The sequence below is a fragment of the Rhinopithecus roxellana genome, chromosome 8 (genome assembly GCF_007565055.1).
Source record: "Rhinopithecus roxellana isolate Shanxi Qingling chromosome 8, ASM756505v1, whole genome shotgun sequence".
NCBI lineage: Eukaryota > Metazoa > Chordata > Mammalia > Primates > Cercopithecidae > Rhinopithecus > Rhinopithecus roxellana.
In genome coordinates this window covers 21006975-21286485 of record NC_044556.1, presented here as the reverse complement: position 1 = coordinate 21286485, position 279511 = coordinate 21006975, and the positions used below count along the sequence as shown (strand labels likewise).

Genomic DNA, 279511 nt, shown 5'->3' with positions numbered 1-279511 from the left:
ACTTTCAATTTGTAAAAAAATGCAGTATCTGCGAAGCACAATAAAAAAATGAAGTAACTCTATATATGGAAATCTACTATTTTGTCATGAACCTAAAACTGCCCTAAAATGTCTTTTTTTTTTTTTTTTTTTTTCTGAGATGGTGTTGCCCAGGCTGGAGTGCAGTGGCTTGATCTCGGCTCGCTGCAGCCTCTGCCTCCCAGGTTCAAGAGATTCTCCTGCCTCAGCCTCTGAATAGCTGGGACTATAGGTGCCCGCTACCACACCCAGCTAATTTTTTGTATTTTTAGTAGAGACGGGGTTTTACCGTGTTAGCCAGGATGGTCTCCATCTCCTGACCTCGGATCTGCCTACCTCGGCCTCTCAAAGTGCTGAGATTACAGGCATGAACCACTGCGCCCAGCCTAAAATGTCTATTTTTTAATAAATCCAAACAACCTTGTAACTGTGGCAGCTATTATTCATATGTTTATTTAGGTATGTTTCACCACAATGTTAAAAAATGAATAGAAGGTTTCCCTTTCCTATCTTACCTCTGTCCACCCATTGTTCAAATTGGAACTTTCTCTCTTAGTTTATCTGGTGAGTGAAGAGGTGCTCCCTAAAGAGGTGTGAAAATACTAATGTAAGAAATATTTCCTTTATTCACTTTCAGAGGGAGTTCAAGTAGTTGTCAAATTGTCATAGTTATCAAGTGAATGAATTAACTAGTTCAACAAATAATAATCAGTTTTCCTACCTTGAGTGAGCCTGGGATGTTCTTAGCCCTTGGTTCTCAAATTATGGTCTCTAGACTAGCCACACTAGCATCACCTGGGAACTTATTATAAATATACATTACTGGCCAGGCGCAGTGGCTCACACCTGCAATCTCAGCACTTTGGGAGCCCAAGGTGGGTGGATCACCTGAGGTCAGGAGTTCGAGACCAGCCTGGCCAAAATGGTGAAACCTCGTCTCCATTAAAAATACAAAAATTAGCTGGGCATGGTGGCATGTGCCTGTAATCCCAGCTTCTCAGGAGGCTGAGGCAGGAGAATTGCTTGGACCCAGGAGGTGGAGGTTGCAGTGAGCCGAAATTGCACCACTGCACTCCAGCCTGAGTGACAGAGCAAAACTCCCTGTCTGAAAAAAAAAAAAAAAAAAAGAAATATACATTCCTGGACCCCACTTCAGACATATCAGACATACTGAATCAGAAGCTCTTGACCAGGTGCGTTGGCTCATACCTGTAATCTGAGCACTTTTGGAGGCCAAGATGGGCAGATAACTTGAGGTCAGGAGTTCAAGACCAGCATGGCCAACATAGTGAGACCCCATCTCTACTAAAAATACAAAAATTAGCCAGGGTGGTGGCACCCACCTGTAGTCTCAGCTACTCGGGAAGCTGAGGTACGAGAATCGCTTGAACCTGGGAGACAGAGGTTGCAGTGAGCCAAGATCGCACCACTGCATTCCAGCCTGGGCAACAGAGTGAGATTCCATCTTGAAAAACAAAAGAAAGAAAGAAACTCTGCAGGTGGGGCCCAGCAATCTATGTTCTTCCCAGCCTTTCAGATCATTCTGATGCATGCTCAAGTTTAACAATAACAGTTCTAGATAGTGGTGATACAGAGGCAAAGAAAACAAAGTGCCTATCCTCTTGGAGCAACAATAAACAAATAGATATACATAAAATTTCAGGCAGAGGTGACTGTTATCAGGGAAACCAGAACAGGAGAAGGAGGGAGAGCACAGAGGATGCTCAGGCAGGGTCTCCCTGAGGGGTAGGAGCTCTGAAGTCACATAGGGCAGAGTCTGAAAATTGGCTAATCCATCAGTTACTAGCCTTTTAAATGTTTGGTTTCTTCATCTGCTAAAATAGAGATAATAATGTTACTTACCTTATAAGCTCACTCTGAAGATTAAATAAGATAATGCTTATAAAATCCTTGCAACTGTTTCTGCCACAGAATAAGCCTTCATTAAATGTCAGCCCTCCAAATATGAGGGCAGGGGAGTGCTATAGATGTATATTTGGGAATCATCAATGTAGAAATTAATAGTAAAATAGATGAAAAGATAGATAAACCAACACACAAAAAGAGAAGAGGCTGGATGGTGGGATCATGTTGGTAGAGACAGAAGTGGGTTGAGAGATGGTTAGAAGGTGAAGAAATGAAGATAAGGAGAGGGAGCTTTTATCTGAACCCAGCTAAAAACTTGGAAGAGAAGGCCAATAGATTAGGTGACCAACCAACCATCCTGGGTGTGGGACTTTCAGTGCTAAAATTAGGAAAGTCCTGGACAAGCTGGGCCAACCTGGTCACTCTAGCAGTGGATATGACCATGGGGGATGAAGTGGACAATAAATACTCTGACCTTTCTTTTCTGGTGCCCTCTGATCTCCATACAGGAACCTTATAAGGTGCCTTTATGGTGTCCTGACCCAACCAGAAGCCAGAGGGTAAGGGAGCTGGGGTGATGTAGACCAGAGAAGTCGACCTTGCCTGCACACAGACCAGGGCAAAGAAAGGACAGAGAATCAACCTGGAAGGCCAAAGATAATGACCAGCACAGTGGCAAAACTGGGATTAAAATTGACTTAGACAAATGTGACTCCAGAGCTGCTGCTGCTGTTGTTGTTGTTGTTGTTGTTGTTGTTGTTGTTGTTGTTGTTGTTCTTCTTCTTCTTCTTCTTCTTCTTCTTCTTCTTCTTCTTCTTCTTCTTCTTCTTCTTCCTCTTCTTCTTCTCCTCCTCCTCCTCCTCCTCCTCCTCCTCCTCTTCCTCCTCCTTCTTCTTCTTCTCCTTCTCCTCCTCCTCCTCCTCCTCCTTCTTCTTCGACAGAGTCTTACTCTGGTTACCCAAGCTGGAGTACAGTAGCACAATCTTGGCTCACTGCAGCCTCAACTTCCCAAGCTCAGGTGATTCCCCCACCTCAGTCTCCCAAGTAGCTGGGACTACAGGCAGGCACCACTACATCTGGCTAATTTTTTTTGTATTTTTAGTAGAGACAGAGTTTTTCCACGTTGCCTGGGCTGGTATCTCCTGGGCTCAAGCAATCTGCCTGCTTTGGCCTCCCAAGGTGCTGGGATTATAGGCGTGAGCCACTGTGCCTGACCTGGAGCTTTTATTCTTTTTCCAGCCTTATCTAAAGGTAGACAGCCCTCTAGGAGTGATGAGTGTTTTCTGTGTTCTCAAATTCACCCTACATAAAATTTTAAAAATTACCCAAAGATATTCTTTGGTTTCTGAACAGCCCACAAAACTTTTCTTTGTTCTTTAAAGACAGGTTCTTGCTCTATTGCCCAGGCTGGAGTGCTGTGGTGCAATCATAGCTCACTCTAACCTCAAACTCCTAAGGTCAAACCATCCTCCCACCTTAGCCTCCCAAAGCACTGAGATTACAGGCGTGAACCACTGTGCCCAGCTATGTTTAAAAAAAAGTATACATTCAGCAGTGACTGTAATGTACAACAGGTAGACAGGATCTAGATGCTCCAGAAATGGAGTTAGTGGAGGAAATCCCTATGGGGACCCTGGACTCCCTCTGAAAAAACTTAGGTACAGGATGCTCCCAGGTGCTAGGAACTGTTTCCTAGCTCACTTCCTCCCTGGAAGGCTCAATCTTCAAATCACACTTCATGCGAGCTCTGGCAAGTGTCAGTGGTCAAAGACCACTATTCACATGGTACCTTTTTGCAAGACCAGAAGGCCCAACTGCCCCACACCCCAAGCACCTCCAGCTTGCCCAGGCTCCATTGCCACCAGTGGCCAGAACCTTCAAAATTAGCAATGTTAAAACTTATGCAGCATTTATCACAGAAAATCTTCATAACAAGGTAAAGCAAAATTCTTATCAATGATACTACCTCAGCCTATAAAATATATTTCATTGTACTTTTAGTCATGACAAATCTTTTTGCTTCATTGAAATGGGAGAATACCTCTTTGGTACTTTAAATAAGCTTGTTCTTATACTAAGTGTGCCATGCAATTATTATCAAAAAGATTTGAGAGACTGTAAGTGAAACATAGGAAGTTATGTAACTGATTGTCAAGTGGTAGTGCATTATAAATTTGACAGTGATTCCCATAAGCTTATAAATAACTTACCAAAGTAATTAGGTGAATTTGTGACAGAGGATACTTATATACCACCATCCAGGAGCAAAAGCCAACCATTCTTCTCCTATTTTTCTTCTAACAACTCAGATTCTAGACATACCAATGGGCAAGTCAGTAATGGAAAGGCAAGAGATAAAGTGTTTCACTCATTCATTTAACAATAATTCACTAAGTGCCTACTGTATGTTTTTCTATAGTTTAACATGTATTTATTAGATTACTGTGTACCCTCAAGGAATATCTAATCTAATTGGGGAAATACAATGCATGAAGCAATGAAGAGGCATTAAATAATTAAATGCTAAATTGTGTAGTGAATACTATAATTATTATATGCATTCAAAAGAGAGAATATTAGTTAGGGTTAGAATAGCCAAAAAAGACTTCATTCCCTCAGCACCCATTTATTAAGCGTATTAAAGAAAATATAGCAGGTCCAAAATGGAATCACCCATGGTAAAGTTTCACATCACCAAACCAAAACCTAAGAGATGATAGCCAAATCCCATTAGGCCAACAGGATTTCACTTATATCCCTGTAAGGAAATTAACCTTGAAATTGTCAATCTGCTATTTGTTTTTTGTTTCTGTTTGCTTCTGCTTTTTTCTGCCTATAAAAGTCACTCACTCTGTTTAGCTCATCAGAGCTCCTTTTTATTTTGTAGATTAGACACTGCCCAGTTCATGAGTTACTAATAACCCAATCAGAGCTTTGAAATTTAATTTGCTGAAACTTTGTTTTTTGTTTGTTTTGATACAGGGCCTCATGTTGTCACCCAGGTTGGAGTGCAGTGGCACAAACAGCTCACTGCAACCTTGACCTCCTGGGCTCAAGTGATCCTCCTGCATCAGCCCCTTCATGTGCAAGCCACCACACCCAGCCAATTCTTATTATTATCATTTTTAATTTTAATTTTTTTTTGGAGAGATGGGTTTTCGCCAAATTGTCCCAGCTGGTCTCGAACTTCTAAGCGTAAGTAATCTTCCCGCCTTGGCCTCCCCAAGTACTAGGATTACAGGTGTGAGCTACTACCATGCCTGGCCAAAACTTCGTTCTTTGACAAGCAACTTTTACATGCCAGACACTGGGAATATCACTATGAATAAGATCCTGTTCTTACCTTCAAGGGGGTAGGAAGAAAATTCAAGATAGTGTGGCAGATATTGTAATAGTAAGCACAACATGCAACAAGAGCAATGAATGGTACAAAGTTGAAAAACGGTTAGGTGGAGGGATAAAAGAAGATTGAAGTAATAATAGTCAACATTATATTGCTTTGCATGTATTATCTCTTTTCATTTGCATAACAACCCTGTTATTATCCCTGTTTTTCAAATGGGCAACTAAGGATCAGAAATTATTTTGATTGGCTGGGCGTGCTGGCTCACATCTGTAATCCCAACACTTTGGGATGCCGAGGCAGCGGATCAGTTGAGCCCAGGAGTTCGAGAGCAGCCTGGGCAACCTAGCGAGACCTCGTCTCTACAAAACATACAAAAATAAATTATCCGGGCATGGTGGCACCTGCCTATAGTCCCAGTTACTAGGGAGGCTGAAGTGGGAAGATCACCTGAGCCTGGAGAGGTCAAGCCTGCAGTGGACCATGATCACGCCACTGCCCTCCAGCCTGAGCAACAGAGTGAAAACTTGCCTCAAAAATAATAATAATAATAATAATAATAATAATAATAAATTAATTTGATCAAGGTCATTATGGTGGCAAGACAGGATTCAAACCCGTCTAACTCCAGATCCTGAGCTATCAACCAGAAAGTTATATTGCCTGTACTCTCGCTGAAGGGAAAACAAGAGAAAAAGAAAAAATAATGCTATCGAGATTTTCCTTGAATGACATTGGGAAATAAAGTTGTATAGGTAAAAAGGGCTAAATAGGGTAGGTATGGAGGGTGGGAACTGGGGACAGAGGACCTTAAGACCTCTGTCGGAGACATTGTATTTGAACACATAATGACAATACATTTTATAGATTTCTTTTAGAAAAGAATTCACATAATGCAATCACCTGAAAATTAATCTGACAGGCCAGGCGCGGTGGCTCACGCCTGTAATCCCAACACTTTGGGAGGCCGAGGCGGGCAGATCACGAGGTCAGGAGCTCGAGACCATCCTGGCTAACACGGTGAAACCCCGTCTCCACGAAAATACAAAAAATTAGCCGGCGTGGTGGTGGGAGCCTGTAGTCCCAGCTGCTTGGGAGGCTGAGGCAGGAGAATGGCGTGAACCCGGGAGGCAGAGCTTGTGGTGAGCCGAGATCGCGCCACTACACTCCAGCCTGGGCAACAGAGCGATACCTTGTCTCACAAAAAGAAAAAAGAAAGAAAGAAAGAAAAAAAAGATATTAGTCTGACAGCAGTATGCAAGACAGACTGAAGGGAGGAAAGGTGAGCCACAAAGGCAAATGAGAATGTTACTGCAGTGTAAGGTGGTGAAGTTTCAGACAATGCTAATGGCAGTGTAATGAACAAAATGTATGAATCTAATAGAAATGTTGAAAGATAGAAACCATAACAGAAATTGATCTATAAACATAGTTTATAATAAAGAATGGGGAAAGTTAGGATGACACCAAAGTTCTAAGCCTGGAATAATAAGAATAATTATAAAGAAAAAGAAGGAGCTTGGGAGAAGCTAGTTTTCAGGAGATGATTACTTTGTTTTTGAGATACTACTCTTATTTTTGATACTTTGAATCTGAGACAGAGTGAGATTAGAACCATCCAATTAGAACTATTTCAAATAGAATTGGGAGGAAAAGCTTGGAGTTTAAGTAAGTGAGAGAACAAAGAAGTTTGTTTAGAAATAGTTAACATAAGTCTTCTTAAATTGTGATAATAGAATAACTTTCCATGAAACAGAGTCCCTAGAGTACAGCAAGTGATGGACTGAACCTTGGGACAGCCCACAGGTAGGAAGCAAGAGGAAGAAAAATAGAAGTCAATAAATGTAACTGAGGAGCCAGGTGCAGTGGCGTATACCTTAGTCCCAGCTACTTGGGAGACTGAGGCAGGAGGATCACTTGAGCCCAGGAGTTAAAGGCTATAGTGTGCAATGATCATGCCTGTCAGTAGTCACCACACTCCAGCCTGGGTGACATAACGAGACCTTCCTGTCTCTAAAAAAATTAAAAAGTAACAGAGATGGACATGCAAATAACACCAATGTTAGCATCCAGAATAATTTCCATTCTTTCTCCTTCAGGGCTTTAGTGTGATTCAGACACTGATTCCAATTAATGGAAAAGTCAGAGTTTCATGAAAATCAGTATTAAAAAACTCTCTTAGATTCAATTAAACATTTATTGAAGATTTTTCATTCTTCAGCTTTACTCCCACTCTCCCTGATTGATCTTATCTGGACCAAGAACTTAAGAAATTGGCAGCTTCTATTTTTAGTCTTTTGGAACACTCTCTCTCTCTGGGAGTCCTGAACTGTCAGGTACAAAGTCGAACTACCCTGAGACCATCATGAAACAGAAGTCACATGTAGGTACTCCGATTGAGTCTCAACTGAGCCCAGTCTTCCAGCCTATCCACCCTAAATGTGAGACATGGCTGAACCAATCTTGAACCCTCCAGACAGCCATCTGCCTGCTAAATACCACCAGGTGGCCTCAGTCAGCCACATGGAAAGAACCACCCAGCTGATTTCTGCCCTAATTACTAACCTACAAAATGTTTAGGTATAATAAAGTTGTTGTTTTAAGCTATTATGTTTTAAGGTAATTTGTTATGCAGTAATAGATAATTGGAACAGCATGTAAACATGTGCATGTCATTTCTCTCATTTTTTTTTTTTTTTTTTTTTTTGGAGACGGAGTCTGGCTCTGTCGCCCAGGCTGGAGTGCGGTGGCCGGATCTCAGCTCACTGCAAGCTCCGCCTTCCGGGTTCACGCCATTCTCCTGCCTCCGCCTCCCAAGTAGCTGGGACTACAGGCGCCCGCCTCGTCGCCTGGCTAGTTTTTTGTATTCTTTAGTAGAGACGGGGTTTCACCGTATTAGCCAGGATGGTCTCGATCTCCTGACCTTGTGATCCGCCCGTCTCGGCCTCCCAAAGTGCTGGGATTACAGGCTTGAGCCACCGCGCCCGGCCTCATTTCTCTCTTGAAGCTCAATTTCTTCATCTATAAAGCAAGGGAGTTTGATAACTAGATAATCTCTAAATTTCTTCTCACTCTAAATTACCATGACTGTATTCCTTTTGTAGTGACTCATCTGGAACTAAAGCACTTTTTTTTTTTTTTTTTTTTTTTTTTTTTTTTTTTTTTTTTGAGACGGAGTCTCGCTCTGTCGCCCAAGCTGGAGTGCAGTGGCCGGATCTCAGCTCACTGCAAGCTCCGCCTCCCGGGTTACGCCATTCTCCTGCCTCAGCCTCCCAAGTAGCTGGGACTACAGGCGCCCGCCACCTCGCCCGGCTAGTTTTTTTTTGTATTTTTTAGTAGAGACGGGGTTTCACCATGTTAGCCAGGATGGTCTCGATCTCCTGACCTCGTGATCCGCCCGTCTCGGCCTCCCAAAGTGCTGGGATTACAGGCTTGAGCCACCGCGCCCGGCCTGGAACTAAAGCACTTTTATATGGAGTCCTCTAGGTTAAAAAGAAAACAAGGCCAGGTGTGATGGTTCACAGCTGTAATCCCAGAGCTTTGGGAGACCAAGGCAGAAAGAACTCCCTAAGCCAGAAGTTTCAGATCAGCCTAGTCAACATAGTAAGACACTGTCTCTACAAAATAAAATAAAATAAAATAATAAAATAAAATAAAATGAAGAGGCTTGGTGTGGCGGCTTTCGCCTGCTATATCATCACTTTGGGAGGCCGAGGCAAGTGGATCATTTGAGCCAGGAGTTCAAGACCAGCCTGGACAACATGGCAAAACCCTGTCTCTACACAAAACACAAAAATTAGCCAGACGTGGTGGCGTACTCCTGTAGTCTAAGCTGCTGGGGGCCTAAGGCAGAAGCATCCCTTGAGCTGGGGAAGTCGAGGCTGTGGTGAGCCGTGATCATGCCACTGTACTCTAGCCTGGGCAACAGAGTGAGACCTTGTTTCAAAAGAATAAAAAAATAAAAATTAGCAGGGCATGGTGGCATGCTCCTGTTGTCCCAACTCAGGAGGCTGAGGTAGGAAGATAACTTGAGCCCAGGAATTCAAGGCTGCAATGAGCTATGATAGTACCACTGGACTCTATTCCGGGCAATGGAGCAAGACCCTGTCTCCAAAAAAAACTTTAAAACATTTTAAAAATAAGAAAATATTTTTGTTGGCTGGGCGCAGTGGCTCAAGCCTGTAATCCCAGCACTTTGGGAGGCCGAGACGGGTGGATCACGAGGTCAGGAGATTGAGACCATCCTGGCTAACATGGTGAAACCCCGTCTCTACTAAAAAATACAAAAAAAACACTAGCCGGGCGAGGTGGCGGGCGCCTGTAGTCCTAGCTACTCAGGAGGCTGAGGCAGGAGAATGGCGTAAACCGGTGAGGCAGAGCTTGCAGTGAGCTGAGATCCAGCCACTGCACTCCAGCCTGGGCGACAGAGCGAGACTCCATTGTTGTTGGTGTTGTTGTTGTTGTTATCATCTAAGTAGATCAGGGCTACTGAGCACAGTGAGGGCTTTGAGATTGGGTTAAAAAGACAAAGTGATAGCTTTCTCAGTGCCAGAGCAGGGGGCAAGAGAAGGATGAGATGGAAGGCAGTAAATAAGGAGAAGGCAGGGGCAGCAGAAACAGGGAAAGGTATGAAAGCTGTGGCTTAAGAGATGATGGCAGAGGAACTTTTTTGCCAGCTGAAAAGTGGTGAAGGTAGAGAATAAAGACATTGAAAGCAGACACAAAGGCAGTTGCATGGAGATGAAGGTCGTTCTCAGTCAACTGGGGGAGGAAAGAAGAATTTATCCACCAGCTCCCATCTCCCATTGGTCAATGGTTCTCTCCTCAGGGTATTAAGACCCTACCTAGCACCTCTGAGTTGCCTACCGGCTACGGTGGATTTTTACTGTGTCTCATGCCTCAACGTCAACAGTGAAATCCCTGGGTGGGAAATAAGAATGCACATCGTGGATATAAAGTCAGAGTCTGTCAAGCTGTACCCTCCTGAATTTAGCCAAAAGGCATTAGTGTTATTATTTTAGAATAAATTGTCTGAGTCTCCCTGACTATATAGATATATAGTCTTATAACTATAAAGTGTAAGTTCTAACTATGGAATATATTGAAACTATACAAATGAATCTAAAATTAAGCATCATATCATCTTTTCCAAATACAGTTGCATGACATAAACTTTCAGGAGCATAAAAAATTTAAATTTTGACTGTTACTGTTTCCTAGTAATTTTAGATTTATCAAATCATCTTCCTCCTACTCCAATCCCATAAGAATTTGTATGTGCTTCCATCAAGTGATATCAGTGCTGTCTTGGCAGTTGAAAACTTAAGGTGAGTAATTGAAAAGTGTGTTTGCAGTCAAAACAAATCACTCAATTAAGAGTCACAAGGGCTAGGTTCCAATTTCCATCTTCACATACTCTGCTCATGACACAAGGTTTTGAATATTAAATCATCAAAATGTGGGAGGAGGAATAAGAAAGAGAGAGAGAGAGAATGAATTATATAATGGCAAGAAAAATAAACCTTCTTCATTTTTTTTGTTTCATACTGCTAATTGTCCACTGTGTAGCAGAGGCAGGAACCTTTAGAGGAAAGAGGACTTCAGTTGCCAGCCAGCCTCTGTCACTTTTCTAGCTGAGTGATCTTAGGCAAGTTTCCTGAACTCCCACAGCCTGAGATTCTTTGGGAACTCAATGGAGTAAATAAGAATATCAACATTAAAGCTTTATTGTACAGACTAAATGAGATTATATATATATATATATATACACACACACACACATATGTATGTGCTTCATTTCTTTTTCTCTTACAGCACTCACTACATGTCTGACTCTCCTAATTAAACTCTGAGCTACTTGAGGATAGGAGGACATTACCCTTTTTTACATTCTGTCCTTGGAAATTCCTCTGGCACAGAACATTAATTGTAAAGCAGTCCTTACATAAATTTTAAAATGGATATTCATTGGTTTAACAATGTTAACTATGTTCTTCTACATGTGAAGGACTGTGCTATCCACTGTTAGGATGGGATACAAACATTAAAAATGTATATTACCAAATACTGCATGTTCTTGCTCATAAGTGGGAGTTGAACAATGAGAACACATGGACACAGGGAGGGGAACATCACACTCAGGGGCATGTAGAGGGGTGGGCGGCAAGGGGAGGGAGAGCATTAGGACAAATACCTAATGCATGTGGGGCATAAAACCTAGTCCCAAATGTCCATCAGTGATAGACTGGATAAAGAAAATGTGGCACATATACACCATGGAATACTATGCAGCCATAAAAAAGGATGCGTTCATGTCCTTTGCAGGGACATGGATGAAACTGGAAACTATCATTCTCAGCAAACTAACACAGGAACAGAAAACCAAACACCGCAGGTTCTCACTCATAAGTGGGAGTTGAACAATGAGAACACATGGACACAGGGAGGGGAACATCACACACCGGGCCCTGTTGGGGGTTGGGGGGCTAGGGGACGGATAGCATTAGGAGAAATACCTAATGTAGATGATGGGTTGATGGGTGCAGCAAACTACCATGGCACATGTATACCTATGTAACAAACATGCACATTCTCTACATGTATCCCGGAACTTAAAGTAAAATAAAAAAATTAAAAAAAAATATATATATATATATATCCACAAGGTGGACTGGAGGGCTCAGAGTCTGGAGGCAATAGCATTAATAAGTAATTAAGATGTAGTTCAAATGTATACAGGTGTGAAGGTGTGATACATCCTAGGAATGAAGAAAAAATCCGATGGAACCTAGTGTGAAGGATAAAAACAAGGATGGAAAGGCAGTTGGGACTCATTGTGAGAGACGTATATGAAAAGTGGTATGGATCAAGACATTTTTTATTGCAAGGCTCATTAGTGCAACCAAAACAAGCCTCAGAAGGGTGGCACCCCATCCCTTGGTGTTGTCTGGAAACAGAGTAGAAAGATGTCAAGATTCCCCCCTCCCTCTCTCATTTGTTTCTGCTCCTGTCTGGGGCTTTCATTCTCAGCTGCAGATAGTTTCTTTATGTAGTGGGAAACAGCTTTCAGCAAGGTTACATTTGAGTATAGAAATCAGTTAAAAAAAAAAGGGAATTCACTCCCCCAACCTCCTTCTTTACCTCCATACCCCACCTTATAGTTCTAGCCAAAAACAAAACAAAACAAAACAAAAAGAAAAGAAAACAAAACTCAGAGAAGTATTCTTTTTAATTTTTAATTTTTGTGGGTACATAGTAGGTGCATATATTTATGGGTTACATGATATATTTTGATATAGGCATGCAATGTGTAATAGTCACATCAGGTAAACAGGGTATCCATCACCTCAAGCATTTATTCTTTGTGTTACAAACAATCCAATTATACTCTTAATTACTTTCAAATGTACCATTAATTTTTTTGACTATAGTCACCCTGTTGTACTAGCCAATACTAGGTCTTATTCATTCTTTCTTTTCTTTTTTTTTTTTTTTTTTGAGATGGAGTCTCGCTCTGTCGCCCAGGCTGGAGTGCAGTGGTCGGATCTCAGCTCACTGCAAGCTCCGCCTCCCGGGTTCACGCCATTCTCCTGCCTCAGCCTCCCGAGTAGCTGGGACTACAGGCGCCCACCACCTCGCCCGGCTAGTTTTTGTATTTTTTAGTAGAGACGGGGTTTCACCGTGTTAGCCAGGATGGTCTTGATCTCCTGACCTCGTGATCCACCCGTCTCGGCCTCCCAAAGTGCTGGGATTACAGGCTTGAGCCACCGCGCCCGGCCTATTCATTCTTTCTAACTATTTTTTGTACCCATTAACCATCCCCACTTCCTCCACACACACCCTCACTACCCTTCCCAGCCTCTGGTAACCATCATTCTGCTCTCTATCTCCATAAGTTCAATTGTTTTAATTTTTAGCTCCCACAGATAAGTGAGAACATGCAAACTTTGTCTTTCTGTGCCTGGCTTATTTCACTTAACATAATGGCCTGCAGTTCTATCCATGTTGTTGCAAATGACAGAATCTCATTATTTTTATGGTTGAATAATGCTCCACTGTGTCTGGGCACGGTGGCTCACACCTGTAATCCCAGAACTTTGGGAGGCCAAGGCGGGTGGATCATGTGGTCAGGAGATCGAGACCATCCTGGCCAACATGGTGAAACCCCGTCTCTACTTCAAATACAAAAATTAGCCAGGTATAGTGGCTCATGCCTGTAGTCCTGGCTACTCAGGAGGCTGAGGCAGGAGAACCACTGGAACCCAGGAGGTGGAGGTTGCAATGGATTGTGCCACTGCACTCCAGCCTGGGTGACAGAACAAGACTCCATCTCAAAACACACACACACACACACACACACACACACAAAAAACACCTCCACTGTGTATAAATACCACATTTTCTTCATCCATTCATCTGTTGATGGACACTTAGGTTGCTTCCAAATCTTGGCTATTGTGAACAGTGTTGCAACAAACATGGGAGCACAGATACCTCTTCAATATACTGATTTCTTTTCTTTGGGGTACATAATAATTAGTGGGATTGCTGGATTGTATGAGAGCTCTGTTTTTAGCTTTTTGAGGAACCTCCAAACTGTTCTCCATACTATGGATGTATTCTAGCTGACCATGCTTAATTCACATGCCCAACCTGGGCCAGGTGCTATAGCCAAGAGGATGAGATATTTTGATTAATGAAATTATATCGATACCCACCTTTGTAGACAGACAGGTGGAGTCTTTTATAATATTAACTGCACCACAAGAAACACATAATTAGAGTTGGAGAGAGCTATTTCCCAAAATAAAAAGGGTTGCTATTCTAAGCTGCCAAAATACTTTGAGTCTACTAACATGCTAACTAAATTTGAACTTTCATACGATAATAACAATAGTAATAGAAAAAATAATAACATTTACTGAATGCTTACTTTGCACCAAGCTACATGAAAAGTACTTTGCATGTTATTTTATTGAATTTTTCAAACAACATTATGAAGAAGATAGTGTTAATTCCTATTTTACAGATAAAACAACTGAGGCAGAGAAGATAAGCAAATTGTATAGAGTCATACAATACACAAATTTGAATCCAGTTTTGTTTGACTTTGGAAACTACTCTTTAACCACCATCTTATATAGAAGTAAGAGAACCATGAGAAGCTTTAAAATAAGTCCATCCTTGAGAAATATCTCTCTGTCATTGTGCAGAAATTGGATTCATCAAGGGAATTACAGTGCAAATAAAGAGGTTGCTGTGACTGCAATGCATCTGGAGCTCAAGAAAGGAGACGGCTGGTATCAGATGGAAAACTACACACTTAATCAAGCTTTGGTACCCCAATCCAGTTTGATTCACTACTGCTCTTCACTGTCTCTCTCATGCCAGGGACAAGGGCTTGGCACAAATAATAACTGAAGCAGAGTATATTTAATTACATAATCTTAGATAATCTAATTTAATTCCATGGAATTTATACATTAAATTGGAGCATTTGAAGGATTTCTGGCAAAGGAAGATTGGAATGAATAAGTAAGATTCATTTATACATATAATTTTATCATCAATTAATAATGAATGTACTTAAATGGTCCTCTCTATGTGGTAGGATTTTATTTTCTTCTTTGTGCTCCTATTTCTCAAGTTTTTATACTGTTGTAATTTTATACTGTTATAATATTTAAGAAGAGTTAGTTGAAACTCATGCAGTGCAGTTACATAGGTTTCTGGTCTCGTGAGACTTTGAGAGAACTTAAATGCTGTCAGCAAGGGGCATTTGAGATCTCACACATTTCAAACATAGAGGTGCTCTGGGAGCTCTCCAGGGTACTGGACTGCCTCTCGTCAATCTCTGATCAATGAGTCAGGTCCTTGTGTTCTCTTCTGACCTATCGGTTTGCCCTAAATGTAGCCCTTCTGGTCAGCTGACTGTCTCAACTATGTCTGAAAGCAACTTAGTTTCCCGGATGAGTTCCCAGCAGGCTTTAACTATTATTTTTATGCTGATGCCTTCTAAATCTATCAAGGCAGTAATTTTCTTCTCACCCAAGCTCTTCTATTTCATTTCTATTGCCATTAGCCCTCACTAACTTATTTAACAAATACTACTGAGAGTGGCCAGAAATGTAAAATTCAAAACTACAAAACTTACAGAAGGAGATAACAAGGGAGAAAGTCTACGTAACTTAGGTTTAGCAAAGAGTTTTTAGAGGAAATACCAAAACCACAATCCATGGACTTAAAAATTGATAAGTTGAGTTAATTAAAAATTAAACTGCTCTTCTAAAGATCCTGTTAAGAGAATTAAAAGACAAAACACAAACTAAGAGAATTTTTTTTCAAAATATATGTCTGGTAGAGAAGTTGTATCCAAAATATACAAATAATACTTAAAGTTCAACAATAAGAAAACAAACAACACACTTTAAAAATGGGCAAAAGCCCTGAACAGACACCTCATCAAAGAAGACATACATAAGGCAAATAAGCATATTAAAAGATGCTCAACATCATATGTCATTAGGACATTGCAAATTAAACAATGGGATACTACTACCCACCTATTAGAATGGCCAAAAAAAAAGAAAAAAGAAAAAGGAAAAAAAAACTGACAAAACTAAATGCTGACAAAAAGGTAAAGCAACAGAAGCTGTCATCATTGCTGAAGAATGGTACAGCCACTTTGGAAGACAGTTTGGCTTTCTTACAAAGTTAAACATAGTCTTATCACATGATCCAGCCATCACACATTTAGCTATTTATCTAAATGAATATGTTCACATGCAAACCTGCACACAAATATTTATAGCAGCTTTATTCATAATTGCCAATAACTGGAAACAAGATGTCCTGCCATAGATAAATAAATAAACAGGTGTATCTATACAGTGGAATATCATTATTTGATCAAAAGAAATCAGCTATGAAGCCATGAAATAAAAGTTTCCATGAAGGAAACTTAAAATGCCTATTGCTAAGTGAAAGGAGTCAATCTGAAAAGGTTACACACTGTATGGTTCCAACAAATATGGCGTTCTAGAAAAGAAAAAACTACAGACAGGTAAAAGATTGTAGTTTGCAGGAAGTGGTGGCAGAGGAGGAATGGATAGGTGAAGTACAGTGGATTTTGAGGAAGCTGAAACAATTCTGTATACTATCGTGGTGTGTATATGACATTATGCATTTGTCAAAGCCCATAGAACTATACAACACAAAGAATAAACCTTACTGCAAGTGATAGACTGTAGACAATAATGACACATCAATACTGGTTCATTAATTGTAACAAATGTACCACACTAATGCAACATGTTAATAATAGGGGAAACTGGGGGTGGGGGAAGGGAGTTATATGGTAACTCAGCTACCTGCTCAATTTTTCTGTGAACCTGACACTGTTCTAAAAATTAAAGACTACTAATTTTTAAAATATTACTGAGTGTCTACTGTATGCCAGCCATTGCACTAGGAACTGAGATTACAACACGTACCCAACGGACATGACCTGGCCCTCCTGGTGTTTATATCTAGTGTGTAGGGAGGGACCAGACACTAATCAAATAGTGACACAGATAAGTGCATAAATATACACTGCTGTGAGGCTGGGTGCGATGGCTTACACCTGTAATCCCAGCACTTTGGGAGGCCGAGGGGGAGTGGATCACAAGGTCAGGAGTTCGAGACCAGCCTGGCCAATATGGTGAAACCCCATCTCTACTAAAAATATAGAAAATAAATTAGCCAGGCATGGTGGCAAGTGCCTGTAGTCCCAGCTACTTGGGAGGCTGAGGGAGGAGAATCGCTTGAACCTGGGAGGAGGAGGTTTCAGTGAGATGAGATCACGCCAATGCACTCCAGCCTGGGCGACAGAGAGAGACTCCGTCTCAAAAAAAAAAAAAAAAAAGCATAGATACACTGCTGTGAATGCAAGTTTCATAGGGCTATGAGAACTTATACTTAGTCTGGAGGGTTAGTGAAATCTTCCTTAAGGAAGAGATATTTGAACTGTGATCAGAAAGATGAACAGGAGTTAACTAGGTGTGTGTATTTGGTGGCAGGGCAGGGGTTAGGCAGAGGAGCATTACTGACAAAGGGTAAGTAAGGCCCTATGGTGAGACACAGTGTGTATATGATAATTGAAGGTAGAGCCATGTGGCTGGAATGCAAAAAGCAAGAGGCAGAGTGCACAAGCTGAGATGAAAGAGACTGGAAGGAGCTACACTGTAGAAGACCCTATGGACAAAATAAAGATTTATAGTCTTAACCTAAAATCAGTAGGAAGAGCTTGAAGAACTTTCAGCAGTGTGTTGTCATGATTGCCTTTGAAAAAGACTTTTCTGGCTACTTGCTAAAAAAAGATTGCCAGGTTTCTCAACCTCAGCATTATCGACATTTGGGGATGGATAATTCTTTGCTGTAAGGGGCTGTCCTATGCATTGTAGGATGTTTAGCAGCATCCCTGGCTTCTCTACATCAGATTCCAGGATCACCCACCCCCTGAGATGAGACAACCAAAAATATCTCCAGACATTGCCAAATGTTCCCAAGGGGCAAAATCATACCTAATTGAGAACTGCCAAATTAGAGGAAGAGCAAGAGGGGGTGAGAGGGTGAGAGGGATTATTTGGAGGTCTTTTTTTTCTTTCTTTTTTTTTTTTTAACAATAGTCCAGGTAACAGATTATGGTAGCTTAGAATTGAGGAGGTGAAAAAGGAAGGAAGTGAACTGATTAGGGAGATGTTTAGGAAGTAAAGTTAACCATAGAGGATGCTAGATTGAAATGGTGGCGGGGGTGGGGGAAGAAATAAGGAGAATGAATAAGTTTCTGGCTTAAGCATCTGGGTAGATGGTGGTACTATGAAATAGGGATCCCAGGTAAATCTAGATTTGAAACCAATACAAAAATGGAATGAGACTTTTGGAGGTGTTGGGAGATGTGAGTACACTTTGCATGTGGAGGAACATAAATCATTTGAAGCCAAAGGCAGGGAGACTCTCTGAACCTATTCACCTATTCTGGCTCAGGAGGCTCCCTGACTACAAAAAACAAAAACAAAAACAAACAAACAAAAGTAGAAGCCAAAGGTAAACTGTGGTGGTCAATTATATTCATGGTTCCTAATGAATCATGTGTCCTAGTATTCATTATACATGCCCCTGTGTAGTCCCTCTGATTGAACTGGGTCTGACTTCTTGACCTTTACCAGTAAGATGTGGCAGAAGTGACCTTATGAGACTTCTGGGTCCAGCTATTAAGAAGTCCTGGTCATATGGTTTGAATCTGTGTCCCCACAAAATCTCCTGTCAAATTGTAATCTCCAGTGTCAAAGGTGGGGCCTGGGGGTAGGTGATTGGATCATGGGGGCAGAGTTCTCATAAATTGTGTAGCACTATCCCCCCTTGATACTGTATTGTGAGAGAGTTCTCATGTGATCTGGCCATTTGAGAGTGTGTAGCACCTCCCCACTCTGTCTTCCACCTGCCCCTGCCATGTGAAGATGGCTGCTCCTGCTTTGCCTTCTGCCATGAGTAAAAAACTCCCTGAGGCCTCCCCAGAAGCAGATCCTGCCATGCTTCCTGTTCAGCCTGCAGAATCATGAGCCAATTAAACCTCTTCTTTTTATAAATTACCCAGTCTCAAGTATTTCTTTATAGCAGTGTGAGAAACGGACTAATACACCTGGCATCTTTTACTTTTGTGCTCTGGGGGAAGCCAGTAGCCATTTAAGACAACCAGTCTCCCTGAGACGGCCATGCTGTGAGAAACCTAATCTTGCTGTTTGTAGAGGTCATGTGGAAGACAACTGAGGCTCTTTGCCAACAGCCCCAGCTGAGCTTCCAGTTGACAGCTAGTGCCAATTTGTCAGCTTTGTGTGTGAGACCATCTCAGGTGTGGATCTTCCAGCCCCATCAAGCCATTCCAGATGACACCATGTGGAGTCTACAAGCTGTTGGCTCATCACCAAGCTTTGGTCACCAAGTCTGGTCACTAAGCCCTGACCAAATTGCAGAATTATGAGCAAAGAAGTAATGATTGTCATTTTAAGCCAGGAAGTTTTGAGAGATTTTGTTACACAGCAATAGATAACTAGAACAGTCAGCCACTCTAAGGCTCAGTTTCATCTACTGTAAATTTGAAATAATAGTACCTGCCTCAGACTTCGTGTAAGGATAAAGTTAAATAACACCTGACACTAGAAGTACTCAAATACTGCTATTATTATTCTGGTAGGCACCCAAGAAGGGCTTGATGACTGATAATTTTATTGAATAATATTGATTAACTGGACCAGAGCAATTTTTACCTTCTCTGACTGCCATATATCTAACAGAAACTTTCAGTCACTGTGTTCCTTTTTTTGCTTCACAACACTTATCACCACTTGAAAAAAAATATTTTTTATTATCTGGCTTTCTTAGTAGAATATATGCTCCATGAAAGTGAAGACTGTGTGTTTCTTTTTTCCCATGATATCCCTAGTGCCTAGAACAACATCCTGTCAATCAGACGATCAATAGGTATTTGTTGAATGAATAAATGAGTGTTGCACATACATTTCCATTTTCACAAAACAATAAAGGAAAATGTCATGTATGTTATTCTTTTTTTTTTTTTTTTTTTTTTTTTTTTTTTTTTTAAGAAACAGGGTCTCACTATTTTGCCCAAGCTGGACCTGAACTCCTGGGCTCAAGATACCTTGCACTGCAGCCTCCCAAGTAGCTGAGAACACAGGTGTGTGCAAAGGTGCCCAGCTTGTCCTGCATTTTACTTAAGGCTTAAATCCTTTCAGTTCTCAGTTCTCAGCACAGCATGTTTGGTCAGCTGATTAGACAGTAAAAGTAGTTTGCTCTCCTGAAAGGAAATCTTAGGGTACAAACATTATAAAAGTAGGTGGAATGTAGTTGCAGAACAACTTAATTTCTATTAGCTTAATCTAATTTAATTCATGAAGTTTTACAAACTAATTCTTTAGCTTTTATTTCCTCAGCTGATTAATGCCTGTGGTCCAGATCTTTAAGACATTTTGTTAACTTTACATTTTAGTCTTATTTCAGCCTAAAACTCTCTTATATACAACCATCCAACCAGAAATCGGTAGTTTCTTCTGCTGAGGTCTAGGTAGGATGCTTTATCAAGGATACTTCTTCCTGAGCACACATCAGTTTAGCTCTTAAAATGTTTCTTTTCTTCTGCTATTCTACTTTGAAAATGTTCTCTTTTTTTCCCCCAGAGACAAGGGCCTTGCTATGTTGCCCAGGCTAGGCTCAAGGGATCCTCCTCCCTCAGCCTTCCAAGTAGGTGGAACTGCAGGCATACACCACCATGCCCAGCTTGCTTTCAAAACTTTCTAAAGGTTACCTCTAACAGATTTGATCAACTTAACCTAAAATCTGATTAATCTCTTTAAAATGTTTCTGCATTTCTTCTATGTTACCTGAGGTGATTTACATATTCAGAACTTTGAGGACAGACTTGTCAGTCACGTGCCTGTGCAAACGCTGGGGAGTGGGCACTGTCACCCCGTGTGCCTGAAGGATCTATCTTTGACCCAGGCAGGTGGTGTAGGTCCTCAGGTACAAGAAGGTGTTATGATGCATGCAGGCCACATATGTCTCTGCAGACTATATTCAGGACTTTGAATGTACGGTAGCAACCTGCCAAGAACTGCAGGCCTTTCATGGCAGTATACACATAACCAGGAGTTCTGACAGAAAACATTCTTCTTTACTTTAAGCCTTCAGAGGACCTCACTCGACTGCTTTGTAATTTAGCCAAGTGTTACGGTGTATAGGTTGTTGTCCATGGTGAATTTTTACTTGTATATGATATACAAAAGATAGCTCAAAATTAATCAGTCTTAAATGTAAGAGCTAAAACTATAAAACCCAGAAGAAACTATAGCTGAGATCTTGGATTAGACCATGATTTCTTAGATATGACACCAAAAGCACAAGCAACCAAAGAAAAATACATTGGACTTCATCAAAAAGAAACAATTGGTACTTCAAATGACACTATCAAGAAAGTAAAAAGACACCATAGAATATTTGCAAATGATATATATTGAAATACTTTTATCCAGAATATGTAAAGAACTCTTACAACTCAATAAAAAGACACATTGCCCAATTTAAAAATGGACAAAGGTTCTGAATAGACATTTCTCTAAAGAAGATATTCAAATGTCCAAAAAGCACATCAAAAGATGTTCAACATCGGATTGGGTGCCAAGATGACCAAATAGGAACAGCTCCAGCCTCCAGCTCCCAGCGTGAGTGACACAGAAGACGGGTGATTTCTGCATTTCCAACTGAGGTACCAGGTTCTTCTCACTGGGGCATGTTGGACAGTCGGTGAAGGACAGTGGGTGCAGCCCAACGAGCAAGAGCCAAAGCAGGGCGAGGCATTGCCTCACCCGGGAAGCACAAGGGGGAAGGGAATTCCTTTTCCTAGCCAAGAGAAACCGTGACACACAACACCTGGAAAATCGGGTCACTCCCACCCTAATACTGTGCTTTACCAAGGGTCTTAGCAAACGGCACACAAGGAGATTATATTCCCGTGCCTGGCTTGAAGGGTCCCACGCCCACGGAGCCTCCCTCATTGCAAAAGATGTTCAACATCATCAACCACCAGGCCCCCTTACTTCAACTGGAGGCAACTCTCCATCTTCACAGCTCCCCGGGGGGGGGGGGGGGCGGGGGGCGGGGTCCCTAAGGCCTTGTTGTGATTACATTGTAGCCAAATTCTCCTTCTGCCCAATCTTGCTTTCTTCCCTTCCCAAACAGGTATTGATCCCAAGAGACTTCATAATAAACTTTCTGCATGCTAATTTCCATCTCAGGGTGTTCTTCCCAGAGAACTCAACCTGTGACAAATCTTTAGCCTTCAGCAAAAGTACAGGCCCCTAGTAGGGGCAGTTGTACCCAACTGCTCATATAAGAGGTACTCCAGGCCAGAAAATAGATGATGATAACTGTAGGGATAAAAAGATGGCCAAACCAAGGAGTCTGGCTCGGTGAGTTCATCTAAGCCAGCATTAGAAAAGGCATGCTGTTCGTGCTATGAATCTTCTGTGCCAGTGCAGAGCCAGCCTTGGGAAGGAGCGGCCCAGTCCTCTGGTGTTTTCTAAAACTACCAGGCTAGTTCTGACTTTTATTTCCATTGTAATTACTAGATTAATGTTATTTCAAAGATCCATATATTTCCCATTAGGAGCTTGTTAACATTAATTGAGTTAATATTCATTAACCCTTTTCCCGTTTGCCCACAGAGTACTTGCCAGCAGCGCTTGCTGCTGCAGCATTTACCTCGAGATAACTTTGCCATGAAATAGCTCATTTTCATTATTATTTTCTTTTCTTTCTTTTTTTTTTTTTTTTTTTTTTTGAGACGGAGTCTCGCTCTGTCGCCCAGGCTGGAGTGCAGTGGCGCAATCTCGGCTCACTGCAAGATCTGCCTCCCAGGTTCACGCCATTCTCCTGCCTCAGCCTCCCGAGTAGCTGGGACTACAGGTGTCCGCCACCACGCCCAGCTAATTTTTTTTTTATTTTTAGTAGAGACGAGGTTTCACCACGTTAGCCAGGATGGTATCGATCATTCAGACCTCGTGATCTGCCTGCCTTGGCCTCCCGAAGTGCTGGGATTACAGGCACGAGCCACTGCACCCGGCCTCATTATTATTTTCACAGTGCTCTAGTATATCAACTGTAAACAAAAGACATCTTTCAGGCCAAGAGTGGTGACTCACGCCTGTAATCCCAGCAGTTCAGGAGGCCAAGGTGGGCAGATCACTTGAGGCCAGGAGTTCGAGACCAGCCTGGCCAGCGTAGTGAAACCTCATCTCTACTAAAAGATACAAAAACTAGCTGAGCGTGGTGGTGTATGCCTGCAATCCCAGCTACTTGGGAGGCTGAGGCACAATAATCACTTGAACCCAGGAGGCGAAGGTTGCAGTGAGCTGAGATAGCACCCCTGCACTCCAGCCTGGGTGATGGAGGGAAACTCTGTCTTAAAAAAGAAAAAGAAAAAAAGACATCATTCTATTTATAGCATTCTGTTTTTAGTAATGGTATTTCCATTTACAAAATACAGTAATTCTCTATGGCTAAAAATGTCAAATCCTAAAATACATAGCATTCCTATGCATGATGTTAATTAACATTGTTCTTGGACAATTGTTGTCTGAAGATTCATTTCATGAATCTGATTTTTCTGAAATAGATGATTCTGATAATTCAGATGATTCTGTTGTTACTTCTGTTTAGAAATAACTCCAAGAACAGTTTTTATATTTTGTTTTCACATTGAAAATCAGTCAGATTTGCTTCAGCCTCAAAGAGAGTGTTTATGGAAAATTAATTGAGAGCACTGGCAGCGAGCTGCACTTTTTCTTTCTAAATGGTAAATTAAATTGACCATATTTTATCAAATAAATATTTTAGAAAATGTACTGTAGATTTGTCTTCATGTGCCATGATCTGCACTAAGTCCTGATGAAAATATTTTACTCTACATAAAAATCAAGTCTATGGACAGAGATGGGTTCTGCCGCTTTCTTTTATGCAAGGATTTGAAGTTGACATGGGGACTTTGATCTCAGGGTCCAACATAGATCAAACATTTTGTCCATAAAGCCAGACTAGCTGGGGTGAGGAATAGTGGCAATAAAACTTTTGTAACCAGCTTGCCTCTGAGGGATGGGAAAATGATCTAGGCCAGGGATGGTGTAGGATAGAGGCTGAAGAAAACCAGTGCAACAATAAGGAACCATTTCTCCAAGCCTAAGGAGGGCAGGCACAGCCTGGTGCAGGTTAGCTTTATAGCCCAAATCAGAGTAAAATGCCAGGGATGTCTAGACAGGAAGTGTCTAAAAGTTACCTTTATCATCTTTGATTTCTAGTGCCTGTACAGTGTATAATGTTTGTTATGTCAATTACTGAATACGAGTCTGAGTGAGTATGTTCATCGTTCTTGCCACCATAATCCAGGGTTTAGATGAACATATGAAAAAGTGATCTGAGAATAAAAGACACTATTCTTAGCCTAAAAAACTTCAAGTGATGCTTTTCGGTAAAAACTCAATTTCATTTGGGCCTTCCTTGGTTCCACTATTATTATTATTAGTATTTTTACTATTATTATTTGAGATGGGGTCTTGCTCTGTCACCCAGGCTGAAAGTGCAGCGGCATGATCATGGTTCACTGTGGCTTTCACCTTCAGCCTCCAGAGTAGCTGGGACCACAGGTGCATGCCACCACATCCAGCTAATTTACTTATTTATTTATATTTTTTTTGGTGCAGATGAAATCTCACCATGTAGCCCAGGTTGGTCTCAAACTCCTGGGCTCAAGCCAACCTTTCACTTTTGCCTCCCAAAGTGCTGGGATTACGGGTGTGAGCCACTACGCCTGGCTGGTTCCATTATTCATTTCTAGAGATGAAACAAGCAGAATGGGGTAGAATATTTTAAATGTGGATATATCATAGTTTGTTGAAGGGAAAGACAGTGTTTTCAATTTAATTTTCCATTTAATTTTTGGCAATGGCCAATCTTTTATTGGCATATTGGCTGTAACCATTGAAGATTATTACTTTAGAGGAGTAGTTAATAATGACTTATTGTTATCCTTTAAATACATTTTATTTTATTTTATTTTATTTTTTTTTATTATACTTTAAGTTCTAGGGTACATGTGCATAACGTGCAGGTTTGTTACATATGTATACTTATGCCATGTTGGTGTGCTGCACCCATCAACTCGTCAGCACCCATCAATTCATCATTTATATCATGTATAACTCCCCAATGCAATCCCTCCCCCCTCCCCCCTCCCCATGATAGGCCCCAGTGTGTGATGTTCCCCTTCCCGAGTCCAAATGATCTCATTGTTCAGTTCCCACCTATGAGTGAGAACATGCGGTGTTTGGTTTTCTTTAAATACATTTTAAATGAAAGTACCTTGCTTGTGTTCATGCTGAAACTCATGTGACACATTTTTGCTTAACATTCCTGTCTTATAATAGCTTCCTCTGATTTATCCTCATGCATTTGGGTTTTCATCTCAAAGAAGAGCTGAGTGTCATTAACATTCCACTTTCCACCTTCAAGTCTCATTTTCTTCATCTGTAAAATAGGATAATAATATATTACTCATAATTACTCGTAGGATCGTTGGGAAGATTAAGTAAGAAATCCATGTAAAATGCCTAGCATAATGTCTGATGTATAGTGGCATTCAAGAAATGTAAACTGACCGGGCGCGGTGGCTCATGCCTGTAATCCCAGCACTTCGGGAGGCCGAGACGGGCGGATTACAAGCTCAGGCGATCGAGACCCCCCTGTTGGGTGAAACCTTGTCTCTACTAAAAATACAAAAAATTAGCCGGGCGAGGTGGCGGGCGCCTGTAGTCCCAGCTACTCGGGAGGCTGAGGCGGGAGAATGGCCGGAACCCGGGGGCGGAGCTTGCAGTGAGCAGACATTGCGCCACTGCACTCCAGCCCGGCCGACAGAGCGAGACTCCCTCTCAAAAAAAACAACAAAACAAACAAAAAACAAAAAAAAGAAATGTAAATTACATTTCTCTCTGTTATTGGGTTATCTGACGATTGAATATGCCCACTGTTTTCTGTTTTCTTTTTCTTTTGTTTTGTTATTAGAGCAAGACAAAACTCCTTGGTGAACTGCAGACATACTCAACGGTTATTAGAGCCAACCATGTGAGTATGAACATTCAGAATTAGAATATTATAATAATATTGACCTAGTATTCAGTGAGTAATATTGACCTACAGAAGATGGAGACCATCCTGGCTAACACGGTGAAACCCTGTCTCTACTAAAAATACAAAAAACTAGCCAGGCGAGGTGGCGGGCGCCTGCAGCCCCAGCTACTCGGGAGGCTGAGGCAGGAGAATGGCGGGAACCTGGGAGGCGGAGGTTGCAGCGAGCAGAGATTGCGCCACTGCACTCCAGCCTGGGCGACAGAGCGAGACTCTGCCTTAAAAAAAGAAAAATAAATAATAATAATAATATTGACTTAATATTAGGTTGACCTATTAGTTTTAGATAAAGTTAGAGTTAGGTCGATATACATTACAACTAAGGTTAGGAATTAATCAGTACGTAACTTATCAGGGTCTTTTCTCTCTTCACCTTTAGACAGGTTTTGATTAAATTAGTCAACAGAAAACTTTAAATATATTGAAATTTAGAAATACATAAAATCTTGTAAATAAGCAACATCAGTTATGTTTAAAATAATCCTTTTGTCCAGGCACGGTGGCTTAGGCTTGTAATCCCAGTACTTTGGGAGTCTGAGGTCAGCTGATCACTTGAGGCCAGGAATTCAAGACCAGCCTGGCCAACATGGTGAAACCCCAACTCTGCTAAAAACACAAAAATTAGCTAGTTGTGATGGCGCACACCTGTAATCCCAGCTACTCCGGAGGCTGAGGCGTGAGAATCGCTTGAACCCCGGAGGTGGAGGTTGCAGTGAGCCAAGATCGCAACACTGCACTCTAGCTCGGGTGACAGAGCAAGACTCTGTCTCAAAAATAAATAAATACATACATAATAATAATCTTTTTATCCTTTTGTATAATCCATGTGCTATCCCCTGCTTTTTTCTTTTTTTTAAAGCTGGTGGGAAGTGTTATGATTATGGACAGGCTATTCAAACTTTTAAAAATGAGTTTTCAAGCAAACCTTTGTAGCTGGAATTAGATAGTTTGGTACCGATCATGCCTTGACTACTATTAAAATTTCTAAAGGGCCAGGCTCAGTGGCTCCCACCTGGAAGCCCAGCACTTTGAGTGGCAAAGACAGGCAGATCATTTGACATCACGAGTTCAAGAACAGCCTGGCCAATATGGTGAAACCTCATCTTTACCAAAAATATTAAATACCTTTTAAAATTGCAAAAACCACAATTACTTTTGCATCAACCTATACAAAAACTAGTCAGGCATGGTGGCACGTGCCTGTAGTCCCAGTTACTTGGGAGGCTGAGGCAGGAGAATCACTAGGACCCGGGAGGTGGAGGTTGTAGTGAGCCAAGATAGTGCCACTGCACTCCATCCTGGGTAACAGAGTGAGACCCCGTCTCAAAAAATAGTAACTCTTATTATCTTCATCATCATCTAAAAGGTTGTAATCCCTAAAGATCTCCACATCTTATTCTCATGTTGTGTAGGTTGCACCTGCATTCCGAGTAAGATTTTTGCTTTCAAATTGTTTAGTTTTGTTTTTGAGTCTTCAGCCTTTAAAAAAAGTAAACATGTTATGCTATACTGTGATTGAAAATAAAAAGAATATAAATGAAAAGGGAAGCCATAAATATCGGTCAACAGCCATAGTTGAGAAATTTGGAGAACTCTAGGTCTATACAACTTTCCTAAATTGAACTCTGTAGTCTCAACTGATTTCACAGATAATTTTTGTCAAGTGAGGGATGATACTTTTTATATAGATCTCATTCTTACTTTTCCAAGTTTTCACTTTAATTCTGTAGTGGACTCAGTGTGGGTAATAGGCATGTTAGATTCCACAAAATTGGGAAAGTCATTGGTCTGGATTTTGTTTTAGAGTACCAACTGTTGTGGCATGTACTTCTGTTTGAGTCAGCTATAGTGTATAATGTCAAAACAATACATTGGAACCAATAGCTCTCAGGGTAAAAATTATCCATGTACAGATGGTGGGCAAAAGTGATTACTTAAACTCTAGGTATATAAATACCATAAGTACGTATTCAGAGTTATGAATGGAGTAAGGATTCCCACAGTATTAATCTACCTTCAACAAGCCATGTAAATAAAGAGAGTGAAACACAATCTGTTCTATATATTTTGCACACTCTCAATTGCTGTAACAAGGGAAATGGTATTTTTAGGGTAGAAACCCTCAACTGCTTTGAGACCACAAAAGTCCATCAGTTTACAGCTGGAGGCTTCTGTCTATTCAGAATATTTGGTACTCTTACAAACAGTAGCCCCACTGTTAAAATTAATAGATTTTGTATCCTGAGGGGCAGAGTGCTTTAATATCATGACATGACTTTTGCTTTGGCCTTGGTTTTCCTTTTATTTCTAAGGAGTTTCTGTAAAAGGATTCCTTTGTTAACATATACCATTTTCATTATAATATAATGTTAGTTTTTCCTCCATATTTTCACAAAAGCAAAAAAAAGAAAATTGTACAAGCCAATAGTAATCCCTAAAATATATTTTTCTGATTACATTGTATTGATGTTATTTCTGAAAAAATATAAAAAGTATAAAACAAAAAATAAAAATTACTCATAATACACATAGAGAATAACACTTTGGTGTTCATATTCCCATATAAAATACAGTCATATGTTACTTAATGACAGGGTACAGTCTGAAAAAGCATTGTTAGGTGATTTTGTCCCTGTGTGAACATCATAGAGTACACTTACACGAACTTGTATGGTAGAGCTTACTACACACCTAGGCTGTATGGTATAGCCTAATTTCTCCTAGGCTACAAACCTGTACAGCATGTTACTGTACTGAATATTGTAGTCATTGTAACGCAGTGGTATTTGTGTACCTAAACATATCTAAACACAGATGATGTACAGTAAAAATACAGTATAAAAGCCTCCTTCATTCTGAAGTTCCCAAGGTGGAGAAAAAAGAGGAAAAAAAACCTCCACTATAATCTTCTGGGCAGTGTTCTATATGTGGTCTGTCGTTGACTAAAACGTTATTATACAGTTCACCACTGTACTTATAAAAGGAAGAAAGAATGTGACATCATTGGCTCATTTAAATTGAAAGTAGGAAATACTAGGAGTGAGAATAAATATATTTGTGAATATTTTCTTTTCTAATATCTGTTTTGGAGATTACTGATAAATAGTTTCATGAAACCAGAAGTGAAAACAGAAGGGGATTCTCTGGAAGAGACCTATTAATTTTTTTAAGTTTTAAATATGACTAATTATAAAATATCAACATAAAGAAGAAGAATAAATGAATAAACTCATTATCAAGATGTATCTGTAAAGTGAGGAAGAACACCAAGAAATACAATAAAAGAACATGAATCTTCAAACCTGAATACTTTTCTTTTAAGTTTTTCACCTGCATATTTGCTGATTTCTCTTGCTCTGCTGAACCTTTAATAACCACAACACCAATTTCTCAGTCTTTTTCCTTTTTATTCCCTAGACTACTGTTCCTAAACCAGTTCATCTATTTCCTTCTTCTCTTTCACTAACAATACCCACTCTCCGCATGTTCCAATATTGATTATACATCCACCATTTTCTGCCCCAATTCCACTTTGCATTTCAGGTGCATCAAATCACTAGGCCATATTTTTTCTGACCACTCAAAGACTTTTTTCATGTTCTTCCCTCTGCCTGGAAGGCCCTTGCCTTCCATCTTATCCTTTTATATCTCATTCATCCTTTAAGGCCTAGAGCAAATGTCACTAGTTTGGTAAGACCACTTCTGACCCAATCCTTGCATTAATTTAGCATTTGTTTATAATCACAGTTGGGGCTTTAAAAAAGGAAAAAGAAATACACCACAGTCTGGCTCATATTGTCATTAGTTGTATATTTTACTTTTTTTTTTTTTTTTTTTGAGGCGGAGTCTCGCTCTGTCGCCCGGACTGGAGTGCAGTGGCCAGATCTCAGCTCACTGCAAGCTCCGCCTCCCGGGTTTACACCATTCTCCTGCCTCAGCCTCCCGAGTAGCTGGGACTACAGGCGCCCACCACCTCGCCCGGCTAGTTTTTGTATTTTTAGTAGAGACGGGGTTTCACCGTGTTAGCCAGGATGGTCTCGATCTCCTGACCTCGTGATCCGCCCGTCTCGGCCTCCCAAAGTGCTGGGATTACAGGCTTGAGCCACCGCGCCCGGCATACATATTTCTTTTATTAATCTGTGAGTCCTGGGAGGTAGAAAATATGCATTACTCAACTTTGAATTGTGCTGTAACTAAGTACGATACTCAGAACATAGAAGACAATAAATACTTCAATTTATGATAATTAGGCATTGAGCAAAACTCTGATTTTCTATACCAGTTTTTCATAAGTTGCCTGTTAAATTGAGTTGAAACTTTGATGGGATTGGTGTCTGTAATAAATATTCTGGAAATACTAAATTTTGTAATTTAATACTAATAGGCTTTTAGTGTTGAGAGTAGTGTATTTCTTTCTAAGTCATCAAGAAATATCCAATTTAAAATACAATAAAAATAATTCATAAAATAGGTTATTACACTTATACAAGCCTGTTGAACAAAGGCTGGTAATATAATTTTTTAAATACCATGAAAAGAGATCATATTGGTCCTGTGCAGTGGCTCATGCTTGTAATCCCAGCACTTTGGGAGGCCGAGGTGGGAGGATTGCTTGAGCTCAGGAGTTCAATATCAGCCTGGACAACATAGCAAGACCCCATCTCCACAAAAATACAAAAAAAAAAAAAAAAAAAAAGCTAGGTATGGTGGCACTCACCCGTAGTCCCAGATACTTGTGGGGCTGAGATGAGAGGATTGCTTGAGCCCTGGAGGTGGAGGCTGCAGTGAGCCTTGCTCAAGCCACTGCACTCCAGCCTGGATGAGAAAGCAAGAACCTGTCTCAAAAAAAAAAAAAAAAAAGAGAGAGAGAGAGAGAGAGAGTTTGTATCAAGTACTCCAGAAGTAAAGCTGGAGACTAAAGTTTCAGTAGTGCTTTCGAGAACTTTTTAAGACAAGAGTATCTGCATAACTGAATTTTAGTATTTCACTAGGCATGAGAGTGTCGCATGTGAAACACCAAATATTCACAAAGAATGTGAAAGGAATATCGTAATGAGGCAGAATAGGGTCTGGAGGCAAGGAACCTAAGGCTGATTCACCCTGACTTCCTAGAACTAAATGGAAAGAAAAACCCCAATTTTCTGCACCTAAGTGACAAAAGGACCAGGGGCTACTCCCTTTGCAAACCCTGACCTTTTCTGCACAGCAGATTGGAAATTGAAACTACCTCTGAGTGGTTACTTTTTGCAACCAATCAGACCTTTACATAGGAATATAACGTTGTAACTTCACTTCAGAGATTATGATTATGGGCCAAGGCTACATTTGCATTGAAGTACAACTTTGTAACTTCACTTTAGCCTCTGATTATTTGCTTTCCACAACCAATCAGATGTTTGCATAGGAGTGTGACCTTTGTAACTTCACTTCAGCCTCTGATTGGTTGCTGTCTGCAAGCAATCAGACTGATTGTGGACCACCACTTCATTTACATGCAGTGAACACCAATTGGCCAATGGGAAACCTCTAGCGGGAATTTGGACCCAAGAAGATTCTGCATGCAGAGCCCTTGAGCCGCTGCTGGGAGGGCTTCCACACGGTGAAGTGTAGTTTCACTTTCAATAAATCTCTGCTTTCGTGTCTTCATTCTTTCCTTGTTTTGCTGTGCATTTTACCCAATTCTTTGTTTAAAATGCCAAGAACCTGGACGGCTTTCAGTCAAGACCCTCTACTGGTAACAGTAACATGGGTTGTTTTTGTTTTGTTTTGTTTTATTTTATTTTATTTTTTTTATAAGAGTAGGACTTTCCTCATACCCTAAGCCTTTGGTCATTAAGACACACAAATAAAACTGCATATGCTCCACTAATCATCAGCAGGGTATATTTATTAATTTTGATTAGAATATGAACACTTTAATTGTCACAGGTAATTAGTATATTTGGAGGTGGTGATGGAGAATGTTACCTAAAGCAAAAAACCAATTATTTATAGTGCAAATAGAGATTAATAGAGGAGAGCTAAGGCAGAACTTCAAGATTAGTATCAGATAAAGGATAAGAAGATGAAGAAGAAGGGCTGAGTGCAGTGGCTCGTGCCTCTAATCCTAGAACTTTGGGAGGCGGAGACGGGTGGATCACCCGGGGTCAGGAGTTCGAGACCAGCCTGGCCGACATGGTGAAACCTTATCTCTACTAAAAAAGCAAAAATTAGCCGGGCGCGGTGGCTCAAGCCTGTAATCCCAGCACTTTGGGAGGCCGAGACGGGCGGATCACGAGGTCAGGAGATCGAGACCATCCTGGCTAATACGCTGAAACCCCGTCTCTACTAAAAAATACAAAAAAACTAGCCGGGCGACGAGGCGGGCGCCTGTAGTCCCAGCTACTCGGGAGGCTGAGACAGGAGAATGGCGTGAACCCGGGAGGCGGAGCTTGCAGTGAGCTGAGAGCCGGCCACAGCACTCCAGCCTGGGCCGCAGAGCAAAACTCCGTCTCAAAAAAAAAAAAAAAAAAAAAAGCAAAAATTAGCTGGGCATGGTGGTGGGCCTCTATAATCCCAGCTATTTGGGAAGCTGAGGCAGGAGAATCACTTGAACCTGGGGGATGGAGGTTCTCAGCAGTGAGCCGAGATTGGGCCACTTAACTCTAGCCTTGGTGAAAGAGCAAAACTCTGCCAAGATAAATAAATAAATTAATTAAAAAAAGATAAAGAATAAGATCAAAAGCAAACATAAATCCCTCCCTCCCTCCCTTCCACCTTTCTTCCTCTAATAAAGGTTAATTTCATGCCAGGCACTGTGCATGACAGTCACAATACAAGTTAAATACTATAATAGAAGAAAGAACAAAATTCTCTGAGGAAAAAGGAACCTGTTCAGCCCATGTGTCTACCTAGCCATTGTTTCTTCTAAGCCGGCTGCTGCTGTTAGTCATCTCACACGATTAGTTTTTCTCCAATACAGTTTTATTCCAACCTGACTCCACTGGCAGATTGTGTACTCTAGGCTCCTTTACTCTGGCTCCAGCCCTCTTCTGGCCTTTTGAAACAGGGATTTGTCCTGTCTTCCTGCCATTTGATTCTTCTCTTTCTAATACATTGGGTTGGACTAGACTTCTTGAGTTTTGTATTTTCAGGTGCCTTGATAAAAGTGCAGATTCCTTTACTGTATTTAAACCCTGGCTATAGCTACAGACTCTCTGAAAACCCCACCTGGTGTTCAGACAACTGTCTTAATCTCACACTAAGGCAACAGAAAAGGAAATTCAGGTTGGGCACAGTAGCTCACGACTGTAATCCCAGCACTTTGGGAGGCCGAGGCAGGCAGATCACCTGAGGTCAGGATTTTGAGACCAGCCTGACCAACATGGAGAAACCCCATCTCCACTAAAAATATAAAATTAGCCAGGTGTGGTCATGGGCACCTGTAATCTCAGTTACTCAGGAGGCTAAGGCAAGAGAATCACTTGAACCTAGGAGGTGGAGGTTGTGGTGAGCTGAGATCATGCCATTGCACTCCAGCCTGAGCAACAACAAACTCTGTCTAAAAAAATTAAAAATTAAAAATTAAAAAAGAAAAAAAGAAAAAGAAACAAAATGAAATTCAAATGGCCTTTCACTATATAAAAAGACATTATCATAAGGTAGTTGCACATTAAGAGTAACTGAAATAACATCCTGCACTTCTCAGATTATGAAAAAACAAAAGCATAGCAACACACTTTGTTCATGAGATTGTAGAAATAAATAAACTACTGTTGAAAGTGCAGAATCCACATCCCTTTGGAGATCATTTGGAGGGCATTTCAATTGCACATATTCTTCGACCCAGCACTCTAACTTCTGGCAATTCATTCTAAAAATATATTTGCATTTATACAAAATGACAAATTTACATGGTCATTTGTTGAGGCATTGCTTGTATAGCCGTGAAGATTGGAAACAGCCCAAATGTCCATCCATAGCAGAATTTTCCAATCTCAGCACTAATTGACATTTTAGACCAGATAATTCTTTGTTATGGGACTGTCCTGTGCATTGTAGCATATTTAGTTGCATCTCTGACCTCTACCTACTAGATGTGAGCAGCACTTTTCCCCCAAACCAAAATGATTGTAGACAATGCCAAATGACCCCAGTTAGGGACAAAATCTCCCAGATTCTCTAACTGAGAACCACGTATATAGAGAGAACTGGTTAAATAAACAATGGTATATTCACAAGTGGAATACTATGCAGCTATAAAAACAATGAGGAGCTTTCAATGTACTAATATGTAATACTGATTCAATAATAAAAAGAATGGAAACAAGAGAAGAAAGAAAGCTACATTTTGATAATTACAAGGATGTGAGGAGATGGAGAGAGAAGGCTGTATCTCCATTATTCATATCTTTTTTTTTTCTTTTTTTTTTTTTAGAGGGACTCTCACTCTCTGTTGCCCAGGCTGGGGTGCAGTGGCGTCATCTCAGCTCACTGCAACCTCTGCCTCTTGGGTTCAAGTGATTCTCCTGCCTCAGTCTCCCAAGTAGCTGAGATTACAGGCGCCCACCATCACGCCTGGTTAATTTTTCCTATTTTAGTAGAGACGGGGTTTCACCATGTTGGTCAGACTGCTCTCTAACTCCTGGCCTCAAATGATCCACCCTCCTAGGCCTCCCAAAGTGCTCGGATTACAGGCATGAGCCACAGTGCCCAGCATCCGTAACACTTCTTAAAGTATATTCTAGATCACAGTGCCTGGCATCCGTAACACTTTTTAAAGTATATTCTAGATAACTTAAATGTTTAGCTGTGTGAAAAGTAAGGCTACAATTTTCATCCAGAATGTTCAAGATAAATAGTGAAGCTATAGAGAGCAAAAAGTAATTTTAAAACAATATTTCTCATACAAATTAAAGTTATTTCCAAAAAGTGTTGGAAGGTTGATTGCATTTGCTTATAACAGGTTCTTGTGCTACTGTGAAGAATTGCTCAGAGATCTGTTCTGGAATCTATTAATAACGAGTTATAGAAGTTATAAACTTATATCTTTCCAATGCATTTTAATTTCCTTTTGAAGATACTTTATTATTTAAAGTTCTAGGCCAGAAAAGAATCAAGCTGCTGTCCTTTTCTTGCCAAGGATCTAAAACCATCCTCCAGTTGTGACTCAAATAAAAATAACTACTTCATAGGAGAAAAAAAAAGATATCCTGCTGATAACGTGTATCAGTGACAATGTCACGCAAAGTATCCATCTCTGATTAATCCTGCAGCTGAATCTGAGCTCCATGGAGATCTGTCTATTCCTCTATTCATTCAGCATCATGTTTAAGTGCATACTGTGACCAGGCATAATGACAGGTACTGAATACAGCCCCAGCCGTGAACAACACATTTTTTGCTTTCAATGAGGAGTGAAGGAATTAGGCCTTAAACACCCTGTATGTACAGAATGTTCTGGAAGTACAGAAAAGAAGCAAAGAGAAATCGGTTTATGAATCTGCCTTGTTTTACTTTCAATTTTGCTCATAACAATCCTCCTGATTATAGTGAATGTCTTGTGCTTTCATGGCCAACAAGAAAAGTACCCTTCCTACAGAATCCTATTTAGGTTCTACAAGATTCCGCCTTCTTAGAGAAGTCTTCCTGGACCATCACCAAGCCATCATAAATGTAATACATGTATTTATTGATCATGTACTATGTGCTAGGCCCTATTCATACAATACTTTCATTATCTTCACATCTACACTTTGAAGGAGTGATTATTATGCCCACTTTACAAATGAGGAAAATGAAGCTTAGTGAGGTTAAATAAACCCAAGTTCTTCCTGCTGCTAAGTAGTTATGCCAGATTTGTAAAAAGACCTGATTTCAAAGCCTGTTCTCATACACACTGCACTTCATGGTATACTATTGTGTTACTCTGGAGTCTTATAGCATTTGTCAACTGTATTACCCATTTATTCATTCATCAAGCATTAAGTGTCTATTATGAGGCCAGGTGCAGTGTCTTACACTTGTAACCCCAGCACTTTGGGAGGCCGAGGTGGGCAGATCACCTGAGGTCAGGAGTTTGAGACTAGCCTGGCCAACATGGTGAAACTCCATCTCTACTAAACATACAAAAATTAGTTAGGTGTACTGGCAGGCACCTGTAGTCTGAGGCACAAGAATCGCTTGAACCCCAGGCGGCTGAGGTTGCAGTGAGCCAAGATCACACCACTGCACTCCAGCATGGGTGACAGAGTGCGACTGTTTAAAAAAAAAAAAAAAAAAGTCTATCATTTACAAAATGACTTGTCATTTACTGCCTAGGCTATTGTTTGCTGGTGTGTGTGTGTGTGTGTGTGTGTGTGTGTGTGTGTGGTTGCCTTGCCTTCTCAACTTGCTGTAAACTTCTCTTACAGGTGAGGACTTTTAGGTAGACCCAATCATATAGCTTTCAGCTTGCATTTGATTTACATTCAGCTGATCCCTAAGTATTTTTTATTATACCTTGAAATGTGCTCAGATCTTTCTTCTTTTCTCTTGCCATTGCCAGTGCTCAACCCATCATTTCTTGCCTTTTCTCCTATTGGTCTCTGAGCCTCAGTTCTCTTTTTTCCCTTCAAAGATTCTTTCTTCCTGCAGCCCTGAGTTACATAGTTATATCTGATCACATTACTTCTCTCTCTCTTTTTCTTTTTTTTTTTTTTTTTTTGAGAAGCTGAAATGCAGTGGTGCAATCTCAGCTAACTGCCACTTCTGCCTCCCATGTTCAAGAGATCCTCCTACTTCAGCCTCCCGAGTAGCTGGGATTACAGGCACCCATAATCACCCAGCTAATTTTTTTTTTTTTTTTCATTTTTAGTAGAGACAGGGTTTCACCTTGTTGGCCAGGCTGGTCTCGAACTCCTGGACTCAAGCGATCCACCCACCCACCTCAGCCTCCTAAAGTGCTGGGATTACAGGCAGGAGCTGCCTCACTGGGCCATTTCTTAAACACCTCAAATTCCACAAGACAAAGACAACATTTCTGGGCGGTAGCTTGAGCTTGGAGCCCTCCTCTCCTGCGCTGCTGTCTCCTGCACTCCCCTGCTCTGCATCTCACTCTCCAGCCCACTAATCTAGTCACATCCCCCAAACAAAACATGCTCCTTTTGTTTGTTTGTTTTTTGTTTTTTATTTTTAGACAGAGTCCACTCTATCACCCAGGCTGGAGTGCAGTGGAGCAATCTCGGCTCATTGCAGCCTTGACCTCCCCAGTTCAAGTGATCCTCCTGTCTCAGCTTCCAGAGTAGCTGGAACCACAGGCGCGAGGCACAGCACCCTGCTACTTTTATATTTTTTGTAGAGACAGGGTTTTGCCATGTTGGCCAAGCTGGTCTCGAACTCCTGGACTCAAGCGATCCACCTGCCTCAGCCTCCTTAAATGTTGGGATTACAGGCATGTGCTGCCTCACCTGGCCCAAAACATGCTCGTTCATAGTCCTGGGTCTTCTGCTATGTTACTCCCTCTGCTAGAATAAACTTCCTTTCTTTGTTCACATGGTGACCTCATCCTAATCCATCAAAAACCAGTTCAAATATGGTAGACTTTAGTCCCATTAGTGCCCAGATTAGAAGTTCCTTCCTCTAGGATTCACTTTGTTTGTATTTCCATGTTTCACTGTTCACACTGTGATTTATATATATATTGACTTACCTGCTTCCCCTTTTACTCTGAGCTCCTTGAAAACAAAGGACCATGTCTTCTTTCTATATGTGCTATCATAGGGCAGCTTCACAATATAATTAGGTGATGAATCAGTAATTAGATGAACATTTCTTTTTATATCATTTATTTTTGCCTATGCTTTTTCATTAGAGTTAGTCTACATATACCCATAAAAAAGTTAAAAAAAAAAAAAACTACATAGGTTGTTTGTTATATGTTTCTTTCTCATAAGATCTTTTTTCTTTCCTATTTCTATAATGGTAGGGAACCAGGAATTACACTCATGCGTGTCCTGGGGACCATCCTTCCTCAGTCCGCACTCACTCTGTCCAATTCTGAAATATTAAAGGATCCTCCAGGCTTGCTCTCACTCTTAAGTCGTAGAGGTACTTTTTGATTCAGACTGATATCCTAGTTTTCTTTTCATTTGGACCATTCGCCAGCCAACTGTGATTTATTTCAATGGCCACCACTAGTTGCAATAGAGAGACAAGATCAAATAAAGTCACTATAATTGCTCTCACCAAATATTAAATCCTTTCTCCTCTGTCTTCAATAGACCTGGCAGCTTCAGAGGCTGGTTTTCCCTGGTCCTTACCAGCATCTCTATTGTTTTCTGCTTATTTCAGGGAAAAGGCACTCATGTTTGTCAGGCCTCAGGAGTCAGTATTTTGTTGTAATTGGCCTGTGCTGGTCCCAGATCCCAGAGGTCGGAGCATATTTTTCCATGGAGAGCTACCTCTCCAGGCCTACCTGTACTCTATGTATTGAAGTGTTTTCATGCTAAGAAGATTTTTTGTTTGTTTTGGGAGATAGTGTCTTACTCTGTCACCCAGGCTGCAGTCCAGTGGCTTGAACACCAGGCTGGAGTGCAGCCTCAATTCCCCACGCTCAAGCGATACTCAGCCTCCTGGGTAGCTGGGATAACAGGCGAGCACTACCATGCCCAGCTAATTTTTTGATTTCTTTTTTGTAGAGACAGTGTTTCACTGTGTTGCCCAGGCTGGTATTGAACTCCTGGGCTCAAGCAATCCTCCCGCCTCAGCCTCCTAAATTGTTGGGATCAGAGGTATAAGACACCACACCTGGCCTAAGTAGATTTTTAAAATATTCTAATTTCTTCAAAATTAACCAGTGAAGAGTTGGGCACAGTAGCACAAACCTATAGTCTCAGCTACCAGAAAGGCTGAGGAGGGAGGTTTGCTTGGGGGCAGGAGTTCCAAGGCCTAGTTTTCTACGATCATGCCTGTGAATAGTCACTGCCCTGCAGCCTGGGCAACATAGTGACACCTCATTTCTAGAAAAAAAAAAAAAAAAGTACTGAACTAAACAATAATATTTTTTTATCTTTTGTAAAAAAATTTTTAAATTAAATATCTTGTCAATTTCCTCTGGCAAATTGCATTATTCATAATATACAAAAAGTAGAAACAACCCAAATGTCTACAAACTGACAAATGGATGAATAACACATGGCATATCTGTACAAGTGAATATTATTCAGCCACAAAAAAATGAATGAAATACTGCTACTTGTTACAACAGGGATGAACCTTGAAAACATTATGCTGGGCCAGGCACAGTGACTCGTATCTGTAATCCCAGCACTGTGGGAGTCCATGGTGGGAGGATCACTTCAGCCCAGGAGCTCAAGATCAGCTCAAGCAATCCTCCCATCTCAGCCTCCCAAGTAGCTAAGACTACAGGCATGCACCACCATACCTGGCTAATTTACTTATCAATGTTTCTTTGTAAGGTGATGAAAATATTCCCAAATTGACTGTGGTGACAGCTGTACCTATTTGTGAATATACTAAAAACCATTGAATTGTGCATTTTAAGTGAGTAAAGTGTATGATATATGAATTATATCTCAGTAAAGCTGTTTTTAAAAAGTGCTAAAATATAAAGCTTTTTCCTTTCTTCTGAGATCTTCCTGGACTTGCAGTAGTATTTTTTATTTGCTGTTTAATGTTGTTCTGAATAAAGAAAAATTTAAATTTAAGATTATTATCATGAATTTTAATGTTCATCTTTCTATTGTGCAATGCCAGTTTTATTTATTTATTTATTTATTATTATTATTATTATTATTATTATTTTTTTTTTTTTTTTGAGACGGAGTCTCACTCTGTCGCCCGGGCTGGAGTGCAGTGGCCGGATCTCAGCTCACTGCAAGCTCCGCCTCCCGGGTTCACGCCATTCTCCTGCCTCAGCCTCCCAAGTAGCTGGGACTACAGGCGCCCGCCACCTCGCCCGGCTAGTTTTTTGTATTTTTTAGTAGAGACGGGGTTTCACCGTGTTATTTAGCCAGGATGGTCTCGATCTCCTGACCTCGTGATCCGCCCGTCTCGGCCTCCCAAAGTGCTGGGATTACAGGCTTGAGCCACCACGCCCGGCCGCAATGCCAGTTTTAAATGAAAATGTCAGAGCATTTAACTCATGCAGAATCACCTAAATTACACAATTTGCATATTGTAGCTTATACACACACGTGTTTTGTTCTTACTAGAACAGTAGAAACACTGCACAAAACTAACTCAACTGTTTTTATTTCACTTCTTGATTGCACACATTCCTCCCAGCACTATCTTCAGCTTACTGATGAGTAAGGAGGAACTGAAAGGGAAAGAAACTAAGAGCTGTTATCTTTCCCTTTCCTTATATGGCGTCATTTTCCGTGTTACTGGTTGGCTAATACAGGGAAGCAACATAAGCAAGAATGAATATGACACGATTCCTTTCATAGTTTTTTTTAGGATGCCTTTGTTTTCTCTCTGCAGTCAAAACAGGCTCCGATTTGAATAGAAAACATGGCCTCTCAGGACTGTCAGTGCCTACTTATTTGTGGACACACATACTAATCATGTACTTCCTTTGTGTCTGCTACATTTCTAGGCATTGTGGGTCTGTAGTGGAATTCTGTGTTCATGGAGCAAATCTGGAGAGTCATATGCAGACGATTTGGTAACAAAGACTGGAGGGCACTCATGCATCTTCTCTGCTCATGCCATTGTCCCATGGAACATCACTTACAAAATATAAGTTCAAAAGTAAAATTACTAAGAATTTCAAAATGAAGACAGCAGAGGATTCAACCAAGTGCAAGGCTCTTCTGAGTGTGGACCCTGTGTGACTGCACAGGCTGCACACCTGTGAAGCCAATGCTCATTGAAATACTAGATTTCTAAATCATTTTAGATACATTTTTGGATAAGCAATGCATCTGAGGGCATAACATTTCTTGAGTTCTAATCTTTCTTCCCAACTGAGTGACTTTGAGCAAATAATGTATTGTTTGGCAAGTTCTTGGAATTGAATTGGATGTTTTCATTTCTCCCTTATCCTGTCCTGACTTTAAAAACTGGAAGAGTGAATTGCTGAGTCATTTTGCTCAATTTGTTGAAGTGAAGAACAGATGGCCCTGTTCAAGACGTTTTAACCCCCAAGAGGGCCTGTGGTTGACAGGGAACAGGGGAGGGTTTGAGCAGTTGGATGTTGCTGGGAGCATGGGGCATGCATGTAGCTCAAAGGGGCATGCATCTGATCCAGACGTGCATCAGGTAAATCAAGAGAGGTCTGATACAAAGCTCTTCAACCTCCTAATCCTCTCTAACAAGAACAGCAGAGCATCAGAATAAATGGATAGAAAGGTAGTTTGTAAATTAAATTGCAAATGCTCAATGATAATAAATATTGCTTTTTATGTACATGTCATTTAATGGCCTTAATAAAGGTAATATATACAGATTGCCTAGAGAAATATTTAAATAACAAGTTATTTATAATACTATTTAACCAGAAAAATAACGTTAATCAGATTCACTAAGGTAAAGCACAGGACAACTCTAAATTATTTTATAACTATGATAGTAATACAAACTCAAAAATATTTACTGAATGTAGAATTAGAAAAAGGAATCTAATTTTGAAGAAAACACTTTAAGCTGCAGTGATGGGCTGCTAGACATTATCAAATGCAGTAAATTCTACCATCCATTCTATTAGTAAGAAATGCCTGTTATCTGAACATTTCCCTTTTTAATCCAGTACCATATAATTATTATAGGATTTCATATATTATTTCATTATTTTAGGATTTCAATTCTGTGTTCATGGAGCAAATCTGGAGAGCCATATGCAGACCCTGGGACTCATGTAGTAATCCAAAATTTTTGAATGGTGACATTATGTTGCATTTTATTTCAATAATATTATCACATTTCAGTGCTTTGAAGACTTAATTTCTAGAATATCTTATTTATAATGTACACATAGTATTTGATTACCAATATATCCTATTCTCTGGCCAAACATAAAAACTCTAGTAAGTAAAGATTTTATTTACTTAATTTCTAGATTAAGATTTCCAAATTTCTCTATATGTCAAAAACATATTTCTGCTTTTCAAAGTTTTCAAAAAACTTTTCAGCATTGTCAAATAAATGTAATACTTTTATTTACTTTTCTAGACCTCTGCCCCTCTATAGTTATAAAATTCACTTTTGTTGCTTTCATGTGCCACAAGCCTTATATCAAAACAATGTACTCTTTTAAAACTGCAAGATGCAAGTGTAAATTTTATACCTGTACAGATGGTTAATACACTACTGATTGGTAAAGGGAGGTGGAAGCATGAGAAATACAATCCCAGACCAATTTTCATGGCATTGTTCAAGCATAGAACAATCAGAAAGCCCTCATGGGACCTTCTTCTACATTAAGAATACTCAGTGCATGAACAGATGCATCAGCCTTTTAAAATGATGATGCATCTAGCTTGGTTGTTTTCTTAAGAAAACTATTTAACTATTAGCTAGAAAGAGATATTTTTAACTTCTCTCTCAGTTAAACTTCCTTGGCATAAAATTATATAAATCAAAGTTTTTCCTACACCTACTCTCCATTTGCTTTATTTGAATTCTATGAATTCCCATGGTATTGGACTTTGTATTTAGGAAACAGCTTTATCATGAATGCTATTAATCCAATATTTATGTAAAAATTTCTTTATCTAAAAGAAGTAAGTCAGCTGGGCATGGTGGCTCACGCCTGTAATCCCAACATTTTGTGAGGTCAAGGCGGGCAGATCACAAGGTCAGGAGATCAAAACCATCCTGGCCAACATGGTAAAACCCCATCTCTACTAAAAATACAAAAATTAGCTTGGCATGGTGGTGCATGCATGTAATCCCAGCTACTCAGGAGACTGAGGCAGGAGAATCGCTTGAACCCGGGAGGCGGAGGTCGCAGTGAGCTGAGATCGTGCCACTGCACTCCAGCCTGGTGACAGAGGGAGACTCCATCTAAAAAAAAATGAAGCAAGTCTGTGTTAGCAATCTAAGGACCCATAAATGATGGATGCCAGCACTGATCGTCAGTGAACTGGGAAGCTGCATTGGAAAAACAATGACACTAAAGAAAAACCATAGACTTTCTTTTTTATCAACCAGACTGATAGATTGAGGAAATGCTAAGAATCGAATGTTTCCTAACTAGAGCAGAGAAGTTGGCAAAAATTTTCCATTGTCTCCTTGTGAATAACATATTAAAGTGGAAGTGGAAGGATGGTATTACAGGTGGCTTCATAGTCCACAGAACACTGTACCCAAAGGGTGTCTACCAGTCTGGAAGGAATTTTCTAGTAAAGCGTCCTGGGCAAGTACTTGGAATTGCCCATTTTAAGACTTATATCGGTGATTGAGATAATGGTTTTGAAGATACATAATTTTTTGTCTTTTTTTATTTTTCTTAGAGACAGAATCTCACTCTTGCCCAGGCTGGAGTACAGTGGCGTGATCATGGCTCACTGCAACCTTGAACTCTTGGACTCAAGAAATCCTTCTACCCCAGCCTTCCGAGTAGCTAAAATTATAGTTGCACATCACCATACCTGGCTAATATTTTTTGTATTTTTGTAGAGTCAGGGTTTCATTGTGTTCCCCAGGTTGGTCTTCAACTCCTGGCCTCAAGCGATCCTCATGTCTCAACCTCCCAAAGTGCTGGGATTATAGGCATGAGCCACCGCTCCCAGCCTTAAAGATTAGTTTTGTAAAGTATAACTCTTTACTCAAGCAAAATCATCACAAAAGAACAATATATAAGTGGATAAAAATGGAATGGCTCTGGTGAAGACAACACATCTCTAGGTCTTTCCAAAGTTCAGTTAGAGAACTTGTGACCCAAGTTAATCATATTGGCTTTTTTTTTTTTTTTTTTTTTTTTTTTTGAGACAGAGTTTCACTCTTGTTGCCTAGGCTGGAGTGCAATGGCGAAATCTCAGCTCACTGCAACCTCTGCCTCCCAGGTTCGAGCAATTCTCCTGTCTCAGACTCCTGAGTAGCTGGGATTACAGGCATCCACCACTATGCCCGGCTAATTTTTGATATTTTTAGTAGAGACGGGGTTTCACCATGTTGGCCAAGCTGGTCTCAAACTCCTAACCCCAGGTGATCCACCCTCCTCAGCCTCCTGAAGTGCTGGGATTACAGGCGTGAGTCACCGCGCCCAGCTCATATTGACTAACTTTTACTGGGAGTCACTATGTGCCAAGCATTGTGCTAAGAACTTTACAATCTATTTACAATCTATTATCTCATATAATCATCACCACCACCCCTTTCTATGAGAAACAATCCCTTATTAGCTCCATTTTACAGATAAAGAACCTAAAAGTCAAGAGCTAAGGTAATTGTTCATGGTCACATGGTAGTAAATCATGGAGCTGGGCTTGGACCGAGCTTTCCTGATTCCAAAGCTCAGTCTTTTTAACTGCTATGGCATTAGGCCTTCATGTTACAGGTGTCAAATGTTGGGCAGTGCAGTAGGGTAGGAGGAATAATAGTGGCACTGTGTTCACTCAAAGCAACCCAATCCCCAAAACACACCACCAAGCCAAGGCACACTGACTTGCTCTCTATCTGCTCTCGCGTCTCCTATCTCCATCTATTATCTCCTTCTGCCCTTCCCCTTTTCTCAGCTACTGATCTGTGCCTCTCTTAGTCTGTGGCATCCTTTGATCCAATTTGACACCTTGTGGTTAAACACAGGCTTCACCCCGTGATGTTCCCATTGCTTCTCTGATTGAGTCTGACACTCGCTTCCGCTTCTCAAGGAGCCCATACGTCTGTTTTCAGTGTTGTGATGCCCCAGGTGTAGCCACCAGAATGCCAGATGTGGGCAACAGTTGCTACCATGAAAATTCAGAGTGAACATCAAATGCATTTTTTTTTTTTTTACTTAGAACAAAAGCACAAGACACTTACATATGAGGTGAAATTCAGTGTTCTAGTTCCCACACTTACATGTGAACTTCCTAATAATTTACTAGCTTGAGCAAAAGTATTTCAACATTGCTTTGAAAAGGAAAAGTTAGTTATTCATACCGGTATGTAGTCATGAAAAAAATACTTTTAAGAAATGTGAGAAGCGTAACTGCTTATTTCCTTCTGTCACACACTATATATATGTTATATATACTGTTTGTATATATATGTGTGTATATGTACATGTACATACATAGTCTAGTACATATTATATACTACATAGTTAACATCTCAAATACAATAGACATTTAACATTTGTGTAAAATTAAATGTATAGAAAGCATCTTGCTATAACATTAAACAATAACTCATACAAAGAAAAACATTTGGTCTTTCAAAAAGAGTTAGAAAAAGCATTTTCACACTGATCCTTCCAAAGTTCTCCATGACACGGTCCAAATGACCCATGAATTCAAAGAATCTGGGTTGCTGCAGGAGGCTGGTCTTGGCTCTCATCACATCAGCCTCCTAGAAAGGAGTCCTGCAGACAGCCAAGGAGATGAGGCAACAAGACTGCACCTACCTCCACATTGTTCAGACCCAATTGTCATTCATACTTTCTGTCGATGTTTTTTCAAGCCTCTTCAGGCTCCTGTGTCCACCATGGGATCAAATACTCCTATAATTCCCTAAGCCCGGGAAAATGCCTGTATTTCTGGAGAAATTTTAAAGTAGAGAGGTACTGCCTATTTGCTTGCCAAAATCCCAGCTTTGATAATTTCTGTTGAGACTTCAGACTGTATAATCAATAACATTTTCAGAACTTGGAACTAATTAAGAGAAAGATGCAAGGGTCAATTCGAGATCAAAATACCACTTTAATTATGATAAAGTTTGGAGGATGTAGTTTAGCAGCAGACTGGGCTGCTGTACAGACTGGGCTACTCACTCGCAGGCAAACCTGGGTGACCCTGGAGCTCTTGCTGTACAATTCAGTGTAGAGGAGACACACAGGATGCATGTATTCCCTGCAGGAGGGCAGACGCCAAAGAGAAACAGAAAAGGAACATGTTTATCTTCCGTAACAACAGGAGTGAAAGGATAAATGCTCTGAGGCAAGAATATATACAGACTCTGGCAGTAGTCAATGGCTTGACCGTCAGGGGCTGATGAGGGGCTTGAGGATTGGAGACAGAGGCATGTGTAAGAACACGAGAGAGTAGGCACCAAGTGTGAAGATTTTTGCATCATGTGTTAATGCCCACCAGAGCAGCCACCACGGAATAATTCCTGAAGAAAGTAGACAAAATTTCTTGGCTAGTTGATGTTAGTAAGCCTTTGCCACTGTCAATCCGAGGACAGGCACAATGGGCACATGAACAGACTGGCTATGGTGGCAGAAATGAAGGCCATGTATTGACCCAAAAGCATGGACTCCCACTTCCCAGGTCCAGTCTGGCTATTGCTGCCTCTCAATGTTCAAATTTTCAGCAATATAGACCAACACTGGGGTCCCCGAGGAGGCCAGCCTGAGGGTCCCTTCCATCCTAGGAGGGCCAGTAATTCATGCTCACAGGCTAGATACTTATTCCAGACATGGGTTTGCCTTTCCTGTCCACAGAGCCTCCGTCAGCACGATTTTCTAGAGGGTTTTGGAAAGGCTGATCCACAGATATGGAATTCCATCCAATATAGCCTCTGACCAGGCAATCTATTTCATAAGGAAGAGATGTGGTTCTGGGCCCATGACTCCATTTCCTGGTTGAATAGGACAGTCATGGCTGTAAACAGTGGTGTTCACAATGAATTGATCAGTTACAGATTTCTTTGTTCCTTCTCCACTCCCACTTCTTTACTTGAGTAGCCTTAAAAAAAGATGGAGAGAAAAAAGAAAATAATGTAAACTTTCCGTTTTTCACTTAGCATTGCCTGAGTAGACATTGTGGAGTTGCTACATTTTGATCTTCTTATGTGCTGTTATAGATTGAATTGTGAATCCCCGAAATACACATGTTGAATTCCTAACCCCCAGTATGACAGCATGTGACTATATTTGGAGACAGGGCTTTTGAAGAGGTAATTAAGGTAAAATGAGGTCACTTGGGTCCCATAATCCCATATGATTGGTGTCCTTATAATAAGAGGAGATTGGAACATAGACATACACAAAGGAAAGGCCATGTGAAGACAAGTGGAGAAGATGGCCATCTACAAGCCAAAGAGCAAGGTCTCAGAATGAAGCCAACCCTGCTGACCCTCCCCCCACCCTTTTTTTTTTTTTTTTAAGGAAGGCGGATTGCCACATGCAGCACCTCATTTGGACTTGCCTGGAATTCTGGGAGATCCAACATGCATTCCTACATTTTCTTATAAAAAGACCTTGAAAGCTTATTTGGAGGTTGTAGCAAAACTCAGAAAGAGCACAGCTATTCTTCTTCTTATTTTTATTTTTTTTTTATTTATTTTTTTTTGAGAATTGCTCACTGCAATCTCTGCCTCCCGGGTACACGCCATTCTCCTGCCTCAGCCTCCCAAGTAGCTGGCACTACAGGCGCCTGCCACCACGCCCGGCTAATTTTTTGTACTTTTAGTAGAGATGGGGTTTCACTGTATTAGCCAGGATGGTTTTGATATCCTGACCTCGTGATCTGCCCGCCTCAGCATCCCAAAGTGCTGGGATTACTGGGGTGAGCCACCACGCCTGGCAGAGCACAGCTATTCTTATATCTTTGACCAAAGAATAGTTATGTCCCTTGCTAGAACCTGATGTATGTCCGTTGGTTTATCAGAAGTTACCAAAGCTGCTTCCTTGAAAAACTCAGAAAAAGCACAGCTACTCTTATATCCTTGACCAAGGGACAGTCCTCCTCTATCAGCATGCAGCTTCAGGAGGGACACACATGGAGTGGTGAGGAAGGTGACACTCACTGAGCCAGCCAGATGAGCTGAGTCAACCCTGGGGATCATTGGGGTGACAGATGTTGCAGCCAGATGCCCTCACAACCCATGCCCACACCTTGATTTCAGACTTCCAGCCTCCAGAACTGTAAGAAAATAAATTTCTGGGGGTGCGTCCAAGATGGCTGAATAGGAACAGCTCCAGCCTCCAGCTCCCAGCGTGAGCAACACAGAAGACGGGAGATTTCTGCATTTTCAACTGAGGCACCGGGTTCATCTCACTGGGGCATGTTGGACAGTTGGCGCTGGTCCACAGGTGCAGTCCGAGCAGTGAGAGCTCAAGCAGGGCAAGGCATTGCCTCACCTTGGAAGTGCAAGGGGGAAGGGAATTCCTTTTCCTAGCCAAAGGAAATTGAGACACACGACACCTGGAAAATCGGGTAACTCCCACCCTAATACTGCGCTTTACCAAGGGTCTTAGCAAACGGGCACACCAGGAGATTATATCCCACACCTGGCCCAGAGGGTCCCAGGCCCACGGAGCCTCCCTCATTGCTAGCACAGGAGTCTGAGATCTAACTGCAAGGCAGCAGCGAGGCTAGGGGAGGGGCGCCTACCATTGCTGAGGCTTAAGTAGGTAAACAAAGCCACTAGGAAGCTCCAATTGGGTGAAGCCCACCACAGCTCAAGGAGGCCGGCCTGCCTCTGTAGACTCCTCCTCTGGGGACAGGGCATAGCTAAACAAAAAGCAGCAGAAACCTCAGCAGAGGTAAATGCCCCTCTCTGACAGCTTTGAATAGGACAGTGGATCTCCCAGCACAGAGGCTGAGATGTTAGAATAAACAGACTGCCTGCTCAAGTGGGTCCCTGACCCCTGAGTAGCCTAACTGGGAGACATCCCCCACTATGTGCAAACCGACACCTCACACCTCACACCTCACATGGCCAGGTATACCCCTGAGACGAAGCTTCCAGAGCAAGAATCAGACAGCAACACTTGCTGTTCAGCAATATTCTATCTTCTGCAGCCTCCGCTGCTGATACCCAGGCAAACAGGGTCCGGAGTGGACCTCAAGCAAACTCCAACAGACTTACAGCTGAGGGTCCTGACTGTTAGAAGGAAAACTAACAAACAGAAAGGACACCCACACCAAAACCCCATCAGAATGTCACCATCATCAAAGACCAAAGGCAGATAAAACCACAAAGATGGGGAAAAAGCAGTGCAGAAAAGCTGGAAATTCAAAAACCCAGAGCGCATCTCCCCCTCCAAAGGAACGCAGCTCATCACCAGCAACGGAACAAAGCTGGACGGAGAATGACTTTGACGAGTTGAGAGAAGAAGGCTTCAGTCAATCAAATGTCTCGGAGCTAAAGGAGGAACTATGTAACCAGGGCAAAGAAACTAAAAACCTTGAAAAAAGAATGGATGAATGGATAACCAGAATAATCAATGCAGAGAAGACCTTAAAAGAACTGATAGAGAAGAAAACCATAACACAAGAACTATGTGACAAATGCACAAACTTTAGTAACCAACTCGATCAACTGGAAGAAAGAGTGTCAGTGAATGAAGATCAAATGAATGAAATGAAGTGAGAAGAGAAGTGTAGAGAAAAAAGAGTAAAAAGAAATGAACAAAGCCTCCAAGAAATATGGGATTATGTGAAAAGACCAAATCTACATCTGATTAGTGTGCCTGAAAGTGATGGGGAAAATGGAACCAAGTTGGAAAACACTCTGCAGGATATCATCCAGGAGAACTTCCCCAACCTAGTAAAGCAGGCCAACATTCAAATTCAGGAAATACAAAGAATGCCACAAAGATACTCCTCAAGAAGAGCAACTCCAAGACACATAATGGTCAGATTCACCAAAATTGAAATGAAGGAAAAAATGTTAAGGGCAGCCAGAGAGAAAGGTCGAGTTACACACAAAGGGAAGCCCATCAGACTAACAGCAGATCTCTCAGCAGAAACTCTACAAGCGAGAAGAGAGTAGGGGCCAATATTTAACATTCTTAAAGAAAAGAATTTTCAACCCAGAATTTCATATCCAGCCAAACTAGTTTCATAAGTGAAGGAGAAATAAAATCCTTTACAGACAAGCAAATGCTTAGAGATTTTGTCACCACCAGACCTGCCCTGCAAGAGATCCTGAAGGAAGCACTAAACATGGAAAGGAACAACCGGTACCAGCCATTGCAAAAACATGTCAAAATATGTCAAAAACATGTCCATCGATGCTAGGAAGAAACTGCATCAACTAGCGAGTAAAATAACCAGCTAATATCATAATGACAGGATCAAGTTCACACATAACAATATTAATCTTAAATGTAAATGGGTTAAATGGTCCAATTAAAAGACACAGATTGGCAAATTGGATAAAGAGTCAAGACCCATCAGTTTGCTGTATTCAGGAGACCCATCTCACATGCAGAGACACACATAGGCTCAAAATAAAGGGATGGAGGAAGATCTATCAAGCAAATGGAAAACAAAAAAAAAGCAGGAGCTACAATCCTAGTCTCTGATAAAACAGACTTTAAACCATCAAAGATCAAAAGAGACAAAGGCCATTACATAATGGTAAAGGGATCAATTCTCAGGAAGAGCTAACTATCCTAAATATATATGCACCCAATACAGGAGCACACAGATTCATAAAGCAAGTCCTCAGAGACTTACAAAGAGACTTAGACTCCCATACAATAATAATGGGAGACTTTAACACCCTACTGTCAACATTAGACAGATCAACGAGACAGAAAGTTAACAAGGATATCCAGAAATTGAGCTCATCTCTGCACCAAGCGGACCTAATAGACATCTACAGAACTCTCCATCCCAAATCAACAGAATGTACATTCTTCTCAGCACCACATCGCACTTTTTCCAAAATTGACCACATAGTTGGAAGTAAAGCTCTCCTCAGCACATGTGAAAGAACAGAAATTATAACAAACTGTCTCTCAGACCACAGTGCAATCAAACTAGAACTTAGGACTAAGAAACTCAATCAAAACTGCTCAACTACATGGGAGCTGAACAACCTGCTCCTGAATGACTACTGGGTACATAACAAAATGAAGGCAGAAATAAAGATGTTCTTTGAAACCAATGAGAACAAAGATACATCATACCAGAATCTCTGGGACACATTTAAAGCAGTGTGTAGAGGGAAATTTATAGCACTAAATGCCCACAAGAGAAAGCTGGAAAGATCTAAAATTGACAGCCTAACATCACAATTAAAAGAACTAGAGAAGCAAAAGCAAACACATTTAAAAGCTAGCAGAAGGCAAGAAATAACTAAGATCAGAGCAGAACTGAAGGAGACAGAGACACAAAAAACCCTCCAAAAAAATCAATGAATCCATGAGCTGGTTTTTTGAAAAGATTAACAAAATTAATAGACTGCTAGCAAGACTAATAAAGAAGAAAAGAGAGAAGAATCAAATAGATGCAATAAAAAATGATAAAGGGGATATTACCACTGACCCCACAGAAATATAAACTACCATCAGAGAACACTATAAACACCTCTACGCAAACAAACTAGAAAACCTAAAAGAAATGGATAATTTCCTGGACACTTACACTCTCCCAGGACTAAACCAGGAAGAAGTTGAATCCCTGAATAGACCAATAGGAGGCTCTGAAATTGAGGCAATAACTAATAGCCTACCAACTAAAAAAAGTCCGGGACCAGATGGATTCGCAGCCAAATTCTACCAGAGGTACAAGGAGGAGTTGGTACCATTCCTTCTGAAACTATTCCAATCAATAGAAAAAGAGGGAATCCTCCCTAACTCATTTTACGAGGCCAACATCATCCTGATACCAAAGCCTGACAGAGATACAATGAAAAAAGAGAATTTTAGACCAATATCCTTGATGAACATCGATGCAAAAATCCTCAATAAAATGCTGTCAAACCGAATCCAGCAGCACATCAAAAAGCTTGTCCACCATGATCAAGTGGGCTTCATCCCTGGGATGCAAGGCTGGTTCAACACATGCAAATCAATAAACGTAATCCAGCATATAAACAGAACCAAAGACAAAAACCACATGATTATCTCAATAGATGCAGAAAAGGCCTTCAACAAAATTCAACAGCCCTTCATGCTAAAAACTCTCAATAAATTCGGTATTGATGGAATGTATCTCAAAACAATAAGAGCTATTTATGACGAACCCACAGCCAATACCATACTGAATGGGCAAAAACTGGAAGCATTCCCTTTGAAAACTGGCACAAGACAGGGATGCCTTCTCTCACCACTCCTATTCAACATAGTGTTGGAAGTTCTGGCTAGGGCAATCAGGCAAGAGAAAGAAATCAAGGGTATTCAGTTAGGAAAAGAAGAAATCAAATTGTCCCTGTTTGCAGGTGACATGATTGTATATTTAGAAAACCCCATTATCTCAGCCCAAAATCTCCTTAAGCTGATAAGCAACTTCAGCAAAGTCTCAGGATACAAAATCAATGTGCAGAAATCACAAGCATTCTTATACACCGGTAACAGACAGAGAGCCAAATCATGAATGAATTCCCATTCACAATAGCTTCAAAGAGAATAAAATACCTAGGAATCCAACTTACAAGAGATGTAAAGGAGAACTACAAAGGAGAACTTCAAAGGAGAACTACAAACCACTCTCAGTGAAATCAAAGAGGACACAAACAAATGGAAGAACATACCATGCTCATGGATAGGAAGAATCAATATTGTGAAAATGGCCATACTGCCCAAGGTAACTTATAGATTAAATGCCATCCCATTAAGCTACCAATGACTTTCTTCACAGAATTGGGAAAAACTGCTTTAAAGTTCACATGGAACCAAAAAAGACCCTGCATTGCCAAGACAATCCTAAGTCAAAAGAACAAAGCTGGAGGCATCACGCTACCAGACTTCAAACTATACTACAAGGCGACAGTAACCAAAACAGCATGGCACTGGTACTAAAACAGAGATACAGACCAACGGAACAAAACAGAGCCCTCAGAAATAATACCACACATCTACAGCCATCTGATCCTTGACAAACCTGACAAAAAGAAGAAATGGGGAAAGGATTCCCTATTTAATAAATGGTGCTGGGAAAATTGGCTAGTCATAAGTAGAAAGCTAAAACTGGATCCTTTCCTTACTCCTTATATGAAAATTAATTCAAGATGGATTAGAGACTTACATGTTAGGTCTAAAACCATAAAAACCCTAGAGGAAAACTGAGGTAATACCATTCAGGACATAGGCATGGGCAAGGACTTCATGTCTAAAACACCAAAAGCAATGGCAACAAAAGCCAAAATTGACAAATGGGATCTAATTAAACTAAAGAGCTTCTGTACAGCAAAAGAAACTACCATCAGAGTGAACAGGCAACCTACAGAATGGGAGAAAATTTTTGCAATCTACTCATCTGACAAAGGGCTAATATCCAGAACCTATAAAGAAGTCAATCAAATTTACAAGAGAAAACAACCCCATCAAAAAGTAGGCAAAGAATACGAACAGACACTTCTGAAAAGAAGACATTCATACAGCCAACAGACACATGAAAAAATGCTCATCATCACTCTTCATCAGAGAAATGCAAATCAAAACCACAATGAGATACCATCTCACACCAGTTAGAATGGCAATCATTAAAAAAATCAGGAAACAACAGGTGCTGGAGAGGATGTGGAGAAATAGGAACACTTTTACACTGTTGGTGGGACTGTAAACTAGTTCAAGCATTGTGGAAAACAGTATGGCGATTCCTCAAGGATCTAGAACTAGAAATACCATTTGACCCAGCCATCCCATTACTGGGTATATACCCAAAGGATTATAAGTCATGTTGCTATAAAGACACATGCACACGTATGTTTATCGCGGCACTATTCACAATAGCAAAGATCTGGAATCAACGCAAATGTCCATCAATAACAGACTGGATTAAGAAAATGTGGCACATATACACCATGGAATACCATGCAGCCATAAAAAAGAATGAGTTCGTGTCCTTTGTAGGAACATAGATGCAGCTGGAAACCATCATTCTCAGCAAACTGTCACAAGAACAGAAACCCAAATACCGCATGTTCTCACTCATAGGTGGGAATTGAACAATGAGATCACTTGGACACAGGAAGGGGATCATCACACACCAGGTCCTATTGTGGGGACGGGGGGGGAGGGATTAGGAGATATACCTAATGTAAATGAGGAGTTAATGGGTGCAGCACAGCAACATGGCACATGTATACATATGTAACAAACCTGCACGTTGCACACATATACCCTAGAACTTAAAGTACAATTAAAAAAAAAAAAGATTTGCAGCATCTACAAAAGTAAAAACAAGCAAAACTTAAATGTATATATGTCTCAACATATTTGTTCAACTTTTATTATTTTCTACACATATACACATAACAGTCTCAGTTACACATAGAAATAAGTGAGAATTATAGTGGGGGGGAGTAGTAATTAAAGTGGCCTCTAAATATCTTCTTACCTAGTAATTCTCCCTTACCTCTGATATAAGAATCTAATAGAATAATTCACTGTTTAAACACTATGCATTGGCTAAGATCATACTTTTCTAATGAAATGGCATATACTAAATGCTCAATAAATGTCAGATTCCCTACCACAGAAAAAAAAAAAAAGAAAGAAAATAAATTTCTGTTGTTTAAGCCACCCAGTCTGTGGCATTTGTTATGGCAGACCTAGCAAACTAACACACATGCTAATTTAATAATAGTTAGCATTTATAGTTGGATTTATAGCTTACAAAGTACTTTTTCGAATCTCGTAACAATCCCAGTGGTTGATAGGATGCTATCATTTTCATTTAGGAAACTGAGGACATGGGAAACCCTCTCTATGTGGGGATGACATGGTAAGAGGCAAAATTAGGTTTTGAACCCAAATATTTTGACTCCAGTCCCTCTCTACCAAGTGAGTCCTCTGTTTAAAAACCCTCATTGGCTTTCCACTGCCCAAACTGTTTTCTGAGAATGGCATGTAAGATCCCTTACGTGCCGGTGCACTAGCCTTCCAGTTCCATCTACCATCATTCACTTCCTTTCAACTTGTGCTTCATCAGTAAGGAATTAGTCAGCACTCTTCATAAATCACATGCACCTTGCTTTCTCATGCCATTGTGTGAGCTATTTCTCCAGCCAGAGGTTTTCACTGCTTTCTCAACTTGAAAAATTACTGGGCATTCTTCACATGCCCAACTCAAATATTACCTTCCCTGTGAACCACATCATGACTTTCTCTGTGTTCCCATATTTTGTATGTATTTTTACTATTGCACTTATGAGATAGGAAGGCAAATTAACAGAGTGGAAAGGGCTAGGGCTCTGGAGCCAGGCACACATAGGATCAAATCCTGACTCGGCCATATTTCATTCAATCCAATAGCTTTTATGGAGCACGAATTGCATGAAAAGCACTGAGCCATGTTCCAGGGATACAAAGATCACAAAGCTGTTCTCACCTGAAAGATTACAATACTAATGCAATACACTTGAGGGTTCAGACAAATAGTATATAAAAATTTTGAGAGACAAGTGCACTGTACAAAGGAGCGCAAGAGAAAGGCAAGGTAACTTCCTAAGCCTCGGTCTCCTCATCTGCAAATGGAGAGGTGCATCTGCCCCTTACAGTTGGTGGTAGAATTAAATGATATCATATGTAAATCATCTAGTAAAGTGCCTGACATTAAGTACTCTAATTATGTTGTGGCTATTTCTGTGTTTCTGTCTCTCCTACTTGACCATGGAATCTCCTTGAGGTCCAGGAACAGTCTTATTCATCTTTGTTTCATTGTTGGTTGAATGAGATCATGAATGCATGGGAGCCTGAGAATGTGTTTTACAATCTTGTCTATTCAAAGCACCAAGGTAAGAAGGTTAAGGAGCCAAAGAAACTACAGCAGCCCTAAAAAAGCTCTTCAAAGTTGTAAAAACATTCTGTTTTTAAATTAATAGAGCAAGGGCGAGCTCAGTGGTTCACACCTGTAATTCCCAGCATTTTAGGAGGCTGAGGCAGGTGGATCATCTGAGGTCAGGAGTTTGAGACCAGCCTGGCAAATATGGTGAAACCCCATCTCTACTAAAAATACAAAAATTAGCCAGGCATGGTGGTGGGTGCCTGTAGTCCCAGCTACTCGGGAGGCTGAGACAGAAGAATTGCTTGAACCCGGGAGGCGGAGGTTGCAGTGAGCCGAGATCACACCACTGCACTCTATCCCAGGCAACAGAGTGAGACTCTGTCTCAAAAAATAAATAAATAAAATTAGTAGAACAAATAAGGTTTCCTGAAGTGATGTATGCCCCTGGGTTTATCAGAAGTTACTAAATCTGCTACCTTAAAAAAATAACTCAGAAAGCAGGCTAGGCGCAGTGGTTCACACTTGTAATCACCTGAGGCCAGGAGTTCGTGACCAGCCTGGCCAGCATGGCAAAACTTCGTCTCTACTAAAAACACAAAAATTAGCTGGGCCTGGTGGTGACACCTGTAATTTCAGCTATTCATGAGGCTGAGGCAGGAGGATTGCTTGAATCCAAGAGGCAGAGGTTACAGTGAACCAAGTTTGTGACACTGTACTCTAGCCTGGGCGACAGAGTAAGATTCTGTCTCAAAAAAAGCAAGTAAAACAAAAACACCCAACAACTCAGAAAGCAACAGATCTAGGAAGGGTAGATTTTGAGATGAAAAAGAGGAGTAGCCGGGCGGGGTGGCTCAGGTCTGTAATCCCAGCATTTTGGGAGGCCGACGCTGGCGGATCATGAGGTCAGGAGATTGAGATCACGTTGAAACCCCATCTCTACCAAAAATACAAAAAATTAGCCAGGCACCTGTAGTCCCAGCTACTCGGGAGGCTGAGGCAGGAGAATGGCGTGAACCCAGGAGGCCGAGCTTGCGGTGAGCCGAGATCGCGGCACTGCACTCCAGCCTGGGCGACAGAGCCAGACTCTGTCTTAAAAAAAAAAAAAAAAAAAAAAAAAAAGAGCCGGGCGTGGTGGCTCACGCCTGTAATCCCAGCACTTTGGGAGGCCGAGGCGGGCGGATCACAAGGTCAGGAGATCGAGACCACGGTGAAACCCCTTCTCTACTAAAAATACAAAAGATTAGCCGGGTGCGGTGGCGGGCGCCTGTAGTCCCAGCTACCCGGGAGGCTGAGGCAGGAGAATGGCTTGAACACAGGAGGCGGAGCTTGCAGTGAGCCGAGATCGCGCCACTGCACTCCAGCCTGGTGGACAGAGTGAGACTCCGTCTCAAAAAAAAAAAAAAAAAAAAGAAAAGAAAAGAAAAAGAGGAGTAGAAAGTATAGGTCAGACCAAGTTTAATCCAAATCCCCTGATCTTTTTCCCCTGCAACAATTATCAATGCCTTATTTCAGAGAGTTTAAAACATGTATTTAACTAAGAAGTTGGTCAATGATGGAAAGCTAGAAGATCAATATATCAGAAACTCCCCCTTTTTTAATTTTTTGCCCTTGTGGCAACACTTAAGGAGGATCCTGGGAACATGGTAAAAGACACTACTTTAATAAATTCTATAAATACCATGCACGTAAATAGAAGCTTCTAAGTCTTCAACAACCATTGTTTTTAGCACCAAAAAAAAAAAAAAAAAAAAAAAAAAAAGATGATGAGATAAATACATTGGTCTTCAAGGTCAGATTCTCTTGTAACTATTAACTGTGAGAGTAATTAACTTGTAATTTAAGCACATTTTAAATAGCTTAACAAATCTTTGTCCAGTGAAGCATTCCAAGAGGAGATGCCATACCTCTAGATTAATCTTAAAGGTTCTCAGCTGTATGTGCCATCTGAATTTATGCTCCAAATTACCAAATCCAGGTTCTACTTTTCACCATTCCATAGATTTTCTTCAGTTTGTATGCAGATTTCTGCCAAGCAGGTGGCCTGTAGCTTGCAATTGACAACACCTACCAGCTGTTAAATTTACACATCGCTCCAATTTAAATGCTTAATTGCTCACAGTGCACTCAATTTACAGCTCATAAACCCCTCCCAGATGGCCCCTAAACCTCTTTGCCAATGGTAGATTCTAAAGTTAAATGAACCATAGTGTCCCTCAGTAGAAAATTAAATATCTGAATAATCTTATACTTTTGGAATGTTTATAATCATTTGTTGGAAAAAATTAACATCTGAGGGTTTTCTTTTTATTTTATTTTATTTTATTTTTTTATTTTTTGAGAAAAGGTCTTGCTCTCTCGGCCAGGCTGGAGTGCAGTGGCACAACCATTGCTCGCTGCAGCCTCAACCTCCAGGGCTCAAGCAATCCTCCTGCCTCAGCCTCCCAAGTGGCTGGGACTACAGATGTGTGCCACCACACCTGGCTAATTTTTTACTTTTTTGTAGAGACAGGGTCTCACTATGTTGCCCAGGCTGGCCTTGAACTCCTGGGCTCAAGTGATCCTCCCACCTCAGCTTCCCAAAGTACTGGAATTACAGGTGTGAGCCACCTTGCCCAGCCTAAGGGTTTTCTTTAAGTTAGCTTTGGGGAGAAATAAAAGTTTCAACAACTGTCATATCTTCTACCAGTCTCCCTTAGCATACTTGTCTTTGAAACTGGAACATAAGGTTGTTACCTGCCCTTATATTTGTATAGTGTCCTGGATGACAGGGAGGATAAAGGAAATATTAAATGTGTTGTGGACATTGACTGTATCATTACATTATGACTATCTCAATGTCAATGGCATCTAAGATAAAGAATACAGGTACTGTAAGTGTGGTAGTCTGGTAGGAGAGTCTGTGAAGGCTCTTCTACTGTCTGCCTGCCCCCTTACCTGGGAAGGTGAATGTTGAGTTTGAAAGAGCTCATGTCATTCAACTCACTCTGTTTATAGATGAGAACACTGAGTCCCAGAAAGCTCAAGTGGATAGCCCAGCCAGTGAGTGAGGCGGGGCAGGACCGGGATCTCAAGTCATGGCCTCTTCAGACAGCATCTTAACCACGTGATCTACCCCGGTTTGTTGCCATCAGCGTCAGAAAGAAGACAAGGCAGAATTCAAGTAAGTCTTTCTTAAACCTGTACAAGATACAGAAATAAATTTTTATTCAACCAATGATGCATACCCAGGTGCTTCCTGCTTTAAGTCATACCATATATGAAGATAGAGATTTACACAAGGCTAAATTACAGAGTTCTTCTTGACCTAATTAAAAAGGATTCATTATTGAATTCCCTTAAATATCTAGCACCCCTAGTGAATTTTTAAGTTCACTTATGCCAACCTCAAAGCACATTTATTATGTAAATTAAGACATTTAAGCATTTTAACTGATTAGCAAGTGTTTATAAAGTACCTAACACTATGCCAGGTGCTATACAATTTTTAAAAATAATAAGTTTAATATAAGCCATGTTCCCTGCTAACAAAAAGTTTACATCTTAGTGTGAGCACAAGACAAATGAAATAACTTGAAAACAAAACAGTATATAATGAAGCGTTACATTGTATAATATGGAAGGCCATGTATAATAAAGGAAAAAAAAGACAAGTGAAACACTTTATGAAATTCAAATATCTCTAAACTCATTTCATTTGTGTGTTTTTCTTTTTATTCCTGGGCTAGCAAAAGGAAACAGGTTAATGGCAATGTAGGTGAGAAACTGTCCTTTACTCCCTTTGAAATACCGTCATTAGACAGGTTTGTAAGTTTTGACACCTCCTAGTGGCAAGTCATAGTAACTGTCCGTCTGAACTTAATGTTCTGTAACAATTTTTGATGCCAAAAAACGGTGAGGAAAACTTTAATTTAAATAGACTTTTTGGAGTTTTCTTTGAATAAGAGAGGCTGAGTAGTGTAGTGGTCAAGCACATAATCTCTGAGCTAGACTTGCCTCAATCCAAACATCAGCTTTGCCACTTACTAGCTATTTGAGCTTGGGCAAATATTCTCTGTCTGTGAAGTGGGAATAATAGCAGTACTTTCTTTATGACATTATAATGAGGATTAACTGAGTGAATACTTGAAAAGCAATTAGAATAGTGCGTATCACATAATAAGCATAATATAAATGTTTGCTAAGTAATTAGAGCAAATCACAATAAAGATCATTCTTATATTTAGGTTATACTGATGATAATTTACATTTTTGCTAACTTGGGGAAATTATCTTACTTCTCTGGGCCTTGGGTCATTTACTAATGAACAATTGGCTGGGTGCTGTGGCTCATGCCTGTAATCCTACCACCTTGGGAGGCCGAGGTGGGAGAGTCTTTTGAGCGCAGGGGTTTGCCACTAGCCTGGGCAACACGGTGAAACTCCATCTCTACTAAAAAAGTACTAAAATTAGCCAGGTTTGGTAGCGTGCACCCCTAGTCCCAGCTACCCCGGAGGCTGAGGTGGAAGGATGACTTGAGCCCAGGAGGCAGAGGTTGAAATGAGCTGAGATTGCAACACTGCACTGCAGCCTGGGCGACAGAGCCAGACTCTGTTTCAAAAAAAAAAAAAAAAAGTAATAATAATAATAATAATAACAACAATTATGTGTCAGTAAATTTTTAAAAAACAGATTTTCTTTTCTTTTCATTTATAAAATTTTTTTATAGAGATAGGGTCTCACCGTGTTGACCATGCTGGTCTTGACTCTTGGCCTCAAACAGTCCTCCCACCTCGGCCTCCCAAAGTGCTGGGATTACAGGTATGTACCACCATGCCTGGTCAGATTTTATTTTCTAGAATGGTTTTAGATTTACAGAAAAATTGAGCTTTGAGGAGTACTGGTCAAGTGTTTTGGAGCATGTTCTCCAATTGGAATTTGATGTTTTTCTTGTCTTAGGTTGGGGTTATGAGGGCACAGGAGGAAGATTATAGAGGCAAAGTGCCATTTTCATCACATCGTATCCCTGCATATACTGTCATCATGAATTATGACTGCTGATGTTGACCCTGATCACTGACTGAGGTGGTTTTTGTCAAGTTTCTCCACTGTAAAGTTACTCTTTTTCCTCTCTTTCCATAATCTTTGGAGGGAAGTCACTATGTGTTGCCCATACATAAGGAGTGGATGTATGCTCCCTTCTGGTGGGGGGCAGAGTATCTACATAAATTATTTGCAATTCTACTGTACGGACAATTTGTCTCTTCCCACCACTTATTAATTTATTCAATTATGTATTTATAACATAATTAACTCATGCATACTTGTTTTATACTTAAGGTTATGATTCAATATTACTGTTATTTATTTATTTATTTATTTTGCTCAAATTGTTTCCCCTTTGGTCACCGGGAACTCTTTCAGTTGGCTCTAATGCCCCTTTGACATAATCCAACAACATGATTTTTTTTTCTAGCACTTCCTTACTTTTCGGCACTGCAACATGCTCCAGGCACATCTTGTCTTTCCTTCCCCAGTTCTAGAATCAGTCATGTCTCCAAAAAACCCTTAGTTCCTTTTATTAGATAATGATATTAGGAACCAAGATCTGGATGGTAGGTGTCTGTGTACTAGAGAATATGCTAGGTCTTTGAGGACTTCTCTGCCAACAGACAAATGAATAAATGTGTGTATACTAACCAGTGTATATACATCTATCTATAAATATTTTTATATGGGTCGGGTGCAGTGGCTCATGCCCAGAATTCCAGCTACCGAGAAAGTTGAGTCGGGAGGATCTCTTGAGGCCAGGAGTTTGAGACCAGCCTGGGCAATATAGAGAGACCCATCTCTAAAAAATTAAAAATAAATTAGCTGGATGTAGTGGTGCATGCCTGTAGTCCCAGCTATTCAAAAGGCCAAGGCGAGAGCATTGCTTGAGCCCAAGAGTTCAAGGCTGCAGTGAGCTATGATCACGCCATTGTGCTCCAGCCTGGGCAATAGAACTAGACCCTGTCTCTTAAAAAAACAATCTATATCCATATTAAGCTAAATATGAGTTCTTACTGATGTGTCCAACTTTAATCCATTAATATATGGATCATTCTAGCTTTTTCTCCTTGCTTATCTGTAAATTCCCACTCCAGCAGTGAGAAACCTAGCTCCTATAATCTGCCATCTATTTACTCAATCATTTAGTTCCAGTACACATGTGTAGCACTATCAGAATTGTTAACCCATGCCCCCAAATGAAACAACTTTATCAACTAAAGCAGCATTCTTTTTTAAATTTGTTTTTATTTCAATAACTTTAGAGGTAAAAGTGGTTTTTGGTTACATAGATAAATTGTACAGTGGTGAAATTTGGGCTTTTAGTATATCTGTGTGTAGTGTGCCCAACAGGTAATATTTTCTCCCCATCCTCCTTCCACCCTCCCTCACTTCTGAGTCTCCAGTGTCCATTACACCAGTCTGTATGCCTTTGCACATCCATAGCTTAGCTTCCACTTTTAAGTGAGAACATATGGTATTTGGTTTTCTATTTTGTAGTCACTTCACTTAGAATAACGGCCTTCAGTTCCATCCAAGTTGCTGCAAAATACATTATCTTGTTCTTTTTATGGCTGAGTAGTATTTCATGGTATATGTGTATCACATTTTCTTTATCCACTCATCTGTTGATGGGCACTTAGGTTGATTTCATATCTTTGTAATTGTGAATTGTTCTGCAATAAACGTACAAGTGCGGGTGTCTTTTTTTTTTTTTTTGAGAGAGAGAGAATCTTGCTCTGTCACCCGGGCTGGAGTAGAGTAGTGTGATCTCAGCTTACTGCAACCTTCACCTCCTGGGTTCAGGCAATTCTCCTGTCTCACTCAGCCTCCCGAGTAGCTGGGATCACGGGCGTGCACCACCACACCCGGCTAAATTTTGTATTTTTGGTAGAGATGAGGTTTCATCATGTTGGCCAGTCTAGTCTTGAACTCCTGACCTCAGGTGATTGGCCTGCCTTGGCCTCCCAAAGTGCTGGGATGACAGGCGTCAGCCACCGCACCCAGCCACATGTCTTTTTTGTACAATGACTTATTTTCCTTTGGGTAGATACCTAGTAGTAGGATTACTGGATCGAATGGTAGATTCACTTTCATTTCTTTGATAAATCTGCATACTTTTTTCCATAGAAGTTGTACTAATTTACATTCCCACCAACAGTGTGCAAGCATTCTCTTTTCACCACATCTGCGCCAACCTCTCTTGTTTTTTGACTTTTTCAAATGGCCATTCTGACTGGGGTAAGGTGGTATCTCATTGTGGTTTTAATTTACATTCGCCTGATATTAGTGATGCTGAGTATTTTTCATGTTTGTTGGCCATTTGTATATCTTTTTCTGAGAAATGTCTATTCATATCATTTGCCCAGTTTTTAATGGGATTGTTTTATTTTTGCTGATTTGTTTGAGTTCCTTATAGATTTTGGATATTAGTCCTTTGTCAGACGTATAGTTTGCAAATATTTTCTCTCATTCTAAAGGTTGTCTGTTTACTCTGTTGATTATTTATTTTGCTATACAGAAGCTTTGTAGTTTAATTAAGTCCTGTTTATTTATTTTTGTTTTTATTGCATTTTTAAAGAAGTGTTCTTACATGCTTTTAGTCTGCAATTTCTTTTGCCTTTAGTCTTAAATATTCCACTCATTTCCAAAGTAAGTTTAGGTTAGTGTGTGTTCCCCCGACTTCCTTCAGTGAGGTCGTTTCATACATTTTTAATACAGTTAGATTTTACTGCCATGGTCTGCCTCCCTTCCTGGAACTCTCCTACCTCCTAAATGACTTTACTTAATCTGCATAATGGCTGAAAGCAGCTGCTGCAGCCAGAGTCAAAGAGCATGTGAGACAGCATCTCTTTAGTCATCCTCACACACGTGAACAGCAACTCCATTTGGAGTGTCAGCTTCCAACAGGAGGAATTATAGAGTGCTTCTGCAGCTTTGCATGTATGTGTGTTACACATGCACATGTGTAACATGAAGAATTGAGGAAACAATGTGTGTGAAGTGCCCAGCACTGTGTCTGACACATGGTAGTAGGTGCTCTATAAGTTAGAGTTACTGTTATCATCAGAATGAAAGGGCACCTGACATTCTGGAAAAGGCAAAGCTATAGAGACAATACATCTCCAGCAATTGCCAGGGGTTGAGAATGGGGGTTCATTAGGAAGATGAAGCACAGCAGATATTTAGGGAGGTAAAACTATTCGGTATGATACTATAATGGCGGATACATGACATTATGCATTCATCAAAACCCACAGTTACAACACAGCCGTTTCTCACTCCAGCTCCTCTTCTAGAGGTCCCAAAGCTTTGGAAAAGCTGTGGCATTATCATTTGCTGCATTCCCCAGCAACCTCCTCTGTCTTAATCAGGGATCAAGTCTCCAGCACACTGCATTTTTTTCCCTACCTCTATGACTCTTTGTTAACCTAAACAATTCCAAGAATGAGTGATGATTCAGAATAGAATGGGAAAGCACCAAGCTTTTCTTTTATGAAAGGAATAAAATGAAGTCAACTTTCTCTTCACTCTGCCCCATGTAAGTTTCCTGAAGAAAGTCAAAGCAATTCTGTTAATCTGCGTTTAGACCGCCTACTTCCTACTCAAAGAGTTCAAAACTGAGCCTTGGGATTGGATCAACACTCCATGGAGGCCGTTAGAATAGCACTGTTAAGAAATAAAATTCTCCAGGAGGAAGATTTATAAGCATGTGGAAACTGGAAAAAAAAAAACTGCCTCAGTTGCACTCTGTTTGGTCGTCATGACTTTTGGCACTATAAGATGACATGTCAATTTGTACCAAAACCAAAATACCAGTTTGGGATAATCTTTGATAAAGACTTGGCAACCCTATTGACTCTGCAGATCTTTCTCATATTTCAACTAATGCAATCCTCTAGAGAATGTGTACTGAGTGACACATCACATAGCTAAAAATAAAGCAGCAGTTAATTTGACACCCACTGCTAGATAATAAAAAGTGATTCATAATTATTATTTCCAACATTTCAAAAACTGGTAATTGAGTTTCCTGTATGCATTTTCCTCAGAGGCAAACTTCCAAAAATTAAACTCAAATTTGTTGTAGAATAAAATTTTAGGATCTGAAGAACTGTAGATAGTCACAATTGCACAAATATAAACATGTAGCCTCTTTCTAATGTGGTTAGTTAACATTTAGTTTACAGTCATTATCATTTTATCATTATTGTAATTATACCTTCCCCTTTAGAAAGAAAGTTATTTTAGTCAAGTCTAACTAGAGGTAGTTGTGTATACTGTGCAACTAACTCTGCTACTGTACCAAAGCATCCTGAGGGTGGGTGTGTGTTTCAAGTGTCCTTGTACCCTCTGTGCAGCAGAGGCTTCCAATTGTCCTCTAATATTCGTTGTACTAGATCCCTCAGTTTTTAAATGGGTCACATGGCCACTCAGAGTAAAAACCACGTTTCCGACTGGGTGCGGTGGCTCACGCTTGTAATTCCAGCACTTTCGGAGGCCGAGGCAGGCAGATCACTTGAGGTCAGGAGTTCAAGACCAGCCTGACCAACATGGTGAAACCCAGTCTATACTAAAAATACAAAAATTAGCTGAGGGTGATGATGCATGCCTGTAATCCCAGCTACTTGGGAGGCTGAGGCAGGAGAATCACTTGAACCCGGGAGGCAGAGGTTGCAGTGAGCCAAGGTTGTGCCATTGCACTCCAGACTGGGCAACAAGAGTGAAACTCAGTCCCAAAACAAAAACAGAAACAAAACCACGTTTTCTCAGCCTGCCTTACAGACAGGTGTGGCCTGGTAACTAAGTTCAGGCAAATAGATGCAAGCTTACGTGTTATATAGCAGTCTTCAAGAACCTTTCTTAATATTACTTTTCTCTCCATTCCTTCCTTCTTCCTTCTGGCTTGGTGGTGGAGTTGATGGCTGGGGGTGAGCAGCTATCTTGGATCATGGAGTGATCTTAGAAGAAAATTCAGGCCCAGCAGATCAACTCCATGGAACAAGATCACCACACCAGTTCTGGCCTGTCTCACTTTGGACTTCTACGTGGGATAAACTTCTGTCTTGTTCAAGCCACTGTCACTTGCAATGAAACAGAATTCTAGCCAATAAACTCCCAATCTCAAGCATATCCTAGCCTGTCACTAGAGCAAAATATATAGTAATAAATGTTTATTGAATAAATGTTGCAAATTTGGGCTTTGGGGAAGTACACTATTTTTGTTAGTCCAGAAGTTTATGAGCTGAAACAGGACAGCAGTGAGGTCATCCAAAGCCAGAGGGAAATGAGACCAAGTGACTGAAGCAACCAGGAGACCACTGACTGTCAGGCAAATAAGGAAGGAACAGTCAAAGCTAAAGCTGAAAGAAAGAAGACACCCCTCAGTCTGGGGAATCTGGAAGCAAGAGAAGTTTGAAAACATCTGTCTCTGGTCTGGAGGATAGCGAGCAAGTAGTTCAGAGTCCACAGTCAGCAGTTCTCAGCTGGGGGCAATTTTGCTCTTCAGGGGACACTGGCAATATCTGGAGACATTTTTGGTTGTCACAACTGGTTGGGGAGGAGTTGTGCTATGGGCCTCTCATGTATAGAGGCCAGGGATGCTGCTAAAAATTTCACCATGCCCAGGACAGCCCCCAAAGCAAAGAATTATCTGGCCTAAAATGTCGATAGTGCTCAGGAAAAGAAACCCTGGTTCACTTCGGGCCTCAAACTCCAGCTACTCTTAGAGTTCAGGCCAGAGGGAAGATGGGTCATTTAGCCAGCCTGGATAACAGCCTGGAAATAGACATTCCAGACTTTCATGTTCAGCATCATTAAGCAGACTTTGTGACTAAGCTGAGTACCTGCAAATTGCACTCTGAATATTAAGTAGCTAATACCACAGAGTTCTTCCCATAATACAAAGATAATTATGCCCTACCCCAGGCTAACAGAGACTGTGACATGCTCACAAGCCATTAAGAAGAGTCTGAAATATAAAACAAGTATACACTGGGGTCCTAAGATCTCAGAGAAGCTCTTTTGCATACCAAATGTGGGGAAGGGAGTAGAACTGACGAGCAGCTTCTCTTTTGATGTGAGTCCTAAAGGTGGGAATCGTCGGTCACCACATTCCCAAGGCCAGGGTTTGTGTCAGAGAAGGTCCATGCCAGAGGAAGCTGAGAGGACATTCACTATTCTTGATTCTGCAGTTGACTTGCCGTTTGAACCGTCTGACTTTTCCAGGCACTGGTTTTCCTTATAGTGTGAAAGTCAAAATTATCATTAGCTGGAGGGGAGGCCTGAGGGAAAGAGAAAGGAAGAGCAAGTTGATTGAGCTGCTTAGGCTGCTAAGCCCTACGTGCATAAATCAGTAAGCTTAAACCTCAGTGGTTTATCCCTGGTGGCTCGAGGATGACAGCATTATGGAAATAAAGTCCTTTTTATATTCCTGCATCTGTATTAGCATACATACATTTACTTCTCAAATTTATGAGATCCTTATAAATTTCTTTTCTAAAAAGTTTTTTTGTCAAACTGAATTAAGTGTTAATTGCATACTTATTATACACAAAGCACTATGCTTGGTGTTATGTGGTTTCTGCCCACAAAAGGCTTTCATTCCAGTAAAGAGGCAAAGATTTACACAAATAAATCATCATACAAGGTAGAAAGTCGTAATGCCAAAAGAGAGACATAAATAAAGTGTTGTGGGTTCACAGAGAATGGAATACTTAATATAGTTGGAAGAGGTAGGTTCAGTTGTTCATTATTTTGTTTAAAAAATATTTCTTGCATTTCTACTGTATGCCAGGAAGTCTGCTAAATGACAGAGATTCAAAAATGAATGGCACCAAGCCCTTAGCTGAATGGGGAAAAGTATATCAAGAGTGGCATTTGAGCAACATAAGGTTGAAAGTTGTGCTAATATCAGATTTTGGAACGGGAGCAGGTAGAAAGGGAGCATATTCCAGGTAAAGGAAAAAATAAGCAAAATATCAGAGTAGCAAACCAGCTTGTATTTCATCAGCCTCCGTGTGGGGTTCCCCACTACTACCGAATCCCAACACACATCAGTTAATTTAGGACGGGGCTTCTCCCTGAGCATCCTCTGTAATACAAATCCTCTGTGAGGTTGGTTTATTTACCAGAAGAAGAATATTTCTCCTATTAGCAATTATCTAGGTTGTTTCTGATTGGAAACTGTAATTAAAATGATACCATGAATATCCTTTTACATGTGTCTTTGTGTACTTATGTGAATATTTTCTACAGACTAAAGTTTTAAAACAGGGTTATAATAAACCAGTTTCAAGGATGAGTCACCAATGGACAGGATCTCAGGTTCCCAGGGTGATGATGAGTGTGTAAGAGAGAGCACTGAGCACTCCCCACAAGGGAAGATGGAAGTCTCTGAAGACAAATGTCACCTGCCTCCTAATTTCGTCTAGTGGAAGCTCTGCCTATAACCTCAAAACTAGGGTTTGCTTCCAGTCACAGGGGCTCTCACCTATAATCCCAGCACTTTAGGAGGCTGAGGCAGGAGGATTGCTGGAGGTCAGGAGTTTGAGATCAGCCTGGGCAACATACTGGGAACCTGTCTGTATATATATATTAACCAGGTGTGGTGGTGTGCACCTGTCGTTGCAGCTACTTGGGAGGCTGAAGCAGAAGGATCACTTGAGCCCAGGAGTTCGAGGCTGCAGTGACCTGTGATGGCGCCACTGCACTCCAGCCTGGGTGACAGAGTAGGGAGACCCTGTCTCTAAAACACAGAAACAAAAACAAAACTGAGGTTTGCCAAATAGGTCTGTCTTCTAGTGCTCTCTCTTGAGACTCATTTCTCTCTTGGTGTGGTAAGCATTGCGTTAACACTCCCCAACAGACAAGTGGAAGCAGCACCAACGTTTTAAGATATAGTATGGGTGAAAATCTGAACACAGAAATATACGCCCATTAACCTTTTACCTGTCATTGAAAAAGATGGGGCCTATTTCATTCTAGCTCTTCATAGTAAGTGCCTGGACACCCCTGGGTCTGATGCAAGTGTCAGGCCCTTGTCCAAATCCTGCTTCTCTTGTTCTGCTTCACTGAAGGGCAGGAGCACTGAGCACAGAAGGAGCAATAGGAGCTACCCCTGCTCAAAAATATCTCCCCCTTACATCCTAACAGGAGAGTCAACAAATCGCTCAATCTTTTTTCCTTTTTAAAAAAATTTACATATGGTTTACATACCATAAAATTCACCATTTAAAAATGCAAGGTTCAGTGGGTTTTTTTTTTTTTTTTTTTTTTTGAGACGGAGTCTTGCTCTGTCTCCCGGGCTGGAGTGCAGTGGCCGGATCTCAGCTCACTGCAAGCTCCGCCTCCCGGGTTTACGCCATTCTCCTGCCTCAGCCTCCCGAGTAGCTGGGACTACAGGCGCCTGTCACCTCGCCCGGCCAGTTTTTGTATTTTTTAGTAGAGACGGGGTTTCACCGTGTTAGCCAGGATGGTCTCAAACTCCTGACCTCGTGATCCGCCCGTCTCGGCCTCCCAAAGTGCTGGGATTACAGGCTTGAGCCACCGCGTCCGGCCGGTTCAGTGGTTTTTAAATACACTCGCAAGGTTGTTCAGCCACTACTATCTAATTCCAGAACACTATTACCCCCAAAAGAAATTCCACACCCAGCTGGGCGCCATGGCTCATGCCTGTAATCCCAGCAATTTGGGAGGTCAAGGCAGGAAGATCACTTAAGGTCAGGAGGTCGAGACCAGCCTGGCCAACATGGTGAAACCCTGTCTCTACTAAAAATATAAAAATTAGCTGAGCATAGTGACACATGCCTGTAGTCTCAGCTACTGGCGAGGCTGAGGAGGAGAATCACTTGAGCCTGGGAGGTGGAGGTTGCAGTGAGCAGAGATCATGCCACTGCACTCCAGCCTGGGCAACAGAGCAAGACTCTGTCTAAAAACAAAACAAAACAAAACAAAAACCCAGTCCCTGTCTATATCCCCTCCCCCATTCCCTAATCTACTTTAAGTCTTTATGGATTTGCCTCTTCTGAACATTTCATCTAAATGTAACCATACAAAACATGGTCTTCTGTGACTGGCTTCTTTCAATAAGCATGATGTTTTCAAGGTTCTTCTGTGCTGTAGCATGTATCAATACTTTACTCTTTTTTATGGCTGAATAAGATTATATTGTATAAATAACCATATTTTTAAATGCATTCATCTGTTGATGGACATTTGGGTTGTTTCCACTTTTTGGCTATTATGAACAATGCTGCTATGATCATGTGTGTATAAGGTTTTTTTGAGGTGAAAGAAGTTTTTTGTTTTGTTTTGTTTTGTTTTGTTTTTTCGAGACGGAGTCTCACTCTGTCGCCCAGGTTGCAGTGCAGTGGCGCGATCTCGGCGCACAGCAAGCTCTGCCTCCTGGATTCACGCCATCCTCCTGCCTCAGCCTGTTGCTGGGACTACAGGCACCTGCCACCATGCCTGGCTAATTTTTTTTGTATTTTTAGTAGAGACGGGTTTCACTGTGTTAGCCAGGATGGTCTTGATCTCCTGGCCTCATGATCCACCTGCCTCAGCCTCACAAAGTGCTGGGATTACAGGTGTGAGCCACCACGTCTGGCTGAGGTGAAAGAAGTTTTAATGGAAAAATATGAAATGCTTTCTGAATATGCATGTCATTCTTGTGCAGGGGCCATGCTAATCTTCTCTGTATTGTTCCAGTTTTATTAGGCTGGTGCAAATGTAATTGCAGTTTTTGCATTGTTGAAATTTGCTGTTTGATATTGGAATACTTTCTTAAATAAATGTGGTTATGTTATACATCATTTTAATGCACATTTCTTGCTTTTGTTGTTTGGTAATGACTTATTACTTGCTGTTTATTTTGTATTTATTTTAGACTATGTAAATGACGTTGGACAAAAAGCAAATTCGTGCAATTTTCTTACTGGAGTTCAAAATGGGTCGTAAAGCAGGGGAGACAACTTGCAACATCAACAACGCATTTGGCCCAGGAACTGCTAACGAATGAACGTACAGTGCAGTGGTGGCTCGAGAAGTTTTGCAAAGGAGACAAGAGCCTTGAAGATGAGAAGACTAGTGGCCAGCCATCGGAAGTTGACGACAACCAACTGAGAGCAATCATCGAAGCTGATCCTCTTACAACTACATGAGAAGCTGACGAAGAACTCAACGTCAACCATTCTATGGTCGTTCAGCATTTGAAGCAAATTGGAAAGCTGAAAAAGCTCCATAAATGGGTGTCTCATGAGCTGAGCAAAAATTTAGAAAATCATTGCTTTAAAATGTCCTCTTCTCTTATTCTCCGCAACAACAACAAACCATTTCTAGATCGGATTGTGACGTGCAATGTTTTTATACAGTCAGCAATGACCAGCTCATTAGTTGGACCAAGAAGAAGCTCCAAAGCACTTCCAAAGCCAAACTTGCACCAGAAAAAGGTCCTGGTCACTGTTTGTGGTCTGCTGCTGGTCTGATCCACTACAGCTTTCTGAATCCCAGGGAAACCATTACATCTGAGAAGTATGCTCAGCAAATCGACGAGATGCACCGAAAACTGCAACACCTGCAGCCGGCATTGGTCAACAGAAAGGGCCCAACTCTTCTCCATGACAACCTTGCTTCGTGCGACTTCACGCGGCACAACCAATGATTCAAAAGTTGAACAAATTGGGCTATGAAGTTTTACCTCACCTGCCATAGTCACCTGATATCTTGCCAACTGACTGCTACCCCTTCAAGCATCTCGACAACTTTTTTCAGGGAAGATGCTTCCACAATCAGCAGGATGCAGAAAATGCTTTCCAAGAGTTCGTGGAATCCCAAAGCACGGATTTTTATGCTACAGGAATAAACAAACTTATTTCTCGTTGGTAAAATTATGTTGATTGTAATGATTCCTATTTTGATGAATAAAGATGTGTTTGAGCTGAGTTATAATGGTTTAAAATTCATGGTCTGAAGCCGCAATTACTTTTGCACCAACCTAATGGTATATGCACTGCTAAAGCGAGCACTTATGTACAACTGTTGGTGTGGCTATACCCTTTTTCAATTCTCTTGGTTATATACCCAGAAGTAGAATTTTCTGGTCATAAAGTTGTTCAATCTTAAGGACCAAGGCTCCAGGGAAGCTTTTAAGATTTTTTTAAACAGCAGATTTAAATTCACAGCAAAATTTAGACAGTACAGAGGTTTCCCATGTACCCCTGCCCCCACCTGTGTGTAGTCTACCCCATTATCAACACAAGGAAGCTTCTGAATTGTCCATACCGCAGGGTGAATTGCTTCAAGTAGCCAATCAGATTACTTTGGGCTATCACCTTGAGGAAGAATTTTATTTAGGAAGCAGGGGAGCGGGAGCGCAATTTTAGAACTTAGGGCAATGTGGAGGAAGACATTTATATTAGGATTCGTATTATGAAAGAAATTGAGCACAATTAGATTAGGCAAAGGGAGAGGTGTTTTTGGCAGCCTTTCATAATTGTAGAGGGGATGTAGTTGGAATTCCAGGATATCTGGAAGCAGGAGCTCCAATACCACTAACTCTTCCTTATCTCTCAGCTTCTGTCTGCATGAGGCTTCATTCTCTCAGCACAGCTTCCTTCACAGCAAGGAACAGGACTGTCAACAGTTCCCCTGCCTTGGTGCTCACAATGTTGTTCCTAGACAGAGACTGAATATCTTTCCTTAAGCTCCAAGTGAAAAAATCCTGGGGACGGATGCTGCTTAACTTGGCTTGTGGTTTGACCCAGCTTTGACCAGGCTGTGGAATGCTCTGTGGTCAGTGCACAAAGTATTCTGACTGTCCCAGTTTTAGTCATGTTCCCACCCAAAGACTCATGAATGTGACCAAAGGGCAGGATTTGTAATAATGTGGCGCTCTTTTTGAACCACATGTTTGTAATGGGGAGAAGAACGTGCGTCAGAAGAAAAGGGGTTCCATTACCCAAAGAAGGGAAGAGTTCTGGGCTGGCACACACCAGGTGTCCACCAGAAATGCCTGGGTGGGTCGGCATGACCCTGGGCAGCGCTGAGTGCCCTGGGGGCCCAGAGGTGCAAAAGGCTCAGAGAGAGGTGTTTTTTTTTGTTTGTTTGTTTTTTGTTTTTGAAATGGAGTCTTGCTCTGTCACTCAAGCTGGAGTGCAGTGGTACAATCTCAGCTCACTGCAACCTCCATATCCCGGGTTCAAGTGTCTCCTTCCTCAGCCTCCTGAGTAGCTGGGACCACAGGCATGTGCCACCACACCCAGATAATTTTTGTATTTTTAGTAGAGATGGTGTTTCACCATGTTGGCCAGGCTGGTGTCGAACTCCTGACCTCAGGTGATCCACCCAACTTGACCTCTGAAAGTGCTGGGATTACAGGCATGAGCCACCGTGACTGACTGAGAGAGGTTTAAGTGTAGCAAAGACAAACTCCTGGCACATTTTTTAAGGGCCCCAGAAGTCCTAAGAGCCCTGCACAGTCCCCCAAGTCACCCCTGGTTATAGCTTCTGATAATTTAACAAACCACATACTGACTGAGGCCTCTTACCTTCTGCTACTCAGGTAGCTGGTGAAGGAAATGCACCCATTTCTGACCATTAGCATTTCTTCCTCAAGAGATTAGGTTGTAATGTGAACCACAGGGCCCTAGTGTGGCATTTCATGTCAAATATCACATTGCACCAATTTGCTCTGCTCTCCTGACATTTTCTGGCTTGCTCCCGCACTGTATTTACAGTGTTTATTGTATTCACATTGAAAGTCACCTCTTTGGAGACCTCCCTCACCCACTTAGGCACCCTCACCTCTATTCTCATATTTGATTCCTTTTTTTTTTTTTTTGAGATGGAGTCTTGCTCTGTCACCCAGACTGAAGTACAACGGTGCGATCTCGTCTCACCGCAGCCTCCGCCTCCCGGGTTCAAGTGATTCTCCTGCCTCAGCCGCCTGAGTAGCTGGGATTACAGGCATGCGCCATCACACCTGGCTAATTTTTGTGTTTTTAGTAGAGACGGGGTTTCACCATGTTGGTCAGGCTGGTCTCGAACTCCTGACCTCGTGATCTGCCCACCTCGGCCTCCCAAAGTGCCAGGATTACAGGCGTGAGCCACCACATCCGGTCTGATTCCATTTTTAACACATTCATCATTACCTGATATCTATGGGTTTCTCACTTAATATTTTTCTCAACCCCTCTGACAGAGCAGTGGTCTTCATACTTATTCAGGATAAGATATTGGGAAATCGTGATGCTCTTTGTGACATAATAATGTATTGAATTTTATCTTATGGGATGGGAACAATTTCCTTCCAGAAAAATGGTTGTATGCATGTACTTTTTGGTGAGGCTCTCAGCTTAGCCTAAACTATAATTCAGATGTCCATCTGGGCATACAGATCCTACAACCACCCCACCGTGATCCCAGACTGGCATTGGGCAAGTAACGAAATATCCCTTTTATTTGCATATGTATATAAAAGTATAGCAAATGGAATAGAATGATACTTACCAAGTTTAAAATAATAAATTCACTGGGGGCTAGGCACGGTGGCTCACGCCTATAATCCCAGCACTTTCGGAGGCCAAGGTAGGTGGATCACTTGAGGTCAGGAGCCTGAGACCAGCTTGGCCGACATGGTAAAGCCCCATCTCTACTGAAAATACAAAGATTAGCCATGCATGGTGGTGCATGCCTGTAGTCCCATTTACTTGGGAGGCTGAGGCACAGAATCACTTGAACCTGGGAGGTGGAGGTTGCAGTGAGCTGAGATTGTGCCACTGCACTCCAGCCTGAGCACCAGAGTAAGACTCAGTCTCAATAAATAAATAAATAAATAAAATCACTGGGCATGATTGTGCACATCTGTAGTCCCAGTTACTTGGGAGGCTGAGGTAGGAGGATCACTTGAGCCCAGGAGATGGAGGCTGCAGTGAGCCGTGATTGTGCCTCTGCACTCCAGCCTGGGTAAGGGAGCAAGACCCTGTATCAAAACAAAAAAAAAAATTAAAATAATGATTACTTCTGGGAACCAAGAGGGATAACATTCAAAAGAGACTTTAGCATTAACTTAATGTTCCAATATTTTTTAAAGAAGTATATATGTGTGTACACATATATGTATACACACAGGCAGAGAGAGAGAGACAGAGACAAAAAGATGGAGAGAGACAGTGAGACAGAGAGCTATGTTTTTAAAAATAGTAGGAACATCAAAAAGGACTCGGAAGCAAATATGCCAAAATATTAACAGGAGTTAATTTTGAGTAGTAGGAATATAGCAGATTATTTTTTTCTTTATTCTCTTACTTATTTTCTTAACTATTCCTCACTAAATAAAATGATATAAAAATAAAATTAATCACAAAAATAGAAATGCATCACTGCTAAGAAAGCTTTTACTGTATTAAACTGATTGAATAGCTTAACTTTTTTTCTCCGCAATACCAAACTCATATTCTTGCACTTTCAGTTCGTAGGTCTAGAATTTCTCTCTCTTTCTCTCTCTCTCTCTTTTTAAACATTTTATTTTTAACACAGTGCTGATGTTCTGAAATTTTCTGGAAAGGAAAGATGTGAGCATGACCTTGTGGCTTTTCTTGACTTTCTAGAGCCATTTTAGATTCAGAACTGATTACATATTATCTCTAACCAGCAGAGTGATTCAGCACTTTGAACAATTAGAATTTTAATGTCTCTTTCTATTAATAGCTTGCATTTTTAATATGCTTTGTTGAGTAGATTAGTCTTAGCATCCGCAAAATCTGTATTAAAACTTGTTTGATCACAAAGTCTTTGATGGATCCAGTAAGTGCTCTGCACCCCCTTTCAGCGCTCAGAATTTTAGTAATCAAATGGCTGTTGTTGACAGCTGTGGAACTGTTCAGGGCAGGGATTTCTGTCTGCTTTGTTCATTGCCATAAGCTTCCCCGGTTCCAAGCACAATAGGTAGGTAGCATGGAAAGTGCTCAATAAATGTTGAATAAATACATGAATTTGAAGCATTTAGGAACTCCTTACTTATGTATTGCTTAATTTAAGAGTTTGTCTACTTTCTCTATGGGTGACAGTCTCTAAGAATATGCATAATAAAGTACGAGGGTTTCAATGATGTCTTCTCCGATGGAAGAAAAGAAAAGCCCCAGGGTATGACAGCCTAGACTGATCAGACTTGGGTCACATGCCCACTGGGGGAGTGGGAGGGAGTATGAAGATTGGAGTGAGACCCACTTATGTCAGGAATCCAAAACAGTCAAACTCACAGAAGCATAGAGCAGAATGGTGCTTCCCGAGGAGCTGGGTAAAGGGGAAATGGAAATGGTGAGGTGTCAGCCAAAGGGTGCAAAAAGTTTCAGTTATGCAAGATAAATAAGTCCTAGATAGCTACTGTACTATATAGTATATATAGTTAACAGTACTGTAGAATATGCTTAAAAATTTGCTAAGAGGGTAGATCTTAGGCTAAACATTCTTATTACACACACACACAAACACACAAAAGAGAGAGTGAGGAGGAATCTTAGGGGTGACGGTGATGTTTATGGCATCGTCTATAGTGACTGTTAAACAGGTGTATACTTATCTTCAGACTCTTCAAGATGTATATATTAACTATGTACAGCGTTTTATATGTAAATTATACCTCAATTTTTAAAAAATGAATTGGCATAGGAGAGGATCAGTTGAAGAAGGAGAGTACAGTTAACAAGAGAATAGGACACAGGGCGTTGGAGAAGTAAATGCACATGGTATCCATGAGCACATCATAAACTATTCAACCACATTAGAAATTTCAGAGACAAAACTTAAAAAGAGAAACAGGAGGAAGATGGTAGGTATGATGGTGAGGGGCAGAAGTTGGAGGAACAGAAGAGGCCAGGATGTGTGAGGTCTAGCACCCTGGGATGAGGACTGAGAGGGAGTCAAGCAGCAGATTAGCAGGCACAGCAGGTGCAGCAGGCCAGGGCGCAGGGCTAGGGTTTTACTCTGTGCGTGGAAAGCCCTCAGAGGGTCTTGAGCCAGGAGGTGACATGATCCATTTCTGTTTTTATTTGTATTTATTTATTTTTTTAAATTTAGGGCCGGACACGGTGGCTCACGCCTGTAATCCCAGCACTTTGGAAGGCCAAGGTGAGTGGATCATGAGGTCAAGAGATCAAGACCATCCTGGCCAACATGGTGAAACCCTGTCTCTACTCAAACTATAAAAATTAGCTGGGCTTGTTAGCATGCACCTGTAGTCCCAGCTACTCAGGAGACTCAGGCAGGAGAATCGCTTGAATCCAGGAGGTGGAAGTTGCAGTGAACCAATATCACGCCACTGCACTCCAGGCTGGGCGACAGGGAGAGACTCCATCTGAAAAATAAAATTAAAATTGCATGTATTTATTTATTTATTATAGATGGGGTCTCACTCAGGCTGGAGTGCAGTGTCACAATCATAGCTCATTGCAATCTCAAACTCTTGGGCTCAAGCGATCCTCCTGCCTCAGCCTCCTGAGTAGCTGGGACTACAGGTGCCCGCCACCATGCCTGGCTAATTTTTTAGATATTTATTTTGTAGGGATGGGGTTTTGCTATGTTACCCAGGCTGCTGTTGAGCTCCCAGCCTCAAGCATCCTCCTGTCTCAGCCTCCCAAAGTGCTGGGATTACAGGCATGAGCCACCAGACCCAGCTTATTTACGTTTTTAAAAGCTCATTCTGGCGCCAGGTGGAAAACTGAACATGGGGAGGTAGCAAGAGTGGAAGCCTGGAACCCGATTAGGAGGGTCTTTCAGCCATCCAGACAAGCAGTAGAGAGAATACTAGACTTGTCAGGCATTAAGTGACAATTCACATTGCTAATTGTGACTGGGATATATGCTACAAAAGGGATGAATAGGGCAACTTGGTCTTGTCTAGGGGATGGGAGGGGAGTTGGCTAAGGTTTACTCTGAGCAAATGACATTTAAGCTGGAACCTAAAGGACGAGTGAAAGGGAGATGAGAAGAAAATTTCTAGCACAAGGGATACTGGTGAGAAGTTTTGAGGCCAGGGAAAGCCCAGCTCACTTCAGAAACTAAAAGGAGACCAGTGTGCATGGAGCAAAGAGTAAGAGGAGCAGTTGTGTGAGATGAGGCAGTAGGAGGCAGATCTTCCAGAGTCTTGCAAGCCTTACAAGCCTGGTCAGACTGTTGGGCTTTAGCCTAAGTGCAGTAGGAAGCCATGGAAGGATTTTAAGCCTAAAAGGAACATCACTTGTTCCCTAACTTAACATTTATTTATTAAGCAATTCTACATGACAAGATGAGATTCACAGTATAGAAAGAACACTTTGCAACATGGGATCTTTTTAAGAGGGGGCACAGAGCTGAGTGGGCAGGCTTCTAAAGTAGATATTGGGAAATCGTAGTGCTTTGGGTCACAGAGGTGGGAATGGGAATAGAGGAAGGTGGGGGACATGGTGATTGGCAGGCTGGTGGAGCAGGGGTGAGGGCAAAGCTCTGAGATTGGGCACTGCACAATAAGCACTGGCAGATGGGGTTCAGCAATGGGCTGGGACATTGTATTAGATTCCAAGAAGCATGTAGTCAGTCCCTGGCTTCTTATCCCATGAGTATCTTAGAATATCCTTAGAGGACTGTGATAAGACTTGAAGAATTATAAGACTAGCAGGAATTGGATGACGCACTTAACTTACAATCATTCTAAGTGGGTTTATTTACAAAGGGTTGCTTATAGAGATGTGGGCAGGATATAGGGGAACCACAAAGGATAACCCTCAGCCCCAGTGATGAGGGAGGGAGCAGTCACCAGACGCCAGAAGGAGGTAGTTACATGGAGAAGCTCACCTGGAGAGAAGCTGTAATCTTTGGTCACAGGACTCACAGGGAAGAAGCCAAGGAGTAAAAATTCTTCCTGACTCATTTTCCTCCCTTTCATCAGTCCAATGCTCCAAATCCCCATTGGTCAACCCCAACCGGAAGCCAGAGAACTTGGAAGGTACGGTGTGGAGTGTTCAGACCAACCTCCAGGTGGAAGTGTGGAACAAAGAATGGAAAATGGAGCCGAAGTGGCAAACAGAAGTCAACAAAACTCTGTCAAACTCTACCAGACATAGTCAACCAAATTTACAATTCAAAGTCTCACTTCTTGGCTTGCATTGGGGTAGAATTTTATTTATTTTCTTTTTCTTAATAATACAGATGGGAGTCCCAGTATGTTGCCAAGGCTGGTCTTGAACTCCTGGGCTCAAGCAGTCCTCCCACCTTGGTCTCCCAAAATGCTGGGATTACGAGATGAGTCACCTCGCCCAGCCAAGGGTGGGATTTTAAATATTCTAATTGGGAAACAAAAATGGAAGAAGGAAAATGTGTGAAGTTTTCCTCAACTGTCAGAGGAAGCCCCTCTATACATCTCCCCTTTAAAAAAAAATTTAAGGAGTTGACAAATAAAATTTATATATACTTATGTTGTACCATGTAATGTTTCAATATATGTATACATTGTGAAATGGTTACACCAAGCTGATTAACATATCCAACACCTCACCTATTTAAGGTCTTTCTTTATGAGACCTTCACCCATGCTTATCTGTTACTCAGGATATTTAGTTGTAAATTCCAGTGAAAATAACTTTTTGGTATCTGTAGCTTTTGCCAATCTTTCAGCAAAATCTTCTAAAATACTTTTTGAGAAATGCAGATTTCACAGTGAAGTTCAAAGGAATTCAGTTTGCATCCTACACAAATGCGGATTGTTTTCTGCAAAGACAACCTAGGCAAAAACTCTCTGGAACTTAAGCATATCAGGACTGGGCCATCCCGGCCAAATAACAAAATTATTTCTGCTGTTTCATGAATTTGAGTCATCAAGCTTTCTGCCAGTTATTTTCCCCCACTAACCAAGTTACAGCAAATTTGTTTTTCTAAGCACATTGTCTTTTTAAAATCTATGACAAATCATATGGAAAAAATGTCATTCTTGCTTAAAATCCAGCTGGTCAGGACATTTTCCATCTATGACTCAATAAAACAGGTTAGTCAGGTATCTTATTTCTTTGCTCTCTAAAATGGTATAATCCTGGAACAGGCTTTTAATATTTTTCTTAATAGCTCTGGTTTCCAATGAAGTTAACAATGATTACTTGTGGTCTGACAGTTCTCTTGGCACTACACCAAAAACAGAAGCGAGAAAGCACATTCTCAGCCAGAGAGGCTTAACAGCTAAGCCAGACATTCAGCCAGGAATCCAAATTTCCTTCTCTTCTATACCTCCTCCCTTCCTTGAGCAAAAATGTCATCTGGTAGGTTTTCTGGTTTCCTAACTCCAGAAAGCTATTTGAGCCCAGCAATTCCCAAAAATGTCACAGTATTTTTAAGTGCATATAAATGTCGATCCGTTTTCTTAAATAGAATATTTGCCTGCAAGTTAAATCAAGTACTTTCTTCTCTACTTAGATAAAGGTTCTTTATCAAATATTGTCTTGGGCCAAACTGCAGCCTGAGATTAATCATGTAGGCAGGTCAACAGCAGGTTGTGAGGTGGATACAAACAAAGTGGAACGCTATCCCTTCTCCCCTTTCCTCTTCCTCCTGCAGTCTGTCTGTGCCCTCCAGCCCCTCCTAGGATGGTCCTCCCCTTGAGAAAGGGGAAACAACATTGAGAGGGTGGGGCGGGGAGGCTGCATGAAGAGCTTGGGAAAGCTTGGTTTCTGAGCACTTTAACTATCGAAGTTTAAGAGCAACAAAGAAGTTACAGTAAAAAGCCTTAGAAGCAAAAGGCAACTTAATTTAGTCTTTTAGCTTTAAAAGTTAAAAGTAGGGAACAGGCCGGGCGCGGTGGCTCAAGCCTGTAATCCCAGCACTTTGGGAGGCCGAGACGGGCGGATCACGAGGTCAGGAGATCGAGACCATCCTGGCTAACACGGTGAAACCCCGTCTCTACTAAAAAATACAAAAAACTAGCCGGGCGACGAGGCGGGCGCCTGTAGTCCCAGCTACTTGGGAGGCTGAGACAGGAGAATGGCGTGAACCCGGGAGGCGGAGCTTGCAGTGAGCTGAGATCCGGCCACTGCACTCCAGCCCGGGCGACAGAGCGAGACTCCGTCTCAAAAAAAAAAAAAAAAAAAAAAAAAAAAAAAAAAAAAAAAAAAAAAAAGTAGGGAACAGAAAATTCTACTTAACCAAAGTAAAAATTAATTCAAAAAATCCAATTCTAAGTTATAATCATTTAAGGGCAAGAGAGACGATGGAGAATGAAGGAAAATGAAGAGGGAGAAATAGAAAAGTGACCTTGATGATTGTGAAATTTCTGTGGAATTCCTGAGAAGCACAGGTCTAATGTATTCATATTAGTACTATATATAAACGCCGTTAACATATTAATCCCATTTAAAAAAATACAACCCTTTAAAAAACATGGGTACCACTAGAACTTATTTTTCTAGAAGGGGAAATTGCTACCCAGAACTTAGAAACCTCAGCATTTGTAAATCTCTCTATCTTTATTATTTTAAACTAGAGAAACTCTTACTTCCGGGTATGAAAGTGGAGAATGTCATATCATATGCATAGAGAATTGGGTCAAGTTGAAATGGATCAGTCCCATTTCAAGATTCTTTGGAATATTGCCACATGAGGTGGAAATAAGTGGGGTTTTCACTTTTTATAATTTTCACTAATGGTATTACTCCATGGGGCTGATGAAATTAACAAAGTTCCCCTGTCCCTCCTTTACATGAACTCAATTCAAAAAGTTGAGGAAGGGCCAGGTACTGCGGCTCATGCCTGTAATCTCAGCACTTTGGGAGACCCAGACAGGAGGATCACTTGAGGCCAGGAGTTCAAGACCAGGCTAAGCAACATAGCAAGACCTCATCTCTACAACAAAATAAAAATAAAAATAAAAATAAAAATAAAAATAAAAATCACCAAGTGTGGTGGTTCACACTGTGGTCCTAGCTACTCAGGAGGCTGAGATGGGAGGATGACTTGAGCCCAGGATTTGAAGGCTGCAGTGAGCTATGATGGCACCACTGCACTCCAGCCTGGGTGACAGAGCAAAATTCTCTTTAAAAAGAAAAGTTGAGAAAAGCCTACAAATATCTTCCATTTATTTCATGAAATCTGAATATCCATAGGCCTCTAGCCTATAAGTACAAATGAGCATTTTTATACACATTTTGTGAGGCGATGATCCCCACCTATTCATGACCACCCCACTACAGTGTTCTCCCTCCCAACTCCACAGCAGTGTTTCTAGAAGTCTCCACAGAGTGTCTATGGGTACTTAGGAATTCCACAAGTTCCCATCCTGCTAGACTTGTTGGGCATCTCCATGTCATTTGGACATCTGTTTATGGGAGAAGCAAAGGGACTCACCCTCTGGCTCTCAGCTCCCCTTTGGGTGGCCTCACACTGCTTTCTCCTGGCAGTCTAGGCAGCTGTGTGGTAAGATGGCCTGCAGGTTGCCATGGGCTCCTCTGCCCTTGGAAGGCCCGGGAGTCAGGTGAGGGTCAGGGAAGGGTCTGATGACAGGGGTGAGATCCAGCAAAGGGGAGACCTAGAGGGAAGCTTGGGCCTGGCTGTCCTAGTAGAGCAGAAAGATAAAGGAGACTTCTGTAGTTTCTATGATTTCCAGCATAGCTCAGCGGAGCAGGAGACCAAAAGAGATTTGAGATCAAATTTTGGACCAAAGCTGGGGCCATTTTGCCTGGCTTCATCCCCTGGCTCTATGGCTCTCCAGGACTTATAGGTGCCATGTATGTAACTGGTCAGTTACATACAACACAGCTCACTTCATATGTCTTGTGTCAGAGATGCCCACACAGACAAGGTTTCGGTACATTTTCTTTTATTTGCTTTAAATTTCCACCGGCAGCCTCAGAAAATCTCTCCATGGGCAACTCAATGCACTGACATCAACTCCTCCCACCACAAAGCAAATCAGCCAAGATGTATGAAAATAAGTTTTATTAAAACCAGTTTGTGAAAACTAATTCCTGTTCATCTTTAACAGTAAAGTTATAGGGTTCCAAAGTCCATCTAGTTCCTCAAAAACTTTTCCCTGGGTCACTTACAGTACTGGGGGTTCTATGGTCATTCTTGACTGTTCATTTGCTTAATTTCTTGCTTTGATAACATAGCTTTTCCAGCTCTCACTTATCTGCCTGACTTCTGACCTGACTCTCATATACCTGGTCAGACCTGGGTCAGACCCCATTCCCATGCGGGGAGATTGGCCTGACTCCTTTAGGCAAATAGAAGATAGACCCAGAGGCAGGGCTATCTCTTCGCAGGCCTGGAGGCTATAGAGTGGAAGACAAATTCTACAACTGTGGCCAAAATCGAGAGCCAGTCTAAACCAGAGAAGTGTGTCCAAATGGGTCATCAGGACAAAGGGGTTCAGTACTGGCCAAGTTGGACAGAGTGAGAGGAGGGAGATCTGGGGTAGCAAGATTGAGTAGGGTAGCAGGATGAATTTCACAGAAACTGATATCTGGGAGATGTTCATACACTTCCTTGGAAGATGTTGCACAGACAGGCCACACCCATTTAAAGGCAGCAGGATGGGATGGACAGACAGTTCTCTGACCATGTCCTGACAGGACCTCATTCTCTGCCCACACGCTCCTCCCTAGCCTGTTACAAACACCACCTCCCACCCCCCAGATCTCACCCAGTTTCTGCCACGACCTGTGAAATCTCTATCTCCTTAATTTCTATTGATCTTGTTTAGAATTTATAATTCCTTCCTTTGCATTGGCCTCTAATTTTTATGGGCACCTGGATAAAATATTTACTGATGACTTCTTGCCCAGCTGAGATAAGGAACCCTTGTCTTTTCCTGAGTGCTGTATCTAGTAGAATAGCCCAGACCTTGAAGTTAGGCAGGTCTGTGTTTGCATCTCACCCTGACAACTTGCCAGTTGTGTAATTTTGGTTAAGTTACTAACTACTCCAAGCCTCAATTTTCTCATTTGTCAAATATGCACAATGAGGTTATTGTGAGAATCATGTGAGACTTCATATATAAAACAAAGGGCATAATGCTTGGCAGAATATACACTTTGCATTCGCCTTTCTTTTGAACTCTTTTGTAGGGAAAAAGTGAGTGAAGAAGCCATGGTTTTGTGGGCACCTAAAGTTCTGTTTTATATATCACCAAGAAGAGAAATAGGATTCTCTGGGTTTATGAGAACCTGATAACTAAAGTTCCTGGCAATAGATGAGTCTCATGATGTCTTAATCCCAAAAGTAAGAATCATAAGAAAAGCAGTGGTATCTGCAGTGTCCATGGTACCATTTAACACTATTCAAACATTTCAGTCAAATCTCAGTTGTAATGTGTTTTGCAGTAGTCCTTTTCATTTTTTGCTTGGCAAACTGACATGACCTAATTGTTGGAAAGGGACTTGGATAGAAAAAGGGAAACCCCGAATATTAATCAGTTCCCATGCTTATGAATAGTAAAGAGAATTAAAACAGCCTGATGAAATTAATGTATTAAAAACCTCTTTAATAGAGCAAAAAGAACTCCAAAAAGGAAAATAAGTTTGGCATAATATGCCTCTAAAAAAGTAATTTTTTTTCAATAAGGGCGATGGCAGAAAAAATATAGATAATTAATCAGAATAAACGTAGTTAAGAAAAACTATTTCGGCCAGGCGCGGTGGCACACACCTGTAATCCCAGAACTTTAGGAGGCCAAGGCGGGCAGATCACTTGAGGTCAGCAGTTTGAGACCAGCCTGGCCAATGTGGTAAAACCCAGTCTCTGCTAAAAATACAAAAATTAGCTGGGCATGGTGGCGTGCGCCTGTAATCCCAGCTACTCAGTGGGCAAGGCAGGAGAATTGCTTGAACCCGGGAGGTGGATGTTGCAGTGAGCCAAGATCATGCCATTGCACTCCAGCCTGGGGTACAGAGCGAGACTCCAACTCAAAAACAAACAAACAAAAACAAACCCAGGAAGTGAAGAAAAACTCAGGCAAAGATTTAGTAATAATTAATAAAAATGATTAAGTGACTGACATTAAAGAAATTAAGTGGCCCTCATAAATGCATCCTGACTCAGGAAAAACACTCAACGATTCAGAAGCAATGGAGATAATACCATGATCTATAGACAAATCTGCTGGATGATGGGCACCTGGGGAGAGCAGGGAAGTACGTGCTATAAAATAGGCACCTGTGGCTTGTTATTGGCCTTGACAGCCTGGAGTTCTCCAGTTCGTCTATGCAAAGATCTCATTCCAGGCAGAGGATCTAGAAGTCACCAGGCTAAGCTTGCTAATATCCTTGTACTTACCTGGACCCTTCCAGAGTGTCTGAGACTTGCACCTCCTCCCTTCCACAGCAATCCCAAAGCTTCTCCCAACCCCCATCCTTGGGACAGAAGAAATGACTAACTAAAAAACACAAGACTTTAGCAAGCTCCTGATGCAGCAGGGCCAAGAAATTATGCAAAATCTGAGTTTATCTATAATTACCTCAGAGAAGGTCATGGCTTTTGTTTGTCACAGGCTTCCCTTCCACCTGGTCTGATTTCAATCCACAGCATAACACTCTAAGCAGCCAGCCTAACCTCCCAGAATACCACAGGGCTAAGGAAGGAGTCAAAACTGGCACGTTCCAGATGGACGGCAGAAGACACAGGCTTGCTCAATTTGAGCCTGTGCCACTGGGACAGGCTTAAAACCAAATCCTGCGTTTGAGCACCACTCACCAAAGTATTTTGCTTTGGCATGGTACTGGAGATTAAAGGTAGGAAAGATTACATGGTCACATCAGAAACCATCAGGAAAGTTTACTTTCCTGCCTACGCAGCAGTGGCTTATTTGCCCCGTAATCTTACTTCTTTATTAAGCAATATTATGGTGGTGCAGGGAGGGGACTGGAGGCATTCTAGGAGACAGGAGCACAGCAGTAGACTGTTGAGAAGGGAGAGGCTATACCCACTCCCTCGCTTCTTATGCCTTTCCTCTAAACACATCTTCTCCACTCCTCAAACAAAAGTAAGGCCCTCTCTCCTTTATGCGACCTCCCGGTCATGTCAACCCATTCTTCAATTTGATCATTCCCTTAGTCACTCAAATGATTATTGAGTGCCTGCTATGCGCTGTCTTATGATAGTTTCCTCCATGAATGCCTATGGCACTTACTCCTCATTGTGCTCGGTTATATCCATCAATCATTCAGTATGCATTTGTGCATAACTGTGACGATTACTATGCTCATACTATGAGGTCTACGAAATTGCTCCTGTGAATCCGCTGGGGAAGACATGATATGTCCACTTATCATTGAAGAATAAATGATAAATGCCAAACAAATGATACAGATAGAAAGTGTTATGGCTCAGGAAGAGGTCACTTTGGACTAATGAGGCCAGTAAAGGAAGACTTTCTGGAGATGCTGTGCTGTGAGTAGTGATCAGATAAATGGAGAAGGGCATACCAAAAACAGTGTAAGAAAAGGCACAAAGACCCGCGTTAAAAAGGCATATTAGGAAACTGAGATATGACAAAACTGGTTTAGCTGCTCACGAGCTGAGAGCAAAGCTAAATGCTACAATGCCAGCCTGAACACAACGTCCTGGTGAAAAGAAGCCAGATCCCCTTTTGCATTCCTTCTTGCTGGGTCTCATGGCTTTTCCATCTTTCTATTCTACAGACGGCACCCTGAGCCCTGTTTAGAAGCTGAGGTCCTCCTTTTCCACCTCATTCATGCCATCCCATTTCCCGGGAGCTGGGCCCCCATTCCTTCTGGGGACCTAAATTTTGAGTAGATTACCTTGAATAGCATCTCTGCATAGAATAAGACACATGTTAAGACCAGTGAATCCAATAAACATATGAATAGCTTCATTCTCAAACTTCCAACCTCAGGTGATCTGCCCGCCTCAGCCTCCCAAAGTGTTGGGATTACAGGTGTAAGCCACTGCGCCCAGCAGTTTTACTTCTTTTACTATAAAATAAGCTCCTTAATCAGAAACAGTGTTTTATGGTATACCATGATGGTGAATGAGGCAGTAAGTAAATCTATAGATAATATTTCTCTCAGATGTATGGCGGGCAAGAAAGGCAGATTATCCAGAATGAATTTCTTTTTTTTTTTTTTTTTTTTTTTTTTTTTTTTTTTTTTTTTTTTTTTTTTTGAGACGGAGTCTTGCTCTGTCGCCAGGGCTGGAGTGCAGTGGCCGGATCTCAGCTCACTGCAAGCTCCGCTCCCGGGTTTACGCCATTTCCTGCTCAGCCTCCGGAGCAGCTGGGACTACAGGCGCCCGCCACCTCGCCCGCTAGTTTTTTGTATTTTTAGTAGAGACGGGGTTTCACCGTGTTAGCCAGGATGGTCTCGATCTAAGTAAATCTATGATAATATTTCTCTCAGATGTATGGCGGGCAAGAAAGGCAGATTATCCAGAATGAATTTCTATTCCAAAGAGAGTAAATTACCAAATTGCTCTTCCTTAGTCAAAGAAGGGGACAATGTAATCAATCTGCCACCAGGTGTCAGTCTTTTCTTGCTGAGTATAGCAGTGAATTGAGGGCTCAAGGTCAGGCTGACATTCAAGCAATGGCAGTAGGCAGATTAGCTTTGCGGAGGGGAAGCCCATATTAAGTCCATAAGTAATTGTGCAAGCACAGAAGTGTTTGGGGAAAAAATATGAGAGTCATAAAATGGGTACTCTTGTCCACTGGCTATTCAGAACGTCTCAGCCGCAAAGGCTATCTGGCGGTCATTCACATGAGACAGAAATATTCTTACGTTCTGGATCATTCCGAGATATTCATTCACATACATTTCCCCTAAATCTCCAGCTACCAATCCCTTGGTGTTCTGTTCTTTCTTCCAAGTTTTTGAACACGTGACCTCACACTTAGCACCTGTCCTTGAAAGTATGTAGATCTGCATCTCAGTCCACCTTTTTCAGCAAATGGACCATGGTGTGTAGTGATCAAAGTTATGTTCAGCGGGAGGATTTACATTCTTTATTGTCTTTCAGGCCACATCTAAGTTGGACAGCTGTTGTGGTTCAATTTTGACTGGTAACACCACACCATGGAGAGCCATCTGTTATCCAGGCTTGAACCCCTTCTTCCTTTCTCAACTGACCACAGGGAACTTCTCATTAGGATATAGTTGTGGACTGAGTGTGAAAAGCGTAGGCATACTGTGAATGAGGGTCACCTGCTTAACTACTTAGTTTTCAGAAGCTGCTTAAACCTGAGCTTATGTATGCCAATTCCGCTTAATGATGAAATGCGCTGGGCTCACCAAATTTATGGTTTGGTGTCTCAGAAAAGTCCCAGTTAAAATGGGCAACTCACTTCATATTAGGTGTCCTGTGGTCAGGTAGAGGTGGCTGGATGCCTTGGTAAGACATGTGGATTCCAGAATCGGTCGATACACTCCATGAAGATTCAGGGTCCAGCTACTTCAGTGTGGTTTTTAGGAGTCCAGTGGTGAGAGACTTGCTGGAATAGCCGCTCCAAAGTAAAAGACAAGTTGTGGCATCTTCCACCTTAACCCAAAGAAGAAAGCACAGAGCCTGGAAGTCTCTTTAGGTTCTGATGCAACATATCCCACACTTAGGAATATTGCACCTGCCCATATACTGGTTGACATGGAAGGCTGCCAGATTTGAGGGGGCTTGGAGCAAGAAAGGGCACTCCGGGGGCCAGGCGCGGTGGCTCAAGCCTGTAATCCCAGCACTTTAGGAGGCCGAGACGGGCGGATCACGAGGTCAGGAGATCGAGACCATCCTGGCTAATACGGTGAAACCCTGTCTCCACTTAAAAATACAAAAAAAAAAAAAAAAAAAAAAAAAAAAAAAAAAAACTAGCCGGGCGACGAGGCGGGCGCCTGTAGTCCCAGCTACTCGGGAGGCTGAGGCAGGAGAATGGCATAAACCCGGGAGGCGGAGCTTGCAGTGAGCTGAGATCCGGCCACTGCACTCCAGCCTGGGTGGCAGAGCAAGACTCCGTCTCAAACAAAAAAAAAAAAAAAAAGAAAGGGCACTCCATCAGGTCCAGACTGTGGTATAAGCAGCCCCCTCAGGTCACGTGATCCAGCAGGCCCTATGGTGTTGGAGGTATCAGTGTTGACAAAAGATGCAGTGAGGGGCTTATGGAGAACTCCAGTGAGAGAATCACAATGCTGACCCCTGGGATTCTGGAGAAAGGTCATGCCGCCCGCAGCAGAAAATTACATACCCTTTGAAAAACAGTTCTTGTCAAGTTCTTGTCTTGGCAAGTTGCAGAAGGCAAGTTACTCTGGTAGAGGCAGAATGTTTGACTATTGAACATGAAATGACCCATGCGTTCAGAACTTCTTCCCATTATAATCAGGGTTCTGTCCGTAACATCAAGTTAAAAAGTTAGGTGGGCCCAGTAGCAATCCATCGGTTGATGAAAATGGTATATCCAGGTACATCCAGGATTAAGTCCAAGTGGGACCAGAGGGTAAAGTCAGCTCTATGGGCAAATAGCTCAGGCCCTCGCGTCACCCATTACAGTTCACTAGTTCCTCTGCTATGGCTTACACCAATAGCCTTGTGAAAGGTCTCTTATGACGAGTTAAAGTGGAAGGAAAAGCCCAAGATTCATTTATAGATGGGTCCTCTCATGAAGTGCACACTAAAAATGAGTGGTGACTGCATTATAGCCACGTTCAGAGGTGTTCCTTAAAGACAGTGGAGAGGAAAAATCTTCCCCAAGGACAGAGCTGGGAATCTGCTTTTGGAAGGAAAAATGACCTACATATAAATTCCTGGGTTGTGGCCAGTGGCTTGGCTGTCTGGTTGAAGGCCTGGAATGCAGAAGACTGGAAGACCAGAGACAAAGGAAATCTGAGTAGAGGAAGTGGATGGACATGTGAGAGTAGGCACAAAGTATGAAGACTGTTGTATCACATGTCTACCAGAAAGTATCCACCAGACATTAAACAACCAAGCAGACATAATGGCTCTGCCAATTGATATTAGACTGCATCACTGGCAATCCCAGAGCTGAGATAATCGGCACATAAGTGGGGTGACCATATAGCAGAGGTGGAGACCACATATGGGCCCAAGAGCATGGACTCAGAGCAAAACCAGTCTAGTTATCTCTGAATGTTCAACTTGTCGGCAACAGAGGCCATCACTAAGTCTTCAACATATTATTTCTCAAGGAAAACATCCTGGATATTGGAACTCTCCTATTCCGTAAGGGTTAGTGGTTCACTCTCACAAGAATAATGCCTATTCCAGGTATGGGTTTGCCTTTCCTACCCACAGAGCCTCAGCCAGGACTGCTATCTAGGGGTTTATAGAATGCTTGATCCATAGGCATGGAATCCCACACAGCATAACATCTGGTCAAGTGACCTGCTTTGAAGCAGAGGTACAGGAATGGACCCATGACCATGGGTTCCACTGGTCATATCACATGCCACACCATCCAGATGCCACGAGGCTCAAAGAGTGCCAAAATGGCCTTCTAAAGGGGCAACTGAAATACTGACTTTATGGGTGGCTCAGTCTGTCTATATTCATTTATTTATTTGTCAGTGTAACATGATAAAAATACCAGCAGTGATTATTTCTTTTCTAAAATTTATTTTTCTTTTTATAGAGATGAAGTCTCACTGTGTTTCCCAGGCTGGTCTTGAATTCCTGAGCTCAAGTGATCTTCCCACTTCGGCACCACGCTCAGCTTTTTTAAATTTTTATTTATTTATTATTTATTTATTTATTTTATAGAGATGGGATTTCACTACATTGCCCAGGCTGGTTTTAAACTCCTAGACTCATTCTATCTTCTTGCCTTGGCCTCCCAAAGAAAAGTGCTGGGATTATAGGTGTGAGCCACTAAGCCTGGCAACAGCGATTATTTCCGTACGGTGATTTTTATTTTCTTCTTTTTGCCTACCTATATTTTCTAAAGTTTCTGAATGCATTAGTGTTTTAACAGGGTAAAAATAAAGAAAACTCCTCTTTTCATTACTCTATAAAATAGCCCTCCAATTTTTGAGCTCTGGCCTTCTTACCTTTCCTCTTTTGAACGCTCTAAACTCTTTGTGGCTCTCTTATCACCAAAAAAACATCCGGTACTTCTCCGGAAATACAGAACCACTTCCCTGCAACCATTTACCACAGAAATCTGCATTGCTGGGGCATTGGTCCCACATGGTCCCTGGACTCTCTGAACCTGTGAATACTGTTTTGTCAACAGTGTTCTGAGTTCTTTGTACACAATATGGCAAAGAAATTTACCCTTCTGAGTTCTAGAAACCTGCTACTATTTATCTCAAATCCTAGAAACTCCTATTTCATTGTGAATCTGTATTATTTATTGCTGCATAACAAATTATCCCAAAATTAGCAGCTTAAAGTAACATTTATCTCACAGTTTCCAAAAGTCAGAATCCAGCAATACCTTAGCAAGGTGCATCTGCTTCCAAGATGGCTCACTCACATGGCAGCTGACATTACCTGTGATCCTCCTAAGCCATGGAGGCCATCACTTACTCCTTCTCTTGAGCGTGCGTGGATAAACCCTGGGGCATGATTAGATCATTGAGGTTTTTTCTTTTGTAATACAGACAGAGTTTTGCTATGTTGCCCAGGCTACTCTTAAACTTCTGGCCTAAGCTATCCTCCCATCTTGCCTTCCCAAAGTGCTGGGATTACAGGTGTGAGCCACCAGGCCCAGTTATCCTTGAGTTTTGTTTTGTTTTTGAGACAGGGTCTCATTCTGTCACCCAGCCTGGAGTGAGTGCAGTGGCAGGAACACAGCTCACTACAACCCCAAAGGATCCTTGCACCTCAGACTTCTGAGTAGCTGGGACTACAGTTGCACACCACCTCACTCTGTAATTTTTAAATTTTTTGTAGAGACAGGGTCTCACCATGTTACCCAGGCTGGTCTCCAACTCCTGAGCTCAAGTGATCCTGCCGCCTCACTCTCCCAAACTGTTGGGATTACAGGTGTGAGTCACGGCATCTAGTGAGTTTTTTGTTTTTTGTTTTTAATATTTTCTTCCCTTAGATTGCCAATCATGCTGTTATTGCTAAAAATGCTAGAAGTATTTCTTTTTAGAAAATGTGCTGAGCTGTAAGCTTACAAAGTACAAAATACTATATAATTCGAATGTTTTGTCCTCTCCAAAATTCATAAAACTTAATGCCCAATGCAACAATATTAGGAGGTGTGGCCTATAAAAGGTGATTGAGTCATGACAGCTTCACCCTCATGAATAAGATTAGGTGCCCTTATAAAGGGCTTGATGGAGAGAGTTTGCCACTTTTTGCCCCTTCTATCCCTTCCTCTATGTGAGGACACAGCGTTTCTCCCCTCCAGAGGATGCTGCAACAAATCACCATCTTGGAAGGGAACACACAGGCCCTCACCAGACACCGAACCTGCTGGCATCTTGATCTGGGACTTCCTAGTCTCCAGACTGTGAGAAATAAATTTCTGTTGTTTATAAGTTACCTAGTCTCAGGTGTTTTGTTATAGCAACAATAATGGATTAAGACACAAAGAAAGGTCATAGAATATAAAAAGGATAGGTGTTTCACTCAGAAAGAACTACCAATTTTTTCTAATTTTGTTCAAATGAACAAATGAAAACCAGGCCAGGTACAGGGGCTCATGCCAGAAATCCTAGCACTCTGAGGCCAAGACAGGAGGATTGCTTGAGCCCAGGAGTTCAAAACCTCAGTGAGCAATAATCGTATCACTGCACTCCAGCCCAGGCAACACAGCAAGACCCTGTCTCTAGCTGATGTGGAATCTGTAGGCCTAACAAATATGAAAAGAAAGATCTAGGCTCAGTGATCAATAATAGTTTGATGAAGACATGATTATGAACTTAATCTTACTTCATTTCCAGGCACAATGGGATTTGGGAACTAGATTTACTCTCTTGCCAGCCACAACAAAAAAATGAAAATACTTTAGAAACTTAAGAAACTACTTTAAGAACTAGGCACAATGGTGTGCCCCTGTAGTCCCAGCTACTCAACAGGCTGAGGCAGGAAGATTGCTTGAGCCCACGAGTTCAAGGCCAGCCTGGGCAACATAGTGAGTCTCTGTCTCTAAAAAAAAAAAAAAAAAAAAAAATTAAGAAACTAGAAAAAGAAGAGCAAATTCAACTAAGAGTGAGCAGAACAGAAATAATAAATATGAGATACAAATAAAAAAGAAAAGGCAAAAACAATAGGAAAAAATGAATGAAACTGAAAGCTGGTTCTTTAAGAAGATCAGGAAAAAAGAAAGAATATATGAATTATCAATATCAAGAATGTGAGTAGTAACATCACTAAAGATTCTATAGTTATTAAAATAATATGGAAATATTATAAGTAACTTTTTACATATCAATTCAACAGCATAGATGAAATGGATAAATTTTTTGAATGACAGAAACTATTAAAATCCACTCAAGAAGAAATAAGTAACCTGAATAGCTTTATATCTATTCAAGAATTGAATTTGTTTAAAAAAGTCTTCCCACAAAGAAAAGTCCAAGTTGCTTCACTGGTAAATTCTAAATAATATAGAAGGAAGAAACAATACCAATTCTACAGAAATTTTACCAGAAAATTGAAAAGTAGAGAATTTTCCCCCCAAATAATTCTATAAGGCCAGTATTATCCTGATACCAAAAACCAGACAAAGACAATATAAGAAAAGAAAACTACTCAAGCCTGTAATCCCAGCACTTTGGGAGGCCGAGACGGGCGGATCACGAGGTCAGGAAATCGAGACCATCCTGGCTAACACGGTGAAACCCCGTCTCTACTAAAAAATACAAAAAACTAGCCGGGCGCGGTGGCGGCGCCTGTAGTCCCAGCTACTCGGGAGGCTGAGGCAGGAGAATGGCGCAAACCCGGGGGGCGGAGCTTGCAGTGAGCTGAGATCCGGCCACTGCACTCCAGCCTGGGAGACAGAGGGAGACTCCGTCTAAAAAAAAAAAAAAAGGAAGAAAAGAAAAGAAAACTATAGACAAGTATCCCTCATAAATATAGTTGCAAAAATTCTAAAAATATTTTTAGCAAGTTAAATTCAATAATATATGAAAAGGACAATACTAATAGTCAAATACAGTTTAACCCAGGAATGCCAAATTGGTTTAACATTTGAAAATCAAGGTAATTTATCATATTAACAAGCTGAAAAAGAAAAAGCATATGATCATCTCAATAGATGCAGGAAAAGCATTCAACAAAATCCAGCATCCATTGATGATAAATCTCCTCTACAGAGAAAGATTAGAAGGGAACTTCCTCAACTTGATAATGGCCTTTATGAAAAACCTACAGCTAATATCATACTTAATGGTAAAAGACTAAGTACTTTCTACCTAAGATTGATAATCATTCTCATCATTTCTGCTTAACATCATACTAGAGGTTCTAGGCAGTATAATTGAAAAAGGAGATACAGATTAGAAAGGAGGAAGTAAAAATATCTTTATTTACAAATAAAATAATTATCTATGTAGAAAGTCTAACAGGATCTCCCAAAATCTACTAAAATTAATAAACAAAAAATAGATATAGGCCAGGCATGGTGACTCAACCCTTAATCCCAATACTGTGGGAGGCTGAGGCGGGAGGACTGCTGGAGCCCAAGAGTTCTAGACCAGCTTGAGCAATGTCGCGAGACCCTGTCTCTGCAAAAATAAAAAAAAAAAAACAAAAAAAATTAGCCAGGCACAGTGGTTCATGTCTGCAGTCTCAGCTGCTTGGGAAATGAGGTGGGAAGGTTGCTTGAGCCCAGGAGTTCAAGGTTACACTGAGCTATGATTGCATCACTGTACTCCAGCCTGCATGACAGAGCAAGACCCTGTCTCAAAAAAAAAACTACTAGAACTAATAAATGACTTTAGCAAGGTCTCAAGATACAAGATTAACATTGAAAAATCTATTGTGTTGTTATACAATTGTAACAAAGAATTATAAATTGAAATTTTGAAATATAATTTAAAATAGTGTCACAAATATAATACTCTAGCTTTCTTGATTCATAAAAAATTTTTAATTAAAAAAAGTTAAATACATAGAGATAAATCTGACATAAGATGTGCAAGGCCTACACACTGAACACTATAAAACATTGTTGAAAGAAGTGAAAGAATAACTTAATAAATGGAGAGTCATACTTTGTTCTGATCCAGAAAACTAAATATTGTTATGATGTCAATTCTTTCCAATTTGTTCTATATATTCAAAGCAATTCCTCAAGCCTGTAATCCCAGCACTTTGGGAGGCCGAGACAGGCGGATCACGAGGTCAGGAGATCGAGACCATCCTGCCCAACACAATGAAACCCCGTCTCTACTAAAAATACAAAAAACTAGCCGAGCAAGGTGGCGGGCGCCTGTAGTCCCAGCTACTTGGGAGGCTGAGGCAGGAGAATGGCGTGAACCCGGGAGGCGGAGCTTGCAGTGAGCTGAGATCTGGCCACTGCACTCCAGCCTGGGGGACAGAGCAAGACTCCGTCTCAAAAAAAAAAAAAAAAAAAAAAAACAAAGCAATTCAAATAAAAATCCCAGCAGACTTTCTTTGGAATTTGCAAATTGATTATAAAATTTATATGGAAATGTAAAATACTGCAATAACCAAAACAATTTTGGAAAAAAACAAATTTGGAGGGCAAATACTACCTGATTTAAAGACTTATAGAGACTTATACAGTATTCAAGACTGTGTATTATTGGTGTAAAGATAGAAAAATAAAGCAAAACAATAGAATTGAGTGGACTGGACGGAATGTGTCCTATTCAAACTTTATATGTTGAAATCCTACTGCCCAATGTGATGGTATGAGGAGGTGGGACCTTTAAGAGGTGATTAGGTTTAGATGAGGTCGTATGGGTGGAGACCTCATTAATGGAATTAGTGCACTTATAAAGTCATGAGAGAGCTTGCTTTCCCTCTCTGTTCTCTGCTATGTGAAGATACAGCAAGAAGTAAACCATCTACAACCTGGAGAGGGCCCTCAGCAGAACCCTACCATGCTGACACCTTCTCTTGGACTTCCAGCTTCCACTATGAGAAAAATATTTTTGTGGTTTATGAACCACCCAGTTTATGGTACTCTGTCATAGCAGCCCAAACTGACTATGACAAGAGAGTCTGAGAAAAAGACCCCACATATTATGCACACTAATTTTTAACAAATGTATGAAGAAAATTCAGTGGGTCAAGGATAGTCTTTTCAATAAATGGTGCTGGAACAATTGCATATGCAGATGGAAAACAATGAACTCCAATCCGTACCTCATATCATATGCAGAAATTAACTCAAAACGGATCATAGCCTAAATGTAAAACCTAAAGCTATAACATTTCTTATAAATAGAATAAAGTCTGTGATATTAGGTCAGGTAAAGATTTCCTAGATATAACACCAAAATCCATAAAAGAAAACTAAAACTGGGCACAGTGGCTCATGCCTCTAATCACAGCACTTTGGGAGGCTGAGGCAGGAAGATCACTTGAGCCCAGGAGTTCCAGACCAGCCCTGGCAACATAGTGAGACCCTGTCTCTACAAAAAATTTAAAAATTAGCTGGACATGATGGCACACGCTTATAGTCCCAGCTACTCTGGAGACTGAGGTGGAAGGTTTGCTTGAGCCGGGTAGCTTGAGGCTGCAGTGATCTGTGATGGCCCCACTGCACTCCAGCCTGGCTGACAGAGTAAGACTCTGTCTCAAACAAAAAGGAAAAGAGGCCGGGCACAGTGACTCACACTTGTAATCCCAGCACTTTGGGAGGCTGAGGCAGGCAGATCACGAGGTCAGGAGTTGGAGACCAGCCTCAGCAACACAGTGAAACCCCGTCTCTACTAAAAATACAAAAAATTAGCCGGGTGCGGTGGCAGGCGCCTGTAATCCTAGCTGCTTGGGAGGTTGAGGCAGGAGAATCGCTTGAACCCGGGAGGTGGAGGTTGCAGTGAGATGAGATCACGCCATTGCATCCAGCCCGGGTGACAGTGCAAGAATCTGTCTCAAAAAAAAAAAAAAAAAAGAAAGAAAGAAATTCAACTTCAGCAAAATAAAAAACTTCTGCTCTTCAAAAGATACTGTTAAGATAATGAAAAGACAAGTCATCAACCAGGAAAGAACATTTCAAAGGACACATCTCAAAAATAAGTTGTACTCAGAATATATAAAGAACTCTTACAACTCCATAAGAAGACAAACATCCAACAAAAAATGGGCAAACTATTTGAGCAGTTGCTTCACCAAAGAAGCTATATAGATGACAAATAAGCACATGAAAAGATGCTCAACGTTATTAGACATTAGGGAAATGCAAATTAAAACCACAATAAGTTACCACTATGCAGCCACTATAATAGGAAATTGTTGCCAAAGATACGAAGAAACTGGAACCTCATACACTGCTGGTGGGAATATAAAATGATACCCATCCGTTTGGAAGTTTTTCAAAAAGCAAAATATTTATCTATCATATGATCCAGCCAACTCCTAGGCGTTTACCCAAGAGGAAAGTAAACATATGTTTATATAAATACTTGTACATTAACATTCATAGCAGAGTTATTTGTAATAGCAAAAAACTGGAGCAATCCAAATGTCTATCGATGGGTAAATAGACAAACTGTGATCTATCCAAACAATGGCACACTACTTACAGTAAATAGCAATGAACTATTGATACACACAACAGCACGGATGAATCTCAAAATAATTATGCTGAGTGAAAGAATCTAGAAAAAAAAATAAGGCACACTGTAGTATTTCATTTACATAAAACTCTAGAAGCTGCAAACTAATCTATAGTGATGAAAACAGATCAATGATTACCTGGGGAGGAGTGGCTAGAGAGAGGCAGAAGGACAGGGGTACAGGAAACTTGTGTGGGTGATGAATATATCCCCTATCTTGTGTGGTGATTGCTTGACAGTATATACATATGTCAAAACTTACAAAACTGTACACTTCAAATACATGCAGTTTATTGTATATCAATTATATTTCGATAAAAGTGTTTTAAGACAAAAGTGATAGTTTGGCAAGAACTTGAAGGAAGTGAGAAAATTAACCTTGTGGATAACTAATGGGAGATTTTTGAAAAATTATTAACAAAATCTGTGCAGAGACATTTGGATTTTTTGTTTACCCAGAAATTTTACCTTCTTCTGGTGTAATAGCACCTTCTGTATCAGTTAGGATTTGTATTGGCTGCAAGTGACAGCAAATTCAACACAGTAGGAGTTTAGGCAAGTTAAAGTTTAATTTTTCCCTTCCATAAATCTAGGCAGTTTAGGGTTGGTATGATGACAGGCAGGCAGACTCAGGAAATGCTGTCTTTATTCTTTTTTTCTTTCTTTCTTTCTTTTTTTTTTTTTTGAGCCAGAATTTTGCCCTGTCACCCAGGCTGGAGTGCAGTGGCGCCATCTTGGCTCACTGTGACCTGTACCTCCCGGGTTCAAGCGATTCTCGTGCTTCAGCCTCCCAAGTAGCTGGGATTACAGGTGCCTGCCACCACACCCAGCTAATTTTTGTATTTTTAATAGAGACAGGGTTTCACCATGTTTGGCCAGGCTGGTCTCGAACTCCTGACTTCAAGCGATCCACCTGCCTCAACCTCCCAAAGTGCTGGGATTACAGATGTGAGCCACCGCACCTGGCCCCAATTTCTTAAAATAAGACAACAAAGATGTTTGCCACCTGAATTGACTCTACTTTTCATGAAAGATTTCTCTAGCATGTGATGTTGCTTGATAGCCTTTTACCCGTAATAGAACTTCTTTCAAAATTGGAGCCAGTCTTCTCAAACCCTGCTGCTGCTTTATCAATGATGTTTATGTAACATCTAAATCCTTTGTTGTCATTTCAACAATGTTCACAGCATCTTCACCAGGAGTAGATTCCATCTTGAGAAACTACTTTCTTTGCTCATCCATAAGAAGCAACTCCTCACTGGTTCAAGTTGGATCATGACATTGCAGCAATTCAGTCCCATCTTCAGGCTCCACAATTTTTTTTTTTTTTTTTTTTTTTTTTTTTTGGAGATGGAGTTTCACTCTTGTTACCCAGGCTGGAGTGCAATGGCACCATCTCGGCTCACTGCAACCTCCGCCTCCTGGGTTCAAGTGATTCTCCTACCTCAGCCTCCCGAGTAGCTGGGATTACGGGCATGCACCAGCATGCCTGGCTAATTTTGCATTTTTAGTAGAGATGGGGTTTCTCCATGTTGGTCAGGCTGGTCTCGAACTCCCGACCTGAAGTGATCCACCCGCCTCTGCCTCCCAAAGTGCTAGGATTATAGTCGTGAGCCACCGTGCCTGGCCTCCACTTCGCTAATTCTAGTTCTCTTGCTCTTTCCACATCTGCAGTAATTTCCTTCACTGAAATTACTCAAAGTCATCTGTGGCGGCTGGATCAACTTCTTCCAAGCTCCTGTTAATGTTGATATTTTGACCTCCTCCTATGAATAACCAATTTTTTTAGAGGTAGGGTCTCACTACGTTTCCCAGGCTGGAGTACAGTGGCTATTCACAGGCACAGTCATGGCACACTGCAGCCTTGAATTCCTGGCCTAAAGTAATCCTCCTGCCTTAGCCTCCTGAGTAACTATGTGCATGCCACCGGATCAGACTTATGAATGTTCCTAATGGCATCTAGAATAGTGAATCCCTCCCAGAAGGTGTTCTATTTACTTTGTCCAAATCTGTCAGAGGAATCGCTATCTATGGCAGCTATTGCCTTATGAAATGTATTTCTTAAATAAGACTGAAAATTTTGAAGTAAATCAAAATTACCTTTTTTTTTTTTTTTTTTTTAGACAGTGTCTCACTCTGTCACCCAGGCTGGAGTGCAGTGGTACAATCTCAGCTTAGTTCAGCCTTGACCTCCCAGGCTCAGGTGATCCTCAGCCTCCCTGGCAGCTGGGACTACAGGTGCACACCACCACTCCTGGCTAATTTTTGTACTTTTTGTAGAGATGGGTTTTCGCCATGTTGCCCAGGCTGGTCTCGAACTCCTGGGCTCAAGCAATCTGCCTGCCTTGGCCTTCCAAAGTGCTGGGATTACAGGAGTGAGCCACTGCACACAGCCCCAAGTTACTTCTTGATGATCCATGGGCTGCAGAATGAATGTTGTAAGCAGGCATGAAAACAACATTCATCTCCTTGTACACCTTCATCAGAAGTCTTGGGAGACCAGGTGCATTGTCAAGAGCAGTAATATTTTAAAAATAACATATTTTTCTTAGCGGTAGGTCTCAACAGTGGGCTTAAAATATTTAGTAAACCATGCTGTAATCCTACGTGCTGTCATCCAGGTTTTGCTGCTCCATTTACATGGCACAGATAGAGTAGATTTGGCATAATTCTTAATTGTCCTAGAATTTTCAGACTGGTAGATAAGCATTGGCTTCAACTTAAAGTCACCAGCTGCATTAGCCCCTAACAAGACAGTCAGCCTGTTTTTTGAAGATTAGAAGCCAGACATTGATTTCTCTCTATCTGTTAAAGTCCTAGGTAACATCTTTCCCAATGTAAGACAGTTCTGCCTACCCTGATAATCTATTGTTGGCCAGCCGTGGTGGCTCATGCCTTTAATCTCATCACTTTGGGAGGCCAAGGCCAACAGATCGCTTGAGTTCAGTTGTTTAAGACCAGCCTGGGGGCGGGGGAGCTGCGTGACCAGCGGCGGGTCACGTGATGCGGCGCGCGCCGGGCCTCCCAAGATGGCGGTGTGCATAGCGGTGATCGCCGAGAATTACCCCCTCTACATTCGCAGCACCCCCACGGAGAACGAGCTGAAGTTCCACTACATGGTGCACACATCTCTGGACGTGGTGGATGAGAAGATCTCTGCAATGAGGAAGGCCCTGCTCCACCAGAGGGAGCTGTACCTGGGCCTGCTCTACCGCACGGAGGACTACAAAGTATACGGCTACATCACCAACTCCAAGGTGAAGTTTGTCATGATGGTGGATTCCTCCAACACAGCCCTTCGAGACAACGAAATTTGCAGCATGTTCCGGAAGCTACACAACTCCTACACGGACGTGATGTGCAACCCCTTCTACAACCCAGGGGACCGCATCCAGTCCAGGGCCTTTGATAACATGGTGACTCCATGATGATACAGGTGTGCTGAATGAGCTGTGCTGCCGGCCATCGCAGAGAATCCCACGCGCGACCGTGGTGGCCGTTGGTCTATTCTCGTCGCCTCTTCCTGAGTGGGACGCCCGGGGCTTTCAGGGCAGGTAGCTGTGCATGTTCTCTCAACTAAAGGTCTTGTGAGATGAGATTTGGCTTTTTCCTGCCGTGTCAGCCAAGGATTTAACTAAGAAGACTTCAACTAAGGACTTTCAGGGGTGTGGGCAGAGGTTTGGGATTAGATGGTGCAGGAAGCCTGTCGCCAGTTGTCCCGAAGGGGCAGAGGCAAGGACACCTGGAGCCAGGAGTTCCTGAGCCTGCAGGACCTGTGATATGTGGGCCGCCCATTGGCTGAATAGGTGGACTGGTCTGGAGGGGTCGGCCTCCTGAGCCCAGAACCAGCCTAGGATCTAGGGGCAAAAGGGGAGCCAGCGTGCCTTCCTACAGGGGAGGGCCCTCCTCTTTCTGGACTTGGCCTCCATTCTTTGCATCTGGCCCAACGTCTAGACTCAGCCCGGCCTGAAAAGAACCCTTGCGAAACCTGGGAAGCCTCGTGGCCCCGTGGCGTTGGCTCAGCTGCAGCCCTCATCCTAAACCCTGGAGCGCAGACTTGAGGCGCCCCTTCCTGCCTATTGGTGCTGAGGGGGTTAGGTGCTGTGTCGCTTGATGACATGGCTGACTACCACCCAGGGCAGCGGCCAAGCCCATAGTGGTGTCAGTGCCGCCGGCATCCTTGGGGTCCAGCAGTCAAGGCTCAGCCAGCTGAGGAGACCCCCGCCAGAGCTGGTTCCAGCACTGGTGCAGGACTGGAGAGTTTCTCAAGGACCTTGAAGACCCCAGGAGCCCCCGCAGCAGGAAAGGCTGTAAGGGGGTCAGCCTGGGGCAGACACAGGGAGGGGAACTTTCTCAATACATATTTGCCTTTTCATCCCATCCAGCAAGCACAGTGTTAATTTTATAAATTATAGAAGAAATCAGCAAGGAGTGTGTGTGAAAACCGCATGCCCCAGGCCTCCCCCGCCCCAGGGTGAATTGGAAGTCCTGGCGTGGGCCGAGGCACACCAGGCAGCTGGTCTGGGTGCATGTGGGCCACAGGCCACCCTCACAGGGTTAAATCTTTAAGAAGACCCTCATGTTTGTTAGAAGGTGGGACCCCAGCCCAAGCACCTAGTACCTCCCCACTGCAGCCCAGTGTGAAATCTTTGCCTTTTAGTGGGGATCGCTCCTGCCTGAGTCCTGGCTGTGGTGGGGACTCTACAGGTTGCTAACCCAGCATCCATTCTCCTTCCTCCCTACTAACAGAACTCAGGTGCCTCTGCACAGTTCTGACAGTGGGCAGATGAGAACCATGTCCTGGCCTCCCTGGCAGCCTGGGGTGTGCAGCTGTGGCAGGGAGGTGGGTGGTGCTAGGAGAGACTTGCGGGGAAGCTCCTGGGAAGGGGGCTCAGCTGCCACATGCAGGGCCCTTCCCCTTTGCCTTCTTCCTGTCTGGAACATGGATGTGATGGCTGGTGCTGGGACAGCTGTCCTGAGAGCATAAGGAAAGAGTCACACCCTGAGGATAGTGGAGCTGATGCACAATGCAGGAAGGACCCTGTGCCTTTGCTGACACAGAACGCAGGAAGGACCCTGTGTCTTTGCTGACACAGAATGCAGGAAGGACCCTGGGCCTTTGCTAAGGCAGAATGTGGGAAGGACCCTGGGCCTTTGCTGACGTACCAGCCCCGGACTACTTAAGTTCAGCTTTTTTAAATGTGAGAAAATAAATGCACCCCTCTCTGGTTTAAAACTCCGCCCCCCCCCCCAAAAAAAAAAAAAAAAAGACCAGCCTGGGCAACATAGCGAAACCCTGTCTCTACAAAAAATGCAAAAATTAGCCAAGCATAATGTCATGGGCCTGTAGTCCCAGTTACTCATGAGGCTGAGGTGGGAGGATCACCTGAGCCCAGGAAGTTTGAGGCTGCCGTAAGCCGTAATTGCATAACTGTACTCCAGTCTGGGCAAGAGAGGGAGACTGTCAAAAAGAAAGAAAGAGAGAGAGAGAAGGAAAGAAAAAAGGGAGGAAGGGAGGGAAAGAAAGAGGGAGGGAGGGAAGGAAGGAAGGAGGGAAGGAAGGAAGGGAGGGAGGGAGGGAAGAGAAAAATTTGGTCTGGGCACCGTGCCTCATGCCTCTAATTCCAGCATTTTGGGAGACTGAGGCAGGCAGATCACTTGAGGCCAGGAGTTCAAGACCAGCCTGGGCAACATAGCAAAACCCTGTCTCTGAAAAATACAAAAATTAGCTGGGTGTGGTGGCTCGAGCCTGTAATTCCAGCTACTCGGGAGGCTAAGGTGAGAGGATCACTTGAACCCAGGAGGTGGAGGTTTGCGCCACTGCACTCCAGCCTGGCAACAAGAGTGAAACTCCATCTCAAAAAAAAAAAAAAAAAAAAAAAGAAAAGAAAATCAAATCTGTTGTTTAGTGTAGTCTTAGATCTTTGCTAGATCCTCTAGATAACTTGCTTAGCTTCTACGTCAGTGCTTACGGCTCCACCTTGTACTTTTACATGATGGAGGTGGCATCTTTAAACCTCACAAACCTCATGAACCAACCTTTGTTAACTTTTCTTCTGGAGCTTTCTCACCTCTTTCAGCCTTCATAGAATGGAAGAGAGTTAGAACCTTGCTCTGGATTAGGCTTTATCTGATTTAATCTTCCATCCAGACCACTAGAGTTTTCTCCATATCAGCAATAAGACTGTTTTACTTTCTTACCATTCTTGTGTTCACTGGAGTAGCACTTTTGACTTCCTTCCAGAACTTTTCCTTTGCGTTTACAACTTGGCTAACTGTTTGGTGCAAGAGGCCTCGCTTACAGCCTATCTCAGCTTTTGACATGACTTTCTCCCTAAACTTAATCGTTTCTAGCTTTTGATTTAAAGTGAAAGGCCTGCAACTCTTCCTTTCACTTGAACATTTATAGGTCACTCTAGGGTTATTAATTCACCTAATTCCGATATTGCTGTGTCTCAGGGAATAGAGAGGCCCTAAGAAAGGGAGACAGACAGGGGAATGGCCAGTTAGTGGAGCAGTCAGACCACACACAACATTTTTGGATGAAGTTCTCTGTCTTATATAGGTACAGTTCATGGTGTCCCAAAACAATAACAATAGCATTGTAAAAGATCACTGGTCACCATAACAGATATAATAATAATGAAAAAGCTTGAAATACTGCCAGAATTACCAAAATGTGACCCAGAGACACAAAGTGAGCACATGCTGTCGGAAGCATTGTGCTGGCAGACTTGCTCAACACAGAGTTGCCACAAACTTTCAATTTGTAGAAATCACAATATCTGCAAAGTGCAATAAAGCAAAGCGTGCCTGTGCCTAATATGTCCCCAGTTGTCAATAAAAGAGAACACTTAGGGGCTAATTTTGGTCCTTGGGCAGCACCTTACAAGGCCAATTTAACTAAAGAATTAACACTACATTCAAAGCAAATCTCATGAGAAGAAATAATAAATGGTTAGTGCACATATAAAAAAGATTCGCACTCTGAATTCTAATTAGGAAAATAATTATTAACACAAAAGGAGGCTGGCTAGGTGTGGTGGCTCACGCCTGTTATCCCAGCACTTAGGGAGGCCAAGGTGGGCAGACAGCTTGAGCCAGGGAATTCGAGACCAGCCTGGGCAACATGGTGAAACCGCATCTCTACAAAAAAGTACTAAACAGCCAGGAGTGGTGGCACACACCTGTAGTCCCAGTTGCCCGAAGGGCTAAGGCGGGAAGATCACTTGAGCCTAGTAGGTTGAGGCTACAGTGAGTTGTGATAGAGCCACTGCACTCCAGCCTAGGTGACAGAGTGAGGCCTTGACTCAAAACAAAAACAAAAACAAAAAACAAAAGGAGGATACATATATTGTAATATATTATTGTGAGAATATAAATTGGTACCAAGTTTGTAGAGAAAAATTTTCTAATATAGGTTGAGCTTCCATAATCTAAAAATTTGAAATCTAAAATGCTCCAAAATTTGAAACGTTTTTGCACATAGACATGATGTTTAAAGGTCATTCTCAAAGGAAATGTTGATTGGAGCACTTCAGATTTTGGATTTTCAGATTAGGGATGCTCAACTGATAAATACATGCAAATACTAAACAATCCAAAATCTGAAACACTTCTCGTACCAAGTATTTCACATAAGGGATAGTCTACCTATAACTACCACAATTTAAAATGCATGTATCTTTTGACCAACAATTTTATTTCTAAGAAACAGCACTCTAGAGTTTAAAGGAGATACACACAAGAATATTCACTAAAACATGGCCGGGCGCGGTGGCTCAAGCCTGTAATCCCAGCACTTTGGGAGGCCGAGACAGGCGGATCACAAGGTCAGGAGATCGAGACCATCCTGGCTAACACAGTGAAACCCCGTCTCTACTAAAAAATACAAAAAACCAGCCGGGCAAGGTGGCGGGCGCCTGTAGTCCCAGCTACTTGGGAGGCTGAGGCAGGAGAATGGCATAAGCCCGGGAGGCGGAGCTTGCAGTGAGCTGAGATCCGGCCACTGCACTCTAGCCTGGGCCACAGCACGAGACTCTGTCTCAACAACAACAACAAAAAAAGAATATTCACTAAAACATGATTTGAACAAGTGAAAACTGGAGTCAATGTAAAATATTTGTTAATAAAAAAAGTTTCAGTAAATTGTAGTACATTCGTGTGATGGTACATTTTATAACAATTTTATAAGATCCTTTATAACTATGACCCTATATTTATTATAAAACTGTTATAAAAAAATAGAACGACCAAGGCGGGCAGATCACCTGAGGTCAGGAGTGCAAGACCAACCTGGCCAACATGGTGAAAGCCCATCTCTACTAAAAATACAAAAATGAGCTGGGTGTGGTGACGCACGCCTGTAATCTGAGCTACTCAGGAAGCTGAGGCAGGAGGATTGCTTGAATCCGGGAGGGGAGGTTGCAGTGAGCCAAGATCGTACCACTGCACTGACAGAGCAAGACTCCATCTCAAAAAAAAAAAAAAAAAAAAAAAAGAATGAATTTAGGTGGTAGCATATAGGTAATATAGTGTAAAATGAAAATAACAAATTATAGAATGAAATATAGCATATAATTTCATTTATTTTCCTTTATTTAAACAATACACATATATAGAATCTGCCAAAATTGGGGATTCCTCATCTCTCAGAGTAGGACTCTATTTTCATTTTTTAAAGAAGTCAGGAGATGAAAATAGAAGGATACATAGCATTATGAGGGTTTTGGGGGGGTTGTTTAGTTTAAAATACACACATACACACACACACATGTCTATATTTAGTGAGGGTGGGGGTTGTTTTGCAGTTAGACTTGGCAATGTCTTGATACCCACCACACCACCCCTGCCCCTCTGCCTGAAGGTGAGCTTGCTCAGTGATCTGAAGAGGACTGGGCCCCACAGTGAGTTCTGCTCACTAGGCAATGAGCATCAATCAACAGGAGGGACATCTCTACTTCTGCTCAACCTCTGCCAAACTGAGCGAACAAATGTTCCAAAACGAGAAGATGTTCTGATGCTTTCCATTCATTCTCTCAGGGCATAAATTGTGACACCCATGGTGATGGCCAGCTTTGGCCTCTTACCTCATTTGGGACCCTGAAGGACAGGCAGGTCTCTGCCCAGTCTTTTGTAGAAACACAAAAAGCAGCGTTGCTCTCTATATGAAGCAGCTTAAAGTAGAGAATTTCCAGAAATTCTCCTTTATTGCACATTAGGAGTCCCATCTTCTTGGCAGGACCACATGGATCTTGCTGTACCTTGCTGAAGAATAACAGACAATAGTTACGGCCTGCTCATCTCACCTGCTCTGTGGAAAAACAGAATCATTAAGTAACAATATTAGGGATATCATGCCCCCCCAGGGGATTTCCTTAAAGATACACATAGAGAAAGGTCTAGAAGGAGACACAAGAAACCATCCTTGCGATTACCCAGAAGGAGCAAGAATAGGGAGGATGGGAGTAGGAGGGCCTTCTGTGTGTTTGAATAATTTACAAGTGATTATTACTTTCATAATTAAAACTCTTTTATTTCCAGCTGAGGATTCATGTTATATGCTCACTGTGTATATGTTAGAATGAACCCAAAAATATAATCTAAGGAAAATCTTTGCCCGGCATTTTCCAGCTCACCCCCACGGGGAAGTTGGGTGGCTTTCTATTCAAGTATGCATACTGGTTAGGTGCTTTCCTTTCAGAAGGGACATCAGTTCTCAGTTACTTATGCTTTACTACACCTTGGAACTTCCAAACTTCAAGTTCTCAGAAAATACAATCTTGAATTATCTGGTGCTGAATTATTAGCAAATGTTTAGTTGTAAAGATCACGTTGAGGAGAATGGCCTGATAGGAATGGGCTCATTCCATAGTCATCCTAAATTTTCTCAGGTTTGGAGATAGATCCTTGGAGAGATTTCTTGGATTACATTGTCTCAATACCCACCTCCCCCATGACTTGGCCCTTTGCTGACCGACATTTAGCATTTTGCCTTGAATCTATACTGAGAGGTGTTTTAAGAAATACATGGTCAGGCACTGTGGCTCACACATGTAATCCCAACACTTTGGGAGGCCAAGGCAGGCAGATGACCTGATGTCAGGAGTTTGAGACCAGCCTGGCCAACATGGCAAAACCCTGTCTCTACTAAAAATACAAAAATTAGTCAGGTGTGGTGGCTCGTGGGAGCCTGGGAGTTCTAGACCAGGCTGGGCAACGTGGTGAAACCCCATCTCTATCTGCCTGTAGTCCCAGCTACTGGTGAGGCTGAGGCAGGAGAATCACTTGAACCCAGGAGGCGGAGGTTGCAGTGAGCGGAGATCACGCCACTGCACTCCAGCCTGGGCAACAGAGTGAGACTCTGTCTCAAAATAAAAAAAGAAGAAGAACAACAACAACAAAAGAAATACATTACATTTACCATTGTAGAAACTGTAGGATAATTGTTGAGAATGATGGAACACACTACCGAGTTGGGCACAGTGGTATGCCCCGCAATACCTGCTGCTTGGGAGGCTGAGGTGGGGGAATTGCTTGAACCCAGGAGTTCAAGTCCAGCCTGGGTAACACAGTGAGACTTTGTCTCAAAAAAACAAACAAAAAACCACAGACTATTCCAAAATATGGCACCTTGGCATATTGAATATTTTAAGCTGAAGGAATTTGAGAAACAACATGTACAGGAAGGATATTCTGGCCTTCCCTTGAAGCAAGTCATAAGATCCTCATGTGAGAGGTGCCCTCCTATACCTGGAGAAAAGGAGCACCCCTATCTCCATGGACACAGGAACACCAAAGGGAATCTGGGTGAATAGGCCATGCCATCTCCCCAGTTTATTACACTTAGCTAGCTCATACTTTTTCATTATCCTATCACATTTATCCATGACGCTCTACTCTTCATCAAATGTAGCATAAAAACTCTGAATTGCTTCTTCAGCTCTTCATTTCCTTATGAAGTCACCTGTGTCATGTAAAACTTACATTATATAAATTTGTGTGCTTTTCTCTTGTTAATCTCTCTCTCGTTACACTGGTCCCAGCCAATGAACCTAAGATGGATAGAAGGAAAAGATATTTTTTCTCCCCTACAAGAACATTGTCTACATATCACAATAACACAGGAAAAGCTGGTTTCTTTTTGTGAGTACCTGGTCCTCTTTTATCTTATAGACACTGCGAGTATTGTAATTGCTTTGTTTTTCCCTGACCACTGGGAAATTCATTCATTTATTTAAATATTTGTAATTAGTTTCCTATGTACCAGGCATCCAGGTGGGTTCTGCAGATAACAATGATAAACAGAAATGAACATGGCCTGTGTCCTCATAGAGTTTATTATCTAGAAGTGAAGACAGACATTAATCAAATAATCACATGAATATAGTTACAGGTAATTATCAATGGTGATGTTTGGACTGCAGAGGGATCAGAACTTTTCTTGGAAGTCAGGGAAGACTTCTCTGAATTGAGATCTGCAGGATAATCAGAAGTTTGGTAGAGGATGGGAGAGGCAAGAAGCATTTGGGGAAGTGGGAACAGCATGTGCATGAGCCATGTGGCAGGAGGGTGCATAGGCACTGGAGGAACTGAAAGAAGAGCCCTGTGGCTAAATGCAGAACATTTAAGGGACAGTGGCATTAGCTGAGGGTGGAGCACAGGTGCCACTAAACCACTGAACTGTTTTAAATGACTAACCACATGAGCTATGATAAATAACCTTCCGAAGACTGTTTTCTAGAGTGAAAAACTCTGTTCCTTAAGCACACGGTGATGCTGAACTACCTACTGATCTACCATTAAAGCTACAAACAAATGGCCGGGCACGGTGGCTCATGCCTGTAATCCCAGCACTTTGGGAGGCCGAGACGGGCGGATCACGAGGTCAGGAGATCGAGACCATCCTGGCTAACAAGGTGAAACCCTTTATCTACTAAAAATACAAAAAAATTAGCTGGGCATGGTGGTGGGCGCCTGTAGTACCAGCTACTCTGGAGGCCGAGGCAGGAGAATGGCGTGAACCCGGGAGGTGGAGCTTGCAGTGAGCCAAGATCATGCTACTGCCCTCCAGCCTGGGCATCTGAGCGAGACTCCGTCAAAAAAAAAAAAAAAAAAAATGCTACAAACAAATTTGAGCTAAACTTTCTCTAGGGAACAGCATACTGGAAATTTCCACTTAGGAAGGCTATAGAAAAGGGGACTTTTGGGAGTTTTCTAAATCAGTGGGGTGCAGTGGCAGGCCTGTAGTTCCAGCTACTTGGGAGGCGGGGACAGGGGATAGGAGGATAGCTTGCATGTAGGGGTTCTGGGATGTAGTGCACTATGGTCACTGGGTGTCCACACTGAGTTTGGCATCATTATGGTGACCTCCCAGTAGTAGGGGACCACCTGGTTGCCTAAGGAGGAGTGAACTGGCCCAGGTCAGAAACAAGAGCAGGTCAAAACTCTCATGCTGATCAGTAGTGGGACTGCACCTGTGAATAGCCACTGCACTCACAGTCAACATAGTCAGAACCTGTCTCCCAGAATAAAATTAAAAAATAAAATAAAAATCAAATTATGGGCTGGGCGTGGTGGCTCGCACCCATAATCCTAGCACTTTGGAAGGCCCAGGCAGAAGGATCACTCAAGCCCAGTAGTCTGAGGTTGCACTAACTATGATTGCATCACTGCGCTCCGGCCTGGGCAAAAAAGCAAGACTTCCTCTCTAATTAAAAAAATTGGCCGGGCGCAGTGGCTCACACCTGTAATCCCAGCACTTTGGGAGGCCGAGGCAGGTGGATCACGAGGTCAGGAGTTCAAGACCAGCCTGGCCAACATGGTGAAACGCTGTCTCTACTCAAAATACAAAAATTAGCTGGGTGTGGTGGCACACACCTGTAATCCCAGCTACTTGGGAGGCTGAGAGGCAGGAGGATGGCTTGAACCCAGGAGGCAAAGGTTATGGGTGAGCCGAGATCGCGCCACTGCAGTCCAGCCTGGATGATAGAGCAAGACTCCATCTCAAAAATAAATTAATAAATAAATAAAAATAAATAAAATAATGCACTGTGAAAGAACAGCCTCAGGTGTAAAGGTCCTATGATCGGTAACCTACAGGTAGCACTGTCCACCCTACCTTCTTAAGGATTTTGTTGACATGCACAGAATACTTACAGACAATACATAAGGCACTTTCAGATATATTATTTTATTTAATCTGCACAACAAGGTTGGGATATATTATTTTTTTCTATTTTGGAAATGAGAAAACTAAAGCCAGAGAAATTAGGTATGTGACTTACTCAAAGTCTTATAGCCAGAAAATCATATAACTGGGATTCAAATTCAGGTAATCTGGTCCAAATTCATATAAATCACACCAAAGAGGTCTCAACAAGACTGAATGTGGCCCAGAATTGCCTAAGAGACCTTCAGCTCTTCATTTCAGCTCCAGGGTGGGGAGGTGGGGACTGGATCCACCGATCCTCATTCATGAACCTAATGTAAAAGAAATCTTATCTTCTAAGGAAATGCCCTCACTTCTGCTATCAAGACAGTCAGATAAGACAAGGGAAGAAAGTAATTTACTTATTAAAGAAACTACCTCAGAAGGTCCTCAGCTTAAAAGAAGGAAGTAAAACAGATAAACCCTTTTGCCTAGCGAGATAAAAGATTCTGCTTCCCCAGATGGCCTTGACAGGGTGTGGGTTCTGTGAAATCCATACTTTATAAAGGGAAGGGAAATGTCACCAGACTTTCCTATCTGTAGAACTTTGTTAGAGTCTATAAAGAGGAAAAATATAACATGAGACCAGCTGTCAATACTTCTGTTTTTAAAAAAGAAAACCACCTTTGGAACAAAATGAGACCACACTGGAATGGAATAGCACATCTTAGACTGACAAGTTCTAACTTGGTGTGTGATTATTAAGAGGCAACCCCCCAATCCTGCTGAGTCAACGGGCAGAATCTATTTTCAGTTTCCAACTTGTCCTGAGACGCTCTAAGTCTCTTGCCAAGTTGAATCAGTGCAGCATCTGTGGGTACCGATTAAGAACTCTACATTACCTAGGAAGAGAGCAGCAGAGTGTGTCAGGATAAAAGCATCCAAAAGTGAAGAAAATTCGCCAACTATCTAGTCATGGAGCCAAATCATTTGTTAACAGCAGGAAAAGGAAAGACCTGCTCTGGTCGGTCCAAGTCTGTATTCTCTGGGCAACTAGGTGTCTTTTTCTACTTCTTCTGACAGTCCCAGGCAGGACACTGGCCTGAGAATCAAGGTCTCATTGGAGGCTTCTTTGCTTGGGTGCTTGACTTCGGCTGCCCCTACCTCTTGCTGAGACTGTGCTCTTACCTCCTGACCACTCCTTCTACTCACTGGGTTCCTAACCCTGCCTGACTTTTGGCATGCCTGGTCTTCTAAAGCATTCTCCTTTGGGGTTTCTGATCTCTTTTGTTGCTATCTGCATGCCTAGTTTCTCGCATACTCTAAATTCTGCCTGCCTTTGGCTTCTAGGTCACTAATTTGTCCTTTAGTTCTTGGGTCCTTCTCGACTCCTGTTTTTCCAACTTGCTGGCCCATTGCCTGGCCAAGACTCTACTTGCAGCTTCCTTCACCTATTTGATATTTTTAAACCTGTTTTCGCAAAACACAATCATTGTTCACGGTCCCAGAACTGACACATATTTAGAGCTTGAAGTGGAGTAATCGAGAGGAAATGCCTTTTTGGAAAGAGGAAATGCAGGATTAGAGTGGAGGCAAGTTTAGTCTTCTTTACAACTGAATCTCAGGAAGGCAATAATGGAGAATATAAAGTGAAAAATACCTGAATTCAAATAGAAATCCTTTTATTGTTGGTAATTTAAGTAACAAAATAGTAATCTTCTAAGAATAATTTAAAACAAGAACCCTGATAGATCACTACTTTTTTTTTTTTTTTTAAGACAGCATCTCACTCTGTCACCCAGGCTGGAATGCAGTGGTGAGATCTCGGCTCATTGCCTCTGCCGTCCAAGGTTTGAGCGATTCTCCTGCCTCAGCCTCCCAAGTAGCTGGGATTACAGGCACCTGCCACTGTGCCTGGCTAATTTTTTTGTATTTTTAGTAGAGACAGGGCTTCACCATCTTGGCCAGACTGGTCTTGAACTCCTGACCTCATGATCCACCCTCACTGACCTTCCAAAGTGCTGGGATTACAGGTGTGAGCCACCATGCCTAGCCTAATCATTCCTTCTTAATAATATTCTGGGTTTTTATTTTTTTTTTGAGAGTCAGAGGATGAGGAAGAACAAACGTTCTGTTTTTCATATCATGAAAATGTAGCTCCTTTGAACTAAATGTTTTTAGCTCATTATCAAATTTTGAATATATGAATTTAGATTTTTTAATGGGTAAAATAATTTAAAATTCGCAGTTACAATAACTTATTTTTAGTATCCCAAATTTGAAACCAATGTTTAATTTAAATCTAATTGAACTGTGCTATTTTCATAGCGATTCACAGGCTCCTTTTGAAAGGTTTAATTTTAGGTTTTAGGAATTTAAGACAGATAATTCTTAAGGTACCCCTATAGTAATCAGTTCAAAACAACAACATGTTTTTCTTATAGATAAATATGTAACTCACTCTTGTCCCTTCAAAAATGATGAATTATGTGACTCTGGAGTTGTATAGCTGTAATTTTCCTTAGAATCAGAAAAACAAATCCAGTCATTTCTATGTTTGCCAGAATAGTGAAACATTTGTTTTATTTTAAAGTGAGTAGAGCTAAGTAGCAGAAACAGATACGGAGTTTGCCTGTAATCGAATTCTGGGTGTGCACTTCACAGCATGACCTTGGGCAAGTTGCCCAACCTTTTCCCACCTGAGAAAGATTTTTAACCAACTCCAGCCACACATGCTGTGACCTTGGGTTCTTTCTGTGAGTCCTTATTCTTATAACTAGAGATAACTGTGCTGTGCAGGCAACTGGAAATTAAATTTTGCCTTCATACAGGTGGTGGATTATAGACCCTGGCAGTCTTTGAACAGACTTCCCAGTTACCACCTCCAACCTGCTGGCCTAAATTTCAGAGGAGTCTCTCCCTCTGAACTACCTGATTCTGTGTCAACTTGATTCTATCCAGCTGCTGCCTAATCCAACACTGACAACTGCTTTCACGAACTATAGCCTGATACCTGGAACTATTTTGAACACTTGTTGGCCCTGTCAGCATCACCAAGTTCCAGTCCATCCCAGCGGACATGTTCAATGCTGGTTCTCTTCTCCTCTCTGGTATTAGCAGGCCACACTTGGCCCACTCCAAGATGTCAGATGTGTGATTCTGTATTGTATAATCCTACAGCATCAAGAAATAGTTAGATTATATTCATTACAGTGTTTCATAAAACAGAGACATGGGTGTCATAGTTCAAAAAGATCTCTATTAATGTAACAATGGTCAACAGTTTTACAAGAGTTGGTGCCTTAAAGGGACTAGTTTTGTTTACTGAGAAAATTAATTTGTGTGGAAAGCTCATTTCCCTATAATTCAAAAATAAATTTTTTTTTTTTTTTTTTTTTTTTTTTTTTTTTTTTGAGACGGAGTCTCGCTCTGCCGCCCAGGCTGGAGTGCTGTGGCCGGATCTCAGCTCACTGCAAGCTCCGCCTCCTGGGTTTAAGCCATTCTCCTGCCTCAGCCTCCCGAGTTGCTGGGACTACAGGCGCCCGTCACCGCGCCCGGCTAGTTTTTTGTATTTTTTAGTAGAGACGGGGTTTCACCGTGTTAGCCAGGATGGTCTCGATCTCCTGACCTCGTGATCCGCCCGTCTCGGCCTCCCAAAGTGCTGGGATTACAGGCTTGAGCCACCGCGCCCGGCCCAAAAATAAATTTTTACCTAAAGCTTTTTGGGAAGGTTTGTTGAAGATGCTGGCACTCCATTGATTTGTTCAACAACAAGAGTAATCAGGCTGGGCGTGGTGGTTCATACCTGTAATCCCAGCACTTTGGGAGGCAGAGGAGAGCGGATCACCTGAGGTGAGGAGTTTGAGACCAGCCTGGCCAGCATAGTGAAAACTTGTCTGTACTAAAAGTACAAAAAAATTAGCCAGGCATGGTGGTGGGTGCCTTGTAATCCCACCTACTCAGGAGGCTGAGATGTGAGAACTGCTTGAACCCAGGAGGCAGAGGTTGCAGTGAGCCGAGATAGAGCCCCTGCATCCTAGCCTGGGCAACAGAGCAAGACTCTGTCTCAAAAAAAAAAAAAAAAGTAATCATACACAGCCTTATAGCAGGACATTTTAGACATCTTTTTCAGACTTCTACATGAGTCCAGTGCCTACTCTGTGCTAAGCATCATGCTGAGCACTTTATAACACAGAACCCCATTTAATCCTCCTGTTGCTGAAGATGGAACTGAGGCATGGAGATTTTAAACAGCTGGCCCAAGGTCATATAGCTAAAAAGTGGCAGAACTAAACAAAGAGAGCCTATCTGTTTTCAGTGGTTCTTGTAGAGCTCCTAACCACTATAATGCAAAAAAGAAACATGGAAAACAGGAAAAAACTCAGGAAAAGATGAAGAATATGCTCCACAAGAAGTTTGGAGTCCTTATTACATTTTCTGAATTTGTTGGTTCTAACTGGGGGTGATCAGCAAGGAAACATCTGGGTTCTCTAAGATCTTTACTGTCATCTGAGAGAATCAAATGTTTCCTGGACTTGGATGGTTATTCTTGTGCTCGAGAGAATTGGAAAGTGTTTAGGGTTAGTCATCAGAAGGAAGGAAGACACTACAAATTGCCCGGTGAACAGTGCTCTTGTAGTGCCACCAGAGAACATGGCATATTCTTATACACAAAATTAAGAGAGTAGGGAAACCCTATTGTGAAATACTATTTTAATATTATGACATTGTCATGCTCACTTTGACAGCTCATACACTAAAAATGGAACCATCCAGAGAAGACTATCATGGCTTCTGCACAACGATGACAGGCAAATTTGTGAAGCATTCCATATTTTAAAAATCTGTATATTATGACATTGACAGTTTACACAAAATCCCAGAGACTACTGCCAGAGACTGAAAATATCATCAGATGGTCTCAGGACAAGTTCATATCCTCCTGAAGTCTATAACCCACCACAATAAGGTGAATCCTTAAGTAACTTCTATGTGACAGGTCTCATGTGATGTTCATTTCTGACATTATTGCTGCAGTCACTGTGAATTATCAATATAAGTCTTTTAGTGCAACATTTTCATTAGGAGGAATTTCAAGATCCAGAATTAAAAGTGTTATGCCTTAAGTCAGACAAAATCTTAGCACCAAATTCTTATAGGTGTTTCATTTTCTTGAAGAACTATTCCAAAAAACCCCAGCACTTCTTCAGGGAATGTACTGATAAGAATAAAGAACAAAATAAAGATTGTCATTCATGACTGTTTCAGATTTTGAATGCTGCTTTTCAGGTAAAAACCTTTTTAAAACCTATTTTATTATTATACTTCTTATCTTCTTGGAAGCCTTATTTATTCATTCATTCTTTTATTCTCTTAAGAAATGTTTATGGATTACCTTCTGTAGGCCAGGTGTTAAGGAAATAACAATAAATTGTAATTTCCCTTCAAATTCTTATCATTCTTCCTCTTTTTTTAAAGCACTGTATTCTATATTAAAAGCAGATACATACAATACCTGTCCTACTTTATAAGTTTCTTGTGTTCCATACTCTGAACAGCATTTTATAAAATTTTGGACACAACAGATTCTTAATATTTGGTGGTAGTGTTAGTAGAAAACTAGGGAACCGCTGGATTTTTAAATTCCAATGTCCAATGTGCCTTTTCATAGAAGATAAAAAAGAGCTCTGTCTCTCATTTCAGTCTATGTTCTCATGATTCAATCACAATAGATTTCATTTTTCCTGGGGTGCAAATTCAGTCACCACCCTGGCTTACCAATACCCTGCATCATCTAGTGGCCTGAGAAGGTGAATATAGACTACACAGTATATGGAAAGAATTCACTTGTCCTGTTATCTGAGGAATTTCAGGTAAAACATGGGTTCTTTTTAATGGAATCATTAATCCAGAGCCTATTCTTTCTCTATTCTCTTCATTTGCTCTTTTCTTGCTTCCCATTCTGAAGCTTCAAAGAAGCTCCTCTTTAAGTGTACTTTCCCAAGTCACTGCTGATTTTAACTCAGAGGTCACTAAGTCAAATGCCTACAGGGACCAGATGGGAAAGATAAATAAATGCTGAGGGCTGAAGCAAGAAAACTAGGAAGTGAGAGGGTCTATAGCAGACCACAGGACCAGTGCCACACAGAGGTCACACCAGCCCACCGTTGGTGTGTGTGAGAGGCTTGGTTAGCTGATCTAATTTTCAAAAGAGCCAGAAATCTAGATGTTTATGTAAAATGTCCCAATTTGTAAATATTGGAAGAAACAAAACACAATCTGCCCAGGGCCGACATTAGCAACCTGTGTTCTCATTGGTATTGAATTTAAAGCACTGAAAACACCACAGGTTTCCGAAATGTCCTTGAAGAATGTCAGCTGAATTCTGTGATCTAACCTTACTGTCAAGGCAAAAGAGAAGGGAAAGATTCTTATCAGGAGTATGATTTGATGTTGGTCTAATTAGTACATTTTCATTAGTCTAATTAATAGGTTTCCATTCTGCAGTTTTAAAAAAATGTAATAAAGTAACTTTTTTTAGGTAAGAAAGGGGAAATGAAACAAATATATATTCAATTTTAAAAATACATATTCAATTTTGCTTTTATTTATATAAAAAATTGGCACTGGAAGGATAAATTTAAAACTAAAACAAGTGATTACCTATGGGGGGTAGGACAAGGGAGAATAAAATTTCTCAATGAATACTTTTAATTTAGTTTTTATTTTTGAACCAAATGAAAATATTACATATTCAAAAATTACAATAAATTTTAAAATAAAAATAAAAAACATTAAAATCACATTTTAAAAATTACCTATCATACGGAGAGGTAGGATAGGCTGAAAAATAGAGACTGGGCACTGTGCCATGTATCTGTAGTCCTAGGTACTAAGGAGGCTCAGATGGGAGGACTGCTTGAGCCCAGGAGTTCTAGATTATGGTGAGCTATGATCATGCCACAGCACTCCAGCCTAGGTGACAGAGCAAGATTAAAAAAATAAATAAATTAGAAAGCATAAAAATAAAAAACTTTAACATTGTATGAGGGAAGCAGAATTATAAAAGTTCAAGAAGAAGAAAAGGGAACAATGTTATATTTCTGATAGCTAAATAAATAATCTTATAACTTAAAGGATGATACTCTTTAAACAGTATCAAGGTGCATGATACTAAGGTATCAAGGTATTTATATATATTCCACTGGATACACTTAAGAGTTGTATGACAATTTTTTTGGTTTTTGTTTGTTTGTTTGTTTTGTTTTTTTAGATGGAGTCTCGCTCTGTCACCCAGGCTGGAGTGCAGTGGTGTGATCTCGGCTCACTGCAACCTCCACCTCCCAAGTTCAAGTAATTCTCTGCCTCAGCCTCCTGAGTATCTGGGATTACAGGCACCCACCACCACACTTGGTTAATTTTTTTTACTTTTTAGTAGAGAAGGAGGTTTCACCATCTTGACCAGGCTGGTCTTGAACTCCTGACCTTGTGATCAACCTGCCTTGGCCTCCCAAAGTGCTGGGATTACAGGCGTGAGCCACTGCGCCCAGCCACAGTTTTTTTTTTTAATGCCAATATTTACAACACAAAACTGAAAATTACTTCCTTTACAATTGTTTAATTTTATGATAAAAATTTTGGATGTTGATATAAAACATCAGAGAATTCATGTATTTTTCAAAATTCTTTTGAGAATGTGCAAACAAGAAAGTTCAAAGTCCACTGATCTTGATTTTCCTGTATTGGAACCCACTGGAGTAATTTCTTTGTCTCTGGAAGGCCAAAGTTACATTACATGTGATGACGACTAAGAGGCCACAAATTAGCACCTCTGAACACAACCATATGAATTAGTTTTGGATTAGCTAGCTTTTACTTAGAAAAAATGAAATTTTTAAGGGCCATAAGAACAGGTACTAGCACAAGTACATTTGGATGTTTGTAAAGTAGGTCCAGTATATGACATAAAGGATGGCCAGGCCTCTGCAGTGAGAGTTCAGGAGAACATCAGACCAGAGGCAGAAAGGATCTTGCCTAAATTTGCCAAGGCCAACCTGCTTGGATCCATCTTAGGACTCATCCAAGTGAATTTATAGCCAAACTGCAAGTCCAGTGATATAAGGGCTCACTGTACCCACCTGGGTGCAAGGTCCTCAACATGGGCCCTGGAGGGCCAGGGTCTTGGGGCATGTGAAGACAAGGGAAGCAACTCAAGTTTGAAATGAAAATCTTCTAAACTACTTTTCTCCATTCAAATAAAACATTAATTTCATTTAGTCTTGGGTGACTCTAAAAGGAAACCCGAATAACCATTTCTTCTCATTTGGTTCACATTTTGTCCTTGTTATCCTTGTTTATATCCTTTACCATGAGAAACCCCAGACCACCAGGCCTCCCTCACCTTCCACCTGACCCTCTCAAGGCTCTTCACATCACCTATTCTGAACTCTTCTCAAGACTCCCCAGTTTCTTGAGAAGTCCCACTGTGCCCTCTGTCTATCATCAGCAAAATCCTCTATATCCTCAACCGCTTCTTTAAATATCTCCTGCACCTTCTTGTCCTAACGCCAATCTGGCTGATTCCTGTGGATGCTGTTGTCCCTGCAGCCTTCCCAGCGCCCTCATACCACTGGAGTGGGAGGTAGGAGAGGGCTCTTCCTTGCTTCTCTTTTAAGCTATTCTTCCTCCCTCCTCTCCAATTCCTGCCCCTGCCCATTATCTTTGTTAAAACTCATGTCCTCTGATGTTGTCACTCACCTTCCTCATTCCTCACCTACTCACTCACAGATCACTGTCTTATTTATCAAGGACTTTAGCTTTTGCTACTGACATCTTCCCCAGCACCTCCCTTGTCCTAAGTCTTACTGTTTTTAATACACATGCATATAATCTGTATGACAGTCTGTCCTTGACTCTCTTCCAATGATCCTGCCTCCACATCCCTTAGCCATTCACTGCCATGGTGGCATCCCACCCTAGGTTTCATCACTCCTCCATAGTCTCAATTTCATGGATCCCACTAAAATTACCACATTGCTGTGGTCACCCTGCAGAATCCAGATAGGCTCCTGCACCTAAAATTTAATTTGGATGTTGAGACTGATGATGCTACACATACACCAAGAGGGTGTGAAAAGGTTTATTCACATACTGCAGCTTTCTGGGGAGAGCAGGGCAGGCTCCCAAACTGGTTCAAAAATGGCTTAAGGGAGCAAAGAAAGGAGACTATCTTAGGATGTCATGGTGGTTAAGGGGTAGGACCACAGTGAGGGCTCTCTCACATGGGCTGGGTCTTGTACGGTTTGAACTTACTGCTGGCATCAAAGGCATCTAGGCTTTCTTATGTTTGCACAGGAGAAACAGGAGTGGCAGGGCTTCAAAGCTGTCAGTACATATAAAAAATGGAGTCAGACTTGCAATATGGATATATATTTAGAGACATTGTCTCACTCCGTTGCCCAGGTTAGAATATATGGCACGATCATGGCTTGCTGCAACCGCCACCTCCTGGTCTCAAGGGATCCTCCCGCTTCAGCCTCCGGAGTGCACAGGTGCACACCACCATGCTTGACGAATATTTAAATTTTCTGTAGAAATGGGGTCTTGCTATGTTGCTCAGGCTGGTCTCGCACTCCTGGCCTCAAATGATCCTCCTGTTCCAGCCTCCCAAAGTACTGGATTTACAGACACAAGACATTATGCCCAGCCTCAGACTATTATATACCTCCTATATTTCCACATCATTCTCTCTTTTCCCTAGACTCCTACAACCCCTCAAACCCAGAAGGACTTGCAATTTATTGATCCTACCACCTTTTCACTGTCCTTAACCTCTCCATATCTACTCTTCCCTCTTTAATCATCTTAAGTTCCATGGTGAATCATAATCATGCCCTTGCTTATATCCTCAACTTCCTTGCTCTTATTCCTTTGGTAAAATGTGATTAAACAGAATTCTCAGCCTACTCTGGACCTGCTTCCCAGGAGCTAATTATTGCTGGAGAAAGAAGCACACTCATACTAACTTGTCTCACTTAAATTCATGACCATCAACTGAAGTGGGCCCTACATGACACTCAACAAGCACACAATTATTTTCTGGTCCGTTGTCTTCTCATTCTCCTAGATGACATTTTACACCTTCTCTTCCCTTTTCACATAATCTTTCCCACCTCCTCTCAGCTGATAGCATTCCTTTCTACATCTCTAAGAAAATTGTAGCAATCAGAAGAGAACTTCCAAAGACTCCTTTTACCATGCCCACCCACCTGCCTGCCTGTTCCCATAGATGAACAGTCTGTACTCCTGTCTACAGATGATCCTTCCACTTGTGTGTTAGTTTTCAAACGCTTTTTCCCTCTCAAGGACACCACTCCAGCACTTCTCACTTCTTGTTTCCACGTGAATTTTCCCTTTTCTTCTGGATCATTCCTATTAAAAACAAGTATTTCTCCCCCCACCACTTTTTTCTTTTTTCTTTTTTTTTTCCTTTTTTAAAGAAACAGGGTCTCACTCTGTCACCCAGGATGGAGTGCATTGATGCGATCATAGCTCACTGCATCCTTGACCTCCTGTGCTCGGCCTCTCCCTATTTTTTTCCAATCTTCTTTTGACTCTGCTTTTACCACCAGTCACTGTCCCAGATTTGGGATCCCCTTTGTAAGAGAACTTCTCAAAAGAATTGTTTGTATTAGCCATCTCCAGTTTCTCTCCTCTCATTTTTTTCTTAAACCTACTCCAATCAAGTTTTTCCTCTATTGCTCCACTGAAGGGTTATCAATGGCCTCCATGTCACTACATCCAACAGTCAATTCTCAGTTCTCACTCATGGAGGAGCACTCCCTGCTAGATCTACGAGCTTCACTCGGCTTCAGGGCACCTCACTCGGGTCTCCCACTTCACTGGCGGCTCCTTTTCAGTCTCCTTGGCTGGCTCATCCACTACCCTGCCTTAAAGCTGCATTGGTCCCCAGAGCTCCATCCTCAGTCGTCTTCTATTTACACTCACTTCCTACCCATGATCTTAGGCAGTCTCATGGCTTTAAACGCCATCTAAATGCTGATATCTCTCATATACCTCTAGCTTGGACCACGCTCCTTAATCCTAGACTCATTCACACATACAACTGCCTAATCAAGATCTCCACTTCAATTTCTAATAGATACCATAAAATGTAACTTGTCCAAAACTGAACTCCTTTTTTTGCCTCAAACTTCCTCTAATTGTAGTCTTCTCCATTTCCCTTGGTGTTTTCCCCATAATCTTTATTAGCATTCTTATCCTATTTGATTTTATTGATTATGTTTATTATTTATTGCCCCTCTCTCTCACATCCACAAGAGCAAAGATTTTTGTCTGTTTTGTTTATGTAACCCAAACAACTTGAATAGTGCCTGGGTACTCATAAATCTTTTTTTTTTTTTTTTTGAGACGGAGTCTCACTCTGTCGCCCAGGCTGGAGTGCAGTGGCCGGATCTCAGCTCACTGCAAGCTCTGCCTCCCGGGTTTACGCCATTCTCCTGTCTCAGCCTCCCGAGTAGCTGGGACTACAGGCGCCCGCCACCTCGCCCGGCTAGTTTTTTGTATTTTTTAGTAGAGACGGGGTTTCACTGTGTTAGCCAGGATGGTCTCGATTTCCTGACCTCGTGATCCACCCGTCTCGGCCTCCCAAAGTGCTGAGATTACAGGCTTGAGCCACCGCGCCCGGCCTATAAATCTTTATTAAATGAATGCATGAAACCACCAGGATTCACCCTTATCTTATTCTGAAATTACCGTCTCTTAACCCAAACAAAATCAATGAAAAATTGGTTTATCTGCAAGCAATAAAATAAGACCAAGTAGCTGTAGTTCCAGCTACACGGAAGGATGGCTTCAGCCCAGGAGTGTGAGTCCAGCCTAGTCAACATGGTAAGACCCCTCTCAAAAACAGGAAGAACAACCACCACAACAAAAAACCCCGAGGTTTAAAACCTGTGTCTGTGTGTGGGTTGAGGGACGGGGCAGACATGAAGGTATCTCTTCAGAACAAGGCACCTGAACAAGGCTTATGTAAAAACCAAGTGAGAATGAGTAATGGTTTGCTTCTGGGGAAACCGCTTCTCAGAGCAACAGGCCCGAATGAGCTCTAATGGGCCACCTAAACTTTGTTAGCATCACGTTTAAAGGTGGTAGGTGGGGTAAAAAGCAGCCAAAAAAAAAAAAAAAAAAAAAAAAAAAAAAAAAAAAAAAAGCTTCTTCCATTAACAAGTCACTTGGATCAACAGCTGTTCTCCCACTAGGGTGGCTCTTTTTTCCCTTATTTGGAACTCATTGTCAAAAGAAAGACACCACACCCTGTGTTATGTAGCCTTAACCGAGTAGCAGGCCACGTCCCAGGCTCCCAGCCTTCAGGACTGTATTTAATTCGGTGTTTTTGTTTTTGTTTTCTTTTGAAATCAGTGTTCCTGGGTGGGGCCAGGAAAACTCTGAAGCTGTCTTAAAAACAATATAAACAAAAAAAGTCGGAATTTTTTAAAAGTACATTTAAAAAAAAAGTTGTAGGCCATTCGAGGCTAACTGAAGCGTGGTAGCGGGGCACCGAGTTCAGCAGCGGGGCGCCTTGTCCGCGTTCGACGCTGAGCCCAGTCCTGGGGGGATGCCCCGGTCTGCGTCTCCAGCTGCGGCAGACGCCCCCTTCCCTCGACCGCCACCAAGAGCGAGGGAGGACGAGCCAGTCCCCAGGGAAGGAGCCCCAAGCTTCCCCTGAATTTCGAAACAACCCGTCCAGACACGTACTGACTCCAGAAGCAGAGTCCATGGGGAGAGTCGGTGCTGCCGGGGCGGGCGGCGGGCCGCGCAGCAAGGCGCAGCGCTGGGAGCCGGAAGCCGAAGCCGACTGCGAAGCCAGCGCGGTCCGGGGGTCGCCGCATCAGCCCGCGAGGCGCACGCCCCAATCCGCACAGAGCGTGCGACACCCCCGCTCCCGCGGCGCCCCCTCCCGCCTCCGCGCGCCTCCCCTTTAAGCTCCAGGCGCAGTCGATTTGTGTCGGCGGAGGCGAGGTGCGACTCCCCTTTATGGCGGAGTCCGCAGCAGTCTCTCTGACAGCCGCGGCGGCCGGGCAAACAGAGCAGGAGGTCGGGCCTCGGGTCGCTAGCCGCCCTCACTGCAGCCGGGCCGAGAGGAGCGCGGCGCGCGCCGCGGCGGGGGTGGAGGAGTGGGCGGGCCCGGCCGGGCAGGGGGCGGGGAGGCGGGGGGAGGCGGGGAGCCCGGCCGCCAGCGCTCGGGTCCGCCTCTGACTGCAGCGCGGCGGGGCGATGTGTGATTACCATGGCGAGGAGTCTCTGTCCGGGGGCCTGGCTAAGGAAACCCTATTACCTCCAGGTAGGCCGGCGGCCGCCCAGCCACCCGCTGCGGGAGCACCCGGCCGTGCGCCCTGCCGCGCCGCGCGGGACTCGCCCCCGCTCCCTTCCTCCCTCCCTGGGTCTGCGCCCGCCCGAACCCCGCTGCCCCCTGCCGTCAGGCACCTGGCGGCGCGCCCTCTCCAGCCCCCTCGGCTGCGCTGCCGACGCCCCCCACCGCGGCCCTCGCGCCTCCCGCGCCGCGGCCAGCCGGGCTCCAGGGCCCGGGTCGTCCCGCCGGGGTTCGCCCTCTCACCCTGAGAGCCCCGAGACGTGACCTGGGTACGACCCGCGCTCCGGGCGCTGCCCGCAGCCCTGCGCCCCTCCCGGCGGAGCTCGACGGGCCGCCTTCTCCCTGGTGTTTTCGGGGCTTTCCCCCCTCCCCCGTGGGCCCCCGCAGGTCGGCTGCTCTTGACTCCGTGTCTTGGGTCTTAAGTCGGTGGTAGGAAAGGTGGTGTAGCATTCCTCCGTATCTTAGAAAATTATGACAATTTGTCACACCAGCGTTTCACCAGACACCAAAAAGCAGCGTGTGCCTCGTGCCGAGCCCCTTGGTTGGGTCTTTCCATCACACCCAAGATTTAAATGGGAGGTGGAGATCGATAAGCCTGAACCAGGCGGATGGGTGTTTGCTTTTTAAAGGAAAGGGGCTAGTGGCTGGTCTGCGGATCCAAAATACCCCAGCAATGCAAACGTGATTCTCAGTCATGTCGTGTGTACTGTTCGCGTGTTAATTTTTCATGATTTCCCGTTCCACCCTCTGTTCCGCTGCCAGTCTGTGCCTTGGAACCCTACTACTGCCTAAGTGTACTGTTTGGTCACCAGGGGGACCTAGTAGACACTGCGAGTAGCTGAGCGCAAATCCATCACTCCGATGGAAAAACAACTACAAATCAATGCCTTGCGTGGGTCAGCAGTGTTAGCCAACGCTGCATTCAGAGGACAGTATTCCTTTACCGCTTGCATTAAAAGGCCTAAAAATATTGGTAGATGATTTGGGGTCAGCTGGTACTTTTATAAATTATGAAAAAAGTTGAGAAGATAACCATCATGGGGCAATAAATCTTACATTTTTGTTTGAAAATTGTATTAAGTCATTACCCTGAAATGAGTGATGTACTGCAAATTGGAAGAATGATTTGACAACCCATGATATTAAGCGTGTACGAATAAAACTGAGTCTTTGTAGCAAGCACCACCAATAGTAATTGTGCCCTTGAGTAACACTCTCAGAACCCCGTCTAGAATTCAACCCAGGCCAGGTACCTCTTTGTAGTCTTTTATGTGAGTCCAAAAAAAAAAAAAAAACTCTTACCGGCCAGGCGCGGTGGCTCACGCCTGTAATCCCGGCAATTGGGAGGCCAAGGCGGGCTGATTCCTTGAGCTTAGGAGTTTGAGACCAACCTGGGCAACATTGTGAAACCCCGTCTCTACTAAAAATACCAGAAAAAAAAAAAAAAAAAAAAAAAAGGAAAGAAAAAGAAAAAAAAATTTGGGTGGGATGGAGGGGGCCTGTGGTACCAGCTACTCCGGGAGGCTGAAGTGGGAGTATGACTGGAGCCCCGGGGCGGAGATTGCAGTGAGCAGAGATCACGCCACTGCACTCCAGCCTGGGCAACAGAGTGAGACCGTGCCTCTTAAAAACAAACAAACAACAACAACAACAACAAAAAAGCCACAAAAAACAACAGGCTGGGCGCAGTGGCTTATGCCTGTAATCCCCACACTTTGGGAGGCCAAGGCGTGGCGGATCATGAGGTCAGGAGATCAAAACCATCCTGACTAACATGGTGAAACCACGTCTCTACTAAAAATACAAAAAAGTTAGCCTGGCGTGGTGGCGGGCGCGTGTAGTCCCAGCTACTAGGTAGGCTGAGGCAGGAGAATGGCGTGAACCCGGGAGATGGAGCTTGTGGTGAGCCGAGATCGCGCCACTGCCCTCCAGCCTGGGCGACAGAGCGAGACTCTGTCTCAAAAACAACAACAAAAAGTGTTTTACTATGGATATTTTTATACATTCAGAAAACAGAAAAGAATAATGAACTGTCATATGCCTATCAGCCACCCTCATCAGTATTTTATTTCATTTCACCTCGCCCAAAACCCTCTTCCAACCGTTAGTTAGTTAGTTAGTTAGTTAGTTAGTTAGTTAGTTAGTTAGAGACAGGTCTTCTGTTTCCCAGGCTGGAGTGCAGTGGTGCCATCTGGGCTCACTGCAGCCTCGACTTTCCAGGCTCAGGTAATCCTTCGCCTCAGCCTCCTGAGAAGCTGGAACTACAGGCACACACCACCATGCCCATCTAATTTTTGTACTTTTTGTAGACACGGGGTTTCATCGTGTTGCCCAGGCTAGTCTCGAACTCCTGGCCTCAAGCAGTCCTCCTGCCTTGACTTCCCAAAGTGATGGGATTACAGGCATGAGCCACTACGCCTGGCTGAACCAAAGTATTTTAAAGTAAACCTCAGGCATCACATCATTTCATCTAAGTACCTCAGTATGCATTTCTAATAGATAAGGATATTTTTAGATGTAATCATACCATTATCATGCCTAACTAAAGTTAATAACAATTTATTTTTTCCCACCCCCTTCTAGATATGCATGAACCTGAGATTACTGACTAAATCTGATTTGCCATGGAGTGGGTTTACTGTGATTTCAATGGATCTCTCTCCAAAAAGCAAAACAAAAAACCCTCCTCTTATCAGCTCATTTATGCCAGAAATTCTTCTTATGAGGGAAACTAGTTTCATTTCATGTTTTGGAAGAATGTCTTAGAATACAGATGTCTGGTTTAAGTAACTTTTCCTATGAATGAATGTATTATTATTTTTTTTTTTTTTTTTTTTTTTTTTTTTTTTGAGACGGAGTCTCGCTCTGTCGCCCGGGCTGGAGTGCAGTGGCCGGATCTCAGCTCACTGCAAGCTCCGCCTCCCGGGTTTACGCCATTCTCCTGCCTCAGCCTCCCAAGTAGCTGGGACTACAGGCGCCCGCCACCTCGCCCGGCTAGTTTTTTGTATTTTTTAGTAGAGACGGGGTTTCACCATGTTAGCCAGGATGGTCTCGATCTCCTGACCTCGTGATCCGCCCGTCTCGGCCTCCCAAAGTGCTGGGATTACAGGCTTGAGCCACCGCGCCCGGCCATGAATGTATTATTTTAATTTAGAGTGAGGGTATAACTATTTAGCAGGTATGAGAGATCTTGTTCTGTTTGGGGGTGGGGAAGGGTAAGAGGACAGGAAGAAGTTGGATTTATTTCACAGATAGAGGAAAGAGATGGAGGGCCAGAAAGAGGAGAGAAAGGTTGCAGAGACCAGCTTTGTATACTGGCAGTTTTAATGTTTATCTTTAACTGGATAGGGTCAAAGACCAGTTATGTCCTGAGGTGTTCAGGCCTTAGGAGCTGTAAGTTCCCTTTTTTCTGCAGCGTACAGGAGAAAACTTCCAAGCAGTCAGCTTACTTGTAAAGGAACTTCATTCTCGGTATTTTTATTAATCCAGTGGCACTTTATAACGCTTTTGGAAAACTGTAGCATTATGCAATTAATGATATATTTTCAGCCATAATAGACATTCATGAGCTAATGCAGGTACCTTATCACTGTTTAAAGCTTTGCTTATATAGCAAAGGAGAGTCTACTCCTGTGAAGAAAAGAACTTGTGTAGTGTATGTGTACAACAGAATATTATTCAGCAATAAAGTGAAATGAAGTTCTGATACACACTGTAACATGGATGAACCTTAAAAACATTAAATATATGAAACCAGTCACTAAAGATCACATATTATTTCATTCATATGAGATGTCCAGAATGGGCAAATCTATAAAGACAAAAAAATAGATTAATGGTTGCCTGGGGGGAAATGGGGAGTAACTACTGATAAATACGAGGTGTTCTTGAGGGGGACAGAAATGTTCTAAAATTGATAGTGGTGATGGTTGCCCAAGTCTGTGAATATACTAAAACGTACTGAACTTTATACTTTAAATGAATAAATTGTAGGATATGTGAATTATTAGTATATCCCCATAAAACTGTTAAAAAAGGAAAATAAATGAACCGAGTTTATCTCATGAAAGTGGTCCTTCTTTTCTCTGCCTTTTGCTGCAGATTCCACCAAGGCCAGCTTTCTGGTGTAGGGAGCACTTCCTCCAGGGGAGCCGGGCAGGCACACTGTTGGTCTGTGCAGCCTCTCTGTGGGCTAGGAGGACTTGTGACCTGCCTGGAAGAGCCAACAGACATTTACCTGAGCAACAAGTTTCTCATGGCAAGGCATCTTGCCCAGAGCAAGCAAGCTAATTTACAGTTCCATGTTTTCTAGATATTTTGTTGAAACATTACTTGGGACATAACACTTCCTGGACTGGCTAAATGATGCAGCACATTGAACAGAGTAGAATCCTGCCTCTGAGATCAGAAACTGTGGGTGTATTAACTGTTTAAACCATTTTTAGAAGTATTTTTCTTCCATGTGCCATTATAGTGCATACTACTTGTGGCCTGCTTGGGTGTGATAACCCAGAATGACACCTGCATTTGTCTGTTTTTAGCAGTGTGTTTTCTACAAACTAGGATCTACTTTGTTTAGGGTTTACTCATAGTCTGAGTGAAGCTGATAACACAGCAACCCTGTAATTTGCTGGTTTTGGTTTAAAATACTTTCTTCCTTCTCATTACTGTTAAGTCCTGAAAGAATGAAAGTTAAGACAATTCAGCATAATTCTCTGTACTTAGATTATACACATTTTCCATTCCAATCATTCTGCCTATGTGTTCTGTTGCATATGAAAAGTTGGTACAGTTCTAATGGAAATTTGAAGTTCCATATACTTGGGTCCTTTGAAGGTTTTCAAGCCCTTTTGCTTGTAAAGGGCTTAAAGTTTTTGAAGTATCCTCTTGAAAATGACTGCCCTAGCAATTTCAGTGTGTGTTCAGTAGGGTTGTCATGAGTGAATAGGTAGTAGGCATGTTCTAACTAGGGTGTTGGCACTTGTTTAACATTTCTGATACCTGGCACTTTGGCTCATATTAGTACAATTTTTCAAACATGACTTCTGTGGATGGTTTGGTTCCTTATGAGTTAATGTGGATATTTTGTGAGATTTAAAGCCAGACAGGGTTACTGATACAGATTAACTGGTAATAGTAGTAATGTCACCAAATACTGTAGTAAGATTAATATGGCTTTTTGCCCATTTTCAGTCTCCGGGATTATTTTAAATCTAAGGATAATTAGAGCCTATGGTTGTCCCCTATCCTCCAAAGACAATAGAGGGAGAAGATCTGTAGTTTGTATAGTTCTCATTAACTTTATTAGACCTGCTGTTCAGAGATTAGCTTTTGCCTTTGCCTGAAACTTAATCTCCAGAACTATGATTAGCTTTCTGAGACTGGTATGTGTACAGAGAGCCATTTGATATTACCATTAGTTGCTTTTGAACCTTTGTTAGAAGCTCAAAGAAATGGTGAATTCTCCGGGAGATTGCATCCTTACCACATTTCTTTCAGACTTGACCATACAGTAAAAGTGTTTCTTCATTGTAGTCTTCTCAGTGCCTCAGATTTTTTTTTTTTTAAGTTAAAGACTTTAAATGTTTTAGAACCATTTTAAGTTCACAGCAAAATTGAGAGGAATGCAGAGAGATTTCCCATATACTCGTCGTCCTGACACATGAATAGCCTCCCTCCTTTTCTTTTTTTTCCCCCTTTTCTTCTTTTCTTTTCTCTTCTTGATACAGAATCTCCCTCTGTCACCCAGGCTGGAGTGCAGTCTGGGTGACAGTCATGGCTCACTGCAGCCTCTACCTCCCATACTCAAGTGATCCTACTGCCTCAGCCTCCTGAGTAGCTACAGACACATCCCACCAAGTCCAGATAATTTAATTTTTTTTTTTAAGAGACAGTGGTCCCACTACATTGCCCAGGCTGGTCTTGAATTCTTGGGCTCAAGTGATCCTCCTGCCTTGGCCTCCCAAAGTGCTGGAATTATAGGAATTAACCATTGTGCCTGCCCCCGTCCCCTATTTTCTTTCTTTTTTTTTTATTGAGACAGAATCTTGCTCTGTCACCCAGGCTGGAGTGCAGTGGCACGATCTCAGCTTACTGCAAGCTCTGCCTGCCAGGTTTCACGTCATTCTCCTGCCTCAGCTTCCCAAATAGCTGGGACTATAGGCGCCCGCCACCACGCCCAGGTAATTTTTTGTGGTTTTAGTAGAGATGGTTTTAGTAGAGTTTTGTGGATTTAGTAGAGATCACCATGTTAGCCAGGATGGTCTCAATCTCCTGACCTCATGATCTGCCTGCCTTGGCCTCCCAAAGTGCTGGGATTACAGGTGTGAGCCACCACGCCCAGCCCCCTCCCCTATTTTTAACATTCCCCACATAATGGTACATGTTTTACAGTTGATGAACTTACACTGACATCACCCAAAGTCCGTGGTTTTACATTAGGGTTTATTCTTTGAGTTGTACATTCAATGGGTTTGGATAAATATGTAATGACATGTATCCATCATTGTAGTATAGAGTGTAGTTCCACTGCCTTAAAAATCTGTGTTTTGCTTATTCATCCTTCTGTCCCCACTGAGCCCCCAACAACCACTGGTCTTTATTGTCTCCATAGTTTTGCCTTTTTGTAAAATGTCATCTAGTTGGAATCATGTAGTATTAGGTAGCCTTTTCAAATAGGCTTCTTTCACTTAGTAATATGCATTTACGTCTCCTCTATGGCTTTTCATGGCTTAATAGCTCATTTCTTTTTAATGCTGAATAATATTTCATTGTCTGGATGTACCACAGTTTATCCATTCACTTACGGAAGGGCATCTTAGTTGCTTCCAATATTTGGTAATTATGAATAAGGCTGCTACATAAACATCTGTGTGCAGGTTTTTTTGTGGAGTGCCCCAGTTTTTCATCTTGATGGATTATAGTATTGTGTTCTCCATAAAAGTTTTCTTTTTTTTTTTAGCAGTTAGGTACATTGTAATGTTTTTATTTTTAAAAGTTGTTTCTAAAAGCAATACTATATCAATCTGTTAAATACCATCATTTTACATTGTCTGATTGAAGAGGTAAGGTGTTGTCGGCTGGGCTCGGAGGCTCACGCCTATAATCCCAGCACTTTGAGAGGCTAAGGCAGGTGGATCACTTGAGGTCGGGAGTTTGAGACCAGTCCAGCCAATGTGATGAAACCCTGCCTCTACTAAAAATACAAAAATTAGCTGGATATGATGGCATATGCCTGTAGTCCCAGCTACTTGGGAGGCTGAGGTGGGAGAGCTTGAACCCGGGAGTTGGAGGTTGCAGTGAGCCAAGATCACACCACTGCACTCCAGCCTGGGTGACAGAAGTCTCAAAAAAAATAAAAAATAAAAAAAAGAAAGAAAAGATAAAGTGTTAACATTTTTAACATATCCATTTCTTTTCTTTCTTTTTTTTTTTTTTTTCTTTTTTGTGAGACAGGGTCTTGCTCTGTTGCCCAGGCTGGTCTCAAACTCCTGGGTTCAGGAGGACCTTCCCACCTTGGACTTCCAAAGTGCTAGGATTATATGTATGAGCTACTATGCCTGGCCATATCCAATTCTAGATGTTCAAATAATTTGCAAATAATTTTCCTTTAAAACCTTTTAATCTATGAAGTATGCGAGTTTAGAAAACCAGGATATTGCAATGTGCATGTTTTAATAACCCAAAATATTAGTAAATGAATTTATCTTTGAAAATAAGTAATTCCTTTTTTGTTGTTGACTGGGTATTTAATGAAATTAAATAGTTATCTTTCTTAGGTGTGATCATGGAATGGTGGTTTTTTTCTGTTTCATTTTTTGTTTTTTTAAATTATGGTCAAAAGCACATAAAATTTGCTGTCTTAACGATTTTTAAGTGTATAGTACAGTAGTATTTATTTTATGCACTTCGTGCAGCAACAAAGATCTGTGCAGCAGATCTCTAGAACTTCTTCATTCTGCAAAGTCGAAACTCTACCCATTGAATGACTCCTTATTTCCTCCTGCCCCTGGCCCTTGGTGACCACATTCTGCTTTCTGTTTCCATTAGACTGCTTTATACTTCATAAAAGTGGCATCACACAGCATTTGTCTTTTTGCGACTGCCTTATTTCACTTAACATGATGCCATCCATGTAGAGTATGACAGGATTTCCTTCTTTTTTAAAGGTGAATAGTATTCCATTGTATGTATATTCCACATTTCCTTTATCCGTTCATTAGTCGATGAACATTTAGGTTGCTTCTACCTCCTGGCTATTGTGAATTGTACTACAATGAACATGGGAGTGCAAATATCTCTTTGAGATCTTGCTTTCAATTTTTCTGTATATCCAGAAGTGGGATTGTTGGATCACCTGGTAATTCTATTGTTAATTTTTTTAGGAACCTTCATACTGTTTTCGAAAGTGGCTTTACCCTTTTACGTTCCCACCAACAATGCCCAAGGGTTTCAATTTTTCCACATCCCTGTCAGCAGTTATTTTCTATTTTTTTTTAAGAGTGACCATTCTCACGGGTGTGAGTTGATACCTCATTGTAGTTTTTATTCACTTTCCTGATGATTTAGTGGTGTTGAACATCTTTTCATGTGCTTATTGGCCATTTGTGTATCTTCTTTGGAGAAAGTTCCTTCTTGGTTTGTTGTTTCAGATTGATATTTATTCAACAGGGTTATGTGTTATTGTGAACAGAGTTCGCCTTTCTTAAGTACAGGGTAAACATGTTTGAAGATATTCTCCCAAGAGAGATTTTTAATGTATTAACAAGCTTCTGAATTAGTACATCCATTTCAGATGTAGCATGGTATCAGAGGCATAGACTATTAGATCTTAGAGCTAATGCCACAAGTTTTACTCCCTATCCCCCATTGCTTAAAAATTGGGACTCCTTATTTATTTTAAATCTAAAATGTTGATCAGGCTGCCATCCTATGTACCCTTCTTTGGATCCTGTATTTTTTTTAAACAGCCATAAAGGATGTTTTTTTAGATTATAGGGAAATTTGAAAATGGACTCTATATTGGATAGTAGTATTTTATCAATGTTAAATTGTGCTGTATGAGATAGTGTTCTGGTTTTTAGAAAATAGAAGCTGTAGTGTTTTTTTCAGGCAAGGTCTTAATCTGTTGCCCAGGCTGGAGTGCAGTGGCGTAATCATGGTTCACTGCAACCTAGCCTTCCGGGCTCAAGCGATCTCCCACCTCAGCCTCCCAAATAGCGGGGACCACAGGCATGTGCCACCACACCTGGCTAGTTTTTGTATTTTTTGTAGAGACCAGGTTTCACCATGTTGCCCAGGCTGATCTCGAACTCCTGGGCTTAAGCAATCGGACCACCTTGGCCTCCCAAAGTCCTGGCATTACAGGCGTGAGCCACCACACCCAGCCAAAACTAAAGCCTTTAGGGTAAAAAGTATCATAATGTCTGTAACTTAGTTACAGTAATAGTTCAGGAAATATTTCAGTATAGTTCAGGAATAAATAAAAAATAATTCAGAAAAAAATGTTTGTATACACATATGCAGAAAGCAGGGTTTCTTAATCTCAGCATTAATGATATTTTGGGCTGGATAATTATGTGGGACTTTGTGTTGCAGGATGTTTAGCAGCATCAGTGGGCTCTACCCGTTAGATGTCAGTAGCATTCCCCCAGTAGTGACTATCAGATATGTCTCCAGACATTTCTGGTTTTTTTTGTTTTTGTTTTTGTTTTTTTAAACTGGCCATTCTCACGGGTGTGAGTTGGTATTTCATTGTAGTTTTAATTTCATTTTCCTGATGATAAGTTGTCCTCTGGGGGGCAAAATCATCTACAGTTTAGAATGCCTGATACAGAGAAGGAGAAGGTGGGGAGCGGGAGAGTATTTATGTACATTTAAGAAGGGTGAAAAGGCAAATAAATTAGAACAATGTTAGCAGTTGATAAATATAGGTAGGTATAGGGTATAAGAGCATTCATTGTATTAATCTTCGAAATTTTCTGTAGGTTTAAACATCTTCAAAATATGTTTGGGAAAAAGAAATCAGACTGGATTTTATAGTAATTGAGTGTGACTGGAAATGTATGAACTCTGTTCAAAGTTACATCTCTTAATAGAAAAATGAGATTTGACACAGTATTTGAAGTCAGTGATTAAAGAAAGAATATTAGTTTTGCAGTGCTCCTGTAACAAATTACCACAAATTTAATAGCCTAAAACAACGCCCATTTGTTTGTACCCTGATCTCACAGTTTTGTTAACTTAGAAGTCAGGGCATAGTGTGACTCAGCTGTTTCTCTGCTCCAAGTTTCACAAGGTTGAAATCAGTGTCACCAGGGCTGAGTTTCTTTCTAGAGTTTTGGGAATGATTCGGCTTCCAGATTCTTTCCAGTTGTTAGAATTCAGTTACATGTGGTTGCAGGACTGAGTCTCCATTTTCTTGCTGGCTGCTGCCTTGGGATTGTTCTCAGCCTTTAGAGGCCACCTGCATTTCATGGTTCATGGTTCCCTTTCTCCATCTTCAAAGCCAGCAACTATGGGTGGAGTCCTTTGTTTCACATCTCTCTGCCTCCCTCTTCTGCCTCATCTCACTAACTCCTCTGCCTTCCTTTTCTACTTTTAAGAGCTTGTATGATTACGTTGGATCCACTCAGATAATCCAGGATAATCTCTAGTTTAAAGTCATCTGATTAGTAACCTTAGTTCCTCTTGCAAAGTCCCTCCTTCACAGCAGTACTTGGATTAGTATTTGAAATAACCAGAGGGTGGAAATGTTGGTGGATATCTATAGAATCTGCCTCCACAGGAAGATATAATTGAATTCTAATAGTAAAAAAAGTAAATATTTCTTAAAATATTTTGTGCCTTTTCTATTAATATTAAGTTTAAAGGTGGTACCAATGAAGAGAATTTTGTAAGAGAGCTATGATTGTATTAATCCTTCTGGCAATAACTATGAAAGGAGTTTTGGATATTTATTAAAGGAAGGAAAATGAAAATAGCTGCTAACAATTACATTTGGAAATACTTGTTTTTACCGTAAACACTATTCTTTTTTGTTTATTTGTTTGAGACAGGGTCTCCCTCTGTTTCCTAGACTGGAGTGCAGTGGCTCACTGCAGCGTCGCCCCAGGCTCAAGCAAGCTATCCTCCCACCTCCCAAATAACTTTTGAATGCATCATCTCATCTTCATACTTCTGCTGTTACTGTAATTCACATCCTCCTTTTGTCTAATTAGGCCCATTGTAATAGCCCAGTCTACACCTTTCAGATCTATCCTCCACATTGCTTCCAAAGTAATTTGTTCAGGTCTCCCTTCCTGCTGGTGAAATCTCTCAGTGGCTTCCCATTGCCTTTAGGAGACTATGCAGAGTTCTGAGCACCACTCTTCATTTCTTGCCCCTTCCTATATTGTTGTTCCATTCCTGCCACTACCACCTCGTGCACCATTTGCTCTATCAATACTGAAAAACTTCCAGTTTCCCAGACAACATGCTCTCTCTCATGTGTCAACGTGTGTACCCCACCTTTCCTCTTTGCTTTAGAATGTCCTTTCCCCGTTTGTTCTCCATACCCATTCATCTGGTTTATTGTCTTTTTTTTTTTTACTTGTCCTTTAAGTCTCAACTCGAAGAGGAAGTGACCTTTCAGCAATCCCTCCTTAATACTCCACAGTATTACTGTACCTCTTCTGTGACCCAAACTGCGAGTGCATGATACCTGGCACGCTCTTCTCTTAAGCACTTAAAAGACTGAAATGTTGTCAGTGGTTTCCATATCCTTCTTCCATCCCAGACTGTGATCTCTTTGAGAGCTAAAATGTCAGTTTTCTCTCTGTCTTTTGTGGCTAGGGCAGAGCAGATGTTGAAAAAATATTTGTTGAATGAAATGAATCAGCATACATGCTTGTAAAGATACAGAGTTTTATAGAACTGATTAGATAAACTAATTCCTTATCTGAAAGAACGTGTACACAGCAAGTCAAATAGTATAGATGAGCTTATGATACAAACTTTGTTTCTCTTTCTACCTTATCCTAACCCCAGCTTTATTCCCTAAAGGTAGCCTTTCTTTAACCATTTATATTTTTGGATTTCCTGGTTACTGTGCCTCTGACTTCTATAGCTGTATCTCTAAAGAAAACTGTACATATCCTGGGAGGTGCATAAGATGCTTAATTTGAGTACTGAAAGAAATTATTGCCGGGCGCGGTGGCTCACGCTTGTAATCCCAGCATTTTGGGAGGCCAAGGTGGGTAGATCATCTGAGGTCAGAAGTTCGAGACCAGCCTGGCAAACATGGTGAAACCCCGTATCTACTTAAAATACAAAAAAATTAGCTGGGCGTGGTGATGGGTGCCTGTAATCCCAGCTAGTCGAAGGCTAAGGCGGGAGAATTGCTTGAACCCGGGAGACGGAGGTTTCAGTGAGGTGAGGTCACGCCATTGCACCCCTGCCTGGGTGACAGAGCGAGACTCCGTCTCAAAAAAAAAAAAAAAAAAAAAGACAGAATTATTTGAAATTTTATTTATTGTATACTTTTTTTGGAAAGTATATTAACTTTATTAAGTTTTTTAAGTTCCTCGAATACACTTCCTGAAAGAAGGTGAAGTTCTAATTTTGGGGGTGGGAGTGGGAGGGCAGAGAAGTGGGTAAGAAGAATGTCAAATCGTTGGTTCTTTATTTGTATGCTGTTTTTAAAAAATGAAGTTAACTAATCCCAGCACTTTGAGAGGCCTAAGTGGGTGGATCACCTGAGGTCAGGAGTTCGAGACTAGCCAGGCCAATATGGTGAAACTCTGTCTCTACTAAAAACACAAAAAATTAGCCAGGCGTGGTGGTGGGCGTCTGTAATCCCAGCTACTTGTGAGGCTGAGGAAGGAGAATCGCTTGAACCCGGGAGGTGGAAGTTACAGTAAGCCAAGATTGTGTAGTTGCACTCCAGCCTGGGCAACAAGAGTGAAACTCCACCTCAGGGGGAGAATATGAAGTTAACTACCTTTTAGCTGGGTGTGGTGGCTCATGCCTGTAATCCCAGCACTTTGGGAGGCTGAGGCAAGAGGATCACTTGAGCCCAAGAGTTCGAGACCAGCCTGGGCAACATAATGAGACGCCTGTCTCTATTTTTTAAAGAAAAAAGGTAATTACCTTTTTAAAAATTTTTAAAAATTATTTTTAGTTGACACATAATTGTACATATTTATGGGGTACAATGTGATATTTCAATACATGTTCCATTCCTGCCACCACCACCTCATGTACCATTTGCTCTAGCAATCCTGAAAAACTTCCAGTTTCCCAGACAACATGCTCTCTCATGTGTCAACATGTCTACCCTATCTTTCCTCTTTGCCTTGGAATATCCCTCCCACTTTCTGTCAGCTACACTTTTACTTTTATACTGCCAAAGTTGATAACATTTATATTTTTTCCTATTGTACAACCAAGTCTCCATGTAAGTATAATGATCAAATCAGGATAATTAGCATGTCTATCCCCTTAAACTTTTATCATTTCTTTAAACTGGGAACATACAAAATCCTCTCCTAGTTATTTGAAAATATGTAATAAATTATTATTATTATTATTATTATTTTTTTTTTTTGAGACGGAGTCTGGCTCTGTCGCCCAGGCTGGAGTGCAGTGGCCGGATCTCAGCTCACTGCAAGCTCCGCCTCCCAGGTTCACACCATTCTCCTGCCTCCGCCTCCCAAGTAGCTGGGACTACAGGCGCCCGCCTCGTCGCCCGGCTAGTTTTTTGTATTATTTAGTAGAGACGGGGTTTCACTGTATTAGCCAGGATGGTCTTGATCTCCTGACCTTGTGATCCGCCCGTCTCGGCCTCCCAAAGTGCTGGGATTACAGGCTTGAGCCACCGCGCCCGGCCTAAATTATTATTAACTGGAGTCATCCTACAGTGCTGTAGAATACTAGAACTTATTCCTCCTATCTAGCTGTACTTTTGTATCTGTCAACCAATCTTTAGCTCTTCCTCTCTCCCCTGTACCTTTTTCTACCTCTGGTAACCATTATTCTACTTTCTATTTCTATGAGATCAACGTTTTTAGTTTCCACATATGAGTGAAAACATGTGGTATTTATCTTCCTGTGCCTGGCTTGTTTCACTTAATATTACTGTCCTATAGGCTCATCCATATTGCTGTGAAAGACAGGATTTCATTGTTTTCTGTGGCTGAAAAGTATTCCATTACTTTGATTGATTCCCCATCTTGGCTGTTGTGAATCGTGCTACAGTAAACATGAAAATACAGCTGTCTCTCCATACGGATTTCCTTTCCTTTGGATAAATACCCAGTAGTGGGATTGCATTATATGGTAATTCTATTTGTAGTTTTTTTAAAGAACCTCCATACTCGTTCCCATAATGGCTGTACTAATTTACATTACCACCAACTGTATGTAAGAGTTCCCTTTTCTCTGCATCTTTGTCAGTATTTGTTATTTTTTGTCTTTTTGGTAATAGCTATTCTAACTGGGGTGAGATGATAGCTCATTGTAGTTTTGATTTGCATTTCTCTGATGATTAATGACTTTGAGCATTTTTTCTTATCCTTGTTTTGACTATTTGTATGTCTTCTTTTGAGAAATGTCTGTTTAGATCATTTGCCCAGCTTGTATGCTTTTAAAAAATATCTTAAAATGTTTATTTTTATGTAAGAATAACTGATGATTTTCTGTATTTTGATGTATTATTGTAAGTATTTCCCCACCTTGAAAAATGCATTCAAAATTATTCTTACATACTTAGAACTTTTATTTTTGTGTAAGTTACAATATACATATAATAGATGAGTGTAGTCATAGTTTTACATAGATTCCAAATAGCTAAATATAATTATATTGGGGGTTTGTGCTTATTACTATTTTCCTGAAAGGATTGTACTATCAAAAAAATTTGGAGATCATCATGAGATCATCATGCTTTATATAATAGACGTGTTTGTTTGTTTTTTTTTTGAGACAGGGTCTAACTCTGTCACCCACGTTGGAGTGCAGTGGCGCAATCTGAGCTTACTGCAGCCTCAACATCGCTGGCTTGGGAGATCCTCCCACCTCAGCCTCCCAAGTAGTTGGGACCACAGACAAGTGCCACCAGGCTTGACCAATTTTTGTATTTTTTTGTAGAGGCAGGGTTTCACCATGTTGCCCAGGCTGATCTCAAACTCCTGAGCTCAAGCAATCTGCCTGCCTCAGCCTCCCAAAGTACTGGGACTACAGGCATGAGCCACCAGACCTAGCTCACCTCTGTTTCTTGATTTATCAAATTTAGTTAATAATTGCTAACTTGGTGTTAAAAAATGAATATTTAGTTTTCTCACATCATTATCCCTCTCCAGTGTTTGATAGTTGTAATTTTAATTTAACTTATTCTGTTGCTTAACTTGGTAACCTCAGAAATAACAACTGTTTCTTATTTCATCCACTTTTGCCAGTCTTTCTTGACTCTCCCCTTTTTTAGAAGGGACATGAGAACATGTGCTCCTTTTTCTACCTGTTTTTTCCTCTCTTCTACTTCTCACTTTATGTCAGCTACTTTTATTTTACACTGCCAAAGTTGATAACATTTATATTTTTTCCTGTTATACAGCCAAGTCTCCGTGTAAGTTGAATCTTAAATACGAAAACTATAAATAATATTATTATGACTTGTTAATTCTTCCATAAAGGAAAATCTCCCTTATAAACTTGAAACCCATTGTCTGCAGCTTATATTTTCCTTTTATTATAGGAAGCAAGTAGAATTAACAGACCTCAACAATTGCCCCTTGTTTTTTAGCGCATTACTGCAAGGATTTGTCCCTTCCCAGAAGCTAGACCATATTTCTGCCAATAGGGAAAAAACATGTGATGTTTGTAAATTCCCTGTTAGAAAGTCCCTTGTATTTAGAAATCATGCTTGCTTGCTTTTTGATGTTTCTATTAAAAAATAATAATTTAAAACCTAGCCTTTGGGATCCCTAATGAAGTAACAGAATTATGATTTGAAATCACCATCCATCGGCCACAGTTTCTCCCCAAGCAGTCAATATGCAGTATTTGTCTTTTGCAATAATTACCTGATTATACTTAGCTGCAGAAAGTGGACTTTTCTTCTGTCATCTGCTCCCTCCCAAATCCAAGTGAATTGAGCTTGTTCTGGAGTTCTGGACCATTCAAATAATAAAAATGACTCTCACCGTCAGGGAGTTAATTGCACGAAGGAACTAGGTATCATTTGATTCTGCGTTTATAGAAAATAGAAGAGGAGTGAGGTACTTTTGGCCAGTCTTTCTCTTAGGATCCTGAAATTTATGTCTTGAGACCAAATATATCAAAGTTAGTTCTTGCCTAAGATGAAAGACATTTCTAATTTTAGTACCCCCTAAAATATGATTCTATAAATATTTAGTGCAGAGCCAACTCTATGTTAGGACTACTTTTTCTTCTTGCTAGGGCCAGGGAAATGACCCTGGGCTCTCAAGACTTCAACATTAATAGCAACTGTATACTCTTTTCTCACACTCTATCAGTTCCTTGTAATCAGGGTACATATAAGCTTGTTTCCTGTTTGAAATATAGCTTTTTAATGCTATTTGTCTTTTTTTCCTTCCTTTTTAAAAAAATTTTGCACGGAGTTTCTAATTGCCTTCTTTTTCTAGCACAATCTTCCTTTATCATAGCCTTAGTTTTTCTGTACTCTCACTTACATTTCATATTCTGTGGTGGATCCTGCTTCTTCCTTTTTTTCTTCTTACCAGAAACCTCCCTCCTCCATGCTTGTGTTCCCAGGATGACCGGATGCTTTTCTAGGCCTACTACACAACTGGCTTCCTAGGATTTCCCTCCGTTCTTCTCATTGGTTGGTGTCACTGTTCTCAGGACCCTAAGTCTTTCCCTGTCCTAATTTGTGCCATCTTCTTCTTTGGCAAGGATGTGTGGGAAGTAAACTTTTTGAGTGCTTTCATGTCTAAAACTGTCTTTGACCAGGCATAGTGGCTCACGCCTGTAATCCCAGCACTTTAGGAGCGCAAAGCAGGAGGATCACTTGAGCCCAGGAGTTTGAGCCAGCCTGTGGGGTTTTACCATGTTGCCCAGGCTGGGCTCAAACTCCTGGGTTCAAGTAATCCTACTACAAAAATTAACTGTGCTCCCAGCTACTCAGGAGGCTGACGTGGAAGAATCCTGTGAACCCAGGAGGTGGAAGCTGCAGTGAGCCAAGATCGTACCACTGTACTCCAGCCTGGGTGACAGAGTGAGACCGTGTCTCAGAAAAACAAAACAAAACAAAAACTGCCTTTATTGTATCCTAGTACTTGTTTGTGGCTGGGCTGGGTGTAGAATTCTGGGCCAAACATAATTTTCTTAGAAAATTTGAAGATGCAGCTGCTTTGACTTCTGATATCCCCTGTTGCTGATAAGAAGCTAGTTTGATTATCAATCCTTTGTGGGTGACCTGTTTTTCCTGTTCAGGATCTCTGTTTTATACTTTTTATTTTGAAGTTTCCAGAGAATCTGAAGACTTGGGTCCTTTCTCAGCTCTGGGAAATTCTATTATTTGTTGAATAGTTTCTCCCTTCTTTTTCCTCTGTTTCTTCCTTCTAGAGCTCTTCCTAGTCAAATGGTGGACCTACTGGATTGATTCTTTATGTCTTTTCTAGCTTCTCTATTATTTTTATCTTTTATTCATGTACTCTCATTGTTGAGTTTCTCAATTTTATTTTCCAGATCATTTGTTGATTTTCTTTCCTTTTCTAACCACTTTTTAAACTCTAAGGATCTTATATTTAATTTAAAAGTTATTTAAAGTTTATAACTATATGAAAGTTTATAACTATTCATAGTTTATGTGGATGCACCATCCTCTTCAGTATTTTGATTATAACAGTTTTATTTTTTAATGTTTTCTTATGCCCTGTAATTGTCCTCATTCCTTTCAGAGATTTTATCTTCTATATATTTATCTTAGCTCTTATTTTTCATGCTGCTGGACTTTCTTATGTGCTTGGTGATTGCTGGTTGTCTGTTCATATTTTAGAAAGAAGGACTAGGTAACTGGTGTGGATTTCCTCTGCTGTTTTAAAAGTTACTCTGTTTTCCCATTAGACCTATCACCAGAATAGATGCCTGACTGAGCCCTGTATGTAGGATGGGATGCCTTGGCTGGCCTGTTTGCTCTAGGTTGACACTCTGCTGGGTTCTGTGGTCCCTCGTGCCAGCAGAGTACTTTACTCTTGTTGGGCTGTATGTACCCACACTAGAAGCTTTGGCTTTCTGCAGCTTGTTTGTTCTTTCAGCTATCTGGTTTTTCGAGTGAGGGTTAATGCTAGGCTTCCTGTGATCTCTGTGGGGTGGGGGAGGTGGTTGGGGGTGCCAACCAGTGCAATTCCAGGTACAGATCTTCAATTATTCCCACCGTCTTCAACCTCACTTCTCACTCCTGCCCTCCCTTATACCTGTTGGCTCAGAGCCCAGAGCCATCAGGTGTTCCAACTGACAGATTGGTTCTCTAGATTCCCTCTAGCATTCCAAGAAGCAGTTTGGCTTCCAGCTCCTTTTAGGTTGCCTGGTAGAGTATTCTGGGCTGTGGCTTTCTCTGCCTGCCTCATCCATCAACACAATTCCATTTGCTTTTTGAAACTAGAAATGTGTTGGATCTTTTATCCACTGGTGAATTTCCTACTTTTCTTTCTTTCAGCTATTAGAGGTTTATTGCTTCTTTTGCCTTCCTTATTTGAATGTGGTTTTGCAAGCTGTAAGTAGCAAACATATATCTTTAGTCTACCATCTTAAACTGAAAGTCCTGATGTGAATTTTAAACTGCAGCATCTGTTTTCTGAGTATTTACCTACCCTATTTATCTTTGTGACTGCAGTGGGTGTTTAAGCATTACATAATTTTTTTTTTATATATACAAAGAACTTTAATAAGTAAATAAGAGGAAGACAGATAACCAAAGGGGAAAATATTCAAAGAATATGAGCTAGTAAATCACAGAAGAAATACACAGTCAAAAATTATACATATTCCATATTGTTAGGTAGTGGTGGAAAGTGCCTTCTCCATACAGTCCTAAAGGCATTTTGTCTTGATAGTACTGCCAGCTGCAAGCTTCCAGAGAAAGAAACTTGGGCTATTCTGGTTTAAAAACCCTTCCATGACTCCTCAGCACGGTCGGTGACTGGGCCCGGCCCTCATGGCTGCTCCTTTGCCGCCCGCCGCCACCACTTCGCCACGTCCCGGCCCCTCAGTCACCTGCGCCGCTAAGCATTACATAATTAACACTTAGCTGGGCGCAGTGGCTCAGGCCTGTAATCCCAACACTTTGGGAGGCCGAGGCGGGCGAATCATGAGGTCAGGAGTTCGAGATCAGCCTGGCCAACATGGTGAAACCCTGTCTGTACTAAAAATACGAAAAACTAGCTGGGTGTGGTGGCGGGCGCCTATAATCCCAGCTACTCAGGAGGCTGAGGTAGGAGAATCACTTGAACCCGTGAAGGAGGCAGAGGTTACAGTAAGCCAAGATTGCACCACTGCACTCCAGCCGGGGCAACAGTGCTAGACTCCTTCTCAAAAATAAATAAATAGATAAATAAAAATAAAAACCTAATTAACAAATTATTTCAATAAAATAAGTCGAGATAATTAGAGTAAATAACTTCAAAGGAATAAAAATAAGATGGAACTTTTTTTTCCCAGAAAATCTTGTATACAGTTCATTTTGATTAAAAAAAAGGAAAAAGAAAAAAACTACTCAAAGATTATGGTCTTAAATTAGAATCAGTTTTGTGGTTGATTTCAATGGGTTTTAAGTAAACAATATCCTTTCCACTTTACTCATAATGCTCTGTTCATACTTGGTTTTGATAATGCTTTTGTCTTATAAAAGATCTTTATACTAATGTAATGAATTGCTTAAACATTTCACCAGCTTTTAAATAGCAATTTGGTAAAATAGAAAGACTCATGAGATAATTTATTCCCCTAGGACAGAGAAGGGATAAACAAGCCTTTTTAGTCTGTGATAGCAGAATGGTTTCGTGAATTTAAAAGCCTTAATTATTGTGCTTTAAGCAACAACTTAATTTACTTCTGTCTGATTCTTAGTTTTTGAGTTCTTTTATAAACTGTATCATGATGCTATTTTGCTGCTCATCATTTTGCTGCTTCTCTTTTCTTCTTCAAAAAGTATTTAATGCTCATGTCTATATATTCTCTGTGCTGGTGTTGATGCTGTGGGCTGTAGATGCATACTGGCTTTTTTTTTTTTTTTTTTTTTTTTGAGACAGAGTCTCCCTGTCGCCCGGGCTGGAGTGCAATGGTGTGATCTCAGCTCACTGCAACTTCCGCCTCCTGGGTTCAAGCAATTCTCCTGCCTCAGCCTCCTGAGTAGCTGGGATTACAAGCATGCACCACCACTCCTGGCTTTTATCTGTAAATTTGAGTGCACTTTTCGAGTATAGAGTGTGGATAGTTAAGGAAATCAATTTCTAGATTTTTGAATTCCCGATATAGTTTTTCCTAACATTGCTCTGCCAGAGAATGTGTTTGGAATGGAGGTTCGTGCTCTGCTTTTCCACCTTCTATTGCATAGTTGTCCTTTACCACTTGTAGAAAGGAAAGGCACACTGCTCATCCATTTCAGATCTTACAAAGGTCCGTTGCCCTGGATGTAAAGACTACCAGAAAACCAAACAAAAGGGCAATTGAAAATTTGGTGTCTGTGTTAAAATAGTGAATGACAGGAAATACTGTCTTGGGGAATGACTAGATAACAGTCTTTTGCAATATTGGTTTCCAATATTTTGCTCTCAACAACACTAAAAGAAGGCCTAATGTAGTTGTCTGCTAAGTAACTAATAGATCAGTAAGTATATTTTTGATGGTAGGTTACTGTTATTTTTGTCACATAACTGAAAAGATTTCTAAGAATTGAGAGATAATTGCTATAACAAGACTTCCATTTTTATCTTTTCATTTATGTGAAAAAAGTTTCTCACCACTTAAAGTTATAAAAACAAAAAATAGGGATAAATCTATTTTTTAATAGCTGAGTCCTATTTCATTCTGGCAAGAAATAATAGTTACTGCATGTTCTTAGACTTGATACCAAACGCATGGCTCATAAAGGAAAAATTGATAAGTTTGATCTCATCAAAATTAAAATCTTTTTCTCTGCTAAAGACCCTGTTAAAAAAGAGGAAAAGACAAGCTACAGACTGGAAGAAAATATTTGCAAACCACATATCTCACAAGGGACTAGTATCTGGAATATATAAAGAACTCTCAAAACTCAGTTTTAAAAAATAATCCAGTTAGAAAGTGGGAAAAAGACACGCATAGACATTTTACCAAAGATATATAGATGGCAAGTAAACACAGATGAAAGGACATTCAAGCTTATTAGCCATGAGGGAATTACACATTAAAACTGTGATGAGATATCATTAGAATGACTAAAATTAAAAATAGTGAAAACATCAAATGCTGGCAAGGGCGCAGAGCAACTGGATCATTCATAAATTGATGTAAAATGATACAGCCATGGAAAGCAGTTTGCAACTATTTAAACTTATAGTGAAAAACTGTAGATGTCAACTTAAAAATATGCAAGGGGTATATAGTTTTCAAATTCTTTGTGGGATCCACAAACAAAAATGCTAGAGTTTAAAAACATACCTCCATTGCCGAAGGGGCTACATTCCAAAAGAATGCTTTTTAAGAAATCAGAATCTTGCCGGGCGCGGTGGCTCAAGCCTGTAATCCCAGCACTTTGGGAGGCCGAGACGGGCGAATCACGAGGTCAGGAGTTCGAGACCATCCTGGCTAACACGGTGAAACCCCGTCTCTACTAAAAAATACAAAAAGCTAGCCGGGCGCGGTGGCTCAAGCCTGTAATCCCAGCACTTTGGGAGGCCGAGACGGGCGAATCACGAGGTCAGGAGTTCGAGACCATCCTGGCTAACACGGTGAAACCCCATCTCTACTAAAAAATACAAAAAGCTAGCCGGGCGCGGTGGCTCAAGCCTGTAATCCCAGCACTTTGGGAGGCCGAGACGGGCGAATCACGAGGTCAGGAGTTCGAGACCATCCTGGCTAACACGGTGAAACCCCATCTCTACTAAAAAATACAAAAAGCTAGCCGGGCGAGGTGGCGGGCGCCTGTAGTCCCAGCTACTCGGGAGGCTGAGGCAGGAGAATGGCGTAAACCCGGGAGGCGGAGCTTGCAGTGAGCTGAGATCTGGCCACTGCACTCCAGTCTGGGCGACAGAGCGAGACTCCGTCTCAAAAAAAAAAAAAAAAAAAAAGAAATCAGAATCTTAAATATCAGAGGTAGTTGAAATATTAAGGAACTTGGCATTTGTCTGTTAAGGGGTAGAATTGTAGTACCAAAAGTACCTTATTTAAATGATAATCATATAAAATATGGCACTAGTAAGAGTAAGAAAAAGAAGTGTCGTACTATGTTAAGATGATGTTATTGGCTTTAAATGCCTATTTTTAAAATCAGGGTCAGGGGATGTGCTCAGACAGTTGTGTTCAATACCCCTGTTCTAAAAAGGCAACAGAGGAAAAGGAAAGGCAGGTCGGGGGAGAGTTGTGTTTTTAGAATTACATCGGGTTTACCTTTAGATAATGCATGATTTCAGATTTCCTATTTCTAGCTCCCCATGTATGAAAAATCTCTATATATGCTTGATGATGCTGTCCCAGTCTTCTTAAGTAGGGGATTAAGCCTTCCATTTCACCAGTAGCCAATTTAATATACAGGTACTTGCAGGATTAGTTATAGTATAAATGAATTTCAGTCATTTGATAAATATAATTATCTTTTTTTTTTTTTTTTTTGAGACAGAGTCTCACTATGTCGCCTAGGCTGGAATGTAGTGGCATGATCTCAACTCACTGCAACCTCCGCCTCCTGCCTCAGCCTCCTGAGTAGCTGGGATTACAGGCGTGGGCCGCCACCAGCTAATTTTTGTGCTTTTTGTTAGAAACAGGGTTTCACTATGTTGGCCAGGTTGGTCTTGAATTCTTGACCTCAAGTGATCTTCCTGCCTTGGCCTCCCAAAGTGCTGGGATTACAAGCATGAGCCACTGCTCCTGGCCCTGATAAATGTAAATTTTCTATGGTCATTTTTTAGTTGACAGAGAAGAATGTGGGAGGAAAGGGGTATCACTGGGTGGAAGGGGGCATTTGGGAAGGTGGGGAAGAGGGTTAAGCTTTGAAGGCTACAAATAGAAGCAGAAATGAGGTATTTTAGTCTTGCTAATGTATTACTTCACATGATTTAGGAATGTTTTGGTTAATTTTTAAAAATACTGCTGACTGCTGTATTAAGAAATTTGTATCCCTGAAGATTAATTAACCTAAAATAGATCCTATTAAATCAGACTAATGCAAAAAAAGGCCTATAGCTAGATCTACCAAGTGAATGTAAAAGTCATTCAGTTATGTAGACTTCCCTCCCCAAAGGTGATAGAAATTCAATGTACAAAATGATAGTATTTGGTTATAAATGTCTTATGTAGCAAGTATTTTTATTGAAGTAATTTTGAATTTAAAGAAAAATGAAAGGCCAGGCGTGGTGGCTCACACCTGTAATCCCAGCACTTTGAGAGGCCGAGGTGGGCAGATCACCTGAGGTCAGGAGTTCGAGACCAGTCTGTTCAACATGGTGAAACCCCGTCTCTGCTAAAAATGCAAAAAATTAGCCAGGCGTGGTGGCGGGTACCTGTAATCCCAGATACTTGTGAGGCTGAGGCAGGAGAATTGCTTAAACCCGAGATGCAGGAGTTGCAGTGAGCTGAGATCACACCACTGCCTCCAGCCTGGGTGACAGAGCAAGACTCCGTCTAATAAATAAATGAATAAATAAAGAAAAGTAGAAATAATTCTAACATTATCCAACTTTAAGATGAATAATATGCTTTAGCTTGAGATTTCAAGTATGTGATTTGACTTGTGTCAAGCTCCTTTGTCCTTCTGACCCTTATTTTTTTCATTTACCAGTGAGGTGATGATTGATAGGATGGTTTTTTTCTTACCTCCCTAATAACAATTCTGGGAGAATTAATTCATTATTGAAAGAGGAATTCTTTAGCTTGCTCATAAAATGATATATCCAAAAATTATAAATTTTTGAATGACTTTCCAAAAATACATTATGGCTTTCTATGTTGGACTCTTGCCTATTTGAAGAATTTTTTGAAGTCAAATTAGTGAAATGGCTAATTTCTCCTTTCAAATTAATTGTCTGTCTTTGGTATATGTTTATGAGTTGCCTTAGAGGAATCAACTTTTTGTTCTTTTTCTTTAGAAAAGGTCTCGCTCTGTCGCCCTGAGATCTGAGGCTGGAATGCAGTGGTGTGATCATGGCTCACTACAGCTTTGACCTCCCTGGGCTTAGGTGATCCTCCCACCTCAGACTCTCAAGTAGCTGGGACTACAGGTGTGCACCACCATGCCTGGCTAATTCTCCTGGCTCAGCTTCCTGAGTAGCTGGGACTACAGGTGTGCACCACCATGCCTGGCTAATTCTCCTGGCTCAGCCTCCTGAGTAGCTGGAACTATAGTTGTGCACCACCATGCCTGGCTAATTTTTGTATGTATTGTAGAGACAAGGTTTCACCATGTTGCCCAGGCCACATTAACATTTTTACTTGAGGAACAGGCCTAGATAGAATAACACAATCGAGAAATAATAGATATTATGTATATTTACTAGAGAGCCATATGTGATTTTTCCCCCTGGATCTATACTTTCAAGAGGCAAGTTAATAAATATATATCTACATGGGATACCCTTTATCTAGACGTTACAGCAGGTGGGTATAGCTTAGAGTCAAACACTGTGCCTCCTCCACTCAGAAAGTTGTGGGGATTCTAATACCACCAGCAAGCTGCTTCAGCTATAGGTGTATTGGCAGGGGTGCAAGTAGAAGTATCTGTAGTTCATAATTAAAGATTATGACTTTGTGTTCCTGACCAACATGGCAAAACCTCATCTCTACTAAAAATACAAAAATTAGCTGGGCGTGGTAGTGCATGCCTGTAATCCCAGCTACTCGGGAGGCTGTGCCAGGAGAATCACTTGAACCCAGGAGGTGGAGATTGCAGTGAGCCAAGATTGCGCCACTGCACTCCAGCCTCGGTGGCAGAGTGAGACTCCATTTCAAAAAAAAAAAAAAAAAACAAACTCTTACACATCAAGTATAGAGTTCTATATAATATGGCAAATATATTTTTCCTCTATTATAAAGAATGACATTTAAATTTCAAATGACTTTGATATTGAGTGGTTCAAAAATAAACTTTGGGGCCAGGTGTGGTGGCTCAAGCCTGTAATCCCAGCACTTTGGGAGGCCGAGACGGGCGAATCATGAGGTCAGGAGATCGAGACCATCCTGGCTAACCCGGTGAAACCCCATCTCTACTAAAAAATACAAAAAAACTAGCCGGGCGAGGTGGCGGGCACCTGTAGTCCCAGCTACTCAGGAGGCTGAGGCAGGAGAATGACGTAAACTTGGGAGGCGGAGCTTGCAGTGAGCTGAGATCCGGCCACTGCACTCCAGCCTGGGAGACAGAGCGAGACTCCGTCTCAAAAAAAAAAAGACAAAAAAAAAACAAAAATAAACTTTGGGTTGGGCATGGTGGCTCACGCCTGTAATCCCAACAGTTTGTGGGGCCATGGCAGGATTGCTTGAGGCCAGGAGTTCAAGACCAGCTGGTCAACACTGGGAGACCCTGACTCTTTAAAAAATAAAATATTAACTGGGTGGTCCCAGCTACTTGGAGGCTGAGGTGGGAAGATTGCTTGAGCCTGGGAGGTCAAGGCTGCAGTAAGCCATGAATTCATCACTGCACTCCAGCCTAGGCAACACAGTGAGACCCAGTCTCAGTTGATCAACCAATTAATAAACAAACTTTGAAATTCCTTTTATGAAAGATGCTGTGATTATACAACAGAATCTCAGGTCAGGGTGTGATTTTTAACTATGAAATTGACCTTTCACACAAGCTGGAAGTTACTTTTTAAGTTTAGGATTTTCCAAAGTAGATGAGTAAAAGTGCTTAGTTTTTCTTTTTTCTTCTCTCTCTCTTTTTTTTTTTTTTTTTCCAGATGGAGTCTAGCTCTGTCTTCCAGGCTGGAGTGCAGTGGTGCAATCTCAGCTCAACCTCTGCCTTTCGGGTTGAAGCAATTCTCCTGCCTCAGCCTCCTAAGTATCTGAGATTACAGGCGCGCACCACCACACCTGGCTAATTTTTGTATTTTTAGTAGAGACGGGGTTTCACCATGTTGGTCAGGCTGGTCTCAAACTCCTGACCTCGTGATCTGCCTGCCTCGGCCTCTGAAAGTGCTGGGATTACAGGTATGAGCCACTGCACCCGGCCATGCTTAATTTTAATTAGGTAGCAGATCTGCAGCTTGGGAAAGTATCTGCTAACTTACTGAATGAAGTATATGATTAAAGATCAGAAGCTATTTAAAAATCAGTAGTCTAGTCAGTCATATTTTTCTACCAACCTAAACTTTTGTTAAAGCTTTAATAGCATCCATATTAAATAATAAATACTTGTCAGTATAACTTTTGAAAAAAATAATATACCCTAGAAGAAGATTTAAAGAAGTGCAGATACCTGTGCACAGTTAAGAACTTGCTCATGGCCGGGTGCGGTGGCTCACGCCTGTAATTCCAGCACTTTGGGAGGCTGAGGTGGGCAGATCACAAGGTCAGGAGATCGAGAACATTCTGGCTAACATGGTGAAACCCCATCTCTACTAAAATTACAAAAAATTAGCCGGGCGCGGTGGCGGATGCCTGTAGTCCCAGCTACTGGGGAGGCTGAGGCAGGAGAATGGCGTGAACCTGGGAGGCGGAGCTTGCAATGAGCAGCGATCGCGCCACTGCACTCCAGCCTGGGCGACAGAATGAGACTCTGTCTCAAAAAAAAAAAAAAAAAAAAAAAAAAAAGAAAAAAAAACCTGCCAAGAACCTGCTCATTAATCCTTATTTTTAACAAAATTGTATAGTGTATCCATGGTTCTTCCACTATGGCCTAAGGAAAACACTCATCCTCAATTGTTGGTTCATTTGAGACCAGTCTGCTGAGAACTCTGCCCAATTTCCCATTTAGCCAGTTGTTAAAAGCAGTGAAACACTTTTATTACAGGCCTGTTGGTGGCATGGGCTCTCTGTTATTAATGCCCGGCTTTCATTCCGTGACAGTCCAGTCCCTTTATGGGTCTTTATAAAAAAGAGGTGGAAAGAAATGTTCTGTTCAGACCTGGCCTTCTAAAGTGACTAAGGCTAAAGAAGATGATCATCACTCCATCCTGCACAGCCCCCATTATAACAATGAGACAGTATAAAGTGGTAAAGAACAAAGTTTGGAAATCAGACAAACCAGGATTCAGATCCTGGCTCTACTACGTATGTGCTGACTGATCTTAGACAATGTGCTTAACCTAAATCTCTTAAACTATAAAATTATGAAAAATATAAAAAATATTATTTCATGGGATTATTATGAAGATTAAATGAAATAATATGTGATGTATTTTGCTCTGTGTATAGTTTATAACAATAAGTGGGAGGAGGGAAGAAAATAATTCATTTGTAATGCCTTTTTAATTTTTTAAATTAGAGAAGAACAAATTTGTTCTGCCAGACTATTAGTAGGTTCCTAATTCTGTGAAGCTGTGTCCCGGGGTAAAGGTTAATCTGTAGTTAGCTTAAAACCAGTTTCATTACTAGCCTTTACAGTATACTTTGGTATTTATCCAAGGTCGGGGTGCTGGCTTTTTATGTGAAAGGCCAGAATCTTAACATTAAGTAGCAAGAAAAAGTAGTCCTTAACTTTTCATTAAAGTAAAACATGAGGCCGGGCACGGTGGCTCACGCCTGTAATCTCAGCACTTTGGGAGGCCAAGGCGGGTGGATCACAAGGTCAGGAGATCGAGACCATCCTGACTAACATGGTGAAACCCCATCTCTACTAAAAATACAAAAAAAAAAATTAGCCGGGCGTGGTGGCGGGCACCTGTTGTCCCAGCTACTTGGGAGGCTGAGGCAGGAGAACGGCGTCAACCCGGGAGGCGGGGCTTGCGGTGAGCCGAGATCGTGCCACTGCACTCCAGCCTGGGCAACAGAGTGAGACTCCATCTCAAAAATAAATAAATAAATAAATAAATAAATAATTAAAAATAATAAATAAATGAAGTATAACATGAATATTGAAATGTACATTTATGCTCAAGAAACACCATTTTACCAGCATGCTAGAAGCGTCCCTCATTTCTTGTCCTGTTATTATCATCTCCTGTCTTCTAATGGAAGTCTAGTTTTGCCTGATTTTGTTTTTGATATAAGTGGACTCATATCTTTGGGGTCTGGCTTCTGTTGCTCAGCATTATGTTTGTGAGATCCATCCTTATTGTCACATGTAGTTATATATCCTTCATTTTCATTGCTGTCTAGTATTCCATGTGTGAACATACCTCAACTTATTTATTCATTCTACTGTTTTTTGTTTTTAGAGACAGTCTCGCTCTGTATACAGCCTAGGCTGGAGTGCAGTGGCATGATCATAGCTCACTGTAACCTCAAACTCCTGGGCTCAAGTGATCCTCCCACCTCAGCCTCCCTAGTAGCTGCGACTACAGGTGCACGTCACCACACCTGGCTAATTCTTTTATTTTTTTTTTGTAGTGACAGGATCTCACCATGATGCCCAGGCTGGTCTCAAACTCTTGGGCTCAAGTGATCCTCCTGCCTTGAACTTCCAAAGTGCTAGGATTACAGGCGTGAGCCACTGTGCCTGGCCCTCTCCAGTTTTTAGCTATTGCAGATATTGAAGCTATGGATATTCTAGTACCTGTCTTTTGGTGAACATACATAAGCATTTCTGTGGAATTGAATGGGTAGGTCCTAGATATACCTATGTTCCATTTTTTAAAAATTATTTTACTTATTTTTAAAAAATTGATGTAAATTGCATATATTTATGGTGTATAATATGATGTTTTAAAATATGTATACATTGTGGAATTGCTAAATTGAACTATTAATAATTAACATATGCATTACCTCACATACTTTTTTTGAGGTGATAACACTTAAAATCTACTTTCTTAGCAGTTTTCAAGTATATGATACATTGTCATTAATTATAACCACAATGTTATATGATAGATTTCCTGAACTTATTCCTTCTGTCTAATTGAAGTTTTGTATCCTTTGCCCAACATCTCCCTCTACGTTCAGTTTTTTTTTTAAATGCCCATCTTTATTTTATTTTGTTTTTAGAGATGTGGTCTTGCCATGTTGTACATGGTAGAAGCAGAAAAAAAAGAGATGCTAATTGCTGTGTGAAACCATTTTTTTTAAAGGACTTAATATCGCATTCACCAAGGTGAAGTCTTCATGACCTAATCACCTCCTAAAGGCCCTACCTCTCAATACTGTTGCATTGGAGATTAACTTGCAACATGAATTTTGGAGGAAACACAAACGTTCAAACCATAGCAAGTAGTGTATGAGAGTTTCAGTTGCTCCGCTTCCTCCCCAATACTTGGTATTTCACATCTTCGTTTTAGATGTTCTGATGGGTGTAGAGTGATACCATGCTTTGGTTTTTTAGTTGGTTGGTTTTTGAGATTGAGTCTCACTTTGTCTGCAGGCTGGAGTGCAATGACGTGATCTTGGCTTACTGCAACCTCTGCCTCCTGGGTTCAAGCGGTTTTCCTGCCTCAGCCTCCCGAATAGCTAGAATTACAGGCGCCCACCACCATGCCTGGCTAATTTTTATATTTTTAGTAGAGACGGGGTTTCACCATGTTGGCCAGGCTGGTTTTGAACCCCTGACTTCAAGTGATCTGCCCACCTCTGCCTCCCAAAGTGCTGGAATTATAGGCATGAGCCACCAGGCCCAGCCTGATACCATGTTGCAATTTTAATTTGCATCTCCTTGATAACTAATGAAGTTGGGCATCTCTCAGGTTTATTTTCCATTTGGATATCCTCTTTTATGAAGTCATTCAAGTTCAGGTATTTTGTTCATATTTCTATTGGTGTTCTGTATATTTTTTTTTAATCAACTCATAGGAATTCTCTGTGCAATCTCTATGTAAACCCTTTGTCAGATATATTATTGCCTTCTACTTTTGTGGTCATTTTGTTCTAATATTGTGTTTTGGAGAACAGAAGTTGTTTTAAATTTAATTAATTAATTAATTAATTAATTTAGAGATGGAGTCTCGCTCTGTTACCCACCACCATGCCTGGCTAAATTTTTTGTATTTTAGTAGAGACGGGATTTCACCGTCTTAGCCAGGATGGTCTCGATCTCTTGATCTCGTGATCTGCCTGCCTTGGCCTCCCAAAGTGCTGGGATTACAGGAGTGAGCTACCACGCCCGGCCGAACAGAAATTCTTAATATAATCAAGTTTATTATTATTTTTTATTTTATGGTTAGAGGTTTTGTGTCCAGTTTAAGAAGACACAAATACTTTAAATATTCTAAGGTCACAAAGCTATTCTACTGTTTTTCTCTAAAAGCATTATTGTCGTATGTTTCACATTTAGATCTGTAGTCAGTTAGGAATTGATTTTTGTGTATGGTGTAATTAAAGATATATGTATTTTTTCCAATTAGATATTCAAATGACCTGGTACTGAGATTTTTTTTAAAAGCAGCATTGCCAAAAAAAGCAACTTTGGCAATAGTTGGGTCATTCACCACTAGAATGAATTTCAATCCTAGCCCAAAAGGAGGCTGAAAGATTGTGTTAGACCCTCTTTTTCTTTCTGGATTCACCATTTAGTCTGTAACAAATAAAGCATGTGGGGATTTCTGTTGTGATCCCCACAAATTGAAAGTCACATCTGCAAAAGTTAGGTAGAAGTATATCATGCAGTATATGGGAAGAAATACTTGCAAAGTATTTATGATAGGTTAGTCACCAGTTAATGTTCTAGGAAGAAGTCACTATGCCCGGCTAATGTTTTTTGTATTTTTTAATAGAGACAGGGCTTCACCATGTTGGCCAGGCTGGTCTCGAACTTCTGACCTCAAGTGGTTCACCCGCCTCAGCCTCCCAGAGTGCTGGGATTACAGATATGAGCCACCATGCCCAACCTTGGATTAGCTCTTTATGATTCCTTAATCCTTTTTTCTAGTACCTTACAAATTAATTTTTCTGTTTTATGTCTGTTAAGAGACAAAGGACTTAAGTGCAATTAAATTGGACATAAAAACTGGTAAGAATTTATTAAATAGTAAAACTAATGATCCTATTCAGTTGTAAACTCTTGGTAGCTGGTGGGTACAGGGACTATGTTTATACTTTTTGGATTTCCATAGAGTGAATGCACAGTGAATTGGACATAAAAACTGGTAAGAATTTATTAAATAGTAAAACTCATGATCCTATTCAGTTGTAAACTCTTGGTAGCTGGGGGGTACAGGGACTATGTTTATACTTTTTGGATTTCCATAGAGTGAATGAATAGTGAATTGTATGTAAGGGTATCTATATCTGTGAATTCACAATTGTCTTAAGTAGTAGAAAAGCAAAAGTAAAAGTTGTTTTTACAGTTAATTTCACCCCCAAAGATCTAAAAGACCTATTATTAAACAGGTTCAAATCGTCCAGGACCATGTATAACAGCACTCAATAAAGCAATGGATAAAGGGTCTTGATGTCTGATAGTGCTGCATGGTACTTGCTGTGGAGGGTCTGGCAGAACTGGACTAAAACAGCTTCTCTGAGCTTCTTTCTTTCTTTTTTCTTTTTCTTTTCTTTCTTTTTTTTTTTTTTTTTTGAGATGGAGTTTCGTTCTTGTTGCCCAGGCTGGAGTGCAGTGGTGTGATCTCGGCTCACCACAACCTCTAGGCCTCCTGGGTTTAAGCAATTCTCCTGCCTCAGCCTCCTGAGTACCTGGGATTACAGGCGTGCACCATCACGCCTGGCTAATTTTTGTATTTTTAGTAGTCGGGGTTTCTCCTTGTTGGTCAGGCTGGTCTCAACCTCCTGACCTCGGGTTATCCGCCTGCCTTGGCCTCTCAAAGTGTTGGGATTACAGGCATGAGCCACCGTGCCTGGCTTCTCTGAGCTTCTTTTATGTTCTCCTTCTGTTTCCCCTTCAGAAAAACTATGCTTAGGTTTTCAAAGCTGCCTATTTAGTTAAATGAATGCAGAAAGATGTGATCCAGATTTCCGTAACTTCAACTGTGTACTGCATTTTTCTGACATTGTTTTTCTTGCTGACTCTATGCAGAGCCAAATCTACAGCTTTTTTATAGTAGAGATGATGTTTCCCGTGAGGTTTTTTTGTTGTTGTTATTGTTCTTTTGTTTCTCTTTTTGAGATGAAGTCTCTCTCTGTCACCCAGGCGGGAATGCAGTGGCATGATCATAGCTCATTGCAACCTTGAACTCTTGGGCCCAGGTGATCGATCCTCCCATCTCAGGCACCTTAGTAGCTGTTCCAGCCACCAGAGTAGATGTTCCAGCCTGGCTAATTTTTATCTTCCTATTTTTTGTAGAGACAAGGTCTCGCCTTATTGCCCAGGCTAGTCATGAACTCCTGATCCTCCCACCTCAGACTTCCAAAGTGCTGGGATTACAGGCATGAGCCACCGCGCCCAGCCATTTCCTGTGTTTTATTGTCTTTAGTTAGTTAGGTATAGAATAGTGAGGGAATTTTTTTTTTTTTTTTTGCTCAATTATTTGAACACGTTATAATATAATAAGGATAAGATAAAGATCTTATCCTTGAGTTGTCTGGAACTGTATTTTAAATGATAAAACTGATTTCAGCAACCCTGATCGACCCTGTTCATTTTATAGATAAGGAGGAAACATGCTCAGGTTATGCAGCTAGTCAGTAGCAGGGATAGCACTTAAATCCTGGTCTTGTGACCTTGATTCCAGTACCCCTCTCTGCTTTTAAATATATTCAGCCGTAATTTTTAAAGAATCTCCCCAAGTTTAAAGATTCAGAATTTACTAATTGCATTTTAATAGTTTTAAAACCATTTCTAATCTCATTTTATTTTGGTGATTCTGGGACTTAAAATACATAGTTCTTTAAAAAACTGTTATATTAATGTATAGTATCTCACAAAATAAAAGTATATTGCAATTTCTAGCAAAATACCAAACAGGAATGTCAAGTTATGAAATGACTCAGATTAAAAGAGTTCAAGACGTGAGCAACATGTTCTTGTTAGTATTATTTAGAGAGTAGTGTTGCTCAATAGAGAGGTGGAAATATTGAACTGGGAATCTCAAGACCTGTGTTTTGTCCTGTCACCGACTAGCTGTATGATTCTGGGCAAATGACCCACCTTCGCTGGGCTTCATTTGCTTGTCTAATACTTAAAGGAATAGAGCTAGAATTATAACCGTTTCTTCAGTAGATAACTCTCACTTTGTTGAATGTGAGAAGTCAGGCAGAGCACATTTGTCAGAAGTCTTTGGACATGAAAATGATCTGTGCCTAATATTCTTCATCTTGACACTAGTAAGTAACCGCAGACCCACCAGCCAGCCAGCAATCAATCTCTATTCGTAGAACTTCCATTGTTGTCCATGTATAGCAGTCTGGAGAACGGCCAAGTTTTATTTTTGCCAGGAACACTCTTGGCAAATCTGTATCCCTAGGGATGTGTGTTTAATTTTGTGGTGCAGAGCACAGTTTAGTGAAAAAGAAAAGGAATGCTGAGCTATTTGATTCTGAATGCTTTCAGAGATAGATCATTTTCATTTGTTTCCACCGTATCTATGTTTCAAGATGTTTTGAGGGAGAAGGTGAGCCAAAATAAGATGAAAAGAGGAAGGTGAGAAACCTTCCAGTATATGCTGACTCAGGAAATACATTTGAACTATGAAACATGCGAGTTTGCATGTTTCCACAAATAGAAAACTTCTGATATATGTATATAAAAGTAGATATCTTGCCAGATTTATCATTTTAGCTTTTCTCAGGCATAACTTTTTGATTTTAAACTAGTTTCCTAGATTTAAACTGTTAAGAAAAAAAACTTTTCTTTTATGAAAAATTGGCATATTCTACTACATATTTCAAAACTATCCCATTATCTTGCCTTCTGGAAATAAATATAGAAGTATATGAATTTGAATAAATTCTCCGTTTTTTTATTCATTCATAAAGATCTCAGTTTACATCTAGATTTAAAATTCATTTGTTCAAGAAAATTTATTTTGTGACCAAAAGTTGTATGCTGAAAATTAAAAACCTGAATTTCTTAAGCCGTAGAAATAGATCCAGTTGAGGTTGCATTTAGTTAAAATGCCATTGTGTGTTACCACTGACCTTTGTTCTTTATTAAGTTTTTCAGTCTTTCAAACCTTTAACATCTTTTTCTTCTAACTTTCATATCTGTTTGTTGACAAATCCTAAGAAGTTTACTTTCATAATGTCTCAAATTTTACCCCTTTATCGTCACTGCCGTTGGCCTATCCTAATCCAGAAGGGCCTAGGTTGCTGCAACAACTTCCTAACTAGTCTCCCTTTCTTCAGTATTCCCTTTAAAAGTCTTAAGCTAACATCCAGATTAATCTTCTTTAAACATCAGACTGTATATCTGTTTAGAAATCTTAAAACTTCTTCATTTAAGCCTCAATACTGTCAAGCATTTAAAGCTCTTTATGTGTGGTCCTTTCTTTTCCATCCAACTAAATTAATTCAGCAAATAGTGTTGCAGGCAGTGATATGTGAGGCACTGTGCAAAGGTAAAGATAAATCAAATCTAGCTTCTTGCAGATATATGTCAGCATTAATGTCAACACATCGGGAATTTTTTTTTTTTTCTTTTTCTTTTAGAGACTTGTTCTACTTCATTCCATTCCACTTAAATTATTCTTGCCCAAATTATCAGTGATCTCCTTATTGTTAGATCAGGCAGTTTTCTTTTCCTTTTTTTAAGAAACAGGGTCTTGCTTATTGCCCAGGCTGGTCTCAAACTCCTGGCCTCCAGCAGTCTTCCTGCCTTGGCCTCCCAAAGCGTTGAGATTACAGATGGCAGCCACACCCCGGGCAGTTTTTAATATTAATTGTACTTTACTTTGTTGTGGCATTATATACTATTGATCATGCCTGCCTGCTTGATACTTTTTCCTTCTGTAGTTTTTAGATATAGAAACTATTCACCTTTTCAATTTCTTCTTAGAACTTTTCAAAGGGACAAAGTTTTAGTTGTATTGATTTTTATTTCATGTTCTGTTTTATTAGTTTCTATCTTTATTATTTCTTTCCTTCTACTTCTTGGGTTTTGGGGGTTTTTGTTTGTTTTTCTGTTCTTTTTCTTCTTCTTGAGATGTATGTTTAGCTCTTTCATATTTTTAAAAAATGTACTTTAATTTTTAGAGCAATTTAAAATTTGTGACAAAATTAAGCAGAGCATTGTCATATACCCCTCTGCACCACACATGTACAGCCTCCCTGACTATCAATATCCCTCACCGGAGTGGTACATATGTTACAATTGACAAACCTACATTGACACATCATTATCTCCAGAAGCCCATAGTTTACATTAGGGTTTACTCTTGATGTACATTCTTTGGGTTTTGACAAGTGTATAATGGCATGTATCCACCATTATATTATCAAACAGAGTAGTTTCACTGCTCTAAAAATCCTTGGTGCTCCACCTGTTCATCCCTCCAACCCCTAGCAACCACTGATGTTTTTACTATTGCCTTTTCTGGAATATTATATAGTTGGAATTCCACAGTATGTATGTGGCTTTTTCAGATTGGCTTCTTTCACTTAGGAATACACATTTAATCAGGTAGGGTATGTCTGACAAATAATTTTCTAAAATCTTAAAATTACTACGAAAGGAATACACATTTAAGATTTCTCTATGTCTTTTCATTGCTTGATGGTTCATTTCTTTCTCTTTTTCACATTTTATACTTTAATAAAATGATAAACACGGTTATAGGTAAAAGACAATTCAGTACATTTAGTTGGATAATATTTTTTAAATTTTTCAATTTTTTTTTTTGAGACAGAGTCTCGCTGTGTTGCCCAGGCTGGAGTGCAATGGCACAATCTCAGCTCACTGCAACCTCTGCCTCCCAGGTTTAAGTGATTATCCTGCCTCAGGCTCCTGAGTGGTGGGACTACAGGAGTGTGCCACCACACCCGTCTAATTTTTATTTTTTATTTTTTGTATTTTTAGTAGAGATGGGGTTTCACCATGTTAGCCAGGATGGTCTCGATCTCCTGACCTTGTGATTCTCCTGCCTCAGCCTCCCAAAGTGCTGGGATTACAGGCGTGAGCCACTGTACCTGGCCTAGTTGGATAATATTTAAAAATTTGCATGTTTATGAGCTCATAGATTGTTTACCACCATGGTACATTTTAGTCGATGTAGTCAGAGTCTTCTGGAATTCCAGAAGTTTTATCAGTTTTATTTTCTTCAAACCCAAATTTTCTTTTGGCCCAAGATTTTATTGCAAATATGTTATCAGTCCATCTGTTAACAAGTACTTTATTTGCCTGATGTATTTCTTCAACAACTTGCGGGTCACATTATTTGCATTTTTCAACTTCTGTCTTTAGCTGTTCCCTTTGATCCCAGAGTGAAGAATGCTCTTTGGCTAGCGTGGTTCACTCCTTCATCTCATGTTGGCCAATTTTAGTTTTTCTGATGCTTTTCTGTAAGTTTGCATGCTTTTGGATTCTCTGAAACAACTGAGATTTCAGAACCTCCAATTTACAGGTCCTTGCACGAAGAATTTTACTTGGAAAAGCCTGATAATAATTAGAAGTTCCAGTTCTCTCACCAACCATATCATTATCAACTAAACTTTGAAGGACTTTTTTCTTTTACTAACACAGCAGTAATGCCTCTCTCTTTGGGAGCAGTCTTCTCCATGTCTTTTTTTTTTTTAGAGATGGGTCTTGCTATGTTGGCCAGGTTGATCTTCAACTCCTGGCCTCAAGCAGTCCTCCTGCATCAACCTCCCAAAAGTGCTACTATTACAGGCATGAGCCACTGCACCTGACCTTCCCCATCTCTTTTAATTGAAATACATCTTTTGTTTTAAAAAATGTTTCCATCACGCAGGCTCTCTTTTCTTCTGCACTTAGTCTCTTTTTTCTTTGATATGGTGTGGGTACCAGGCCTTCCAGTGGTGGGGTCTGCACATGGGGTGAGGGGCCAGCTCATTTCTTTTTATTGCTAAATAATCGTCCATTGTCTGATGTACCAGAGTTTATGTATCATCCACCTACTGAAGGACATCTTGGTTACTTCCAGGTTTTGCCAATTATATGAGAACTTTGTACTTTCTGTTCAGTTTTTCTGTAAACCAAAAAAAAATTGCTCTAAAGAATAAATCTATTAATTTTTTTAAAAAAAGAAAAAAGAATCTGTCTCTCCATTCATTCAACAAACATTTGTCAAATATCTAATATGTGCCAAGCAAAGAATGAAGTACTAGAAATAATCAATTACGTAAGACATATTTCTTTCAAGGAGTGTAGTCTAGTGGGAAAAGTAATTCAGCAATTGGAGTGATATTTGTATTTCAGAAGTGTGTATAGAGTGTTACAGGACCCCAGGAAGGGACCATCTTAGTCTTAGTTGGTATAGGGGAGGGGGAGACAGAAAAGGCTTTTAAGAAGCCATGTTTAGTTGGAGACTTTTAGAATGAGTATCAGTTGACTAGATAAAAATTTGTGTTTGAGGGCATGGGCACCTTGGGGAGATAATATTCTATATAGAGTAAACAGTATCAGAAAAGGCATAGAAAGAAGAAACAGCATAGCATGAACAGAGAATTACAAAAAGTTCTTTCCTTCGCAAAAGAAAAGATTGCATTTGAGGGTATTTAGGTCATGAAACTAAGAGGGTAAATGATACCATGAAGGGCCCTCTGTGTTAAATGAATTAGAATTGGTTCTATATCCTGATGGCTAAGGAAAGTTACTGATTTAGTTAATATGAGAAGATTCCTCTTTTTTTCTTCTTCAAATACATAGAAATGCTGGATAAAATATAAGCTCCCTTTCTCAGTTTTTTTTTTTTTATTTATTATTACTACCTAATTAAGTTTGAAAGCAGACAGAGGAAATCTCCAGATACCAGAAGTGACAAGGAAACTCAAACCCAGATATGAAAGAGAGCTAAAGCCAAGATGGCCAATGGGGAGTGGGAACCATACTTTTAAGTGCTATATGAGGTGAAGAGAAAAGACTTCAGGCTTGTGAGAGTCAGAGAATTGCAATTGACCTGTGTCCTTAAAATTGGGAGCCACCAAAGGGCATGCTGCCCTTGAGGAAGAGTATTCCACAGCATCACTCCCCTGGCTTACAAAAGCAACAGGGACCTGTAAGTGGGGTTATAGGCCTTCAGGGAGTCAGAAACAAGGAATAGGGCCAGAGGGAGAAGATGACCAGTGACCCAAGCCTAAGCCAGTCAGCTCATAGCATTCTACTGGCCACAGTGCTTGGTTCAAGGGTGGTTATATTTTCTAAAAATTTGTTTAGTTGGAGTGAAGCCCAGGACCACGTTTGATGGTTTGGCTCTTTCTTCCTTCTCTGGTTTTGAAGATGGAAGCATGTAGCTCTGAAAGCTGCTGGTTCCATCTTGTGACAACTTGGAAAGTCAGCCAGGATAAAGATGAATCTCTGAAAGGTGGATGAAGAATTCCAAAAAATTCACCCAGTGTGAGACACTGAATCAAAACAACACTGATTATTTCATCTGCTGGTGATGGTATAATGGATTACTAACCTCCCACAGATAAAGATTATTGAAATGTAGATTTAAAAATTATATATATGCATTTATATATTTGCAACAGCTATTTAAAGGCACTGGAAAGGAAGTGAAAGAAAAGATAAACTCAATCTGAAAGGAAGGAACTTGCCCCTGAAGGTCCTCCCCAGTCTGTGCCTGGCTCCAGAGGCAGAAATCTTGGATAACAGGGCTCAGGACTAGTAGAGCAGCCAGAAACTTAGGCAAAAAATCTTGGAAGGGGAGGAGATGCAGAAAGATTAGTCACCAAACCTGCATTTAACATCTGCCCAACTCCTTCATATGTGTGGGGAGGCCCAGGAAATGCAATGAAAAAGCAGCACCTGGAAGCTAAAAGAACAGAGAAGAGGTTTCAACAGATGCTGATGGCAGGGGAGACAGAATTTGGAAATTGAAGAGTCCCACCAAATTAACTGCCTGCTAGAACAAAGATCCATCTTCAGAGGAATGTAACAGAATCCGGAGTCATGACAACATATTATACGTAATGTATAAGAACCAATCCAAAAATCACTAGATATGTGAAGAAACAGGAAAATGTAACAACGTTCAAAAGAAAAGTAGTCAATAACAAAATATCTTCAAGATGACCAAGTGTTCATATTCTAAGTCAAAGCTGTTAAAGCAGTCATTATAAATATGCTTAAGGACTATGAAAGAAAATATGTGTATAGTAATTGAACAAGTAGAAAACCTCAAACAGAGAAAGAGAAATTTTTTCTTTTTTCCTTTTTTTTTTTTTTTCTTTGAGATGGAGTCTCACTCTGTTGCCCAGGCTGGAGTGCAGTGGTGTGGTTTCAGCTCACTGCAAGCTCTGCCTCCCAGGTTCGAGCTATTCTCCTGCCTCAGCCTCCCGAGTAGCTGGGATTAAAAGCATGCACCAGCACACCTGGCTAATTTTTTAATTTTTAGTAGAGACAGGGTTTCACCGTGTTGGCCAGACTGGTCCCGAATCCCTGACCTCAGGTGATCCACCCACCTTGGCCTCCCAAGAGACACTTTTTAAAAGTGAAAATTATAAAACACTAAAGTATAATAACTGAAATGAAAAATGGACCTTACAGCAGATTTGGGACATCAAAGAGTCAATTAACTTGAAGACATCAATAGAAAATACTCAAAGAGCAGAGAGAAAAAAGATTCATGAAAACTAGATAGAGCCTATGAGACCTCTAGGACACTAGCAAGCAGTCTAAGCATACATGTAAGTAGAGTTCCTAAAAGAGTAAAGAGAGAAAATGGGGCAAAAAATTTTGAGAAAATTTCACCAACAGTAAAATTTAGTGAAAAAATATCAACTTACAGATCCAGGAAGCTTAACAAACCCCAAGAAGAATAAGCACAAAGTTAACCACATCAGATACATTTTAATAAAACTGCTGAAATCTTGGCTGCAGTGAGAGAAGAACAACACACAGGGGACCAGTAATACATAATTACAACTGACTTCTCATTAAACACAGTGGAGGCCAAAAACAATGGCATTACATCATTAGATTTCTACAAGAAATAACGTGCCACTCTAGAATTTTTTTTTTTTTTTTTTTTTTTTTTGAGTCAGGGTCTCACTCTGTCACCCAGACTGGCATGCAGTGGTGCAATCTTGGCTCATTGCAACCTCCATCTCCTGAATTCAAGCAATTCTCATGCCTCAGCCTTCCAAGTAACTGAGATTACAGGCATGCATCGCCATGCCCAGCTGATTTTTGTATTTTTAGTAGAGTCGGGGTTTTGCCACGCTGGGCAGGCTAGTCTCAAGCCCCCGAGTTCAAGCTATCTGCCCACCTTGGCCTTACAAAGAGCTGGGATTACAGGCATGTGCTACCATACCCGGCCTCTAGAATTACATATCCAGAAAAACTAGTCTTCAGGAATGAAGGTTAACTAAAGATATTTTTCAGAGAAAAACAAGAATTCTTCACCAGCAGACCTGTAATATAAGAAATGCTAAAATAAGTTCTTCAGGCTGAAGAACTAATACTAGAAATAACACTGCAAATGACACTAACTGGTAACTCATATCTTCAGAAATGAATGAAGATCAATAGAACTGGCAAATCAGTGAATAAATATGAAAGACTATAGATTATTTTCTTAATTTCTTTAAAAGACATACTAATGGTTAAAGAAAAATTAAAGCACTGTTTTGTAGGGTTTATAACAGTAGCACAAAGGACTGGGATAAATATAATTTTGCTGTTACAAGACATCTATATTTAGTGTTTATTGGTACAGCATTAACTGTAGATTGTATTAGTTATGGATATATATTTTAATTTCTAAAGCAACCAGTAAAACAAAAGTACAAAGAGTTCAGCAAAGGACAATAGAGGCCCACAAAATACTAGTTTACATCCACTAGGATGACTATAATAAAATAGATAGAACAATAACAAGTGTTCACAAGGATGTGGAGAAATAGGAACTCATACACTGCTAGTGGAAGTGTGCAATATTGCAGCTACTTTGTAAAGTAGTTTAGTAGTTTTTTTAACAAGTCAAATGTAGAGTTACATAAGACCCAGCAGTTCTACTCCTAGATATATACCCAATGGAAATGAAAACCCACATCCACAGAAAAACATATACATGGATGTTAATAGCAGCCTTATTTAAAATAGTAAAAAAGTGGAAACAATCCAAATGTCCATCAGTTGGCGAATGGAAAAATAAAATGTGGTATATCTGTGCAGTGGCATATTGTTCAGCAATAAAAAGAAATGAAGTACTGATTCATGTTGTAACATGGATGAATCTTGAAAAGTTACGTTAAGTGAAAAAAGCCAGTCACAGAAGACCACCTATTGTATTATCATTTATATAAAATGTCTAGAATAAGCAAATCTATAGAGAAAGAGAGTTGATTCGTAGTTGCTTTGGGCTGAGGGAATGAGAGGAAGGACAGCTAATGAGTACAGGGTTTCTTTGAAGGGGATGAAAATGATCTATAATTAGATTGTGGTGATGTTTTTACAACCCTATTAATGTAGTTTTTAAAACATTGAATTGGGCCAGGCGCAGTGGCTCATGCCTGTAACCCCAGCACTTGGGGAGGCTGAGGTGGGAGAATTGCTTGAGCCCAGGAGTTTGAGACCTTGAGACCAGCCTGGGCAACACAGTAAGATCACATCTCTATTTAAAAAAAAAAAAAATTAACTGGGCATGGTGACGTGCACCTGTAGTCCCAACTATTTGGGAAACTGAGATGGGAGGATCACTTGTGCACAGAAGATCAAGGCTGTGACCTTGTGGGGCTGTGATCGCCACTGCACTCCATCCTAGGCGACAAAGCAAGACCCTGTCTCAAAACAACAACAACAACAAAACGTTGAATTCTATACTTTAAATCAGTGAATTGTAATACGAGTTGTATTTCAATAAAGCTGTTTTTCAAAGACAATACTGAATTTTTTTCAGTTCACCCCAAAAGAGGAATAGAGAAACAGCAAACAGATGAGACAAATAGAAAACACTAAAATGGCCGGGCGCGGTGGCTCAAGCCTGTAATCCCAGCACTTTGGGAGGCCGAGACGGGCGGATCACGAGGTCAGGACATCAAGATCATCCTGGCTAACACGGTGAAACCCCGTCTCTACTAAAAAAAATACAAAAAAAAAACTAGCCGGGCGAGGATGGCAGCGCCTGTAGTCCCAGCTACTCGGGAGGCTGAGGCAGGAGAATGGCGTGAACCCGGGAGGCGGAGCTTGCAGTGAGCTGAGATCCGGCCACTACACTCCAGCCTGGGCGACAGAGCGAGACTCCGTCTCAAAAAAAAAAAAAAAAAAAAACACGAAAATGGCCAGTCCAGCCAAATCCAGCCAAATCAAATGTAAATCGACTTAACATTACAATTAAAAGATAGAGATTGTCAAGTTGGAGAAAAGCATTACCCAACTATAAACTGTCTACAAGGCATGCACTTAACAAAAAGATACAAAGCTTCAAAGTAAAAGGATGGAAAAGGATATACCATGTAAACATAAATAGAGTTAGAATAGATATTTTAATAATGGAAAAGATGGACTTCAAGGAGTACTATCAGAGATAAACAGGGACATTTTATAATTTTTAAAACTCAGTATATCAGAAAGACAGAATCCCAAATGTATAGATGCCTAATTAGCTTCAAAATGCATAAAGCATAAAACTGACAGATGGAAGAAAGGATTCAAGTCTACAGTCATACTTGGAGATTTTCATATCCCTTTTAGAGCAATTAGTAGAACAACTAGGCCAAAAGTCTGTACAGATAGAGAAGATTTTAATAGCACTGTTAACCAGCTTGCCCCAGTTAATATTTATAGAACCTAATACCCAACAAATACAGAATAAACAGTCTTTTTAGGTACCATGGAACTTTTACCAAGATAGATCATATCCAGGGCCGTGAAACAAGTACTTTACAAGTTTCAGAAGATTGAGATCTAACAGAGTATGTTTTCTGATTACAACTGATTAAACTATAAGTCAGTAACAAAAAGATATTTGGAAAATCTCCGAAGACTTAGAAATTAAACAGTATATTTCTGAAAATATTTTGAACTGAATGATAATAAAAAATGTGTTAGCATTTTGGAGATGCAGTTAAAGCATTGCTTACAGAGAAATTTATAGCTTTAATTGTTCATATTAGAAAGGAAGAAATATTAAAATGTAATATTTAAGTGACCAGAAGCTGGAAAAAAATAAGCAAATTAAACCCAAGAAAAAAGAAAGTAAAGACAATAGCAGGTGGCAGTTAATTAGAAAATAGACAATAGAAACAATAAATAAAACCAAAATGGGTTTTTTCAAAAGATAAAAAAAATTGAAAACCTCTAGAAAAAGCTCATTATACCAATACTGATAATGAAGGAGGAGCATCATTATGTATCTGTAAACTTCAAAAACATAATCAAATTTGAAAAACAGCTTTATGCCAATAAATTTGATACCTTTGATGAAACAAATTCCTGGAAAAATGTAACTTTCCAAAACTGACACAAAATTAAATTTAAAAACTGAATAGTCTTGGCCGGGCACGGTGGCTCACGCCTGTAATCCCAGCACTTCGGGAGGCCGAGGAGGGTGGATCATGAGGTCAGAAGTTCAAGACCAGCCAGGCCAACATGGTGAAACCCCGTCTCTACTAAAAATACAAAAATAAGCCAGGCATGGTGGTACGCGCCTGTAATACCAGCTACTCGGGAGGCTGAGGCAGGAAAATTGCTTGCATCTGGGAGGTGGAGGTTGCAGTGAGCTGAGATCGTGCCACTGCACTCCAGCCTGGATGGCAGAGCGAGACTCTTGTCTCAAAAAAACCCAAAAACCAAAAAACAAACAAAAAACCCAAAAAACTGAATAGTCTTTTATGTGTCAAAGAAATTCGCTTTGTGATAGAAAACATTCCTACCGAGAAAACTTCAGGCCCAGAGAGTATCACAAGTGAATTCTCAGACATTTATGAAAGAGACTGTAAAATCTAACAAATGGCTTCAGAAAATAAAGGAAGAAGAAATAACTTATCAACTAATTTTGTGAGGCTAGTGTAATTCACATACTAAAATCTAGTAAAGATAGTATGAAAAGTTAAAAATCTCTTATGAACATACATAAAACTCTAACAAAATATTAACAAATTGAATCCAGCTATAAATTAAAGAATTAATAGAACATGATCAAATGGGTTTTATCCCAGGAATATAAGATTGGTTTTGTATTTGAAAATAAATAAATGTAATCCACCATATTAATGATAAGGAAAAGAAATGTGGCCAGCTCAATAGACATAGAAAAAACATTTGACCAAAATCAGCATGGGGCTTAAATAAAATTCAGCAAACTGGAATTAGAAGATAGTTTCATCAGTCTGATAAAGGGCATCTACAACATGCCTTCAGCTAACATCATTCTTAATAATAAACCCCTGAGGACTATGCCTTTAAAACCTGGAACAAGGCAAGGGCAGAGAGCCGAAGGCCCATGGGACATGACCAACTCAGCATTCCACTGGAGGCTATATGATCAAACAACAAACTATTTATCATGAATGCAGGATGTGAGCAAACTCACAACTGCTCCTGCCGACAGGTTTGCTGGAGGCAGTCATTCCCTGGCACTGAGGTTATCTACTGCGACATCTAGAGCCTGTTGTTCGAGGAATGCAGTCTTGCAAGCCTACTCTGGACCGAGCAGCTGACCCCTTCTTCCACCCCACTTCTCACTGTCTCTTTTGCCTAATAAATATGAAGGGCTGTGTAAAGCTCAGGGCCCTTGTCCACTAGAGGCAAGGTGCCCCCGACTCCTTCTTCCAAATATACTCTTTTGTCTTTGTCTTTTATTCCTGCATTTGCCCCCGCTTTGTTCAGTCTCCCTAGGTCTGTGCAGGTTACACAGTGATACCCCAAACAGCGACAGAATTGGGTGCTCCACAGGCAAGGATACCGTTCCCAAAATTTCTACTCAACATTTTTCTGAATGTCCTTGCCAATGCAATAAGGCAAGGAGAAGTAAAAAAATAAAGATTAAAAAGGAAGAAGTAAAAATGCCCTATTCTCAAACTATTTATATAGTATAATATCCTAAGGAATCAATTTTAAAACTACTATAAACAATAAGTAAACTTAACAATAAAAAATTGTGTTTTTACTTAAATAAGATTTAAAAACCAGTTGTCTTTTTTTTTTTTTTTTTTTTGAGACGGAGTCTCGCTCTGTCGCCCAGGCTGGAGTGCAGTGGCGGGATCTCAGCTCACTGCAAGCTCCGCCTCCCGAGTTTAAGCCATTCTCCTGCCTCAGCCTCCCGAGTAGCTGGGGCTACAGGCGCCCGCCACCTCGCCCGGCTAGTTTTTTTTTTTGTATTTTTTAGTAGAGACGGGGTTTCACCGTGTTAGCCAGGAGGGTCTCGATCTCCTGACCTCGTGATCCGCCCGTCTCGGCCTCCCAAAGTGCTGGGATTACAGGCTTGAGCCACCGCGCCCGGCCAAAACCAGTTGTCTTTTAATAGCACCAAAATACTTAAGAATAAATTTAACAAACATGCATACCTCTACACCGAAAAGTATAAAATACTGCTGAGAGAAATTTAAAAAGGTGTAAATAAATGGAGAGGTATGTATTTGAGTCCCTAAATTCTGTTTCAGTTGAAGCCAATTAGAGATAGATTTTCCATGGACTTATAATGAAAAGAGTCTCAAGTAATATGCCAGAGATTGTAGTTTTGTTTTTGTTTTGTTTTGTTTGGTTTTGTTTCTAAATATTCCATCAGTGTAACACTAAGCCTGATGGTTGGATTTGAGTTTAGCAGACCTGCCCCAGATGGAAGCCTGTTAAGACACCGGGAATTAGATTAGAAGTTATGCTCATCAACTATGCAGCTGTGGATTAGAGCAGATTTCACTAGCACATATGTTGACAGAATGGGGCCAGTGGTGGTTCATATACCTGTTTGTTGTCAAATAACAGGTCTAGATGTTTTTCTCATCCTCAAATGAGAGATCACATAACAATACGGGACTTATAAAACTTTCAGAACAAAGAGAACATCATTATGAAGATTTAAAGGAAGAGCAACTCTCTGAAAATTATTTATTATAGACATGTAAGAAATTTCAAAACTTTTCTAGCATCCTTAGTTGATTCAGGAAGATACAGCCTCTGAAGAACTGAAATATAAAAGTATAAGGAACAGGCTGAGTGAGGTGGCTCATGCCTATAATCCCAGCACTTTGGGAGGCCAAGGCAGGCGGTAACAAGGTCAGGAGTTCGAGACCAGCCTGGCCAATATGGTGAAATCCCGTCTCTACTAAAAATACAAAAATTAGCCAGGCATGGTGATGGGCACCTGTAGTCCCAGCTACTCGGGAGGCAGGCAGGAGAATCATTTGAACCCAGGAGGCAGAGGTTGCAGTGAGCCGAGATCGTGCCACTGCACTCCAGCCTAGGCGACAGAACGAGACTCCATCCCAAAAAAGCAAACACACACACACACACACACACACACACACACACACACACACACACACAAAGTATAAGGAACAAATAGGCTGAGATGAAAAGGGAGCAATAAGCATGGGAAGCTACAGGTAAACTGGACATGCAATAGCAGTGAAGATGTAAATGGAAGAGAGTGAAAAGCAGGATTCACCCTGAGGTGTACTGAAGCAATGATGTGGAAAACACATTTGAGAAATATTCTCTAAATGCAGAGGAAGAAAAGAAAGGAGATGAAAACTGTGAGGGAGATGGTAGCTATGGATGACAGACTTTTCTATATCACCAGTGCCAGAACTTGTGAGCCAAAGTTTTCAGGGGAAAAGGTTGTGACTAGAGAGTGTTGTACCGGCTGCATTTTGTTTCATTCTTGAAGGTTACAGACATTCATGTATGCCAGGGTTCAAAATATGCTGTGCACATAGCCTTCTTGGAGAACAAAAACAAATGAACGAAGTTTTAATTGACTGAAAGACAAATCAAAATGAACTTAAGAATAGGATTGATGTTACTAAACACCTTCAGACTTCCAGAGGACTGCCAGCAAGTACAGGGCCCTCCCGAGTTCTTAGAATCCGCATCTTAGCAAACCACATTGATTGAACTGAGTCCATGGATGAGGCTGCAGGAATGTGTGTCGTGTTGGCATCTGGATTGCACTTAAAAGCAAACAGTTCCCTCATGAGTTATTCTCCCCAGACAAAACTGTGTAGTTGGGCAAAATAATTCATCTGGTAAATCCTCTCCCTAAGGCATTATTTACCACAAGATCTAGAAGTTCAGTTAAATAAGATTACAGTACAATAATGCTAAAAAAAAAAAAAAAAAAAAAAACCTCCAAAAAACCTGAAAAGAAATATTTCAAATGTTAAAAAATTAAGTGACTACTAAGTTGTCGTGATTTTTAAATCTTCTACTTTTGAAATGAGCATGTAGTTTTCAATTAAAAAAAAGCTATAGATAAAGGAAAATTGATTAAAATGCTGTTAACTAAGCAAAAGGGCATACAAAATAGTGAAACGAAAGCCAGAAACAATTAAGATTTTAATTAAACAGTTAAACTAGAGAACATAAATATTATATAAACAATAGTATTAGCTTAAACAATGTAAACAGGAACATTTAAAACACTAAATTTTTTAGATTTAAAATTCTTAAATTTTAAAAACAGACATTAAGTTCTTTGTGACCGCTCTACCAGGAAAAAAAAAAAAAAAACAGACAGTAAATGTGAGGTCTTAATTTCTTTGAGCAGTAACCTCCAACCTGAGGCAAACAATTAGAGCACATTCTGATGGCCTTCAAGCTTGAGGGCTTTATGGGTAATTGTTCTTTTATTGGAGAGCCAAGGGCTGAGGATAGAACTCCTGGTCCCTTTCCTTGTACCTTTTATAGATGACTTGCTTTCACTTCTTAGTGACTACCCTGGTTTGATACTTGAAAACAGAGGCAGGATCAAACTTTTAGCCTTCACTTGGGATCCTATTCTAACTAACTGCCCAACTCCGAGGAGCTGGTCTTTCACCAGACAGTACTTCCACTCCAGAGATGTCCTGCCCAAGACTGACTCCCACTCAGCCGGGTTCCTCAGGTTCCGTTGTCCTCCTGTCCTCAAAGGCACTTAGGATGTAGCAAACTGTCTTATTTTTTTACTCCCTACTAGCAAATTCTGCTTTCTAATTAGTAAGCCTATATATGCTACCTTATACTTTTGTCAATTTTTTTGAAACACATTGCATTTTCTACATACATACTCTGGATTTGGTCTGATGTGGTCATCTTTGTGTTCTCTCCTTTGGGCTCTCCTTTTCTGGGACGTCGTTCACAATCTGTCCATCCTGAATGTGTTTCCATAGCAATTGAAAACCAAAACACAATTGCTTTCTCAATACAGTTATAAACTCCTGAAATCAACAGTGTCTGAGGGCTGAAATCGTGTCTCATACTTTTCTTACGCAACCTAGAATAAAGCAGCTTGGTATTAAAAGAAAAATACTAAAGTGTCAGTAACAGCAACAAGTAGCATTTCTTTGGCTCTGCATTACCCTCCTAACTGTGGAAACCGGCTTCTTCCAACCCCTTCCCCAGCTAGTCCAGGGAGTCCCCAGGGATACCTCAAGTTTGCCTTTGACTACAATCCTCTAGACTACTCTGTGGGTGGCCACTTCCCCCAGCCTGTAGTCCATAAATGTTTTTCTCTGAGATACCATGCCCCACACCCCTTTCCTTCCTCTTACGCTCTGGCTCCTATGCAAAATCTACTGCCACCTCCATGCTCTGATACACAATGTTCTCTGAGACTCAGTTCTTTGGTTTGGTTCTTCAGCTGGTCTAGTTCAAGCGATGCATTGCCCTGCCTCTGCAATACCAACCCATTGTCTTTACCGTAGCTTATGTGCTTGGATTCACTTTCCTTTAGAATGAATTTTTTCCTAGGAGGATGCTGGAGCCATAGAACAAGTGTTCCCTGCTTCATGGATTAACTCACTAACCAACCATATTAAACATCTGTTAGTATTCTAAGGTTGAATGAAGAAACTATCTTCTCCAAGATGTCCTTTCAGAATTCCCTCTGCCTCTATCACTTCCAGCTAAATATATATCTCTTCTTTGTACCATGGTTACTTTGAATATGTCCTGGTATATTAGTCCCTTCTCATGCTGCTAATAAAGACATACTTGATACTGGGTAATTTATAAGGAAAGAGATTTAATTGATTCACAGTTCCACGTGGCTGGAGAAGCCTCACAATCATGGCGGAAGGCAAAGGAGGAGCAAAGTCACGTCTTACATGGTGGCAGGCAAGGAGAGCTTGGGCAGGGGAACTCCCATTTATAAAACCATCAGGTCTCCTGAGACTTATTCACTACCATGAGAAGAGTATGGGGGAAACCACCCCCATTATTCATTTATCTCCACTGGCCCCACCTTTAACACATGGGGATTATTACAATTCAAGGTGAGATCTGGGTGATGATACAGACAAATCATATCACGTGGATATAGTTTTTATCATATTAGATGGTAATTATCTTTTTACTTACCTGATTCCCCATCTAAACTATGAATTGATTGAGGGAAGGAGTCATGTCTCATGCATCTTTGAATTCTGAATGTTTAGCTTAGTTCTTGTCAGTTAGTAGGTTCTATAGAATTGCAAGTTGAGCCTGTGATGTACTTATGTACAACACGATAGATTTGGCTCAAATATTACATCATGTTGATTAATGGCAGTTTTCCATTTGATAAGAATTATCTGCCAGGGTGGTTCTTTTTCCTTTAAGATTGATGTCAAATCAATTTATCAGACATTTTGATGAGCACCCATGTATCCTAAGTACTGCCTTGTCCCTTGGATATATGGAGATGAGTAAGACATAGTTCCTGCCTGGAAGAAACTTCCCTGGGTCTCCCTTCCTCCATTTCTTTGTTCTTCCTTCTCATTCATCCTTGTCTGGATAAATTTTTACTGAGCCTGGATTTGCATCTAATGGAGTAAATAAACATACGGAGGTTAACTATAGCATAGTATACTCAGGGTAACAATCAAAGTGTGTTCCAGATATAGAGATAGCACAGAGGAAAACATGATAGAATTCTTAGGGTGATATGGGGTATCCTGTAGGAGGTGACCTCTGAGTGAGTTATCAAGGGTGAAAAGACACTCTCCATGCTCAGGTCAGTGAAAGGTACTCCGAAAGAAGAAAGAGAATATGCAAAGGCCTAGAGAAGTGAAAGTACCATGTCTTCCAGAAACAATAAGTACTTTGGTATTGTTGCAACATTAAGTTCAGTAGAATGATGATGCAAGCGGTGGTGAGAGATGAAGCTAGGATAATAGGCAATATTTTTAAGTGCCGAAATCTTTTATGTTTAGGTGACTTTTTAGTTAAGAATGGTAAGGTCTCTAATATAGCTGATGATATTTATAATCCAAACATGAAGCCATATATTGCTTTACACAAAGTTCTGTGGTCATCTAGCTATATTTTAGTGTTTATTGTATAGGTGGACGAGAATAAAAAAGAAGATGATCCCTGGAGTTTATAGTCTTGTTGAAGATACAGAATATATCCGCACAGACAGTTTAGAGCAGGAGTTCCCAACTCCCAGGCTGCAGACCAGTACCAGCCCATGACTTGTTAGGAACCAGGCTGCACAGCAGGAGGTGAGTGGTGGGTGGGCAGCATTACTGCCTGAGCTCCTGCCTCCTGTCAGATCAGCGGTGGCATTAGATTCTCACCGGAGCTGGAACCCTGTTGTGAACTGCGCATGTGAGGGATCTAGGTTGCCTGCTCCTTATGAAAATCTAACTAATGCCTGATGATCTGAGGTGGAACAGTTTCATCCTGAAACATCGCCCCACCTCACCCCCACTCCCCACCCCATCTGTTGAAAAACCGTCTTCCATGGAACCCGTCCCTGGTGTCAAAAAGTTTGGGCACTACTTGTTTAGATAGAGCACTTAGCAAGCAATCTACAGACTGGTGCCAATCAAAATTGTAAAGGTGGGGTATAAGCACAATCTTGATGGAGTTGTAGGAATGATTAGGAGAGTGTGTAATTAGAAAGAAACAACCTGATTTTTGGCTTCAGAAAAACAAGTTCCATAAGAGCTAGCTGAACGTGGAAAATGCAAAATTGAGGAATGTACTTATAAATTAGAAACTTCTTTTTTTTTTTGTTTTTTTTTTTGTTTTGTTTTGTTTTTGAGACGGAGTCTCGCTCTGTCACCCAGGCTGGAGTGCTGTGGCCAGATCTCAGCTCACTGCAAGCTCCACCTCCCGGGTTCACGCCATTCTCCTGTCTCAGCCTCCCGAGTAGCTGGGACTACAGGCGCCGCCACGTCGCCCGGCTAGTTTTTTGTAGTTTTTAGTAGAGACGGGGTTTCACCGTGTTAGCCAGGATGGTCTCGATCTCCTGACCTCGTGATCCGCCCGTCTCGGCCTCCCAAAGTGCTGGGATTACAGGCTTGAGTCACCGCGCCCGGCCAGAAACTTCTTGATATTCTGTAATTTACAGTAAAGAAATGGCTCCTGACCGGACGCGGTGGCTTATGCCTGTAATTCCAGCATTTTGGGAGGCCGAGGCGGGCAGGTCACCTGAGGTCAGGAGTTCAAGATCAGCCTGGCCAACATGGTGAAACCCCATCTCTACCGAAATACAAAAATTAGCCAGGCATGATGGTGGGTGCCTGTAATCCCAGCTACTCCAGAGGCTCAGGTGGGAGAATCGCTTGAACCCGGGAGGTGGAGGTTGCAGTGAACTGAGATCGAGCCATTGCACTCCAGCCTGGGTGACAGAGTGAGCTCTGTCTCAGAAAAAAAAAGAAATGACTGCTTACCTAGACCAACAAGTAATCATCTTTAAGCCTTGTAATATAAACAAAAAACAATTTATTTTTCTTTATAATAAATACATTTATTTTCTTATTCTCTACTAAGGACGGGAGCCTATGTGTTACGTCTTTAGCTAACAGTTATTTTCCACTATTTTTATTTGTATCTTTAGATATTCAGTTTGCCTTAGACATTGTTTATTGTTTATATAAAATGGGTCTCTGAGTTTCTGCCAAACTACTGTCAGTCCATACTACACAGGGACTATCTTAGGCCCTCCTTTCATCTCTTTATTATCAAAAATTCACCACAGCCTCTGCCCTTTTCCTTATGGAATATAGGAACCCAAACCTTCTCCTTGCCCCACTAGTTCCTCCCGTTCCCACAACTCTCTGGTTGGGTATTCTTCTTCCATTGAGCTAGTGTGGACTTTTGGCAGACCGTGGGGGTTTCTATGCATACCTTCCTAGAACCTTTGATCAGTAAAACATTTTACACTTATATAAACTCAAACTTAGGAGGAGTTGTGTTTTAATCCTCCAAAAGAAGAATGGGGGAACCTTTCACTTTCTATTTATATAATTTATAAATTGTTTAAGTTTGACAATGAACATTCGCTGTTTTTGTAACTGAAAAGTAAAGATGGTTCAATTTTGAAAAATGAAATCAGGAATAGAGCCTTTTCTACCATTTCAGGTCTATTAAATGAACCTATCTATCTATATGTGTACATACACGCACACACCCCTACTACCAACGTAGTGCAAAATAGTGTTGAAAAACTCATAATAATTTGGAAAGCAAAAGCCATAAAAATGTTGATACTGTATGACTCGAGAACTCTACATTTGAGAAACAACTTAAGGAAATAATTCAAAAGAATGAAAATCTAAAAAATCTATATGTAGCCTTGTCTAGATGCAGAAAAGTTGGGGAAAGAAAACTTTAAAGTCAACATAGGGGGAAGAGTTAGGTAAATAATGATACATCAACTAGATAGAATATTATTGCAACACTGAAAATGACTATTATAAAAACTATGTTAACATTGAATGTTTACAGTACAAAGAGAAAAGAATACACAATTATATATACACTGATTACAGCTGTGTGTAAAATGGATTGCATGTGGACAACTAGAAAGGAAAGTGGATAATGAAAACAGCTGTTCTAGTGTATTGGAATTATGGGCAAGTTTTGAAATTTTATTGAATGGTTTTTCAGTATATAGGAAAAATTTGAGTTTCAGATTGTCAGTTAATTTAAATTATTGTTATTCTGAGAGTTTTTGCAGCAAAAAGAAGGAAGGACTCTGGAATCTGAGCCCCTTTCTTCTTTCTCTCATGGACCAAAATAATTACATTGTGGGAAATAAGGAAACCTCTACTTTCTTAGAAACTTATAAAAATGAATATTATCAGGGTAAATGATACTGGAATGGCCTCCTGGGGGAGATTGTAGACTCCATTTTCAGAGATTCTTTAGAAAAATTAGCGGTATTGATTGATTGATTTATATTACAAAAGATGGATTGGCCAAATGCAGTGACTCATGCCTGTAATCCCAGCACTTTGGGAGGCCCAGGTGGGCAGATCACCTGAGGTCAGGAGTTCGAGACCAACTGTTTGGTGAAACCCTGTCTCTACTAAACATACAAAAAGTAGCTGGGCGTTGGGGTGGGCGCATGTAATCCCAGCTACTTGGAAGGCTGAGACAGGAAATCACCTGAACCTGGGAGGTGGAAGTTGCAGCGAGCCTAGATTGCGCCATTGCACTCCAGCCTGGGTGACAACAGTGAAACTCCGTCTCAAAAAAAAAAAAAAGATGGATCAAATCTGATCATTTTTATAACAGCTTTATTGAAATAAAATTCATATACTATAAAATCCTTTTAAAGCACACAATTCAGTAATTATTAATATATTCACAGTTCTACAACCATTGCCACTCTCTAATTTTAGAACGTTATTATTAAAATACCCATTAGCAATCACACCCCATTGCTCCCTCCCCCAGCCTCTGACAACCAGTAATCTACTTTCTGTCTCTATGGATTTGCCTATTCTAGACATTTCATATAAATGGAATCATACAATATGTGGCCTTTTGTACTTTTCTTCTTTTACTTAGCAGAATGTTTTCAAGGTTCATCCATGTTGTTGTAGCATGTATCAATACTTCGTTTCCTTTTATAGTTAAATAATATTCCATTGTGTGATATACCTCATTTTGTTTATCTGCTCATCAGTTGATAGACATTTGGATTGTTTCCATTTTTGGACTATTATGAGTAATGCTGCTACGAGTATTTGTGTACAGATTTTTGTGTTGACATATATTTTTAGTTCTTTTGAGTATATACCTAAGAATGAAATTGCTGGGTCACGTTGTAAGCCTTTTTGTGGAACTGTCAGACTGTTTTCCAAGGTAGCCGCACCATTTTACATCCCAACTAGCAATGAAGGAGAGTTCCCAGATGATCTTTTGACATCCCCTTCCAGTTCTTAACACACTGCTTGTTAAATAGGAAACCCAAGAATAGATGCTAACTATTCTTACTGATATTGTCCTCACTATTATTAGAGAAAGCTGATAATTACCCTGAGATACATTAACTATAAGTAAAATGAAGTTCCTGTATTATTTCCTTTACTACACTGCATCTTGCTTTTGTTATTCTCATTAATTGGTAATGGTATATATTACATTTTATAGAGAGAGATTGTAAATGTGTGTGTATAAATTTCTTCCTTTTTCTTCGAGTAAACTACTTGCTCATGGATCTGAAGTCTGTAAATATTAAATACACGAACTCATGTATTTAGGGCATGCTATTTTGTCCTCCTGAGTCCTGAATTGTGCTGTAGTGAAAGAGATCTACAGATGTTGCTGTGTTATAGCTGCAGGCTATCAGAGCAAGGGAAGATAAAGAAGTGAAGTGGAGACCTGGACCTTAAGCACCAGGATCACTGAGGTTAGAAGTACAGGAGGGTGTGTGTGTGTGTCCTTTTTTTTTTTTTGAGACAGTCTTGCTCTGTCACCCAGGCTGAAGTGCAGTGGTGCCATCTCGGCTTACTGCAAACTCCACTTCCCAGGCTCAAGAGACTCTGGCCCCTCAGCTTCCCGAGTAGCTGGGATTATAGGTGTGCACCACCACTCCTGGCTAATTTTTTTATATTTTTAGTAGAGATGGGGTTTCACCAGGTTGGCCAGGTTGGTCTCTAACTCCTGGCCTCAAGCAATCCACCCACCTCAGCCTCCAAAAGTCCTGGGATTACAGGCGTGAGCCACCGCGCCCAGCCCTAAGTGCCTACTTCCTTTTTTTTTTTTTTTTTTTTTTTTTTGAGATGGAGTCTCACTTTGTCGCCCAGGCTGGAGTACAGTGGCACAATCTTGGCTTACTGCAACCTCCGCCTCCTGAGTTTAAGCAATTCTCCTGCCTCAGTCTCCCAAGTAGCTGGGACTACAGGTGCCCACCACCATGCCTGGCTAATTTTCATATTTTTGGTAAAGACAGAGTTTCACTATGTTGGCCAGGCTGGTCTTGAACTCTTGACCTCAAGCGATCACCCACCTCGGCCTCCCAAAGTGCTGGGATTACAGGCGTGAGCCACCGTACCTGGCCGGTGCCCACTTCTTATGTGTGATCTCTCTTCCCTGTCCTCACCTCCTTTGCTGTGTTTCTTCTTCCTTACTCCCTTGCTGCCTCCCTGATGTCTTCCTATTTCCGCTTTAAGGGGAAGTTCATCTAAAAGAACTTCACATGTGATTAATAAATAAAATGTTGATAATACGAAGATGACCTAGAATAAGCCATTGTGTTACACTGTGGGTTTTTTTCCCCATTGTTACATTTTAAAAATGTTTTCTTTCCTTTCATGCTCATTAATCCAATTCATCTGACAGATATTTACTGATAATTTAGTATGTGTCAGGCACTGTTTAGGTACCTGTTTCTCTTCTCCATTGCCTTTTGCTCCTAACTTTTTCTATACCTTTAGATCCTTTCCTTGCCCAAATTGGATGTCAGAGAGACAACTGAGAAAAAGAAATTGTGGTGATGGAGTGTCTATGTATATTATATTCTCTGCATATTCTAATAATCATTTCACTGATTTTCTTTGATTTCAAAATATTGTGTGCTTTGATTGAATGAATGCCTCAGAGTGTGTATGGCAAAACATCCCATTTGTGTATACATTGGGTTTAAGGACTTCTTGCTGATTAGCTTACCTTTTTCCGGAATGGTAATATTGATCTGTCCTTGATTTTCTAAGTCTGACAAAATGGAAAGAAAAGTCTGGCAGGAGGAGAAAGAAAGATACAGATCAGAGAAGACAGACATAGAGGGCCAAAATAAAAAGCTTTGCTAGAGGGAGAGCTATGAGGCAGAGAAGTGGCTAAGGCCCCAGGCACATAACATATTGTATACGGTATGTTACTTACTGCTGCCTCCTGTGTGTCAGTTCAATAAAATAATTCAGTTACAGCTCATGGAGCAAGAAGGAACTTTAGAGATTATTTAATTCGCCTCCAGAATGTGTCATGGAACATGCAAAGAATTCTGTTTTCACCCTAATTAATACAAAAGGGGCCAATAATAGGGAAGATAAATTGAATATTTTTGCCATCTTTTATTTATTGGCTGAGAATCCATCTTGTAGTATTCTCGAAGCAGAAATGTTCTCCAACTAGGGAGACAAATGAATAGACCAATATTCCCCCCCCCCCTTTTTTTTTCACATCATGGCATAAAAGAATGATAATTTGTAAAGTACTAGAGCAAACATACAGGGCTACTGTCAACTTAGGTGACTGACCTGAGGTTGAAGCAATCAGTAGCTTGGGAATAAATTGTGTAAACTGCAGTATTGTAGTCATTTAATATTGAATTTTATCCTGCAATTAGAAAGCTAACATCTCATCTCAGTGATTTTAAAAAAGGAAGCTAACATGTTTTGGCATGAATAAGATAGCTGTAAATATTGGCCTGATTAACTTTGTCATCTTTTTTTTTTCTTTTTCTTGGTCTTACTGTGTCACTCAGGCTGCTCACTGCAGCCCCGACCTCCTGGGTTCAAGCAGTTCTCCTGCCTCAGCTTCCTGAGTAGCTGGGTATACAGGTGCATGCCACCACGCCTAGTTAATTTTTTTTTAAATTTCATAGAGACGGGGTCTTTCTGTGTTGCACAGGCTGGTCTCAAACTCCTGGATTCGAGTGATCCTCCTTCCTCGCCCTCCCAACGTGCTGGGATTGTAGGCGTGACCCACTGTGCCTGGCCTCTATGGCTTCTTGTATATATAGATACATGATGTTCTGGCTGGTAGTGTAATGTATTAGGTATAGCTACATCAGGGGAAAAAAGTGCATATTTTAGATGATTAAATCTGGCCTCTGACTTTTAGTTTTTTATAACCACTTGGGTATTGGAGAAAATTTGAGTGAGAATGTTGGACTCTAAGCTCTAGATCTTTGGACTCATCAAGCCTTGAATAAGAGGGTATGTGGGGCTTGAAAGTGATCTAATATGTTTTTTATAGGTATCTAACATTCTATAGTATTTTGAAAATTACACCTATGTTTTCATATAACACTTTAGTTCTCTGCATTTTCCCCTTTAATTCTAAGGGAATTTTTTGGACCTATAATGAGAGATCTTCTTTTAAAATTACATTAATGTTTGGCATATATTATATATATTATTTGTAAGTTATGAATATAATATTTGTAAGTTATGAATCATATAAAAAGCTAACACCCACAAACCTATCACAACGTTAGTGTTAAGTTAGTCTGTGTTAGTAAGTGCTGGGGGTGGGGCAGCAACTTGAACATTCTCATCCTAAGTCCAGTGCTATTCCTAATAAGTATCTGTATATTAATACATTTCTTTCCTTATTTTTAAAATGTGTAGTGTTGTGATTAAAACAAATTGAAACCAATGACAACAAATATTGGTAAGGATGTGGAAAAACCGGATCACTCATACATTGCTGTTGAGAGTATAAAATGGTATAACTACTCTGCAAAATAGTCTGGCAGTTTCTTTAAAAACTAAGCGTACCATTTTTTTTTTTTTTTTTTTTTTTTTTGAGGCAGAGTCCTGCTCTGTCACCTAGGCTGGAGTGCAGTGGTGCAATCTCAGCTCACTGTACCTCTGCTTCCTAGGTTCAAGTGATTCTCGTGCCTTAGCCTCCCAAGTAGCTGGGATTACAGGCACCTGCCACCACGCCCAGCTAATTTTTTTGTATTTTTAGTAGAGATGAGGTTTCGCCGTGTTGGCCAGGCTGGTCTCGAACTCCTGACCTCAAGTGATGCACCCGCCTAGGCCTCCCAAAGTGCTGGGATTACAGGCATGAGGCACTGTGCCTGGCCTAAACATGTAACTTTCATATGACCCAGCAATTACACTCCTGGGCATTTATTCCAGAGAAATGAAAATTTAACACAAAAACCTTTATATGAATATTCATAGCAGCTTAATTTGTAATACCCCAAAAGTGGAATCAGTTCAAATGTCCTTCAGTAGGTTAAACAAACTATGGTACATATATAATATGGAATATTATTAACAATACCATGCAAGGAACTATTGATGCGTGTAATGTCTTAGTCTCTTCAGGCGGCTGTAACAAAGTACCATAAATTGGGTTGCTCATATAAACAACAGAAATTTATTTCTCAAAGTTTTAGAGGCTGGGAAGTTCAAGAACAAGGTACCTACAGATTCAATGTCTGGTGAGAACCCATTTCCTGGCTCATAAAATGGTACCTTCTAGGTGTGTTCCCACAGGGTGGAAGGAACAAGATGGCTTTCTGGGGCCTCTGTTATAAGAGCATTAATCCAATTAATGAGGGCTCTGCCCCCATGTTTTAGTCACCTCCCCAAAACTCACTTCCTCATACAATTACAATGGATATTAGGTTTTAACATTTATTTTGAGCGGGACACAGACACTCAGACCATAGCATACAACAACTTGAATGAATCTCCAGGGAATTATGCTTACTGAAAAAAGCCAGTCTCAAAAGTTTACATATTGTATGAATCCATTTATTTAACATTCTTGAAATCATAGAGATGGAGAACTGATTAATGGTTGCCAGGGAATGGGGGAGGTAATAGAGGTGGATGTGGCTATAGAAAGGCAACATGAGGGATCCTGGTAGTGATGGAGTGGTTGTGTGCTTGACTATAATAGTGGAGACACAGACCTACACATGATAAAATTGTATAAAGCTAAATACTCCCCTACACCCCCCTGACAAGAGTACAAGTAAAACAGGAAATCTGAATAAAATCAGTGGATTGTATCAATGTCAACATCATAGTTGTGATATTATAATTTTGCAAAATGTTACCATTGGGGAAACTGGGCAAAGGGATCTCTGTATTCTTTCTTACAGGTGAATATCATTGCACCATTATCTCAAAGTGGCAAAATGCAATTTTAAATAAAATTACTGGTTCAAATTTTTAAGAACTATAGCATATTCATTTTATTAATAATTATTTATTATTAAATTATTTATAAATGAATGAAATCTTGGAATGGAAGGGACCTTTGAATGATGCACTCTAGTCCTGGCACTGCTGTTGCTGGGTGTTTGCTACAATCTCATTTTAGTAAACTAGGCAGGTATTTCTGAGAGGTTTCTATTTAGCTTTTGTCTATACCACTTTCCCCCTAAATTTAATCTGAATAACCTGAAGAGCTTGTAAGATGCATGTTCTCAGGATTACTCCCTACAGATTCTGATTTAGTAGGTCTAAGGGTGGATCCTGGCAACCTACAATTAAAGAATTTTATCAACTGTGATTCAAGAGATCAGTCCATTGAATTCTGGCTCAAGAGATGAACAATTATGAACAATAAATCATACTTGTTATGGTGAGTAAATAAGAGCCCTTTAAATTTCTCTGTGGCATAGAGGATTTGTAGTTAGGTGAGAATTTTAATAGCAAAGTACTGATAAAATTTTCCAAACACCCACGTGTTGAAGAAAGAATGTTTGACCAAACTGGAGGTTTTACTTGCTCAGAATCAACAAGAACTTTGAACAAAAAGAGCTTGCGCTAGGTTCTTACGTTGAAGGAGCCCTTCCCGTCTCTTAGCTGCCTGACCACTCGTGATTTATTTGGTACAAAGAAGGCAAAGACTCCTGCTTTAGTTACACAGACTGTGCAAAGGGAAGGATACTAGCGTGAAGAATGCCAAAGCACTTTATAAGCTCTGAAAATAATCTATTCATTTAATTCTTTATGTTTTGTAAATGAGGTTCCAAGTAAAGCATTTGGCCAGTCCTTTTATTCCCGCCGACACCCTGGTAGTCAAGTCACTTAAAATGATTGCTGTTATTGAAAAGCAGATATAGAAAAATTCTTTTCTACCTTTTGGGATGCCTAGGTTGCAGCTTGTTGAAATCTGAGTGACCCTCTCTGCTCTACACCTGGGGCCAATAATCAGAACATCTTCGCTTGGGCTTATGTCAGAGTCCAGTCCTACTGTTTCCCAAACTCCTGGATATACACTTTGAATTGGTGAGTTGTCCTGTGAAAGCCACTCTCCCTGGGCTTGAGGCCAGGAAGGATTTCCCAACTCCTTCCTTTCCAGAGTGATCACAGGAGAACAAGTGCATCTCTCCAAAGAAGCCTCTGCAAATCATCCCTGCTCTTGACCCCAGATATGACTCAGGAATGGTGAGGCGTTGGAGAACCAGCCCTGACCCATTTGGCTTTTGTTGTGTGTATTTTTTGGGTACCTCATTTTGATGTGCAGCTTTCATTTTATCTTTGTGCCTCATAGCACAAAGCACATAGCATCTTGTGTTTTAGGTAAGTTGGTATTTTGTGTAGTAAATAGATAAAAATATATATAAGAATGAGACACACTGAATTTCAGATATTTTCCTCTGCAGATGAAGGGAAAGATGGGGAATTTATGGAAAGAGGGTTTAGGTCTAGTCATAACATTTTATTTCTTCTTAGAAAAGAGTTTTAATATAGTAAACTGTTGACATCTGTTTACATTTAGTGGTGGGTTTTATATTACTTTCCTAATTTTCTATATGGATATTTTTTCCTGAATTTGGAAATGTTTTATAATTTAAAATTATTAATAGATGGAAAAATCAGTCTAGGTTGCAGTAATTTTTCTGCTTTAAGTTTATCTCTCTTAATTCTGAAAGACAAAGAAAACAGAAATCATCTGGTAGAAGCTGTCCCACCTCCCCACCCTCAGCTGTGCATCCATCCTTACACCCTTCCTTCTGCTCTAGGGACGGCGGAGTTGGTGTCTCTCCTTGAGTCCAAGTCCACCCTCTTTGTCCCCTCTTTGGATCCCTCCCTTCCAACCTCTCAGGAACCTTTGTGCTATTTAGCTGTCAACATCTCACTTTTCTGTCAACATTTAAATATGTGCTAGTTTCTCTTGGCTTTAAAAAACCTCTGCCTGAAGCCTCCTAATGCTCTATGTCTGTCCTCCCCTTCATAGTCGAACTTCTCTTAAGGGATATCTACCTGGTTGTCTTTAATATCACACCTCCTATGCTTCAGCCTACTCCAGTCTGGCTTCTCTACCATGAAATTGCTCTTATCAAGGTCAACAGTGACTTCCATGTCATTGAATCCAATGAATACTTTCCAGTCTCCAGCCTTTGACACCGTTGACCACTCACTTCTCAAAATCCTTTCCATGATTTCTGTGTTACAACATTCTCGTTTTCTTCTACCCTATTTCATCTTCCATGCTGTCTTTTATCAGCTTGTCTTTTTTTTAACCCAACCATTGAATAGTGAAGATTCTCAGGAGTCAGTCCTAAACCCTTTCCTCACTCTAATTTTTTTGCTCAGGTGATGACGGCTACTCCCATGGCTTGTTACTTTCCCCGTGAGTCCCACACCTCTACCTCCAATTCTAACCTCTGTTTTTCCTGCCATAGACCTGTACATACAGCTGCCTGCTAAATATCACTTGCATGACTCATAGACACTTCACTCTCAACATGTTCAAAACTGAACTCATCCTTCCCCCTATGTTTTTGTCCTTCAGTGTTTTTGAAAATGGCACTAGAATCCATCTACTCAAGCTAGAAACTTGGGGGTCCTACTTGATTTCTTCCTTACTATCACCCACTGAGGCAGGAGGATCATTTGAACCTGGGAGGGAGAGGTTGCAGTGAATTGGGATCATGCCACTGAACTGTAGCCTGGGTGCTAGAGCGAGACCCAAAAAAAATATATATATATATATTTTTAAATTTTCTTATCGAGGTCTGATTTACATAAAGTGAAATGCTGAGATTTTAAGTTGTACAGTTTGTTCAGCTCTGACAGATGCATTCATTAGTGTAGGCCTCATCCCTATTAAGATACAGAACAGGCTGCACGTGGTGGCTCATGCCTGTAATACCAGCACTTTGCGAGACTGAGGCAGGAGGATCACTTGAGCCCAGGGGAGTTCAAGACAAGCCTGGGCAGCATAGCAAGACCCTATCTCTACAAAAAATAAAAAGTAAGCCAGGCGTGGCGGGGTACACCTGTAGTCTTAGCTACTCAGGAGGATGAAGTGAGGGGATCCCTTGAATCTAGGAGTTCAAGGTTGCAATAAGTTATGATTGTGCCACTATACTCCAGCCTGGACCACAGAGCAAGACCCTGCCTCTAAAAAAATTTTTTTAATTAAAAAAAAATTAAGACACAGACCATTTCCATCTTCCTAGAAATTTCCCTTGTGGCCCTTCCCAGTCACTCTCCAAATCTTATCACTGATCTGATTCAATTTTTTAAATGTTTTAATGTATTTTTAAAACAATACTGCAGAATAAAACACAAAAAGATGCTCTAAACCTTAAAAATAATTTATTGGTAGTATTCAAGTGGAGCTGCTCTAAAATATAGGACCTGTGGCATGTGATAATTAACTTGAGTTGCCCTGTTTTGTTCAACTTTAAAATTTTTCCTTAGCATTATGGACTGTGCTATGGCAACATCTTCCCATCTCCTTATTATATTATTTCCCCAATTAACTTGTTTAAGTCATACCTTAAGACTCCTAGCAATTAAAAATATTGATTAGAAATTTTAAATTATTTTGTCATTCATTTGAAGATTAAACATTTAAAGAACCTAACTGAACCCAGACACTACTGAACCCAGACACTGACTTCTTTTGTTTGTTTATAGGATAGGTACAGTAGAGGCAGTGAAATGTGAGCTTGTTTATAATGGTCCACAATGGATTCAGTTCTAATTCAGAGGCACTATCTTTAAGGATAAGAGGTAATTTAGGCTCTCATACATGTAGCTCAGCCCTTTCATTTACAGGTAGACTGATTTTAGGTCCATAGTTTCTCTATGGAATTCCATGGCATCGTGAAAAGAGCAAGAGTGCTAGATATTACACTTACCTGGGAGAAACAAACACTACCAGGTCCCGCATACTGTGCCTTTTTTTTCACTCATCTGCATGCTTTTTTGATTGTGCATCTCTACTGGGAAATTTTTTGAGTATATATCCCCTATGTAGGTATCATTGTATTCATATTATATACATTATCATACTTATATAAATAGGAATTTTAAAATATATATTTTGTCCATGATTTTATTTAAATTTTATGTCTGCATTTTATTGATGAAGACACTAAAACTCAAAGAAATTTAGTAACTTGCTCAAGGTCATGTAACTTACTGGTTGGGTGATAGTTGACAAATTCCAAACCATTTTAGGGCCTCATTTATAAAGTTATTCCAACTATGTTATCTTCAAGGCCTCTTCTAGCCCTTAACAACCTGTGCTTCTATGCTAGCTAACATTCATCTGTCTAAGACTTAGTCTATGATTTAATATTTCTTTGCAGATATGGCCCTATTATCCATATATTAATGGCTAGCAATGTTAGGAAATAGTGGGTGGAAGAAGAGAAACTTACATTTAAAACAGTATCAAGCTAGCTTGTTCTTTGGTATAATTTTTTAAATCTTTCGCAGAAATAGAAAAAAAAAAAATCCTAAAATTTATGTGGAACCACAGAAGACCCAGAATAGCCAAAGTCATCCTGAGCAAAAAGAACAAAACTAAAGGAATCACATTACTTGACTTAGAATTATACTACAGAGCTATTATAACCAAAACAGCATGGCACTGACGTAAAAACAAGCACACAGACCAAGGGAACAGAATAGAGAACCCAGAAATAAATATATACATCTACAGTGAACTCGTTTTTGACAAAGGTGCCAAGAATATACATTGGGGAAAGGACAGTCTCTTCAATAGACGGTTCTGAGAAAACTGGATATCCATATGCAGAAGAATTAAACTAGACCCCTATCTCTCGCCAAAAAGAAAAATCAAATCAAAATGGATTAAAGACTTAAATCTAATACCTGAAATTATGAAAATACTACCAGAAAACACTGGGGAAGTTCTCCAGGAAATTGGTCTGGGCAAATATTTATTGATTAATACCCTCAAGTACAGGCAACCAAAGTGAAAATGGACAAATGGGATCACGTCAAGTTAAAAAGCTTCTGTACACCAATGGAAACAATCATCCATATGAAGAGACAGCCCACAGAATGGGAGAAAGTATTTGCAAACTACCCATCTGACAAAGGGATTAATAACTAGAATATATAAGGAACTTAATAGGAAAAAAATCTAATAATCTGATTTTAAAATGCGCAAAAGATCTGAATAACGTTTCTCAGAAGAAAACATACAAATGGCAATCAGATATATGAAAAGGTACTTAACATTACTGATCATCAGAGAAATGTATTCCACTCTAGTTAAAATGGCTTCTATCCAAAAGACAAGCAATAACGAATGCTGGCAAGGATGTAGATAAAAAGGAACCCTTGTACGTTTTTGGTGGGAATGTAAATTAGTACAGCCACTATAGAGAATGGCATGGTTGTTCCTCAGAAAACTAAAAATAGATCTACCATATGACCCAGCAATCCCACTGCTAGGTATATACCCAAAAGAAAGGAATTAAGTATATAAAATAGGTTTCTGCATTCCCATTAGATTGTAGCACTATTCACAATAGCTAAGATTTGGAAGCAACCTCAGTGTCATCAGCAGATGAACGGATAAAGAAAACGTGGTACATATACACAGTGGAGTACTGTTCAGCCATAGGGGAGAAAAAATGAGATCCTGTTATTTACAACAACATGGATGGAACTGGAGGTCATTATGTTAAGTGAAATAAACCAGGCATAGAAAGACAAACTTCACATGTTCTCATTTATTTGTGGGAGCTAAAAATTAAAACAATTGCACTTATAAAGAGTAAAATATGGCTATTAGAGACTGGGAAAGGTAGTGGGGTGGACGGGAAGTGGAGATAGTTAATGGGTATGAAAATATAGTTAGACTGAATAAGATCTAGTATTTGTTAGCACAACAGAGTAATTACAGTCAACAGTAATTTATTGTACATTAAAAAGGGTATAATTGGAATGTTCATAACATAAAGAAAAAGTAAATGCTTGAGGTGATGGATACCCCATTTACCCTGAGTTGATTATTATGCATTGCATGCCTGTACAAAATATCTCATGTACCTCATAAATATATATACCTATAATGTACCCATAAAAAATAAAAATTAAGAAAAATTCCATTGCCATCTTTTGCTTATAGGTATATGCTGCATATTTAAGAGATTTATAGCAACATTCACTTAAAACATAATTTACAAGATACCCATTACCCTAAACACCATAGATAATTCTATCGGTATATTTTCATGAAGATCTTTGGGTAATTATTTTTCAGCATTTTCCCATATGGCAAGGTGAAGCCTATTATTTTCCTAAGTACTTGTGTTGCTGTAAATAACCACCAGTATGGAAGGTGCCTCAATTCCCTGCAATGCCACAGCAAAAACACTTTTATTTAGAAATAGCCTCAGTGCAATTTCTTTGTAAGTCAGCTGTTTCCTTCTAAGTAAAAATTGCTTTGATCAAAAGATCTGTCATTTGTCTCTGAAACATTTTCTATAAGTTTTGTTTTGGTTTTAGCCTTCTTTGGAATTTAAGAGAGAAATGGGAAGACAATTTTGGATTAACACCTGTCTGAGAAATTCCAAAATTAGAAATGGCCATCTGGTTTACATGTTTTGCAAAATAGAATTTTACCATTCCAAAGAGATTTTTAGGCTCATCTAAAAACTGCTGCAGCTGTCAACATTTCACTCTCAAACTGAAAAGAGAATAGTTAAATAGGTGTTGGTGATGTTCATTCTAAGAAGGAATGCTACAGTAACAACCTTTCTCTGTTCTCTGAGACACTTAGATGGGTAGTTTAAGGCCATATTTCTCATTGCTTGGGCCCACATAACCTGACGGCTTATCTTAGATTTCACTGTTTTAATTATTTTAGGTCAAGCCCAAAGAATTCAAACTTGGTAACTCTTACGATACCTGAATTTGACCTAGGTCATCCCTATGTTGAGGGTCCTTTAGATTTTGACTCGCTCTTCTGCCTCCTGTAATCACTTTGACATACATTTCCTAGATAAATCTCTGAAATTCTGCATTTTAGAAGTTCCGAGTTGGTCATTCACAGCTCTTATCAGTGCCCCACAGGTCTAAGTGTAACTGGACTTTTACCAGAGTTAGTACTTAACATTAAGAGAGCATATTTTAAAAAATGTCAAGGCCACTGTCAAAGAAATGAAACTAAAACTGTAATTGCCTATAGAATTGGATGCTGGAGAAGGTAAAATGTAGTGAATGTTAATTGTTACAAGCATTTTAGAAAGCAGTGTAACATTAAGCTGGGCACAGTGATTCACCCCTGTAATCCCAGCACTTTGAGAGGCCAAGGTGGGAGGATTTCTTGAGCCCAGGAGTTCAAGACCAGTCTGGTCAACATGGCAAAAACCCTGTTTCTATAAAAAATAACAAAAATTAGCCTGGAGTGGTGGTGTGAGCCTGTAGTCCCAGCTACGTGTGAGGCTGAGGTGGGAGGATCACCTGAGGTCCTGGGAGGTCAAGGCTAGAGTGAGCCACTGCATTCCAGCCTGGGCAGCAGAGTGAGATCCTTTCTCAAAAAATAAAGAAATAAAAAGAAAGCAGTATAACATGTTTCAGAATTTAAAAAACTGCAATGCATACCCCTTGACCTAAGAATTTTACTTACTAAATATCTGTCTTGAGGAAATAATCAAAAACTCAGGCACACTCCAAGTGACATCAGCAAGATGGCTGACTAGAAGCCCCTCGTGCTCATCATCCTCACAAAGAACCCAAACAATGGCTAAACCACATTTTAATGAAAATAACTGAATGAGAGTACTAGAGTACGTTGGAGAAATCAAAGAAACAGGTGAGCACAGGAACTTGGTAGGCCCACATAGAGAACGGAAGGAAACACCGGCCTCCACCACCCCATTCTCCAATGAGGATCAGCTGGAAACCAGGGGAAATTTCTCCCTACAGTGAGGAGGTAAGCAAGAGGCTCTTAGCAACCCCTGTCAACACCTTAGGCCAACTATAGACCTCACCACTAGGGTCCCGGGCAGTTTTCACAGACACTAAGGCCAGCTGAGGGAGCCACCTAGAGTCCACATAGCTATGGTCTCCCCAAAGACGAAGAAGTAGACACTGTGCTCCACTCCTTGTGGGCCTCATGGCTACTGCACTATGCCATCTTGGAACCGGTACTGTGTCTGGAGTGTGTCTTCCTCCATGGATGAGTAGCCACAGCTCCCCTTCATCCCTGAGGCTAAGCCACTACTGAACTACCCCAGCCCAGTGGCCACATATCCCCAAGCCAAGCTGTAAGTAGCTTTTACACTCTTCCAGTGGGGACAAGTGGAGGTGGAGCTACTCCATCTACCCCTTACCCTGCCCTTTGGGCCAGAGCTGAAGTAGTAACCTGTCTCTTGGGAAAACAGTACTTAGGCTGCTCAGGCCTCCCCAGTACCTAAGTTGAAGCAGCACTCTGCATCCCAGAAAACAATGCCTTGGCTGCCTCAGAGTGGTCACACACCTCGGTACCTAAGGTGAAGTGGCACCCTGCATCCCAGGGAAATGGTGCCTGGGCCTTCTGAGAACATTCACACACCACCCTCCCAGTACCCCCCCACCAGCCAATCTGAGCTGAAGGGGCACTTCACCCCCTAGGTAATCAGTGCACTGGCTAAGCTGAGCAGCTGTGCATCCCAGGGCTGAGCTGATGTAATATCCTGTGTCCTAGGGAAACAGAGCAGTGGCTGAGCTGAGACATCCCACCTTATAAGCCAAACAGCTTTAGTACCCTGCTTCCCTGGAACTGGACTAGCTCCCTAGACTCTGAGCTGCTGACACCCCTCTCCTTGGGTAGATAGTCATTGCTGTGCATTCCCTGCCTCCCAGGGCCCAAACAGCAGCTGTGTTCCATTATTCTGGGATATTTGCTGTCACTGCACCTGGCATCATGGAATCTGAGATACTTCCAAGTCCCACCATCTCAGGGTATAGAGTCACTACTACACAGTGCCTCATCCCCTGGGACCTGAGTTGTTACTGAGCCGTATTGGCTTAGGTTTCCAAATTGCAGCCATACCCTGCTCCTGAATCCCAAATCTCCAGAGCACCTCTTCCTCCCCAGAGTGGGGTCAGTGCTATGCCCTGACCCCTAAGGGTTCAATCGCAGCTACAGACTAGCTCCATGGACCCAAGCTGCTAGGGAGTACTTCACAATCACAGATCCTAGCTCAGTGGGCAGCCTACATCCAACCTGCCACAGAAAATGAACCTGTGCCCCAAGGCCCAGCTGCTATAATAGGTTGGCAAAAGCTTGCACCTAGGACCCTGGCCTCACAGCTGCTCTGAACCCCTGCTCCCAGAACCCAGCACTGCTACAGCTGCTTGTAGGCCATGTCAGACTTGACACCAAGAAGGATCCCCTCAGCTAAGTCTCCCCATTGTGGGGAAAATAACAATAGAAGGACCCCAAAGGCCCTTGACACTAAGGACAGTAACAACCTATGCTACCACCCTGCCACAACCACAGACTTCTTCTATAGCCTATGCCATTGAGGTGTCTGCAGTTATTGCTAACATTGAACACAGCTGAAGAAGCTACACAGAGACTGTACCACTACACTTATCTGGACAGAGTCATTGCATGCTTCCTAACCAGCATACTAAGTTCCAACTATGGGTGAAAGTTTTACTCTATGGAAACCGCTTTAGAAAGTTTTGAAGAGGCAGTTGTTGCTCCAGCTGCACAGACATCAACACATGGACATAAGAAACATGAAAAAGCAAGGAAAACTGAAGAAAAGCAAGGAAAGCCACTTTTACCAAGCCAGGATTGTGAGTGTGATATACCCCTTAGCAGCTTGGGTCCATGGGGCTAGGTTGTAGCTGTAATCCTACCCCAGGGGACAGGGCACAACACTGGCCCCACTCTGGGGAAGAAGGGGTGCTCTGAAGATTTGGGCCTCAGGAGTAGGGTAGGGCTGCAGTTTGGAAACCTGACACTGCCAAAGGAACATAAATCTCTAGTGACAGACCCCAGTGAAAAGGAAATCAGTGAATTTCTAGAAAAGGAATTCAAAATAATGATCTTAAGGAAACTCAATGAGATACAAGAAAATACAGATAGACAATGAAATCAGGAAAACAATTCATGATATGACCAAGAAATTCAACAAAGAGATAGAATCATAAAAAAGAACCAAACAGAAATTTTGCAGCTGAAGAAGTCGATAAATGAAAAAATACATTAGAGAGTTTCAGCAACAGACTTGATCAAGCAGAAGAATCTCTAGATTTGAGGGCAGATTATTTGAAATTACCCAGTCGGGGAAAAAAAAGTAAGAATGAAAAACAGCAAAGAAAGCCTACAAGACTTATGGGACACTATTAAGTGAACAAATATTTGTCTTATGGGAGTTTCAGAAGGAGAAAAGAAGGGAAAAGGTGTAGAAAACCTACTTGATGAAATAATAGCTGAAAACTTCCCAAGACTGAGGAGAGGTGTAGACATCTAGATCAAGGAACTCAAAGATTCAACCCAAATGATCCTTCCTGAGGCACGTTACAGTCAAATTGTCAAAAGTCAAAAACAAAGACAGAATTCTAAAAACTCCAAGAGAAAAGTATCAAGTCACATATAAGTGATCCCTCATTAGACTAACAGCAGATTTCTCTGCAGAAACCTTACAGGCCAGGGAGAGAATGGGATGTGCTGAAAGAAAAAAAAAAAAAAAAATAGCTAGCCAGGAATACCACACCCAGCAAAGCAGGATCCTTCAGAAATGAGGGAGAAATAAAGCGTTTCCCAGATAAGCAAAAATAAAGGGAATTCAACACCACTAGACCAGCCTTATAAGAAATGCTTAAGGAAGTCTTATCTCTGGAAGTGAAAAGATAATCATCACTATCATGAACACACAAAAGTATAAAACTTACTAGTAGAGCAGATTCATGAAGGAGAACAAGAAAGGAATGAAACCATAGCACTACAAAATACCACCAAACGACAATGATAAACATTAAGGGAGGAAAAAAGGAACAAAGGATATACAAAACAACCAGAAAACAATTAATAAAATGAAGAAGCAAGTTCCTCCCTATCAATAATAAGCTTTAATAGAAACAAATTAAATCCCCCACTTAAAAAGTATAGACTGGCTGAGTGGATGAAAAAGCCATTACCCAGCTATATACTGCCTGCAAGAAACTCACTTCAATTGTAAAGACACATACAGACTGACAGTGAAGGGATAGAAAATGATATTTCACACAAATAGAACCTAAAAGTGAGCAGAAGTAGCTATGCTTATGTCAGATAAAACAGACTTTAAGTCAAAAAGTATACAAAAAGACAAAGAAGGTCATTACATAATGTTAAAGGGATCAGTTCAGCAAGAGGATATAACAATTATAAATATATATGAACGCAACACTGTAGTACCCAGATACATAAAAAGCAAATCTTATTTGATCTAAACAGAGAGAGAAACTCTGATACAATAAAAGTTGGGTGTTTCAGCACTCCACACTCAGCATTTGGATAGATCATCTAGACAGAAAATCAACAACAGAAATAAATATAAAGTACATTTTAGGCCAAGTGCAATTGCTCATGCCTGTAATCCCAACATTTTGAGAGGCTGACATGGGAGGATATTTGAACCCAGGAGTTTGAGGTCAGCCTGGGCAACATAGGATGACCCCCGTCTATACAAAAACATTAAAAGCAAAATAGCCAGGCATGGTGGCACATGTCTGTGGTCGCAGCTACTCAGGAAGGTGAGGTGGGAGGGTTCCTCGAGCCCAGGAGGTCAAGGCCTCAGTGAGCCATGATTGTGCCAGTGCACTCCAGCCTGGGTGACAGAGTGAGACCCTGTCTCTAAATAAGACAGGCTCATACCTGTAATCCAACCCAGCACTTTGGGAAGTCAAGGTGGAAGGATCACTTGAAGCCAAGAGTTTGAGACCAGCCTGGGCAACAAAACAAGACATTATCTCCACTGAAAACAATAAACAAAAATTACCAAGGTATGGTGGTTCACACCTATAGTCCCAGCTACTCAGGAGGCAGAGGTGAGAGAATCCCCGGAGCCCAGTAGTTCAAGGCTGCAGTGAGCTATGTTCATACCACCGCACTCTGTCCTGGATGACAGGGTGATATGTTTTGTGATGTGGTTTGAATGTTTGTCCCCTCCAAATCTCATGTTGAAATGTAATCCCCAGTATTGGAGATTGGGTGTGGTGGGAGGTGTTTGGATCATGGGGGTGGATCTCTCATGAATGGCTTAGCACCATCCCCTTGGTGATGAGTGAGTTATTGCTCTGAGTTCATGTGAGATCTGGTTGTTTAAAAGTGTGTAGCACTTCCCCATACTCTCTTCACCATGTGACAGGCTGACTCCCTGTCACTTTCATCATGACTGTAAATTGCCAGAGGCCCTCATCAGAAGCTGAGCAGATGTTGGCACCATGCTTCTTGTACCTTGTACAGCCTGCAGAACTGTGAGCCAATTAAACCTCTTGTTTTTTTGTTTTGTTTTGTTTTTTTGAGATGGAGTCTCGCTCTGTTGCCCAGGCTGGAGTGCAGTGACACAATCTTGGTCCACTTCAACCTCCATCTCCCAGATTCCAGCAATTTTCCTGCCTCAGCCTCCCAAGTAGCTGGGACTACAGGTGCACGCCACCACACATGGCTAATTTTTGTATTTTTAGTAGAGACAAGGTTTCACCACATTGGCCAGGCTGGTCTTGAACTCCTGACCTCAAGCTATCCACCTGCTTTGGCCTCCCAAAGTGTAAACCTCTTTTTTTTTTTTTTTTTAATAAATTATCTAGCCTCAGGCATTCCTTTATAGTGATACAAAACAAATTAATACACCTTGTCTCTTACAAAAAAAAAAAAAAAAAAAGGAACTTCTGATATTGTACAAACAGGAAATTAAACAACATGCTCCTGAGTGACCAATGGGTCATCAATGAAAAGATGTTTATTTTTAGAAAAAATGGCGGGCGGGTGGCTCAGCCTGTAATCCAGCCTTTGGGAGGCCGAATGGGGATACAGAGGTAAGAAATCGAGAGGCACAGATGATCTATAAAAATACAAAACCGGCAGTGGCGGACCTGACAGCTAGGTTGGAGAGAATAAGCAGGGAGGCAGATTGAGTAGATTGCAACGCACTAAACAGCCTCGTCTCAAAAAAAAACAACAAAAAAAACAAAACAAAAAACAAGAAATTAAAATAAACAATAACAAACTGTGGGATCCAATTAGCATTATAGCATAAACACCGACACCAAAAAGAGCAAGAAATAATAATTACCAAATCAAGGAACTAGAAAAGCAAGAATAAACCAAACCCAAAATTAGAAATAAATAAATAATAAAGATCAACTAAAAAAAAAATCAACGAAATGAAAAATTGGTTTTTCAAAAAGACAAAATTGGTAAACCATTGGCTGGACTAACCAAGAAAAAAGAGAAAATACCTAAATAAATAAAATCAGAAATGAAAAAGGAGATATGATGACTAATAACACAGAAATACAAAGTATCATTAGAGACTTTGTATCATGAACAAATACACCAACAAATTAGAAAGCTAGAGGAAATGGATAAATTTTTGGACACATATTTTCTACCAAGATTGAACCAAGAAGAAATAGAAAGCCTGAACAGACCAATTACAAATAATGAGATTGAATCTATGAATTTGTAATAAAATGTTGCCTATCAGAAAAAGGCCCAGGACCCAATGGCTCCAGTGCAGAATTCTACCAAACATTTGAAGAACTAATACCAATTATCAAACTCTTCCAGAAAACTGAAAAAAAGGGCATTCTTCCAACTCATTCTATAATGCCAGTGTTACCTCAATACCGAAACCAGAGAAGGACACCAGAAAAAAGAAAACTATAGGCTAATACACCTAATGAACATAGATGTAAAAATCCTCAATAAAATACTAACAAACTGAATCCAGCAGCATATTGGAAAAATCATTTACCATGATCAAATGGGATTTACTCAGGGGATGCAAAGATAGGTCAACGTACACAAATCAATAAATATGATACATTACATTAACAGAACTGAAGACAAAAACCATATGGTCATTTTAATAAATACCAAAAACCATTCAATGAAAGTAAACACCTTTTCATGATGAAAACTCTCAACAAATTGGATGTAGAAGGAAAATACCTCACCATGATAAAGGCCATATATGATAAACCCACAGCCAACATGATACTGAATAAGGAAAAGCTGAAAGCTGTTTCTCTAAGTTCTGGAACAAGACCAGGATGCCCACTTTCACCACTTTTATTCAACATAGTACTGGAAGTCCTAACTAGAGCAATTAAGCAAGAGAAGAAAGAAAGGACATCCAGTTAGGAGGGAGTTACGGCCGGGCGCGGTGGCTCAAGCCTGTAATCCCAGTACTTTGGGAGGCCAAGACGGGCGGATCACGAGATCAGGAGATCGAGACCATCCTGGCTAACACGGTGAAACCCCGTCTCTACTAAAAAATACAAAAAACTAGCTGGGTGAGGTGGCGGGTGCCTGTAGTCCCAGCTACTCGGGAGGCTGAGGCAGGAGAATGGCTTAAACCCGGAAGGCGGAGCTTGCAGGGAGCTGAGATCCGGCCACTGCACTCCAGCCTGGACAACAGAGCGAGGCTCCGTCTCAAAAAAAAAAAAAAAAAAAAAAAAGAAGGAGGGAGTTACATTGTCCCTGTTTGCAAATGACATAATCTTTTTTTTTTTTAATTTATTTATTTTTTAAATTATACTTTAAGTTCTAGGGTACATGTGCACAATGTACAGGTTTGTTACATATGTATACATATGCCATGTTGTTGTGCTGCACCCATCAGCTTGTCATTTACATCAGGTATATCTCCCAATGCCATCCCTCTCCCCTCCCCCTTCCCCACAATAGGCCCCAGTGTGTGATATTCCCCTTCCCGTGTCCAAGTGATCTCATTGTTCAATTTCCACCTATGAGTGAGAACATGCGGTGTTTGGTTTTCTGTTCTTGCCATAGTTTGCTGAGAATGATGGTTTCCAGCTGCATCCATGTCCCTACAAAGGACATGAACTCATCCTTTTATGGCTGCGTAGTATTCCATGGTGTATATGTGCCACATTTTCTTAATCCAGTCTGTCACTGATGGACATTTGGGTTGATTCCAAGTCTTCAGCGATTGTGAATAGTGCTGCAATAAACATACGTGTGCATGTGTCTTTATAGCAGCATGATTTATAATCCTTTGGGTATATACCCAGTAATGGGATTGCTGGGTCAAATGGTATTTCTAGTTCTAAATCCTTGAGGAATCGCCACACTGTTTTCCACCATGGCTGAACTAGTTTACAATCCTACCAACAGTGTAAAAGTAGTTCCTATTTCTCCACATCCTCTCCAGCACCTGTTGTTTCCTGACTTTTTAATGATTGTCATTCTAACTGGTGTGAGATGGTAATCTCATTGTGGTTTTGATTTGCATTTCTCTGATGGCCAGTGATGATGAGCATTTTTTCATGTGTCTGTTGGCTCTATGAGCAAATGACATAATCTTATATATAGAAAACCCTAAAAGCTCTACTAAAAATCTCTTAGAACTAATCAATGAATTCAGTAAAGTTGCAGAATACAAAATCAATATACAAAAATCAGTAGCATTTCTATACATCAACAATGAACTAGCAGAAAAAGAAATTAAGAAAGCAATCCCATTTACGATAACTACAATACATACATACATACATACATACATACATACATACATACATACATAAAATCTAGGAATAAATTTAAGGAGGTGAAGGATCTCTACAAGGAAAACTATAAAACACTGATGAAAGAAATTGAAGAGGATACACAAAAAAGTGGAAGACAGCCGGGCATGATGGCTCACGCCTGTAATCTTAGCACTTTGGGAGGCCAAGGCAGGCACACTGCTTGAGTTCAGGAGTTCAAGACCAGCCTGGGCAACATAGCAAAACCCTGTCTCCACCAAAAATACAAAATAATTAGTTGCTGCATGGTGGCACATGTTCTGTAGTCCCAGCTACTGGGGAGGCTGAGGTGGGAAGATTGTTTGAGCCCAGGAGACAGAGGCTGCAGTGAGTTGAGATTACATCACTGCACTCCAGCCTGGGTGACAGAGTGATACCCTGTCTCAATTAAAAAAAAAAAAGGAAAGATATCTCATGTTCATGGATTGGAAGAATTAATATTGTTAACATGATCATACTACCAAAAGCAATCTACAGATTCTGTGCAATCCTTATCAAAATACCAATGACATTATTCACTGAAATATAAAAAAGCAATCTTAAGGCCGGGCGCGGTGGCTCAAGCCTGTAATCCCAGCACTTTGGGAGGCCGAGACTGGGCGGATCACGAGATCAGGAGATCGAGACCATCCTGGCTAACATGATGAAACTCCGTCTCTACTAAAAAAATGCAAAAAACTAGCCGGGCGAGGTGGCGGGCGCCTGTAGTCCCAGCTACTCGGGAGGCTGAGGCAGGAGAATGGCTTAAACCCAGGAGGCGGAGCTTGCAGTGAGCTGAGATCCGGCCACTGCACTCCAGCCTGGGCGACAGAACGAGACTCCATCTCAAAAAAACAAAAAAAAGCAATCTTAAAACTAATATGAAATTATAAGAGACCCTGAATAGCCAAAGTAATCCTGAGAAAAAAGAACAAAGCTGTAGGCATCACACTACCAGATTTCAAAATATACTGTAAAGCTGTGGTAACAAAAACAACATGGTACTAGCCATAAAAACAGACCAATAGACCAATGGTACAGAACACAGAACCCAGAAATAAACAGCTATCTGATTTCTGATGAAGGTGCCAAGAACATTTATTGGGAAAGGGACTGTCTCTTCAGTAAGCAGTGTTGGAAAAACTGGATAGCCATATGGAGAAATATGAAAATAGACCTCTATCTCTCACCATATTAAAAGTCAACTCAAAATGGATTACAGACTTGAATAGAAGTCATGAAGCTATGAAACTATTAGTAAAAAGCATAGGGGAAACACTTCATGACACTAGTTTGGGCAAAGATCTTATGGAGAAGACCTCAAAAGTGCAGGCAAAATAGACAAATGGGATTATATCAAATTAAAGCTTCTGCACAGCAAAGGAAAAAAATCAACAGAGTGAAGAGACAGTATGCGGAGTGAGAGAAAATATTTGTAAACTATTCATCTAATAAGGAATTAATATCCAGAATATACAACGAGCTTAACAGCAAAACAACAACAACAACACATAATTCTATTTAAAACTGAGCAAATGAGCTGAATGGGCATCTCTTAAAAGAAGACATACGAATGACCAACAGGTACATGAAAAAATGCTTGCCATCGCTAATCATCAGGGAAATGCAAATAAAATCCACAATGAGATGTCTAAACCCAGTTAGAATGGCTATTTTCAAAAAGACAAAAAATAACAAATGATGGTGAGGATGTGGAGAAGTAGGAACTCTCTTACACTGTTTGTGGAAATGTAACTTAGTGTACCCATTATGGAACTCAATATGGAGGTTCCTCAAAACACTGAAAATAGAACTACCATATGATCCAGAAATTCCGCTACTGGGCATATATCCCAAGGAAAGGTAATCAGTATGTTGAAGAAGTATCTGCACTCTCGTATTTATTGTAGTGCTATTCACAATAGCCAAGATATGGAATAAACCTAAGTGTTCATTGACAGATGAATAAAGAAAATGTGATATATATACATAATGGAATACCATTTAGCCATAAAAAAAAGTGAAATTTTGTCATTCACAGCCACATGGATAAGCTTGCGGGACATTATATTAAGTGAAATAAGCCAGGTACAAGAAGGTAAATGCTGCATGATCTTACATGTGGAAGCTTAAAAAGTTGAGCTTATAGAAGTAGAGAGTAGAAGAGCGGTTACTGGAGGTGGGAAAGGGTAAGGGGAGGAGGGGAATAACCAAGGATTAGTTAACAGATAACAAAAGCACAGCTAGATAGGAGGAGTAAGTTCAAGTGTTCTATAGCAATATAGGGTGACTATAATTAACAATTCATTGTGTATTTGCCAATAATAGAAGAGAGGATTTTGAATGTTCCAAATACAAAGAAATGATCAACGTTTGGGGTGATGGGGAAAAAAGGAATAGTGTTCCATACTAGATGGTTATTTAGTAAATTCTTACCTAATTTTTTTTTTAAAAACTCAGGTAACTATTTATGTATTTAATGCAATAGGCAGTAGAGTAGAGTGAATGCAGCCTCTGAAGCCAGACTGCCTCCATTCAAAGCCTGGTTCTCCTACTTATGACTAGTATGGCCTTGCTTATCCTCTGTATGTTTCTCAGTTTTTCTATCTGTAAAATGACGAATAGTCCCCTACTCATAGAATTCTTGTAAAGGGATAATAGTAGTCTCCTCCAGTATCAGTTAGTTACCCCAGCAATGCTGCATAATAAATTTCCCCAAAACTTAGTGACATACCATAAGCATTTATTTCTCAATCGCACATCTCCAGGTCAGCTGGAGTCCCACTATTCTAGGCTTGGCTTGACTTCAGGACATCATTTTGGTTCAAGCGGGCTATAGTGTAACTTATTTTTGTGTGTGTCGGTAGACTACTAGGGATCTGTTCTACTGGCAGTATCTGACGTGAAAGAGAGCAAGTCCAGTTGCATAGTTTTCTTTCTCTTTCCTTTTCTTTTCTTTGCTTTTTTTTTTTTTTTTTTTTTTTTTTGAGACAGGGTCTCCCTCTGTCACCCAGGCTAGGGTACAGTGGTGCGATCACAGCTCACTGCAGCCATGACATCCCAGTCTCAATCAATCCTGTCACCTCAGCCTCTCAAGTAGCTGGGATTACAGACGCGTGCTACCATGCTCAGGTTTTTTTTTTTTTTTTTTTTTTTGTACAGATGGGTTCTTCCTATGCTTCTCTAGTTGGTCTCAAACTCCTGGGCTCAAGTGATCATCCTGCTTGGCTTTCTAAAAGCTGGAATTACAGGTGTGAGCCACTACACCTGGCCCAATTGCATACTTTTATTTGCATCTAATGTTTGTACTTAACAAACATTGACTAAAGCAAGTCACATGGCTGAGCCCAACACCAATAAGGCAGGGAAGGTGAGGCAGTGGGAGAGAATGCATATTTGCTGAACAGTCCAGGGGTCAGCAAACTATTTTGGTAAAGAGCCAGATGGTAAATATGTTTTGCTTTGTTGGCCATATTGTCTGTTGCAACCAATGAACTCTGCCGTTATGGCATGAAAGCAGCCTTAGATAATAATGTACTAACAACTAGAGTGATTGTGTTCCAATAAGCTATATTTACAAAACCAAGCAGCAGACTGGATTTGGCTCGTGAGCCCTAGTTTTCCAACTCCTAACTAATTTACCACATCAGCTCATAGAGTTTTATGAGGATTAAGTATATTAATATATAGAAAGTGCCTTTAACATTCCTCTCCAGAGTAGCACTAATAAATATTGGCTTTCATTTATTGTTTGTTATCACTATCCAATATTATAGCACAATATTGGAAATAATAAAAATATTAAACAATACAGATAGGGTTAAATAAGTTATGGCATACCTGTGCTGTAAAATGTTATACGTCCATTTAAATACCAAAAAAAATTGATATTTAAATGGATGTATAACATTTTACAGTATGGGTACAGTGGCTCACGCATATAATCCTAGCACTTTGGGAGGCTGAGGCAGGCCCATTGCTTGAGCCCAGGAATTCGAGATCACCCTGGGTAACATAGTGACACGCTGTCTTTATTTAAAAAAAAATTTTTTTTAATATCAATTTTTTTTTTGAGACAAGGTCTTGCTCTCTCACCCAGGCTGGAGTACAGTAGCACATCATCACTTACTGCAGCCTCAATCTCCCCAGCTCAAGCAATCCTTGTGCCTCAGCCTTCCAAGTACCTGGGACTACAGGTACAAGCCACCGTGCCTGGCTAATTTTTTATTTTTTGTAAAGACAGGGTCTCACTGTGTTATCCAGGCTGGTCTCGAACTCCTGGACTCAAGCAATCCACCCACCTTGGCCTCCCAAAGTGCTGGGATTACAGGCATGAGCCTCTGTGCCCAGTCTTAAATATCAATTTTTTGAAGATATATCAAGACTATATAATGGCATAAGAACATGTTTATGTTAAATGAGAAAAAGAGATAAGTAATGTTTCATATGACCCCAACTTTATTTTTCTTATAATATATTTTAAACATGGAAAACAGCTAGGAAAGAAATATGTCAAACGGGATCATTTAATTTTTTAATGTAATTATTCATTGTCCATTTTTTCTCCACCGGGCGTAGCAATCTGGCATTATTTCAGTAAGAAGGATGGAATCTGGGTTCAGTGAAAACTCTTCTAGCTCTAATGTATTTATCATTTTATATTCCACTTGTGTTTTAATTGCTTAACAAACTAAGTATTTACCTTCAGAGATGACTGATTAGAATGGATTAGATGGGGCTGGGCGAGGTAGCTCATGCCTATAATCCCAGAACTTTGGGAGGCCGAGGCAGGCGGATCACCTGAGTTAGAGACCAGCCTGGCCAACGTGGCAAAACCCCATCTCTAGTAAAAATACAAAAATTAGCGGGGTGTGGTGGTGCACGCCTGTAATCCCAGCTACTTGGGAGGCTGAGGTAGGAGAATCACTTGAACCTGGGAGGCAGAGGTTGCAGTGAACTGAGACTCCAGCCTGGGAGACAGAGCGAAACTCCATCAAAAAAAAAAAAGAATTAGATGGTCACTTTCCAATTTTTTTTGTTGTTGTTGTTAAAGAAATGTTGTTCTGTTCTAGGACTCCTGGAAATCTATGTCAGAGTACCAAACAATGGGAATAGCATATCTCCTCACTGAGTCCCTGCTGTATGAACAGTAGCTCCTTTGGGACCACATTCCCTGAGCAACCACAGTCCTTTCAGTGATAACAAAGGCAGAATACAGATACTTGGAGGTGAACAACCTCCTCCACCCCTCCCTGGCCTCTTCAGTATTTGGACATATACCTCTGCTTTTTTATGTATCAAGGGGAGATTAGGTTTCAATATTTAATTACCATGTGTCTAGGAGTCACATGAATGAAGACTGGAAAGGAAGTTTCAGAACACCGTAGCCTCTTTCACCAATCTCACAGAATATTAGCAATTAAAGTTAATTTATTTTTTAGAAGCCTTTACAGTAATAAAGTTTTATCTAAATTATAATCAACCCCTGGATACTCCAAGAGTCTAAGCTGTGTTGAAAATTGTTGTATTAATAAGCTTGTAAGTCCTTAGAAGTAACTACTCCAAGTAAATTTTGCCCTAAAATATACTTTAGAATCTGAAGTATAAAAGGACCATGCATTCTCTTCTCTAAGTTTAGATAAAACAGAGTTAAACTTTATTTTTAGTAACTGAATCATTAGTGAGTTTAAGTGCCAATTAGGATTCCCATCAAAGATTTGTGTGTGGCTATTGTATGTTTTAGTAAGCACTAGATCCACTGTGGCACCTTAGGCCTAATCTAAGGGAGAAATGGACACCTGATTTGCCCGTTCTGGTGCCAGAATCTTAACATCTTAACTGCAATAATAAGGTAATATGAATTCTATTATGTCCATATCGCAAGGAGTGTTTTTGTTTGTTTGTTTTAAGACAGGGTCTTGCTCTGTCACCTAGGCTAGAGTGCAGTGGTGTGAACATGGCTCACAGTAGCCTTGAACTCCTGGGCTTAAGCAATCCTCCTACCTCAGCCTCCTGTGTATCTGGGACCACAGGCATGTGCCATCACACCCAGCTGATTTTTTTATTTTTTGTAGAGATGGGGTCCCACTTTTTTGCCCAGGCCGGTCTCAAACTCCTGAGCTCAAGCAATCTCAGCCTCCCAAAGTGCTGGGATTATAGGTGTGAGCCACTGCTCTTAGTATCATGAGCAATTTCTAATACTTTGGAGTTCTTTATCATGGAACTTTGTGTACGTAGCAAAAGATGTTGATAGTTATTGAGCCCATCATATGCAATGAGAACTGTTTTCAGTCAACTTAGGCATAAATACATGTGACTACAAATACTATTAATGGATTCTAATGGGAACTTCCAGTTCTTCTCCTCTAAGGCAGAAGAAAGAACCCTTAATCAGAATGGCCAAGAAAGCTGTCTCTATTCTAGTTGGGATGGCCCTATTGCTTTTCTCCTTACCCCTAGACCCTGCTTTGCTGATCCTCTTCTGGAGTGGTAGCTGGTCTCCAAAGAAGACCCCTCAGTGAACCATGCCTACTAGTAGTCATTCCCGTATGTGGTCCTCTCCTGTGTTAATTCTGAGCTGGCCATTTCTAACCAAAATAATTCTACAGAAATGATGCAGCCTTCCCTTTGCTGTCTTGGAACACTTACTCTGAGCAAAGTCAGCCATCATGTAAGAAGTTCAATTACCTTGACACCACCAAACGTTGAAGAAGCCCAGCTAGCCACATAAAGCTGTTCCAGCCACGTCAGTTGAGAGGTTGGACATGTGAATGAAGAAGCCATCTATCTGCACATCCAACCCACATAGTCCTTCAGATGGCTTCAGTCTTGATCATAAACGCATGAGAACCTTAAAGAGAGAACTGCTTAACTTTGTCCAGTCATCCCTCAGAACCATGAGAGACAAATAGTTATTTTAAGCCTCCGAGTTTTAGATGGTTTGTTATATAGCAATAGAAAATCAAAACACTTAGTGTTTTTGCTTATCCTTGTCCTTCTGCACTGGGATGTTGAAGATCCCTATGATGAGTTATTTTCACCTGCAATTGCAAATGCCAACATTCCTTTTATATATAGATTGCTAGTGGAGGTTACACCTTCCTCCCGTATGCTCTGTAAGATGCTGGCTGTCTAATTGTTAATTAAAACCCATCTGCATGCCTGCTTTTTTAACCCTGGGGATGCCTTTTATGTTTTCTTAGCCTTGAAGCCGTTTCAACATGTGCCTGGCCTGTGTTCTCTAAAGCAGCAGGAGCAAAGAAAAGGATTATAGTCTTCAGCTTTTGCCAGGAGAAGTCACTTCCTCAGTAGCTAAGACCTAGAATTGCACCCACCCCAGGGCATGTCTGTAACACTTCCTGTGTAAAACCTTTATAGACTTCCTCCTGGCACAACAGAGTTGGAGCCAAAACTGTTTCAGCATTCTAAGCCTAATATCACATCAGCATGTGGTTGAATTATATGTTTCCAAAGTCTCTTTCAAACCTTCTAAGTCTATGATTTTTCAGGAACATTGAATATAATATATGGGATACACAGAGTATCTCCTGCAGTGACTGGCACAGAATGCAGCTCCATATTATGTGGATTTTTTTTCCTTACAGAAGTTGAAGAGAAAAATGTACATTTTTAAATATTTTAAATATATATTTTTAATTTAAATTAAGTATTTTAAATATTAAATATACATTTAAAAATATTTTAAATAAAATATACATTTTAAATATTTATATTCTTTGTATATAAAAGTATAAAGATTACTGAAAAATCAGTGGAATACTCTACAGCAAAGAAAATGAACAAACTGGCTATATGTATCAGCATGGTTAAATCTCATGATATAATGCTGAGGGATGGATGCAAGTCGAAATAGAATAGGCTTCTGCTTGTGTAAAGTTCAAACAATCAGCATCAAACTCTGCATTGTAGGGATACATGATCAGCGGTTAAACTACTTAGAAAAGCACATAAACAGATGATTATCATGGTAGTCAAGAGCATGTTGGGAGGTTGGGGGTCAGTGAGGGTATTAGAAAATTATGGGGTTTTTATTTATTTATTTATTTTGAGACGGAGTTTTGTTCTTGCCGCCCAGGCTGGAGTGCAATGGCACAATCTCAGCTCACTGCAACCTCTGCCTCCTGGGTTCAAGTGATTCTCCTGCCTCAGCCTCCCAAGTAGCTGGGATTACAGGCACATGCCATCATGCCCAGCTAATTTTTGTATTTTTAATAGAGATGGGGTTTCACTATGTTGGCCAGGCTGGCCTCGAACTCCTGACCTCAGGTGATCTGCCCGTCTCAGCCTCCCAATGTGCTGGGATTACAGGCATGAGCCACCACACGTAGCCAGAAAATTCTGTATTTTTACCCAAGTGGTAGTTATTTAGTTATTTGCTTTATAATTATAATTTAAGCTGTATTTATATATTTTAAATAATTCTATATTAATATTTTACAGTAAAAAAGATTTTTTAAAGCATCAAGAGACTTGTAGATCTTAGAGGCATATTTAAATATGTACATTAAACACATATATGCAAATAGATTTTTCTAATTAAAAAACTAATACATATTTGTTATAGAAAATTAAAAGAAGAAAAATAAAAATTATCCATAATCCCACTACCTCTTGACATTTTGAGACAACAACCCTTCATGTTTTGTTTATTTCCTTGTAGTTTCTAAAGTTTTTTGATGATTTCTTTTTCTAAAAGTCAAATTGGGAACATATCATTCATGTGATTTTGAAAGCGGATTTTTTTCACTTAATGTATCACAAGCTATTTCTTTTACTTTGACACTTCTTTGAAATAGTGTTTTACCGTGGAGCCTAGTCACAGGCTTGAGAATCACCCCATGCAATTAATTCCCTAGTTGTTCTTGGCATTTTGTTATGCTGTCAGCCTCTAAGCATAAGAAATATGAACCAGCATTCAGAGAAAATGTGAAAATTATCTGTTTTTTATTGCAACTTTATTTCCAGAGTTTCATAAAAACAAAACACAGAATATGCTCCTGCAAATAAAATCTTTAAACTTCAGATCAAAGAATAATTCAGATTCTCTCTATAAATACAAAAATTCACCTCTTAAAAAGATTAAGAATGCTAAAACTCTGACCAGTAGAATCATATTGCCATTTCTGTTTTTTTTGAGACAGAGTCCCCACTCTCAAAATTAAGAACATTTGTGTATAGAGTATTTAGGGGTAAAGTAAAAGGACTTTGTGCTTTACAAGTTTATGAAAGATGCAGAGTATGAAAAATAGATAATAGAAGTAGCCTTTTTTTTTTTTTTTTTTTTTTTGAGACGGAGTGTCACTCTGTCGCCCAGGCCGGAGTGCAGTGCCATGGTCTCGGCTCCCTGCAACCTCCACCTCCTGGGTTCAAGCGATTCTCCTGCCTCAGCCTCCCGAATAGCTGGGATTACAGGCTCCCACCAACACGCCTAGCTAATTTTTGTATTTTAGTAGAGTCGGGGTTTCACTGTGTTGGCCAGGATGGGCTCGTTCTCTTGATTTGATGATCCCCTGGCATCAGCCTCCCAAAGTGCTGGGATTACAGATGTGAGCCACTGCACGGCCAGAAGTAGTCTTAAATGGCTAAATTTTGGTGTGTTGCCTCTTCCTGCCTATTTTTAAAACTTAATGTAAAGTTACAAACAAGATCAAAGATTTTCAGGTTTGTTTTGAAATAAGTTATCACAATGAAATCAACAATATTTTAAAAGAAGAAAAATTATTACTATTTTTTAGAGTAGAATTGGCATTTTGTGTCATCATGGGCTTACAATAAAATACTGGCAATCATTTACTCTAGTGATAACTGCTTCTGTTATTTCCAGACAGATATTTTAAAAATTGAGTAATAGTTTATGCATTAAAGGCTAATTTAAGATAAAATGCTAGTGTCGTACAAATTTAGCTCTTTCAACCCCACAATTTTTGTTTTCATTTTATTGTGTAACTGTGATACAGAGTTTCTCAAACACATCGTGGGCCTGATGGTGCTTTGCTGTGGGGGGCTACATTGTACACTGTAGGATGTTTAGCAGCATCTCTGGCTGCTATTCCACAAGATTTCAGTAGCAACCTCCAGTTGGGAAACCAAACACATCTCCAGACATTGCCAAGTGTCCCCTGTGGGGCAAATTAAGTCCATTTGAGAATCACTGCCATAGTGTATTTACAAAAATTCTTACCCTGCTTTTCAGGAACAAAATGAGGAATAAAGCAACATACCATTACTAGCTAGGCACACAATCTGCAGAATAAAAAACTACTGGGCAGTCATTGTGAATAGTTCAGCATAAATAAAAAGGTCAGATGACATTTCTTAATCAAAGACTACATTATCTAGGTAATTGGTACAGAACAGACCGCTAGAAACATTTTAGTGAGTGGCACACAGGGAAATTAAATTGGTTAATAGCTACAGATGTAATTTATGGCTGTTTCTTCAATCATTATTTTTAAATGTGAGGCTGCAGGATCTGCAGATATTAAAGGACCCATGAAGGTCCTTTTACTACTTTGTGTTACCCCAAATCACAGCAATTCTCCATGGCAAGCTGGAAGAAAAATGTGTCTCACTCCTTTTGTTATTATGTCTACAACAGGTGATGCCCAGTGCCCTGCTGGGAACATCATTAATCTAACTTCCTCTCAAAAATGTTTGGCATTCTTTATCATGACAAGTAGTCACTGGGCAATCCAGTTCATAGGGTGTTTCTCCATTTAAACATATGCCAGAGGAAGTAGAAAAACATAGCTATTTGATAGAGAAAAGAAAATATTTAAATATTATCACAGAATCATTATCACACCTAAAAAAAACTAAAATAATCCTTTACTGTCATCAAGTATACTGTCATTCTTAAAATTTTCAGTTGTCTTACAAATGTCATTTTTTACAGGTTTTCATTTGAATCAGGACTCAAAAAAGATACATGTGTTGTAATTATTTGATATATTTCTCTCATTTTTTGAAATAGGGTCTCTCTGTGTCACCCAGGCTGGAGTGCAGCAATGCAATCTTGGCTCACTACAACCTCTGCTTCCCAGGCTCAAGCAATCCTCTCACCCTAGCCTCCCAAATAACTGGGACTGCAGGTGTGAGCCACCATGCTTGGCTAATTTTTATTTTTATTTTTTGAGATGGAGTCTTGCTCTGTCACCCAGGTTGGAATGCAGTGGCACAATCTCGGCTCACTACAACCTCCGCCTACCAGGTTCAAGCAATTTTCCTGCCTCAGCCTCCTGAGTAGCTGGGATTACAGGTGCATGCCACCACACTCAGCTAATTTTTGTATTTTTAGTATGGGCGGGGTTTTACCATGTTGGCCAGGCTGGTCTCGAACTCCTGACCTCAAGTTATTCGCCTGCCTTGGCCTCCCAAAGTTCTGGGATTACAGGCATGAGCTCCAGGCTGGCCTTGGCTAATTTTTAAATGTTTTCATAGAGACAGTATCTCACTATATTGTCCAGGCTGGTCTCAAATTCCTGTACTCAAAGTGCCCTCTGAAAGTGCTGGGATTACAGATGTGAGCCACCACATCTAGCCTAATATATTTCTTAAATGGTTTTTATTCTTTCAGTTTCCCCTTCCCCTTTTCTCCCTCCTTGTAATTTATTTGCTGAAGAAACTGGATTGTTTGTATTGCAGTGTTTCCCACACGCTGGAGTTTGCTGATTATATCCTTATAGTGTCACTTACTTAAGTGTCACTTGTGTTCCTCTGTCTCATGTATTTCCTGTAAACTGGTAGCTGCAGCTAAAAGGCTTGATCAGATTCAGATTCAGTTTTCTTTTTGGCAAGTCCGAAAAGATGATAGCCACTGGCAGTATTGTTGGCTTCTTGCCCAGTGACTGGCAAATTGATTTAGCTAACATTTGCTGAATACTTACTATGTGCCCAGCAATATGCTTATATTTTATAGGCATTATGTCATTTCAGCTTATTTAGGTTCGCAATGTTAGTACATGTCAATTTCTTTTTTTTTTTTTTTTTTTTTTTTTTGAGACGGAGTCTCGCTCTGTCGCCCAGGCTGGAGTGCAGTGGCCGGATCTCAGCTCACTGCAAGCTCCGCCTCCCGGGTTCACGCCATTCTCCTGCCTCAGCCTCCCGAGTAGCTGGGACTACAGGCGCCCGCCACCTCGCCCGGCTAGTTTTTTGTATTTTTTTAGTAGAGACGGGGTTTCACCGTGTTAGCCAGGATGGTCTCGATCTCCTGACCTCGTGATCCGCCCGTCTCGGCCTCCCAAAGTGCTGGGATTACAGGCTTGAGCCACCGCGCCCGGCCTGTACGTGTCAATTTCTATCTGATGACCAGACCTCTTATTAGAGACAAGTCATCTTAAATATCTTTCAAACAAACCCCATGGTATACACCCCATTGTCATTTATGTGATTTAATTTGGGGTTTAATCTGAATTTTCTTTTTGCTTAGAGCAATACAAAAGTATCTTGCATTAAAGGCACTTTTTAATTTTAATAATAAAGCTCAAAGACCTACAATTTTACTGAGAATTCATTGTACTCAAGCCTTTTGGTACAGGGATTCACCATCTGTTAACCTCACAAAAATATCTAAACCACAAATAGGGCCAACAGAATTCAGTATTTCCTGAGTCTCTTTTTCGTTTGCACTCATTGTCTTCTGCAGGTGCGCTTCTGTCTCATCTCTCTCTGCTTCTTTGCATGCTCACAGTGCTCACAGTATCCTACTGTTCCCAGTGTGAGAAACTGGCTCGTGATTGTAAAAGCAAAACTAGCTTTTCATTGTTTGTTTACATATCTTTAATTTATTCTGCCGAATTCTCTTCGTAGTCCTCAGTTCTGCTGTTTATAAAACCAGACCATGGGTGCTACAGACTCAAAAAATAAATGTCAACTAGTCTTGACTTCAAGTGTCACTTTTGAAGATGAAACTGTTTGATATGTAGTTGATGGAAAAAAGGCTTCAACCAGCCCGAGTTGCAATTAGAACACAAGAGCACGGGAAACAAAACAATGCAAAGAAGATCCTATTGTGTAGCTTTACAAGTTGACATGCAAAGAGTAATTTATTTTTAATATATCTTAACCCTTCTTCAGTCATTTCTCCTTTAACAGTTGTTAGCGTCTCCTCAGTTTCCAGAATATCTATTAGGTGAAACATTTGGTTGGTTGAACAAAAGGAACATAAAGCCCTGGTGAATACAATAGGGAAATAGAAATGACTGTAGAGCTTAATTTCTAGTTCTGGTTGTCAGTATGAGACATTAGACAAATAGCCAGATTCTCTGTTCTTATTTCTTTAAAACAAAATTATTTTTATCATGATGTTCCTAAAGACCTTTAAGATTCTTATGTGAAACAGTCTTTTGTAAGCTTCTAGTAACTAGGAATTGTACCTCTATTTACGTGATCTCACAAGGTGCCCAGGGTAGCGTGGTACACGTGCTTGTGCCTAAAAAGTAGCTTTGGATGATGGTGGTATTTGAAAGGTTATACATCTTAAAGGATATTTTGTTCCCTTTTTCCTTGGCAGGACCAAGGGGCTTCCTTTTCTGAGACCAGTGCTGTTTGGACTCAGTCAAAGTGCACTTTGTTCTAGAATTGCCATATGAAAGCCTAGAATATATATTGGGTTATTCCAAGAAGGGTGAGAAGTCACGTTCTAGGACATCGAATGCTGATTTGGTGCTGAATGAATGATTGTTATGTTCTTTTTTACTCACAGGCTCGCTTCTCATATGTGCGGATGAAATATCTTTTCTTTTCCTGGTTGGCGGTTTTTGTTGGAAGCTGGATTATATATGTGCAGTATTCTACCTATACAGAATTATGCAGAGGAAAGGACTGTAAGAAAATAATAGTAAGTATTTTAAATTTCCTGTTTACTAAAAAGCCTCTTCATAACACACTATGTTTACTACTTACATACTTACTAACGATGTTTTTTAAAATAAAAGTTAATTTGACATTAGAATTGTGCTAATCTTCTTAGCTTTTTGATATGACCAGTTAGTAAAGTTCGTAAAGTTTTCCCCACTTTGAAAATTCCAGTGTTCAGAAATTAAAATACATTACATTAGTTAGTGTGGGGACATCCTCAATACAAAGAGGTATTTTTATTTTTTAGATATATATATATATTTTAACTATATTTAAGTTTTAGTTTATTTCAATCAGATGAGTTTTTTAATGTTTAGACTATAAAACTTTATTTACAGGCAGACTTTCTAGAACACATCTTTTGAATAAATGGAGTTACTCTTGAATACCAAAATGTATCTAGAAAGAATATTATTCTGTTTCTATCCTAGTGATTGGCTATATCTCAGAAAAATGACTGTATCAGTCTAAGATTTCTAGTAGTGTTCATTGATTCTATAGACTTATATTTTAAAAATTTGAGAATTTCAAGTAAATTTAACTCCTTGTTTTCTACCGGTACTTTCTTTTTCTTTTTTTTGAGATGAAATCTCGCTCTGTTGCCCAGGCTGGAGTGCAGTGGTGCAACCTCAGCTGACTGCAACCTCTGCCTCCCGGATTCAAGTGATTCTCTTGCCTCAGCCTCCCGAGTAGCTGGAATTACAGGCTTGCACTACCTTGCCTGGCTAATTTTTACATTTTCAGCAAAGACAGGATTTCACCATGTTGCCGAGGCTGGTCTCGAACTCCTGGCCTCAAGTGATCTGCCCTCCTTGATTTCCCAAGGAGCTGGGATTACAGGCACGAGCCACTGCACCCGGCCTCTACCTGTACTTTCTAATATAAAGAATATTAAAACACTTCATCTCAGGATTATATTTGAATAATAATGATTTTAGGAGTTCCAATTATTATAACTTATTAAAGATTCTATAGTTATTGAGTGGCTACTCTTTACCCAGGCCAGTGGTGTGTGCATATAACAGGGAAAAAATGTCTTTGACCTTGTAAAACTTACACTGGATCAGGAAAGAAAATGAGTAATTACAGTAAGGTAAGATAAATAAGATAGTAACTGTTATGGGAACATAAGATGGAAACCTGGAGCTTCCCCAAGTTCTAAGAAAATAAAAACCAGTTTAACACGAGGTGCTCCATCAGTCAGGATACAAAAACGCGTTATTCCGCAGGAGTGTTACAGTCTCTTAACTAGGCAAGGGAGGGGAATGAGTTAGTAAAGAAGAGTCCTAAGTCAAGGTTCAAAGATAGCAATCCTGTGTTCATTCCAACTGGCCATTCTAGATCCTTGAGGAATTTTAAGATAGGAGGTACCTCCGGGGCCAATGTACTGGGTACTTTACATGTTCATTAATCCTTAGTGTAATAGTATATAGATAAAGAACTATGACCCAGAGAGATAGGAGAATTTGCCCAAGATGATGGAACCAGAATTTGATCCTAATTCTGTCTCTCTGTGAAGCTCATACTCCTGCTACCCTACATCAGAAAAGACTGACAGAAGAAGTGACAGTTTAATAAAGCTAATAAAACCCCACAAAACTCAGTTTCTAGCCTTCAGTGAAGAAGGAGGAAACAGGAGGTAGATAATCAAGTTCAAAAACATACAAATAACCAAAACTATTTGAAATGTGTATTTCTCTTTCTCTAGGCCACCTTTCTCAAACTAGGTACCTTGGAGCACATTAATAGATATTCCATGGATAAAATATGTCCCTGGTCAGACGTATTTGGAAACAGAGGGTTAAATAAAGATAACAGCTGACTTTACTGAGGACTTCTTAGGGTCTTTTAAATACCAATGTGTGTTATGCATCTCCAAGACAGAGCAAATATACTTGATCAGAAAAAACCACGTCCCCACCACAGCCTTCCAGGAAGACCTGTTAACATCATCTGGTAATGCTAGAAAGACTGTTCTAAGAGATTAAGACAAAATGAAATGAGTCTAAAATATATCATTTTCCTAAGACTGGCTTTTAAAAAATTAGAGTTATTCTGCATTTGGGATTATGTTCTTAAAACCTATCATAACTAGTAGTACTAAAGTCAGTAGTACTGAGCTAAGATAGTACTAATATTGTATAGCAATTGTGGGATTGGAACTAAAAAGCAAGCAAAACAAATATTGTTAAAGTCTATTTTAGCCAGGCAGGGTGGCATACACATGTAGTCCCACCTACTTGGGACGCTGAGGTGGGAGGATCCCTTAAATCCAGGAATTTGAGATTGTAGTGAACTATGATCCTGCCACAACACACTCCAGCCTGGACAACAGAGCAAGACTTCATTTCAAAAATAAAATAACCTTTTAAAAAGTATATTTTAAAGCCACAAAGTGCTAACAAGATAGGAGGGAATTACTTGATCAAGATCTAGGAGAGGATAAGATTTTTTTTTTTTTTTTTTTGAGACAGAGTTTTGCTCTGTCACCCAGGCTGGAGTGCGATGGTGCAGTCTCGGCTCACTGCAACCTCTGCCTCCCAGGTTCAAATGATTCTCCTGTCTCAGCCTCCCAAGTAGCTGGGACTATAGGCACCCACCACCACACCTGGCGAATTTTTCTGTTTTTAGTAGAGATGGGGTTTTGCCATGTTGGCCAGGCTGGTCTCAAACTCCTAATCTCAGGTGATCCACCTGCCTTGCCCTCCCAAAGTGCTGGGATTACCTACATAAGCCACCGCACCCAGCCGAGAGGGTAAGATTTGAAAGAGCTGAGCCTAGTTTTTGTGGCTGCTATTAACTGGAGATGTATGATCTAAAATTGAAATATACAGTTTTATGGGGCTAGGGTAATAAAAATCTACTACATCCAACCAAGGATGGGATGGGAACCCTGGCACACCATGCTTTGGGCTGAGACCTTAAAGGAATGAACCCCAGGAGTAAAGGTAAACTAAAAGAGTCTCAGAATGGTGAGCTGACTTTTATGGTCTCTTTTACCCTGGGGGGTATTTGCTGATTCTGGGCATGGGCAGGGGTCTGACAAGCAGAAACCTTATATTGGCGGAAAGCCCCTACTGGGGACAAGAAACCAGCAGAGCCTTTGTAGAAAACCAGGGGAACCTCATGCATACAGCCAGTTATCCCACTGGGATATTTGCCAATTCCTGGGCTCTGCAGAATGGGAGGTTAAAAACCTCATTGGAAAACCTTTGAAAAGCAGAGCAGACACTTTGGCAGTCTCACAAGATACAGATTAGAGTTATGAACTTGCCAGAAGGAGAAACCCCAGTGAATACCAAGCTCTCAGTTAAAAATCCTAGAGGGATATATATCCTTGGACATAAGTAGCTAGAGCTTTACCCAGAGCTACAACAGAGCCTCAACTTCAAACAGCCCCTGATTTTGTTAAGGTGATCAGCTACCATTACCTTTGTCTGCTAGACAGAAGGAAACCCTCTCTGGAGACATTATGTGAAAAAGTACAAAGAATGCCAAAAGACAAAATAAAATGACCAAATATCAAGAGATAAGCACAGATACTAGAAGCAGATCTGCAGATGATCCAGATTAGAGTTATTCAAAAAGGATGTAAAAATAACTGTTTATATTCATGTTCAATTAAATAGGAATAAAGGTAGAAGAAATAGGTAAAACAATGGATAATTTTAACAGAGAATTGTAATATGTAAAAAAGAATCAGAGCTGGGCATGGTGGCTCACGCCTGTAGTCCCAGCACTTTAGGAGGCCAAGGTGGGCAGATCACTTGACTCCAGGAGTTTGAGACCAGCCTGGCCAACATAGCGAAAACTTGTCTCTACTAAAAATACAAAAAATTAGCCGAGTGTAGTGGCACACACCTGTAATTCCAGCTACTCAGAAGACTGATGCACAAGAATCACATGAACTCAGGAGGCAGAGGTTGCAGTGAGCTGAGATCACACCACTGCACCCCAACCTGGGTGACAGAGGGAGACTCTGTCTCAAAAAAAAAAAAAAAAAAAAAAAAAAGATTTAAAGAAAAAGAATCAGGAAGATAGTATGGAGGGTTCTCAAATTGTTAAACATAGAATTACCTTATGATCCATTAAATCCATTTCTGGGTATATATACCAAAAAAAATTGAAATCAGGGATTTAAATGGATTCTGGCACACCAAGGTTCACAGTAGCATTATTCACAGTAGCCAAAAGATGGAAACAAGTCAACTGTCCATCCGCAGATGAATGGATAAACAAAATATTGTATATAGATACAATGGAATATTAGCCTTTAAAAAAAGTGAAATTCCGATACATGCTACAACATGGATGAATATTGGAAACATGCTACGTGAAAGAAGCCAAACACAAAAAGACGAATATTGTATGATTCCATTTATATGCTGCAATACCTAGAATAACAATTACATATAAAGTGGGAGAAGGATAAAGGAAGTTGAAGTGTTTAAGTCCTTACAATATTGCAGAGTAGGATAAAAGAATCAACCAGTTAACTTTAGACTTTGATAATTCAAGGATGCATATTATTATTTCTAGGATAACCTATAGAATAGAAAAAGAGTGTATCATTTCCAAACTAACATAGAAAAAATTGAATAATAAAAGAATAAAAGAGGCCAGGTGCGGTGGCTCACACCTGTAATCCCAGCACTTTGGGAGGCTGAGGCGGGTGGATCACCTGAGGTTGGGAGTTGGAGACCAGCCTGACCAACATGGAGAAACCCCACCTCTACTAAAAATACAAAATTAGCTGGGCGTGGTGGCGCATGCCTGTAATCCCAGCTACTTGGGAAGCTGAGGCAGGAGAATCACTTGAACCCGGGTGGCGGAGGTTGCAGTGAGCCAAGATTGTGCCACTGCACTCCAGCCTGGGCAACAAGAGCAAAACTCAGTCTCTCAGGGAAAAAAAAAAAAAGAATAAAAGAATAGCCCAAAAGAAGGCAAGAAAGTAAAGAAAAAGAAACAGAACAGGCAGGATAAGTAAAAAAAAAAAAAAAAAATACATAATAAGATGAAAGTTGTCACAGATTGAATTCCCTGGAAAGCAGATTTAGAGACTAAGATTTGCCTGCAGCAAGTTGATTAAGTTGGGCTCTTGGGATTAACACCTGTAGAGAGTGAGGAAGCAGAGTAAGTCAGAGGGAAAAGTTGAACTGCACTGCAGTAGTAACAAAGGCCTTAAAGGTCAACCCTATAGGGAATTCTGGAGCTGGATGACCTTGCAAAGGTCCAGACCTTTATCCCCCTCACTGACCAGTCAGTGGAAGCAGATTCCCATCTTTACCCCCATCCCTGCAAGGAGGTATCACCTTGGGCAAGGCTGTACTCTGGCTGAGGGCAGGCCTAAAGAAGGACTCAGCTGAGAGCTATTTGCTACCTATACTCCCAGTGCTGAAGGAATAAGTGCTCCAATCCTGGAGAAGGAGATTTGGGTGGCTTACCATGGCATCAGATGTAGTATATTTAAACCCACATATGATGGTAATTACAGTGTATTATCAGTGAACCAAATGATTCAGTTGAAAGACAAAAGATTGTGAGGTTGTATTTAAAAATCAAAATCCAGGCCAAGCGCGGTGGCTCATGCCTGTAATCCCAGCACTTGGGGAGGCCAAGATGGGTGGATCACCTGAGGTCAGGAGTTCGAGACCAGCCTGGCCAACATGGTGAAACCCCGTCTCTACTAAAACTACAAAAATTAGCCAGGCATGATGGCATGCGCCTGTAATCCCAGCTACCCAGGAGGCTGAGGCAGGAGAATCGCTGAAACCTGGGAGGCAGAGGCTGCAGTGAGCTGACATCGCGCCATTGCACTCTAGCCTGGGCAACAAAGCAAGACCCCATCTCCAAAAAAAAAAAGAAAATCAAAATCCAGCTATAAGAGAGACATCTGAAATATATAGAGATATTGAAAGTAAAACAATATGAAACCACTTATGCAAATGTGCAAATTCTTAGATGTTTAGAGGAAAGCAACAGATGTGTGTGGTGTATGTGTGTATAATTCATATAAGTTTTATATTACAGATTATACCTTTTTTAAAAGTCTAATCAGCCTTCCTAACTTGAAATGTAATATATTTGAAATTGGTTTCTCCCATGGTTCAGTTTTACAATATCTGCCTAAGTAATTACCTGGCCATTTCATGAATTATGGCAATATCCATACATACTTCTGGTCCTGGTCATTACTACTTTGAAATGTGGAGTCTAAACTGATTGCCTCTCTCCCTCTGTATTAGTGCATGGACTGTTCTTTTTTTAAGTGGATTGAAGAGAACCAAAGCATATAATAAAATTGCTAATTTTGAATTTTAGGTATATAAATATAAAACTGCATAATCTTAAAGTCATGCTTAGTAAACACATGCTCATCAAAGGATTACAGTATCCTGTGTATAACCTTTGAACAGATTCCCTTCAAAATCTTCAGTCAATTTCATCTTTGTGAACTAAGGAAGATTATAAAGAGACACAAAAGATCCAAAAGAGGTTCCACAAATATTATTTGCTGAAGTTTTAAGTTTTAAAGTGTGGGTTCTTTTATTCTCTTTAAAAGTTTGCAAAATCTTTCCTTTCACTTATTTTTTCTATTCTTTATAATTTAACCAGCACCAGGTATGGTGGCTCACATCTGTAATCCTAGCACTTTAGGAGGCCAAGGTGGGAGGATTGCTTGAGCCCAGGAGTTTAAGACCAGCTGGGCAACATAGTGAGAATCCATCTCTACAAAAAAATAAAAAATTAGCTGGGCATGGTGGCATGCATCTGTAGTCCCAGCTACTTGGAGGTTGAGGTGAGAGGATCACTAGAGCAAAAGAGGTCGAGGCTGCAGTGAGCCATGATAGCACCACTACACTCCAGCCTGGGCAACAGAATGAGACCCTGTATCAAAATAATAATAATAATTATTATTATTTAATATTTATTTTCAAGGTAACTACTGTCGTATAGCAATAATATAAAAAGTATAATCCATTTTAGAAGAGGTATCTATCAGTCAGTTAAATATTTTTTGAACATCTGCATCTAAGTTATTTTTCTAGGTGCTAGGCATACTGTGGTAAGCAAGACAGAATTCATGCCTTAAGGAGCTTTTTCTTTTTTTTTTTTTTTTTTGAGATGGAGTCTCACTGTCACCCAAACTGGAGTGCAGTGGCATGATCTCAGTTCACTGCAACCTCCGTCTCCCGGATTCAAGCAATTCTCCTGCCTCAGCCTCCCTAGTAACTGGAAGTACAGGCATCTGCCACCACACCCTGTGAATTTTTGTGTTTTTAATAGAGACAAGGTTTCACCATGTTGGCCAGGCTGGTCTCGACTCCTGACCTCAGGTGATCCACCTGCCTCGGCCTCCAAAAGTGCTGGAATTATAGGTGTGAGCCACCACATCCAGCCAAGGAGCTTGCATTCTTATTGTGGAATGTGTATAATAAAAACAAAAACAAGTAAATAAATAAGGTTCTGACAAGGGCAATGAAAATATATGTAATAACTGGCTGGGTGTGGTGGCTCACACCTGTAATCCCAGCACTTTGGGAGGTCGAGGTGGGCGGATCACCTGAGGTTGGGAGTTTGAGACCAGCCTGACCAACATGGTGAAACCCTGTCTCTACTAAAAAAAAATAAAAATTAGCTGGGTGGCCGGGCGCGGTGGCTCAAGCCTGTAATCCCAGCACTTTGGGAGGCCGAGACGGGCGGATCATGAGGTCAGGAGATCGAGACCATCCTGGCTAACACGGTGAAACCCCGTCTCTACTAAAAATACAAAAAACTAGCCGGGCGAGGTGGCGGCACCTGTAGTCCCAACTACTCGGGAGGCTGAGGCAGGAGAATGGCGTGAACCCGGGAGGCGGAGCTTGCAGTGAGCTGAGATCCGGCCACTGCACTCCAGCCTGGGTGACAGAGCGAGACTCTGTCTCAAAAAAAAAAAAAAGAAAAAAAATTAGCTGGGTGTGGTGGTGCATGCCTGAAATCCCAGCTACTAGGGAGGCTGAGGCAGGAGAATCGCTTGAACCCAGGAGGCAGAGATTGTGGTGAGCTGAGATCGCACTATTGCACTCCAGCCTGGGCAACACGAGCGAAACTGCGCTTCAAAAAAAAAAAAAAAAAAAAAAAAAGTAATAGCAATATTTAGTAGAGAATGGCTAGGCATGCTGTCTTAACCGGAAAAGCCTCTCTGAAAAGATGGCATTTTGAATTGCAAGCTGATGAGAGGAAGCAATTGTGTGAGAATGTAGGCAAAAAGCATTTAAAGAGAAAGGACAGTGAATGCAAATGCCCAAAGAGGGGAGTTTGAGGAATCTGATTGCTTTCGTATGTGGCTTATGAAAATCTGTCTTATTCCTTTAGTAACACTATGTAGATTTTTTTTTTTTTTTTTTTTTTTTTTTTGAGACGGAGTCGCGCTCTGTCACCCAGGCTGGAGTGCAGTGGCCGGCTCTCAGCTCACTGCAAGCTCCGCCTCCCGGGTTCACGCCATTCTCCTGTCTCAGCCTCCCGAGTAGCTGGGACTACAGGCGCCCGCCTCGTCGCCCGGCTAGTTTTTTGTATTTTTTTAGTAGAGACAGGGTTTCACCGTATTAGCCAGGATGGTCTCGATCTCCTGACCTCGTGATCCACCCGTCTCGGCCTCCCAAAGTGCTGGGATTACAGGCTTGAGCCACTGCGCCCGGCCACTATGTAGATTTTTAAATGTTGGATATTAGTGGTACAACCCACCCCCTATGAAGAACTTCTCAATTACTAGTAGCTAAACTGTATCATGTCAGCCTATTAGAAAAAATGCTAGGCTGAAGTGAAAGCCCCAGCCTCACTTTTTCTTGTGCTATACTGTGTGACTTTGAATAAGTGACTTTATTTCATTGGCTTGCTTTAATAACTACATTATACAGGTTCAAAGAAAAGTATCTCTGTCCTACCTGCATCACAGATTTTATGAAGATAAAGTAGAATTGAACTAATTAACCTGGTAATCTAACACTGAATGATGCTCTGACATATCTGTTGAACATAGAGAAGGTTCTCAAGTCCTTGACTTATTTCATTTGATCTGGGGCAAGTACCCAAAACTTGTCATTGCTGTAACCTAGCATTGTAATTCAAAAATTTCCTGGAAGATTGTTGTAGCTGTCCCATTGAGAGCATTGCCTCCGAGCTGAAATCATTGCTTAGGAGTTAGGGAGGACAAATTGTCAGCAAACTGTAATAAGCAGTTTACCACTGGGCACGGTGGCTCACACCTGTAATCCCAGTGCTTTGGGAGGCTGAGATGGGCAGATCACTTGAGGTCTGGAGTTTGAGGTCAGCCTGGCCAACATGGTGAAACCCCATCTCTACTAAAAATACAAAAATTAGCCAGGTGTGGCAGTGCGCGCCTATAATCCCAGCTAGTCAGGAAGCCAAGGCAGGATAATCACTTGAACCTGAGAGGCAGAGGTTGCCACGAGCTGAGACTGCGCCACTGCACTCCACCCTGGGCAACAGAGTAAGACCCTGTCTCAACAACAACAAAAAAAACAGTTTATATCTGTTTAACAGTTGTGGTCTATATTGTGTTCCATAGCTTTCTTCTCTGCATGCCTCTGTCTTTCTCTCTCCGTTTGTGTGTGAAGTGCCCCATCCATTGTAATAGTTAAGAGTGTAAGCATTGGAGTAAAAGAACTTTAGGTTTGAGTTCCAGCTTTGCCATTTCTGAGCTATATAAGCTGGGCAAATTATTTAGGCTTTGTAAAATGGAGATTAGTAATACTTTCATATCAGGTGGTTGTAAGGATAAAATGAGTTCATGTATTGAAAGACTTAACACTGTATCTGACACATGGTAAATGTACAGTAAGTTATTATTGTTATATTCGCAAGTTCCTGCCCTTGAGTCTGACTGGGAAGATGAGACACACACACACACACACACACACACACACACACACACACATTATTTAATCAGGTGTATTAGTCAGGGTTCAGCCAGAGAAGCAAAAGTGATATAAAGAGATTTATTGCAAGGAGTTGGTTTATACAGTTGTGGGGGCTGGCTGAGCAAATCTAAAATCCATACAGAAGGCAATCAGGAAGGGCAGGCTGGAATTCTTGGGCATTGGCAGAAGCTGCTGTCTACAGACAACATTGTTTCATCAGGGAGTCCTCTGTGATGCTCTTGAGGCCCTTCAACTGATAGACTCAGGCCCTCCCAGACTATCTAGGATACTCTCTCTTAAAGTCAACTGATTATGAATTTTAATTACATTTGCAAAATACCCTCACAGCAACACCTAGATTGTTTGTTTTGATAACTGGGGACTATGGCCTAGCCAGCCAAGTTGGCACATCAAAAGACCATCACGTCAGGCTAAAATGATTTAGTTTGTATGGTAAGTAGTTGTACTACAAAAAGGTAAAAAAAGAAGGCATCTATGAATAGAGAGATTATTTTAGACAGAATAGTGTGGAAAGGCTTCATAGAGGAGGTAGAACTTCTACAGGGCCTTCGAGGCCTGGCGCGGTGGCTCATGCCTGTAATCCCAGCACTTTGGGAGGCTGAGGCGGGTGGATCACCTGAGGTCAGGAGTTCGAGACCATCCTGGCCACCATGGTGAAAACCCATCTCTGCTAAAATTACAAGAATTAGTCACGCCTGGTGGCGCATGCCTATAATCTCAGCTGCTCGGGAAGCTGAGGCAGGAGAATCACTTGAACCCAGGAGGCAGAGGTTGCAGTGAGCTGAGATCATGCCATTCCATTCCAGCCTGGGCAACAAGAGAGAAACTCCGTCTAAAAAAAAAAACAAACTTCTACAGGACCTTATGGAATAGAAAGGATTTGGAAAGACGTGAAAGAGTTTCTTTTTCCCTCTAATTATAAATCAGGCTTACCTTAGCACTTTTATCCCAAAGAATAAGATTCTGATGAACACTAGACCAGAGAATTCCCAGAACCATGTATTAGTAGCCACTGAACCACAGCCTTGGTTGGGGCTTTTAACTGCTTATAAATTAATATATTTTTCTCTTTTGTCTTTTTATAGTAAATTCTAAAAACAAACAGAATGTTGAACAAATTATGTATTTCATATAAATTATGTACAGTGTGTATTAATCTATTAAGTATATCATTTCAACATTGGAAACCACCATAGAATATTAGTATTATTTTCCTGAGATGTTTTCTGTAACCAATGGATAATTTTTATTAAGAGATTTAGGGTAATGCTATAAGGTGGGAACCAGAATTGAGATTAATTTTGCACACTGTACATTAGTTTGCAATTTGAATTTAAGTTTACTGTTTTCAGTTTTAGTAAAAATATGAAACTTTCCACTGTCATCATCCATTATTTAGGGCTTGACTCTAGTGAGATGGATAATAAGCTTTTAAAACTCCAAGAAGGGAAATGGAGTGGGAACGGTATACCCAGAAAAGCCTTTGTTAACTTATGAAAGTTGTAGGAAACGAGAACTGTCTAAAAATGAGAGCAACAACTAACCCTAATTAGATGTGCTTGGAAAAATCCATTTTTTTGTCAGTTGTGCTTTTTTCTTTTTCCACCAAGCTAATTATATAATATGGTGGAGGAGGGGGTGCTTTTTTTGTTTTGTTTGGAGACAGGATCCCTCTCTGCCACCCAGGCTGGAGTGTAGTGGCACGATCATAGCTCACTGCAGCCTTGAATTCTTGGGCTCCAGGGATCCTCCCACTTCAGCCTCCCGAGTAGCTGAGACTACAGGCATGAGCCACCATGCCCAGCTAATTTTTAAAATTTTTATTAGAGATGGGTTATCACTGTGTTGCCCAGGCTGATCTCCAACTCCTGCCCTTAAGGGATCCTCCGCCTAGATCTCCTGAGTAGTTGGGGTTACAAGTGTGAGTCACTGTTCTTGGCTATATAGTATGTTATATCTTTTTTTTTTTTTTTTTTTTTTGAGACGGAGTCTCACTCTGGCGCCCAGACTGGAATGCAATGGCCCAATCTCAGCTCATTGCACCCTCCACCTCCTGGATTCAAGCAATCCTCTTGTCTCAGCCTTCTGAGTAGCTGGGATTACAGGCACACACCACCACACCCAGCTAATTTTTTTTTTTTTTTTGGAGACGGAGTCTCGCTCTGTCGCCCAGGCTAGAGTGCAGTGGCCGGATCTCAGCTCACTGCAAGCTCCGCCTCCCGGGTTCCCGCCATTCTCCTGCCTCAGCCTCCCGAGTAGCTGGGACTACAGGCGCCTGCCACCTCGCCCGGCTAGTTTTTTGTAGTTTTTAGTAGAGACGGGGTTTCACCGTGTTAGCCAGGATGGTCTTGATCTCCTGACCTCGTGATCCGCCCGTCTCGGCCTCCCAAAGTGCTGGGATTACAGGCTTGAGCCACCGCACCCGGCCATTTTTTTGTATTTTTAGTAGAGACAGGATTTCGGCATGTTGACCTGGCTGATCTCAAACTCCTGATCTCAGGTAATCTGCCCGCCTTGGCCTTCCAGAGTGCTAGGATTATAGGGTGTGAGCCACTGTGCCCAGCCTTGTTGTATCATTTTTTAACATTTTCTCTGATTGTAGAAATCACTCATTTATTCATTATTTCAGCAAATCCTATTTGGTGTTTCCCCATAAAGACGTTTTACAGTTTGACTTTGTAGGTAAGATTCTCTTGACACAAAAAACAGATATTTTGTTTGTTGGGTTCTTTCATAAAGGGAAAAAAGAGGCAGAGAAGAATATTCCCCTTCTATACATTTCTCAGGACCACATTGTTTAATATTGATCTCTTCTGACATATTCCTCTATGCAAGCAAATTCTAAGTTTCTACCTGGGTAATAATGAGGAATTACTCACTACATTACTCTAGCAAACCTTTGTGGCCATTATATGAGCACATCCTTTAAATGGAAGTATTAAAAAATAAAAGGGCCTCTAAGTTTTATTACAGTCTCTTTTGAAATTTGATTTCTTGGGATAATGGATTGTTGCTTAAAGCAACTAACATAAGATATACTAAATTTAAGATGTTTGGAACCGTGTTTTCAATTAGATAGTGATATATAGCTAACTGTATTTCATTTAGCTTTGCCTTTGCTTAGGATCAATTATTATTTAACTTGACACATATATTTTCTGCCATTATCCTGTGTTTTGAGATATACTGAACCAGTCCTACTTGGAACACACTGTTTTGGTTTTGGTTTTTGTTTTTGATTTTTTGGTTTTTTTGGGACGGAGTCTCACTGTGTTGCCCATGCTGGAGTGCAGTGTCACATCTCAGCTCACGGCAACCTTCACCTCCTGGGTTCAAGAGATTCTCCTGCCTCAGCCCTCTGGAGTAGCTGGGATTATAGGCATGCGCCACCATGCCCAGCTATTTTTTTGTATTTTTATTAGAGACGAGGTTTCACCATGTTGACCAGGCTTGTCTCAAACTCCTGACCGACCTCAAGTGATCCACCTACCTTGGCCTCTCAAAGTGCTGAGATTATAGGCGTGAGCCACCGCACCTGGCGAGAACACACTGTTTTAAAGTACAAGCTTTTTTCCTTTTAAGAAAAGTATAGGCCGGGCGCGGTGGCTCAAGCCTGTAATCCCAGCACTTTGGGAGGCCGAGACGGGCGGATCACGAGGTCAGGAGATCAAGACCATCCTGGCTAACACAGTGAAACCCCGTCTCTACTAAAAAATACAAAAAACTAGCTGGGCGAGGTGGCGGGCGCCTGTAGTCCCAGCTACTCGGGAGGCTGAGGCAGGAGAATAGCGTGAACTCGGGAGGCGGAGCTTGCAGTGAGCTGAGATCCGGCCACTGCACTCCAGCCTGGGCGACAGAGCCAGACTCCGTCTCAAAAAAAAAAAAAAAAAAAAAAAAGAAAAGTATAATCCTTTTCCCTTTATACCAACTTCTTTATGAACTTATAAAAAATTATTAAACAAGTTTATTTGAAATCTTAACACACATAAACCCTATTCTAAGGAAATCTCTATTTTATTTTGATTTTTGTGGGTTTTTTGTTTTTGTTTTTGTAGAGACAGGGGTCTTCCTATGTTGCCCAGCCTAGTCTTGAACTCTTAGCTTCAATTGATTCCCCCCACCTCAGCCTCCCAAAGTGCTGGGATTGTAGGCATGAGCCACCACTGCCCGGCCAATCTTAAATCATAGTAGCACTTCCGGTGGCCTTCATGTCTTATGCTACACTCTCTTATATTTTGTGATATTTGTTGTAATCCTGGCACAGGCGGTGTCACTTTTAAGATTAGCTCATTCCTGTGAAGCAAGAAAGAGACTAAGGGTTAAAGCCAACTTAGAAAAAACAAGCCAGCAATAACACATTTTATTTCAATTAAATATTTATTGTCCGCTTACTGGCACTGTACTGGAGCCTGGGGATACAGAGATGAGAGGTATCCCTGCCCTGAAGATGCTTACAGACTAGTAGGGGATATGGAAAAATAAAAAGGAGGAGCACATACATGAGACTGGGAGTAGGGTTGCTAGGTAGCAAATAAAAATACAGGATGCTCAGTTACATTCAAATTTAAAATAAACTAGGACTACCTTGAGTATAAGTATATCCCAAATATTGCCAATAAACAACAGTAGTTTTTCAGCATAAGTATATCCTAAGCAATATTTTGCTCGAAACCCCAATGAAGAAGGACCCAGATGACTTTCTGGAAAAGGTTACATCTGAGCTGAATTTTGATGAATGAGCATTGCAGACAGAAGGAGGCATGTGCAAAGCTACAAACATAAGAAATAATGCTACATTCCAGGCATAGCATAGCTAGAGCAGAGAAGATGAAAGGCAATTTGCAGAGGTGAAGGAAGCAGGGTCAAACTCATAACAGACCTTGTATATCATGGTAAGGAATTTGCCTTTTACCTTCAGAGCAGTAGAGAATCAGTAGAAGTTTTTAAGCAGGGAAGTGACTGATCAGATTTATGTTTAGAAAAAGTTTGCTACTTGTAGTGGAGAGGGTGGTTTAGATAGGAGACAGCACAAGCAGGGGGATCTGTTTTATGGCAGTTGTAATAATCCAGGCACAAAGTGACGAGGGTTTAAACTATGACATTGACAGTGGGAATGGAAGGGATGAAATAGCCTCAAAGGATATGAAGGAAGTAATTTGATTGCCAGCAATTGGTGACCAGTTGAGTTTGGGGAAGTGGGGAAGAACAAGAACTTTAGGACAACTCTCTGCTTCCCTCCTCGGTACCTAGGTGGTTGATGGCACCTTCCACTGAGGCAGGCCGTAAAGGAGGACAACCCTTGGGACAGAGGAGGGGCAGGGTGTGATGGTTCAGTCTTGGATAGGCTGAGTGTGAATTGCTTTTGGGTTATCCAAATCGAGACAATAGATGTTCAGGTAGCACTTGGATAATTAATTCAGCAAAAAGGCCTAGGCTGGGATAGAACCAGGATTCCTCAGAGCTGTGGGAATGTCACTGATGATGGTATACAGAGAATACAAGGAAAATGGAACAAAACCCTGGAAAACACGAATACTTAAGATGGTGAGAAAGGAAGAGAATTCCATAAAGAACACTCATAAAGAGTTACCAGACAGGTGGTTCGCTTGAGCTCAGGAATGCAAGATCAGCCTGAGCAATAAGGCAAAACCTTGTCTCTACAAAAAATACAAAACTTAGCCGGGTGTGGTAGTGCGTGCTTATAGTCCCAGCTACTTGGGAGGCTGAGGTGGGAGGATCACCTGAGCCCAGGGAGGTTGAGGCTACAGTGAGGTGTGATAACGCCACTGCACTCCAGACTGGGTGGCAGAGTGAGACCCTGTCTCAAAAAAGATGAAAGAGAGTTGCTAGAGAAGGAGGAGGAAAACATGAAGAGAGAAGCCATAGGAAAGAGTTTTAAAACAGTGTGGTCAACCAGGACAAATGCTGAAGGAGGTTAAATAATATAAGGACTAAAATTTGCAAGTCAGAGATCATTGTTAAAACTGTTATGAGGGGCCGGGCGCGGTGGCTCAAGCCTGTAATCCCAGCACTTTGGGAGGCGGAGACGGGCGGATCACGAGGTCAGGAGATCGAGACCATCCTGGCTAATACGGTGAAACCCTGTCTCTACTTAAAAATACAAAAAACTAGCCGGGCGACGAGGCGGGCGCCTGTAGTCCCAGCTACTCGGGAGGCTGAGGCAGGAGAATGGCGTAAACCCGGGAGGCGGAGCTTGCAGTGAGCTGAGATCCGGCCACTGCACTCCAGCCTGGGTGGCAGAGCAAGCCTCCGTCTCAAACAAACAAAAAAAACCTGTTATGAGTATTGGCTGGGCGCAGCAGCTCATGCCTGTAATCCCAGCACGTTGGGAGGCCAAGGTGGGTGGATCACTTGAGGCCAAGAGTTAGAGACTAGCCTGGGCAACATGACAAAAACCCATTTCTACTAGAAATACAAAACTTAGCCATGTCTGGTGGTTCTTGCCTGCAGTCCCAGCAGCTACCTGGGAGGCTGAGGCACAAGAATTGCCGGAACCCAGGAGGCAGAGGTTGCAGTGAGCTGAGATCACACCATTGCACTCCAGCCTGGGTGACAGAGTGAGACCCTGTCTCAAAAAAAAAAAAGAAAAAGAGAATAGAAAAACTTAATATATGATTATCTAAATAGATGCATTTGACAAAATTCAGTCAATTCTCAGCAAACTAAGAATAGGAGGGAACTTTCTCAACCTGATAAAAGACATCTATGAAAAACCCACAGCCAACATCATATGTAATGGTGAAAATCTGAATATATAATCTCTGCGATTAGGATCAAAGCAAGGATATACATTCTCATTTCTATTCACATATTACTGAATATCCTAGTCACTGTAATAAGTCAAGAAAAAAAAGACATAGAGATTGGGAAGGAGGGAGGGAAGAACCAGAATCCACCTATGTTTGATGTAAGTGAGGATTAAGTACCCCCATACAACCTTATTACTAGGCTGTATGAAAGCAATTTCTGCTAGACATGTAGACAATTATTCAGTCATAAAACATTTTATTTGCAATAAATTTATTTTCAAGCAGTCATGAAACATTTCATATAATGTGCCTGTAAACTTATTAAAGTTCTAACTCTGCCTTTTTCTTTCTTTTTTTTGAGATGCAGTCTTGCTCTGTTGCCCAGGCTGGAGTGCAGTGGTACGATCTCAGCCCACTCCAACCTCCTCCTCCTGGGTTCAAGTGACTCTCCTGTCTCAGCCACCCTAGTAGCTGGGACTAAGGTGCACACCAGCACACCTGGCTATTTTTTTTTTTTTTTTTTTTTTGTATTTTTAGTAGAAATGGGGTTTCACCATGTTGGCCAGGCTGCTCTCGAACTCCTGACCTCAGGTGATCCATCTGCCTCGGCCTCCCAAAGTGCTGGGATTATAGGTGTGAGCCACTGTGTCTGGCCCCCAAGTCTACCCTTTTAAGTGGTCTATCAACTTGCATGAAAGATTTAGTCAAGGTAAAAGCAACGATACTTCAAAGGCAGGCTTGTGTTTCCTTACAATTAGCGTCAGGCCACTGGAAATTCTGAACCAATAATTCTCAATATGTGGTCTCTTAGGCCAGCGTGGGCACTTAAAATTAATGCATATTTTCAGTCTAATGCAAGACCTACTGAGTCAGAAACTCTGAGACGGGTCCAGCAAACTGTGTTTTAATCAACCCTCCATGCAATCTGAAGTTCTCTAAAGTTTGAGAACCTCTAACTGTAAAACTGTTAGCTCCAGGTACTTCCCTAAAGGTAAAGATTATAGCCTCAACTAGTTATTAAACCCTCTTCATAAAAAGGTATGGAATATCTCATATTTTAACCAATCCATATATCTTAGATACCTTTAATTTTACCACTTATCATTCACTTGTAACATTTATCATGCTATTTAACAAACCACAGGCCGGGTGCAGTGGCTCATGCCTGTAATCTCAGCACTTTGGGAGACCGAGGCAGGCAGATTGCTTAAGGCCAGGAGCTTGAGACCAGCCTTGGCAACAAATTGAGACACCATCTCTACTAAAAATAAAAAAAATTAGCCACGGTGGTGGCATGCACCTGTAATCCTAGCTACTTAGGAAGCTGAGGTGGGAGGATTGCTTGAGCCCAGGAGATCAAGGCTACAGTGAGCTTTGATCATGCCACTGCACTTCCAGCCTGGGCAACAGAGTGAGACCCTGTCTCAAGAGAAAACCACAAATTTCACCAATAAAAGCCAGATTTCCTAATTAGCAAAAAATCTCAGAAATTGACCAATCTTGATCAAAGTAAGGAGATAAGGAATATGGAAGCGCTTAGAGTAGCTGCCTCGAGCATTGGCTTCCTGATTACAGCTCTAGCCAAGCACCTGTGCATTCCTGATTTGGATATGAGAGGCATCTGGACTATAGCTTACACACATATATTAAACTGTGCTGAGGAATTTTAAAATAAATTGCAGACTCTGTTATAACCGAAGGAAAGAAAGAGTGGTGAGTGTGTGTTGGGGGGAGGGGAGAGAGAGATTTGAGCACTCTTAATGGCTGAGAGGATGAGAATGTGAACCTGAAGTGGAAGTCTAGAAAATGGTGAAGATTTAATATCGTCGCTACGGGGAACGGGAGAAGGTGTTCACTAGAGGTGTGGAAGATTTTCAGGCATTGTTAAGAATCCAACTCTGCAATTTTTTTTTCTTAGGAAAAATTGATGAGTTTGTCTGAAATACATTTTTAGAACACAAATCTTAGAAAATTACTTAAAACCTAGTAGTGTACATGTGTTCATCGTTATTGCCCCCTTGTGGTAGTTTCCATAGTTCATGAAATTATTCATTCAACGCAGTGGGTTTCGTCAAATAAAACTAAAGAGTGCCATCTCCTGGTGTGATGAGGTATGTGCAAGCAAGAGAGACATTTAGGAGAATCACCCGAGTAAAGAAAAATCTTAGGACAGGAAAACCTTTGATGTTTTCGCTGATTATCCTATGGTAAAGTGGAACGTTCTCTATAATTTCTGTGTCTTTTTATTTAGAATATCGTTTACTGACAGTAATTACAGTTTGTGTGTGTGGCTGTGCCTGAAAAACAACAAAACAAAATGAAACAGTACGTGGCCAACCATCCTTTCTATACGAGCATGTGGGAAATTTGCTTTTGGTTTGTGATGTAAGCCACAAATGGAAGAGCCTGCTCATTGTAACTACCTCTTTGATGAATGGTTGGCCTGAGGTTTTTGCTCAGAACTAGAATTTCACTCTTGTAGCTGAATGCCAGACTAGTTTTTACTGCTTTCCAATACGTTTACTAATGAGCTACCTTGTTTGTGCTATTTTAAAATATATATATATTAATATTATAGAAAAGTATGCACTTTAATCCTCAATGAGATTTTAAAGCCAAAACCACTATTTATGTTGGTTATCTAATAAACATTTACTGAACACTTAAATACCAAACTGTGCTGTGTGCTAGAGAGGAGGAGAGGTTTGAAGATGAATGTAACCAAGTATCTGCCTTCAAATCATCCAACTTTCCACAAGGGAAGATAACATGGACACAAATAATGTTAGATTTGAGAATATACAGAAAGAAGGAAGGAAGAAAATAGGCTCAGGAAAGAAATATAAACTCCCAAGATGATTTATTGAAAGATAGTTGTTGTGGAAAGAGTCATGTTTAAATCCTGACATTGAACAGAGTTAAGATAAAGTGTTTCTTAGGATTCAGGAGCCCAAGATCAGAACAGTGGAAGGGTATCGCTCTTTAAGTCCAATCCCATGAATTGTTCATGATAGAGTGCCCTACTTCTGGATAAAACCCAGCATACACTTCATTCATTCATGCATTTGGCAAGTGCTTTTTTATCTATTTGATTATGTGTCAGGCATTGTGCAAAGTCCTCAGGAAACAAAGATGAAAGTCCTAGCCCTGTTGTGAGTTGCTTGTGTGGAGGGAATGACCAGAGACACCTTTAGTGGGTGCACTCGGGGGGAGCATCTGACACAGTCGGTACTAAACCTGCTCTGCATGGTCCTCTCCAACATAAATAATCCTGGTTCTGTTACCTTAGTGGTTAAAAGAACAGGCTCTGGAGACAGACTATCTGGGATCAGGTTCCAACTCTGCCATTAACCTACTCTCTGTAAAATTCTTACCCTCTTCTTAACCTCTCTTGCCTCAGTTTCTTTATCAATAAAATGGAAATAATGGTAATACCTATTCCATAGGGAGATTGTGAGAATTTAAGATATATATATACATGCAAATGTCATAGAACTGTATTGGCATATAAAAAACAATATGGCAGCCAGGCGCAGTGGCTCACTCCTGTAATCCCAGCACTTCGGGAGGCCGAGGCAGGCAGATCGCCTGAGGTTAGGAGTTCCAGACCAGCCTAGCTAACATGGTGAAACCTCATCTCTACTAAAAATAGAAAAATTAGCTGGGTGTGATGGCAGGTTCCTATAATCCAGCTACTCGGGAGGCTGAGGCAGGAGAATCGCTTGAACCGGGCAGGCGGAGGTTGCAGTGAGCTGAGACCGCGCCATTGCACTCCAGTCTGGGCGACAAAAGCGAAACTCCATCTCAGAAAAAAAAAAAAAAAAGCAATATGGCAAATGCTGTGTATCTACCACCCTTCTTAAGAAATCTTAACCTTTTGCCATATTTGCTGCGTTTTTAAAAATAAGTAAAACATTACAAGTATAGTTGAAGCTGCCTTATCCTGCCTGATACTCTCCTTCCTCCCGCTTCGCAGGAAGCACCATCTTGAATATGGTATGAGTTTTTGCCGCGATGTTTTTCTTTCACTACGTGTGGCAGGGGTACATAAATACCATGTTTATGTTTGCATGTATCTAAACTTTAATAAATGGTACTAAACTGCTCACGTCATTCTGAAATTGTTTCCATTTCACATTATGTTGATATGTCTGGGCCTAATTCTTTCATTTTTAATGACTGCATAGTATTTCGTGCTGTGAATATACCACAATTTATTCAACCATTCTCCTGTTGAGGGGCATTAATGTTGTTACCCATTTTCCACTCTCATAAACTGCATCTGGATGGCAAATCTCCCAGTACTGCATCTGGATGGCATGCTGCAGTCCTTCCAAGACTGTACCCTGGCCTGCATCTTGTCTTGTCTTGTCTTGTCTGGTCTGTTCTTTTTCTTTTGTTTTTTTCTTTTCTTTTTCTTTTTCCTTCCTTAAAACTAATCTCTCAAGGCCGGGCGCAGTGGCTCACGCCTGTAATCCCAGCACTTTGGGAGGCCGAGGCGGGTGGATCACCTGAGGTTGAAAGTTCGAGTCCAGCCTGACCAACATGGAGAAACCCCGTCTCTACTAAAAATACAAAATTAGCTGGGCATGGTGGTGGACACCTGTATCCCAGCTACTTGGGAGGCGAATGCAGGAGAATCGCTTGATCCCAGGAGACGGAGGTTGCAGTGAGCCGAGATCACGCCATTGCACTCTAGCCTGGGCAACAAGAGCAAAACTCTATCTCAAAAAATAATAATGGTAATAATAAATAATAAATAAATAAACTAATCTCTCATAGAGTTATTGGCCTGCTTTCTTTGGAGGGAAACATTTTTGATTATTGATTCAATTTTTTATATGTATTAATCTAATTCAGCTTTTCTATTTGTTCCTGCATGACTTTCTATTATGTATATTTTTCTAGAAAAATTGTTTATTTCAAATGTATTACCATAAGTTGTTTCTGTTTTTTTGCCATCACTGCTCTTTTCTTTCCTAATAATATTTATTTGTTTCTCCTCTTTTTCTCATAATCAGTCTTGCTAAAGGTGTATCTTTTTTGTTAAAGTTTTCAAAGAACTACCTTTATTTACTTATTTATTTATTTATTTAGAGATAGGGTCTCACTCTGTTACTCAGGCTGGAGTGCAGTGGCACAGTCACATTTCACTGCAGCCTTGACCTCCAGGGCTCAAGCCATCCTCCCACCTCAGGCTCCCAAGTAGTTAGGACTACAGGTGTGCACCCACACCTGGCTAATTTTTGTATGTTTTGTAGAGACAAGGTTTTGCCATGTTGCCCAGTCTGGTCTCGATCTCCCGAACTCAGTGATTCACCCTCCTCAGCCTCCCAAAGTGCTGGGATTATAGGCATGAGCCACCACACCTGGCCTGATTTTTTTTCCATTTATTTCTTCATTTATTATTTCTTTTCTCCTACTTCTTTTGGGAGTTTATTTTCATTATTGTTGGGCTTTCTTTTTTATTTTTTTCTTTGAGACAGAGTCTCACTTTGTTGCCCAGGCTGAAATCTCACTTTGTTGCCCTGAGTGGCATGATCATGGCAGCCTCAACCTCATGGGTTCAAGGGATCCTCCTTCCTCAGCCTCCTGAGTAGCTGGAACTATAGGCACACACCACCATGCCTGGCTAATTTAAAAAAAAAAATTTTTTTTTAGAGATGAGGTCTCACTGTGTTCCCTAGGCTGGTCTTGAACTTCTGGCCTCAAGCAATCCTCCTGCCTTGATCTCCCATAGTGCTGGGATTATAGTTGTAAACCACTGAGCCGGTCTGTTGGGTTTTTGTTTGTTTGTTTGTTTTTTTGGTTGGTTATTTTTTTAAGTCTCTTTAGTTGAGCGATTATTTATATTCAATATCTTGGTTTTTTCATCATTGCGTTTAAATTTGGAAATTACTATAATTTTCACTCTAAGAACTGCTTTGGCTGCCTCCCACAAGTTTTGATATTTTTACCTATATTGTTGTTCACTTCTAAATATTCCTGTGTTTCCATGGTAATTTCTACTTTAACCCACAAATTATTTAGGAATGTGCTTTTTAGTTTCCAAACATATGTTTGTGTTTTTTTTGTTTTACTTTTTACTTTTTTAAAAAAATTGTAGAGTTTTTCAGTCATTTATTTTTGTCTCTTTTCTTTCGCAATGGGCCATGTTTAAGCTATGGGACTTCAACTTGACTTTTATTGTTCCACTTATTTTTTATTTATTTGTGGTCAGAGAATGTGGTCTATATGATATAACTTCCTTGGAAACCCTAAACCGTACCTACAGGAGCTTTCACTCAAGCTTCTCCTAATGAGGCCTCAGAATTCCCATCACCTTTGCCTCAAGGAAGAAACATACCAATGAAGTTGCTGGCCATCTGCTACCGAGCACATATGCCTAACAGATGGTCCTGCATTTTCTAAAATATCCCCAGAGATTGACCAGATGGAAGAAAGACATTGGGCCTCTCCCAAGTGACCTCCCAAACTTGAGTTTAAGAACTAGATTGCTCACTTTGGGAGGCCGAGGCGGGTGGATCACAAGATCAGGAGATCGAGACCATCCTGGCTAACACGGTGAAACCCCGTCTGTACTAAAAATACAAAAAATTAGCCGGGCGAGGTGGCGGCGCCTGTAGTCCCAGCTACTTGGGAGGTTGAGGCAGGGGAATGGCGTGAACCCGGGAGACGGAGCTTGCAGTGAGCTGAGATCGCACCACTGCACTCCAGCCTGGGCGACAGAGCGAGACTCCATCTCAAAAAAAAAGAACTAGATTGCTTTGCTCCTCTCCCGAAGATGAAACTTAATATTCTTAGCTACAGATAGATCTGCAAGAGAAACCAGGTCATAGCCAAGGGCTTGTCCAGGAACTTCTCCACTACTAGTAGCTGAAGGGCAACAGCGCCTCGGTGTTCACACTTAACTCTGCACATGGGCAGGGCTCTTTATCTCCCTTATCCTCAAAGCAAACTGTAAGGTGTTGGTAGGAGGGTATAGGAGGCAGGCCTGAGGAGCCTGTGCCATTCTGAGCAATATACAGTAGTCATTAAGAGAGTGGGCTCGGAGCCAAACTGACTGGGTTGGAATCCTGGCTTTATTATTTTGTAGTTGTGAACAAGTTACTTAACAGTTATTTCTGTTTCTGTTTTCTTTCTTTCTTTATTTTTTTGAGGCGGAGTGTCGCTCTGTCACCCGGACTGGAGTGCAGTGGCCGGATCTAAGCTCACTGCAAGCTCCGCCTCCCGGGTTTATGCCAATTCTCCTGCCGCAGCCTCCCGAGTAGCTGGGACTACAGGCGCCCGCCACCTCGCCCGGCTAGTTTTTTTTTTTGTATTTTTAGTAGAGACGGGGTTTCACCGTGTTAGTCAGGATGGTCTCGATCTCCTGACCTCGTGATCCACCCATCTCGGCCTCCCAAAGTGCTGGGATTACAGGCTTGAGCCACCGCGCCCGGCCTCTGTTTCTGTTTTCTTATCTTTTAATGGATAATAGGTTCCACCTCCCAGGGTTGTTGTCATGGTAATAAACGTATAGTGCTAGGAACAATGCCTGACACATAAGAAACATCTGCTAACTATCAGGTATTATATTAACAGTTTTTATTGGCAGACACAGTGGCTTACGCCTATAAATCTAGCAGTTTGGGAGGCTGAGGTGGGAAGCTTACATGAGCCCAGGAATTTGAAACCAGCCTGGGCAACAAAGTGAAACCCCATCTCTACAAAAAATTAAAAAATTAACCAGGCATAGTGGCACATTCTTGTAGTCCCAGCTACTCGGGAGACTGAGGCAAGAGGATCACTTGAGCCTGAGAGGTCGAAGCTGTGGTGAGCCATGATCGCACCATTGCACTCCAGTCTGGGCAACAGACTCTGTCTCAAAAAAAAAAAAAAAAAAAAAAGGCCGGGCGCGGTGGCTCAAGCCTGTAATCCCAGCACTTTGGGAGGCCGAGACGGGTGGATCACAAGGTCAGGAGATCAAGACCATCCTGGCTAACACGGTGAAACCCTGTCTCTACTAAAAACTACAAAAAACTAGCCGGGCGAGGTAGCAGGCGCCTGTAGTCCCAGCTACTCGGGAGGCTGAGGCAGGAGAATGGCGTGAGCCCGGGAGGCGGAGCTTGCAGTGAGCTGAGATCCGGCCACTGCACTCCAGCCTGGGCGACAGAGCCAGACTCCGTCCCCCCCCAAAAAAAAAAAAAAAAAAAAAAAATCAGTTTTTATTAATTCAATTACCTGAGCTGTTTTCATTCCAATCCATTTCAATTGGCTTTCATATTCCATTTCTCCATTCATCTCTTTGTTAGCTGAAATTCCTTCTCTAATCATTTCTTCAAGAGATGCTCATGGAAATTATATTTTCTGAACCTTACGTGTTCAAAAACATTTGGTGCCTACTAAAAGAAAGTTCAGCTATATAAAATAATAATAGCTATGACTGAGCACTTATGAAAGTCACAGGTGATCTATACTTAGACTATTTAATCCTCATAATGATGCTGTAAGTTAAGACCTATTAACATCCCCTTCACAGATGAGACTATTAGGACACAGGCGAGTCTCACTTCCTTTCCCAAAGCCTCTGCTGCCATTGCACCCCTGTTGTCTACTGTTGAATGTGGCTATGGAGAAATCTGGGGCCAATCTGATTTGTTTCCCCTTTAAGGTGCCTTGATCTTTTTACCTGGATGCTCAAAGGATAACTTATTTTTGAAGTTCAGTGAACCTCAGTGGGATATGTCACAGGGGTCATTCATGTCAGTTTTTCTTGGGACATTCATTGTATGTCCTTTCAATCTGTAGATAAAAGTGTTTTAATTTCTGTGAAGTTTCCTTGAATTCTACTTTGAGTATTTTTTCTTTTCCACTTGTTCCCATTCTCCTTCATATGGACATGGTGGATATACTTTGTCTTTTATATCTATAAATTTATCTTAAATTCGTTTTATTTATTTTTAAATTTCCATGTCATTTTGCTTGCATTTTTCAACCTTGTCCTCCAGAGCTTTTTGTTGTTGTTTTTGTTTTTTTTAAGACAGGGTCTCCCTCTGTCACCCAGGCTGGAGTGCAATGGCACAATCTTGGCTCTCTGCAGCCTCTGCCTCCCAGGCTCAAGTAATCCTCCTACTTCAGCCTCCCAAGTAGCTAGTACTACATGTGTGTGCCCCCACACCCAGCTAATTATTTTGTATTATTTGTAGAGATGGGGTCTTGCTGTGTTGCCCAGGCTGCTCTCAAACTCCTGAGCTCAAGCGATCTACCTGCCCAGCCTCCCAAAGTGCTATTATTATAAGCATGAGCAACAACGCCTGGCCTAGTCCTCCTAAATCTTACTTTTATCCCTGTCTGTCTTTCCCCTCATTTATAATGTGGCTTTTATTTCTAGGATGTTTTATTTTCCTTCCTGTCTGAGTTCTGTTAGCTTATTTTAAACTTCCTTCTATTGCCTCATTTCTTCTGCTTTGAAGTCTTATTTTAAAATGGTTCAGTAAGTCCTTTAAATTCGTAACAATATGTTTGGTTTGTTTCATAGCAACATTCTTCTAGAATTTTTTTTTTTTTTTTTTTTTTTGAGATGGAGATTCACTCTTCTTGCCTAGGCTGGAGTGCAGTGGTGTGATCTTGGCTCACTGCAACCTCTGCCTCCTGGGTTCAAGTGACTCTCCCACCTCAGCCTCCTGAATACCTGGGATTACAGGCATGCGCCACCACGCCCAGCTAATTTTGTATTTTTAGTAGAGGCAGGGTTTCTCCATGTTGGTCAGGCTCATTTCGAACTCCCGACCTCAGGTGATCCACCCGCCTCGGCCTCCCAAAATGCTGGGATTACAGGCATGTGAGCCGCTGCGCCCTGCCTAGAAAATGTTTTTTGTCTGACATTTGCTTTTCCTATTCCATTCTTCCTAATTCTTGTAGATTTGCTATATAGATCTTTTGCTTGTTTGGTTTTGATTATTACTCATTACTGAGTGAAATGAGGTCTCCGTCAGCCAGCCATGTGCAGGAAGCAACTGGGCAGTAAACTGAGCTGGTAGTGAAGCTGCTTGTGGCCCTGTCTCCCAGCCATAGTTCATCAACAGACTGCCTCTAGCAAAGAGAACATTTCTGAGGATTTTATCATTCAGGCCTGCCTTATCTTACTATTTCATGGTGCCAAATAGAGTTCTGGGAAGTTCCCACAGCTTGTGCCCCTTAAACCTTTGTTGCAAACAGGGTAGTGGTTCTGCTCCGCAGATGTACCACATCCTTGGTGCTCTGCCAACTTTGTCTGAGAGTGGGGCCCACAGCAGGTGTTTAATCTCAGCATACTTCTAGACTCTGGTGTAGTCTTCACTGAATTTGGCAGGTCATCCTCATTTATTGTACCTAGGGTTTCATTGGTACCTTATTTTTTCAGAGTGGATGGTTTTTTTTTCCCTTTCTTGTTTTTGGGTGATCTCAAGGATGATAACATGACAGGGGTAACTTTATTTTGTTATTCTAAGCTTTATTTATTTTAAAACCAGAACCTTTTTTTTTTTTTTTTTTTTTTTTTTTTTTTTGAGACAGGGTCTCACTCTCTCACCCAGACTGGAGTGCAGTGGCATGATCTCGGCTCACCACAACCTCTGCCTCCCAGGCTCAAGTGATTCTTCTGCCTCAGCCTCCCGAGTAGCTGGATTACAGGTGCCCACCATTACCGCCTGGCTAATTTTTGTATTTTCGTAGAGACAGGGTTTCACCATGTTAGCCAGGCTGGTCTTGAACTCCTGACCTCAAATGATCCACCAGCCTCGGCCTCCCAAAGTGCTGGGATTACAAGCTTGAGCCTAAAACCGGAACCTTTTTTTTTTTTTTTTTTGAGACGGAGTCTCGCTCTGTCGCCCAGGCTGGAGTGCAGTGGTGCAGTCTCGGCTCACTGCAAGCTCCAACTCCCGGGTAACCAGAACCATTTTTAAAAATAGAGTGCCTCTATTCTTGGAAGGAGTAGGTAACATACCACCTTAGACCACGTCACGTAACATACCACCTTAGACCACGTCAAGTGGGTAAAATAGTTTCAAAGTTCTACACACACCCCAACAGCAAAAAGCTTTCTCATAATCATATAGGTATAAGTAACAGGTTAGATCAAATCCAGGTCTGTCGAAGTCCAAAGCCTCAGTTCTTTTTGTCATAGAACTTTCTCATAAAGGACATAGATAGCTCTTTATGCTTCTTCTTATGAATATTTTTCTATTAACTGCTTTTTTCTTTCCTGGTGTTTAGTGTGACAAGTACAAGACTGGAGTTATTGATGGGCCTGCATGTAACAGCCTTTGTGTTACAGAAACTCTTTACTTTGGAAAATGCTTATCCACCAAGCCCAACAATCAGGTATGGACATTATGAGTAAACATTCCAGAATTATAGTGTACTCTAATTTTATCAGAAATTAAAGGCATTATTAAAAGAATTCTTGAACCAAAGCTTTGAGACATTGTATGTATTTCAATTTTGTATACTTTGATTAATTCATTCAACAGACATTTATTTTAATTTTTTGAGACAGAATCTGTTGTCCAGGCTGGAGTACAGTGGTGAGATCTCTACTCACTGCAAACTCCACTTCCCAGGCTCAAGTGAGCCTCCCACCTCAGCCTCCCACCTCAGCCTCCCATGTAGCTGGGACTATAGGCTCACGCAACCACACTTGGCTAATTTTTTGTATTTTTGTAGAAACAGAGTCCTGCCATGTTGCCCAGGCTGGTCTCGAACTCCTGAGCTCAAGCAATCCACCCACCTTGGCTTCCCAAAGTGCTGGGATTATAGGTGTGAGCCACCACACCTGGCCAGTCAACAGATATGTGTTAATCTGTTCCCAGTATATTCCAGACACTGTTTTGTTTTGTTTTTGTTTTTCTGTCAGCACTTTGGTCTTAGACAGATGCTGTTTTAGTTACCAGGAATACAATCGTGATTAAGGCAACCTGGTGCAATGGCTCACACATGTAATCCCAACACTTTGGGAGGCTGAGATGGGCGGACCACTTGAGCCCAGGAGTTTGAGACCAGCCTGGGCAATGTAGGGAGACCCTGTCTCTCCAAAATTAAAAAAATTTTTTAAAAGCCAGGTATGGTGGTACACACCCGTAGTTCTAGCTACTCAGGAGGCTGGGGTGGGAAGATTGCTTGAGCCCAGGAGGTTGAGGCTGCAGTGAGCTATGGTCCCACCACTGCGCCCCAGCCTGGGTGACAGAGTGAGACCCTGTCTCAAAAAATAAAAAAATACAGACAGCCGGGCCCAGTGGCACACGCCTGTAATCCCAGCACTTCGGGAGGCCAAGGTGGGTGGATTGCTTTAGTCCAGGAGTTTGAGGCCTACCTGAGCAACATAGCAAAACCCTGTCTCTACAAAAAATACAAAAATTAGCTGGGTGGCCAGGCACGGTGGCACACACCTGTAATCGCAGCACTTTGGGAGGCTGAGGTGGTAGGTCACTTGAGGCCAGGAGTTCGAGACCAACCTGAGCAACGTAGCAAAACCCCATCTCTACTAAAAACACAAAAAATTAGCCGGGTATGGTGGCGCATGCCTGTAATCCCAAGTACTCCAGAGGCTGAGGCACAAGAATCGCTTGAACCTGGAAGGTGGAGGCTCCAGTGAGCCAAGATCTCACACCATTGCACTCCAGCCTGGACAACAGAGCGAGACTCTGTCTCAAAAAATACATGTATTAGCTGGGTGTGGTGGCACACACCTATGGTCCCAGCTACTTGGGAGGCTGAGGTGGGGTGATCACTTGAGCCCAGGAGGTCAAGGCTGCAGTGAGCCACGTTCATGTCACTGCACTCCAGCCTGGGTGACAGAGTAAGATCCTGTCTCAAAAAAAAAAAAAAAAGACAAGATTGCTCCCTTATAGACCTTACATGATCCCAGAAGGACAGGAGGCACAGTTGATAAATAAATAAATAAACAAAATAATTATAGACTATGGTGTGTTCTATGGGAGATACAGAGGGCAAATAGAGAATGCAGTGTCAGGGATGGTGAGAAGTGCTTTAGAGGATGTGATCAGAGAAGACCTTTCTGAAATAATATCTGAACTTATATCTTAATAATAGGCATGGGCAAAGGACAGGATGAACTAAATCACAAAAGAACTGCAAACAGCTGATGAACATAATGAAAAAAATTCTACCTTTTCATCAGAGAAATAAGAATAAAACAATAGAATATCTAATTGGGGTAGAAGAAAATACAACAGAACATCCAGAGCACTGGAAAATTGCATTTTAATGTTCATCTTATGATTACTAAATTTTCCTGTATAAATATGCATTATTCTTATAGAAATTTAAAATAATTTTTAAGTTGACAATATTAATCATGTTAAAGACAATTTCTAAAACAAAGTCCAACATTTGAGTGTCTCCTGCATGCCAGGCACTGTTTGAGGCACTGAGGGAGACAGATAAAGCCTCTAACCTCGTGTTCTAATGTGAGATGAGACAGATAGTAATAGACTGATAAATAAATAAATATGATAATTTTAGACAGTACAAAAGGCTATGAGGATAATGAAACAGGATTAGAGGTGACCCGGAGGTGGAAGAGGATCTATTCTAGACATGGGGTCAGGGAAGGCTTTCTAAATGCAATGTGTGATCTGAGACTTGAATGATGTAAAGGAGCCAGCCACGTGAAGATCTGGGAGAGCACATTCCAGGCAGAGCCAGCAAGTGAAGCAGGTCAGGAAGCCGAAACAAGCGCGATTAGCTTTAACCTATCACAGAAAGACCAGTGTAGCTGGGACTTTGAGAAATGGAGTACATGGTACAAGATCAGGTTGGAGACATAGGCGAGGCCAGCTCAAATGGAGCCCAACCGGTCATGCAAAGGACTTTGGACTTTAATTGAAATGGAAATTTATTAGAGGGTTTGGAGCAAGGCAGTGAAATAATGTTTTGTTTGGATTAATATTAATAATATGATCTTATTTTTTTTTTTATGTAGAAGAGGGGCAACCTATCCTAGTGGTAAAGACCTCAGCTCTTTTCAGCATGTTACTTCACCTGTCTCTGCTTCAGTTTCCCCATCAGTGAAATAAGTATAATGATAGTACCTACCACCTAAGGTTGGTACGAGGATTAAAATAATAGCAAATCAGTAAAAGCCGGGTGTGGTGGCTCATGCCTATAATCCCAGCAACTTGGGAGGCTGAGGCGGGTGAGTCACTTGAGGCTAGCACTTCAGGACCAGTCTGGGCAATACAGCAAGACCCCATCTCTACAAAAAAAAAATTTAATTAGCCAGGTTTGGTGGGACATGCCCATAGTCCTAGCTACTGGGGAGACTGAGGCAGGAAGATTCCTTGAGCTCAGGAGTTTGAGGCTGCAATGAGCTATGATTATGCCACTGAACTCCAGCCTGGGTGACAAAGCGAGACCCTGTCTCTAAAATAAATTAGTAGACCATAGGACATAGTTAACACTATATAATATTAGTTTGATAAATAACTAGATACTTAAATAGTAGTTAATTTGGGAGAAGTGGGATTATGGAAGTAGAATGTTTGGGAACTTTGCTTTTGCCTTACATCCTTCTCATTGGACTTTTTGAAAAATGTATTTAGGCATGTATTACTCTTGTAATTTAAAAAAATTAGTTTAAGGAAAAAATCTTGAGGATGATTTCAAGTTTGCAGTTCAAAAATAAAGTCACACTTCAACCTCAATGTTTGATGCTTGTTTTGTTTTGTTTAGAGGAAGAAGACCCTAAAAATATAGTGGTATATTTCTTAGAGTTTTCTACTCAGTATAATACATAACTTGCCACTCTTTTTTACATAGATGTATTTAGGGATTTGGGATAATCTACCAGGTGTTGTGAAATGTCAAATGGAACAAGCGCTTCATCTTGATTTTGGAACTGAATTGGAACCAAGAAAAGAAATAGTACTATTTGATAAGCCAACTAGAGGAACTACTGTACAGAAATTTAAAGAAATGGTCTATAGTCTCTTTAAGGTAAGTATATCCATCCACATGTTGCTAGTGTGAAGTGGGACTCTTCAGAGGAATTGGCAGGACCTCATCCTAAGCTATTCAAGTTTTGATATTCTTTGACCTCTATCAGGTACTCCATCCTGAGGAAATAATTATAAGAGGCCGGGCATGGTGGCTCACGCCTGTTATCCCAACACTTTGGGAGGCCATGGCAAGAGGATCACTTGAGCCCAGGAGTTCAAGTCCAGCCTGGGCAACATATTAAGACCTCAGCTATATATATGTATATATATATATATATATATATAAGCCAGGAATGGTGGCATGTGCCTGTAGTCCTAACTACTTTGAGAGGCTGAGGTGCGAGGATTGCTTGAGCCTGGGAGGTCAAGGTTGCAGTGAGCCAAGATCTCACCACTGCACTCCAGCCTGGGTGACAAAGTAAGACCCTGTTTCAAAAAAAAAAAAAGAAAAGAAATCTGTAATGGACTTTAACATTATTTATGATAGCTAAAACTGTCCAGATATGAGGAGGGAGTTCATTAATCAGAGTGCTGTACAGTTTGACATGAAAATTAATTCAAAAAAGGTGAAATAAAATTAGTATACTCAGAATTGTGGTTATTAGAGGCTGGGAAGGGTACAGAGGAGAGGAGGAGAGGTTGGTTAACAGATTCAAAATTACAGCTAGATAGGCAGAGTAAGTTCTAGTGTTCTATAGCACTATACGGTAAAGAGATTAATAATTTTTGTTTATTTTCAAAAAACTAAAAGGATTGTGAATGTTCACAACACAATGATAAATGTTTGAGACATAAATATGCTAATTACCTTGATTTGATCATTACACATTATATGTGTGTATTGAAATATCACTCTGTATCCCATGAATTTTTTTTCTGTGTTCCCAGGCACAATACAGATAAGGCACAGGGCCTAGGCTGAGGTGCACATGGGAGTTTACCTCCTTATTCTATACAGTCAGTGGAAGAACCCAGCTTGGGATAGCACCAGAAGGCCTGGGTTTTTTTTGTTTTGTTTTGTTTTCTGCCTTTTTTTAAGACGGTTTTTTGTTTGTTTTGGTTTGGTTTTGGTTTTGGTTTTTTGGCAAGGTCTTGCTCTCGTGCCCAAGCTGGAGTGTGCAAGTGGCATGATCTTGGCTCATTGCAGCCTCAGCCTCCAGGGTTTAAGCCATCCTCCTGCCTCAGCCCCCCAAGTAGCTGGGATCACAGGCGGTGCACCACTACACCTGGCTAAGGTTTTTTTTTTTTCAGATGGAGTCTCGCTCTGTTGCCCAGGCTGGAGTGCAATGGCATGGTCTCGGCTCACTGCAACCTTGCCTCCCAGATTCAAGCAATTCTCCTGCTTCAGCCTCCCAAGCAGCTGGGATTACAGGCACCCACCACCACACTCGGCTAATTTTTGTATTTTTAGTAGAGATGGGATTTCACTCCCATTTTTAGTAGAGATGGGATTTTGGCGAGGCTGGTCTCGAATTCTGACCTCGTGGTGATCCACCCGCCTCAGCCTCCCAAAGTGCTGGGATTACAGGCATGAGTCACCGCACCCAGCATTTTTTTTTTTTTTTTAAGCAGAGCCAGGGTTTCACCATGTTGCCCAGGCTGGTCTAGAACTCCTGAGCTCAAGCTATCTGCCCACCTTGGCGTCCCAAAGTGCTGGAATTACAGGCTTGAGCAGTTGCACCCATCAGTACCCCATAAATTTATAGTTATTACATATCACTAAAACTAATGGGGAAAAAAGCATAGCAGTTCCTCCCATGCAAAAAAAATAGTACTCTGCAAATTTTTTTTTAAATCTAGAGAACGACTAATATAAAGATTAAATAGAAATATAAGAAAGTTTTGGGAAAAATATTTATTTTCATTGCTCTTTTATTTTCACTCAAATTTTTTATTTGGTCATTTTACATGAATTTCAGACTATTTTATCCCAGAGAAACAGGGAAATACTTTTTAACCTTCATTATTATAATACTACTACTTGAACAAAATAATTATTAATGTGATAAAGACAAAATAGGATACAATAATTAGGCCAGGCATGGTGGCTCATGCCTGTAATCCCAGCACTTTGGGAGGCTGAGGTAGGAGGATCACCTGAGCCCAGGAGTTTGAGACCAGCCTGCACAACGTAGCGAGACCCCCATCTCTAAACAAGAGAAAATGATTTTTAGTTGACCCTTATTATAACTTTGATGTAAGTACATTACAGTACAATTTTTCAAGTCCACATATGAGGGGGTGGTTTTTTAATGTATGAATGAGGAATAATTACTTTGTTGGTTAACTATCTGAAGGGCCTGAAGGGGACAGGGGAGTTAGAGTGGCCATTTCCTAAGAAACAGATAAGTATTTTACAGTGGGTTTTACTGCAGTTACATAAAGCATGGTTCTAGTTCACTTAGGAAGCATCATAAATATTTGGAGATATAATACATTAAGTTCTTTTATGGAAATTCAGTACCATTATTTCTAGCATGGTTAATAGTGCCCATAAAGGAACTCAGTATGTTGCATGGGAGTTATTTTTCATTCCTTCTGTATAATTAGCCAAATTCTTGACAGGCAAAATTGGGTGACCAAGGAAACCTCTCTGAACTGGTTAATCTCATCTTGACGGTGGCTGATGGAGACAAAGATGGCCAGGTTTCCTTGGGAGAAGCAAAATCAGCATGGGCACTTCTTCAACTCAATGAATTTCTTCTCATGGTGATACTTCAAGATAAAGAACATACCCCTAAATTAATGGGATTCTGTGGTGACCTGTATGTGATGGAAAGTGTTGAATATACCTCTCTTTATGGAATAAGCCTTCCTTGGGTCATTGAACTTTTTATTCCATCTGGATTCAGAAGAAGCATGGATCAGCTGTTCACACCATCATGGCCAAGAAAGGCAAAAATAGCCATAGGACTTCTAGAATTTGTGGAAGATGTTTTCCATGGCCCCTATGGAAATTTCCTCATGTGCGATACTAGTGCCAAAAACCTAGGATATAATGATAAGTATGATTTGAAAATGGTGGATATGAGAAAAATTGTGCCAGAGACAAACCTGAAAGAACTTATTAAGGATCGTCACTGTGAGTCTGATTTGGACTGTGTCTATGGCACAGATTGTAGAACTAGCTGTGATCAGAGTACAATGAAGTGTACTTCAGAAGTGATACAACCAAACTTGGCAAAAGCCTGTCAGTTACTCAAAGACTACCTACTGCGTGGTGCTCCAAGTGAAATTCGTGAAGAATTAGAAAAGCAGCTTTATTCTTGTATTGCTCTCAAAGTCACAGCAAATCAAATGGAAATGGAACATTCTTTGATACTGAATAACCTAAAAACATTATTGTGGAAGAAAATTTCCTACACTAATGACTCTTAGTTCATTTGGACATAGTTACAATTTTAAGAAACTTGCCACTTTTAAAGAACAATTTTGAGCATTAAAAAAAATGGCTTCAGATTCCTGCCAGTTACACAAAACTCCTTCCCCCAGGCCTGAGAAGCCACCAGTATGTGATTACTGAAGTAATGGCAGGTGTAAGATCAACAGGTCCCCAAGATGTCATTCCTGCCCTTTTAGAAGCCCTGTTACATCTCCGAAGTATGTTCATTATTTAACTATTTTGACTGACTTTAAAAACCAATGCTGTGAAAAGCCTCATTCCATAAACATCAACAGTGAGTCATCTGTAGATTTACCTTAGCCAAAATACCAATGCTGGAAACATTGTGTTTGCATTGAAGCTGCTGTTCAACAAGAAAATTTATAAATTTACTAATGTCTTAGCATTGTAAAGTTTGCACATTAACAGAAATTAAGACTGCAAAGCAGGTTAAACTTGCTCCTTTATAAACAGATGTTGGGTTAATAGCATGGTTTATTCTATTAAAGACTTATACAGCCATTTTTAACCTCATTCAGCCATCAGCTGTTATGTGTAGCTTCACAATGTTTCAAGTGGCTTACTTCAAGAAATCTTATACTTGACAATACACCAATTTTATTGACTGAAAATGGATGAACTTTCCTAAAGATTCAAAGGGCCCATCTTAGTATCACACAGCTGACTTGAGCCCTTCAAAACTGACATCTTAAGGCCCAATCAAGATCCATATATCCTGACATTGATCTTTGTGCAAGTGGGACTGTAAGTGCAAGACTAAAATAAATTATAGCAGACTTTTTAGAATAACTTTCCATTTTCCAACAGTATATATCCTATGGGCCAAAGGGCTATTTCTTAAAGAGGCATGTAAATGTATTCATCTAATGTTTTTTTTCCCCCACGTAAACTTGATATTCAAGGTTTAATATTTGCTCCTTTCATATTTTCACACGTATACTCAGATTTGGCATGTACCTTTCAACATCTCCATAAAATTAAACACCTTTTGGAGAAAAGATCCAGTATTTTCTGCTCAAAGGTTTCACCTATTAAAGTGGGTATGTTAAAAATCTATGTGACCTCCACTGGACAGCTTTCTCTCGAAACTTTCCTTCAACGCCATGGATTAGCACCAGTTTTGTTTACTTTAAGGTACTTTTCCCATTAATCATCTGGTTATAATAAATGGATGGAAGAAATATTTCCCAGTGATGGCTGGTCTGTTGCTTGCCAGATTTTTAGGAAGAGCTGTTCATCATACAACATAAGGGATAATGACTCCTGTCAGGTAAAACAGAAGCCCAAGAAATAACTTTTCTTAAAAAGTTACACTTATTTTCTTGGAGGAAAAAACCTGTCAACTCCTTTGCTTTTATAAAATGTTTCAGGATATTTCCTATAAGGTTCGTAAGAATAAGAGCTTAACACAGAAGTAGTTTCTGTCTGTACGTTTATTGTCTGTATCTGAAAAAATCATCATATTGTTTGGTTTAGCTCTCAGCAGCCCGCTCCTGAGCTCTGAGGAAGCTTGCCTTCTTTTGAGCTACCCGATCCTTCTTCTGAGCGAGAGACATTTTGGGCCGGTTCCACCTACAAAAGATAGGAATATATATTTTTTAAACCATAACTGAAGAGAATAGAGAATAATTTAAAATTTTAATTTTAATAAAATTTATTTTAAGAGAATATTTAAGACTTTGCAATCAGAAGGAGGCTAAAAGTTCAAATACATTTACTTATGTATGATCTTAAGCTAACTTTCCCAAACCCCAACTTCTATAATGTCCTACTACCACAGGGTCAAAAGTCAAATAGAAGACATGTTAGATCCAGCAATCCCACTTCTAGGTATTTGCCCAAATGTTTTGAAATCAGTTTGTCCAAGAGAGTGGCACTCCCATGTTCATTGCAGCACTATATATTAATAACAGATAAATGGATAAAGGAAATGTGGTATACATATACATAATGGAATATTACTTAGTCTTTAAAAAAGATGGAAATTGTCATTTGCAACATGAATGGAAGTGGAGAATATTGTGCTCACTGAAGTAAGCCAGGCACAAAAAGACAAATACTTCATATTCATATAGAATCTAAAACAATGTAACTCACAGAAGCAGAGAGAAGAATGGTGGTTACAGAGGTTGGTGGGGGTGGTGGGTGCAAAGAATGGGCAGATAGTCAAGTATAAAACCTCCAACTGGAGGAATATGTTTTTTTTTTAGTTCAATTGCACAGCATGATGAATACAGAGTATTGTACGCTTCACAATTAAGAGAATAAATTTCAAATGTTCTTGCCACAAAGTGTTAAGTATTTGAGGTGAATGTTAAATACACTGATTACTACACATTGTATTTGTAGGCCATTACATCACTTTATGCTTACATGTTCATCAAGTATTACTTTCTATTCCATTTAAAGATCAAAACATGAAAGAGCAACAAAAAGCAACTTTTTTGTCAGCCAATAAAAATGCAGTAACCAGTACTTAGACTGTACTAGGATAGAAAGCCACCTCAGTAGTGTCTGAGGCTAACACATTTCTATCACCACAGTTACTTTTGCAAACCTGGTTCCCTTCGCTTCTGCCACATCATGCAGAGCTAGTGATCGAGTTTGCACAATTACACCAAGTCTGCCCCACGTGGGAACCACTCCTAACCCGTTTTCTTGAAAAGACAAAAAAAAAAAAAAAAAAAAAGACGTACCTCTTCTTTTTAACTTCTTTCTTGGGCTTCTTTTCATAGACTGGATTCTCTCGTATAGCAGCATGGGCTTTCTTATACATCTCCTCCATCTGAAACAAAGGAAAGCAAACAGTACTTGGTTTCATTTCATATGCCCTACTATATTAATGCAACCATAACTTATTTTGTCCTTCTAAGTCAGATTCTCAAAAGGAACTAAACTAAATCAATGTTGGTAAACACTTTAACTTCTAACAAATTCCCAATTTTTGCCTTATGCAATGTGAATTATCGCTATTCATACAACTCCATCTTAAGAAAAAAAAAATCAGGTCAGGTGTGGTGGTTCATGCCTGTAATCTCAAGCACTTTGGGAGTCTGAAGTGGGAGGATCACTTGAGCCCAGGAGTTTGAGACCAGCTAAGGCAACATAGTGAGACCTGTCTCCAAAAAAAACTAATTAGCCAAGTGGCAATTATTAATGGTGGCATGCACCTGTAGTCCCAGCTGCAGAACTACACTTGAGTCCAGGAAGTCAAGGCTGCAGTGGCACAATCACAGCTCACTGGACCCCAGCCTAGGTGACAGAATCAGACCTCATCTCTACCAAAAACTAAAAAAAAAAAAAAAAAAAAGAAAAATTAGCAGGGCATGGTGATGCACACCTGTAACCCCAGCTACCTCAGAAGCCTGAGGTGGGAGGATTGCTTGAGCCCAGAAGTTTGAAGTTGCAATGAGCTATAATTGTGCCATTGCACCCCAACCTGGGCAACAGAACAAAACAAGATCCTGCCTCAAAAAAAAATAAATAAATAAAATAAGAAAAAGAAAAATTTGCATGTACTTCTGAGAAATTCAGCCACACTTCTTGAGTCACTCTAAATCAAATTTTTGTCGGCAGAAATACTGCGCTTCTCATTTAAAAATGCTGTCTGGCCTAGATTCTTTCATTCAAGAACAAGTGCCAAAAGTATCAGTTAAGATGATGAATGTATGTGACCAAGAGTCACAACACTGACACAGCTTAACTGCGACCAAGGACTGGATACAGGCCAACAAGCAAATTCATCTGTCATCCCACAATCCCTAGGCTTTTGTTTTCCATCTTCATTTCACAGGCCTTTAAAGTAATTCCCAGCATTAAGTACCAAGGACATCTTCTGTCTTTCACTACTACCAATCCCTAGTATCTGGTGGTAATATAAGGCCTCCAGAACCAGAAAAGACGTCAGAAATTTTCCTGAAAAGCCAACCGATCAGGTATGTTATTGGGCAATTTTTTGGTTTGTTTTTTGACACAAAGTCTTGCTGTTGCTCAGGCTGGAGTGCAGTAGCGCAATCCCAGCTCAGTGCAACCTCCACCTCCAGGATTCCAGCAATTCTTCTGCCTCAGCCTCCTGAGTCACTGGGATTACAGGAGTGAGCCACCATGCCCAGCTACTTTTTGTATTTTTAGCAGAGACAGGGTTTCACCATATTGACAAGGCTGGTCTCGAACTCCTGACCTCAGGTGATCTGCCTGCCTCGGCCTCCCAATTCCAGGGATTACAGGAGTGAGCTACCATGCCCTGCCAGAGCAATTTTGTTCTAAAACTCACTGGAAAAAAAAAAAAAAGCTGCAACTCTCTGAATACCTAATAATTATAGCCCACTACAGACTATGTCACAGTAATCCAGGTCTCTAAAATTATTCATTCAATGTGGAGATGTGATTACTACATGTATTTGCATAAAGGTTATTAGTAAAGGAAAATAATGCAAAAATGCTCACTGCATTTGAAACCTCAACTACCTATACCCATTTTGAAAGTTAATTTCTCTACCTCTTCTAGCACTCTACTATAGCTGTTCACTAACAAATAACAAATCCATTTGATGACTTCATATATAGTCATTCAACAAATCTAAGTAACCCAGTTCCTTCCAAGACGTCAGACAAGTAGACATGTAGATAATGCCATGAATCAGGTAAAGACCACTTCCTGTTGGAGACACATCAGATGTCTGCATAGGATTTCAGCAGGCACACTGAAGGATAGAGGCCACTGTAGATAAAATTAATGAGCCAGCTAGAAAAATACATTAGCCAAAAAGTAGTCTAGCTGAAGGCAGGCATGTATACAGGAAAACATTAGGAAGTAAACATCTGAAAGCACAAACTGTGAGTCTGAAAGTTCTGAGCAAGTATGACGTGACTACATCAAGATATAGGTTAGGAAGTAAATTTTGCAGGACTAATAGAATCATAATCTAAAAGTAAATGACCTCTTTTCTTTACCAGGATGAAGTCGTAAGTAACAAAGAAATCTAACGCACTAAAAATTAAAGTGCACCTACATTACTGATAAAAAACTACTCTTCTTTTCCTAACTGAGAACTCAAGCTATGTGTTTATTCAGCCTTTACACTGTGTCCAAAGCACAGAAATAACAGAAAGTGATCATTTCCCAACTACAACTCTGCTTTTATCCAAAATAGAAGCTACTACACACTAACAAAAAAGAACTTGGGTCAGGCACAATGGCTCTCATCTGTAAGCCCAGCACTTTGGGAGTCGTTCTTGCATATATGACTCCCCTCATTTCTACATCATCATGCAGACCCGGTGATCAAATCTCTTTTCCTGTGTACATGTCTGAGATAATTGGAAAGCCCAGAATATAGCACACATATGCTACGAAGAGCTTCCCTCCCAGATGGTACCAAATAAGTGAAGTTTATTATCTAACACCTATCAAACAAAGCAGATTACAAGAATGATTACAGGAATGACATCTACAAATATGTAACAGCCAAAGCATAAAAGGTAGCCAAATCTTCAGATACTTGAAGTCTCCCACACTTGAGCATCTAAAAGATTACTAAAAGAATGTTGACACGTCTAGCTCAGTACTACCCTGAAACATACCTATATAACAATGTTACCTGCCCCCAAAACAAGCAATAAACCTATTTCTATAAATTAACCAATATAGACATTTTTAGGTAAATGTTTTACCATGTCTGGAGTTACACTGTTCTTTATGTATTGAGAGAACTGTTTCTTGTAAGCATCTTCATCTTCTTCCATTAAGTAGCGCATATAATCTGCAACATTCTGGCCCATGATGTGCTTCCGGTGTACTTCTGCATTAAATTCCTTGCTTTCAGAATCATAACCAGGGAATCGTTTGGTACTAAAATAAAGTTATTCATATTTTAGTATAGACTCACTTAACTTAGTTTACTAGTAAGAATTTACTTCAGTAGCTGCCATCAGTCCCGTCTTGAAACAGTTATCGCATCATATGCAACCAAAGGACCAACTACTGACTGCTCAGTTAGTGGGATATCATCATTCAGCAGCTCATCTCTGAATTCCTGGACAGAAAAGAAATTCATGCTACAAACACCTTTAAAAGCCATTACCAAGGCTTTCTACCACTGCAAAATTAGTTATCCAGCACATTAGCACAGGAAGGAGTTTCAAAACTTCTACTCTAAATCCTTTCATTTTCAGTGGGTACATGGGAATAAGTGATTTGTCCAAGATCACAGTTAATGAAATTGTCAAGTGAGAATGCTCTTGGTGTACTTGCAACTAACTCCCCCCACCCACCTCCACATCATAAAAGCAAAATTTCAGTTAGGTTGTATTTTAGGCTTACCAAAAATTACTATTTCTTGGTTAAATCACCAAATACTAAAATATTCCTAAGAAGTTAATAAATCGGCCGGGCGCGGTGGCTCAAGCCTGTAATCCCAGCACTTTGGGAGGCCGAGACGGGTGGATCACGAGGTCAGGAGATCGAGACCATCCTGGCTAACACGGTGAAACCCCGTCTCTACTAAAAATACAAAAAACTAGCCGGGCAAGGTGGCGGGCGCCTGTAGTCCCAGCTACCCGGGAGGCTGAGGCAGGAGAATGGCGTGAACCTGGGAGGGGGAGCTTGCAGTGAGCTGAGGTCTGGCCACTGCACTCCAGCCTGGGCGACAGAGCGAGACTCTGTCTCAAAAAAAAAAAAAAAAAAAAAAAGAAGTTAATAAATCAAGATGCATAGACTCAACAATAAAAAATACAAATTAACCTACTTAACTTCCCAAAATGGCCTACAATCTTATTCCTAGTTGCAGGTTTAGAAATCTCTCATAAGCCTTTTCCTCAAACTCCTTATAAAATTCTAGGATCCACCTTTTTGCATAATTCAGCAAATCATTTTTATTCTGATTGAAAAAAGAAAGTACATGGAGAAAAAGGATGGAGTTGCTCATTGCTAATAAAAATTAAGTCATATGCAAAAGGTAGTGGTTTCAATCCCATCTCTTTAACTGGCCCGAAAAACTTGGACAAATAACTCTGAGCCTCTGACTCTTAATTTATAAAATGGGCTATAATTCCTTCCTGTCCTACCAGGTTTCTCCTGCATGGTACCTAGGCATACAGGAGGCATTCAATGATAGCTACTTTAATTCAGTTATCTCCACAACCCAACTAGTTAAAAACAGGGAAGTACCAGAATCCAGGCACCAAGATCTTAAATAGTATTCTTACCTGTGAGGGATAGACAAGCCTCCATCCACAGCTCCCTTCAGGGCGCCAAAAACTTTATTGCCAGTGGTAGTTCTGGCAAGGCCTGCATCCAAATAGCAGGTAAAGGCACCTGGCTGACCATCAATGCTTTCCACATTGTATTCATCGCCAGTCACCTCCACTTGGCCTTCATAGATCTTATCCATGCCAAACCTATTGAGAAGCTATTAAAGAAACCAATGTAAATGCTGGTTTGAATTATTCAAGCTGTTCTAAAATTAAAATAGCTTATGTCATAACCGTAAGGACCACTGACATCTGGAAAAGAAAATTTCCTTCCACACCCACCCCTTTCACCAGATCCCCTTGGTCATGAATTTTTAAATGCTATAAAAAAAAAAAAACTTAAAACATTCAATTTCACCTGAAACAATTTTGTTTTATGACTTCTGCATCTTTGCTACATGTCCACACTTGACTTATGCAGCAATCAATGAAAATGTATAAATTTGATTCTTACACTTACTCAGGGAGGTTATCTCCACATCCAGTGTATTTGTTTAGAATAATTCATCAACTAAATATTTTGATGCCATAACATGTAGTTTAACTTAATCTGGAGTAAAATTTTAAGGGTAGAATCCTGGACAAAAGGAGCATCTTTCGTGGCTCTATTCTCCAACTACATTATGTTACCCTGAGCCATTCCTCTGCTGGTACACAGTCACCTAGGTACGGTTCCACAAGTAGTGCCTTTAAACCAAATCATTCAAACGTTGTTTATAACCAATGATGTGAGTTGTGTCATCAACCTTGATGCACATGCTTAACAATTCCATTGCAAAACCAGGTCAAAAACTGAGATAATAAAAATAAGGCAAAATCCCATCTTCATCTGCTAGCAAAATAGAGCATATACAGCAAATACTGCCAACCAGATGGAAAAATGTTTACAACAAAAATGAGTCTTCCCATCAATGACCACTCTCCAAAACACTAAGATTCTCTCTTTTTTTTTTTCTGAGACGGAGTTTTGCTCTTGTTGCCCAGGCTGGAGTGCGTGATCTCAGCTCACTGCAACCTTTGCCTTCTGGGTTCAAGTGATTCTCCTGCCTCAGCCTCCCAAGTAGTTGGGACTACCAGCACACACACCATCATGCCCAGCTATTTTTTTTTTTTTCTATTTTTTTTTTTTTAGTAGAGACAGGGCTTCACCATGCTGGCCAGGCTAGTCAAACTCCTAACCTCAAGTGACCCACCATTCTCGGCCTCCCAAAGTGCTGGGATTATAGGCTTGAGCCACCACGCCCAGCCAAGATTCTCCAGTTTTAATGTGCATATAAATCACTTGGTACATACTATCAACATACATATTCCAGAGGGTCTAGAGTGGCGTTCCCACGAGTCTGCATTTTTAATGTTTGCCAACATCCAGAATGTATACCTAAGTAGCAAGGGTCTTCATTGTCCAATTAAGTAGTCACTAGCTACAAGTAGATTTTCTTTTTTTTTTTTTTTGAGACGGAGTCTCGCTCTGTTGCCCAGGCTGCAGTGGCCAGATCTCAGCTCACTGCAAGCTCCGCCTCCCGGGTTCCCGCTATTCTCCTGCCTCAGCCTCCTGAGTAGCTGGGACTACAGGCGCCCACCACCATGCCGGGCTAGTTTTTTTGTATTTTTTTAGTAGAGATGGGGTTTCACAGTGTTAGCCAGGATGGCCTCCATCTCCTGACCTCGTGATCCGCCCATCTCGGCCTCCCAAAGTGCTGGGATTACAAGCTTGAGCCACCGCGCCCAGCCAAGTAGATTTTCAAATAAAAGTTTACATACTGCTGGAACTCAACAGCCATAGGTTGCTAGTGGCAAAACCACTGGACAGCAAATTACAGATTTGTGTCATTGCAGAAAAGTTTATTGGAAAGAGCTGACCTAGATAGATACATAAACAGGGCAGAAAACTGGAAGCAGGCACTCTCCTCAAGCACAACTGAAGCTATCTTATCCATTTACAAACATCTTACAGAAAACACTCCAAGCAATGAGCTGCAAACTACATCAATTAAAGTCATCTTGTACATACCCTGCGGGCCAGCAGCAGGCCAGTACAATATGCTGCAGCATAATTTGTCAGGCCAACCTTCACACCATATTTTGGCAGTTCGTGTGCATATGCTGCGCAGACTATCATATCCCCCTCTATACGGGCATAAGCAATCTATAGTAAGAGAAAAACGAGGTTAGTAATCTGTTGCTTTCACTGTCTCATTACATCTTAATGATTTCTTTTCAAAGGAATAAAAAAAAAACATTGATGGACATAGATGTGCATCACTTAAAATGCTTAAGACTCTTAGCTGGGTTACTAGTAAATTAGAGGTACTTAAAAAGTCAAAGAGGAATATCCAAATATTTCAATCATCTTTTGAACTAAACATAACTAAATTCAGCGAAGTCTCAGGAACCTAATGTTTAGTTATCTGAACTTGGGTACGCAGGAAGACAGTGCCTTCACAATCAACAAATTATTTGACCAGAACACAAGTGTGCCTACCTGCTACAAAATATCAATAAATCTTAACTCTCAGAATTTCTCCTAGTTGTAAAAGCCCAGGATTCTAGCTTTCAGAGTCCAGTGAGAGTGCTCTTGGTACAAGAGCAAACTGATACTTCCTAAAGGTCTTTCATGTGGGAGCCACCTTTGTATATTTTATTAAAACCTATTTCAAAGAATAAGCAGAACAAGCTTAAAGCCCTGTTTAACTCGCAACTACCTCTTCAGTGGTTAAGTGGCATACAAGGCCATATAGGAAAAATAAGGACAAACCCTATCCTTCTACTGGAACTGGGATGGGCAAGAACTTCTTACTTGCTTCTAATCTCCCCATCCCACACACATAAAATAAATCAGTCTCTTGCTCTGTAGCCTAGGTTGGAGGGCAGTGGTGTGATCTCACTTCACTGCAGCCTCAACCTCGGGGCTCAACCAACCCTTCCACTGAGTAGCTGGGACTACAGGTGCGCCCCACCATGCCCAGCTAATTTTCTTACATTTTTTGTGAAGACAAACTCTCACTATATTGCCCAGGCTGGTCTCAAACTCCTGGGCTCAAGCAATCTTCCCAAAGTGCTGGGATTACAGGCATGAGCCACTGCGCCCAACCAAGAGCATTTTTTAAAGTACCAATTTCCCAGGCTCCAATTATAGACTTACTAAAAGGAAAAGAAATTATTCACTGAATGCTTTTGGAGGTGCTAGACAGCCCTTCTAACACACACACCATGTGCTTTGCTTCCCAAGCACAATTTCTCTAGCAGTTAAAAAAAAAAAGGGGGGGGATGTCTAGAATATAACTTACCTGACAAATGATATCTCTGTTTGTTACACGAACTATCATCCTGTATTTGGGTGTGTTGTATTTATTTTTATCCTGTATCACCAAGCGTTTCCGAGCATAGTAATCAGTTTTACCCTCTGAGAAAGAAAAAAGTAATTTTAGAAAAGATACTCCACTGCATCTGCAAAGCAGATTAATATTGTAAACACAAAAAGGTGACAGTACCTCGTCGTCTTCTAAATTTCACTTGGTATCTCTTAAAGTAGGCCTTATTCTTAACAACTTTAACAAACCCCTTAAAGAAAAAAGAATGTTATTAAAACTTTGATAATGTCTTAGCCTATGATACTTTTGACATGAATTAACCATGCAACAAAGTAACACTTGAACTTCAAGAGCAAAAACAAACTGTCACTTGCAGAATCCCATGTTTCACAAGCAACTAGGGTTAAGAATGTTTTTCCTCTACTTTCCATGTCACAGACTGATAGTTTTATAAAACACAATAAAAACGAATCATTAGAGAAATATGGAATAAAAGAAACATACAAAATGCAGATCCCAATTTATTACATTTAAAGGCATAAAATTATTGTTACATTGCTTTCAAAAGGTTTTAAACGCTCTCAATTTCCGTACTTGTTTCTTCGAGGACCAGCACCAGCAACTGTGCCAAACTTTTGCGAAGCACTGCTCTAGACAGCAGTCAGTGGCACCAAACGTCAGTCTGTTCGGAACACGCTATGTCCCACTTCGAAAATCTAGCCTCAAATAACTACTACATACCTCTCTCGCTTCCCACGTATGTTTTTCAAAAGCCTAAATTACCTGCCACAAAGCTTGACTGGGTAAGAACACATTCAGCAATAATTCCCCACTAAAACAGCACTGTTCCCCATCAGCTAAAGGAACATTTCATCCCACCCTTGGGGCCCCTACCCCAATAATTAATAATTCGTCCGGCGACGGACTCTAGAGGAAGAGGCAGGAGGCACGTATTCCACGTTAAAGGAGTTTCCGGGGCCCAGGGACACCTCCGCCTCCAAGCTCCACTGACAATTTTGGCTTAAAAGCCACTTGCTTGGCCCACCAGCACAAGCTTCCTAAAAGACTCGCCGGCTCCGACATTCTCCCGGAAAAGCCACTAAGTACTCGGTACTCGGAGCTCGAGCTGGGCCGAGGACCTGCAGCCCCGCTCCGTTCCGGCGTTCTCCAGCTAGGCTGAGGCCGACTGCTTGCGACCTCTCACGCCCGGCCGCTTACCAGCGCCCCCTCACACTAGACGGCAGTATCCCCACTCAGGCTGTCTAAACTCACCCTTCTCCCCAATCCGCAGTCCAAGTTCTCGCTACCCTTCTTCGCCAACCCCTCCCCCCAAGTTCGCGCACCGGGCGGCAGCCATTTAAGGCCACGCTGGGAGCTGCACCTCGACCTAGTCAGAGCCAGCAATCTAACGCCATCCGGCCCCTGCGACGCGCGACACGAGCCCTAGGCTGGCGTACGGGCAAGAAAAGGGAACCTCCGTGTATCTAGAGCCCCGAGACCGAGGCATCCACTCACCATCCTGCGGAACAGAGACCCGCGTCCGCAGCTCGACAGAGACCTGCAGGCCCAGCGGCGCTAGGGGTGGGGGGGAAAGGGCCACAGCCCTCGCGCAGGCGCAGTATGTAGCGCGGACAGTCACGCCAGTGACGTGTGGAAGAGAGGTGTCGGCCACAAAGCGTTTTACGTTCCGCCCCCTGCTGGCAGGAGGGTGAATGCCTGCACAAGCTCTCAAGGTTCCAACGCTCGGGGTATCTCATAGGATCCGTGCGATGAGGAGGAGCAGGGAGGATTAGTGGAGCCTTTCGCTTTCTTTGCTACAGCGTTTTTGTTTTGTTTTGTTTTGTTCATAACAAACATATTTTGCTTTTCTAAGCAGGAAAAAAAATTAAATAGGGCAAGTTTGCTTGGGAGCCCTCTTGCCTTCTCTGGGCTACTCATCCTGGTCCAAGAGTAAACTCATCCTGGCCCACCCTCCCATCTCACCCCCAGGAAGTTTTCCCTGAGATCCCCAAGCCTGGGATAGGGGCCACTCCTCTGCCTTCCTACAGCAGCTTTCTACTGGCTTCAGCCCACCACAGACTGTCAACTTTCCAAGGGTGGGCCCTGATGTCCACCTCTGACTCTCCAGCACCTAGCAGGGTAACAGCTGCTCACCATCAGAGCTGGAAGAAGGGACGGCCAACCAGGATGACAGGGTTAAGTGACTCCAAAACACTGACACTAGAATAAATCAGAATTAGGGTGCCAATTACCTCTGATTCCAACTTGTAATTATTATATAATCGGAAAAATAAACAGAGTCTACTATGGCCGATGTCAACAGAGCTCTAGAGGAGAAAACTTAAAACACTTCTCACAGGAATTGTGATTCTATTTTTGCAGGGCCACCTTTGAAAGTGTGAAGAAAGACGTATTCAATTCATATTTATAGAAAATATTTAAAAACCTTCATTTTGGTGGATTATCAAGTTATTAGCCTACCAAAAGTGCTCCATGTCTTGGTCAGGCCTTGCTTACATTGGAGGCAAAAGCATCAGGAAGGAAAGTCTGCCTGGATACAGGCCCGCTCCTAACTTTTGCATGTTTTAGGGCAAGGGTTCATGGGAAGACCCACATACCATTCATCTGAATATTTAGAAGTCATGGGCCGGGCACGGTAGCTCAGGCCAGGTGCGGTGGCTTACGCCTGTAATCCCAGCATTTGTGAGGCTGAGGCAGGTGGATCACGAGGTCAAGCGATCGAGATCATCCTGGACAACATGGTGAAACCCCATCTCTGCTAAAAATACAAAAACTAGCCGGGCATGGTGACACGCACCTGTAGTGCCAGCTACTCAGGAGGCTGAGACAGGAGAATCACTTGAACCCGGGAGGCAGAGGTTGCAGTGAGCCGAGATCGTGCCACTGCACTCCAGCGTGACGACAGAGTGAGACTCCGTCTCAAAAAAAAAAAAAAAAAAAAAAAAAAAAAAAAAAAAAAAAAAAAAAAGTCATGAAGCAGGCTGGATGTAGTGGGTCAGGCCTGTAATCCCAGCACTTTGGGAGGCCAAGGCGGGAGGATCACTTAAACCCAGGAGTTGGAGACCGGCCTGGGAAACATGGTGAGACCCTGTCTCTATAAAAAATAAAATCCAAAAAAAGAAGTTATGAAACAAATAACATGTTAAATTAAATATACTTTATCATCCTTATCCCTCTCCTTTTTACCTTATAAATCCATAAGAAGAAAATTAAAAATATGTATACCTGTTCCCCTTGGTCACAGTCAGGGGTCTGTGACTAGCTTGGCTTGCTCAGCCAGTGCAGTTGGTGACACCAGGAGCCGGGGGTAATTGTCCAGCATCCTCAGACAACAGCACCTTATTCAAGTGGTAAAAGTTAAAAATCACCAACAGTGGGATGAATTAACATTATAGGTTCACACCTGCAATCCCAACATTTTGGGAGGCTGAGCCAGGAGGATCGCTTCAGCCCAGGAATTCGAGACCAGCCTGGGCACATAAGAAGACCCCTATCTCTAGGGAAAGAAAAAAGGAAAGGAAAGAAAAAATAAATTAATATGATATGCCTCCTGATGCACTGAGAAGAACACAAAAGCATTTCCTACCAAATTTACATATCTAATCTAAAATAGTTACCTAATATGTACCAACCAATTCTAATCATGATGAAACTACACGTAAACCCAGATTTAGATAATTCTACAAAGTAGCTGGCCTGTACTCTTCAAAAATGACAAGATCATGAGAGATAAGGAAAGCCTAAACAATATTCCAGACTGAAAGAGACCAAAGTGACATGATAACTGTCTGCAATGTGTGATTCCATATTGCATCCTGGACAAGACAGGAAAAAGGGAAATAAGAAGACTTTGTATTTCTTTTGTTCAAAGGACATTGTCAGAACAATCAGTGAAATTTTACTGAAGTCTGGATTAGGTGATAGTAATTAATCAATGTTAAATTCTTCTTCTTATTTTTTTTTTGAGATGGAGTTTTGCTCTTGTTGCCCAGGCTGGAGTGCAATGGCACAATCTCGGCTCACCACAACCTCTGCCTCCTGGGTTCAAGCAGTTCTCTTGCCTCAGCCTCCCAAGCAGTTAGGATTACAGGCATGCGCCACTACGCCTGGCTAATTTTGTATTTTTAGTAGACACGGGGTTTTTCTATGTTGATCAGGCTGGTCTGGAACTCCTGACCTAAGATGATCCGCCCCCCCGCCCCCTTGGCCTCCCAAAGTGCTGGGATTACAGGCGTGAGGCACCAAGCCTGGCTAAATTCTGATTTTCATAGGTAGACTGGTTATGAATGAGAGTTCTTTTTTTTTTTTTTTTTTTTAAGGTAATACATACTGAACTATTTTGGAGTCGTGGGCATTATTTCTGCAACTTAGTCTCAGTAAATGGCTTACAAAAAAATTACAGGTGTGTATATACATATACATATATGTGCATGTAAAGAGAGAGAGATTAAGGCAAAAATGTGTTAAAATGGTGACAGCGGGGAACTTGGGAGAAGGGTATATGGAAATTTTTTGTACCGTTCTTTTTTTTTTTTTGAGACGGAGTCTCTCTCTGTCGCCCAGGCTGGAGTGCAGTGCCCGGATCTCAGCTCACTGCAAGCTCCGCCTCCCGGGTTTACGCCATTCTCCTGCCTTAGCCTCCGGAGTAGCTGGGACTACAGGCGCCCACCACCTCGCCCGGCTAGTTTTTTGTATTTTTAGTAGAGACGGGGTTTCACCGTATTAGCCAGGATGGTCTCGATCTCCTGACCTCGTGATCCGCCAGTCTCGGCCTCCCAAAGTGCTGGGATTACAGGCTTGAGCCACCGCGCCCGGCCGTTTGTACCGTTCTTAACCCAAACAGTGGTTTTGAAATTATTTCAAAATAAAAAATAAAACATTGGCTGGGCAACATGGCTCACCCCTGTAATCCCAGGACTTTGGGATGCCTAAGCAGGTGGATCGCTTGAGGTCAGGAGTTTGAGACCAGCATGGGCAACATGATGACTCCTCATCTCTACAAAAAATACAAAAATTTTAGCTGGGCATGGTGGTACGTGCCTGTGGTCCCAGCTACTTGGGAGGCTGAAGTGGGAGGATCACATGAACCCAGGAGGCAGAGATTACAGTGAGTCATGATCTCGCCACTGCATTCCAGCCTGGGTGATACAGCAAGACCCTGTCTTGTAAAATCAAAAAAAAAAAAAAAAAAAACCTGCTGCTAGAATGGGAGCTATTTCTTATTTATTATTCCTCCTAGAATATAGCTTTTATTATTTGAAATGAAAGTGAACTCAGATTTGGCCAGGCACAGTGGCTCCCGCCTGTAATCCCAGCACTTTGGGAGGCCCAGGCGGGCAGATCACAAGGTCACGAGTTCGAGACCAGCCTGGCCAATATGGTGAAACCCCATCTCTACTGAAAATACAAAAATTAGCTGAGCGTGGTGGTGGGCGCCTGTAGTCCCAGCTACTCGGGAGGCTGAGGCAAGAGAATCTCCGTGGGGCGCGGAGGTTGCAATAAGCTGAGATCGCGACACTGCACTCCAGCCTGGGTGGCAGAGCGACACTCCATCTCAAAAAAAAAAAAAAAAAGAGTGAACTCATATCTTCATGAGTTCAAAAAGACAAAACATATCTTCATCAAATATGTCAACCATACATTACAAATAGAAAATAAATCAGCAGCTCTTTCTGCTCTCCACCATGTGAGGACACAAGGAGGAGTCAGCAGTCTGCAGCCTGGAAGAGGCCCTCACCAGAACTGAACCATGCAGGTGCCCTGATCTCAGACTTCCGGCCTCCTGGAACTGTGAGAAATAAAGTTCTGTTGTTTATAAGTTAAAAAAAAAAAAATCAGCAATTTTAGTTCTGGCACTGATGATTTATTTGATGATTAAACACAAATATGTGAAAAGGTTTCTAAGATATTAACTATATAGTATGATTTTGAGGTGCCTGCTTATTGCTCTGATTAGCTGGTTATGTATTGAAACAAGCAACTTTCATGATTATGATCAAAGAACATCTTAATACAAAATTTCAGCTAGGGGGAATAAGTTCAAGAGATCCATTGCACAATATGATGACCATAGTTAATAACAATGTATTATATTCTTGAAAATTGCTAAGAAAGATTTTAAGTGTTAAAATCTTAACACTTAATAGATTTTAAGTGTTCTCACCAAAAAAAAAAAAAAGTGAGGTAATGCATATATTAATTAGCTCTATTTAGCCATACCACAGTTTATATATATTTCACATGTTGTACACAATAAATGTATCTAATATTTACTTGTCAATCATGATATTTTTAAAATATCATGTTATTTACAAAATTTTTTTTGTAATTGGTTTTTGCTTTACATGAGAGTGTATAGGGCCAACTACTTTACAGTTGAATCTTCTTTATAGATATTAATCCAGTGGAAAAAATTTGAAACGTTTCCTGACACAGGGTCTTGCTCTGTTGCCCAGGCTGGAGTGCAGTGGCATGATCCTGACTCACTGCAATCTTGAACTCCTGGACTCAAGGAATCCTACCAACTCAGCCTTCTGAGTAGCTAAGACTACAGGCCCATGCCATCAAACCTCACCGATTTTTCATTTTGAGAGACAGAGTCTTACTACATTGTCCACGCTAGTCTGAAACTCCTGGCTTCAAACAATTCTCTGACCTCAGCCTCCCAAAGCACTGGGATTAAGGCATGAGTCACCGTGCCCAGCTAAAACATTTTTGTTTGTTTCGAGACAGGGCCTCAGTGTCTCCCAGGTTGTAGTATAGTGGCTCAATGAAAGCTCACTGCAGCCTTGAACTCCTGGCTAGACTCAAATGATTCCCCCCACCTCAGCCTCTGGAGTAGCTAGGACCACAGGCACACATGACCATGCCCAGCTAATTTTTAAATCTTTGTAGCAACAGAATGTTGCCATGTTGCCCAGGCTGGTCTCAAACTCTGGGCTCAAGTGATCCTCCAGCCTTGACCTCTCAAAGTGCTGGGATTACAGGTGTGAGCCCCCTCACCCCGCTGAAACATTTTTAAACCTGTACTTTTACCTAGGAAAAATTAATTAGCCAAAGAAAGAGTAAACTTTGTTTCTTTTTTAAAAAATGTATAATATCAGGCTGGGTGCAGTGGTTCACGCCTGTAATCCCAGCACTTTGGGAGGCCGAGGCAGGCGGATCACAAGGTCAGGAGATGGAGACCATCCTGGCTAACACAATGCAATTCCATCTCTACTAAAAATACAAAAAATTAGCCGGGTGTTGTGGCGGGCGCCTGTAGTCCCAGCTACTCGGGAGGCTGAGGCAGGAGAATGGCCTGAACCTGGGAGGCGGAGCTTGCGGTGAGCAGAGATCGTCCCACTGCACTCCAGCCTGGGCGACAGAGCCAGACTCCGTCTCAAAAAAAAAAAAAAAAAGAAAAGTGTAAATCTATGGTTTTTCGTGGGACTGAAAGTCAGCAAAATATCAATGGCAATTATAATTATGACTGGGTGTTCTGCTAATAGGCTGTTGATGTTTGGATAACTAATAAAATAAAGACATACACAATTCATAATTATATGTATTCCATAAAAATTCCTTTTTGTGTCTTCAGCAAAGTTTCTTTGTTGTTATCATTAAGATGTCACATAATTTATGTTCTACAGATAGTAATGCCAAATTAGATAATGTTTCTTGGGTCATTGTCATTCTTTTTGCCACGTTGCCCAGGTTGGTCTCAAATTCCTGGGTTCAAATGACCCACCCGCCTCAGTCTCCCAAAGTGCTGGGATCACAGGCGTGAGCCGCGAAGTTCAACCCATTGTCATTCCTAAATAGTTTTATTATTTCCAATAAATTTTGTTCTGCCGAAGGAAGATAAACTGGAATTTTAAATAAAATTATTAAAGCAATACTTAGATTTGGAAATGAACCATGATTTTTACATATCACATTTAAACAATGTGATGGTTCACATGCGATCATTCATTGTTTTCACAGAAACTATTACTATATATTTTAATATTGCCACGTAAATCATTGTCACTTTGATTGCTATTTTCTTTTTTTTTTTTTTTTGAGACCGAGTCTCACTCTGTTACCTAGGCTGGAGTACAATGGTGTGATCTCGGCTCACTGCAACCTCTGCCTCCGGGGTTCAAGCAATTCTCCTGCCTCAGCCTTCTGAGTAGCTGGGACTATAGGCACGTGACACCACACCCAGCTAATTTTTGTATTTTTAGTAGAGATGCGGTTTCACCATGTTGGCCAGGATGGTCTCGATCTCTTGACGTCGTGATCCGCCCACCTCGTCCTCCCAAAGTGCTGGGATTACAGGTGTGAGCCACCACGCCCGGCCTGATTGCTATTTTCACTATCTTGTAGTTGTTATCTACATCCATGAAGGTTTTGGTAAATTCTTCTCCTTTCCAATATTTCAATGCTAGGGTATAATAAAGAAAAACAAAACTAGCAGTATGTTGCTTGATTTGTTCAAATGTCTTTTCAATTAGACTATACACTAATTTATCAGGTTCAGAAAACAATATAAAAATTAGTTTTAGGTATATTTTTACGTAAGTTTTCTTCCTTACAGTTATGTGAACTTGTGTTTCCTCATTCTAATTCCCTTGTATTGAATTGGAATGTCAATTTTGTTGGTTTTCATTCAGTTTCATTCACTTCAGAAAAAAACATTTCTCTAAAAAATGTTAATTCTTTTACAATTTAAATGTATTTGAGTTTTTTTTTTTTTTTTTTTTTTTTTTTTGAGGCGGAGTCTCGCTCTGTCGCCCAGGCTGGAGTGCAGTGGCCGGATCTCAGCTCACTGCAAGCTCCGCCTCCCGGGTTCACGCCATTCTCCTGCCTCAGCCTCCGGGTAGCTGGGACTACAGGCGCCCGCCACCACGCCCGGCTAGTTTTTTGTATTTTTTTTAGTAGAGACGGGGTTTCACTGTGTTAGCCAGGATGGTCTCGATCTCCTGACCTCATGATCCGCCCGTCTCGGCCTCCCAAAGTGCTGGGATTACAGGCTTGAGCCACCGCGCCCGGCCTGTATTTGAGTTTTTAAAACTTGTATTAACTTTTTTTTTTTTGAGATTTTTTTTTTTTTGCTCTGTCACCAGGCTGGAGTGCAGTGGCATGATCTCGGCTCACTGCAACCTCCACCTCTTGGGTTCAAGTGATTCTCGTGCCTCAGCCTCCCGAGTAGCTGGGATTACAGGCGTGCACCACCACATCCAGCTAATTTTTATATTTTTTGTAGAGATAGGGTTTCACCATGTTGGTCAGGATTGTCTCGATCTCTTGACCTTGTGTTCCGCTTGCCTCGGCCTCCCAAAGTGCTGGGATTACAGGCGTGAGCCACCGCACCTGTCCGTATTAACATTATTAAAAGCAAGAAAGACTGGGTGTGGTGGCTCATGCTTGTAACCCCAGCACTTTGAGAGCCCAAGGCAGGAGGATCACTTGAGCTCAGGAGTTCAAGACCAGCCTAGGCAATATAGTGAGACCCCCGTCTCTACACAAAATAGAAAAAATTAGCCAAGTGTGGTGGTGAGTCGCTGTAGCCCCAGCTACTCAGGAGGCTGAGGTGGGAGGATTGTTTGAGCCCAAGAGGCCGAGGCTGCAGAGAGCCATGATACTGCCACTGCATTCCAGTCTGGGTGACAGAGTGAGACCCTGTCCTAAAAATAAATTAAAAGAGCAAGCAGTGCTACATATCAAAAAACTAGATAGTACAAACTCAAAACAAATCATTTTCTGCCTAGGTCCCTGATTTGGTCTTTACTTGAGCACCTTCTGTTATTTCACTTTTCTCCTCTAGATCATCTCATATCTCGCCTAAATCAAATCTAACTGTTTCAATACGATGAATGCTCCTGGAACCATGAATTAGAACATAAATACAAGCAAGAAAATGAATACACTTTCTTCATTACTCAAGGCATGATACTTTGTTATTAAAGATCCTTTGCATTCCCATTATGGGAAAGACAGGATTTGATAAGTTAATTTGTTTTTTCCCTATTAGGTAAAAAACTTTCCATTACTCAAACCTCCCTGCTCTCCAAAGCAGTGTCCATTTCAAATGTCAACTGCAGCACAACTCCAAAATCTTCATGACATTCAGACACAGTTGCCTTTTGTTTTCAGGTCACAGCATGAGAAATGAGAAGGAGCATATCCCTAGGGCCTGGAAGGTGTTGATTTCCAGGGCAGATGCTTAGAGTTTCTGGTCAGAACTGAGTACCAAGTCCTAAGTGACAGAGGCAACCATAGCCATGCATTGTTTTTGTTTTTGTTTTGTAGCCATGCATTCTTTTTTTTTTTTTTTTGAGACAGAGTCTTGCTCTGTCGCCCAGGCTGGAGTGCAATGGTGTGATCTCGGCTCACGGGAAGCTCCGCCTCCCAGGTTCAAGCTATTCTTCTGCCTCAGCCTCCCGAGTAGCTGGGATTACAGGTGCCTGCCACCAAGGTAATTGTTGTATTTTTAGAAGAGACGGGGTTTCATCATGTTGGCCAAGCTGGTCGTGAACTCCTGATCTTGTGATCCGCCCTGCCTCAGCCTCCCAAAGTACTGGGATTACAGGCGTGCGCCACTGTACCCAGCCTGTCACCATGCATTCTTTAAATTTACTTTTCCGTATGTTCGTGACGTGAGTTTTATAAAGTGCAGGGTCAGAGGAAGTTTCCCTCTTGCCTGGGTCAAAGGGAGATACTTCATGGAAACTTCTCACCCCACTAAGATCACAATTCCTGAGCCCCTCCCTCCTGGTCTGCTGTGCTGGACTTTTGTTTTGTTTTGTTTTGCTTTTAGACAGGGTTTTACTCTGTCACTCAGGCTGGAGTGCAGTGGTGCAACCACAGGTAACCGCAGCCGGAACTCCTGGGCCCAAGCAATCTTCTGGCCTCAGCCTTTGCACTAGCGGGGACTATAGGCACGCACCACCATGCCTGGCCTGGCTTGTGCTAGATTTTCACTGGCTTCCACTGATCTGTTGTTGATGACTCAGATTTGATTAGGACAGTGCATGGGTAAAAGAAAGGGGGCTGTCAGATTTCTGCATATTAAAAACAGTGGGCTGGGCACAAATAGTGGCTCACGCCTGTAATGTCAGCAATTTAGGAGGCCAAGGCGAGAGGATTGCTTGAGTCCAGGAGTTTGAGACCATCCTGGGCAATACAGGGGGACCCTGTCTCTGCAAAAACAAAAAAAAAAAATTTTTTTTTTTTTTTTTTTTTTTTGAGGCAGAGTCTCACTTTGTCACCCAGGCTGGAGTGCAGTGGTGCAATCTCCGCCTTGTGGGTTCAAGCGATTCTCCTGCCTTAGCCTCCTGAGCAGCCTGGGTGACAGAGTGAGACCCTGTCTCAAACAAACAAACAAAATAAAGATGAAACTGTAGCTAGGAAGCTGATTATTATCTCCCAGGTCCTCAGGCTGAAACTGAAGCATTACAATCTTCCAGAAAATGAAGACTTTCAAAACTCTGATCAGCATGAACTAAGGGACATAGTCCTGTTACCAGATTAAAGCCCCTATGAATAGAAAGAAATGTCAGGCCAGGCATGGTGGCTCATACCTGTAATCCCAGCACTTTGGGAGGCTGAGGCGGGTGGATCACCTGAGGTCAGGAGTTTAAGACCAGCCTGGCCAACATGGTGAAACTCCACCTCTACTGAAAATACAAAAATTAGCCGGGCAAGGTGGTGCACGCCTGTAATCCCAACTACTCTGTGGTGTAATCCCAACTACACCACTGCACGCTAGCCTGGGCGACAGAGTGAGACTCTGTCTCAAAAAAAAAGAGAAAAAAATGAAAAAAGAAATATGAGGGAAGCCCTGCAAACCTAAAGAAGGCAGTCTCAGGACAACTCTGGGAAGTTAAACATCAGTTTTTCAGATAGCTAATATACAAAAGTCAAAATATTTAAGTAATTCTGTAATATTTAGATGGCTTCCTAGAGGTGAAGTTTACAGGTCATAAAAAAGAAAGTTGGAATGCCCAAGGATTGCTAAACTTTAGAATTCAATGCCACTTTAAAAGCAGTTTTCAGCCAGGCATGGTGGCTCACGCCTGTAATCCCAGCACTCTGGGAGGCCGAGGGGGGGTCATGAGGTCAGAGGTTAGAGACCAGCCTGGCCAACATAGTGAAACCCTGTCTGTACTAAAGATACAAAAAATTAGCTGGGTGTTGTGGCGGGTGCCTGTAGTCCCAGCTACTCAGGAGGTTGAGGCAGGAGAATCGCTTAAACCCAGGAGGTGGAGGTTGCAGTGAGCTGAGATCACACCATTGCACTCCACCCTTGAGGACAGTGAGAGACTCCATCTCAAAAATAAATAAATAAATAAATAAAGAAGTTCTCATTCACCCTGCTTGTCTAATATATACATATATATATACAGTGTGCGTGTGTGTGTGTTTGGGAGTGTGTTACAAGCTAGGAATCCTACCTGAGAACAAAAATTATGAGTCTACATCCTTTCTGAAATTATTGAAAGTGACTATGGTCTTATTTTGCCAGTTCATCAAGGTTTAACATGTATGACAAATGACAAACTTTATAAACCCTTTTGAGAATCTACCTGTTAAATTACACCAATGTCTGTCTCCCTCTTCAGTTATTTGGGCATATAAAGAGGACCTAAGATATATACATGAAAGCTCACCAAGTTCTTTGGGAGAAACAACATAAATTATGGATTTTTCCCTTAGCACATAACAATAAAGCCAACTTCTTCAAGGAAATATTGCAAATATAAAGATGTAATTATATTTGTTATAGACAACCTCTAAGTGATGTTCATAATGCTCTTAGTCATTTTCATGTTTCTGCATGGGGTCAGCATCTTAAAGAGTCTGTGCCTAAAGGAGTCATCTCAATGGCACTTAGCACTGACACCACAGCCATCAGATGAGTGTTTGAATATACAGAATGACTCTAGGAGCTCTGATGGAAGAGGCAGGACAAGTACATTAAGAATACTTGACAAAGAGCAAATAACACCAGAAACCCAAGTCACACTTGACTATTCTCTTTTTCTCAAGTTCTACATCCATATCCTGGTGACTGTACTCTAAAATACATATATATAAAATTGCCAACCATTTCTCATATCCTCCACTGCTACTGCCCTGGTCCAAGCTGCCATCATTATTGCCCAGGTCATTGCATTAACTTCAACAGTTCACTCTGCTTCAAACTTTGCCCTTCTGTAGGTTATTTTCCACACAGCCCGACTGATATTTTAAAAATACAAGTCAGAGTATGCTATTCCTGTGCTCGGAATTCTCCAGTGGTCAAATTCCTCATCACAGCCCACAAAATCCTACATGCTCTGGACTCCACATGTTTCTCTGACCTCACCTCTTCTCCTTTCATCCTTTCCTCATTCCATTCCAAATACTGGCCTCTAGGCACACTTCTCTCAGAGTCGTGGTACTAGCTGTTCCCTCTGCTTTGACTGTCAGCCACCAAATATTCATTTGGTGTGCTGCTTTACTTCTTCAGGTCTTCTTTTCAGGAAGGCCTTCCCTCATCATTACATCTAAAATAAAATACTCCATCACTCTCTCTTCCCTGTATCCTGCTTTTTCTCCACAGCCTAGGAATTACACATTTATTTGTTAATTTGTTTAGTGCATCTACCCTCCCTACCCCAAACAGTCTGTGAAGTCAGGAAGGGGACATTATCTGTTGCAATCACTGCTGTATTCCCAGCATGCATACCAGAGTTTGGTATAAAATAAATTTAATGAGTAAATGAAATGAGTATACTATTATGGCAGGCACATTATAACCTCTCACCATTTATTTTAGTTGTTCCACTTATCAATTAGTATGTAACAATCTACTTGAAAATATAGAGGCTTAAAATAATAACACTTATTTATTTATTTATTTTGAGATAGGGTCTCACTCTGTCACCCAGGCTGTAGTGTAATGGTGCTATCGGAGCTCACTGCAGCATTGACCTCCTGGGCTCAAGGGATCCTCCCACCTCAACCTCCTGAGTAGTTGGGACTACAGATGTATGCCCCCATGCCCAGCTAATTTTTTAATTTTTTGTAGAGATGGAATCTTGCTATGTTGCCCAGGCTGGTCTCAAACTCCTGGACCCAAGCAATCCTCCCACCTCTGCCTCCCAAAGTGTTGGGATTACAGGTGTAAGCCATTGCATCTGGCCTTTTAAATTTTTTTTGTAGAGACAGGATCTTGCTGTGTTGCCCAGGCTGGTCCTGAACTCCTGGGCTCAAGCTCTCCTTCTGTCTTGGCCTTCCAAAGTGTTGGGATTCCAGACGTGAGCCACTGAGCCTGGCCTTCTAATTTTTTTTTTTTTTTTTTAGACAGGGTCTCACTCTGTTGTGCAGGCTGCAGTGCAGTGGTGCAATTTCAGCTCACTGCAATCTCTTCCTCCAGGATTCAAGTGATTCTCCTGCCTCTGTCTCCCAAGTAGCTGGGATTACAGGCACACGCCATCACACCCAGCTAATTTTGTGGGTTCTTTCTTTCTTTCTTTCTTTCTTTCTTTCTTTCTTTCTTTCTTTCTTTCTTTCTTTCTTTCTTTTTTTTTTTTTTTTGAGACAGAGTCTTGCTCTGTTACCCAGGCTGGAGTACAATGGCACAATCTCAGCTTACTGCAACCTCTGCCTCCCGGGTTCAAGTGATTCTCCTGCCTCAGTCTCCCAAGTAGCTGGGACTACAGGCACCAAGCAGAATGCCCAGCTATTTTTTGTATTTTTAGTAGAGACACACTTTCACCATTTTGACCAGGCTGGTCTCGAACTCCTGACCTCAAGTGATCCGCCCACCTCAGCCTCCCAAAGTGCTGGGACTACAGGCATGAGTCACTGCGCCCGGCTTAATTTTGTGTATTTTCATTAGAGACGGGGTTTTGCCACGTTGGCCAGGCTGGTCTCGAACTCCTGACCTCGGGTAATACCATCTCCTTGGGCTCCTAAATTGCTGGGATTACAGGCATGAGCCACCAGGCCTGGCCTCTAATTTTATTTGAGGTGTTTTTGTTTTGTTTTGTTTTGTTTTGACAAATACAGGCTTGCAGTGGATTAGGGGTAATTTGGTCTTGCTTGCAATGCTTCTACTCACCAGAAGGAGGAGTGTGACCAGCAAGCTGCCAGAAGATGAAGCTGTATTTCCAGAGGCAAAAAGAAAATTGGGAAATGAACAAATGACCTACTTCTTTCCATCCAAGTATACCTGAAGAAGGGTGCAGCTCTGGCTACTGGCCTAAAATTTGGGAAGGGAAGGAAGATATTGGTGAAAGCCTGGGAGAAGCTTGCCAAGATTCATCTATTTCCAGTAACAGAGGGGCAGGAGCAGGTGAGTTTGAGTTTGTGTGTTTGTGGGTGTTTGGGGTGATGCCTCAGAGAGAGAAGATGGCTAATGACAGGGTCATTAGATGTCAGTAAGTGACTTTGCAATTCAAAGTGTTGCTATCCTAAAACCAGGAAGTAAGTACAGGACCTCATGGATTTTACACAGGTCATATTCATGTGCACTTCTGAGTTTGGTCCAAAAATATGGTATAACCTGTATGTGTTCCACAACTGTCTTTTGCGTTTTATCTTCTATAATACACAAATGGCCATTCTTCCTTCAGCTATGAAATTGATTTTACCTCCTAGACCCACCACCTCCTAATTCTTGCCCCTCTCTTTAACCCATGAATCCCTGCTGCCAGTCTTTGGTTGAGACAAAGATCAGCCTTGGGTGGGGACTCCTTTTTTCAAGAATGTCTGAGGCTATCAGTAGTAGTGAATTTATATATTCTCAATACCAAAAGGGGCTGAAACAATTCTTGGATGACTTCAAGTTTGAAACCAACAAGTCAGAAAGACTCCAGACCATTTCAGCCCCCAGGGCCATGGGTAGCACCAAAGGAGAGAATGAGCTTTAGTATCCCCCCAGTCTTCATTAGCACCCCCATCATTGATATAGACTATTAGTATTTTCTCAATTTCTATAAAGTGCTATGTACATGCACCTTCAATACCTGTTTCCTCATCCTACCTCCCCACCTAGTAAGCTGATGTATGCTCCTGCTGTGTAAAAATCCTAAAGCCGTCCCTGGTTGGTTATCTGCAACAACCCATAACATTTGGTTTCCTGGAGTAGGTGCAATTGAGATTCTTTGAACTTTGCCCATTTTAAGTCTAACACAACCAGTGTAGTTGCAGTATTTACATTGGAAAAACAGGTTCTGATCAGCATTAGTATGGGCACAAGTGAGTATAGTTTTAACTTCCTTGCTAAACTAGAATATTTGCCTCTAGATCACCATGTGTACTTTCTTTGGTCATTTATTGTTGAAATAATCATTAAACCTTGGTGTCGTCCCCATCATAGATGAAGTAAAGGCCCAGGCAAGAAAATCTCTAGATGATTTTTTTCCTTTAAAACCACCCAATTTAGAATAATTTTTTTATTCATCAAAAGTAGAAACTTAACATGACTTCCTAGATGAGACTTTTTAAATTTTACTGTCACCATTACTTACACACTTGTTGAAGAATATAGAACAAGTCCTCTTTTCCAGAATAAAATAAGCTTTTTTTTTCTATAATAGAATAGCTATATTTTTTCTTTTTCTACTAGAATCCTCTGCTGGAGGAAATACTTGGATAAGGTGCTGCTGTGGAGGGTGAGGCCTCAAGGACATGCTGAAGCATCGGGCTTTTTTTTTTTTTTTTTTTGTATTTTTTAGTAGAGACGGGGTTTCACCGTGTTAGCCAGGATGGTCTTGATCTCCTGACCTCCTGATCCGCCCGTCTCGGCCTCCTAAAGTGCTGGGATTACAGGCTTGAGCCACCGCGCCTGGCCTTGCATCAGGCTTGATAAACTGCTATGCAGAAAGCCAAGTGAAGAATTTGCTTTGCACACCTGTAATCCTAGCATTTTGGGAGGCTGAAGTAGGAGGATCACACAGCTGCACTCCAGACTGGGCAATAGAGTGAGATCTCATCTCTCTAAAAAACAAACAAACCTGGCCAACACAGCAAGACTCCATCTCCATTAGGGGGTGGAGTGGGGGGAAGAATTTGCTTTGCTTCTAAAAGGAAGTTACATGAATGAGACGGGGAAAAGGAAAGAGAGGAGCGTGAAGCCACCATGTTGCCTTTCTATGAATTGACCCTTCTCCATGATCCCAGTGTCTTCAGTGAAGTCTACTAAAATCTGCAAAATGTTGGTGGAAATGAATTTCCTGTGAAAAGTTATGTAGGGCTAAATTCTGGGCTGGCATGAATGAAAGAGGAACAAAAACAGCAAGCCCCAAAATATGAGCTGAAGGCAGAAATGATCAGAAGTATAAGTCACTGGGAATTAGGAGGAATCCTAGTTAGGACATTGGATTTTACAGACCTCAGAAACTGAAAGATTGAGTGGAATTTAACTGCTTTTCTGAGGGGAAAGAGCTTCCCTAGTTGACATCTGAAATAATTCTCAGAATTATTTTGGGAAGGTAAAGCACTGCCTAATACAAATCTTCAGGCCTAAAAGTTCATGTCACATGGAAGGGTAATTGTTTCTAACTTTATGATTTGGAAATTTAAAATCCATATAATAAGAATTGGTAGCCAGGTGCAGTAGCTCACGCCTGTGGTCCCAGCACTTTGGAAGGCCAAGGCAGGCAGATCACTTGAGCCTAGGAGTTTGAGGCTAGCCTGGGCAACATGGTGAAACCTCATCTCTACATACATGAATACACACACACACACACACACACATACACACACACTCAAACTGAGAGTGTGTGCCTCAGAGAGAGAAGATGGTGCCTGCTCCTGCCCCTCCATTATTGGAAACAGCGGAATCTTGGCAAGCTTCTCCCAGGCTTTCCCTATATCCTCCTTCCCTTCCCAAAATTTAGGCCAGTAAAATCGTATATTTATGTACAAAAAAAAATTAGCTCTGTGTGATGGCATGTGCCTGTAGTCCCAGCTACTTGAGAGGCTGAGGCGGTAGGATCAATTGAGCCTGGGAGGTAGAGGCTGCAGTGAGCTGTGATCACACCACTGCACTCCAGCCTGGGTGACAGAGTGAGACCCGGCCTCAAAAACAAACAAACAAACAAACAAACAAAAACAAACAAACCCAAAACAAACAAACAAAACCAGAATTGGCTTTTCCATATTACCTTTAAGAATCTACTGGTTGTGGCCGGACATGGTGGCCCACACCCGTAATCCCAGCATTTTGGGAGGCCGAGATGGGCGGATTACCTGAGGTCAGGAGTTTGAGACCAGCCTGGCCAACATGGCGAAAACCCTTCTCTACTAAAAATACAAAACTTAGCCAGGCATGGTGGCGGGCACCTGTAATCCCAGCTACTCAGGAGGCTGAGGCAGGAGAATCGCTTGAACCCTGGAGGCAGAAGTTGCAGTGAGCCAAGATCAAGCCATTGCACCCCAGCCTGGGTGACAAGAGTGAAACTCTAACTCAAAAAAAAAAAAAGAATCTACTGGTTATGTTTTTAAAAACACTCTCGCTGGGCGCACTGGCTCATGCCTGTAATCTTAGTACTTGGGGAGGCCGAGGTGGGTAGATCACCTGAGGTCAGGAGTCCAAGACCAGCCTGACCAATATGGTGAAACCCTGTCTCTACTAAAAATACAAAAATTAACTGGGCATGGTGGTGGGCGCCTGTAGTCCCAGCTACTCAGGAGGCTGAGACAGAAGAATTGCTCGGACCTGGGAGGCAGAGGTTGCAGTGAGCTGAGATTATGCCACTGCACTCCAGCCTGGGTGACAGTGCAAGAGTCCATCTCAAAAAAAAAAAAAAAAAAAAAAAAAAACCAAAAAACCAAAACACTCTCTCCCATCCCCAAAACTTTGCAGAAATACATCTCATTTTAAACTAATTACCTGTTAGAAAATGAGGCTTAAGACTGAAATTTTGATAAACTCAAGTCAACTTTGAGTAATCCCCAGAGATAATTTGTGTCATTTTCCTGCTCTATCCCTCTGCATCCTGTTCTTTGGGATGAATGTTAGCTGTACCTGTTAAGGCCTGAGCTTGAGAGTGAGCAGGTTCTAGGTTTCTGTGTGGCTCCAACACTTCCTACCTCCCTAAGCCCCCAATTTTTTCCCATAAAATGGCAATAATAATAGTACTACCTCCCAGAATTATTGTGAGGATTAAATAAATGCTCAATATTCATTGTTAGTAGTAGTATTGATGGAAATACATATGTCTTGATCCATTTTCTGCTGCCAAGACAGAATACCACAGATTGGATAACTTGTAAAGAGTAGAAGTTTATGTGGCTCAAGGTTTTGGAGACTGAGAAGTCTGACAGCATAGTCTAGTGTTTGGTGAGGATAATTTATGGTGGAAAGTGGGAGACAAGTGAGCATGTGAGATAGAGAGAAAAGAAAGCCAAACTCCCACGATAACTAACCTACTCCCACAATAACAACGTTAATTTAGTCTGGGCGTCATGGCTTATGCCTATAATCCAAGCACTTTGGGAGGCTGAGACAGGAGGATCACTTGAGCCCAGGAGTTTGAAACCAGCCTGGGCAACACAGGGAGATCCTATCTCTACAGAAAATTAAAAAATTAGGCCAGGCGTGGTGGCTCACTCCTGTAATCCCAGTACTTTGGGAAGCCGAGGTGGGCAGATCACTCGAGGCCAGGAGTTTAAGACCAGTCTGGCCAACAGGTGGTACCCTGTCTCTACTAAAAACAACAACAACAAAAAAAAGCAAGAATTAGCCGGGTGTGGTGGTGGGCACCTGTCATCCCAACTATGCAGGAGGCTGAGGCACAAGAATCCCTTGAACCCTGGAGGTGGAGGTTGCAGTGAGCCAAGATCATGCCACTGCACTCCATCCTGGGCAACAGAGTGAGACTCTGTCTCAAAAAAAAAAAAAAAAAAAAAAAAATTAGCCAGGCATGGTAGCACATGTCTGTGGTCCCAGCTACATGAGAGGCTGAGGCAGGAGGATCACTTGAGCCCAGCCTGACTGAGGTCAAGGCTGCAGTGAGCTGTGTTCACACCACTGTACTCCAACCTAGGTGACAGAATGAGACTGTGTCTCAAAAAAAACCCAAAAACCCAAAACATTAATTTATTCAGGAGGGCAGAGCCCTCATGACCTAGTCACCTCTTTTAAAAGAAATACAATTGACACACAAATAATTATACTTGTTTATAGGGTACAATGTAGTATTTAGATACATATATAAATTACTTAATGATCAAAGTAATTACCATATCCACCACCTCAAGCATTTATCATTTTTTGTGATAAGAATATTTTAAAATGTTTTCTATTTTGAGATACACATTATTGTTAACTCTAGTCATCCTACTATATAATAGACCATCAGAACTTAATTCTCCTATCTAACTGTAGCTTTGTACCTATCGACCAATTTCTCATCATCCCCTCTTCCTTCTTACTCTCTCCATCCACTGGTAACCATCATTCTACTCTGTACTTGTATGATAAAAACTTTTTAGATTCTACATATGAGTGAGATCATGTGGTATTTGTCTTTCTATATCTGCCTAATTTCACTTGATATAATGTCCTCCGGGTTCATCCATGTTGTCACAAATGCCAGGCTTTCAGTCTTTTTTAAGGCTGACTGGTATTCCATTGGG

General features: G+C 41.1%; 3 protein-coding genes, 4 non-coding genes and 2 pseudogenes across 8 annotated transcripts; 3 read left to right on the top strand and 6 right to left on the bottom strand.

The window, feature by feature from the left end:
• Positions 1–70420: 70420 nt before the first annotated feature.
• On the bottom strand, positions 70421–70527 carry LOC115899354. The gene has a single exon (XR_004059081.1). It is a non-coding gene; the product is annotated as a U6 spliceosomal RNA (small nuclear RNA).
• A 29909-nt stretch (positions 70528–100436) lies between these two features.
• LOC104679508 (trafficking protein particle complex subunit 2-like protein) lies at positions 100437–101050 on the top strand. The gene has a single exon (XM_010385110.2). It carries the CDS (start codon positions 100484–100486, stop codon positions 100880–100882), a length of 399 nt encoding a protein of 132 aa, XP_010383412.1. The 5' UTR covers positions 100437–100483; the 3' UTR covers positions 100883–101050.
• Positions 101051–115336: 14286 nt separating this feature from the next.
• Positions 115337–115443, top strand: LOC115899386. Its single transcript, XR_004059107.1, has one exon. It is a non-coding gene; the product is annotated as a U6 spliceosomal RNA (small nuclear RNA).
• An 8243-nt stretch (positions 115444–123686) lies between these two features.
• Positions 123687–249516, top strand: DIPK1A (divergent protein kinase domain 1A). The gene is made up of 5 exons (XM_030936754.1): positions 123687–123967; positions 213084–213218; positions 241185–241292; positions 244749–244925; positions 247493–249516. Exons 1-5 carry the CDS (start codon positions 123914–123916, stop codon positions 248303–248305), a joined length of 1287 nt encoding a protein of 428 aa, XP_030792614.1. The 5' UTR covers positions 123687–123913; the 3' UTR covers positions 248306–249516.
• LOC104679545 lies at positions 160379–176508 on the bottom strand (annotated as a pseudogene).
• On the bottom strand, positions 245802–245924 carry LOC115899452 (annotated as a pseudogene).
• A 229-nt stretch (positions 249517–249745) lies between the features above and the next one.
• RPL5 (ribosomal protein L5) lies at positions 249746–260533 on the bottom strand. 2 transcript variants are annotated; one of them, XM_010385108.2, is made up of 8 exons: positions 260408–260533; positions 259073–259142; positions 258869–258984; positions 257593–257727; positions 255537–255739; positions 254004–254181; positions 251027–251115; positions 249746–249902 (listed from the first exon to the last, which is right to left on the bottom strand). In XM_010385108.2, exons 1-8 carry the CDS (start codon positions 260408–260410, stop codon positions 249803–249805), a joined length of 894 nt encoding a protein of 297 aa, XP_010383410.1. In that variant the 5' UTR covers positions 260411–260533; the 3' UTR covers positions 249746–249802. The 2 variants fall into 2 exon arrangements, with proteins under 2 accessions (XP_010383410.1, XP_030792615.1); XM_030936755.1 differs by having other exon boundaries at positions 251027–251112.
• Positions 250810–250940, bottom strand: LOC115899427. Its single transcript, XR_004059135.1, has one exon. It is a non-coding gene; the product is annotated as a small nucleolar RNA SNORA66 (small nucleolar RNA).
• LOC115899416 lies at positions 254254–254348 on the bottom strand. Its single transcript, XR_004059128.1, has one exon. It is a non-coding gene; the product is annotated as a small nucleolar RNA SNORD21 (small nucleolar RNA).
• Positions 260534–279511: the final 18978 nt, after the last annotated feature.

Bases quoted from the DNA above. Each gene is read 5' to 3' on its own strand.
- RPL5 (XM_010385108.2), bottom strand. The intron at 258,985-259,072 runs GTACTGTCACCT...TTTCTTTCTCAG, and splicing joins GAAATTTAGAAGACGACGAG to AGGGTAAAACTGATTACTAT. The intron at 251,116-254,003 runs GTAAAACATTTA...CCTTTGTTTCAG, and splicing joins ACAGTGTAACTCCAGACATG to ATGGAGGAGATGTATAAGAA.
- DIPK1A (XM_030936754.1), top strand. From the start codon at position 123,914: ATGGCGAGGAGTCTCTGTCCGGGGGCCTGGCTAAGGAAACCCTATTAC. The intron at 123,968-213,083 runs GTAGGCCGGCGG...TTTTACTCACAG, and splicing joins GGAAACCCTATTACCTCCAG to GCTCGCTTCTCATATGTGCG. The intron at 213,219-241,184 runs GTAAGTATTTTA...CCTGGTGTTTAG, and splicing joins AGGACTGTAAGAAAATAATA to TGTGACAAGTACAAGACTGG.
- LOC104679508 (XM_010385110.2), top strand. From the start codon at position 100,484: ATGGCGGTGTGCATAGCGGTGATCGCCGAGAATTACCCCCTCTACATT.